The sequence below is a fragment of the Pristis pectinata genome, chromosome 6 (genome assembly GCF_009764475.1).
Source record: "Pristis pectinata isolate sPriPec2 chromosome 6, sPriPec2.1.pri, whole genome shotgun sequence".
Lineage (NCBI taxonomy): Eukaryota > Metazoa > Chordata > Chondrichthyes > Rhinopristiformes > Pristidae > Pristis > Pristis pectinata.
The window spans coordinates 48,128,888-48,334,535 of NC_067410.1; the positions used below are offsets into that span (position 1 = coordinate 48,128,888).

The 205,648-nt window shown below is 41.8% G+C and overlaps 1 protein-coding gene and 1 long non-coding RNA gene across 2 annotated transcripts; both read left to right on the forward strand.

Annotated features, from left to right (window-relative positions):
• Positions 1 to 31,332: 31,332 nt before the first annotated feature.
• On the forward strand, positions 31,333 to 37,118 carry LOC127571119 (uncharacterized). The gene is made up of 3 exons (XR_007956446.1): positions 31,333 to 31,380; positions 31,646 to 31,752; positions 37,066 to 37,118. It is a non-coding gene; the product is annotated as an uncharacterized LOC127571119 (long non-coding RNA).
• Positions 37,119 to 85,776: 48,658 nt separating this feature from the next.
• rad54l2 (RAD54 like 2) lies at positions 85,777 to 200,278 on the forward strand. The gene is given in 27 exon segments (XM_052017854.1): positions 85,777 to 85,982; positions 125,514 to 125,686; positions 152,471 to 152,642; positions 159,600 to 159,733; positions 161,135 to 161,179; positions 162,054 to 162,185; positions 162,807 to 163,033; positions 164,790 to 164,972; positions 165,449 to 165,582; positions 166,524 to 166,720; positions 168,552 to 168,894; positions 170,688 to 170,865; positions 177,627 to 177,875; positions 178,440 to 178,558; positions 180,245 to 180,360; positions 181,807 to 181,906; positions 185,011 to 185,048; positions 185,051 to 185,215; positions 186,623 to 186,651; positions 186,653 to 186,799; positions 187,808 to 187,855; positions 187,857 to 188,009; positions 188,530 to 188,700; positions 188,702 to 188,720; positions 191,007 to 191,094; positions 192,633 to 192,727; positions 194,423 to 200,278. Coding segments are annotated over 26 exon segments (4,386 nt in total). The 5' UTR covers positions 85,777 to 85,982; positions 125,514 to 125,568; the 3' UTR covers positions 195,409 to 200,278.
• The last annotated feature ends 5,370 nt before the right edge of the window (positions 200,279 to 205,648 follow it).

A 205,648-nucleotide genomic window follows, 5' to 3' on the forward strand; every position in this document is an offset into this window, starting at 1 on the left:
AGGAATTACCCAGTTGTCTTTACTCAGGTAGAGGACAGTGGCATAACAATATGCAGTCTTGTGAAACCATCTGAATGCCAAGGTAAACTAAATTCAGCAATCTCTTAATGGAAGTTAGGCCACTGTGGAACTCATCGTTCTGTGTGTCCACATGGAAAGCTTTCCATCTACTTTGCACCTGCCCCTTCTCAAATTACTTGCAGGTCAAACATTTCATTAAGACTGAGAATATTGATTGGCATGGATTGTGCTTATTTAGATACAAGTAATTAGTATCTACTATTTGCTTGTGATTGCCTCTGGAACCCTTGGCAACCCCATCCCATCCTGAATTTTTTGGTTATTTTTGGCTCTGGAATACTTTAAGTTATCAGATAAAATTACCTAACAATTTTATTGTTTCTCAGGCTTTTTCTTGTTTTACTACCTTCCTAACCTTTTAGAATTTCCCATTGTTATCCTGTCCTTTGTTTTTTCTTTAGTTTCAACTTTGCTTTTATTCATCCATAGTGCATCTTTGCTTCTACTTTTTTTTAACCTGATGTTCTGTTTATTGCTGTTTTAGAAATTCCTTACACCACCTCTATTTTTTGTTTCAGTAATTATTTTTACATTTATTTTCCCCAGTTCTGTTTTCATCCCTTAACATCCCTCTCCTCCTTGTCCTCCACCTATAACCCCCAACTAACTTATTACTTTGATCCGAGGTCCACTTCAATCTTTATCACTTTGTGTGTGATCTCTATTGCCCAGATGTTCCACTACACTTCAGGTTTACTTCACTTTAGTAAATCTAGCAGTAGCCACTCATTGGTCTGCTGTGTAGTGGGTTAGAAAGGATCCTGTATACAGTACAATAATTCTGTTGCACTTTTGTTTCCTCTTGCTAGTTTATCTGGAGATAAATGATTTGGTGGGGTTGTGGATAGTGAGGAGTTGGAAATTTGGACAGAGAGAAGGCAGATGGAGTTTAATCTGGGCAAGTGCAAGGTTATGTATTTTGGGAGGTTGAATGCAAGAGGAAAATATAAAGTCATTGGTAGGACCCTTGAGTGCATTGATGTACAAAGGGATCTTGGGTTGCAAGTCCATAGCTCACTGAAAGTGGCAACGCAAGTAGATAGGGTGGTAAAGAAGGCGTATTGGTTTATTATTGTCACTTGTACCAAGGTACAGTGGAAAAACTTGTCTTACATACCGATCGTACAGATCAATTCATTACACAGTGTAGTTACATTGGGTTAGTACAGAGTGCAGTGATGTAATACAGGTAAAAGCAATAACAGTACAGAGTAGTGTCACAGCTACAGAGAAAGTGCAGTGCAATAAGGTGCAAGGTCACAACGAGGTAGATCGTGAGGTCATAGTCTATCTCGTCGTCACATCATATGGCATACTCGCCTTCAGTTGGGACATTGAGCCAGAAAGTCATGTTGTAGCTTTATAAAACTTCAGTTGTGCCACATTTGGAGTATTGTGCGCTGTTCTGGTTGCCACACTGTAGGAAAGATATGGAGGATTTGGAGAGGGTGCAAAAGAGGCTTACCAGGATGTGGCCTGGATTTTTTTTCCACTTATTCCAGGGATGTGGGCTTCACAGACTGAGCACCCCTAATTGCCCTTGAGAGGGTGATGGTGAGCTCCCTTCTCGAACTGCTGCAGTTTGTGGCTTTCTAGGTGAATGGCTTGTTGGACCATTTCAGAGGGCAGTTAAAAGTCAACCACTCTGCTGTGGGTCTGGAGTTGTGTGTTGACCAGACCAGGTAAGGTCAGTAGTGAACCAGATGGGTCTTTACAACAGTCAACTCTTGTTTTCATGGTCATCATTAGACTTTTTAATTCCAGAATTCAAATTCAAATTTATCACCATCTGCCATGGTGGGATTTGAACCCAGGCATTAGGGCTTTCCCAGGATATCTAGATTATTAATCCAGTGATAATACAACTGCGCCATTATTTCCCTGGAGTCTCTGATTGGAGAGTATTAGCGATAAGGAGTGGTTGCTGGATTGTTTTCTCTTGAGTGTCAATGCAGAGGGGAGACCTGATAGCATTATATAAAATTATCAGAGGCATAGTTAGGGTAGGTAGTCAATCTTTTTCCCAAGGTGAAAATGTAAAATACTAAAGGGAATAAGTTTAAATTGAGAGGGGGAAAATTTAAAGGACGTTTGCAAGGCAAGACGGTGATAGGTACCTGGCAGGTGCTACCAGGGCAGGGGGTAGAAGCAGATACAATAACAAGATTTAAGGGGCATTTAGATGGATGCATGAACAGGCACAGAATGGAGGGATAAGGACCACAAGCGGGCAGATGGGATTAGTTAGATTGGCATCATGGTCAGCACAGACATGGTGGGCCGAATGGCCTGTTCTTGTGCTGTACTTTTATGTTCTAAAATATCCGTAATGCGTAGTGCCAGAATTGAAAGCAATATTCAAATGGGGTCCAACCAGAGAATTGTAACATCTCTTTTGTATCCTACCACTTGAAATAAAGGCCTACAATTCATGAGAGATGTCATTTTTTGCACCTGTTGACTGGTTTTGGTGCTTTATGGTTCTTGTGTAATTAAAATCTCTCTGTTTACTCCACAGATTTTTTTCTTCACCATTTTAGAAAATAGTCTGATCTAACTTAAGTTAAAGTGGATGATCTCACACTTCCCAAAATTAAATGATCTGCCATAGTTTTTTCCCACTTGATCTATCAATGCCCCTTTGCAACTTTTACTCCTGCACTATTTACTGCGATGCTTGGCTTAATGTTGTCAGCAAAAATGTGCTGTACTGGATCTTCCCCAGCTCTTCACTTGTGGTGCAGAGAGGCCCCACGTTCCTTAACCAACTCTGCTCTTTAAATAGCAGCAGATTTACCTCCCAAACTCCAAATCATCTTGCCAAACCTGTGGATTATACCAAGTAAAAACAAGCTGAGTTTTAAAATGGAGATTGGATAACTTCTGTATGACCTGATGCAAATGTCCCTCGCCCTCTAACTCTGCATCACTGGAAGACTGCAGTTGGTCACGCCTCCGTGTGCGATGAAATAAAAGCTGGATTAGTCTATAAATAAAAACTGGCATGTGCATTTAATCCAAAAGCAATAAACACACCCACATAGTAGTTCTGGATGTTTTAAGATATGCTTTATCTTTAGATTGGTTCTGGGGCTCTGAGTGCTTGATTGTGGTATGCTGTGCTGTTTGGGCAAGGTTAATATGTGAACCATAACGTAATCTCTCATGGAATTGCTGCTTAAAGTGGATGATGTCAGCCTGTTTGCTGCTGTCAAAATAAAATATTACCAGGCTGGATAAATGGGAAAAAGCAAGCCTGGTTATTAAAAAAGCACCAAGTCTCCTTGGTTATAACTAACCTGTGAATTTGGCCCTTTGTACACAAGCATAGACACTTTGCTAGCACTGATGTGAGACTTGAATAGTTAGTTGCCTCCACAGAATCACAGAGCTGAAGAAGAACATTCTGTCAGAGGGGATGAGCAAAGCCAGTAGTCATACTCCATGTGGAAAACGACCTGGAAAGCAGGAGGGTTGGGACCTATAGCCAGAATCTGAGTTAACAGAATCATTGTTGAGAAGAGAGATGATTCCAAAAATAAACAAACGCCAGCCTATTCAGTAGGATCCCAAATGGAAAAATGAATTGAGCTGAACTGGGAGCAAGGCCTGAGGGAATGGGGGTGACTGGGACCTGGCAAGAGTTGGAGAGAATGGTGGGGAGATGAGAAAGAATGGAATGAGATCCCAGTTATTGGTCCCTGCTCCTTTCACCCATCTCTTATTGCTCTCACCATTTCTGAAGCTCCTTCCCAATCTCATTTAGTCATCTTACTCCAAGTTGCCATTTACCTGTACCATCCCCCAAATCTACTGATCTCTCAGTGCCCTCTCAAACCCCCATTAGCTGGTGTCCACCACTAATTCCTACATTTATTTGGATTGTCCTGTTTCCTGTTGCCTGCTCCCATATTCCCCCAATTCCTAGTACTTACCATGCATTCCCTGTCCATTGATGCCCATCCCCAGTCCTGCTTCCTGGTATCTTCAACTGATCCCCCTTTGTGGCTTCCTCCTTTCCCCATTTATGGGTGCCCTCCACTAATGTCCCCATTTATATTTGGCTTCCCATAATTTTCCCAGTTATTTCTGCCCTCCACTATCCCCTCTTGCTGATGGTCTATCCTAATTCACCTATTTATTAACTAATTATTTCCTTTGTCCATTTACTAGCACTGACCTGTTTACACATTGCTTGATGCCTCCTCAATACTCTTTGCTCCCAAGCATGTACCCCATTAACTAATGCCCCTGATTCCCAATTTCACTGGTGTTCGAAGTTAATTCTTCCATAGCCTCTTGCATTCCCCCAAATTTGCCCATTTACTGGCCCCTGTCGATAAATTCACCATATCCTGGTACCCCTGCCCCATAGTCCCTGGTTATTTACTATTACCTCCCCTGTTGCCTACCTTCTGATGCACTGCCCTAATTTCCAAACTTGTTGCCCTATCCTGATTCACCCATTCTCCTGCTCTAACCCAACTTGCCCTTCATACTTCCTCCGCCAATTGTCATCTCTCTCACCCATGAATTGTCCACCCTGTAATTTTTTTTGTTGCCCTCCCCAACTCCCCTGTTTACTGCTGCCTTCATTCATTTGCCCATTTCTTTTCTGACCTCTCCCATTGCTTCTCCCCCAATTTATTCATTCCCGCTCATGGTCCCCCAATTTCTATTGCCTTTCTCTAGATTAACAATTTCTTGATGCCCCCTCCCATTTTCTCCAATCATTGTTGCCTACCATTAATTTGCTTCTCGTTTACTACCTGTTCCTATCAGCTTGCATCCATTCCCTAATGTGCAGGTTTCTGTTCTTCCTTTCATATTTCCCTCAGAGTTTATGGACCTGATAATTCCTCCATTTAATTCTCTCTCCTCCTTCCCCGCCCCCCCCCCCCCCCCCCCCCCCCCCACTGGCCACTTCTGACACAGCCAGGGTTAAGATCTGAAACAAGTTATCAGTAAGAATGTTGGAATCAGATTCCAAAAGAAATTTTGGAGATCTGTGTTCTTGAAGAGACTAATTTACTGAGTTTTGGGGAAAAGTCTGGGCCATGGGTCTTAATTAGACAGATCTTTCTAAGAGCCGTCACAGTGAGCTGAGGTTCACAGTTTAACTCTTCACAGTTAACGAGATCTATGCCATCACTTCACACAAGATACTGGAGGAACTCCGTGGGTCAGGCAGCATCTATGGAAGGAAATGGGCAGTCGATGTTTCAGGTTGAGACCCTTCATCTGGACTGGAAGGAAAGGGGGAGATAGCAAGTAGAAGGTGGTGAGGGAGAGGGTGGAGAAAGAGCTGGAGTGATAGGTGAATCCAGGTGAGGGGGATGATAGCTGAGGGAGGGGGAGTGTGGGAATAATGCAAGAAGCTGGGAAGTGATAAGTGGAAGTGACAAAGGGCTGAAGAAGGTGGAATCTGATAGGAGAGGACAGTGGACTCTCTCAATCTGCCCATCAACCTCCAATTCTCCACCTCACCACCTTCCCTTTATTCCATGGCCCACTGTCAGATTCCATCTTCTTCAGACCTTCGTCACTTCCACCCATCACCTCCTGGCTTCTTGCTTCATTCCCACTCTCCACCTCCCCTGCTGCCTATCTCCCAACCCCACCCTCACCAGCATTCACCTATCACCTGCCAGCTCTTGCTCCACCTCTCCCCATTTTTATACTGGCCATCTCGCCTCTCTTTCCTGTCCTGATGAAGGGTCTCAACCTGAAATGCCAACTATCCATTTCCCTCCATAGATGCTGCCTGGCCTGCTGAGTTCTTCCAGTATTTTGTGTGTTGCTCCAGATTTCCAGCATCTGTAGTCTTTACTATGCCATCTGTGTATCGTCTATGCCATCACTTGCCTGTTTCCACCTTTGGACACTTCAACCTGCCTTTGCTTCATCTCGTACATTGCAGACACTTTCATCCATGCATATTGCATCTACTGGACTTGACTGCTCCTCCAACCCAGTCCTGGCTTCCTTCTGTCTATCCATCAGAGATTATCCAATTTTTTGCTGGTTGTGTGCTAACTTCACCCAGTCTCTCCACCTCTCAGCCTTGAACTCAAATGATCTGGCCCCTAGTTAAGCAAAGCATTCATTCATTCCCATCTCCCTGCATGCCCCCTTTTTATTTATTCAGTTCCTGAGATCTGGGCATCACAAGTAAGGACAGCATTTATTGCCCATCCTTAGCTGTCCTTGACAAGATCACCACAAGCTTCTGCAATCCTTTTTGCAAAAGTAGTCTTTCGTGATACTGGGGAGGGAATTCCAGGATTTGGACCCAACTGTGAGATATAAGTCAGGTTGGTATACAACCTGGAGGGGAACCTGTGGGCGGTGGTGTTCTGTAGTGCCCTTGTCCTTGTTGGGAGAGACTGTGTGTTGGACTTAGCCTGGTTGAGTAAAAGCAGCACATTTTATAGACCCTGCAACACTAGTAGAGGGAATGCATTTCCAGGGTGGTGAATAGTGCCAATCTAGCAGGGTGCTTTCTCCTGGGTAATGATGAGCTTCTTGAGTGTGGTAGGAGCTGCACTCAGCCAGGCAAATCCTGCTTCTGTATCTTATAGTTGATGGGAAGGCTTTGAGGCATCAGGAGGTGAGTTACTCATCCCAGGATACCCAGCCTCTGACGTGCTCGTAGCCATGGGATTTACATGGCTGGTCCAATTGAGTTTCTTGTCAGTGCTGACCCCTAGTATGTTGGGTGTGAAGGACTGGAAATGTTAATGCCTTTGAATGTCAGGAGTAGGAGTTTGGTGTTTGTCTTGTTGGATCAAACTAAGACAGAATATGAGGTCTAGGATTTACCTGGCATGTATGTAACAATACAAATTACATTAAACAGATTGGTAAGCTGCAGTTATGATGTGGTGGGACTATGATATCATGGCAATAACAGTTACCCAGCCAAATAAAAGGGGACAGGAATGGGTTCTAATTATTCCTGTATACAAGGTACTACTTAAGAAAGATAAGGAAGAGGGGTGGCAAAATTAATTAAGGAGAATCCTACAGTGCTGGAGAGAGAAAATGTTTGAGAACAATCAGAAATAGAATCTGTATCCACTGCATTGACAGTATGATTATAGCACTGGGAATATTCTATATGCTGCCAATTACTGGCAAGGAAATTGAAGAGATATGCAAAAGCCATAAAAGTAGTGATAATGGGGGACTTCAACTCTGCAAATATTGACGAGTGGCATTTCTGAAGCATGTCAGGGGAATTTTCTTGATCAGTAAATTTCTGGCCCAATGAGGAAAGTGGCATTGCTGGACTTTGGGAAATGGGTGAACATCTAGAAAACAGCAGTCATAATATTGTAGAGTTTAGCATTACAATGGAAAAGTAGATAGATTACTCCAAGACAAAAATAATTGGTTAGAGAAAGGCTGATTACAATGGGATGAGGACAGTCCGGTCTGGATAAACTGGAATTGCAATTTGGCAAGCAAAGGTATAATGGAGCACTGGGAAGTCTTCAAGGTGGTGATGTTTCAGTTACAGTCAAGGTGCATTGACATGATGGAGAAGGGTAGAGAACGATGAATTCAGAGCCCTTTGGATGACTAAAAGGATAGAAAGTAAACCATAGAAAGAAGAGCATCTGGATACCAGTTTAACACACAGTAACTAGAAAAAATACAAGAAGTTCAGAGGAGAAATTGAAGAGGTAAGAAAAGCAAAGAGTGTGAGAAAAGATGGCAAATTAAGAAAGGGCATCCAAAATATTTTATCAGCATGTGTGAACAGGAAGAGGAGACGTGTGGCGGATCAGAGACCAATAAAGTAGCATCCTTATGGAGATGATTTAAATGAGTATTACACCAAGAAAGGAGTTGTATTAACAGAGGAAGGTATAATAATTGAAAATTTGGATGTACAAAATCAACAAAGAGAGGTATTAGGAAGGCTAGTTTCACTTGAAGTGGATCAATCACTTGGTCTAGATGGAATGCTTCCAAGACTCCCAAGGGAAGTAATGGAGGAAACTGCAGAGATCCCTACCATAGACCTCCAAACATATAGATATGAGGATGGTGCTCAAGGACTGAAAAACTGCAAATTTTACTCCCTTGTTTCAAATTCAACCTATAGGCCAGTCAGTGGAGAAAGTTCCAGAAACAACAATCAGGGACAGAATTAGCAGTCACTTGGACAAGTGAGGATTGATTAGAGAAAGTAGCACAGACTTGTTAAAGGTAAGTTATAACTAACTAACTTGATAGAATATTTTTGATAACTAACAGAGAGGGCAATGAGGTTACTGTGGTGGATGCAGTTTATATGGACTTCCAGAAGCCATGGAGAAGCTTGTCATCAAGTTTGAAAGCCATGGAATACTGCTACAGCAGTATGGATAGAAAATTGGCTAAATAATGAAGCAGAGAGTAAGAAAGGTGCTTCAGTCTGGAGGGAAGTGTACAGTGGAGTTCCCCAGGTGTTGGTATTAGGACCACTGTACAGAGACAGGCTTGTGGAATGAGGCAAGAGATGAAATTTAATGCTGAGAAATCTGAAGTGTTATGTTTTGTCAGGAAGAATGAGACAATATTAACTAGAGAGTACAAGTCCAATAGGAGTATAAAGAGCTAAGAGACCTGGGGCATACGTACATGCTCCATTGAAAGTCACAGGGCAGGTTAGTAAATAACAAATTCAAAAATACAAGAGCAACAAAGTCATTACAAACCTTTATAAAACACTGAAGTATTACTTCCAGTTTTGGGTGCCAGACTTTCAGAAAGATTTGAAAATTTTGCACAAGATACAGATTTACTAAATTAATTCCAGGATGAGGGACTTCAGATATGGAGAAGCTGTGGTTGTTCTCCTTGAAACAGATGATTGTGTGGAGATCAAATAGAGGCTTTTAAAATCATGATGTGTACAGACAGAGGAGATGGAGAGACATTGTTCCCATTACTGGAAGGATTAAAAATTAGCAGACACAGAATGAAGGTGATTGGCAAAGGAACCAAAAGCAAATTGAGGAAAATGGTTCTCAGACAGGGAGTCCTTTGGGGAGTAGAGGAGGCAGATTAACTGTGGTATCCTAAAGGAAGTTGGAGAAGTATCTAAAAGGAAAGGGAGAGGGCAGGGGAGTGGGAAATGGATTGCTCTTGCATAGAGTTTGTACAAATTCGGCAGACAAATGGGCTCCTTCCATGCTGTAAGCATTCTGTGCTTCTGTGGAGATGGTTCCAGTACTTTTGTGGCACATATGTTATTTACCACTTCATCCCATTCCTGAATGTTGTCTAGTTCTTGCTGCACACAATCACCAACTGTTTCATTTGCTGAGCAGTTGCAAATGGAGCTGAACATTGTGTAAACATCAGTGGACAGTCCAGCTTCATATTTTACTATGGGAGGAAGGCCATTGATGAATGAAGATGGTTGGGTCCAGAATGCTGCCCTGAGGAACTCCTGCAGCGTGATTGACCTCCAACAAGCACAATCATCTTCCTCTGTATGGGCTCTAACTCCAACACTGGGGTGTTTTACCTTTTGATGCTTTAGGATTTTGGTTTTACCAGGGTGCCTTGGTGCCACATTCAGTCTACTGCTGCCTTACTGTCAAGGACAGTCACTTTCACCTCTGCAGTTCAGCTTTTTGGTCCATGTATTTGGGTCAGGGTCAAGACCAAAGCACTGCTGAAGTTTGGGAAAACCCAAACTTGGGCATTGTTGACCATGACATTGGTGAGTAAATGCTGCTAGGTAACACCATAAATGAGATGTTGCAACACTTTGCTGCTGCTTGGGTGGATTTGTTGTGCTTATGAACAATTCATACCTGAGGAGTTTTCCATTTTGTGGGGTAGATGGTAGTGTTATAACTGTACTCGAACAACTCAGCTGGAGGCATCACTAGTTCTGGAACACAGGTCTTCAGTACTATAGCCGGGACATTGTCTTATTCCAAGCCTTTGTTGTGGCCAGTTCACTCAGATGTTTCTTGATGTCAGGTGCAGTAAATCAAATGGGCTGGAGAGTGATGGTGGGAGTCTCAGGAGGGAGCCAAGATGGATCATTCACTCAGCAGTTCCTGCTTAACATGGTTACAAATGTTTCAGCCGTCACATACTTGGCCACACTGTTGTCGGAGGATGGGGATGTTCCTGGAGTCTCCTCCAGTTAATGGTTTAATTGTCCACCACAATCCATGACTAGATGTGACAGGACTGCAGGTCTGATCACACCTCTGTCCATTGTGTGCACTTTCAGCTGTTTAAATGTGACGGGAGCTGACCAAAGAGAAGTTTGCCAGCTTAATTTCCCCTGGACTGAGAGTAGTTAAGAGTCAATCATTCCATTGTGTTTGGGATTACACATAGGCTGGACCAGTTAAGAATAACGACTTTCCTAATGGAATGACAAATTAGGAGCAGGAGTAGGATGCTTGGTCACCCAAGCCTACTCTGTTATTCAATAAGGTCATGGTTAATTTAGAGTCATACAGCATGGAAACAGGCCCTTCGGCCCAACTTGTCCATGCTGACCAAGCTAATCCCATCTGCCTGCATTTGATCCACAGCCCTCTAAACCTCTCCTATCCATGTACTTATCTAGATGGCTTTTAAATGTCGCTAATATGTCCGCCTCAACCACTACTTCTGGCAGCTTATTTCAAATATGCACCACCCATTGCACGAAGAAGCTGCCCCTGATGTTCCTTTTAAATCTCTCGTCTCTGATCTTAAACCTATGCCCTCTTGTTTTTAGCGACCCCTCCCTGGGGAAAAAGACTATGTGCTTTCACCCTGTCTATGCCCCTCATGATTTTATGTACCTCTATCAGGTCATCCCTCAATCTCCTACATTCCAGGGAATAAAGTCCTAGTTTACACAACCTCTCCTTGTAACCTAGGCCTCCAAGCACAGGCAACATTTTGGTAAATCTTTTCTGCACTCTTTCTAGTTTAATAACATCTTCCTGTAACAGGGTGACCAAAGCTGTACACAATACTCCCAAGTGTGGCCTCACCAACGTCTTGTATATTTGATTGTAACTTGAACTCTGCATTCCTGTTTACCCACAGTATCCTTTCCCCTCCTTGCTTATCAAGTAACTATCTACATTTATCAATGACTGTAAATCTAAAGGACTCTTCCACAAAGATGTTGAGGAAACTCAAAGTCAAGTTCATTTGGTATTATCTGGGATTCAGGCTGAAGTCAAGGCCACCAGCTCACCACTGTCCCCGATGAAACATGCCTACCTATTTCTGCCGATGACCCCATTTAATCCTCCAACTATGAAATTACGTTGGGGGCCATTTAGAGCGTAAGAGCATAACAGAAGCAGGATCAGGCCATCCAATAAGTTCATGGCAGATCTTTTACCTCAGTGCCGCTTTCCTGCACTAAGCCTATTTCCATTGACAAGGGGGTAAGAGCATTCGGTCTGTAATATCTGTTGCTCACTTAGAGTGCTGTTGTATTTACTGTCCAAGACACAGTCGAGTCAATTGGTTTATTATTGTCGTAAGCACTAAGATACAGGAAAAACTTTGTTTTGCATGCCATCCATACAGATCATTTCATCACATCAGTACATTGAGGTAGTACAAGGGAAAAACAATAAAAGAATGCAGAATAAAGTGTTATGGTTACAGAGAAAGTGCAGTGCAGGCAGACAATAAGGTGCAAGACTTTAACAAGGTAGTTTGTGAGGTCAAGAGTCCTTATCATAATAAGGGACCATTCAATAGACTTATAACAGCGGGATAGAAGTTGTCCTTGAGCCTGGTGGTATGTACTTTTAGGCTTTTGTATTGTCTGCCCAATGGGAGGGGGCATAAGAGAGAACATCCAGGGTGGGCAGGGTCTTTGATTATGTTGGCTGCTTTACTGAGGCAGTGAGAAGTGTAGACAGAGCCCATGGAGGGGAGGCTGGTTTCTGTGATGTGCTGAGCTGTGTCCACAACTCTCTACGGTTTCTTGCAGTCTTGGGCAGAGCAGTTGCCATCCCAAGCCGTGATGCATCTGGTTAGGATGCTTTCTATGGTGCATCAATAAAAATTGGTGAGTGTCAAAGGGGACATGCCAAATTTCTTTAGCCTCCTGAGGCAGTAGAGGTGCTGGTGAGCTTTCTTGGTCGTCATGTCTACGTGGTTGGACCAGGACAGGCTATTGCTGATGTTCACTCCTAGGAACTTGAAGAGAGGTACTGAGCAGAGTGTTCACCTTTATGATTTGTGCAGTCACCTTCAACTCTCTTTAGGGAATCTCTCCAAATGGAGATAGAAATCTGCAGGGATAGGGAAACAGGAGATGTGAAGCAATTTGTTTTGAGGATAAATGTTTTACAGGTTGCCTCATTTTGCCTGTTTGTTTCTCATAGGTCTTTGGCCCAGGCATTTCTGGTTACTCTCTCGCTAATTATCTGCAATAGGAGATATGGATGGGATCTTCAAGGGCTTCAGTATCTCAGCCCAGTGACAGGGCTGACTTTTTCCTGAGATCGATTTACATGCCCTTGTCTTGCTGATGATTTACAATGAGCTTGTACTTTGTAATGTCAATTGTTCCAATTCCATTTTTTCTCGTATGTTCCTCTTGAAATTTCAGTCCCTCTGAAAGGTAACAATGCGTTTCACTTTATCTTAGTGGTTTTGTAATCAGTTCCTCTGTGGGATGTACATCAGTGCCTTGATAATTTGGATAGTCCTATCTTTCTTCGTGTAAATCCACATGCATTTCTGCATGTTAGTTGCCTCTCTCATAACAAATCACATTTTACTGACACTCTAATACCCCTACATGATACCAGATCTTTCATCCAATCAAAACAGGCTTGGGCCTTTCATATCATCAAAAGATCTGGAGGGCATTCTAAGTTTTCTGAAAGGTCTTTGACCTGAAACTTTCTCTCTCGGCAGATGCCACCTGACCTCCTGAGTTTTATTTTCAGACTTCCAGCATCTGTATGTTTCTGTTCTTTGATCTGGTGAGTCTTGTTTCTAAATGTAGTTTAAGTGCAAAGATGCATACACCTACACAGAAGATGTAACAAATTAATTACACTGACTTTTACTTCAAGTCAGACAAAGAATATTGCAGTTAATTTCATTCAGTTAAAAAAATGTTTTTTTTGTCTTACATCATCAACAACACAGTAATTTTTATTTCTTCATAATTAGAAGCCCTGGAGAACATTAACTTTTCAATAGAATCTTAAAGGATAAAAAGTTTGAACTTTCCTACTTGGCTCAGGCCTTTAATTCTTTCAGGCTTTTAATTCTTTCAGGCTTTTAATTCTTTCCTTAGTTATTTTAGAAGACCTATCAGGTCCAACAAGTAAGCCAATATATTGTGCCTGAGTTCTTGGTGAGTCTACCGATTCTGTCCAAAACAATGTTCAACTTTACTTGTTCAATTAACATATTCTTGTTAGGCAGCAGACAACAGCACGCGTTCCCTTCTTAGAGATAATTTGATACACCTCAATTTACACAAATTCTTCCTATATATTGTCTCATAACAATAAAGGAGCCTAAACAAGGCTCTTAAAGGCAAAGTCTCAAGTTCCAATCATTGCCACGTGTGTCATTTCAGATCTTAACTTTGATTTCTTCTGTTCTTAAAGCTGCAAAATCTCTTCCTGTAGCAATCACGTTCACACAGTTCAGACGGCTAATTGTTTAAAATGGAAAAACAACTTGGCATCCACTGTAGCTCTGCTTAAGAGTCCATGAGTTAATATCTTTTGTCTCTGTCGTGGGAAAATTATCCTCCTAGAATTAAATCAGGTAAGTTGAATTATTTTGGCATTATTGCATTTTTTTTATTCATTATAAGAAATGCTGTCAAAAATTAGGAAAAAGTAGAGCTGACAACACAAAGGGTTACATTTTTGTGGGTTTATAAAATATCACATGCAATTTGAGTAATTTTATCTGAAGTTTAAAACTTTTCACAATGGTAAAGGTTGGTCTCCATAAGACAATCTGTCATTTGTTGAAGCTGCTTAATTCCCACTGTGCCCAGTGAAAGAGGGTTCATTGTTAATATCGAAACGTGTCCTCGGATATGTGTAAGCCATCCTATCGTGGCCTAATACAGTTAAATGCCTGTAGTGCTGGTGCATATTGTCCTAGGGATATTAATCCACTTTGTAGGGTGATTTACAGAAATCCTTTAAAATGCTTTCAAGGTTGGAATACCACTCCTGATAACTATGTGTGATGTGAAATATGTAAATTTATATGTGATCCCATTAACTTCTGTAATTCAGTACAAATTTTCCCATTAAGTGGCATTCCTAGTCACTATCAACATGCATATCCAACTTGCAAATCATCTCACTCAATAATATACAATCCTCTGCCAAGGCAATTTTGAAATGGAATGGTTATACATTCTTCTATGCATTTGATCCTCAAGCCTTTGTACCATTTAAAACTTGCACAGATTTTATACATGGGAACTGATAATCGTTAGCATGTATTTAGGAAATATTTGCAACATAAATGGACACATTCTCATTAAAAAAAACTGTTTAGCAACTGTTTCTTTATACAGGTAAGGCAATCCTCCAAAGCTAAGATATTTTGTTACAAGCAAGCTGATTAAACACAGAGTACAACCCAAATGTTCAAAAATTCCAATTCAAATTAGACATTAATGACACTTAAATGTTTCAAAACTTGATTTTATTTAGATTATGATCTTTCATCTAGAACTCAAGACTCTCAGCTTTGCACAACCAAAACTTCAGGTGGCCACAATGAAATTCAAGTGGCCACAATCTAATTCTAATCCTATCCAATATTTTAACAGCGGAAATACAACAGGCTAGAATAAAACAAAAGGAGAAAAGCCATATGCTTCAAACAGCAAATTGCATAATACTATTCTATCTTCAGATATCTTTTTAAATAAACGATACCAAAGGAGGAATTATTAGCAAAAATGAAGCTTTATACCAAAGGGTGAAAGAAAGAGGATAAAGTTTTTGCACAGATTGAATAATGTTAAAGTGATACTGCACATCTGAGGGGCTTCACACAACCCAAGTGACAACCGCCACAGCACATACTCCATCCAATGCTCAAAGCAGACCGTAGCAACCTCCTAATCTAAACACAACAGTCCTTGCACCAAAAACCACTTCAACCTACGTATTAACCCTATACACGGACCACTTCACCATAAAAACATGTATTACGTTACCTCACCGATCACCTCCCTACACAGAGCTGCTGCTGCTTCTGAGGCAATCCTTTGGGATCAGGGGTGGTTTGCTTCCACTCTTAGGTGACTGATGATGATAATGTGGGAACTACAGATACCCCAGACGGGGTAGGAGGTGTTTGACGGGGTGGGTGGTTGGGTCATTTGTGAGGTGGTCTGCTGCTTCTGCAGGACTTCTGTGTGGTCTGGGTCCATGGGCTTGAGGTTCTTATCGCCATCCCAAATACTCCTCCTCCACTTTGAACATTCATGGGCCAGAGGTTGCCAGAGTCAGTGGGGATGTTGCCTTTTTTCCAGAGAGGTTTTGAACACATCCTTCCCTCTATCTGCTTGGCAATTTCCTACCAGGACAGAGCAGAGGACCTTAGTCTTTCAGATGTTGAGTGCAAGTCCAATCTCTCGTACACGTCAGTGAATGAGTCAATGACATCTTGAAGATTGGCTTCTAAGATATGCGAACAAGAGCATTGTCTGCATGCTGAGCTCAACAAGGAGATTTGGTGACCTTGGCTCTGGAGTGTAGTTGCCCTGGGTTGAACAGTTTCCTTTTCATTCTGAAGGTTAGTTCCCCTCCCATGGGGAGTTACTTGGAGATCAGTTGCTGCATAGTGACACAAAAGATTGAGAAAAGTGTTGGGCCAAGGATGCAGCCTTGATTGATGCTGGTTTGCTTATGTTGTGCATCTGCTGGACAGGATCATGGCTGGTATGCTATTATGAAGCAAACATAAGATGGAAACACAAGAGACTGCAGATGCTGGAATCTGGAGCAACACACAAAATGCTGGAGGAACTCAGTGGGTCAGGCAGCATCTATGGAGGGAAATGGACAGTCAACGTTTTGGGTCGAGACTATTCATCTGGACTGAAAGAAAGAGGGGAGACAGCCCTCTTTCATAAGATGCTGATGAATTTCTGTGGGTAGCTGAATTAGAAATGAGTGCCCCACAGTCCCTCCTGGTTGATGGAAGTCAAAATGAAGTTGAAAGAGGCCATGCATCGTGGTAGGTGCTGCTCCCAGCATAACTCAAGTACTTGCAAGGTGATTGTGCCCATTGTGACTCCAGATGGACAAGCATCTCAGTGGACAGACCATCTCACCACATCAACCAGAGCAGGAAGTACAGAAAAGTGCACACACCATAGCACTGCATGAACCACGTCACACCACAGCACAAATCCACACCACAGTACAATGCAGCACACACACAACAATGCAGCTCATACCACAATGCAACAAAAGTAAATCACATTACAACATGCAACAGCACAAAACACACAACAGCACATCCACACAGGAAATGATGACATTACAATCTAGCACACAGGGCAACCACAGAAATCTCACAGCATTGCACTCCAGAACATATAATGACCTGTTGCAGCAGAGAGCATATGTCAACCATGGCTGAGTGCACCATCCCCCTGGACACGGGGTTGGGGAGAGAAAATTAGGGAATCAGATTTTTTCACGTGGCTGAGTTCTGTGGCTTTCGAGGAATGATTGTACCCTCAATGTAAAACCAGATGGGGTAGTGACTCACAGTCTGCCTGTTAACACTGGACTGGGAACCCTGCACACTTACCTACTTTTGCTCAGTGCTTTACTGTTGGGGGAAATGTGTACTGGGGAGCCAAGATATATGTACCTTAGCTGTAGCAACAAACAAACTGCCGGTGGAACTCAGCAGGTCAGGTAGTTCCTTTGGAGGCAGAGGGATGGTCGACATTTGGGGTCAAGACTCAGCAGTTTTTGTGCTCCAGCTTACAGCATCTGCAGTCTCCTACACCTTAACTGACCTGAACTTGAATGACACTGTGAACATAAAGTAAGCAAACTAATCCTCAATCAGGCATCAGGCCCTGACCTCCTGTACCTGGCAGGGTATTGAAAACCTGAGCTGACCAAGTGGCTGGAGTGTTCAAGGACATCTTCAACCTTTCATTGCTGAGGTCTGAGGTTCTCACCTGCTTCAAAAGGGCACCAATCAATGCCCAAGAAGAGCAGGCTGAGCTGCCTTAACGACTATCGCCCAGTAGCACTCACATCTACTGTGTTGAAGTACTTTGAGAGGTTGGTTATGGCTAGAATTAACTCCTGCCTGAGCAAGGACCTGGACCCACTGCAATTGACCTGCTACCACCTCAACAGTCTACAGCAGACACAATCTTACTGGCTCTCCACTCTGCTTTGGAGCACATGGACAACAGCAAAATGCATGTCAAGCTGCTGTTTATTGATTACAGCTCTGTGTTCAACACAATCATCCCCTCAGTATTAATCAACAAGCTTCAAAACCTGGGCCTCTGTACCTCCCTCTGCAACTGGATCCTCAACTTCCTTATCTGGAGACCACAGTTAGTGTGGATCAGTAATAACATCTCCTCACTGACAGTCAACACAGGTGCACCTCAACGATGTGTGCTTAGCCCACTGCTCTACTCTCTCTACACTCATGACTGTGGCTAAGCACAGCTCAAATGCATCTATAAATTCACAGATGACATCACTGTTGTTGGCAGAATCTCAGATAATGACGAGGAAGTGTACAGGAGTGAGATAATTCTGCTGTTTGAGTGGTGTCGCAACAACCTTGCACTCAACGTCAGCAAGACCAAGGAACTGATTGTGGACTCCAGGAAGGGAAAGTTGAGAAAACACACACCAGTCTTCATTGAGGGGTCAGTGGTGGAAAGGGTGAGCAGCCTCAAGTTCCTGGGTGTCAAATCTTGGAGGATCTATCCTGGGCCCAACACATTGATCCAATCACAAAGAAGGCACGCCAGCAGCTCTACTTTGTTAGGAGTTTGAGGATGTTTGATATGTCATCAAAGACTCTTGCAAATTTCTATAGATGTATGGTGGAGAGCGTTCTGACTGGCTGCATTACCACCTGGTATGGAGGCTCCACTGCACAGAATCACAAGAGGCTGCAAAGGGTTGTAGACTCAGTCAGCTTCATCACTGGCACAACCCCCCCCCCCCCCCCCCCCCCCCCCCACCATCAATGTGGTGCCTCAAGAAGGAGGCATCCATCACCAAGGTCCCTCACCATCCAGGACATGCCCTCTTTTCATTACTACCATTGGGGAGGAGGTGCAGGAGCCTGAAGACCCACACTCAATGTTTCAGGAACAGCTTCCTCCCCTCCGCCATCAGATTTCTGAATGGTCCATGAACACTACTTTGTTATTCCTTTTTTTTTTGCACTATTTATTTATTTTGTAATTTATAGTCATTTTTATGTCTTTGCACTGCTGCTGCAAAACAACAAATTTCACATCATATAAGTCAGTGATGATAAATCTGATTCTGATCAGCTTCAGCCTCCGCACACAACCCTCACAGGCAGAGAGAATGTAAATGCCAAGAACACAAATCTCTCAGTTTACACCAACTCATTGTTCCTAATTTAGTTTTCTGAGATGAATACCTCACTAGCAAGGCCAGCATGTATTGCCCATCCCTACTCACCCTTGAGAAGGTGGTGTGAGCTGCCTCTTGATCTGGGGCAGTGCATGCAGTGAAGGTACATCCATAACAATGCTGAATGGCAATTTGGACCCAGCTAAGATGAAGGACAGTTAATTCTTTCCAAGACAGGATAGTGTGTGACTTGGAGGGGTCCCTGCAGGTGGTGGCAGTCCCATGCACATACTGCAATTGCTCTTGGTGAGAGAGGTTATGGGTTTGGGAGGTCCCAATGGAGTGGTAACTATGATGCATCTTCTAGATGGGGACACCACATGCTCGTGGTGGGTGAGGTGTCAAACAAGCAGACTGTTTTTCCTGGATGGTGTTGAACGTTGTTTAAGCTGTACTCATCCAGGCAAGTGGAGAGTGTCTCCAGATCAGTTTATAGACTTGATCAGATCAGCTACAATCTTCTGAATAGGGGAGCAGGCTGGAGAGACTGGGTAAGATATTCTACTCCTATGTCTCCTGTTCTCTATAGGAAATCTGGAACCTCTAAACATTAGCAAAGCCAGGTCAAATAAATTCATAGATTTTTGTAAAGTAAGGATATAGAGGGAATAGAGCAAAGGCGAGTAAGTGGTGATGCGTACATTCCATCATTTGAGGTAAAGTTCTGCCTGTGAACCTTGAGACTCAAACCATTGGGATGTATTATATGTTCCAAAAGAACAGACCAGAAGGAAAGGAGGTGGGACAACATTGTTAATCAGGAAGATATCAGATCAGTGCTGAGTTGTGATTTAGAGGGAGTGGTTTACTGATGTGGAATCAGTTTGGGTTTGAAATCATGAATAGCAGGGGAAAGAAGACATGGGTTGGGATTCGTCTATAGGCTTCCCAATGTGACGTCCTCGATAGGGCGGATCATAAATGGGGAAATAGCTAGAGCATATTGAAGGGAACTGCAATTGCCATGAAAGATTTAAATCTACATATTGATTGGACAAACCAAACTGGCAAGTGTATCGTAGAAGAGTGCATCTTAGAGTACTTAGTAACTTATCTGAGAACAGACTAATGTAGATGTGATTGTGTGTAATGAGGCAGGATCTTGTGGTTAAAGATCCTCAAGGACTAGCAAGAACCATGTGATAGAATTCCAGATGCAGCTTTAGGGTGAACACCACAGGACCAAACCGCTGTCTTCAACTTAAGTAAAGGCAACTGTGAAAGTATGAAATATGTCTAAGCTGGAAAGGGAAATTAACCTAAGAGACAGGTCTGTAGATGAATAGGTGAAATTAATGTTTTGCCTCAGTTTTCACTGCAGAGACTACTGCAAATGTCCCTGAGATGACGGATGGGTTAATTTCAAATAACATGGATGAAAAATCCAATCACAAAGGATAGATTATTAGAGAAACACAAGGGGCTAAATGGCAGACAACTTGCCAGGAATTGCTGGCCTGAACCAAGGGTTTTAACAGAAGTGGCTGCAGAAATGGTGAACCTACTGGTTGAAAATTTTTCAAAACTTGCTAAGTTCCAGGAGGGTACCCAGAAGATTGGAAAACAGCCACTGTGGGCTCCCCTTGTTGAAAAAGGGAGGAAGATAAGGGGGAACTATGGGCCAGTTAATTTAAGATCTATTGCCGCAAGGTGCAAGAGTCAATAATCAACTAAAGGAAAGCTGAGTATAACCAAACCTAGTCAACATGGTTTTATGAAAAGTAAATAATGTTTTAAAAAAAATTTGCTCTCATTCTTTGAGGATGTGTCAGGAAAAATTGATAGAGGGAACCTGTAAATGTAGTGTATTTGATTTCCAAAGGCATTTTGTCATGGTGCCACTTAACAGGCTGGTGCATAAGTTAAGAGCCCAAAGGTACTGGAGGAAGTGTTCGCATGGAGTGGAAACAGGCCGTCACATGGATAACAAGGAGTTGGTATAAATGGGTCCTTTGCAGGTTGGAGGGATGTAACGAATGGAGTACCCCGGGATTGGTTCTTGGCCCTCAGTTGTTTATTATTTACATTAATAACTTGGAGGGAACAAAGTGAAAGGTTTCCAAGTGTGCAATGTTGCGATGAAGATATTGTGATTCTGCAACAGGACGTAGAGAGAGTGAGTGATTGGATGAAAACCTGGTAAATGTGAGGTCATGCACTTTGATAAGAGGAATCAAAAGGCAGATTATTATCTAAATGGAGAGAGACTGCAAATGAGTGAAGTGCAGAGGAATCTAGGTGGTCTTGTTAGCAGGCAGGTCCAATGGCTAATTAAGAAGACAAATGGCACATTGGTCTTTGTTGCGAAAGGGTTGGAGTTTTAAAAATAGGGAGGTTTTGTTACAGTTGTACAGGGTATTGGTGAGGCCACACCCGGAATACTGTGCACAGTTTTGGTTTGCTTATCTAAAAATGGACATAGTGGCATTGGAGGCAGAACAAAGGCAATTGACCAGGCTAATTCATGGGATGAGAGGGTTGTACTATCAAGAGAGGCTAAACACTTTGGGTCTGTAGTCATTGGAGTTGAGAAGAATGAGGGGTGACGTTATTCAAACATAAGACCCTAAGGGGGCTTCTTGGGTTAGGTGTTAGGAGGTTTTCACTAGTGGGAGACTCAGAAACAAGGGAACATAGTTACAAGATAAAGGGCTGGTCCTTTAAAACTGAGGTGTGAAGAAATTTCTTCTCTCAGAGGGTAGTGAATGTCTGGAATTCTGTGCCCCAGAGGATGGTGGAGATCAGGTCATCAGATATATTTACGGTGGAAATAGATAACCACTTAAAAGATCGAGGAATTGAAGGTTATGGGGAACTGGCACGGGAGAGGAGTTGAGACCTGTTTAAATCAGCTGTGATCATATTGAATGGCGGGGCAGGTTTGAGGGGCCAGGTGGCTTACTCCTGCTCCTATTTTCTTGTGTTCTTGACTGTGGTGTCTGTAGAGACTAATGCCACTGTATTAGGCCAGTGAGAATCTTGCGTTGGGATTGAAAGAGGCATATAATAAGGATAAAAGAAGCAGAAGCATGAGTAGGTGTCCCTTGAGCCTTTCAGCAGATCACAGGTGACCTTTTACTTGGCAACCATTTTCCAGACCTATTTCCATATCCATTGATCAATCCAGTATCCAGAGATCTATCACCCTCTGTTCTGAATGGAATCAGCCCTCCGGGGCAGAGAGTTCCAAAGGTTCACCTGTCTCCTCAGCCCTTAAGTGGCCTGCCCCTTATTATGAGAATGAATCTAGGCTCCTTTTATAGGGCAAACATCCTCCCTGTATTTACCCTGTTGAGTCCTCTTTGTAAGTTGTATGTCTCACTGAGGTCAGATCTTATTTTTGTAAATCCTGAAGGTTACAGTACTCATCTCTCCTCATGTGACAGACCATTCTACACTCCTTCTACAGGCCAGTGGCATCCTTCTTTGGTGAAGGAGACCAAAAGTGTACACAATCATCCATGATCTCACCAAGGCTCTGTGCATTCTAGTAAGACATTGCTAGTCTTTATACAAATCCTCTTGTATTAAAGGCCAACATATACGTTGCCTTCCTAATTGCTTGTTGCACCTGTCCATTTAGTTTTCAGTGTGTAAGAACTCTCAGGAACCCTTTGAGATCAACATCTCTCAATCTCTCATCATTGCAAAAACAATCAATATTTCTATGTGTTTCCACTGAAATTATCAATATTATGTTAGTTTTTAACATCAATAATGCTAAGGAAAATTAATTTAAAAGTTTTCAAACTACCAACCTACCTTTCGTATACCGTGAAACTGCAGTTTTGTATTAAGTGGCAAAAATATGTTGGTATTTTTCACGATCTTATGTTCTGCTTAAGGGAAGGAAATGGGAAAGGCATTATGGTGCAGTTATCCATTGGATCCTTTAGAGCCAGACACTCCATGATGAAAATTGTTATTCTGAGATCATCACTGCCCTGAATTTGTAAACCTGTTCAAAGGCAATATAATAAAAGAAGCTGGAAATTTGCTGCAGGACTTCTGTTCATCACCAGTTCATGTTTTGTGTTGATTAATTATTAATAATTTTGTATGAACTAATTTGAGGCCACCTGTGGTAGGTCTATATAAAGGCTTCTGGGACTTGATGTTGTGTTGGACCTGCTGTGTGCTTACTGCAATAGACACTATAATGAATACTGCATTCTTTCAAGCTTTCTAAAACTGACACATATTTCCATCAGTTATATTTTAAGACTTAATAGTATACACTCATCTTCAGGATGGAAATACTGGAACTTGTTTTCAGTCATCAATGTTCCAATTAACACATTACTAAGTACTGCACCTCCATTCGATGTATTTGCCACTTACTTGGAGCATTAAGCTGAGAGTAGGAAAGATTTAGAAGGGACCTGAGGGGCAATTTTTTCACACAGAAGGTGATGCGTAAATGGAACAAGCTGCCAGAGGAAAGCTGTAGAAGCAGGTACAATTACAATGCTTAAAAAACATTCTCACAGTTACATGGACAAGAAGGTTCAGAGGGATTCGGGCCAAACGCACGCAGATGGAACTAGGTCAGGGGAGGCAACTTGGTCAATATGGACGAATTGGGTTGAAGGGCCTGTTTCCCATGCTGTAAAACTCTTTGACTATATGAAATATTAAATATTAAAGTGACTGCAAATAAGGGGTAGGTGTTTTTTGACATCAAAGTATTTTGCTGCTGTCGTCATTTTACCGAGGACTTGACTAGCTGTACTGAAGCAGGTTTAGTCCAAGTTCGACGGTTTAAAAAACAGTGGAATAAACAGGAATGCATGGTCAGAGGTATTGTACAGGAAGGAAGGCTTCGATTCTTGAAGCATTGGTCCTGGGCAGGAAGGATGGAGAAGTTTCACCCAACAGAACTAGGACAATCTCCTCAAGTTGATTCACTTGTAGGGTTGCGGGAAGAGGTGCTGTAAACTAACTGGGCAAGCAGTGCGAGCCACCAGTCTTTAGCAAAAGGAGAGAATAAAGTCTGTGAAGATTAAGAATAGTAGGGAAGAGGCAGACCTTGAGATATTGAGCAAGTCAAAGATAGGTTCAAAGTGCATGTGTATAAATGCATAAAAAGTGATAAATCAGTGACATTTACATAGATGTGTAGAAATATTAACTAAATATTGTGTGATAGGTGAGATACAGATCAAAGAAAGGGGAGTATTAGGCAGTAATATTGGAAAGATAGAGAAGGAGAAAAACTCGATATAAGGGACTGTCCTTGAGGATTAAGGACTAGTTTGATTAGTTTGGAGCTAAGAAAATATACAACACATCTCCACTGACTATTTTCTACAGCCCACCAAGGTAATGGAAATGAGGGCAATAGTACATCTAAGACTGACTAGTCCATTTGGCCCTTGAACCTGCTCTATCATTTAGCAAGGTCATGGCTGATCTGATCTTTGGAGTCATCTCTGCTTCTGTTCCATCCCATAACCCCTGATTAGACTTCAACAATCTATCTAATCTCAGCTTTGAATATATTTAATATCTCAGCAGCCATAGCTCTCTAGAGTAAAGAATTCCAAAGATTCACAGCCCTCAGAGAAGAAATGCCTCCTCATCTCAGTCTTGGGTGAACAACCTCTTATGGCAAAAGTATGCATCCTGGTTCTAAATTCCCTCAGGAGGGAAAACATTCTGATGCTGGAGGAACTCAGCAGGCCAGGCAGCATCCATAGGATAAAGCAGGCGGTCAATATTTAGGGTCAGGACCCTTCTTCAAGACTGATGATAGGAAAAGGTGGAGTTCCTCCAGCATCATCGTGTTTTTCATTTAAGATTCCAGCATCTGCAAGTCCTTATGTGTCTCTGGAAAAAAACATTCTTGCAAACATCCCAACCCACCACCACCCACATAATCTTCTCTCCTAATGAAGTCACCCTCTCATTTCTCATAGTCAAAGCCCCATCCACCCCAGACACTCTCATCATTCTCCCCCCTCCCATCGGGCAGAAGATACAAAACCCTGAAAGCACCACCACCAGGCTCAAGGACAGCTGCTATCCCCGCTGGTACAATGAAGTCCAACTCTTGACCTCACAATCTACCTTGTCATGGCCTTGCACCTTATCGTCTGCCTTCTCTGTAACTGTACCACTATATTCTGCATTTTATTATTGCACTACCTCAATGTACTGTTATAATAAACTGATCTATATGGATGGCATGCAAAACAAAGTTTTCACTGTACCTCAGTACATGTGACAGTAATAAACCAATTTCCATTTGTCCAAACCCCAGGATTGTACGATTTATTCTCTCAACATTCCTCAAAGACCAACTTTCACTCCAAAAATCAATGTAGTGAACTGAGAAAAGGAGACTAAAACCCAACCCTTGTATGAGCTTGAAGTTTCCTTCTCTGGTGCTGCACTCCCCTGCAATAGCCAGTATTACATTTGCTTTAATTCCTTGCTCTACCTGCATGCCTACTTTGTTATTTTTTTACACGGGGCACACAGATTTTTTTGCAAACCAACATTTACATTTACACAATCCTCTACTTTTTTTCAGTCTCTTACCAAGGTGGATAATCTCACATTTACTCCATCTGCCATCTTTTTGTCCATTCACTTAAACTGTTAATATCGCTTTGCAACCTCTTTGCATCCTCCTCACAATTTATTTTCCCACCTACCTTTGTATCATCAGCTACACTCAAATCCTTCAATTATTATTAGATTGTACATAGCTTCAGCCTCCAGCATCAATCACCAGGGCATCCTACGTGACCCCCTGCAGACTTGAAAATGAGCTGTCTATCCTGCCTCCTTATTTTCTCTCTCTACATTGCAAAGACGTGAATGTGGAAAATTGATATTAAATAGAAATAATTATAAAATGATCATTTTGTTATATAAACCTGTAAAGTAGGTCATAACTAAACTGTTAAATTCTAACTTACAGCAAGTTTTATTGAAATGTGCAAATTCTTTTTAAGACCTGATAGTTTAGAGACAGGGTTGATATTTTCCTGGAGACTCAAGAGACTGCAGGTGCTGGACCCTGGAGCAAAAAACAAACTGCCTCCACAGATGCTGCCTGGCCCATTGAGTTCCTTTTGTTCAATGTCCTGACTGATGAAGGTTAGCTTGTTAAACACCTTTTTGTTTTAAGTTTGTTTGTTTGTTTCAATTTGTTTTAAGCTATTTCCCTGGCTGGGCTGTATAAAACCAGGAGACACAGTCTCAGAATAACAGGTCAGACATTCAGGGTGGATGTGAGAAGAAATTTTTTCCTCCAGATGGTGGTGAATATTTGGAATTCTTTACCCAAGAGGGTTCGGTCCTTGAATATACTCAAAGTAGAGCAAGACAGAGGGTTTTTTTGGATATTAAGGGACGTGTGATTATTGCAAGGAAGTGGTGCTGAGGTAAAAGATCCTTCAAAGTCATAATGTCAAAGTCGAGTTTATTGTCATGTGCACAAGTATGGACAGGCGTAATGAAAAACTTGCAGCAGCATCACAGGCACGTAGCATGAAAGACACAACATTCATAAGTAAAACATAAATTAAACATAAATTATACAAGAAAGAACACAATTAGAACAAAAAACCTAAAGTCCATTGCCATGCAAAGTTGTCAGAGTGATGCTATACTGAGGTAGTGAATAGGGTTGTGCAGGTTCGCTCAGTCGTGATCTTATTGAATGGCAGAGCAGGTTTGAGAGGTCAAATATCCTATTCCTGCTTTTATATTTGTATTTGTAAGTATATTGTTAAAATTTGTAACCTACGTAATGTTATTCACTTGACTAAAAAATTTTTTTTAAAACTTTACTTATACAGAACGGTAGCAGACCCTTCCGGTCCAGCGAGTCCGCGGCACCCATTTAAACCCATGTTAACCTACCCATATGTCTTTGGAATGTGGGAGGAAACCAGAGCACCCAGAGGAAACCCACACAGACATGGGCAGAACATACAAACCCCTTAGAGACAGTGACAGGAATTGAACCCTGATTGCTGGCGCTGTAATAGCGTCACACTAAACTGCTATGCTAATGTGCCGCCCATTAACAGTCACTTAAATGTACCCAAAAGAAGTAGATGAGGGTAGGGCAGTGGATGTTGTCTATCTGGACCTTCAACAAGCTCCTGAATGGAAGGCTGATCTGGGCGGTTAGGTCCCACGTAATCCAGGGAGATCTAGTTAGGTGGATTCAAAATTGACTCAAAGGTAGGAAGCAGAGGATGGCTGTTGAAGGTTGTTTCTTGGAATGGAGTCCAGTGACTAGTAGTGTGCCACAGGGATCGGTGTTGGGACCCTTGTTATTCACTAGTTATACAAGTGATTTGGATACGAATGCATAAGGCTTGACCAGTAAGTTTGTGGGTGACACGAAATTAGGAGGTGTTGTTGATAGTGAAGAAGGTTATCGCAGATTACAGGGGGATCTCGATCAGTTAGGGAAGTAGGCTGAGAATTAGCAAATGGATCTCAACACGCATAAGTGTGAGGTGTTGCATTTTGGAAAGTCAAAACAGTGTAGGGCTTAAACTATGAATGGTAGGGCATGAGGGTGTGAGAATGGAACAGAGGGACCTCAGAGTACAAGTGTATAGTTCATTGAAAGCAGTGTCACAGGTAGACAAGTTGGTGAAAAGGGTATTTAGCAAGCTAACCTTCATCAGTCAGGACATTGAATATAAGAGTTGGGACATTATGTTATACAGCAATGTATAAATTGTTGGTGAGGCTGCACTTGGAGTACTGTGTACAGTTTTAGTCACCCTGTTATAGGAAAGATGTGGTTAAACTGGAAAGAGTGCAGAAAAGATTTACGAGGATGTCGCCAGGTCTAGAGGGACTGAGTTCAGGGAGAGGTTAGCCAGACTAGGTCTTTACTCCTTGAATGTAGGAGAATGAGGGGCGACCTTATAGAAGTGTTTAAAATGATGAGAGGCATAAATAAGGTGGATGGTAACAGTCTTTTCCCCAGGGTAGGGGAGTCCAAAAGTAGGGGGCATAGGATTAGGGTGAGAGGGGGAAGATTTATAAGGAACCTGAGGGGTTACTTATTCACGCAGAGGGTGGTGAGTATATGGAATGAGCTGCCAGAGGAAGTGGTTGAGGCAGGTACAATAGTATAATTTAAGAAGCACCTGGATAGGCACATGGAGGGACAAAGCTTGGAGAGAGATGGGCCGAATGCAGGAAATTATGATTAGCTGGGTGGACATGGTGGTCAGCATGGACTGGTTGGGCCAAAGGGTCTGTATCTGTGCTGTATTGCTCTATGACTCTAAGTCTGTGCCAACCATGACGCCAATTAGTTTGAATCCTGTCTCTCTGCACTTGGTCTATATCCCTCTTGTCATTTGTTTGTCTAAATGCCTCTTAAATGTTGCTATTGTATCTGCTTTTACCACCTCCCCTGGCAGCGCTTTCCAGACACCTACCACTCTGTAGAAAAAAAACTTGCCAAGTAAAGGGGGTTCAGAAGAGAATAAAGGATTACCCACTGAAAACGGAGATTAGGAGGGATTTCTCTCAAAGGACTGTGTGGCTCTTTGAAAGAGCTGTGGAGGCAGAGTCATTGAATAGATTCAAGGTTGGTGCACATTGAACTGTTGGGGGTGGGGGGGGAGGTCAGAAAAGTGGTGGGGAGTAGCCGTCCAAGTCCAAGGGGCTGAGTGCTCACGTTAGGACTGTCCGAAAGGCAGGGAGTGCAGGGTTCAGCAGGGTGTACTGGTATGAGGCTGGGGTGATAATATCCTGAAGAGGTGCACTGAAGAATGTGGCACCACGGGATGGGGGAAACACAGAGTGGGTGGGCAGTGGTGGGAAAAGCAAAGGGTGGAAATGTAGTCATTAGAGGGGATCCCATAATTAGAGGGTGAGACTGGTATTCCCACCACAGTATATTGCCTCTCTGATGCCTGGGCAAAGGATTGAAGGACATGGTATTCTACAGGGAGGGAGAGAGGCAGATGTAGTCCACATCCATACCAACAACATGGGGAGGTGCCACAGCAGACTTACTGGACTTGGTGAGGAAGTTAAAAAGTAGGACTTTGAAGTGATATTCCTGTAAAAAAAAATAAAAGCAAAGAAAGACGCTAGAGAAATGGTGCAGGGGGTTTCCAAGTACATGGTTGGAGGGGAGGGGGGGAGTGAAGTAGGGGAAAACATTTATTAAGCAGAGGGTGATTATGTCTGGAACACACAATCTATAAGGGTAGGAGGGGGTTGGTGGAAAAAGCAGAATCAATTAAGATAAGATATTTACTTATTAGTCACATGTACTTCAAAACACACAGTGAAATGTGTCCTTTTGCGTTACTGAGAATGTGCTGGCGGCAGCTCCCAAGTGTCGCCACGCTTCTGGCGCCAACATAGCATGCCTACAGCTCCTAACCTGTACGTCTTTGGAATGTGGGAGGAAACCGGAGCACCTGGAGGAAACCCACACAGACACGGGGAGAATGTACAAACTTCTTACAGATAGTGGCAGGAACTGAACCTGGGTCACTGGCACTGTAATAGCATTACGCTAACCGCTACACTACCGTGCCGCCCTTTAGAGCATTCAAAAGGGAATTGGATAGAAACTAATCTGCAGGCTATGGGAATGAAGACATTGCTCCACAAGGAGAATGATTGAGCTCAATGGGACCCATTTCCATGCCATGATTCTATGACTGCGTCTATCAATTTCTTATCTAGCCCTGGGTACCTATAACTATTTATCCTGATAGTTACTTCCTCTAATGGATTTGTTGGATGCAATCTTCCTTTCTTAAGCAAGTTGACTGCCTAATCATGTGTGCTCTTTAACAATTCTGTTATGACTTCCTCAACAGTGGAGTCCAGCACTTTCCTGCAGAGAAATTATATTAAATTCTAATTATAAAACATAATGCAACAATTTAAAGTAGTGATAATGGGTGACTTCAACTACTCTAATGCTGACTGGGAGCAAAAGAACATAGAAATTTGAAAAGCAAAAAACAAGACGCTGGAGGAACTCAACGGGTCAGGCAGCATCTGTAGAGGGAAAGGGAGAGTTGACATTTCAGGTAGAGACCCTTCATCTGGACTCTCCGTAGAAATTTGTAAAGCTTGTTTGAATATTTTTTGAGCAGTACATTCCCACCCCAACAAAATACATTGTTGGATGTGGTTCTGGGAAATGAGGTGGGCCAGTGGCATGGTGATTACAATATAATCTTTAGATTAGTGAGGCCCAACAATGGACAAAGGCCAGCTTCAATGGGGTAAGAGTGGATCTGAACCAGGCTAACTGAAGTCAAAGGTTGCCAGGCAAAACAATAAGAGTGGCCTTTAAAGAGGGCATATCTAATGTAGAAGAACATACCCTCAAGGAGGAATGGTGGGGGGGGGGGGGGGGGGGAGCACCCTGAATTATGAAATGTACAGTAAAATAAAAGAGAAAAAATGGGTGTACAACAGATATGGAAGAATGTGAAAATCTGGCTCAATATTGAAAGGGAATGTGAAAAATGAAGGAATGTAATGTGAGAACATACTGTCAGATAATGCACCAGGCAACACTGAAGACCTTTATAGGCATATACATGTCAATTAGTAACAAGGGGTGGGTTGGGACCCAATGCAAAGCAAGACATTGGATTTTCAAATGATATATGAATGTTTGGTTAGCTAAATCGAAGCCATGAGGTAGCAAGGACAAGAAATTGGCCTTGGGACAGAAAACAGTGAGTTGTGGTAATATTTTCATATTGGAGGGAGGAAGACAGTGGTGCTTCCCAGGGTTGGTGTTGGAACCATTGCTATTTTAAGGTATTTAAATTACTTTGACATGGTACACGTGGGAAAATATAGTTGCCGAAGACACAAACCATGTTGGGGGAGGCTGTGCCCGTGATAGACCAGGCTGTATCCACTACTTTCTGCAGTCTCTTGCGTTCCTGTGCGTTGGAATTGCTGTACCGGACAGGATACTTTCTGCAGTGCATCTGTAAACATTGAGGACAATGATCTAAAACTGACACTGAGAGAACATACACTAGCTAATGTAACGGGAAGATGAACTTAATGATAAAAGTATATTTTAGCAGGAAGAATAAGGAAAGGCTATATAGCCTAAAAAGGACAGTCATAAAGGGCAGTCATAAAAGGACAGTCATATGGGAACAAAGGGACCTGGATGTTTAGGGACATAACTCTATGAAGGTGGTAGGACATGTTGGAAAAAGAGGTTAGAAAAGCACATGAAATACTGGGTTACATAGGGCATGGACTACAAAGGTTATAAATCACTGGTTAGACGTCATTCAGAATATTGAATCCAATTCTGGTCAAAAGACTTCAGGAAGGAGCTGATGGCTAGAGAGAGGGTGCAGAACTGAATTGCTGGAAAGGTTCCATGGATGAGGGCTTTGTGTTACGTGCGTAGATGAGAGAATCAATGATTGTTCTCCAAAGAGCGTATGGTTCAAAGGAAATTCACAAGAGGGTGAATGTAATCTTGATATGATAAAGAGAAACTTTCCCATTAGTAAGGAAGGAAGGTCTAGCGACCACATACTTTAAATAAATGACAGAAAAGAACACCAGTGATGTGAAGAAACATTTCTTTACAGAGTGTGGTTATAATCTGGAATGCACTGAAAGGTGACGCAAACTCAATTGTAACTTTCAAAAGGTAATTGGCTAAATATTTGTTAGTTAAATAAGCTACAAGATTTCGGGGAAAGAGCAGAGAAGTGGAGCTAACTGCTTTACAAATAGCTGACACAGACTTAAAGGACAAAATGCTTCCTTAAATGCTGTAACAATTCTAGATTCTAGGTTATAATGATTTATAATCACAGTTATAATTACTTGTTATGAATGACTTACAGTGTTCTGTATATAATGACGTGACACGGTTATGAGTTTGTTATAATGAAATATGAAATTTATTTCAGATTTCCAGCATCTGCATTTTTTCTTGTTTTTGATGATGAATTATGAGTTGGCTGTGATTTATAATGGCGTGCTTATAATGATCTGGATCAATGACTGTAATGACTTGGTAAGAACTCACACTCTTTATTCATTGGACATCCCTAATTAGTGATATGCCAACATTATTCAATTGCCAATGACATCACTGCATATCCATGTCCACAAGTCTCATCAGAGTGAATGGAACTGTACCCAACCAGTCACATTCACTAATGAACAAAGTTGGAAGAGAGTAAGATGTAAGAATTATATAAATTCAGACAATTATATTTTAATTTCTTTATTCTACTTACCTACAATTATAGCAACCATTGCACCTCTAAAATATTCAATGAGATGAAATCGAAAATATTTATGGGTGGTTGATAGTCAATGTGAACTTGCCGGGAGGGCCTGTTTCCATGCCGTCTCTCTCTATGACTCAATGAGAACCTGTAAAGAAAAATAACTTGAGTTCCTATCAGGGTACTCAATGCCTCTTGAATTTCAATACCTGGCTTCCAGTTTAGAAGGCAGGTGTGAACAGGATATCTCTGGTGCAGCCTCACATACTTTCCAAATGTAGTCTTTCTGAAAATTGGGATTAAAGTATTTTGGAGTGAAATGATGAAGTACTTTGAATGTAAAGGGTCGTGAAGACCTCACATGTCCTCAGAAAGTCTTGATGCTGGGTCAGTTGACCAGGTATGCTTTAAGGTAAGCCTATAAAGTAAATTAGAGCTAAGGTGGGTAACTGGAATTGGAGTGCCACTCTTGGTTGAGTGTCCATTCAGTTCATTAATGAAAAGACTTGTCTTCAGGTACCAGCATTACTGGTTCAAAAGCCAGCTCATCTGGACACGAGGAAAAACTGGGAAATAATATATAAACCATCAATATTCAGTAACGCCAGGGGAATGATTTGAAAAAGTAATATGGGGTTGGAGGTTCCCCTTGTACTATGAAATTTGGCTTTGCAAGATGCATTTTTTTCTGATTTGTTTTTTGTTTTTAGTCAAGAGCTGATAATTTCACTGGACAAAAAGGAGCCAGAGATTACAAAATAAGTTAATATTCAGGTCAAAACCCAGTTTACTTTAGATAATGGAAATGTGAACTGAAAGCAGAAGAATGCCTGAGATAGTAGGTCAGGTAGCACCTGATGCAAGGTCATTAATTCTGTTTCTCGTTTCCACGTGCTATCTGACCTTCTAAGAATCTCCTGTATTTTCTCAGTGTAAATACTCAGGTCAGGCGGCATTTCTGAAGTATTTAAAGCTTCAAGTCAGTCCTCATTGCCTTGAGACATTGTCTATCTGTCCAGCGATACTGCCTAATATGCTGAGCATACCCAATACTTTGTTCTTACTGGAATATTCTTAGGTTTTCTTAATGGGGAAACATGGGAGTAAGGCATGAAGGAAAGGAAGAATTTAAATCAGAAGCAAATTCACACAACTTCTTAACTCAACAAGGTAAAATATGCAATCCAGTTGCTTTAGCATTCGATAGCCCAGTTCATTTCTGACCAAGTACATGTGTGAATGTTAATTTATCCACCCCACTGTGCTCCTTTGATCCCGGTTACCACTGCTCTTTGCCCACAACCTCTCCCATTTCAACTCTGGAAGTTCCTACTGACTCTGTAGGTGGGTAATTTGAGGTAAATTCATTACTGGGGTCACAGCAGCCCAAATCTAGTAGGCACACCCAAACGGTGACAGCAGCCACCAGCTGGACCTGTAAGAGACACACCACTTCTGTCTCTTGCTCCCAGACATCAGACCCCAACCCAATATCAATCCCAGCAGCGACCTCAGACCATGCCCCCTTTCTTGAGTTCTGATTGGATAGCTGAATGTAGAGACTGGTTGGGTAGAAAGTGGGAGAAGGGGAACCCTATCATTGCTCTGAGTGGACGGAGCATTGGTGAGCGTAAAATTGTAGGAAGTGGAACAGAGGTGGTTGAAAGCCTATTGTGGGGAGGGAGCCCTGGTTAGGGAAAAAGCAAGACATCATTAGAACAGATAGAACAGAGCTGGAGAAACTGGTGGAATAGATTTCTTGCAGGAAGCAGTGTGGCAGGAAATGTCTTCAAGACTTCAAGAGTCTATGGGTTTGTAATAGACATTGGTGGCTACCCTATTCCCTGGGATGGAGATAGAGGAGTAAGGAAAAGGGAAGTGAGAGTCAGAACCTGTCTAAGAATGGTAGAAATTGGTAGGCAAGGTGATGAAACATTTATTGAAACATCTCTTGCCTTCTATATCCCAGCACATGTCACAAAATTATCCCCAATCCTTATTTTTTGCCAATAATTTTATTTGTAATATCCTACCAAATGTTCATACAGACAATCTGCATAAATGATCTCCTAAATTCTTTTACTAGTATTTTGAGGCATGATCGAACTTTCACAAAGTCATGCTGAGCAATGGTTTGGGAGATCAACGGATGATGAGATGTAGTTTACAATCGCAGACTGAACCACCATTTCTGATGAAAGGTCAACGACCTGAAGCATTGGGCAGAAAGTTGGCAGATACAGTCCAATCCGCTCGCTATTAAACACTTGACAGAGTGAGACCTGGAACTTGAGCATAGGCTGAAGTGTAACCTCCCACTCCTGTTAATTGCTAGCCTCTGCTGAGCTGATGAACTCCATATGGAGTCAAGAAGCTTTCTGATCTAAAGCACTAACAGGTTCTCTCTCCACAAATGCTGTCTGACCTGCTGAGTATTTCCAGCATTTTCTGTTTTTATTTTCGTCTGCATTTTGTTTTTGATTTTCATCTACATGGAGTCTGACAGATTAAAGCGGACTTCCTTAGACTTCCCAGCTCTTCACTGGTGTGGGCAGAGTGATGGCAGATGGAATTTAATTCAGACAAGTGTGAGGTAGTGCATTTTGGGTCGTCTAATACTGGTGGGACATATACAGTAAACGGCAGAGACTTTAGAAGTGTTGATGTACCAAGGGACCCTGGGGTGCAAGTCCATAGCTCCCTGAAAATGGTGGATAGGGTAGTGAAGAAAGCGTTTAGCTTGCTTGCCTTCACAGGCAGGGGTATTGAGTTGGGACATCATGGAGGAACAAGAGATTTAAAAGGGACATCAGGGATAGTTTCTTCACACAAAGGGTGGTGCGTATTTGGAATGACCTGCCAGAAATAGTGGTTAAGGTGGGCACATTAGCAACATTTAAAAGTCATCCAGATATGTACATGGATAGAAAAGGTTTAGCGGGCTTTGGGCCAAATGTGGGCAGATGGGACTAGCTCACTGGGCAACACTGGGCCAAAGGGCCTGTTTCCATGCTGTATGACTCTATGACTAGGACACTGGCTAAACCACACTTGGAATATTGTGTCACCACACTATATAAAGGATGTGGTAGTGTTAGAGTGTAGAAGAGATTCACCAGGATATTGCCTGGAATGGAGGGTTTTAGTTACAAGGAGAGATTGGATAGGCTGGGATTGTTCTCACTGAAGTGCAGGGGACTGAGGGGTGACCTTGTTTATAAGACGATGAGGGGCATTTTCAGTCACAGTCTTTTTCCAAGAGTGGTACGTGGGAAACATGGGGAGCTCTAAAGATGTGTGTTGAGTTCAGTCAAGGTTGTTGTGTGACTGTGCACAATACACACATCAACTTTGTCCCACGCTCATGTTGCACTTATTTATACATACTGCATTAATAAAGATAGGAACAGAGACAGCCAGCCAGCCCCTCAAGGAAGTGCAATAATTCATCTTAGATTACAACTGATGTGCTTCTTATCTCCATTCAGCAGACTTGCTTCCACAAATTTCCATACCCTTAATAACATAAATCAATCAATCAAGTTCTTGAAATTTTCAGTGCCATTTGAACCCTGCCTGTGCTGCTGAGTGAATGGAAGCCAGAATTAAAGGGGCAGTGCACACCTGAAAGGTGCAGAGGTCCCTGAGCAACAAACAATCTGCTGGAGGAACTCAGCGAGTTAGGCAGCATCTGTGGAGGAAAGGAATTGTTGCTGTATCGGGTTGAAACCCAGCATAAGGACTGAGAGAGGAGAGGCGAGATGGTCAGTATAAAGAGTAGAAGGGGGAGTGGTGAGAAAGGAGTCTGAGGCGATTGGTGGACTGAGGAGGGGTGTAAGGTGACAGGCAGATGATGCCAGGTAGGGGAGAGGAGCGGGGGTGGAGTTGGGAGACAGTGGCAGGTGAATGGTAGATGGAGGCAGATAAAGAGAGAGATGAAAGAGGAAAAAGGGGAAAAAACAGATGGAGCAAGGCGTGGGGAGGGCAGCGTGAAGGTTGGAGACAGCTGCTGGAGGGAGATAAGCAGGAACACAAAGGTCTACCAGTGTTGGACTCCTGAGTCTTGTCAAAACATTGCATTAAATTGTTACTGGAAAACAAGTAACAGAGTGAGAAAGGGGCCAAGCAGGAACTGGCTAGATAAACGACAAGGAACGCCCCTACCCAAACACATTTTGATTATATTTAAAGGAAATAATTTGGTCTTTGTTATCTGAGTCAAAACTTACTTCACCCAAGAAAGGACTTGCACACACATCTCTGATTTAAGAGGCTAGTGCCTTATCTATTAGACCACTAGGTAGATGCAAATGTATGACTGCGCTTTGCACCTTTCCCCTGGGTCTCTGTACAACACCTTTTCATTTCATTCTCAGCCTCTGAAACTCTTCTACCTCAGCAGTGGTTATGTTGACTGTTGGTCAGAATGTTAATAATGTAGAAATAGTCTTTTGTAAGATGTCCTTGTGTGTTCAGACTTCAAGTTTCAGTGGGTTACAAGATAGCAAATGCTCTGAAATCTTCTGATGTTTGCCCACATTCCAATGATGGGAGAGAGGTGGTTACAAGGATTGCTTAATTCGTGACTCAACCTCTGATGGACCAAACCAGAAACCTCCCACTTCCTCAAATGAGAAGCCAGTGCATTATTCTTTGGGGCACTGTAACTGTGCAGAGGTAATAGCATATTTGATGTATTTGGACCTTGCTGGACCTTTCCATTTACTTCTACCTGGATTTATTTTCCTCACTACAGCTATCAATATCATATATTCTACAACAATTGGTACAGTTGAATTAGTTTGAGGCCATCTGCTCAATGAAATGTCTTACCTTATTGGAAGTGTTACTGCTTCACATGAGGAGGAAGGTTTACAAAGGTATCCAGAAGCATTTTGCTTTGACAATGAAGTATTAGGCTACAGGTATCTGTCACTGTGGTAAAACCATAGTCATGGTTTTCATGGAGGTTGTCGACTAGGTGGAGGTTCTGTTAGACTCTTCCATGCCTTCTGCCAAAGTGGAGGATCTATGTGGCATCTGTCCATATGTCATGAAGTTGCTGATGCACTCTAACTTCTCTTCCTAAATTATAGTTCCGGGGATTCAACATTGGTAACCAGAAGAGCAGAGATTCGAGAGAATTGCATTCTCTGACACAGACTCTCTATACAGTCCTCAGCAACAGTGTCTACTTGTGTTTACTTGTGAACCAGTTAATTGTCAATGTGGATCCCCAAACTGGGTGAATTTCATTGGTGTCCTGCAATACTGAGTTAGCTGTGGAGAGTAAGTACTTCGACAAGCCATACGCATTATGCATTTTCAATTCAGCCATGAATGACCAGCTGGACATAGGTATCTCAGAGATATTATACACCCCCTCTGATACAATGACATCCCATAAGCAAAACCACACTCCAGCTGTCCATAGAGTCATACAGCATGGAACAGGCCCTTCAGCCCAACTGGTCCATGCCAACCAAGATGTCCATCCAAGCTAGTCCATTTGCCGATGTTTGATCCATAACCTTCTAAACCTTTCATATCCATGTACCTGTCCAACTGTCTTTTAAAAGTTTTTATTGTTTCTGCTTCCTCTGGCTGCTCATTCCATATACATACCATCCACTGTGTAAAGTTTTTTTTAAGATCTCACTCCTCTCACCTTAAACCTATGCCCTCTAGTTCTTGATTCCCTAACCCTGTGAAAAAGACTGTGTGCATTCACCCTCTCTATGCCTCTCATGATTTTATACACCTCTATGAAATCACCTCTTAGTGTCCTATGCTCCAAGGGAAAAAATGGCCTATCATTTTATACAGTTGCACCATAGCCTCCCTGCTTTTATATTCTATGCTCTATTAAAGAAAGCTAGTATACCCTGTGCCTTCTTAACTACCTTATGTACTTGTGCTGCTGCCTGTGAGGATCATTAGACATTTATACCAATGTCCTTCCACTCCTCAGTATTTCTATGGGATTAAATTCCACCTGCCATACCCCTACCTGTCCTACCAGATAGATCACCGCTTCTCCTGCTTCCCATGTACCTAGGATCCTCAGTAAGTAAGGCTGGCAAGGAGCACACCAGCCCTCCTCCACTAGTCATAGCTCACAGGGATCTTGCGGCCTACCAGAGAAAAGTTTAAGAGATTTTGGGGAAGGAGAGAACAAGGTCAAACCTGGAGTTTCCCTGAAAGTTCCCAGAGGTCCAGTAATTTTCATCAGTTACCAGAAACTGCAACTCCAGTCCAGAAAGTTACAAAGTAATTACTGCAGAGTGGACAGCAGGACTGAGGAAAGCCTGTCAATCCAGATATGAAGTCTCTAAACTTATAGACATGAGGAAGTTAGAATTCGCAGTTCCAGTCTGTGATATGGGAACTGTTGTTTGAATATTCCCACAGTATCTGCTCAGTGCAGATTGGTTACTTGGCAGAGGTAGGTGCCAGGAAAGGATAATTCTTGCTGCAGGAGCTTGGCTTATGTGGTCATAGTTTTGGTTGATCATGGTTCAATGTCCCGTACTCTCTGGATTCTCCAGCTGTGCTCTCAAATCTTAATAGTGCAACAGCACAATGATTGCGTTTGATAACATTGGACAGATTACAGGTGATCACACTATGATTGGATTTAACCTCATACGGAGTGGGGAATTCAGAATTAATCTTTAGTAGTACTATCTTGAGGCTGCTTTTTGGTGTTAAGCAGATGACAAAGCCCAGAGTTTCAACTATTTATGGTATTTAATGCACAATTCTCCTTCTCAACGCAAAAATCATTGGTAGTGTTCATCTCACTGACAGAGGTTTCTTTTGTCGCTCTTGACTTTGGGTGTTTCTCTACATTGTCCATGCAGAGTAATTTTTACCAACAGCTCCCAGTGCTTAATTTCATAGTTGTCTGATGGTACTTTCATTAGTGCAGGAATCATAATCACTAGAAGCACTTCATGGGAAGTATATAACCATGGAGGTGGGTGTTGGCAGTCATATCAATGCCTTTACCGTGTAAACATGGGATATAATCCTTGCTCCATATATTTCACTATAGCTGTATTTCCAGTAAAAACCCTGTTTTATGAACTAACGATTGCCTCATAACATACATTATGGATTTTTTTTCTTCTCAGGCAATCCCTACGGATTGAAGATAATGTTCCACGGATTCTGGCATGACTGATAGGGGACCTGCACGTGGGACAGGAGGTTCTTGATGGGATGGGTTGGGTAGTGAACTCTTCCTGTTGCTTATGCTGGGCTTCTGTGTGCTCCCAATGCATAGATGAAGTCCCTGGCGCCATTGACAAAATTTTACTGAATCTTACAGTGTACCTGTTCCGGTAACAAATTTGCCTGTACAGAATTCACAAATCGTTCCCAAAAAAATTTGAGATACAGAATAAAAATTCACTCTTATAGAATTTATGTGAAGAAAAAATAACTAAATAAACACAAAACACAAAAGAATTTTGTCAACTTTTGTCAAGTGTTTGCATGATAGAAAATCACAGTATGGACAGTTTTCTAGGAAGGCAATCCCTCTGTAATGCAGGCTTCTACTGCACCTCTTCTCCATTTTGAGTAGTCATGGGCCAGAGGTTCACACATGGGTGAGGATGTTTCATTTCGTCTTCCAGGAACCTTTGACAACATCCTTGAATCTCTTCCACCTGGTTATCTTTTCCCATGACAGAGCTTGGAAAAGAAGTGTCTGTTTCAGACACTATGAATCCAACCCAAAACAGGCACACTATAAATCTTAACTTAGTTGGATCATTTCCTAATGCCTGGATTTTTTTTCCTGGAGTTCTGTACTCTGCACAGCTGTGGAACGCAAGCCTGAATCAGTGATCTCACCCAGCCCACCCTTCACTGCTCAGAAGAATGAGGCTAGCTCAATAGGAAGGAATTTGGTTGAAAATATGTAGGAGGAAGCCTTGTTGTTCTCTTTCACTGCAGTTGTCGGGTCAGGGTAACTGTCAATAACACGGAGCAAGCTCATGTTTATGCTGAGCTTATCATATCTCTCAGCAAAATGCTTCACATACATTGAATTACTTGGAAATGCCGTCACTGTTACGTTGGTGATTTTACATGCATGGCAAGGGTAATAAAGTGCAATCACTGTTTTTAACCTCAAATCTTTAAAATCCTTCCCTTTATGTTTCCCAGCTGTGATGCAATGAAAGGGAGACTCATTTCTGCAATCAACATTATAATTTGCTTTTGACCCACTGCAAATTGCATATTAACATTCCTTAAGGAGTCAAGTCAAGTTTATTTTTATTTTTATGTGCACAAGTACGGTGAGGTTCAGTACAATGAAAAACTTGCTTGCAGCTGCATCACAGGTATGTAGGTACAGACAACACACAAATATAAATTATGCATAAATTATCCATAAAATTATATCATACAGTATGAAAACAGACAGTGCAAAAGCAAGACCTCAGTCCAAAAAAAACAAAGACACAATCAGAGACAAGTCTATGGTAGTGCAAGGGGTGGTCCATAGTGTTCCACTGCCGAGGTAGGATTCGGGTTGTGTAGGTTGGTTCAAGAACCTGATGGTTGTAGGCAAGTGGCTGTTCCTGAATCTGGTGGTGTGGGACTTAAGGCTTCTGTACCTCCTGCCTGACGGTAGCAGTGAGAAGAAGGCATGACCTAGATGGTGTGAATCTTTGATGACAGATGCCGCCTTTTTGAGGCAGCACCTCCTGAGGATGCTGTCAATGGTGGGGAGGTCTGTGCTCATGATGAACCAGGCTGTGTCCACTATCTGCAGCCCCTTGTTTTCCTGTGTATTTCCTGTACATTTCCTGTACCAGGCCATGATGCAGTACTAATACAGTAGAAGTTAGTTAGAGTATTTGGTGACATGCCAAATCTCCTTAAGCTTCTAAGAAAGAGAAACGGCAACATACATGCAAACACATGAGCAAAGATACCTGCATGCAAACTTTGATATACCCACACCAACATGCACACAAACAGATTGGCCTCCTCTACATTAGTGAGACCAAATGCAGACTAGGTGATCGTTTCGTAGAGCAGTTGTGCTCTGTCCATAACAGCGATTTGCATCTCCCCATTGCCAGTCACTTCAACTCCCCCTCTCACACTGTCACTGATATCTCAGTCTTTGGCCTCCTCCACTGCCGGGAGAATTCCAAGTGCAAACTGGAGGAACAGCACCTTATTTTCCGTCTTGGAACCTTGCAGCCTAATGGCATGAACATTGAATTCTCCCACTTTAAGTAATCCCCACCTCGCCTTCCCCACAACCCAACCCCCACCCCCACCATGCTTCTTCTCTTCTTCCCTTTCCTAGCCTATCTTTTTTCTACTTTTTTTTCCTTTCTCTCCTTACCTTTGACCCACCCCCTGGTGGATCTGCTCTCCCCTCCTCCCCACACCTGCCTATCACTATCTCTTACCTGCATCTACCTATCACCACCTTGTGCCCACCCCACCTCCCCTCTTTTGTCCACCTATAACTGCTCTGCTTTTCCCTCCTATATATTGGGCTTCCCCTTTTCCTGTCTTCAGTCCTGAAGAAGTGCTGACTCGAAATGCTGACTGCCTGCTTTTCTCCACAGATGCTGCCTGGCCTGCTGAGTTCCTCCAGTATCATTGTGTTTTTCATCTAGATTCCAGCGTCTGCAGTCCTTTGTTTCTCTAGATTTATTGTGAAGACTGACATACCCAAATGAACACAGACACAAACTTAAATATATGTGAACACATACACAAAGGCACTACGAGAAATGAGATATACATGGACATGCATAAGCACATGGAAATATATACACACATACAAACAAATACATATAGGCACAAATATACATGCACACAAATACAGAGGTGTATGTGGACATAGAGAGGTACAGACAAACAGATTTAAACCCAAATGTGCACACAGGCTGACATGTACACACACAGATACAAACACACAGAAAAGAAAACACAACATGCAGACAGACAGACATTGGAACCTGTGGAAAGTGAATTCAGACACACCACAGCCTTTCCACCATCAACATGCCATGAATCAGGAGAGTGTCTGCAATTTCCACAACACTCTAGAAGGTCAACCACTGTCCAGGACAAGCAGCCTCTTGACTGCCACCTCATCCACTACCTTAAAGATTCATTCCTGACGTCGCCATTGCTCAGTGGTTGTACTGTGTACCATCTACAAAATGCACTGCAGTTACCCGCCCTACACCTCCCAAACCCCCAACCTTTACCACCAAGGACAGCATGTGCTTGGGAACCACTACCTGGAAGTCACAGAACATTCTGACACAGAAGTATCCTGACTGGTTGCATCACGGCCTGATACAGCAATTCTGATGCAGAAGAAAGCAAGAGACTGCAGAGAGTTGTTGACACAGCTCTCCCCACCATCGAAAGCATCTATATGAGGCACTGTCTCAAGAAGGGACCATCATCAAGGATCCCCACCATCCAGGCCACGCCCTCTTTTCAGTTCTACCATCAGGCAGAAGAACAGCTACTTTCCTGCAAACCTTCAGGCTCTTGAACCAACCTGCACAACCTAATCCTCTCGATCACCTCTTGCACTGCCACGGTCTAGTTTCTAATTCTGTTTTTGCACTAATATCTTGTTTTGCAGAGTCTTTTTCTTCACTGTCTTGTATAACTTATGTCTGATTTATGTTCTGTGTGCTGTCTGTACCTATGTGCCCGTGATGCTGCTGCAAGCAAGTTTTTCATTGTACCTGTACCTCACCGACAATAAACTTGACTTGTCTTGACTTGGAAATATTTCATTGTCCTTATTTTGCATTGGGTCTAATTCCTCAAATTCCCTACCCAATAACACTGGAAAAGTCCTTCCATAAGATCAGAATTGGCTCAAAAAGCTGACTCACTTCCACTTTGTCAAGGTCAATCAGGGATGAGGAATAAATGCTTACCACTGATGCTCACATTGAATACAGTAAAGAAGCGAGTGTAATGTAGCTGGTGATGAGGCCGGTTTGGACGGTCTGCAGATGAGCCCTGCTTGATGGGCCATCCCTTCCACTTATTTCCAATCTTCTCCCGCATTGAGCCAATTGCTGAAATGGCTCTTTGATTGTAGTTTCATGCTGGAGAGTCTGCCTCCCTCCCATTCCACCATCAGGAACTTTCAAGTATTTCATTGTATGTGAGGTGCTTTGGGATTTCTTAATGTACTATATGAATGGAAGGTGAGTTGTTTTGTCGTGCCTGGAACAGGATGAAAAATAGGTTAAATATATATTAGCATTTTCCCCCGCCCATTACTGGGAGCAGTGATGGTTGACTGAACTTCCTTATTTGCATTTTAATACAACAAATTCTCTAGAGGCGTATTCAGCTTAATTATTTTTCTGTTGTCAGTGTGAATTTCCTAAAGTAATGGTGACCATGCATTACTAATGATGGAATTAGAGTTTCAAACAGGCTGTAATTTATCTCAGAGTTTCACTGGCTTCTTGCTGCAGTCCACAGTTTAGCACTGCTCTAAATGCCACCCATTCCACTCTCAACGATGCTGACCCCACTCTCCAGTTATTGTCCACCAACTCATCCAGATGGTCAACAGATGTTCAACAGAAGGGGTCCTAAACCAGCCCAAATTTGTACCACCCATACTCAGGTGGGATGTCTCTGAGTGATGATGCTGAGTCCTCATGCAGGGTTTCAACCCAAATCGTCAACCGTTCCTTTCCTCCCACAAATGCTGCTCGACCCGCTGAGTTCCTCCAGCAGATTGTTTTGTTTCTTTTTTATTTCAATAATAAACTTTATTCATAATAAAATATCTATACAAAAAGAATAAACAGTGCAAATCTCTTTACGTTCTCAATGTTATTTGGTCAATACATTCAGTAGTGTCAGCACATCCTTTATTTTGTACAGAGCACCATTGCCACTCATGTGACTCCCTGGGGTGATACACCTTTCGTTGTTTGAGGGGGTCCCCCACCAGACTCAGCCCCTCAACGTCCAGTAACAGAAGGACCCTAGACTGTGATCCTGCCCCATAAAGCATTTGCATTGGCTGCACCGAGCTTCAGTGCATCCCTCAGCACAACCCGCAGCCTTGAATGTGCCAGTCGGCAGCATTCCCTTGTGGACATCACACTGGGCTGGAAGACCAATAAGTTTCAGGCAGTTCAAAGAGTGTCCTTCACCAAGTTGATGATCTTTCAGTAGCACTTGACATCCGTCTGTGTGTGTGTCCCTGGGAACAGCCTGTAGGTCAGAGAATTCTCTGTTACGCAGCTGCTCAGGATGAACTGAGGCAAAGATCTTTGCATCCTTCTATACACCCTCTTAGCAAATCCACAGTCTGCAAAGAGCTGGGTGACCGTCTCCTCCTCAACAGAATTGTCCAGTGTGCATTGGGGGTGATGGTCCCACCATACGGGAAGGATCTGACTGGGAGATCACCCCTCACTGCCAGATTGTTTGTTGCACCAGATTCCAGCATCTACAGTCTCTCCTGTCTTCAGCCTTTGCAAGAGTTTGCTGAGGCTAGATCTAAACCCAAACAAGTAATACTGAGCTGAGATAAAAACAGAAAATGTTGGAATTATTCAGCAGAGAGAGAAACAGTTAATGTTTCAGGTCAGTGACTTATAGTCAGAACTGCAAACAGGCCTGTTTTATGTTGTAGAGAAAGGGGAGAGACGAAACGAACAAAAGAAATATCTGTAATAGGGTGGAGATCGAGAGAAAATAGATGGCCCATTCTCAGCCAACACTAATCTGTTATCCAGATATCAATGTTTACACCTGTTTTTCTCTCCATAGATGCTGCCTAACCTGCTAAATATTTCCAGCAAAGTTCATTTTTGTCTCAGATTTGCACCAGCTGCAGGAGTTTGTTTTTTGCCCAGTGACCTGGGGTCAGCACAGATCAGGACCCTGGGCAGACTGGTTTTGGAGGGATGACCAAATAACATTTGGCCTATAGCTACAGCAGTAACTTTTGTTTCTGGTCAGAGGACGAACCAAGAGTGTGGATCACTGAGTCAGACAGCCTGTGAATGAGTATCTGACTCAGCGATCCACACACTCAGTCAACCTTTGGACTAGAGACAAAGGTTACTTTGGCAAGGCTGGTAACCTGCTGTGCAACAGGGAGCTAGAGTCTCCCTGCCTTCCAGTTACGTTGAACTTCTCTGGCCCAACTGGGTTACTGAATAGTGGAAGACCCAGTCCTGAATGCAAATTTTCAACCCGAATTGTTGACAATTCCTTTCCCCCCACAAATGCTGCTCGACCCGCTGAGTTCCACCAGCAGACTGTTTGTTGCTCCAGTGGAAGACCTGTAACTCAGTGAGACCCTGCCCATCCTGCAGATCTCGGGCTCATTCCTGACTGGGATGGCGGGGAAGTGAACTGGGTGGACATTGCCCATAAACTTGTTCGCCTGAAATCCCAGCCAATAAGGCAGAGGCATTTGAATGAAGACAGATCCTAATATTTTCTGTCAATATTTTAAAATATTTTCTAATTCCACTTCTTCCCGGAAGCCCCAGTGATGCACCACCAGCTGTATCCTTCTTTGGGGTGGTGGGGGCAGATATAGATGTTTCATACATGACAGAGGGGAATGTAAAAGAGGTGGGGGAGTTGTATTACTGATTAGGGAGAGTGTCATGGCAACAGAAGGAGAGGACATCTTGCAGGCTCATTCAGTGAGGCCATGTGGGTGGAACTCAGGAATAAGAAAGGTGCAGTCACTGTGATGGGGTTATACTATAGGCTTCCCAATAGCCAGTGGGAGCTTGAGGAATAATATGCAGGAAGATCATGAAAAGACGTAAAAACAACAGGGCGAAAGACAAGGATGGCAACCTTCAGGAACCTTGGATGACAAGAGATATTGTAAGTTTAGTCAAAAAAGAAAAGGTAGCATATGTAAGGTTTAGGAAGCTGAAATCAGACAAGACCCTTGAGGAATATAAAGGAAGCAGAAAAGAACTTAAGCAAGAAATTAGGAAGGGCTAAAAGGAGCCTTGAAATGTCCTTGGCAACTAGGATTAAGCAGAACCCCAAGGTATTTTCTACATATATTAGGAGCAGGATGGTAGCTAGGGAAAGGATAGGTCCACACAAGAACAAAAGAGAGAATTTATGCTGTGGAGGAAGTGGGTGTGGTCCTTAATGAGTACTTCACATCAGTATTCACCAAGGAGAAGGATGATGGTGAGATTAGGAAAGGTATGTTGATATTCTAGGGTGTATCAATATTAAGAAGGAGGAGGTGCTGGGCATCTTGAAGAACATTAAGTTGGATAAGTCTCCAGGGCCTGATGGGATCTATCCCAGGATATTGAGGGTAGCAAGGAAGGAGATTGATAGGGCTTTGACAGAGATCTTTGTATCCTCTTTAACCACGATGCCACAAGACTGGAGAATAACCAATGTTGTTCCTTTGCTTAAGAAGGGCAACAGGGACAAACCAGGAAACTATTGGCTGGTGAGCATTACATCAGTGGTTGGGAAATTATTGGATAAGATTCTTAGGGACAGGATTTACTCTTCATACAAAACTTTTTACCTCTTGATGTTCTTCCATTCTATAGGTTAGCAGACATTTAATTATTTTTTTTACCAACAATATTAAGTTGATTAGTCAATGATTCTGCCAGACAGGTGATATCCCCCATCTGAAATATAATTATTAGGTTAGCTAGCTGTCAATTCTCTGGCACTGCACCTTTTTTCTAATGAATTATTAAATATGTGCAATAATGCTTTTGTAACCTCTTCCATAGATTATTTTAATATGTGTGGATGGGATCCATTTGGAGTTTTACACCCTTTGAATTTGATTAGTTTATTTAATATGTCCCTTTTTCTGTTTTAAATGCATTTATCTTGTTATTCATCACATCATCCAGTGTTTTGTCCATCTTCTCACTAATCAATACTGAAATTAATATTTCTGTCATATCTCTCTCTGTGGCACTGTCCTGCTTATCTAACAATAGCCAATCTCAACCTTCCATTTCTTATTCTTGTGCCTGCAAGATATTTCACTATTTTGTTTTATGTTTCTTGATAACAAAATCTGAGCACATGGCCAGGGACACCATCCAGGCCAGATGCTTTCCTCGGGTTCACTCTCCGGAAGACTTAACTTACATCCTTGACAGTGACCACGGGTTCAGTTGCATTGGAGGCTGTCAGTATGGGTAGTGACAATCCACTCCCCTTCTGTTCAAAACGCGTATAGAATGTGTTAAGCGCATCAGAAAGTTGTTAACTATGCCGCCCGAATTTGTTTTATAGCCTGATATAGTGTGTAAGTCCTGCCACAACTGATGGCTGGTCTGGGAGTCTATTTTGAACCGGTATTGTCTCTTGGCATTCCTGATAGCTTTATGGAGGTTGTATCTTGATTTCTTGTAAAGGTCAAGGTCAGCTGATTGGAATGCAGCAGTCCTCGACTTCAGTAAGGAGTGGATTTCCCGGTTCATCCATGGTTTCCTGTTTGGGAACACCCGGATTGTCCTCTTTGCTACACACTCCTCAACACACTTGCTGATAAAGTCTGTGATGGTGGTGATATACTCATCTAGACTGGCAGCTGAGTCTTTGAACATGGACCAGTCCACTGACTCAAAGCAGTCATGTTGGAGCTCATCTGCTTCCTCAGACCAGCACTGCACGACTCTCTGTACTGGATCCTCCTGTTTCAGTTTCTGTTTGTATGCAGGGAGAAGGAGCACAACCTGGTGGTCAGATTTACTAAAGTGAGGGCAAGGGGTGGCTCGGAAGGCATCTTTGATGGTTGTATAGCAATAGCCAAGAGTGTTAGGGCTCCTGGTGGAGCAGGAGTTGTGCTGGTAGTACATTGGTAACACATTCTTGAGGTTGGCCTGGTTGAAGTCACCTGCAATAATGAAGAGGGCCTCAGGGTATCCTGTCTCAAGGTTGTTGACCACATAGTTCATTGAGTGTTTTTGACCACGGAGTATAGTTCATTGGGTGCATTGAGTGTTGAGTTTGTTCCTTTTTGCAGAGTATATTTTTCCTGCACTCTGTTGAATATGGTTTTAAATATTTTCCACCATTGTTTTCCACATTGTTGTTTGCCCATTTTGTCTTCCCAAGTTCCGATCTGGGTCTTCCAAAATCGGTTTTTCTCTAATCTATTGATCTATTTTTCATTGTACCTTTGCCGTTATTAACTTGAAGTGTATTATGGTCACATCCTCACATGATAATATATCATGGGCACATCCCTCCTCCCCATCAGTAGTATCCCTCAAGAAGGCAAAATCCATCATCAAAGTTCCCCACCACCCGGGCCATGCCATCTTCTCTCAGCTACCATAGGGCAGGAGATACAGAAACCTGAAGTCCCACATCGCCAGGTTCAAGAACAGCCACTTCCCTTCAACCATTCAGTTTCTGAACTAACTGGCACAACACTAATTGCAGCAGTTTAGCAGCACTATGACCATTTTGATCAGTTTGCAGTAAAATGGACTTTGTTTTTTTGTGTTCTAATTTCATTCTTGTAAAAACTGTGTCTAAGTTATGTTTTTCTTGTGAATGCTGTTTATATGATGCTATGTGCCTGTGATGCTGCTACAAGTAAGGTTTTCATTGCACCAGTGCATACATTTGAAAATAAACTTGGTTTTGACTTTGACTTATGGTCACTACTGTTTAAATGTTCCCCTACTTTTACTTCTCGTAGGATCATAGAAATGTACAGCACAGAAACGGGCCCTGTCAGCCCACCCTGTCCGTGCCAACCATAATGCCTATTTACAACAATCCCATTTATCTGCATTACATTCGTATCTCTTTACGCCTTTCCTCTCCAAGTACCTGTCCAAACGTCGTTTAAACATTGTAATTATATCTGCCTCCACCACCTCCTCTGGCAGCTTGTTCCATATAACCATCACCTTCTGTGTGATAAACAGTTCTCAGATCTCCTGTAAATTTCTCACCTCTCACCCTAAACCTGTGCCCTCTAGTTTTACAACTCCCTTTCCCTGGGAAAAAGATTCTCACTATCTAACCTATCTATTCCCCTCATAATTTCATAAATCTCCATAAGGTCACTCCTCAGCCTCCTAATTTCCTGTGAGAATAAACCCAGCCTATCCAATATCTCCTTATAACTACAGTCCTTCAGTCTAGACAACATCCTGGTGAATCCCTTCTGCACTCTCTCTATTGCTACCACATCCTTCCTGTAGTGTGGTGACCAGAACTGTAAGTGTGGTCCAATCAATGTTTCTCATCGATCCTGGTTCATTTTCCAATACAGATCTAATAGTAAATCTTCCATTGTTGGACTTCTTATGTGTTGAGTCAGAAGGAATCCTGTACACATTGGAGAAAGTTCATTCCCTCATTGACTTTGGTCAATTAATATTGGAGCAGTTGAAATGCCCCCATGATTGTCTTTTATTAATCATTTACCTACTTTGTCTGCATCTGTTTTCCTCCACCTCGATTCCACTATTAGGTGTTCTGTGGCCTTTATTATCTTTGACTTTGTTTCATATACAATCTATTCTTACCTTCCTTTTAGCTGCATCCATTATGTTAATCCGAATAAATACAAATAGTCCACCTCCCTGTTTGACCTTTCCATCTTCCCTCAATATGTTAAGCCCCAAAATGTTTAATTTTTAGTCCTGATTTTTCTAAAACCACTTCTCGGTAATCCCTGTTTTAACTGGTTTTTCCTAATACTGGATTGTCCTGAACTCCATGGTTTTACTATGGATAATGTGTTACTGTACAGATATGTTAACTTGATTTTAATAGGATTTCCTCTCACTTAATGTTTAACCATCTTTTCAAGCTCCTAAAGATAGGATATTTTCTCTGGTTAATGAGTCTAGGACCAGGGGGCACCATTTCACAATAAGAGGTAGGCCAACTGGATTAGGATGAGAAATTTCTTCACTCAGAGGGTGGTGAGTCTTTGGAATTTTCTACCCAATGGTGGCTTAGTCGTTGAGTTCATTCAAAACAGGGATTGATCGATTTCTGTATATTAAGGGAATACGGGATATGGGGATAGGGCAGGACAACGATGCAGATGGAGAAGATTAGCCATGATCTTAATGAATGGTGGAGCAGATTGAAGGGCCAGGTGCTCAACTCGTGATCCTTCTTCTGTGCTTGTGCACAAGCACACACAGAACCAATCAGTTTTCTATGTTTGTTGCCACAATTATCCACATTATATTCCACCTGTCACGCCCTTGCCCATTCACATAACCTGTCTCTATCCACCTGAAACATTCTGCATCAGGCAAACTATATCCTCTGCAGGTTACACTCAGCTTACAAATGCCCAACATGTAGACCCCATACATACACACAACCATTTGGGAGACTGGTGGGATGGATTTGCCGGCTGCTGTGGCGGAACTCGGTTCTCAGCTGCATTTCTGACTTGAGAACTGTCCGGGTTATGAACAGTTCACAGGAACCGAACCCTGCCTAACCTGCAGAGGACCTGTACTGGAAAAGAAGGTGACAAAGTCTTATAATTAGAATTGTGATTGGTAGATCTTTGTTAGGTTGGGATATCAAATATGAAGCAAGGCCAAGCAGATGGTGATGTAACTAAATGTTGGGAGAGTTGCTATACTCTACACTGGCCAGGAGACTTCATCACTTACTGCACCCTCAGGATAGAGAAACCCAAAGCCAAATATGAAATGCAAGCACAATAAAGGTCACTCCACCACCTGACTATCCAGCAGTGTTGTTAGAACCACTGGTGGGGTGAGAGGGGTTTCTGCTCTTTGGCCATGTCAAGTTCTTCTAAGGCAAGTCTACCTGGTGCATCTTTCACCACCTCACCATCCAAACAGGAGCAGGCATAGGGCTCATGTGGCTTCTGATGCCAATGTTAATTTTGAAAATTAAAGTAATTAAAGGCAAATTTAAAAAGGAATGTAAGACAGAACTAGATAACCATGAGCCATGATTTCAATAATAGGTAAGATGCTTGAAGGAATATTTCAGAAAGCACCAAATGATCACTCAGATCAAAATGGGCTACATAGAGACACAAGGCATGACTTCCAAAGAAAAAGATCAGGTCTTACAAATTGATGAAGAAGTTGCCTGGTTAGGACTTGAGAGTAACCCAGTCAACATTGTCTACTTGGACACTCAGATCCTTCACAAGAGACTATTCTTATCAAACTGGAAGCAACCTACATTAACATCTGACTAGATGTCAATAGGCATAAAATTCAATGGATGTAAATGGACCAATGTGTACAGTATCACAGCTTTCCTAGTTATCCACTGTGATAAGCGGTCAAGAGCCTTGTAATTTACTATTTTTGTTAATGATTTTGATGTAGTTTTTGGGAGAATCATTCACAAGTTTGTGTACAGCAGTATGATATATGTGAATGTCAGGACTGCTGGAAGATTACAGTCTCTTGGGTGAAAGTGCCTGTATTTGGTTTATGTTTTGGAAAAGCTGTTGCTTTGTCCACATGGGCAGATCTAACATTGAACATATATTGCCAACAGGGAACAGGACTAAAGTCAATGGCAAAGAGAAGGGTCTAGATTTCATCTCTGTCAAGGTACCAGGCTTATGAGACTATAGATTGTAGTTTGCACTTACAAGATAATTCACTATAAAACATAGGATACTGCATTGTTAGTTAAAATACCTTGTCCAATTTTGGTGTGCAATATTGTGATTTCAGAGCAAGATTAACAACTGGCTTAAAGTGATGTTGTCTTTTTCTTTAATTGATCGGAGTTTTATATTGGTTTTCCAGTTGGAGAGTGACTGTGGAGAGGCAGATTGTAAATCGTAGAAATATCCAGACAAAGTTCCTAGGACATCATCACTATACAACTGGAACATGAGGTCTTTTCCTGACCAAAGTTTTTTAAGCTTATACACTGTAGCTGTTGGTAGAGGATGAAGGGAGAAATGCTGCCAGGACGTGTCTTGCATGCATCACTTGCTTGAACAGTTTTATCCTATTGTGTGCAATAGAGGAACAACACGTCCCACATTTACACTCACAGTACTTTAACTACTGTGCATATCTATTAACCCACTCCCTTTGTGCTCTTTTACAAAAGAGATTAATTGGCCATTCTCAATTGCCTCTAGTGCGTAGATCAGTGGTAGAATGTGCAGGGAGAATATAAATGGGTTAGGGTAGAATTAGTGTAAAAAGATGTGCAGGGTCTCAGTGGGATGAAGGGCCTGTTTCTGTGTTGTATTTCTCACTATGACTCTAAGCCTAGTACATGGAGATTGACCTTACTTCCTCTGCTTGGGACTGGATGAGACTTGCTTTCTGTTACATGATGTAGTGTGAATTTTAAGTGTGGGAGAAACAAGGTGCGGGGTAAATGGAGAAACAGTGAGTTAGTGAGGGCAAGCAGTCTCGGAGGAAGTGCAGTCTCAATGCTGCAGGCAGGCAGGCAGATAAAGGTTTAAAGTTACTAAATGGGTCTTCTGTAGTAACTGAAGTTCCATTAGGAGGGCATGGAAAACTCGGTTCGTTACAGCTTTTCCGGTGACTGATTAGACTGTCACAGAACCGAAATAAAATGATAGCACAAGCAGTGTGTTCCCCAACTACATTTTTTGCATTTTTCACATGGATCATTGAAACCAACTCAAGATCCTTTACTGTATATTTGCTTGAGTGGTACCGCGACAACAAACTCTCGCTTAACATCAACAAAACCAAGGAACTAAATGTTGACTTCAGAAAGGGGAAGTCGGGAGACCACAAGCCAGTTTTCATTGGTGGATCGGATGTGGAGAGTGTCAGCAGCTTCAAATTCCTGGGCATTAACATCTCGGATGACCTCTCCTGGACCCAACACATACTGTAGATGCAATCACCAAGAAGGTGCACCAGTGCCTCTACTTTCTTAGCAGCTTAATGAGATTTGGCATGTCACCAAATACTCTAACTAACTTCGGCAGAGACACTGTAGAAAGTATCCCGACTGGATGCATCATAATCTGATATGGCAATTTGCATGTGCAGGGATGCAAGAGGCTGCAGAGTTGTGGACTCAGTTTGGTTCATCACAGGCACAGCCCTCCCCACCATCAAAAGTATCTACAGGAGGCGCTGCCTCAAGAAGGCAGAATCTATCATCAAGGATCCCCACCATCCAGGTCATGCCCTCTTCTCACTACTACCATCAGGCAGGAGGTACAGAAACCTGGTCCCACACCACCGGGTTCAGGAACAGCTACTTTCCTACAACCATCATGTTCTTGAACTGACCTGCACAACCCTAACCCTACCTCAGCAATGGAACACTATGAACAAACTCTTGCACTACCCTGGACTTGTTTCAAATTGTGTTTTAGCACTAATCATGTTTTGCACAGTCTTTTTCTTCACTCTCTTGTATAATTTATGTTCTGTGTGTTGTCTGTACCTATGTGCCCGTGATGCTGCTACAAGCAAGTTTTTCATTGTGCATATGACAATAAATACAACCTGACTTGACTTGGTACAGCAACACTGTCCAACATGACGCAGAGACAGGTATATTCCCAAAAAGAATGAATGCAGTGCACATGATCACCGTCCCAATTACTGCTCATTCACCTCTCCACAAACAGCACTGTCCCATCACCCAGTTAAGAGCAGGTTACTGAGGATCAAATCCAAGCTCTTAGCCAACCTGCCTGACTCAATGTACCCCATTGCTCATTGAGAAGTGATACCTGGGCTTCAAACTGCACAGCTGTAAAGCATTGGGTTTATATCATCAGAGCAAACAGGTGGTAACTTTGACCCCACACCAGACTATCCAAGCAAACATCCTCTCAGCAAATAGTTCTATATTGGGCCAGACTTCAGTGGAGAACTGTCCTGGTGTCTCCAGGAATTCAAGGTTGTTCTTTAGAACTTTGTTTCAATGAAATCCAGGAGAAATGTTATCATAAAATTGTCCCCTTCCACCCTCTTTGTTTATTGGTTTATTATTATTATCGTCATATGTACCAAGATACGGTGAAAGTTTTTGTTTGCGTGCCATCCATATATAATTACATTGAGGTAGAATAAAGAAAACAGAATGCAGAATATAGTGTTACGGCTACAGGAAATATGCAGTGCAGGTAGACAAATAAAGTGCAAGGGCCACAGTGAGGTATATTGGGAGTTCAAGGGTTCATTCTAGCGTATGAGAGGTCTATTCAAGAGTCTGATAACAGTGGGATAGAAGCTGTCCTTGAGTCTGGTGGTTCATGCTCTCAAGCTTTGGTACCTTCTGCCCAATGGGAGAGGGGAGAAGAGAGAATGACCGGGGTGAGAGGGGTCCTTGATTATGTTAGCTGTTGTCCCAAGTCCGTGGGGAGTGTAGATGGAGTCAATTTAGGTTCTCTAGGTTCTAAAAGAAACAGTTGAGATGGAATTTAAAAAAAACAGTTTGATGGACAGTCAAGTAATTAGTCTGAAGGTGGGGCACTGAGGATGGACATGTCAGGTGACCAGTAGTAGAAGCCAGGGGCAGGGCAATTCAAGACGGCATCTGGGTGAAACTGACAGGAATACTGTATGTTCAACTGGAATTTGTGACCCTACCCCGTCCCCTCATGCCCTTATTAACATACAATGGAAGTTCTTGCTTCCAAAATTTAATTCTCACACTTTTGAATTGTGCAGGATTTAATTTTACGAGTGAACTTTATACTAAATGAATTCATTTGCAATCTGATTTAGGTCCATTACCGAAGGGGCGGAGATCAGCTCTGCGATTTGTAGAAGAAATGTCATTAGCATACAGATTAATTCTGCAAAAAAAAAGGTTTCAAAGACTTCCCTACATAATGCCAAATTAATGAGTGCTGCTGTCAGCCTTGGACTGAATCACAAAGGAAAATTCCTCATCTCATCCAATAACTGGAGGCCCAGACAGTCAATACCAGGGTGCAGAGTGACATTTTGCCACAAATCAGGAGCTAAGGCTACTTTGCCCTCCCCATATCAAACCTCCTCCTGTAACGCTAACCTCCTGCATTGAACAAACCGATGTGGCTGTCTCATTTGATAAGTTGAAGCCTCAATTATTGTCTGAACTCTGCCCCATTCTGAGGCAACAACTAAGAGTATCTGTATAGATATTTATAATGAAAGAAATTTATTTTAATGCTACTGCAGGAATGGGCTCAACAAACTTGTTACCTTCAGGAACAGGTTTGCATGACCCTGACAAAACACAAATTTTTACTTGGATTATTGTTTTCCCCCTAATTTATGTGCTTATTAAGAAATGCTAGGTTCCAAGGACACACTGGCCTGAGACAGTTCCGTGACCTAAAACTTTAACTCCGTTTCTCTCTCCACATATGTTGCTTGACTCGCTAAGTATTTGGTCATTGGTAATTGGTTTATTATTGTCGTTATGTACCAAGATGCAATGAAAACCTTTGTTTTGCATGTCATGTTTACAGATCAAAACATAAGTACATCAAGGTAGTACAAAAGGAGAAGAAATAACAGAATGCAGAATAGACTGTTACAGTTACAATTATAGAGGAAATGCAGAGTCAGTAGACTATAAGGTGCGAGGGCCCTCATGAGGTACATTGAGCGGTCAAGAGTTCATCATTATCATACAAGAGGTCTGTTTAAGAGTCTTATAACAGTGGTTTAGAAGCTGTCCTTGAGCCTGGTGATACCTGTTTTCAAGCTTTTGTATCTTCTGCCCGATGGAAGGTGGGAGAAAAGAGAATGCCTGGGGTGGGAGGGGTCTTTGCTTACGTTGGCTGCTTTGCTGAGGTAGCACAGGAAGTGTGGACAGAGTCCATGTGGGGGAGACTGGTGTCCACAACTGCAATTTCTCTGCAGTTTCTTGCAGTTTCATGCAGATCAGTCGCCTTACCAAGCTGTGATGCATCTGAATAGCATGCTTTCTATGGTGTATCTGTAAAAATCGGTGAGGGTCAATGGGGGCATGCCGAATTTCCTTAGCCTTCTGAGGAAGGTGCTGGTGTGCTTTCCAGCATTTTCTGTTTTATTTCAGGTTTTCTAAACATTTAACGTAGAAGAGGTTCTGTCTGCTTCTGCAGTGATCTGCTCCCTTTATCCCCCTGGGATGTCAGTTTGGTAGAAGCCTTGCCTCTGGATCAGATGGTTGTGATACAAACTCCACTGCAGGTACCTGAGCATATAAACTGGTCTGATGCTCTCCAGTGTAATGCTGAGGAAAGGCTGCACCGTTCCATGTGCTGTCATTTGATGTGATGTTAAACCGACTTCTCTCTGCTTCCCTGGTGGACAAGTTGGCTGACACGTTTCCAGTTTACGACATCACTGAAATATTGTTTTTAAATCGGTCACTAATCTCCAGGAGGCAGCAATTTGCTCTGACTCGTTCATGTGAAACTTCCTAGTCCAGGTGAACAGAAATCTCTAGTTCTGTATAAACCTCCCACCCCACCCCCCAGCTCATTCTGGGCTCTGAGCAAGGGATAGGGAATGTTTTGCAATGAATTAATAGTTTCCGTTACACTTACCCACAAGGTAACTTGTGGCACATCAGCCAGAAAATAGTTACACAGGAAGGTTGATGAGGGAAAGAACAACTGAATCAAATTTGAATAATTAATATACTATCATTTAACACCTCAGAACAGAGTTTTAATCCAAATATTATCTAATTTTAAAAAAAAATGTGATGGAGAAATGTAGTTCAGAATTAAGGAAGATAGTGAGCGCTCTAACAATCTAACCCATGTTGTACCTAACTTTGGAGTGCATGTTGGATCTTTAATCTGAATCTAAGCCATGTGGAAGTGGCTGGTAGGACAACACAGAGACATCTTTACTCTGTGTCAGCTCCATCCAATATCTGACTTGAATATACAGGTTGAAACTCTTTAATCTGACATTCTGTGGTACTGCAACTCCTGTGGTCCAGCATGAATCTGTACTACAGATCTATACTAATTAACTAACTCTAACTAAGATCTAACTAAGATCTAAAATTATCTAAGATCCATACCAACCTGTAGCTAATTAACCTACTGGTGCAACTTTTGTGATCTTCACCGACTTAGGAAAACTTTGGGTTATGGATTGTTCTCAGAATCCCTATGTAACCTAGGGAGTGTCTACACTTACACAGAACAGTTCTGCTCAGGGGAAGATGATCGGGGGCAATTTCTGTGGTCTGTATTTTCTGTTGTCCGCCACCAGTCAGGTCCCAAGGGTGTCGGACTAAAGAGATTCAACTGGAGAGAAATAAAGTTTCAGGTCACAGACTGTAGCAGCCCAGTGTGTCCTCAGAACTAAGTATTTCTTAATAAGCACGTAATTTTCAGGCAGTGTGTTTGGAAGGACCTTAGATATGTTTAGATGGCTATTTAATTTTCTGATGATACCGGTTCCTAACTTTATGCCCTATAGGTTGAAGTTAAGTGAAATGGTAAACTAAAGTCACTTTAAATTCAGTGAGGAGCCATTAACTTTAATCAGCCTGGATAAGGGCTGCTCCCAAGTGTTTCAAAAAAGCTGTAAAAACTTTCCCTTATTTCTTCAAAGACCTTTATAATGGAACAGACCTAACTTTTCTACTTGAACCTCATTATCTTGGCCCCAGTGAGCACAGCACTTGTTGGAATGTAAACCCAGAAAAGTAGATCCAGTAGAGCCTGTTTCGCATGTGAAAATAGTACATTAAAGAGTTTATAGGAGTTTTTCATGAAGTAAATTCAGCAAGAGATTATATCCTGGTGAAATTACACCCAGCGGGTAATTGCTTAGGTATTTCTGTATGTAATTCATCTGAGCAGGACTGATGACATCAATTGCAGACTAATGACATAACGAATCATGTACCATATGCTTCCTCCCCTATAAATGAAACTTCTGTGTGCAATCTATGACTTTTGTTGAATACTCGTAGTATAACCAGGAATACATTATATTATTGTTGCAGCTATAACTTAGGAATGCCCTGCAGACCTTGGGAGACGAGGCTGGAGAGCAGCAGAACTCATAGCAGGTTGTTCAAACACCAAAAATCCACAGATTGTCCTCAAACTAACAATCAATGCTTTTTGCAGCATTTAGCTGTTGGCATTGTCATTCCCTGGGTGCCTCAGTTGTAAATGCAAAATCATTCCCAGCTTCCGTGTTCCACTTAAGGCAATGAAATATCAGTCAATTGGCCTTTCAGTTAGAAGGTGGTGGGTTCAATCCCCATTCCAGGGCTTGAGCTCCTAATCTCACTGGGTTGTCTGAAATGCGTGCTGAAATTTTTGTCCTGTTCAATAAACAAGTCACTTTCATCCAGCCTGCTCATCCTCAACCCCACAAACGTCCACTGATTCATAGCACAGGAGGCAGTAGAAACCTGATTAGTAATTTCGACCGATCAGCAATTGGTCCCTTTGCACCTATCAGGAATCAGCCTTTGCACGTCCATTCAAAGAGACCGAGATGTGTCAAGTCGAGTTTATTGTCATGTGCACTGGTACACCGAGGTACAGGTACAATGAAAAACTTGCTGGCAGCAGCTTCACAGGCACATAGGTTCAGACAACAACATTCAGAACATGTTATACATATATTATACAAGGCAGTGAAGAAAAAGACTGTGCAAAAGAATAGTGAGTGCAAAAATAAACACAATCAGAGACAAGTCCATGGCAGTGCAAGAGGCAGTCGTAGTGTTCCATTACTGAGGTAAGGTTAGGGTTGTGCAGGTCGGTTCAAGAACATGATGGTTGTGGGAAAGCAGCTGTTCCTGAACCTGTTGGTGTGGGACTTCAGGCTTCTGTACCTCCTGCCCAACAGTAGCAGCAAGAAGAGGGCATGACCCAGATGGTGGGGATCCTTGATGAGAGATGCCACTTTCTTGAGGCAGCACCTCCTGTAGATACTTTTGATGGTGGGGAGGGCTGTGCCAGTGATGGACTGGGCTGAGTCCTCTACTCTCTGCAGCCTCTGTGTTGCCCTATTGTAGGCAATCAGCTGAATGTTGACCCCACTAAAGAAGAGCAGAAAATTTTGTGTCTTCTGGTCAATCCTCCTTTCTCAAACACTGCTGCCATAAACTGATTAACCAAGTGCATGGAATTTTATAATGTAATGAGCAGGGAAAGGACCAAGTCATTGGATGTTTATGGAGATGTCAGCATCAATTAACGGGTCTTGTTTATTGGACAAAGCCATAATTTCAGACAACTTCAGTGAGATTACAAGAGAGGGGATTGAACCTGCCAACCTTTAACTAACCAGCAGGGAAAGGCCAGCTGGTATATCAAGCCTATCCCACAACAGAATGGCCAGAACATTGTGACTGAATACTTCCTCACCCTTCCCTCCCACCACATCGTCACCTCCGGTTCCTCAGACTCAACCACCACAGTATCAGCCCCGTAATCTCAGGAGCAGAAGAGAAAACAGGGAAAGAGTATTCTGAGAAATTCCTCTCTGACCACCACAGGCGAATGAGATCAGTCCAGGAGATTACATGGATCACGTGTTCCCTGAACCTCGCTGCCTCAGAAGAATTGCCCCCTTTGTCAACGTATAACACTTAACAAAAATCATTTGTCATTTCAGTGCTTTGAGCAGTTTGTGGGATGTTCTGTGTAAATTAGGGTTTTCCATATAACATATAAGATTTGGGTATCTTTAGAGGATAGTGTACAGGGTTTAGGAAGTAAGGGTATATGAATGAAATGACGCTTGACACAGGTCTTGGTGTATCATGACTATTTATACTGAACCCCTTCATGCATAGTGGGTGGAGTGGATTTGCAAATAGAGTAGCTTAGATGTGATAGGAGAAAAGTGGGCTGAATGGCCTTTCCTCATTGCAGATTTATATGTTCATGTCTTCCAACATCATATATCCTGACTTGCAATGAATAAACATTATGTGCAACTGCTTAATGAGCATCTTACAGAACACGTGCAGACACTTAAACAAGGATTCACCAAAGGGAGCTTCCTGCATTCTCCAGAATCATGGAAATAGCTCTATATTCCATAGAAAGGTGCTGAGACCACTTTCTAAAAATAAGGTATGAAAGAAGTGGCTGCGTTGTGTCAGCTACTTACCAAAGAACATAGGCAACACTGATATAATGGGATGAGGTGATGAAATGAGGGGAATGAAGGGTGAGGAACCAGTTAGTTGCAATATTCTGGCCATTCTGTTGTGGGTTAGACTTGATATTCAGTGAGCTGGTTGAAGAAGAGATCAAGGAACAAAGACTGGGTAGATGATCATTGACATGAAACATTAACTCTTTTTCTCTTCCCACAGATACTGCCTAACATCCTGAGTATGTCTACATTTTCTGTCTTGTTATGTAAGAGAACCATTAGGTTTGACAGCAGGAGGGATGAAGCAAAGTGGAAATAAGGAGACGGCATGTCATAGTACACTGCTTTAGCATTCCTAGTGCATATTTGGAAACAATAGTGGCAAAATCACTATCCTTTCACCCATGACTCCTTGAACATTTATTTTAATAAGAGTAAAATTCTGGGCATGGAGCGAGGAAATTCCTACAGGCATCAGAGGAACTGAGGTGGAAAATCCTGGACATTTTGTTTCTGTGCGCAACCTGTTCTGCAACCACATGAAAGCCATGAGGAGACCTGAAAACACAAGGCTAATACTGTCAGCAGGAAGTGTGCCGTGGATGTGGGCCAACTGTGATAACTTAAGTTGCCAATTCACAGAAGGAATTGCAATAATTCACTTCAACTTCAATCTTTTTCTGCTTCATGAATCACAATTATCTGAGTGACTGATCAGTCAGGATTGTCCCTTCCTACATGTCTAGCCAGTCTAGAATTAAACTGTCAGGTGATTGTCTAAAGTGTGTCAATTCTCAAAGCACGCAACAAATTCTCTGTAGATTTATTTTCTTTTCCAGAAATATGAAAGAAAGATTAATCAAAAATCTCTAGTTATGTTTGAATCAACAAGAAATGGAACATAAATAAGATCTGCTGACTGTTCAAACACAACACCAAATGCATCAATTTGGCTCTTGGTAAATGCACAGCCCAACTGAACACAGTCTGTTTCCTTCATTTCTCTGCTTTCATGCACGTAATCATGCTTTTTGCTCCAAAATCCTTTGTAGCCCAAGCTAAGTAGTACATTGTTGTGGGTTCCAGCATGGGATTCCACCGACAGTCGCTGGTTACCATGGAGACTTGACATCTTTAGACATACTGGCAGTAACCTCTCCCTCAAGGATCATAAGGTCATGTCCTTTATCTTACTGGTCTCAGGGCCTGTAAACTCTTGATCGGTTGGGAGATAGTGGCTGCCTGACAATGAATTTGACCCCGGTGTTTTCAGAAAGCAAATGCAAATGACTCAGCATCAGGCAGAATCTGGTGTTGAAAAGAATGAGAACTGAACCGTTCAAGGTGATTAAGCTGGTTGCTCCTACAGTTCCAGCAACCTTAATCCTCTCAATCAATCCCTCGAAACAAACTTTAACTATTCCTCGTATCCACCTAGTAACAAAAACAATCGTTTACCCTGTGGCTTTTAACGAAATAAAAACATCAAGTCACTTTGCAGTTGTGTAATGTAACAAAATTTTACTGCACTTCTTCGTAATGAGATACAAGGATAGTGAACACAATGCTTGGCCAGAGGGATAGGCTTTAAGGGGTGTTTCAGAGAAGGAGAAAGGAAACTAGGGGGCAGGGCATCTTAGAGAGGATATTCATGCCGACAGGGCTGAATCAGCTAATATGATCCAAAGTTGGAGGCATGACTGCCTTCAGAGGTGGGAAGGAATAATGCCTCCATAACTAACAGAACATCTCACTGCAGGACCTGTGGAGACAAAAGGTCTGATTTAGATTACAATTTAGTCCCTTAGGGTGAGGTAGCGGTTTAGGGAGGGCCTATTTGTTTATTTCCATCTGATGTTTTGTATTCTAAGGAATATCTCTCCTTTGTGTAATATACATACGATAGGCTGGATTTGGACACTGTGCACAGCTCTGTGCTGTAATTTACAACATTAGGGATTGACATTCTGTATAAATGCATCTACATGATGCATTGCATCAAGGTTGCCCGCCACCCTGGCCATTCCCTTTTCTCTCTTCTGCCTTCTGGGAGATAACCCAGGAGCTTGAAAGCCCAGACAACCAGACACAAGAACAGCTTCTTCCCCACTGTTATCAGACTTCTGAACCAACCGTCTCTTTCACACCCCCTTCCCGGTGGTGCTGCCACATCTCAAACCCTTAACTCTACCTCACTTTTATCGTCACTTTAGCATTCCTTTTTGTACTATCTCAGTTTGCACTGCTATACCATTCTGTTGTTTCTGTGCTCGTCGCTGTACAAATTGTTGTATTTATTATTATCGTGTATAGTCTTTACTCTGTGAACTTCACGTGAGTAAGTAATTTCATTGCACCCTCCTGTATATGACAATAAACTCATCTGAAGTAGTTTACAGTATCCACAGTTGAAGTGAACAATTAGATTGATGTTGGGGGATTCTCTTGGTGGCACTATATGGAGTAGGTCACACCTTGGTACTGCTCCATTCCCTTTTCAATTTTTTTCCACCACCCTTTTATTACCTATGTTAAAGTATTAATAATACTTTCATAATACTTTTATATACTTGGACTCTGATTTTTAACCATTGGAAATGACTACCAGAGGGCAAAAAGCATTAGCTGCTGAAAGCAAGGGGTCTGACGATGCGAATGGAAGGAGGGAAGAAAATCCTAAACCGTTTAAACAATCTCAACTCACTTTGGAAGCTATATCAAAACTCCTGGATGATAAATTCAATCAAAGATTTTTCACTTTGGAAGTGTTGTTAAAGGAGATTGAAGGTAGATTAACAGTACTTAAGCAGGAAAATGTAAAGCAACGGAACCTAATTTCTGAACTGGATGAAGCTGGCAGGCAGAGGGATCATAGATTGGACTCGTTGAAAAAGAAATTAACTTTGACCACACAAGCACTTGAACAGTACAGACAGAAGATTATTGACTTAGAAAGTCGAAGTCGGAGAAAAAACCTGCGGATATTTGGACTCCGTGAAAACGTCAAAAATGGTATTCCTACTGAATTCTTCTCCAAATTTTTGATGGATGTGTTTGGCTCTGAAGTTTTCTCTGCCCGCCCTATACTCAACTGTGCTCATTGAGCTTTAAGACCCAAACCTCCTGAAGAGCTAAAACTGCAACCAGTAATATTGCGATTCCACTATGTAAATACTAAAGAGCATTTAGTTTGGATTGCTCATCATAAAGGAATTATTCAACACGAAGATCTTAAGTTTTGCCTGGTTGAAGATTACAGTCCAGAAATTATGAAAGAGAGATTGCTCTTTAAACTGATCATGTTGCAGCTCTATCAAAGGAAATTTCAACCTGCGCTGCTATTTCCAGCCCGCTTAAGGGTTGTTCTCCCTGACAAATCACGTAAATGGCTTAGATCCGTGGATGAAGCTAAAAAGTTTCTTGACGATCAACTTTCGACTTCAGATGGCTAATAAATGTACTATTTTTTCATTTTTATATCTATTCGGTTTGCAAGTCAATAACTAGTTCATGGATCTGAACTTTTTAAGTACGGAGATTTTTGCCCTTTGTTAATACAATCATGCCTTGTTCTGAAATATGGATATTTATCATGCTTCTATATTATAATTCTTTTTATTCCCTTCATTATTTTATTTTATTATTTTTAATTGTTCATTTCTGAAAATAATTAAGAATCTGACTTGGTGATTGATTGTTTTTTTTTCTTTGAAATATTAGTAAGATTGTATTTTTCAAAATGTCACCGTTCAGAATTTCCAACTGCATAGAATTTTTCAGTAAGTTGTTTTTTTCTCTATATGTCTATATGTTTGGAATGTTCATGGCACTTTTATCTCAATGTTTTGACTAATGGTGGTATCTCACATTCCTTTTAATTTGGAGATTTGCCGTCAAGAGAGATGGGGTTAAGGGAACTCGTAGTTAGCTTTCTGGCTGTCTATTGGCCAGTTTTCAGGCTTTTGTGGGCGGGGATGGGGCTATTCTTAGCTTAGTTTTTTTCTCTGGGCTGATCTAAAACTACAGATATGTCTGAATTGTCGTAACATCTGGTTCCCCTTTGAACTTTTTTTTCCTCTTCCTGATTAATGGGTCTCCTGTGCAGCAAGGTTAAACCTTTACACACCATATGCTTTATTCAAGTAAAATGGATAATATTATTAACTTTGTCTCATGGAATATGAATGGTTTAAATCATCCAATTAAATGGAAGAAGATTTTTCAAGTTTTTCATAGATTGAATGCCCAGATTATTTTTGCTCAGGAGACTCATATTAGGAAGGAGGACAATCAGCGTTTTTTTTTAGGTTTTGGAAAGGCCAACAATTTCACTTTAATTCACAAGCCAAGGTGAATGGAGTTTCTATTTTTATAGACTCCTCGATTTCAGTTGTTCACTACGAAACAATTTCAGACCTGAACGGTAGATTTTTGCTAATTACTGGTTTACTTCATAACAAAAAAGTTGTTATGGTTAATGTTTATGCACCAAACGCCGACTATCCCAAGTTCTTTAAACATCTATTTGCATCTCTTCCTAATTTAAATGAATATACGTCGATTATGGGTGGAGACTTCAACAGTTGTTTGAACCCTTCAATGGATAGGTCTGCACCTAATCAGGTACTTCCAAACAAATCCGCTATTTTTATCAATTCCTTTTTAGTTGCTTCTGGAATTTTAGAAGTTTGGAGGTTTCTACACCCTGATGATAAAGAGTTCTCATTCTTTTCTCATGTTTATCACAATTACTCTAGGATTGATTATTTTTTTATCGACTCTTGATTAGCTCCATTAGTTACTGATTGTAAGTATGGTGCAATCGCCATTTCCAATCATGCACCCTTGAAACTCTCAATTAAATTATGTAATTTCTGGTGCCAGGCAATGGCGGCTCAATTCTTCTCTGCTTCAGGATTTAAACTTTGTTAATTTTATTAAAGAACAGATTGCCTTTTTCTTTTCAACTAACTCTATGTAAGAAATTTCCAGTGGGATACTATGGGATACCTTTAAAGTCTATATCCATGGTCAAATTATTTCATATTCTGCTGGATTGAAAAAATGAATTAATAATGAAATATGTGTATTGGTTGATAAGATTAAAGAAATTGATAAAAAATACTCTGTTGCTCCTAATCTGGAGCTTTATAAAAAGAGAATTGAACTTCAATTGCAACACAGTTTGTTATTAACATCCCCAATTGAAAATCAATTACTCAAAACTAAGAGTCGGTTTTACATATATGGTGATAAATCTGGTAAATTACTGGCCAACCAACTGAAAGCTGCTTCGGCTAAATGTCAGATTATTAAAGTTCGTAAACAAGATGGTAACTTGAAGGTTGATCATGACCAAATTAATAAATCTTTTCAAGAATTTTATACCTCTTTATACCAATCAAAATTTCCTGATGATTCCACCTTAATGCACGAATTTTTAAGGAAATTGAATATTCCGAAATTACCACTTAATGAACATTTAACATTAGATGTACCCATTTTGGAGGAAGAAATAAAGAAAGTAATTTCTTCAATGAATTCCGGTAAAGAACCTGGTCTCGACGGGTATACAGTAGAATTTTTAAAATCTTTTTCTAATCTTCTTTCTCCTTGGTTATGTAAAATTTTTAAAGATGCCTTATTTGTAGGTAAATTACCACAATCCTTTTATGAAGCATCTATTTCTTTAATTCCTAAAAAGATAAAGACCCTACTGAATGTGTATCATACAGACCTATCTCCTTATTGAATGTGGACTCCAAGATTTTTTCCAAAATATTGGCTACTAGATTGGAAAATGTACTACCACAAATTATTTCTGATGACCAGACAGGATTTATTAAAAATCATGATTCGCATTTTAATATTAGGAGGTTAATGAATATTGTATATACTCCTTCATCTAAAACTTCAGAATGTGTTATTTCGCTTGACACCAAGAAGACATTTGATAGAGTTGAATGTGAATATTTATTTAACACGCTTGAGAAATTTAATTTTAGCTAAAATTTTACATCTGCGATTAAATTGATATATCATACACCTTTGGCTTCTGTACTCACCAATAATAAGAGATCCCCCCTTTTCAGGCTTTTTCGAGGTACTAGACAGGGCTGCCCTTTAAGTCCTTTACTATTTGATATTACCTTGGAATCCTTGGCAATTGCTCTTCATGATTCTTGCAATATATTTGGCATTATTCGTGGAGATGGGAAGCATAAGGTATCATTATATGCAGATAACCTGTTACTTTATATCTCTAACCCTGAGAAATCCAACCCTGCAGTATTATCACTGCTTGCTCAGTTTAGTGGTTTTTGTGGCTATAAATTAAATCTTTATAAGAGTGAGCTTTTTTCATTAAATATGCAAGTTCCAATTTATAGGCAATCACCATTCAGATTGGTGATAGATCATTTTACTTATTTGGGTGTTAAAATTACTAAGAAGTATAAGGATTTATTTAAAGTTAACTTCTTACCCTTAATTGATCATGTTAAACAATTGCTTACTAAATGGTCCCCATTGTCCCTATCATTGATTGGTCGAATCAACGCTGTTAAGATGACTATCTTACCTAAATTTCTGTATCTATTTCAGGCAGTTCCAACCTTCATCTCTAAATCCTTTTTTGCTATTATTGATTCTAAAATTCTTTCATATATATGGCAGAATAAAAACCTAGGGTTAAGTAAGAAATATTTACAGAAATTAAAAAAGGATGGCAGTATGGCTTTGCCTAACTTTAGATTTTACTATTGGGCAACTAATATTTGATATTTAATTTTTTGGACACAAGATTTGGATGTAATTCAATGTCCACAATGGGTGGATCTTGAGTGTGAGTCAGTGCAGGGGTTTTCATTGGCTTCTATTTTAGGGGCCTCGCTCCCCTTTGCATTCACTGAATTGAATAAACAAATGATTAATCCAACAACTAAACACACAATACGAATATGGTTTCAATTTTGTAAATTTTTTGGATTGAATAAATTTATCTTATCAAGTCCTATTCTATCCAATTTTTTCTTTCAACCATCTAGAACTGATCTAGCTTTTCTTTTATGGAAAATGAAGGGAATAACATGTTTTCGGGATCTATTCGTCGATAATTGTCTCCTGTCTTTTGAACAGTTGTCTAATAAATACAACTTAGCTAGATCACTTTTTTTTAGATATTTACAGATTAGAAACTTTTTAAATGTTACTCTGCCTACTTTTCTGATATCACATAAAATTGAAATTACAGAAAAAATTTTAGGTTTTAACCCTTACCAGAAGGGCTTGATAGCAATAATTTATGATCTGATTATGAATAGGGATACCTGATAAAATCAAGAATGAATGGGAAAGAGAACTTCAGGTACCTTTACCTATAGAGACATGGAAGAAAATTCTCCAATTAGTTAATACCTCTTCAATGTGTGCTAGACACTCTTTGATACAGTTTAAGGTGGTTCATAGGACCCATATGTCTAAGGATAAGTTAGCTCGTTTTTACAACCATATAAATCCTATCTGTGACAGATGTAATTCTGAGGTGGCTTCCCTGACACGTATGTCCTGGTCCTGCCCTCATTTGGAAGAATATTGGAAAGACATTTTTGATATTATCTCAGTAGTATTGAGTATTGATTTACAAACACATCCTATTACTGCAATTTTTGGGTTACCAGTGATGGATTCTAGCCATTTATCTGCCTCAGTTTGTCATATGATTGCATTTGCTACGTTAATAGCCAGAAGATCCATTCTATTTAAATGGAAAGATCCTAAACCCCCTACTACGTTCCAATGGTTTTCCCAAACTATAACATGTTTAATCTTAGAAAAAATTAGGAGTGGTACTATCGACCCTTCGGTTAATTTTGAAGAAACTTGGAGCCCATTTATCCAGCATTTTCATATGATGTAAGTTGACCTTTTCTGAATCCTTCTCAATAACTTTCTATTCGAGTATAGAGGAGTGGAGTTAATGACATAATAATGCTTTTAACCGATGAAATACGACAGCCCAGCTTTTGTTTAGTTGTTTAGTTTTTGGTTAGTTATTGTTTTTTTTATTTTGTTATTGTTCATTTTTTTAGTTTGGGTTATTTTCATATAATTAAATTTCTTTTTAAATCTTTTTCATGTTCAATTATCAAGAGATTGGGAGGCTCAGATTACATACTTTACTCAGAATTTGTGTCTGTATACATTAACTGTTATTATTGCAATCCTGATCTCTTTGTATCATTTGTATCATTACTATTGTTATGTTTATTAATTTGAAATTTAATAAAAATATTGAAAAAGAAAGAAAGAAAGTTTGATGTCAGACACTCTCTTAGGTAGAAGGTATTCCAACAGCTTACATTCTATTGTTGGGTTAATAATTAGATAGGGGATGTACTGTGCCTTTGCATTGAGAACTGGCCGATTCTGGGCGGCACAGTGCTGCAGCAGTTAGTGCTGCTGCTTCACAGCTCCAGCAACCTGGGTTCAATCCTGACCTCGGGCACTGCCCATCTGGATTTTGTACACTCTCCCTGTGATTGTGTGAGTTAGTAGGTTAATTAGCCGCTGTAAATTACCACTGGTGTAGTGATGTCTAGAGGATGAAGGTGGGGGGGGAGGGGGGGGATGTGTTTGATGCGACTGTGAGGGGAAAATAGGATAGGATCACTCTCCATAGATGCTGCCTGACTTGATGAGTTCCTCCAGTGCTTTGTGTGTTGTTTAGGATTAGTGTTGATTATTTTATTCTCCCCACACTTCAACTCCCCCCAGATTCTACCACTCACCTACACATTTGCGACAATTTAGGGCAGCCAATTAATCTATCAACCTGTACATTCTTTGGGATGTGGGAGGACACCCACGCAGTCACAGGGAGAACGTGCAAACTCCACACAGACAGAAGCCGAGGTCAGGATTGAACCTGGGTCACTGGAGCTGTGAGATTCTAGCTTCGACAATGTTCCGCACTCTGAAACGTTGTTACTTAATGGAAAAACATACTTGTCTCATCTGTTTAAAATAGTGCCATAGGATTTTTTATGGGCCACCTGAGAGGGCAGACAGAATATTGGTTTAATTCCTCCATTCAAAGACAGGACGGCATAAGAATCCATGATGTTCTTCCAAGAACATCAGGGCAGTTGTCCTCACTACACTTTCCCATCAAGTTACTTCAGGGTGGTCCCAGCACTGGGTTATATACAGAGTCAGGCTCCTCTGCTCCATCCCATCAAACATTTCCACGCCAGGTCCAACACAGATCAGATGAAGTGCCAAGCTGCTTCAGCACTGTACGCCAAACACTCTTGGCAGATATTGTACAGAATAGAAACAGAATAAAACTCCTTCTACACGGCCACGTCTAACATAGGATTAGTGGAGATGGGTGTTTGATGGTCAGTGTGGATGTGGTGGGTCCAAGCAGCCAGTTTTCTCTGCTGTTTCCATACACTGTGCACTTCCATTATCTGAACCAAAGCATCAACTAACTTCAATATGACAAATAGTCTAACCACCTCTGCTTCGTATACAGTGACATCACCAAAACCCTCCTCTGTCAACATCCTGGGGCTTTTATCATTCAAAAATACACTGGACTTGCCACAGGTATGGCTACCAGAACAGGTCAGAGATTGGATATTCTGACTGAACTCCCCCAAGCCTTTGGACCATCTACCAGGCACAAGTTATGAAGGTGATGGAACTTCCCCATGTCCAGCCAAGAACATAGCTTACTGCAAGAGATCAAAGGGCCAACTCATTGATTGAAGGTGGGTCCATTCCACTCGACGTGGGACCTGTGCTGCCTCAGTCATCTACTCAATGCAGCCTACTTTTCTGTGCAAAGTAGCCAGAAATAAGAATGGGCCCTACACTTTCACTACGCTGTATAATTTCACAAGTCCGCGGCATCCTTGAAAGTCAGTCATCTCCCCATTTGATGCAGAGAAGGAGCTCCATCACACCCACTTCCATAGGGAGGGCACCTACATTGTGCTGTGGGCACATTGCACCATCTCCAGGACCCAGGCATCCTCTAATTAAACTACACAATTGTCCATGCAAGTTCTTTGAAGACCCAATCCCCAACTTTGCTCATAACCCTGCAACTTTTCCCTTTCAACTATTAATCCAATTCCCTTTGTAAAGTAGCCATTGCATCTGTTTCCACCAATGTTTCAGGGAGTGCATTCAGATCAGAGCAACTCAATGTGTGGAAATATTTCCCTTCTGTTTTGCTGCTTCATTTGCCAATTGTCTGAAATCTGTGTCGGCTAGTTATTGGCTTCTTTGACACTATTATTTATTTATCAAAACCCGACCCATCTCAAGAATGTGATACATTAAAAAAAATTCTACTTCTACTGAGGGTGGAGGGTGTGTCTCCATGTACTCCTGCACCATTTCTTGTTCTGTGGTGGGGTGTAGTTTACGTGGATCTCGTCAGGATTATGCAGTTTGTTCAAACAAACCAACAGAGTCACAGCTTCAGCATGGCAATTGCTCTAGAATCCAGGTGGACAGTGAGGTCCATTATATCTCCATTTCCTCTCCATTCCAGGCTGACCTGGTTGTTCTCAGTCCCCTGGCAGCAGTCTGCCTGCTCTTGCTGTTTATTCAAGTATGGTGGACTACTGCAGGATGTATAAGACCATGAGATAGAAGGGCAGAATTAGGCTTTTCGGCCCTTCGAGTCTGCTCTGCCATTCAATCATGGCTGACTTTTTTTTAAAACTCATTCTCCTGTCTTCTCCCTGTGACCCTTAACCCCCTCACCGATCAAGAACCTATCAATCTCTGCCTTAAATACACCCAACGACTTGGCTTCCACGGCCCTCTGTGGCAACGAATTCCACAGATTCACCACCCTCTGGCTTAAGAAATTCCTCCTCATCTCAGTTTTAAAGGGACATCCCATTATTCTGAGACTGTGCCCTCGGATCCTAGACTCTCCTACTAATGGAAATATCCTCTCCATGTCCACTCTACCCAGGCCTTTCAGTATCCAGTAGGTTTCAATAAGATCCCCCCTCGTCCTTCTGAACTCCATCGAGTACAGGCCCAGAGTCATAAAACACTCCTCATATGTTAAGCCTTTCATTCCTGGGATCATTCTTGTGAACCTCCTCTGGACCCTCTCCAGGGCCATCTTAGCCTATATCTTAGCTTCTTGTATCTTAGCTCCTGAATAAACCCCTACCCAACACTGACTTATTGATTTGTAAGTAAGCAAAAGCTAAGGCCATACCAACCTGCTCAGGTAAAGGTCCTGTCTCATTTTTTTTGGAGAAAAAAGCAGGTCTGATCAATATTTATCCCTCAGCCAACATCCAGAGAGACTGCTTGATCATCTTCACACAGTTACACTTGAAGCCTTGCCGTGTGCAATTTAGCTGTGCGCTTCCCACATTAAATTAGTGATTCCTCTTCAAAATACTTCACTGGCTGCAAAGTAGTCTGGGACACTCTGAGCTCAGGAAAACTTCTGCAGAAATGTAAATTGTAAAAATTGTAAATTGTAAATTGGTTTATTATTGTCACATATACTGAGGTACAGTGAAAAACTTTGTTTTGCATGCCATCCATACAGATCATTTCATCATGTCAGTGCATTGAGGTAGTACGAGGGAAAGTAATAACAGAACGCAGAATATAGTGTTACAGTTCAGTGCAGGCAGACAATAAAGTGCAAAGCAATAACAAACTAAGGTCAAGTGGTACAATACATCTTATTGTACAAGGGGACCGTTCAATAGTCTTACAACAGGGGGATAGAAGGTGTCCTTGAGCCTGGTGATAAGTCCTTTCCGGCTTTTGTATCTTCTGCCCGATGGGAAGGGGGAGGAGAGAATGACTGGGGTAGGAGGGGTCCTTGATTATGTTGGCTGCTTTTCTCAAGCAGCAAGAAGTGTTTGCAGAGTCTATGGAGGGGAGGCTGGTAACTTTCCCTTTTTCCTTTCTAGAAAGTGATCGCCAGATGGAGGTTAATTGAGCCGGATGCAGATAGCTAGAATAGTGAGGAATAGAGTAGGAGAAATGGATTGACATAGGAAGGCAGCAAATGGATGATAGTATTTTAATGAAATGTGATAGATATATAGATATAGACAAACAGACTAATGGAAAGGTAGTGAGATAGAGCTTTAGAATAATGTATACGGATGGAGATGGAGAAATGCTGATTTTATCAGCAGTGTTATTGATTGATTTATTGAAGAAGATTGAGTGTGGTTGAATGAGACACTGACTGATAGATAATGAAAAGCTTTTTCTCTAGCCTTACTATGGGACTATATTGCTAATAATATCTGTTTTGTTTCATGAAAACTATTGGATTTAAATAGATTTGATTGTCTGAATGGATGCTGCAAAGAGTAAATAACATGTTGGGAGATCAATGTCATCAGATTATGGAAGAGAGCAGATAGCACAGGGAGCAGGCAGCCAAGAAGAAATAATCTACTTTTTATGGACTTGGAAACACAGTGGATAACATAATCCATAAAGAATTATTACGGTTACAGAAAGTTACCACTTAACATCATGTGATGACAGCTCGGATCTATATTTTGTGTGAATGGAAATGGACTTGACATGCTGGTCTACCTACTGTCAAACCCAATCGGTGACCATCAGTACCTTGTGTATGGGGACCTGATGCTGACAACTGTCTCAGAATGAAATGGAATAGATTGGGCTTGCTTCTGAACCCGGAGAGGATTGATTGGTTTGAAAGCCCTCTTGTCAACAGCTCTTTCAAGATACTGCCAGATACCCACTCTTATCATCTTGAATATTGTTAGTTGAACAGCATGTTAAGGTTGAATCAAAGTCAAAATCAAAGTCAAAGTCGAGTTTATTGTCATATGCACAAGTACATGTATGCACAGGTGCAGTGAAAAACTTGCAGCAGCAGCACAGGCACATAGCAACAGATAAGCAGCATTCACAAGAAAAACATAAATTAAGCATAAATTAAACACTTTTTACAAGAAAGAACACAAATAGAACAAAAAAAAGTCCATTTTAGTGCAAAGTGATCAAAGCGGTCATAATGTTGCTAAATTGCGGTGCTGGTTGGTTCAAGAACCAAATGGTTGAAGGGAAGTAGCTGTTCTTGAACCTGGAGGTGTGGGACTTCAGGCTTCTGTATCTCCTGCCTGATAACAGCTGCGAGAAGATGCCATGGCCTGGATAGTGGGGATCTTTGATAATGGATGTTGCCTTCTTGAGGTAGTTCCTCCTGTAGATACTACCGATGGTGGGGAAAGCTGTGCCCATGATTAATTGGACTGAGTCCACTACTCTCTGCAGCTTCTTATGTTCCCACATGATGGCATTGTTGCTTCAGCTGAGGCCATGTGGACAAATGCTGAAGGATTGTAAGGGACAAGGGTTCATGATGTAAACCAGTTCCTGGTTCACATGGCAACAATGTTAGAGGGAATTTTTTTCTCATGTCCCCCTGTGTGGCCAGTGACCACATCCGGCTCATAATCAAATGGTTCAAGACAAACCCCACAGTCAGAATGTCAGTAAAAAATTGAATTCTGTACCTAACCCCTGCTGGGACTTGCCATCACATTGTAGGGGCAGCCTTATTCTGTCCCTAACACTGCTCTGGGAATGTTTGAAGGGTTTATTTTATACCTAACCTTTGCAGTACCTAGAGTGGGAATGTTTTTTGTAAAGTCACAGAAGAGACCCTTACTCTAAAATGGATGTGTTTGAATTTTTCAGTGTGAAATTGACATTGTGTTCCACTTAACCCAAGCTTTACCTGCCCAGAAAATGTTGAAGAGATACTGTGAATGAGGCTTTACTCTACATCGAACTTTTGCAATTCCTGCCCTTTGACGGGATGGTACAAAAGGAGCTTTTTCTATGCGTGATCCATGATTTACCTGATCTGAGTGCACCTGAAAGAACAACGGTGAAGGAACAACTTTATTATCTTTAACACATGGCATGCCTGCCCTGAGTGTGTTTGATGGGATGCAGTAAAGAAAGCTTTGCTCTGTTTCTATTGTGTACTGCCCCAGCTCTGGGTATATTTGATGGGACAACATAAAGGGATCCTTAATCAGTATGTACCTTGTGTCATAGGACTGGACCTTATTAGCATTCTGCATTGCAAAAAATGGAGCAAATATTGCTTCAGTGAAATACGGAATTAAACACTTGCTTTACATTTTGGATTCCGGACAATCCTTGTTGCAGCAACTTTCCAGTCATATACAAAGATTAGATGCAGTGTAAGATTACTCAGCACTGCTTTTGGTCATTCTTCTCCAGATTTTCTTTTAGTCATTTAGCCTCCTACTGTTTGAAAGTAGCATGATGGGAGATTAAAAGTAATGTTTATCTGTATACCAACCACTTCTTAGCTGGTAAAACCTCAAATGTTAATTGTGCTGGATCTGACCTGGAAGTGTTGGCCATAAGATATAGGAGCAGAATTAGGCCATTTGGCCCATCAAGTCTACTCCGCCATTCAATCATGGCTGATTTTTTTCAACACCATTCTCCTGCCTTCTCCCCGTAACCCTTAACCCTTTACCAATCAAGAACCCACCGATCTCTGCCTTAAATACACCCAATCCCTTGGCCTCCACTGTCCTCTGTGACAACAAATTCCACAGATTAACCACCGTCTGGTTTAAGAAATTCCTCCTAATCTCAGTGTTAAAGGGATCTTCCTTTATTCTGAGGCTGTGCCCTCAGATCCTAGACTCACCTACTAATGGAAACATCCTCTCCACGTTTACTCTATTCAGGCCTTTCAGTATTTGATAGGTTTCAATGAGATCTCCGTCATCCTTCTGAACTCCATCGAGTACAGGCCCAGAGCCATCAACACCGGACCAATGCCTTATAAAACCCCAGCAGTACATCCTTACTTTTATATTCTAGTCCTCTTGATAACACAATCTAGTGAGAGCTTTGCTCTGTGCTCTACATAAGGAGTGTTTGATAGAGCAGGGACAGATTGGAGACAGTTTCAATCTGTACCTAATAGGTGCTGTACCTGACCTAAGGATAACTGGTCCTGAAATAATGGATATAATAATTGAAAACATTAATTCCCAACACTACCAATGTTCTTTGTCTTCATAGTACATGGTGCACCAAACAGAACTGGGGGAAAGGGTGTAAAAAGATTCATAGTTGTGGTTATGTAGTTACCTGATGTAATCTGATATTTAAAGTCTCTGGCAGATTATTCTAAAAAAAGATCCTTTTGCTGCAGTTCTAAATTGCTTAGAAACTTGCTCCTGTGTGCTGTCAGGGGCTGTGTGTCTCCACAGTGCAGCAACAGTGCCACCTACTGTTGGAGGGTCAGTGATAGCCCCCCCCCCCCCCCCCCCCACTGTTTGGCTGATCAAAGCTTGCAACATTTTGATTGCTCTTCATGGATGGATGGGATGAGGGAGGGGTTGAAACAGCCCCCTCAGTGAAACAACTTCAGTAATCATTAACTGCCTGTAATTTGAGGGCGCTGTTTAATACCAAATTGCAGAACATTTGTAAGGATGTGGTTGGCAGTATTTGCGCTGTGGAAGCTGCATGAAATTTCAGTTCATAAGTAGTGCAGGTCTAGTCGAAAGATGGGAATCAATTTGTGTACAGTAAGGTCCCACAAACGGCAAGGTGATGATGAACAGATCATTTGTGTTTCAGTATCAGAGAGAAAGGCTCTTTGGTGCACCAAGTCCATCAGCCCATTTACACCAATCCCACATTAATCCCATTTTATTCTCCGCACATTCCCATCAAATCCCCCCAGAGTCTACGACTCACCCACAGATGAGAGACAATTTACAATGACCACTTAATCTATCAACTTGCTCATCTTTGGGATGTGGGAGGAATGCCGAGCACCCAGAGGAAACCCACACGGTCACAGGGAGAACATGCAAACTCTACACAGACGGTGCCCGAGGTCAGGATTGAACCCCGGTCTCTGGAACTGTGAGGCAGCAGCTCTACCAGCCATGCCACAGTGCTGCACTCTGAAGCATTGTGACTTCAAGGAGAACACTTGAATCTTGTCTGTTTAAAATAGTGCCATAGGATTTTTTATGCCCAGAAGGGCAGACAGAGCATTGGTTTAATGCCTCCATTGAAAGACAGGACAGCACAAAAGCCCATGACATTCTCCCAAGAACATCAAGCCAGTTGTCTCTACTACAATTTCCCATGAAGTGCAAATCCACTTCAACACTGCACATCAAACACTCTTGGCAGATACTGTACAGAATAGAAAGCTCCTTCTACATGGCCACATGAAATACAGGGGCAGATTCAGTTCTGGTCAATGCACAGTCAAGCTCAATTTACATTAAAGCTTTCTAAACTTTAATTATTATGTAACTCTTTCAAGGTTTGTTCTTACATCCTGGATATATTATGAAACCTTGTCAAATCTGCTACTAAGTAAGGAAATACTGGCAAAAAGATGATAGCAAAAGGTTCACATCAGAATTCAGATTATTTATGCAAGGTATTAGGAAGCAGTTTGCTCAGAGTTACGGGTAGAAAATTGTGTAGTCAGTTGTTTTCTACACAAAAGTGGACAATTCTTCATCCAGTGAATGATAAAAATCCTGCTTCAAACAGTTAAGATGTGGTAGACAAGAACCTAACCTTGACAACCTGTTACGGATTAGGTTACCATTTGGTGAATGTCCCCTTAAGACATAGTACAGTAGTGAGTGTGTATGTGTGTGTGTGTGTGTGGCATTATTGTGACAACAACAGAAGATAATGACGTGCTGACGTTTTGGTTGGGTCAGAAAGAGAGAGAGGAGAAAGAGACACTGTCTGCTGATCTCCGTATTGATGGATGAAAAACAGTAATTGTGCCTTTCACTACAATCCACGTATGGATTTTTGGAATAATCCAGTGGAGTCCACTTTGTTGTTAACCTGTAGAAGGAAACAAGTATTTGTGTGGACGGCCACATCTCGAATGCCTTTTGGGGTGGCAGATACTTTGGAACAAAGCAGTGGAGATCATCAGTGACTGAGATGTCGTATGGGTTCCATCGTGGAACATTTGGATTTTGTAATTTCTGTCTATTTTCCCTCTACATTTTCTCTTCAGTCAACGGTGGTTTTGCAAAAGCCTTTGTTCACGTTTCACCTTACGGCTTGCTGAACTGAACTTTGAGAACTATTCCTGCACTTGGAGTTTGGGAATTTGCCACACACATACTTCGAGTTTAGTTTTGGGGTTAATGTTTAATATCTAACATTTTTACTTTTATTTTTATTATTATCATAAGTAGTTATTAATAAAATAGTTTCTAACACTTATACATGACTCGGTGTGTTTCTTTTGTTGCTGGTACGTAACACAACCCCGTTGAGAATTCAGGGAAATGGCTCACATTTGTACTTAGAGCTCAGCTGTCTTATACTGCTGGAGTTCAGACATGAATCTGCCATCAACCAAACGTCCAGGACATTCTCTTCACTTATTAACAAGGTATGAGGACTGCAGAACTCTGAATGAGAGCAGGGGACTGAACTGCTTGCATTCTCCATTGAAGGCCTATTGGACAAGACGTTCCCTGACCTCACTTCAAACACTGTCCTTGTCAGGATTTCATACATGACTGAGACAATTTCAACAATATTTTCCTTCTTTAAGCAGACAGAGGATTTTTGTTTCTCATGGACTCATTTTTATCCTGGACATCGAAGGTAGTTCCACTCAGCCCTTGAATTTCTTTCAGGTGAGAGAACATATCTGACAGGCAGCTCAGCAGAAGAGCACGGTTGAGTCAAGCTTACAGTGAGAGCAGAGGCATGGATGGTCAGAAAAGAGTGAAGTTCATAGAAATAGTTCATGACTTTGCCACTTGACAGCTACATAGTCTCAGTGTGGAGGCAGAAAGTAACCTGGAACAAGGATAGAAGTTTTATAAAGTTTACCATCTCGGTATTCTTCCTTCAAGTTGTTAGGTATGCTGCAATACATCCATTCCACATTAGGAGCAACTGCTCTGATACAGGTCTTACAGTCAGCATTTATAAAGAACAAAGAATCGCAGAGCAAATTAAACAAATACTTTTGTTTCGTATTCATGGAAGGGGACAAAAATAACTTTCCGGAAATGCTAGGGAACCAGAACTATACTGAAAAGGAGGAATCAGAAAAATTAGTACTCGTAAAAAAATGTGCTGGAGAGATTAATGAGATAGTAGCTGTGGAAGTAGTGAATTCATTGGCTGTCACCTACCAACATTCTGCAAATTATGAAACAATTGCAGCAGATTGGAGAATGGCAAATGTAACTCAGAGAGAGAAAGAACAGAGAGAGAAAGTGTGCTGAACCTTCACTCCTGCAAGTGTATCTTTCCTTAAATACAGAACAGTACTCCAGGTCTGACCTTACTATGGCCCTGTGCAATTATAATAAGACACCCTTGCTTCTGTACTCAAGACCAACATACTGTTTACTTTTTTAATGCCTGCTACACCTGTATGTTTGCTTTCAGTGACTGGTGTACAAGGAGACCCAGCTCCCTTCATTCATCAACATTTCCTGTCCTTCTGCTTATCTGACCAAGTAGATAACTTCACATTTATTCATCGGTGGTTTGTCCCCGTCCCTTTGTTGGTGATGTTTGCCTTCCAAATTTCTGTGTGGAAGAGGTGTGGAACAATAACCTCGCACTCAACATCAGCAAGACTTCATTAGGAGTTTGAGGTGATTCAGTATGTCACCAAAGACACTTGCAAATGTCTATAGATGTACGGGGGAGAGCATCCTGACTGGTTGCATCACTGCCTGGTATGGAGGCTCCAACGCACAGGATGGGAAGAGGCTGCAGAGGGTTGTAGACTCAGCCAGCTCTATAACGGGCACAACCTTCCCCACCATCGAGGACATCCTCAAGAGGATTTGCCTCAAGAAGGCTACGTCCATCACTAAGGACCCTCACCATCCAGGACATGCCCTCTTTTCATCACTACCATCGGGGAGGAGGTACAGGAGCCTGAAGACCCATACTCAACAATTTAGGAACAACTTCTTCTCCTCTGCCATCAGATTTCTGAATGGTCCATGAATCCATGTACACTACCTTGTTATTCCTTTTGTTTTGAACTAATTATTTATTTTGTAATTTATAGTAACTTTATGTCTGCACTGTACTGCTGCTGCAAAACAACTAATTTCACGTCACATAACTCAGTGATAATAAACCTGATTCTGATTCTTAAGCTGTCATTTACCAGGACTTCAAACAACATACACTCCTGCTGAGGATAACCATGGGCTCCATACATCCTCAATCCCATATTGATGCTTTTTCTGTCATGGGTTATGTCTCTTGGGCAGATCTTGTTTTCTGTCTGGTGTTTTGTTTCACAGGTTGAGGTTTGCAGGTTAAGTCAAAAGTCTCTGGCACTAGAAGGGCAAACCTCAACACAGACACCTTGCATAATCTTTATCTTCAGTCACCTGTCCACTTTTCACTCTGGTAATTGGTAATTGGTTTATTGCTGACCCATGTACCAAGATGCACTGAAAGCCTTTTGTTTGCATGCTATCCAGACAGATCAAGTACATCGAGGTACTACAAAAGGAAAACAATAACAGAATTTAGAATATAGTGTTACAGTTACAGAGGAAGTGCAATGTAGGTAGACATCCTGATGTGACTCCAACCCACCTCACCAATAGGCACCTTCCCTTCTCAACCCAGGATTTAGCTCTAAGCTCCGTTCTGGGTAACAGAAATCATGGTTGGTCTTTGGATAGCACCATCTCAATATTTCCATGTTGCCATCGATACATCTTGAAGTAGGGCTTTTCTCTTTGGAGTGGCAGAGGATGAGAGGAGACTTGATAGAGGTATATAAGATTATGAGAGGCATAGACAGAGTGGACGGCCAGCACCTTTTCCCCAGGGTGGCAATGGCTAATATTAGGGGTCACCCGTTTAAGGTGGGTGGAGGAAAGTTCAGGGGAGATGTCAGGGGTAGGTATTTTACACACAGAGAGGTGGGTGCCTGGAATGCACTGCCAGGGGGGCGATGGGGGGTGTGGTAGGGGCCGATATGATAGGGTCATTTAAGAGACTCTTAGATTAGCACACGGATGAAATAAAAATAGAGGGTTATGGGAGGTGTAGTAGAGAGGGGGATAGATTGAATGGGGATAAGGTTTATATAGGTCTGCACAACATCGTGGGCCAAAGGGCCCGTACTGTGCTGTACTGTTGTATGTTCTATGTTCTTAAATTAATTGCTTCCTGAAAAGAATTCACAGAGAGCATGACAAGGCTATTAAATTTACAAAATCCGGTAGGATAACTAATACTGAAGAAGGCACACCAGCGCCTCCACTCTCTTAGAAGCTTCAGGAGATTCAGCATGACACCAAATACCCAAACAAACTTCTACAGATGCACTGTTGGAAGTATCCTGACTGGTTGCATCATGGCCTAGTATGGCAATTCCAATGCACAGGCATGTGAGGCTGCAGAGAGCAGTGGATAAAGCCCAGTCTATCATGGGCACAGCCCTCCTCATCACTGAAACCATCTACATGAGGTGCTGCTTCAAGAAAATGGCATCTATCATCAAGGATCATGCTCTCTTCCCACTGCTACCATCAGGCAGGAGGTACAGAAGCCTGAAGTCCCACACCACCAGGTTCAGGAACAGCTACTTTCTTACAACCATCAGGTTCTTGAACCGACCTGCACAACCCTAACCCTACCTCAGCAATGGAACACTCCGGACCACCTCTTGCACTACCTTGGACTTGTCTTCGATTGTGTCTTTGTTTTTTTTGCACTAAGGTCTTGCTTTTGCACAGTCTGTTTTTATACTGTATAGTATAATTTTATGTATAATTTATATTCTGTGTGTTGTCTGTACCTATGTGCCTGTGATGCTGCTGCAAGTTCATTGTACCTGTACCTCACTGTACTTGTGCTCATGACAATAAGCTCAACTTAACTTGACAAACAATATCATATAAACGGGTGATTAGCAAAACTGAAGTCACAAGGTAGTATGGACAAGAAATTGGCTTTGGGATAGAAAGCAGAGAGTTGTGGTATACTGTTGATTTTCATATTGAAGGGAGGGAGATCAAGTTTTGTGTGCTAATGCCTTGTTCTTAACTATCTTGTATAATTTATGTTTTGTGTGTTGACTGAACCCACGTGCCTGTGGGATGCTGCTCCAAGCAAGTTTTTCATTGTACCTGTACCTCACCGTACTTGTGCACATGACAATAAACTTGACTGGAAATAAAGTCCACCATTAGACAGAGGAGACGCAAGAGACTGCAGATGCTGGAATCTGGAGCAACAAACAATGTGCTGGAAGAACTCAGCAGGTCATGCAGCATCTGTGGGAGGAAAGAAACTGTCGATGTGTCAGGTCGAAACCCTGCATCAGGACCCTGAGTGGAGAGCTAGATGGCCAGCAAACCTGCTGTGCAGGTCACCTCGCCTCTCCACTCTCACTCCTGATGCAGGGTTTCGACCCGAAACGTCGACAATTTCTTTCCTCCCATAGGAGCTGTTTGACCCGCTGAGTTCCTCCAGCACATTGCTAGTTGCTCCAACATTAGACAGCTTCCCAAATGCACCTATTCCCTGGTGTTTTTTACATTGGTTTAAATTTAAATTGGTTTATTATTGTGACATGGAGCAAGGTACAATGAAAAACTTTGTTTTGCAAGCCATCCATACAGATCATTTCATTACAACAGTACATTGAGGTTGTACAAGGTAAAACAGTAACAGAATGCAGAGTAAAGTGTTACAACTACAGAGAAAGTGCAGTGCAGGTAGACAATAAGGATCACTTATATGATAAAGATGAACTCTTGATCTCTCAATCTACCCCATCATGGTCCTTGCACTTTATTTGTCACCTTGCACTGCACTTTGTAGCTGTAACACTGTATTCTGCATTCTGTTTTTGTTTTCTTTTGAACTACCTCGATGTACTTACGTACAGAATGATCTGACTGGATGGCATGAAAACAAAAGCTTTTCACTGTATCTTGGTACCTGTGACAATTATAAACCAATTGCCAATTAACTCATTTTCTGGACATGGGCTGAACACCATATTGATTAAGTAGATTACATTGTTTCTGGGGTGAATATTATCTTAATATCAGAAGGTATCAGTGTCCAGGAAGATGTTTACATTGTGTTTCCAGTTGGACTCAGTGTTCAGGGAGAGTTGTGCAATATTTCCATCAGTGACCGTGTCTAGGGGGAATTTTGTTTCATTTCCAGTAGGAATCAGTCCCTAGGGCATTGTTTCCAGTTGGAGTCAGTGACCAGGGAGAGCTGTGCATTATTTCCAGTAAGGCTCAGTGACCAGGGAGAGCTTAATATTGTGTTCATCTGGTGTTGGTGTTCAGGGAGAGTTCTGCTTTGAAGTGCATCAGAAACTGCAGATTCTAGAAGTCTGGAATAAAGCAGAAAATGCTGGAGATATTCAACGGGTCAGCCTGTATCTGTGGAAGTAGAGTTAATGTTTTGGTTTGATATTCTTGTTTCCAGAAGCTATCAGTATTCTGGATGAGTTTTGTTTTGTTTCCAGTGGGAGTCAATGTCCAGGGAGGGTTGTGTATTGTTTCCAGGAGATGCTAGGGTCCAGGGTAAGTATCCTTGTGAAGTTAATAAGTGTTAGTGTCAATGTGAGTATTGCATTCACAAGATCACAAGACAAAGGAGCAGAAGTAGGCCATTCGGCCCATCAAGTCTGCTCTGCTACCTCACCATGAGCTAAACTATTCCTGTCTAGCCCCAATTCCCAGCCTTTCCCCTATATCCCTTGATACCTTGACTAATTAGATACCTATCAAACTCTTCTTTAAACACTCCCAACGATTGGGCCTCCACAGCTGTATGTGGCAACAAATTTCATAAATCCATGACTCTCTGGCTAAAGAAATTTCTTCTCATTTCTGTTCTAAATGGGTACCCTCTAATTCTAAGACTGTGTCCTCTAGTCCTGGACTCACAAACCAAGGGAAACAACTTAGCCACATCTACTCTGTCCAGTCCTTTCGACATTCTAAATGTTTCTATGTGGTCCCCACTCATTCTTCTGTACTCCAATGAGTGCAGTCCAAGAGCCAACAATCACTCATCGTATGTAAGCCCTATCATTCCGGGAATCATCTTCGTAAATCTTTTCTGAACCCTCTCCAACATCAGTACATCCTTCCTAAGATAAGGGGCCAAAAACTGTACACAGTATTCCAAATGAGGTCTCACAACTGCCCCATAGAGTGTCATCAACACTTCCTTACTGTTATACGTTATACCTCTTGAAATGAATGCCAACATAGCATTCGCTTTTCTTACTGCCGATCCGACCTGGTGGTTAACCTTTAGGGTATCCTGCATGAGGACCCCCAAGTCCCTTTGCACTTCTGTACTTTGAATTTTCTCCCCATCTAGATAATAATCTGCCTGTTTATTTCTTTTTCCAAAGTGTACAACTGCACATTTCTCAACATTGAATCCCATCTGCCATTTCTTTGTCTATGCTCCTAAACTGTCTAAGTCTCTCTGCAACCTTCCTGTTACTTCAATACTCCCTGCTCCTCCACCTACCTTGGCGTCATCTGCAAACTTAGTCACAAAACCATTTACTCCATAATCTAAATCATCAATATACAGTGTAAAAAGGAGCGGCCCCAATACCGACCCCTGCGGAACACCACTGTTAACCGGCAGCCAACCAGAACAGAGTCCTTTTATTCCCACCCTTTGCTTTCTGCCAACCAGCCAATGCTCCACCCATTCCAATATCCTACCTGTAACTCCATGGGCTCTCGTCTTATTAATCAGCCTCTTGTGCGGCACCTTGACGAAGGACTTTTGGAAATCCAAATACACAACATCCACAGCCTCTCCCTTATCCACCCTACTTGAGATTTCCTCAAAAAACTCCAATAGGTTGGTCAGGCAGGATCTTCCCTTCATGAAACCATGCTGGCGTGGACCTATTTTGTCATGCACCTCTAGGTATTCCATAACCTCATCCTTGAGGATCGACTCCAATAACTTTCCAACCACCGATGTTAGATGAATAGGTCTGTAATTTCCCTTATGCTGCCTCCCACTTTTCTTATACAGTGGAACTACACTTGCAACCTTCCAGTCCTCCGGAACCATGCCAGAGTCTATTAATGCCTGGAAAATTATCACCTTCCTGGTTATTACCTACCTTCCTGGCTTTCCCAATTCATCTTCATTTTAAAATCCCCCATAATTATGTTGACATCGTCCCTCTGACACACTTTTTCTATTTCCAACTGTAACTTGTAGTCCACATCCCGGCTGCTGTTAGGGGGCCTATATACAACTGCTATTAGGGTCCTTTTACCCTTGCCATTTGTTAACTCAACCCATAAGGATTCTACTTCTTCTGACCTATGTCCCTTCTTTCTATTGATTTTATATCATTGCTAACCATCAGGGCCACACTATCCCCTCTGCCAACTCGCCTATCTTTCCTATACACTGTGTACCCTTGGACATTCATCTCCCAATCACATCTGTCATTAAGCCATGACTCGGTGACTGCCACAATGTCATATCTTTTAATCTGTAGCTGTGCCACTAGGTCATCCACTTTATTTCTAATGCTACGTGCATTTAAATACAGTACATTTAGACCAGTATCTGCTACCGATTTCGCTGTATTTCTATTGCTCAGCAAATTATCCTGTCTTTTCACCTGCCTGTCCCTCTTACCATCTTTGCTGCACACTATCTTGGACTTGTTTCTATATACCTATTCCTCTATCCTAACATCCTGGTTTCCTTCCCCCTGCCAAATTAGTTTAAACCCTCCCTAACAGCATTGATTGTAGTAGGTTGAGGAAAAGCAAAAAAAAATTACATATATTGGAAAATGAATCAAACACAAAAAGTGCTGTAAAACATTCAGTAGATCCATCAGTCGACATCTCAAATCAACCAGCCCTTGTTAGAAATTGAGGCTACCTATTGTTTTATATCCAGTGGATGTCGGTGTCGAGGGAGAATATGGTTGGTATCAGAAGGTGTCAGTTTTAAGGAGAAGGTTGGTGTCCATAGCCCACTTTCCTGTAGGGAAAGTGACCAGAGGAGTATCCCACTGCTTCCCGCAGGTGGCACTGACTCAGGTGTGGGGAGTGCAAGTAGGTTCCAGTGTTGGTGGACACTGCCTGCTGGTTCCAGCAGGTGGCAGAGTTGGGGGCACTGCCCACTGGTTCCAACAGGTGGCGGTGTCAGTGGGCACTGCTCACTGGTTCCAGCAGGTGGCAGGGTCGGGGGCACTGCCCGCTGGTTCCAGCAGGTGGCGGTGGGGGTGTCGGTGGGCACTGCTCACTGGTTCCAGCAGATGGCAGGGTCGGGGGCACTGCCCGCTGGTTCCAGCAGGTGGCGGTGGCGGTGTCGGTGGGCACTGCCCACTGGTTCCAGCAGGAGGTGGTGTCGGGGGCACTGCCCGCTGGTTCCAGCAGGTGGCGGTGTCGGTGGGCACTGCTCGCTGGTTCCAGCAGGTGGCAGGGTCGGGGGCACTGCCCGCTGGTTCCAGCAGGAGGCGGTGTCGGGGGCACTGCTCGCTGGTTCCAGCAGGTGTCGGTGTCGGTGGGCACTGCCCGCTGGTTCCAGCAGGTGGCGGTGTCGGGGGCACTGCCCGCTGGTTCCAGCAGGTGGCGGTGTCGGCCGGAAGTGTCCTGACTGCCTGGTTGAGGCGGGCCGGCTGCCGCAGTCGCGGCCCCCGGACCGTTTGTCCGAGCTCCGTGTTTCCCGGGGAGGCAGAGGATCGCGCAGGAGCCGCATCTTGTGATTCCAATCGATTAGTGCGTCTCTCCCGTCGATAGAAATCGGTTCTGGGGCCGAGGTCGGTTTGCGGGGACCGAGCTGCCGCTGCTGAGGTAGGAGGTGCCGGGAAGGGGCCGCAGAGCCGGCGGGGAGGCGAGGCGGCGAGGCGGCGGGGCGCCGGGCCCGGCCCGGAGACAAAGGCAGAGCGGGGAACAATGGAGGCGGCGCCGGGCCCGGGGAGGGGGGGGGGGGAAGGGGGGCCTGGTCTGGGGGGGGGGGGGCTACAGGAGGAGGGTGGCCCGGGGGGGGTTACAGGAGGAGGATGGCCCGGGGGGGGCTACAGGAGGAGGGTACTCAACAATTTAACTTGTTGGGCGAAAACCAGACTGGGAATCACCAGGAGGGCGGCGCTTAACCCCCCCCCCCACTTCTCTCTACCCCCCCACTTCTCTCTACCCCCCCACTTCTCTCTACCCCCCCACTTCTCTCTACCCCCCCACTTCTCTCTACCCCCCCACTTCTCTCTCTACCCCCCACTCTCTACCCCCCCTTCACTTCTCTACCCCCCCGCACTTCTCTCTACCCCCCCACTTCTCTCTACCCCCACCACTTCTCTCCTACCCCCCCACTTCTCTCTACCCCCCCACTTCTCTCTACCCCCCACTTCTCTCTACCCACCCCACTTCTCTCTACCCCCCCACTTCTCTCTACCCCCCCACTTCTCTCTACCCCACGCACTTCTCTCTACCCCCCCCACTTCTCTCTAACCCCCCCCACTTCTCTCTACCCCCCCCACTTCTCTCTACCCCCCCACTTCTCTCTACCCCCCCCACTTCTCTCTACCCCCCCACTTCTCTCTACCCCCCCCACTTCTCTCTACCCCCCCCACTTCTCTCTACCCCCCCACTTCTCTCTACCCCCCCACTTCTCTCTACCCCCCCACTTCTCTCTACCCCCCCCACTTCTCTCTACCCCCCCCACTTCTCTCTACCCCCCCCACTTCTCTCTACCCCCCCCACTTCTCTCTACCCCCCCCACTTCTCTCTACCCCCCCACTTCTCTCTACCCCCCCACTTCTCTCTACCCCCCCACTTCTCTCTACCCCCCCACTTCTCTCTACCCCCCCCACTTCTCTCTACCCCCCCCCACTTCTCTCTACCCCCCCCACTTCTCTCGACCCCCCCCACTTCTCTCTACCCCCCCCACTTCTCTCTACCCCCCCCACTTCTCTCTACCCCCCCCACTTCTCTCTACCCCCCCACTTCTCTCTACCCCCCCCCACTTCTCTCTACCCCCCCCACTTCTCTCTACCCCCCCCACTTCTCTCTACCCCCCCACTTCTCTCTACCCCCCCCACTTCTCTCTACCCCCCCCACTTCTCTCTACCCCCCCCACTTCTCTCTACCCCCCCACTTCTCTCTACCCCCCCACTTCTCTCTACCCCCCCCACTTCTCTCTACCCCCCCCACTTCTCTCTACCCCCCCCACTTCTCTCTACCCCCCCCACTTCTCTCTACCCCCCCACTTCTCTCTACCCCCCCCACTTCTCTCTACCCCCCCCACTTCTCTCTACCCCCCCCACTTCCCTCTACCCCCCCCACTTCTCTCTACCCCCCCCCCTTCTCTCTACCCCCCCCACTTCTCTCTACCCCCCCCACTTCTCTCTACCCCCCCCCACTTCTCTCTACCCCCCCACTTCTCTCTACCCCCCCACTTCTCTCTACCCCCCCCACTTCTCTCTACCCCCCCCACTTCTCTCTACCCCCCCCACTTCTCTCTACCCCCCCCACTTCTCTCTACCCCCCCCACTTCTCTCTACCCCCCCCACTTCTCTCTACCCCCCCCACTTCTCTCTACCCCCCCCACTTCTCTCTACCCCCCCCACTTCTCTCTACCCCCCCACTTCTCTCTACCCCCCCCACTTCTCTCTACCCCCCCCACTTCTCTCTACCCCCCCCACTTCTCTCTACCCCCCCACTTCTCTCTACCCCCCCCACTTCTCTCTACCCCCCCCACTTCTCTCTACCCCCCCCACTTCTCTCTACCCCCCCACTTCTCTCTACCCCCCCCACTTCTCTCTACCCCCCCCACTTCTCTCTACCCCCCCCACTTCTCTCTACCCCCCCCACTTCTCTCTACCCCCCCCACTTCTCTCTACCCCCCCCACTTCTCTCTACCCCCCCCACTTCTCTCTACCCCCCCCACTTCTCTCTACCCCCCCCACTTCTCTCTACCCCCCCCACTTCTCTCTACCCCCCCCACTTCTCTCTACCCCCCCCACTTCTCTCTACCCCCCCCACTTCTCTCTACCCCCCCCACTTCTCTCTACCCCGCCCCACTTCTCTCTACCCCCCCCCACTTCTCTCTACCCCCCACACTTCTCTCTACCCCCCCACTTCTCTCTACCCCCCCACTTCTCTCTACCCCCCCCACTTCTCTCTACCCCCCCAACTTCTCTCTACGCACCCCCCCACTTCTCTCTACCCCCCCCACTTCTCTCTACCCCCCCCACTTCTCTCTAACCACCCCCCCACTTCCTCTCTACCCCCCCCACTTCTCTCTATACCCCCCCACTTCGCTCTACCCCCCCACTTCTCTCTACCCCCCACTCCTCTACCCCAACTTCTCTCTTCGAGCCCCCCCCACTTCTCTCTACCACCCCCCCACTTCTCTCCTACCCCCACCACTTCTCTCTACCCCCCCCACTTCTCTCTACCCCCCCCACTTCTCTCTACTACCCCCCCACTTCTCTTCTACCCCCACCCCACTTCTCTCTATCTCTCTACCCCCCCCACTTCTTCTCATACCCCCCCCCCCTTCTCTCTACCCCCCCCCACTTCTCTCTACCCCCCCCACTTCTCTCTACCCCCCCCACTTTCTCTCTACCCCCCCCCACTTCTCTCTACCCCCCCACTTCTCTCTAAACCCCCCCACTTCTCTCTACCCCCCCCACTTCTCTCTACCCCCCCACTTCTCTCTACCCCCCCCACTTCTCTCTACCCCCCCCACTTCTCTCTACCCCCCCCACTTCTCTCTACCCCCCCCCACTTCTCTCTACCCCCCCCCACTTCTCTCTACCCCCCCCCACTTCTCTCTACCCCCCCCCACTTCTCTCTACCCCCCCCCCTCTCTCTACCCCCCCCCTCTCTCTACCCCCCCCCCTTCTCTCTACCACCCCCCCCCTTCTCTCTACACCCCCCCCTTCTCTCTACCCCCCCCCCTTCTCTCTACCCCCCCCCTTCTCTCTACCCCCCCCCTTCTCTCTACCCCCCCCCCTTCTCTCTCTCCCCCCCCCCCCCACTTCTCTCCCCCCCCCCACTTCTCTCTACCCCCCCCACTTCTCTCTACCCCCCCCACTTCTCTCTACCCCCCCCCCCCACTTCTCTCTACCCCCACCCACCCACCCAATTCTCTCTACACCCCCCCCCCCCTTCTCTCTACCCACCCCCCCCACTTCTCTCTACCCCCCCCCCACTTCTCTCTCCCCCCCCCCCACTTCTCTCTACCCCCCCCCCACTTCTCTCTACCCCCCCCCCACTTCTCTCTACCCCCCCTCCCCTTCCCATTTCCTTCAGCGTCTGCCCCCGCCACTTGTTCCCCCTCCTCCAAACCCCTCTCAAACTTCCTCCCTACTTGTCTCTATTTTATTCCCTCAGGCTCACTGGGCTTTCAGTCCTCCTACTCATTCCCTATCCCTCTTTTTTTTGCTGTTGAAAATATTTTTATTATACGGGAAAGCCTAAGAAATGACTATAAGTACCAATATGTTTGTACATTATGTAACAGGAGTTTGTCCAGTGCTGTGTTGCATGTATATTTAATGTAAACTATGGATTTATCATCATTCTGTTGTTTTTCGTTTCATGGTGTAGTGTATGGTGTATCAGAAAGTTTATCACATGTATTGAACAGAATATTTCAGGTATCATTCTCATACGAAGAATTGTCATTGATGCTATCTGTGCCTTGTGCTCAAGGCCCTTCATATTAGTATGTGCAGTTCTTTTTTGAATTGTGGTCATTGTTGTATTGTAGAAATTGCATCAGTCTGTGCACAGGAACATCATACAAACAGCAATGAGATAACCAGATATGTTATTTTCGTTTTTTTTTTGGAGTTTAATAATTTTTCTTGCTTTTTGAATACTGCAGTGGGGTCTTTGACATTTATCTGGTACTTCGAAGTCTCATCTCTACAATGGTTCCTCAGTGGGAGCGGTCTTCATCAGGCTTAGGACGATACTTGAATCACAACTGAATGTTATTATTTAAATCTCAGGCTATTTTGTTGCCTTCGTTTGACTTCAATATTCTGGTTGAGGATCACAGGAAGAAAGTAATGATTTACAAGTAGCTTACAATCTGGAGAAATGCTCCTGGGTAACATCTCTTAACCTGTACTTTGCTTCTCTTTTGATTATTCAGATCTCTTTTGCAATACCTCAACAGAAATAAAGGCTGACAATTGACACCTTGGTTTTAAGAATGTGTGGGGAAAAATTTAGTACATGTATGCACAGGTGCAAATGGAAAATCTACTTGCAGCAGCGTCACAGGCACATAGCATCATAGAAGAGATAGTCACAAGAAAAACATAAATTATACACACTTTCTGCAAGAAAGAACACATTTGGAACAAAAAAATGAAGTTAATTTTACTGCAGAGTGATCAAAGTGGTCATAGTGTTGCCAAACTGTAGTGATTAGGGTTTTCACAGACACGAGATTCTGCAGATGCTGGAATCTGGAGCAACACACACACAGTGCTGGAGGAACTCAGCAGGTCAGGTGGCATCTATGGAGAGAAATAAACAGTTCGGGTCGAAATTCTTCGTCAGGACTGGAAAGGAAGAGGGCAGAAGCCGTAATACGAAGGTCTGGTGAGGGGGAGGAGTACATGCAGGCAGGAGATACATGAGTTCAGGTGATAAGTGAGTCCAGGTGAGAGGGGGAAGGTAGGTGGGTGGGGGAGGGGGAGAAGTAAGAAGCTGGGAGGTGATGGGTAGAAGAGGAAAGGGTCTGAAGAAGAAGGAATCCAGTAGGAGAGGGAAGTGGACCTTGGAATAAAGGGAAGGAGGTGGGGAACAGATGGGCAGGTCATGGGAGAGGGGGAAGAGGGTCTGAGGAATGAGGGAAGACAAAGGATAAAAATAAGTACAAGAGGGAAAAAGGGAGGGGGGAGAAGAGGGGAGAGTTACTGGAAGTTAGAGAAATTGATGTTGAGGCCATCAGGTTGGAGACTACCAAGGTGAAATATGAGGCGTTGTTGCCAATTGGTTCAAGAACTGAAGGGTTGAAGGGAAGTTGCTGTCAGATTATAATACTGTTCCTGGAAATTGGACAATGCTTGCTCAATGGTTGTGAAAGCTAAGCTCTGTCACAGCATTAGAGAGTGAACTGAGAATCCAATATTGCACAACAAAGGTAGACACTGACCATGCTTGGATGACTTGTCTGGGGAAGGTTGGTTTCATTTGGTTCTACTGTTGGAATTGGGCACTCGTATTAATGTCCGTTGAAATTGTGACCTGTTGGTTGATGATGTAGAGTAGTGGACCTGGCACACACACGTGCAAAGATCTTTCATTCTTTCTTTTCCATTAACAATATTTTTATTAGTTCTGTAAAGAAAATACAGGGTACATGAATCAAAAAGGTAAAAATACTACTAAATACATTGTTAAATCATACTTGAAATCATAATACTCTATATTAATAATCACACATAATAAGTAATTAATAACAAATAAATGGGAATAATTTTATTATAAAAAAATCAAAACCCACTACCAAGACCGAAGCTGTTTAATAAAGAAAAGGGACAAGGAAAAACCCTTGACACATGGCGATATCAGCCAATATCTGTATTTTAGTCACCAAATCAAAAGCTTTGAAAATAATTCAAAAAAAGGTCCCCACAGCGTTTGAAAGTCTAAGTTAGATTCAGAAATTGAACAGCTGATCTTCTCTAAATTTAGGTATGACATAACATCGCGTAACCATTGAAGATCTTTCATTCTGATGTGATCATAAGAAAATAGCAAAGGAAATTGCAATGAAGCATTGATCACAGAAACTAAACTGAACTTCAGTATTTCCACCAAATTCCACTGGGAAAGAGTCTTGCAAGACTCGTGTATCGTTGGTTTTAAGAAAAAAAAGAATTAAAAAAAATTATGCATTTGAACTTGCCTGTTCAAACCCAGAATAATTATTCTCCTGTTTACATTGTGGATTTTTATCCAAATTGCTGACTTCTGTCTGACACGTGCAACATATAGAGCCCTGTGACAAGGCAGAAGATCAGTGCAAATGATCAGCTCTGACTTTTTCTCAGCTGTATTCAATATTAATTATTTCTGTCAACTTCCATAGACTTGATAGTTCACCCTCATTTAAGTCTGCTACCTAGCCAGAGTTGATTTGCTGGCTTTTGAATTGACTCTTAAGGTATGGTATTGGTTTATTATTGTAACTTGTACCAAGGTACAGTGAAAAACTTGTCTTGCATACCGATCGTACAAGTCAATTCATTACACAGTGCAGTTACGTTGAGTTAGTACAGAGTGCATTGATGTAGTACAGGTAAAAACAGTAACAGTACAGAGTAAAGTGTCACAGCTACAGAGAAAGTGCAGTGCAATAAGGTGCAAGGTCACAACAAGGTACACCGTGAGGTCATAGTCCATTTTATTGTATAAGGGAACCATTCAATAGTCTTATCACAGTGGGGTAGAAGCTGTCCTTAAGTCCGGTGATATGTGCCCTCAGGCTCCTGTATCTTCTACCTGATGGAAGAGGAGAGAAGAGCGAATGTGCCGGGTGGGTGGGGTCTTTGATTATGCTGGCTGCTACACCAAGACAATGAGAGGTAAAGACAGTCCAAGGAGGGGAGGCTGGTGTCCCTGATGTGCTAGGCTGTGTCCACAACTCTCTGCAGCTTCTTGCGGTACTGGGCAGAGCAGTTGCCTTACCAAGCCGTGATACATCCAGATAGGATGCTTTCTATGGTGCATTGGTAAAAGTTGGTGAGAGTCAAAGGGGACAAACCAAATTTCTTTAGCCTCCTGAGGAAGTAGAGGCGCTTGGTGAGCTTTCTTGGCCATGGTATCTATGTGATTTGACCAGGACAGGCTGTTGGTGATGTTCACTCCCAGGAACTTGAAGCTCTCGATCTCAGCACCATTGATGTAGACAGGTGCATGTACACTGCCCCCTTTCCTGAAGTCAATGATCAGCTCTTTTGTTCAGTTGACATTGAGGGAAAGGTTGTTGTCATGACACCATTCCACTAAGCTCTCTATCTCCCTCCTGTACTCCGACTCATCGCTGTTTGAGGTACGGCCTGCAACAGTGGTATCATCTGCAAACTTGTAGATGGAGTTAGAGCAGAATCTGGCCACACAGTCATGAGTGTATAGGGAGCAGAGTAGAGGGCTGAGGACACAGCCTTGTGGGGCACCAGCGTTGAGAATAATCATGCTGGAGGTATTGCTGCCTATCCTCACTGATTGCGGTCTGTTTGTTAGAAAGTCAAGGATCCAGTTACAGAGGGAGGTGTTGGTCACCTAGGTCTCGGAGTTTGGTGACAAACTTGCTTGGAATTATTGTATTGAAGGCAGAGCTGTAGTCAATAAACAATAGTCTAACGTATGTGTCTTTACTGTCCAGATGCTCCAGAGCTGAGTGTAGGGCCAGGGAGATGGCATCCGCTGTAGACCTGTTTCGCCGATAGGCGAATTGCAATGGGTCCAGGTGTCAGGTAGGCTGGAGTTGATGTGTGCCATGACCACCCTCTCAAAGCATTTCATGATGGTGGATGTCAGAGCCACTGGTCTGTAGTCTTTGAGGCATGTTACCTACCGGGATGATAGTGGTCTTAAAACAGGAGGGAACCTGAGATTGAAGCAGGGAGAGGTTGAATATGTCCGCAAATACTTCTGCCAGCTGATCAGCACAAGATCTGAGCACGCGGCCCGGGACACCATCTGGGCCAGGTGCTTTCCTTGTGTTCACTCTCCGGAAGAGTGATCTTGCGTCCTCCACTGTGATCATAGGTTCAGCTGCGTTGGTGGCTGTCAGGGTGGATGGTGACAATCCACTACCCTTGTTCAAAACGCACATAGAATGCGTTAAGTTCATCAGGAAGGGATGCGCTGTTAAAGTCTATTCTAGGTATTACACGTTAGTTTCATTATAAAGTGGCAAAAATCCATAAATATTTTAGAGAAACTGAAATTCAGATCTTGTGTACAACTGGAGACTCCATCTAAAATCAAATGAGCTAGTCAGGTAAATGAACTACTCTAGTAGGTGTTTCAGTGGGACCAATCCTGATTTTCCAGTCTGATCCATTGCTGGCTTTGGGGATGAAGAGGAATCAAAAGGATGCAAGAGAACTTTGCTTTCTGTAGAGTGAGAACTTGCTTACCTGAGTCTAGTGATGGTTAGGGGCTTTCAGTAGGCCTGGGTCTCCATCGGAAATCCACAGCAGAATTTTGCAGGGGAAGCCTGGAGATCAACCCAGGAACACATCATTAATGTGGGTGGGTAGTTCCAAGATTCACCTATCATGCCTTTCTCGAATTTAAAGGGCTGCACCAAATGTGGCAGAAAACTGAATTTGTCCCAACATCCTTAACCCTTGGCCAACTCTGTGGAATGTGGTGTTTCTGTCTTATTCATGTGATTACAAGTAAATTTAGGCTAGTAATGTTAAATGGTTAGAAGGAAAATATCCATTGCTGAACTTTCTGTAAAGTAGTCAAACAGTTTACTTCACTGCATTGTTGTTCACTTGACACTTAAGATTGCATACATTCATGTTGGCCGAGTGAAGCTAGAACTGTGCCATCAAACCTGCTGCAGACTGATAGAGTAGGGCAGACTGGGTGTGGAGAGTGTGACTCTTGGTGATAATGATCCACATAGCATTCTGTGCACGTAAATCACTGGGCGGTTTCTTTATTGGTCCATAGTGCTGTTGGTTGCCTGTAATAAGAATATAGTAACCTGATTCCAGAACTAACCACCATTCAGACTGTGTAGTTTAAATCCAGTATTAAACTAGGCAACTTGTATCACACACTTATCCGATACATTCAGAACAACTTCATAAAAGAGCATTGTCGTTATTTATCTGTTACAATCAAGCTGCAGCAAAGCATACTGCCCCCTACAGTAGGAGGTTATCCTCAATAGCAAGTTATAAGGAGTTGTCAGGACCAGGCACACACTGCTCCCAGGATCTAAAATCGATGCAGACTCTGCTCTGTTTTTATGACCCTGCCTTAGACCCCTGTGATGAAGAGCAACTTGACAAAACACAGATCTGGCAGTAGTAGGTCTATGCTGATGTGACAAAGGGAAAAAAATTCCTCAAAAATTCTACTTCTAGTGCACTCTGTAGATGGAAGAGGAAAAAAGGATATTAGGTGCAATTCTGATGTCAGCAGAAACACCGTACCCTGGAGTACTCTGATGCCAGCATAGAATCCATGCCTCCGAGTGTGGTGATGCAGTGGAAACTCCAATCCCCTATGTATCCTGAAACAGGAGGAGATCCATGGCCCAAGCACCCTGATTTCCTTGGAATTTGGGGCTGGGTGGGAGGGTGGATGGCCTGTTCTGGCTCTGTTCTAAAAGTTTTACATTTGCATTACTTGTTACATTCTTAGGCTATTGCTTAGCTGCTCTGACCTTTGTCTTGGTGAGTTTTTCTGTTTTCACCCATACTGGATACATGCATACTGGATACTTAATGCTCCACAGTGTATCCAGATACTCTTCTTGGACAGTCTCTTGAGGTTAAGGATGATTTGCTTCCACACCAGTTCTGAGGAGTGGAAGATGCCTGTGGGTGAATTCTTTTAATACGGGATGGCTGTTGCACACCGGCTACCACAATGACTTGACAAATAACGTCTTGGTGCAATGGCAAGAAGGCCCTTTTGCCCTCACTTGACGTAAGCCATTTACACTGAACACATACATGCACTCTGATTTCATACAGACACACATGATCTTGGACACACCCTCTTTCTCCACCCTCACCACCCTTCTCTGCATTCTTTCCTGCATCAGTCCACCTATCCCTTGGTCCCTGTCCGTCTTGCCCCCTTTTCCCTCTCGATTTCCTCCACTGTTTGCTGCATGCCCTTCATGGCTCATCCCTAATTACCTGCTACTGGCTACTCGCGTTCTCCCAGAGTGAGGCTCCTCTCCTCACTTTCACTGTTTGCCCTTCTGACAGAGCCTCCATTTCTCCAAGTTCCTGATATCAGCAGGGATTCCAGGTCCCTGATGCATAGGTACTCCACTTTCCTGTGTACTCTTAAGTCAGCAACGAATCCACTGATGTGACATGGACTACACATCCTGGATTACTCTCAATGACTTCTTTGCGTACCCTTGTACAAGCAGAAACCTCATGACCATATACCCTGATACTAGCAGGGAGCCATGAGTTGTGGAGTATACTGTGCCATGTACCCTGATACCAGCGGGCACTATCTCCTGTGTACCCTCATGCTACTTTGAATTCAGCGCAGGCTGGAGCATCTGGACAGCCTACTCCTAACATTCTGAAAAGGATTTGCACTTGTACAGCTTTCTATATTCTTAGAACATTATAAAGCTGCTTTGGTTTCTGTTTTGATGAGCTTTTCTGCATCATCATCCATATGGCATAGAGTCAGGATATTTATTACCTCATGCCTTTTGTTTTGGTGAATGCTGCAGCAGAATTTCAGTTACCTCATGAAGTCATGTTGCTGTAGCATTATCAGCTACGTATTTATAGAAAGTGTTATGGACCTTCAGATTTGAGGATTGATCACACTGACAACTCTTAACAGTTCAATCAAATTTTATACCTGGTTCTGCATCACAGCTGTTGAAAACTAAGTCTGTATTAAGCAATTAAATCAGGCACAGTTAAAAGGATAAAATAGGAGTCAAGCTGCCAGAAATCACTTTTCCAACACTTTTGGAATGGATGTGTTCAGTACCAGTAGAAGAAGAAACAGCAGGAGTTGGGTGATTACATTTTTGAACATGACAAGAGTACTTATTGAAAGAACTCCAGCGGACAATGTTTCCTTTCAGTGTTCAAGGGACAAAGCTGCAAATGTGAAAATTTATCAGTTGGAAATTACTGCTATTTTGTGGAAGGAATTGTTTTTTGGGAATGACGGTGGAAAATGAACACTGCTAATTAATAAGGCAGTAACGCAGTGAAGGCGGTATTCATATTTCTGTGTGGGAAGCTTTGGCTCCTCTACTGTTTAATATGACTAATTCAGTGATACGTTCAGATTGTCCTCCCAGCTTTACCTGAGCCCCATGTTAGTGGGACAGTTGAATTCTTTATCAGAAGCTTCGAATTTATCTTTACAATCTGGTCCCCCAAACAGGCACTTCCTGCTGTTATGGCTATGCCAAGATTGGAATTGGTATTGGTTTATTATTGTCACATGTACTGAGGTACAATGGAAAAAACCTGTCTTGCATACCTTTCATACAGATCAATTCATTACACAGTGTATTGAGGTAGTACAAGGTGAAACAATAACAGAATGTAGAATAAAGTGTAACAGCTACAGAGAAAGTGCAGGTAGACAATAAGGTGCAAGGTCACAACGAGGTAGAAGCTGTCCTTGAGCCTGGTGGTATGTGCTTTCAGGCTTTTGTATCTTCTACCTGATGGGGAGGGGGGGAGTGGAAGAAGAGAGAATGTCTGGGGTGGGTGAGGTCTTTGATTATGTTGGCTGCTTTACCGAGTCAGCAAGAAGTGTAGACAGAGTCCATGGAGGGGAAGCTGATTTCCGTGATGTGCTGAGCTGTGTCCAAGACTGCAGTTTCTTGTGGTCACGGGCAGAGCAGTTGCCGCACCAAGCTGTGATGCAACCAGATAGGATGCTTTCCATGTGCATCGATTTTAAAAACTGATAGGGGCATACCTAATTTCTTTAGCTTCCTGAGGAAGTAGAGGGGCTGGTGAGCTTTCTTGGCTGAGGCGTATATGTGGTTGGACCAGGACAGGCTATTGATGATGTTCACTCCTAGGAACCTGATGCTCTCAACCCTCTTGACCTCAGCACTGTTGATGTAGACAGGAGCATGTGCACAGCCCCCACCCCCACCCCCCAAAGTCAACAACCAGCTCTTTTGTTCTCTTTAGTGTGGCTGTGGCCCTACTTGTAACTATGTTGTTCAACTGAACACAATTATAGATTCTTGCTGAACTGTAGATGATTTTATCTTCTTGTTTTATCCTGTAACATCTGCCATTAGTTTTTTGTCATTCTGTTCACCTTTCTATCAATGTCAGACCGGTCAGGTTTGCAATCAAATTCTTTCCACTTTGATTCCTATAACCCTACGCCTTCCTTCCTCCCCTTCTTCTACATGATGTGCACCTCTCTTTTTTCCTTCATCCCTGCTGCCCTCACTTACCACTCTTCATCTTCCTTCAACGTTTTAACTGCAGACAACTTTGCACTGTTCCAATGCTAGTTTCTTGCTTGTCCAAATTTTAATTTACCATTGGTAACCATGCATTCAGCTGCCTGAATTTCCTTCCTAAATCTATGTCTACCTCTTTACCTCAGGCTTTAAGGAGCACTTTAAAGTTATCTTTTTGCCCAACATTTTACAGGTCAATTTTCATAATATCGTGAGTGGGGCAAGCAGGAGGTGGGGGTGTGGTGAGTGAAAGAAGAAAGAGCCAGGAGTGTCTGAATCCATTGGGATCATTTATTGCATCCAGTGCTCGCGGTGTGGCCTCCTCTACATCAGTGAGACCTGACGCAGATTAGGGGACCGCTTCGTTGAGCACCTTTGCTCCATCTACCGCAACAGTCAGGATCTCCTGGTGGCCAGCCATTTTAATTCCACTTCTCATTCCCACACTGACATGTCTGTCTGCGGCCACCTCTACTGCCATGTTGGGGCTAAATGCAGGTTGAAGGAACCACACCTTGTACTCCAGCTTGGTACTCTCCAACCTGATGACATCAACATTGATTTTTCTAACTTCCGGTAATCTATCCCCTCTGTTTTCCTTTTCTTCCCCCCCCCCTTTGTTTTCTCTCATTCCTGTAAACCCCCTTCACCCCTTCTCTTTCCCCTCCCCTACCCTCATGACCTGCCCACCTCCTTCCCTTTATTCCATGGCCGACTGACCTCTCCTATCAGATCTCTTTTTCAGCCCTTTGCCTCTTCCACCTATCACCTGCCAGCTTCTCACATTCATTCCCTTTCATTCCCCCCCACCCCCCACCCCCCACCCACCCACCCACCCACCTACCTACCTACCTTCCCCCTCTCACCTGGGCTCGCCTATCACCTGTCAGTTTGTGCTCCTCCCCCCTCCCCCTACTCTTCTAATCTGGCTTCTGCCCTCTTCCTTTCCAGTCTTGATGAAGGGTCTTGGCCTAAACATCGACTGTTCATTTCCCTCCGTAGATGTTGCCTGACCCGCTGAGTTCCTCCAGCATTTTATGTTCGTTGAGTGTCTGAAGAAGGATGGGAACATGAAGGAGACTGAGGGTGTCAGCAAAATCAGTTGTGCCCATGTCTAAATAAACCAAAGAAAGCTTTTGTAACAAATTGCTTGAAAGTTATCACGGATTTGTGGTGTACTGAGTATGGGTGTTGTTTCATAAACTTGGTGCAACAGCATTTAACAATAGAAATGAGTCCCGAATTAAGAATAAATATAGATTGGCAGCGGGTAAATCAGGTTACGTAACGTGTTATAAAGCTCTTGGTAGGGAAATTTGGCTAGGCCATTCTGCGTGTCCTGTTGCTATTGCACAACTGCCACTGTTTGCCATGCACGCCGCAAGGTCTGAATGTGCTTTGTATAAACTTCCGGCAATGATCAAGAGTTGTACCAGCAGAGTGAATCACAGCTGTGAGCTAAACTTGATTTATTTTGGAATGGCTGTTTCCCTTGACTGGGAGTTGCTCAGCATTTGGCTTTGATAAGGCTGTTGGCACTGTGATGGTTGTGGCATTAATGGCTCATAGTTTTATTGATTTGAATTAATTTTGTGGCTGGCCAGGTTGACTTTGTGGAACACTTGTAACAGTCACATTTCCGAATGTTCATCAGAATAGTTATGATGTGAGCAAATTAAAAGTGCAGAAAAGGGCTATTTGGTTTACTCTACCTGCTGTTTGAAATTGCTTCATTTAGTTCTGCTCCCTCTTTCTCAGAAGCCCCTCAGTTGTTTTCCTTTAAGATCTTTAGCCTTGGGGCTTGAATTTTCTTTTTTAAACGGAAGCCTGACTTGGAAATATTATTTTTAATTTTTTACATACATTCTGTGTTGACTATTAATGCCAACCATACAGGGTTTACATTTTCCTTTCAGAATGCTGCATATGGCCAATCCCCATATATTTCGACAACTGTCCAGTTGATGCACTGGTCAGTGATGATCAGAAAATGGAGGAGTAAAAGTGTAACGAGAAATGGGACAGGAAAGTCAAAATTGTATGAAAGGAGTTAAGGTTTTGCTAAAGTTATTCAATATGAGGGAATTTGTTTCACGGCTAGTGTCACCCATCAGAAATTTTGTGAACTGCCTCCAGTATGCAACCAAACAATCAACAGCTTCAGTGATGGAGATCTGAGGAGATGTCATGACTAATGGGATCTCTTTTGATGCTTAACCCACTTCCTGACTTTTTGCAAAGTAGGTTTACATCAACTCTATGTTTGAATAAAACAGCATAAATGATGAAATCCACTACTTCCTTAAGGAACAGAATTTAAGGCCAAGCCTTCATCAACATGTCTAATAAATGACATATATTTCTGTAACTTCAGCATTATTAGATTTCAAATCACAGAACAGCTTCACCATGGAATTTGTAGATTCCGTGCCTAGGCATAATCATATCAGCCTGTGGTAGTTATCATTTCAGTTGAATTGTATTTACAGAGACCAAATGTTGATGCATATCATTGATGACTCTAATAAACCAAAATTAACCCATTTTGCCAGACTTATTAAAGACTGAAAAAATGCCAAACTAATACAAATATAAAAACTAAAAAATTGAATCCTATCTTCAATTTAATTTTGTAAGTTACAATTGAATCTGATTCCAGTACTATTACAGGCAATGTAAACCAAATCAGAACCCTTGCTATTTAAGAATATTTTTCCCTCTCATCTCCCCGGTTTTTATCAGTTATCTTAAATGTGTCCTTTAAATAAAGACAAGTTTCACCTCTTTCAGTACCATAAAGGAGTGACGGGTTTTATCCCTGTCAATGGTGATAGGTTGCGCCCCAACAGTATCTTTAAGTAGTGACAGGTTTCACCACTTGCATTGTTTTGATAAAGCAAGTTCCATCCTGTATGTTAGATTTAAATAATAAGAATCAGGAGCAGATGTAAGCTGCTTTGCTCTCCAAGCCACCATTACAATTCATCAAGGTCGTGGCCAATCTTCTACCTCTGTGCCATTTTTCAGTGTACTTTGATTCACTTAAGATCCAGAAATCTATCAATCACCATGTCAAATGAACTCATTAATGGCATCTCCACCACCCTTTGGGCTAAAGATTTCCAAAAATTCACAGTAAAGAAATTTCTAATCCAAATATTCTATTTCTTATTCTGAGACAGTAACCCCTGGTTCTAGACTCCTCAGCCAGAGGAATCGGCCTCCCTGCATCCAGTCTGTCATACCCTGTAAGAACTTTGTAAGCTTCGAGATTTCCCATTCCTCCAGACTCTAGAGAATGCAGGCCTGGTCTACCCAATCTCTCCTTGATGACAAACTGCCATCCTGCAACCAGCCTACTGAATCTTTATTGCACTCCCTTTATGGCAAGTGCATCCTATTTTTAGGCAAGGAGACCAAAGTAGTACACAATGCTCCAGGGCAGTCTCACCAAGGCCCCATGTAATTACAGGAAGACATCTTTACTCCTATACTCGGATCCTCTTGTAATAAAGGCCAGTTGACAGGTTTTAATAATGATGGGTTCCATTCTGTTCATTATATTTAATTAATGACAGGTTCTGCTCCGACAGTACCTTTAAATAGCGACAAATTCCATTTCTTACAATACCATAAAGAGTGACAAATTCCACCCCTTGCGGTATATTTATAACGACGGGTTCCACTCCTTTCAACACTTTTATGTTGTGATAGGTTGCACCACTTACAGTATACTTAAATTGTGACGGGCCCCACCTTGCAGTACCTTTAAACAGTGACAGTTTTTACTCCCTTTCAATAACATTAAATTCTGACAGGTTCCACCCCTTTCAAAATTTACAAACATTCAGATGTTTCTCCCTCCCTTTTCCACATGATGCCTTCGGTTTCAGTTCCGAGATTGGAGAGTAATAGTATAAAACAATTAAAGTAAGCTCTTCTAGTCCTTGCCTTTGTTCCAAAGCTGTGGAGTAAATTCTATTGTGCGATCTGCTGGGGGTTATCCCTAATTCAAAGAGGTGAGATTAGTAAACCGTATTCTTCATAATTATTTTTCTCAAATTTTGCTATCTCAGACCAGATTGTAATTGGCCTTTGGAAGGCCTGCTTCCTTGACATTCATTACAATAGTCACTGCTTGATGTTTGTGTCATACAAATCAAATCTTGAATGTTGTTTGAGAGAATCAACTGTTGCCGATGGGTCAGTATTGGTCTTGAACAGATGTTAGAACTGGGTGAGGCAGCATCTATTGAACTTGTGTTCATTATGTCTTTTGTTCCCTTGGTTTGTGGTTCTCGCCTTCAGCCTTTTGGCATCCTGTTATCCAGCTCTGAACTACCTGAAGGCAGTTTTAAATTGTGCCCCATTTGGGGCCACAGAAATCAAAAATGTAACTGGAAAAAGACCAAGGCATCGATCGATGTCTTTTGAAGAATGGTGGCTTTAGAATTGCAGGATCTTGTAGCAGCTCATCCTCTGTACTACACTACCAAATTGATCCTTTCTCCCCACCACTGTGCAATTTTCACTCCTTCAGGAATATATTTGCATTTTTAAAGCCACTTTTTCAGTTAGACCATGATCTGCTATATTGAAATTGTTCTCCTCAGCTTGCCAATTACCTTAAGTCTGTGTCCTCTTGTTACTGACCTTAAGAACTGCTGCTCCAGAGTGCCAGCTGATTCTGTTTTAAATTGCACTATCATAATCCTTTAAAATGTTAGCTCACATACCATAAGTACACTTGAAATATTAATCCATTAAATTAAATGCTTAAGGTGGTCCCCAGGATGTAAAAGGCAGTATTAAAAATCTAAATATTTTTTGAGCTTTGCAACTTCAGGGAATTGACTTGAACATAACTGTCACTTACCCATGGCAATTATGGTATAATGAGTTCCATTCAGGTCACGAGTCAACATTTGTAGTGCAGATGATGAATTCATTTGATAGGACCAGTTTAATCCAATTTCCTTGTGGTTCTGCAGCATTTTTTTTATGTCAGTGCAGAATTACTCTGTAAAATGGGTGTGAAAATGTTAGCAAATGTTCTGTTATAAATAAATGCCTCTGAACTAGGAAGTCAGGAATTCAAACCCTACTACAGCTAGTTAAACCTATAACCTAGGCTTGCATTTCAGTGGAATGGTGAGGAAGTGTTGAATTAGTATTAGGTGGGGAGGTGGTTGTTTTGTTTGCTCCTGTCCTCTGGGAACTACCACTGAAGCACAGTGATTACTGGCTGCTATGGACTGCTGGGAAAATAAAATGATTGGAATGTTTCCTTGCTAATCAGATGCTTGCAGGATAGGATCATCCAAGTTTCCTACCAGCAGAGTCTAAGACTGATCTTATCACAAAGAGGTCATGGACTCCAATTCACACACTAGCAGGCCCTGGGTGTCTGCCAGTTTATTGCTAGCTGGTGCTTAATCTGGAGTTTCAATCCTGTGTGTACTGGATGAGTAGATCACAAGCCTGTAAGTGGTCCCAAGTATACAAGAGGTTGGGTAGGACACCTATTTTAAATTCATGATCTGTTCTCTTGTACATTCAATTAAATCTGTTTAATGAAAGGTGCTTTGAAATAAACTGATCTGGAATATCTATTCACAAGGGTGCACGCACTTGGATACATTGAATGGAATAATCAGTGCAGTGCCCCAGTATTCCTCGAATTATTAAGCATGAAGAGGATTAGCATGGTGTAATAATTGAGAACAGGTAAAAATATCAAACAGTTTTTCATAGCATCATGAGGATCCTTTGATATTCACTCATTGATTTGGAAACTCCTCTAGCTTAACATACTTTTTAAGATTTACAGGACAATTCAGTCAAGTCTATCCATCAATAACATTTGCCTCCAAGTTACAGCCTAGTACACACAATCCTTGATTCTTTTATTGAAAATCTATCTTGATTTGAGTATAAACATCTACAACTTTGAGGTGGAAAATTCCAGAGACTTACAGCCCTCTGATAGATACATTTCATGCCATCTCAATCCTAAAAGGCTAATTTTTTTTTAGTGCTTCCAGTTTGTAAGCTTCCCATCCAGAGGAAACAAATCTGTCAATCCTTTTCAGACTCTTTAATGTTTTGATGAAATTGGCTCTCACTTTCTAAACTCCATTGTGTATTAACTCACCACAACCAATCCATCCTCTGAAGAGAATCTCTTTGTTTCCGGAAGCAATCTTGTAAATCTGTGCCGCACCATCTGTAGGGTTAATGTATCTATAGCATATCCTTCCCCGGCTGCAGAGACCAAATCTGCACTCAGTGGTCTGGGTATGACCTTTCCAAAGTTCTTCATAGTTAAAAAAAGGTTTCTTTACTCTCGTACTCAAAATCCTTCAAAATAAAGCCTGACATAATGTTTGACTTCCTAATTTCTTGCTGTATCTTTGTGTTGAATACCAATGCTCTTGCTTCCACTACACATTAACATTTAGCAATTACTTGCAATTAAAAAAAACTTTTCTATTCTAACCAAAATGAATAACCTTTTTCCTTCATTAATACTATCTTTCACTTCTTTCCCAGTCACAACCTGCCTCTATCTCTGCAGATTCTTTGCATTCTTCTCGTATTTCATTTTCCAAACTGTCCTGTATTATCAAAAAACTTGGATACATTGCACTTTCTTTTTAGCTGCATTGTTATGTAGATTGTAAAGTGCTAAGGTCCCAGCAGCGAACTTGATGACTTCCCAGTAGTTCCAACCTGAAAAGATCTGTTTATTCCCTTATACTATGCCCAGTGCTTTATCCCCAACCATGATATATTGTTTTGCACTAATACATTTTGTGTATCAAATGTTCTTTTGAAAATCCAGATCTGCTACATTCTTTAGCTCTCCTTTGTTCTCCTTGCCTGTCAAAAATTAAACGTTAGATTTGTCAAACATGATTTTCTTTTCATATAATCATGATGACTGTGCCAGATGAAGCCATATCCTTGATTCCAGTGTTTGCCTGACAACTGATGTCAGGTTAAGTGAGTAGCAGTTCCTGTTTTTCTATCTTGTTCCTTTTTTTCAAAGGCAGTCCTGCATTTGTTATCTCCCAATCTACTGAGACCACCCCAGGGATATTGGAAGTGTCTGCAGTTCTCTATTGGATGTGGACCAAATGGACAAGCTTTTATTCATTTCTATTATAATTTTTTTCCTTTATTCCTTGCTATTGAACTTTGTTCCCCACAGATTCTAGTATATTCTTTGGATCTTCAGTGAAAAGCTGCTAGTTGTTTAATTTCTCTTGTAAAACTTTTGAATCTAAAGCTGCCCTTAAGTATCTCATTAACTACAGATGAATCAATCTTCCCATGAATTATTTTATCTATGGAATGTATAGTCACCGAGAATCATGAAATATTTCTTTGTGTGATATTGCTTAACCAGTAGCAGATTTTTTTAATTTCCAAGTGCATCTTGGCTCCCTATAACTAAATAATTAATTTTATTTAAGTTCAAGACTCTGGTTTTCAAAATAAATATGGCCGCCTTGCACTTACCAACTTGACGTAAAATTCTGTCAAATTGCGATCACTTTTCTCTAAAGAATGATTCCTGAAATATACTGAGAATTATGATGTAGCAGTTCAACATAAGAACAGGGAGAGAATGTGGACTAAGTGGCACACCCCTAAAGGTGTGCAGGTATAGAGTGACTTGGGTGTATCTGTGCATAATCTTTGTAAGTAACAGGACATGTTGAGAGAATGGTTGGTAAAGCATCTGAAACCCTGGGATTGCTAAATGGAGGCATAGAATACAAAAACGGGAACGTTGTGTTGAATTTCTGGGAAACACTGACTGGGTTTGGAGCTTTAACATCCAATTCTGGTCACCATACTTTGCAAGAGTTAAATGTCTTAGTTTGTAGATCATCTTTCATTACAACTGCAAAAGTTAGAAATTGAACACGTTTTAAGTTGCAGAGAACAAAGACCCTGTTGAAATTAAGAAGCTTTCACCTCCTCTCAGCTGGTAAGGTTAACTTTTGTGTTATTCAGTTTCTTGGTCTCCACCCTAACACAGACAGACATTCCCTTTATTCTCTTCAACTTAATGTGTTTGATTTCTGACTTTGTCTTGTCCTGATGTTCGGTCATTCACCTGAAGTGTTAACTCTTACTCTCTTCCACAGTGCTGTCTGACTTGCATTTACAGCAATTTTTATTATTTTGGATTTTAAGCTTTTGCAGTTCTTGTTTTTTCAAAAGGGTTATTCTGTATTTCTTTCTGATTTCTTTATTAATAAGTAGTATTAAGATTGTTAAATGTCCAAAGCTTTCAAATTATGTCCTCTAAAACAAAGTAACATGGAGGTCTTCTACTTAAAACACAGTAATATCATTTGATGACAGCTGCTTATGGTCCATTCTGCCACATGTCTTGTGACAGGCATCTAAAAGTTGCTTTCCGCTTTGATTAGTATCTACCATACAGTCGGCATTTGCCACATGATGAGCTGCAATTGTAGTGAGGGTGCAGCCAAGTGAATCTTTCCCTCCTTGCACCAAGTTTATTGTTGTCTCGTTTGCTGATGTAAAGATTGGGGGAGTGGGGAGCTGGGAGGAATGCAGGTTGTGAGGAGGATGCAAAGAGCTTGCAAAGTGATAAAAGTAGCTTAAATGAGTGGGGAAACATTTGACAGACAGAATATAATGTGGGGCCGTGTAAAGTTATTTACTTTGGTTTTAAAAAAAAGAAAAGCAGAATACTGATTATATACATGGTACAGAATTCTACCATACAGAAGAATCTGGGTGTCCTGACACAAACACAAAGTTAACATCCTGTTCTGGCAAGTAATTTTGAAGGATATCAAGTAAAAAAAAAAGTAGGGAAATCTTTATACAAATGCAGAGGGTGGATGGTTAGATTATACTATCTGGAGAACTGTGCACAGTTTCCCTCTCTTTGTTTAAGGAGGGACATACTGGCATTTGAGGTAAATAAGAACATACTAGGATTCCTGGGATGAAGGGCTTCTCTTATGAAGAATGATTGAACAAGTTGAGACAAATCACGCATCCATCGTCTCTTGTAGACACTTGCTTTAGAACCATCAGATGCATGCCCAGCTCCAGGGCTTTGTTTGTTTTCCCTTAATTTCATTAGTATTTAATTTGTGATATTAATTACCTTGCTCTCTAACATTGAACATTGGATTCCTTTCCTATTTCTAAGGCATTTGTTAGGTCTAAAGAATGATAAATGTATTGCCTCCACTATCTTTTTATTCCCCTTAATAATTTGACCTGCTCCATCCCCAAGGTATCGACAGTTTATTTGTCTTTCCTTTATCCCTTTTGTTTACTTTTTTCCCCACTCAGGATGTAGGAGGAGGTCATTCAGTCCATTAAGTCTATGCCAATTCCCAGAACAATCCCATCCCCCCCACTTATTTCCGTGTAACCTCTTCTCTCTCCCATGCCCATCAATTCCACTGATTCTCTTGTACTTCACCTACACTGGTGATATTTACAGTAACCATTTAACCTACCAAGCAGTGCATCTTTGGAAATGCATGTGGTCACAGGGAGAATGTCTGTTGTTGCACAACGAGGCCAGGGCTCAACCTGAGTCACTGGAGCTGTCGGGCAGTAACACTGCCTTCTGTGCTACCCTTTGGTTGCGGAAGCTCTTATAATTCTTTTGTTTTTTTTCTAATTTGCTCTCATAATTCACCTTTTCCTGCCATCACTGTTATGTGTTAAGCATTATCGTGTTCTACAATTCTCCCAGCCCTCAAATTGGCATTGTTGTAAGCCTCTTTTAATCTAATTTTACTTAATGATGGGTGGATCAATCCTTTAGAATTTTAAAATAGTTCTTAAATGCATGTTTTTTTCACCTACTGACAAATCTTTCTTTTTTTTTCCAGCTTACTTTAATTCATTTACCCTTCTGTCCTACATAATTAGCTTTATTAAAATTCAGTTCCGTTTTCTCACTAAACTGCATCCCCCTCAATTGGCATACTGTGATCACTCTTCCCCAGAAGATCCCTTACTCTATCACTAACTACTTCTGAGTAATTACACAAGATGAGGATGAAAATTGCCTCTTCCCTGGTTGGCTCAACAATGTACTGCTCTGAAAATGAAAAGCAAAACAAAAATTGCAGATGCTGGAAATCTAAAACAAAGACAGAAAATGCAGGAAATACTCAGCAGGCTAGGCTGCATCTGTGGAAAGAGAAACCGAGTTACGTTTCAGGTTTTGACAAAGATTCTTCAACCTAAAATGTTACCTCTGTTTCTCTTACCACAGATGGTGCCTGACCTGCGTAGTGTTTCCAGCCTTTCTATGTTTTTATTGCTCTGAAAAACCACTTTAGATACTTTCTACAAATTCATTCATATTCTTCATGTTACTGCCAATTCAATTTCCCTAGTCAAAATTAAACTAAAGTTTCCCATACTCTATCTTTGCTACAGACTCCTCTTAAGTCAATTAAATTTATAATTTAAAACAGATTAATCAGACCAGCTGTTCAGTCTTCTGTATAAACAAATTATCATTTTCCCGCTTTTGACTTCAAACCCCTTTGGCTGGTATGAGGTCTGTTGTGGGGGGGAGAAAATGAAGGCGCTTGTATGACCCTGTGGATGTGAATTTTTTTATGAAGAGGTTTCTTTTGCTTCATGCTCCAAAACTTTAATTTAATCTTGTATTTTTGACCTCTCATTTTTAACCTTTCCATCACTGCAAACAATCTGCTTCAATCTTCAAGTTGTGTTGAGTATAAATAGCTTTAACCCTAATATAAGGCATAAAATCCAAATTGGCCTGAAACTGTGCCATCTACTGTTCTAGCTAGGAATGTATCTATTCTGCTTGAATCCCTATTCTAATCTGTTATGCAACAATAACTGGCTTTCATATTAGCTGTAAATCATAAGCATGTAATAGTATTTGCTGTACATATCAAGTAATCATTATCTCTAGGTCCTTCATGCTGCTTTCCCTTAGCAATATGAGTTTATTTTTGCAATCTTTACTGTTAAGGCTTTCTTCAAGGTTTCTTTGGGTGACTTTGTATTGATTTTTGATTCTGTCTTAAGCATTACATAAATCACAATGACTGCTTATGATTTGGTTTTTAATCAACATTATTCTGGTTCAAGTCCAATTTAGTTTCAAATTTCAACATTTCTCACATAAAAAGCCATCAGTGATATTATGATTTTAATGCGAGAACAGATATTGCATTGTATAAAGGGCTATTTAGGTCCCCATGATGATATCTTCACCAGAGGTAGTTTTGTCTCCCGATTCTTTCTTGAACTCTGATCTCAGTTTTGTTTTCTGTGTCAGCTGTCAGAGATGGTTAAAAAAGGAAATTTGTTTTCACCACCACCACCTCGTGAAGCTGTTTCACAGAACAGTACAGCACAATACAGGCCCTTCGGCCCACAATGTTGTGCCAACCTCTAAACATCTCCTAATACAATCTAACCCCTTCCTCCCACGTGTCCCTCTATTTTAAATTCCTCCATGTGCTTATCTAGTAATCTCTTGAATTTGACCAATGTACCTGCCTCCACTACTACCCCAAGCAGCGCACTCCATACCCCAACCACTCTCTGGGTTTAAAGAAAACCTTCCTGATATCTCCCTTGAACTTCCCACCCATTACTTTAAAGCCATGCCCTCTTGTATTGAGCATAGGTGCCCTGGGAAAGAGGCGCTGGCTGTCCACTCTATCTATTCCTCTTAATATTTTGTACACCTCTATCATGTCTCCTCTCATCCTCCTCTCCAATGAGTAAAGCCCAAGCTCCCTTAGTCTCTCCTCTTAATGCATACTCTGTAAACCAGGCAGCATCCTGGTAAATCTCCTCTGCACCCTTTCCAGTGCTTCCACATCCTTCCTATAATGAGGTGACCAGAACTGGACACAGTACTTCACTCGATGAACATCTGGTCTTTTTTTTTCTTAGCTTTTACACCAATTTTGCTCCCTGAAAGATGAGCATTTCCCTGGTGAGCCTGCCTTTGCTTTTCCATTTTCATGATATTTCATTGTTCCTTATCTTTCTCTTATATTCTTTAGTCCTTGGGTAGAGAGAAACTTCACTCTGTTGATGAAACATGACCTGACCTAGATGAAATATCTATAAAGTGTTTCAATAAATCCTCCTGGATGCACCTAACAAGTTTTGCCCTATCTATGCCCCTAGCACTGAGTCCCAGTCAATAGTGAGGAAGTTAAAAATCACCCAGTACAATAACCTCCTTGTTTTTACATCTTTCCATGATCTGCCCATGTCTTCCTCTAGCTCCTGCTGGCTCTTGGGAGGCCCATAGTGTAACCCCATTATAGTGATTGCACCTTTCTTATTCCTGAGTTCCATCCAGATATTAATCCCACCCATTAGTAGAATTATTTTCTAGTGAAGAATTTTAAACAATAGCAGTGGTTTCCTGCAGTGGTGTATTTTTCAGCTTTTTTGATCTATCTTAAATTTGCACTACCATACTTGGTTCCATTTTCTAGAATTTCCTTCCCCTTGACGATAACCTAAGTAAACCAATGTTGACTTGGGGATCATCTTTTGAGGTAATTCCTTCATTGTTAACATCATTTGATTTCTCATTTATTTGTTTTCCACAATCAACAGCCTTGTGGTACTTTTCCCATGAGTGATTACATGCTCCATTAGATTTTCCCACATATTTGTGTTTTTAGAGCTTGATCTTTAAACTGATGCTTTTTATCAATATTCCTACAACAAATCCCTGATTATAAGAATGTCTATGTTAGATGATTCATAATGTTTACATAACACAATATAACTGATTACCAGGATCCCCATGCCTTTGCTTTGAGATAAGCAAATTTTAACAGATTTCTTGTGTTAATTCAGCATCTAAGATGGTTTTAAATTTTTTCTGCTCATTGAACTTCAAGTCAAGTTATCTGTGATATCTGAATTTGCATCAAAATTGGTAATTATCAGTATTTCCTATGCTACCACATGTTTCACAATGACACCTTGTTCATTCCACTTAGGAAACAGTATTACAGTTGGTATCATCCAGCATGGCAGCAATGGGAGTCATCTGGATTTTTCTGGCATGTTACGTGCTTGTGCTTAAGACTGCCTGCAGAGTCGGTTGGGATGCAAGATATCATTGCACTTGCCTTGTTGATATTGGATAGTGTCAGTTGCTGTGCATTTCCTCTGGTGCAAGGTTAAAATGTTTTGACAGTCTCAGGTTGACTCTCAGTTTGGTCATTCTGGGAGAACTACATTACTGACAAAAACAACACTTGGAGCTGAGCTTTGAACTACTGGTAGTAATAACTAGATTTTTTCTATCATCTGATCTACTGGATGCATAACTTATAAATCATATCTGATTATTTTCAGATTGAGTAAGATTGGAATGTACTGGTGTTGGGAAGAATGAATGGTCTAATTGAAATATACAAGACATTCTCAGGAATTCCTATTAAAGACTAATGGAAGGAATTCCTAATTTCCCAAGCTGTTATTCTTCAGGTGTTGCAATTTAGAATTCAGTCTTTAAATATTGACCACACAGGTTAGTGTCCCCTGATAGTTTTCTGGTTGAGTCTCTAACCTCTTGTCAACTTTTAGACCTTTGACTTGGAATCTAATTTCATTTCTACTGCTAGTGTACATTTATGCGTAGCTGTATTTGATTTTAGCGTGTGACCATTTGTACATAATTCAGCTTTCCCTGTGTTCATTCATGTGCACAGTTGGCTGCTGCTCTGTTCTTGACCCCTTTGGTACCCTCTTTTCTATTTTTGTTTCTCCTCTTGCCTGTCGTTGTGCCTTCCTCTTCTGTCTTGGGTTCATATAGAACAGTAGAAAATTCACAAAACAGGAGGCAGTGGTGTTCATGCCATTCGAAGAGGAGCCTAAACTTATCTTCCTGACCTGAAGGTCATGGCTCTTTAAGTATGCATCCAAGTACTGTTAAAACATGTTTAGGGTTTCTGCCTTTACCACCTTCCAGGTGAAAGGTTTTTCTTCATCTCCCCTCAATCCTACCAGTTAAATTAAACTTGTGCTGCGAGATTTTTGACCCTGTTGCTCAGAGAATTAGGCCCTTCCTATTTTTTTTAGGCCCCTGTTAATTTTATACATATCAATTAAGTTTCCCCTTGGCCTTTTTGTTCCAAAGAGGAAAAACCCTAGCTAATGCCATCTTTCCTCAGCTACAATGTCTCTGTCCCAGCAATATCTCCATAAATTTCCTCTGCACCCTCTCCAGTGCAATCACAGTTTCCCACATTGTGGTGACCAGAATTGTATGCAGTACCTAATTTGTGCTGCGTGTAGTTGTAGCATAAATTCTGCCCTTGTATTCCTCAATTATTAAAGAACAGCATCCAGTATGCATTTTAACCACTTTATTAACCTGTCTTGCTTCGTTTAAGGATACACTCTTAGATCCCTCCTCGCACTTACTGTACATGGTATCTCTCCCAAATGTGTTACTTCACACTTCTCTGGATGAATTTCCATTTGCCAGCCTGACTGACTAGACTAGCTATATTATCCTCCTCATCATGAATCACAAAGCTAATTATTGTATCAGCAAAATTCTCTATCAACTGCCCTCAACTTTTACATCTCAATCATTAATGGGCAGGCACGGTTGTGTAGCGGTTAGCGTAATGCTATTACAGTGCCAGTGACCCGGGTTCAATTCCAGCTGCTGTCTGTCAGGTGTTTGTACGTTCTCCCTGCGACTGTGTGGCTTTCCTCCCACGTTCCAAAGACATATGGGTTAGGAAGTTGTGGGCACGCTGTGTTGGTGCTAGAAGTGTGGCGACACTTGCAGGCTGCCCCCAGAACACTCTACACAAAGATGAGTTTCACTGTGTTTTGATGTACATGTGACTAATAAAGATCTTACCTAATGTCTATTACAAAAAGCAACAGGCTGAATACTGAGCCTGGTGGAACCCTACTGGTGACAGGCTTCTAGTCAGAAAGACATCCACCAACCATAACCTTGTACTTCCTGCTGCTAAGTCAATTTGGATCCAAAATCTGCTATTCTTTTGGATCCCATAGGCCTTCACTTTTTTTTAACAAGTTTGCCTTGTGAGATATTGTTAAAAGCCTTTTAGATTACATCAAATGCAGCACCCTCAAAAACCCTCATTAACTCAAAGAATTGTCAAGTTTGTCAGATCTAACCTAGCCTTAACAAATACGTTGACTGTTTCCAATTAATTTGTGCCTTTCTGAATGAAGTTTTATGCCGTCCCTTAGAATGGATTCCAATAACTTGCCCTTTACTGAAGTTAAAGTAATTGGCTTGTAATTAGTTGTTTTCAACACATTTACCTTTTTAATGACAATACAGTGTGAGCAGGTCTCCAATTTCTGGCACCACTCCTGTAACCAGAGAGGATTGAAAAATCAGTCAGTCATCACAATTTCTTCCCTTGTTTCTTTTAACAGACTCGTATGTATTTCAACCAGGATGAGTGATTTATTTCCAGAGATGATAAAATTGTGCTTATCCCATGCAACATTTCAAACTTGTTTACCTTAACTACAACGGCAGCATTGATCCTCTAAGTACTGATTAAAATCCACACCTGTGTCCTTTGCAACCCTGCACATTACCTTTCTGATTCTTCATAGTCCCTGCTCGTTCTTTCATTATCCACTTGTTCTTTGTGTACTTGCAAAACATCTTTGGACTTCCTTTGACTTTTTGCAAGTACCTTTTTGTATTTTATTGCCTTCCTAATTTTCTTATAAATTTCACTCCTATTTTTATACTTTCCAGACTACCATATCCACAAATCTAAATCATTGGCACATGTTTATCTTTACTACTTGTATCTCACACTCGTACAAAAAACAGGCCCTTCAGCCCCATCAAGTTCATACTGACCATCAGGCACCCATTAGAATAATCCAGTTATTTATTTTCACAGCATTCCCATCAACTCCCCCAGGTTCCACAACTCACCTCCACACTAGGGCAATTTGAAATGGCCAATTAACCTATTAATACACGAGGGGGAAAGCTGGATTACCTGGAGGAAGCCCAAATAGTCACAGAAAGAACTCCACACAGTATTGGAGCTCACAATGGAACCCAGGTCACTGGAGCTCATGAGGCAGCAGCTCTAGACTACTGCTCTGTGTTCTAACCCTCACATCTTTCATTTAAATTCCTTATTCTTTATCAAACACTTAGTTTTCATAACAAATTTCTCATAGATTCCTTCATTTTCTTTTCTCACCTCTAGTTTCATCTCGGTTGTTTCGGCTCTCTGCTCTAAGTTCTCTGGTTTTCTTTCCCGCCTGACCTCTTTCTACAGTTATATACTCATACCCATGTTCATGGACATCCCTTGACCATATAATGTTGCATGGCTTTCTACTCCATTTGTAGGTATCACTGAATTTGCAGGCACCAGGGATCTCTGCTAAAACTGAACTCATTGGGTATAAAAGGGAAAATGTCCCAATATTTGGAGTCATAACAATGGATTGCTGGAGGTCCATCAGCTCAATCTTAGTGTATCACTGCAGGAGTTCCTCAGGGCAGTGTCCTCTGCCCAACCAGGCTGCCCCCAGAACACTCTATGCAAAAGATGCATTTCACTGTGTTTCAATGTACATGTGACTAATAAGGATATCATATCTTTAGCTGCTTCATCAATGAGCCACTTTCCTTCCATCGCAAGGTCAAAAGTGAGGATATTTACTTCATGCAAAACTCAGACATGGCAGTTACCATTCACCAGAAACTGAACTGGAGCAGCCACATAAAAGTTGTGGCTATCAGAACAGGTCAGAGACTGGGTGTTCAGTGGAGAATGACTCACCTCCTAACACTCAAAGCCTTTTCATCATTTGCAAGGCAGGTCAGGAACATGGTGGAATACTCTGCACTTGGCCTAGATTAGTGCAGCTCCAAACATTCTCGGATGCAGAACTTAGCAGCCGCCTTGTCACCCTATCAACCATCCTAAACATTCATTCCCTCCATCACCAGGGGACAGCAGCATCTGCATGTATCTTTTTACAAAATGCACTGCAGTTACTTGTCTGGATTACTCCGACATCTTCCAAACCTGCAGCCTCCATCACCAAGAAGAACAAAGGCATCAGGAGCATGGAACCACTGCCCACAGCTGATTTTAAAATAGGTTGCTGGTTCTTCATCACTAGGTCTAAATCCTGGAAGTCCCTGCTTGAATACACTGGGAGAACCTTCACTAAAGGACTACAGCTTTTCTCCAAAAGTTATTATGGATGAACAATAAATACAGGCTTGTCAGTAATGCTCAGATTTTGAAAAAAATAAAAAAATATTTAAAAATGTTCTTGTTTTATTTTCCATTCATTTTCCCTTCCCTCTTCAAGTCTCCTTTGCTGGAAAAACTTAAAAGATTCTTAGCCTTCTAGCCTCTGGCACAGCAGCAATCTGATCCAGGACCACTTCTCACTAAGTCATTAGGTGATGCAACAGCTTCATTTTAAGTGATACATGTAAGTCGCTTGGCATTCAGGATGAAGTAGCCAATTGGATTCAACATTGGCTTAGTGGGTGAAACCAGAGAGTGTAGTAGATTTTTGTGTCTCTGACTGGAGGCCTGTGACTAGTGGTGTGTTGCAGGGATTGGTGCTGGGTCCTTTGTTTATGATCTATATTAATGATTTAAATGATGTGGTAAATTGGGTCAGCAAATTGGCAGATGACACCAAGATTGGGGGTGTAGTGGATGGTAAGAAAGGCTACTAAAGCTTGCAGTGTGATCTTGACCATCTAGGAAAATGGCTGATGGAATTTAATGCAGACAAGTGTGAAGTGTTGCACTTTGGGAGGACAAACCAGGGTAGGGCTTGTATGGTGAATGGTAGGGCTCTGAGGTATGCGATAGAACACAGGGACCTGGGAATACAGGTCCATAGGTCCTTGAAAGTGGATCACAGGTAGATAGGGTCGTAAACATTTGGCCTTCATAAATCAGGGCATTGAGTACAGGAGTTGGGATGTTAGGTTGAAGTTGTACAAGATATTGGTGAGGCTGAATTTAGAGTATTGTGCAGTTCTGGTCACCTACCTACAGGAAAGATACCAATAAGCTTGAAAGAGTGCAGAGAAAACTTACAAGGGTGTTGCCAGGACTTGAAGACCTGAATTATAGGGAAAGGTTGAATAGATTAGGACTTCATTTCCTGGAGTGCAGGAGTATGAGGGAGATCTTATAGGGGTATACAAATTATGAGGGGTATAGATAGGGTGAATGCATGTAGGCTTTTCCCCTCGGGTTGGGTGAGACTTGAATTAGAGGACATGGGTTTAGGGTGAAAGGTGAAATGTATAAGGGGAATCTGAGGAGACATGATAGAGGTATACAAGATATTAAGAGGAATAGATAGAGTGGACAGCCAGCGCCTCTTTCCCACGGCACTAATGCTCAAAACAAGAGGACATGCCTTAAGGTAATGGGTGGGAAGTTCAAGGGAGATGTCAGAGGGAGGTTTTTCACCCAGAGAGTGGTTGGTGCATGGAATGTGGTGGTGGAGGCTGATATGTTGGACAAGTTCAAGAGATTGTTAGATAAGCATGTGGAGGAATTTAAGATAGAGGGATATGTGAGAGGAAGGGGTTAGGTAGTCTTGGGTGTGGTTTGGAGGGCGGCACAACATGGTGGGCCAAAGGGCCTGTATTGTGCTGTATTGTTCTATGGTTCTAAACTTCTTTGAGGGTGGTGCGATTGTGGAACGAGCTGCCAGCAGAAGTGGTAGATGCAGGTTCAATTGTAACATTCAAGAGAAGTTTGGATAGGTACATGGATGGGAGGGGTTTGGAGGGATATGGTGCAGGTAGATGGGACTAGGCAGAAGATCAGGCTGGCAAGGACTAGATGGGCTGAAGGGCCTGTTTCTGTGCTGTAGTACTCCATGAAACTCTATTTAATCCAGTTTAGTTCCCTTTGGTCAAATATTCCAATAACTCGCTGTTCTTTAAGTTCTGGAACAACCAAGGGAGCTGTTCCTTTGGTGTTTTCCAATAACAGTACCTATCAAGTAAATTTGAAATATAACTGGCAAACATTTGGAAAACAAGCAAGAAGTGGCAGTGAAACTGGGTCTCTGGTGAAACTCTGGAGATCCACAGCATGGATTGAAGGCTGGAAAGATTCAATGGTCTTTTTTTTCCAGCTATTCGTATTCTGAACTCAACAGATAATGAGTGAATTGAATAGAATATGTTTTGTGTCCATGTAAACTGCTTTTCGTGAGTTGAAATTCAGCAACTGTAATAGATTAGCATTTGGATTTGGTGAGGATTTTAGAATTATTGGACTGTATTACTGGGTCAGTATAAACCCAAGAATTATCAGCTGGACCGGCTGCAATTTGATTCAGACAGAACAGAGACCCTAATCTACTCATTTAGCTATGCTCTATGCTCAGTACTGATTCACTTGAAGTGGTGATGTACTCAGGAGCGAGTTGCCCAGAAAATCTTTAGCATCAATTCTGCACCCATCAATTCTCATATCATTGGGTCAGAAATATTGCAAGAATACCATTTGAAAGAAGAGTTCCATTACCCACGGTGAATTGATAGGACACCAGAGACTCAGCTGACAGAAATCTAAAGATCACTTGTGCCAGATGAGGTTTGCATTAGATGATAATAGAACCAATGGGAGGGGAAAACCTACTTGATTTTATCCTTGCTGATCTACCAATTGCCAGTGTCAATGATTTGTTGGTAGAAGTGTCTACTTAACATTTCTTCACTCTGAGGATGCTCTGTGGCATTACTGACATGCAACATGGATTAGGTTTAGTATAGATCTAGCTGGTCAAAACTGAGCATTCATGAAACATTGTGGGCCATCATCAGCACTGTACTCTATCTCAGTCTTTTAATCTCTTGGCCCAGCATAACCCTCACTCTATCATTAGCATCTAACTAAGACACTAAATTGTGTTCACTGAGGAACATTGGTATTCCACAAGCAGAACGAGGTGTATCTAAAATGAGGTCTCACTCTGTTGAAGTGGATCAGATAAAACCGGTTAATGACCTACAAATGCTGCACCTTAACTGCCTCCTGAGATCCCAACAAATGCAGAGGCACATTGATTAGAATTAGTGTACCTGATGTCAAAAATGACAATGCATAGCAAAGGCTATGGTCTTCAGCAACCTCCTGCCACAATACTGAAGCTGGATCTTTAACCAGCCTATGCCCATATAAGTATAACACTTCAGCTTGATTGGCCCCCATGCTCCTCTTAAGCATTTACTCCAGCACCTCATTGGAAAAAATACATTGCTGGAACTCACTGGCATATCTTCAGAGCCATCCAAGCCTGTGATCCCTACATAGCCTAGAAGGACAAGAGCCGTAGCTGTGTGGGATCAGTGTCACCCACAAGCTTTATTTCAGGTCACTTCGAAATGATTATAGTTCCTTCGTCAGTAGGTTAGAATCCTGAAATGCATTAACGAACACAATTATGGTGTACCTTCACTGCGGTTCAGGAAGGATACTCATGAGACAGCAAAGTGAAAATGCTGGCCCTTGCAATGTTGACCACTATGCACACATGTTCTTTTTGTATATGAAAGAGATACAATTTGTGACTTTGATTAAGATATTTTAGTACTTTCGAAGGCTGAAAAACCTGATTAGAAGGATTCAAGTTTGAGTTTCCAGGAAAGGAAAATGCATTTGAGGAAAGAGGGTGTTCAGTGTCTTTATGGAGAGAAACATGGAATTGGAGATGCTGTAATTTGGAAGTATGGGGGTGGGGTGGACAAGGGTGCTTTTTTGAGAAGGATGGTGATGACTGCCAATTACTTCAGAGAGAATAATAGCAGTTATTGAAAGTTGGTGATCTGTCTTTTGGGTAGTAATGGAGTTGAAGGAATAGGAAGTGTTGAAAACCTTAACACCATCTGTAATCTCTAGATATAACTGCTGCAGTGATCTCCTGGCTAGCTGTCTGTCTTCCACTCTCTGCAGTTAGTAACCCATTTCTGTTTGCTGCTATATTTAAAATAATTGGGAAGACAACCAGATGGGAGATTAGAATAATTTATGCAATGACTTCTTATGACCTGCCAGTCATGTGATAGTATCTCTCCCCATAAATGAGGAGAGATAATACCACATAATTCAAGAACTTAGGTTCTATGTACTTTAAGGCACAGCTGCATTTTATGGAACAATTTAAATCAGGGATGCACAAGTGGATAAAGCTGGGAGAGCACAATCATATCCAGTGGTTTGAGAAGATGGCAGAGGCAAGGAAGGGCAAAGATGTAAGGGAATTTGAAAACAAGGCTAAAATTTTTTAAGAGTGAAGCAGTATCAGTCAGAATCCAATGTAGATCTGTGAATAGAGGCATGATGAACGTACAGGATGAGGTACGAGCTGCAGAGGGTGGAAGATGGATGGCTAGCCAGAAGATCACTGCAGTTTCGCTGCAATAGTTTGGTGGGAAGAAAATGTCAACAGAAGAAAAAAAGGTTGTATCTAGTGAAGCAAACATATTCAGAAAGATTATAAAACCTGTCTATATTTAATTCTGTTATACATTGTTGAAGATTAGGGTGTGAAGAAGCTTTTGTAAAACATTAACACAATTATAGTCAGGCCAATCACTGTAATGTAAGTTGTATATAATTGTTACAGTAGTGTTTCTACTATTTTGGAACAAGCCACAGTGTTGTCAAGTGAATACTACCAGCTATATTTTAAAATGCATTTCTCAGATTCAACTGATTTGTATGAGTTGCTTAACAGACAATACAAATGCTTTTAAAATAATAAAGGATGTATTTTGCTCCTGGGTATATAAGGCCTCATCATTAATTATAAACTGTTTGTTTGCATACACACAAGAAAGCATACAGCTCAATTATATTGCTCCTGAAATGCTGTACAGAGTCCTTGGCATCACTTGTATGTACAAGGTTTCGTCAATTTACAAAAGGGTTGTGTTCTTGGAAAACATTCCATAAAGCAAAAATTTAGGTATTGAAAGGCATTACCCATCAGCTTAAATGTAAAAATTCTGGTTCCATTTCAGAGGCCAAGAATTTCAGTCAAAACAACTGAAACATAATTATGTATCAGTAAAAGTATATGAAATAATATAACATTTTATTAGCAATTACATTTTAAATTAAGATAACAAAAAACAAATGATGCATCCTTTTTTGGTACTTGCCAAGTGAAAAGTACCTTATTCTGAGGGTTCTTGACATGGTGGATGTGGAGAGGATGTGGCCTTGCTGAAGAATCTGGAGATATGGGTCGCTGTTTAAAAGTAAGAGGTTGCCCTTTTAAAACAGATGAGGTAAACTTTGAGAGGTTGCGAGTCCTTGGAATTCTTTTTCTCAAAAGATTTGGGGAATTTTTTTTGATTATTAAGGCAAAGTAGAATTGGGTTGGAGTCAGATGTTCATTATCTCATTGAATGGTGGAACAGACTTGAGAAGTTGATGCTGTTCCTAATCATATATATATAAAGTGGTAGTGCTGACTTTGTATGTCGAAGTGAGGTGGGTGAGGTATGGGGCAGAGTTATCATAGATTTTGGTGAACCTGTCCTTGATGGAGTTTGCAGTAATGTTAAGGGTTCCTCCTGTGGCTGATGAATGAAGCTTAAAGGAGGCATCAGTAAAAAATCTAGACAGCTCTTTCATCTGATTGAGTTTATTGCAAAGCATAGGATTTTCTATTGGGGACTACATTTAATGCTATGCTCCTTTTGAGCTTTTCGTCTTTGAAGATGGCTATTACTTGTTCAATGCAGAAGAAAGCCTCTGAATTAACCGTTCATTAAATTTTACAGTGTCATTAATTTGATCAATCCTTATCAGTGAAAATGGCTGATATTCACCATTCATCTTTTTCACTTCTATTAATTATGTCCAGCTTAGTGTTAATGGTTATAACTTGTGATTTAACCTTTTAGAGGAGGTATAATCTTTGGAACTACTAAATGTGTTTTTAAGCCAAGTTGAATGATACACAAAATAAATTGTGATAAATCACAATAGTAAGCAGAGCACTGCAATCTCCACAGAGTTAAAATGGTGTGAAAGAAGTGTGAAAAGTGCTGAGAATGGCATGCTTTTTATTGCAGTGAAAAATAGCTTTGTAAATCGAGGTCACTTATCCCAAGGAGTCAATGGTATTATAAGGAAGATATAATAAATTGAAAATTTATGCACATATACATCCATGCAAATAGGCAGATCAATTATATGGTTGCATCTGCATAGAGCCTTTGGCATTACTTTACTCCCATAACAATACTGTGAGTCTGAAGCCAGTTCAACATTAGTGGCAACACAATGACTTTTCCCAAAGCCACCTTTCAGTGGTTGATTGTGCTACCCAATAATCTCTGCCAATTGGGGACTAATCCTAGTAATCCTAGATTGACAGACTCTAACAGAGAGCAGTTGAGTGGCCAGTAGTAGCTTCTATACCATAAAAAGTGTTGCAACATTGTGCTAATTGGCGAACTCAATGGACCACTTTTGCTTGTGAAGTCTGGAACTCTTATCTCTATTGAATCATTATCGCCAGAGCATGTATTCAGTCCTGAGAATAAGTTCTGATTGCAGTGGCATGTGTTCTCCTGGCTAGAAGTATTGAAAGCAAATTTCATGCACCATTTTGTGAGTGCTCTGGCTGTACTTTGTAATTACACACTGATTACTTAGAATTTCTTCAGAAAAGTTGCATAGGAAGCATAAACTGATTTTGCAGTTCTGTGTGAAAGCTGCTGAGGATGAAGTCCTTTTTTTTATCCTGATTTGGTGACTATATATCTTCTGGAATCAAGAATCACATAGTTGTCTTCTTCCAGGTCTCTGACTATGTTGGTCCTCAGCTACTTCATAGTGCTACGCAGTGCAGCAGTGATAACTTCTGCTTGTTTTAAGTGTTCCTTCCTAAGAGATGGGGGATATCTCAATGGATCAGATAGCATTCTAGACTTCACAAGCAGAAGTGGTCCATTGAATTCATGCAGTTTGTAATCAACAGAATGAAGATTTTTAGCCTACATATCTCTCAGGGAGTGAAATGTAAGTGGCATGACACCCTTGCCATCAGACATATTTAGTAGAGACCTTGAATGGTATAGGTATCTAGATCCTGCAGGTCATTGTTGAATTGCTTGTTTGGGATTTGTAGCATAGCAGAATCTAAATTGATTTTCTTTCGCTTTCCAGTTTTCCTCTCCAGCTGTTCACAATCTATATTAATGATTTGGATGAGGCAACCAAAAGGAATGTATCCATGTTTGCTGATGATGCAAAACTGGTTGACAGTTGTTGGGGGAGAATGCAGAGAGGCTTCAGAGGAATATAGACCAGCCAAGTGAATAGATGAGGTCATGGCAGATGGAATAGGAAAATGGAAAAATGTGAAGTCAGTAAAAAAAAATAGAAAAGTGAGTTTGAAGCAGTGAAAGATTGTAGGTATTTGAAGGGACATGATTGTTCATAACATACAGGAGCAGAATTAGGCTATTCGGCCCATTGAGTCTGCTCCACCATTCAGTCATGGCTGATTTTTATTTTCAACCCATTCTCCAACTTCATTGTCCTTAACACAAATACTGAAAATTAATTTGCAGGATAGAGGAAGCAATTAACAGGATAAATTTATTCCTTTGGAACATATGAGAATGTAGGGTGACCTTATGGAAGTGTTTAAAATTGAGAGATATAAGGTGGATGGTAAGTCTTTTACCCAGGGTAGGGGAATCCAAACCCAGGCAGCATGGGTTTAGGGTGAGAGGGGAAAGGGATCCTAGGGGCAACTTCATGCAGAGGAGAGTGAGTTTGTGGAATGAGCTGCTAGAGGAAGTGGTTGAGGCAGGTACATTAGTATCACTTAAGCACTTGGATAGGTACTTGGAGCGTGGGGACTAGCTGGGTGGGCACCGTGGTCCGCATGGACTGGTTGTGCCGGAAGGTTTGTATTTGTGCTGTATTGCTCTGACTCTAATTGATAGATTGACCTTTATCAGAAGAGAACTTAAGTACAAGAGCAAAGCCTCTTACTGCAATTACATTGGGCCCTATTGAGACTGCACCTGAAGTATGGTGTAAGGTCTGGTCTACTTGCCTAAGGAGGAGCATGCAACAGAGGAACTGAAACAAAGGTGATCTGATCCCCAGATTTTTGGTGGGGAGGGTGGTGGGGTGTTAGACTTGTCTTTGTGAGGAAAGGAGGCAAAATTAAGCAGTCTGGGCCAATTAGAGTTCAGAACAATGTTAGGTTGTCTCATTGAAATGTGCGACATTCTTATTGGGATTATCATAATAGATGCAGGAGTGATGATTTCCCTTGCTAGGGTGCCTCAGACTAGGAGTTGACCATTCAGGACGTATATGGGAAGAAATTTTTTTGCCCAGACAATGGTGAATCTTTGGAATTTACTCAATGGAGCTGTGGAAGCTCAGTCACTGAGTATATCCAGGACAGAGATTTAGATTTTTAGATATTAAGGAATGGAGGGTTTGTGACAAGAAAATGGCAGTGAGGTAGAAGATCAACCATGAACGTTGAATGATGGGGTGAATCAGAGAGGGGCAATTGCCTACGACTATTCTTGGTTCTGATGCCATTTATCTTAAATATATACTACCTAAATTATGTTGGTAGAGTGTGTGGTTATTTCTACCATTTGTAGGTGCTTTTGGCCTTGAGCAGCCCAGGTTACTTCTGGGGAAGTTCTTGTTGTATGGAGAAGTATCAATGCCTTCTCATTTTGTTGATGCTTTTAATCAGAAATCTGGTGCAGAGGACTGTAATCAATGTATGGGGAAAATGAGAGTGCTGGAGGAAGCAGATAAGACATTTCCCTATGTAAGATTAAATATTTGAACTCTAGCTAGCAATTTCTGCCCCTATCCTGCCCAATCACCATTTACCTTGTAACATTGTTTTTATTTATGGGATGTGAGCATTGCAGGCAAAGCCAATATTTATTGCCATCTCTATTGGCCCTTGATAAGGCGGTGGTGAGCTGTGGTTTTGAACTGCTGCATCCAGGTTATGAAGGTTGTCCAACTGTTGGGCAAGGTGTGGATTTGGACCCACCAAAGATGAAAGAAATGCAATATATTTTCAAGACCGGTTAGTGTGTGACTTGGGAAATTTGCAAATGGTGGTCTTCTGATATATCTGCTAAATTATGCAGTAGATGACATGGGTTTGTGAGGTGCTATTGAAATTGCCTTGGTGAGTAACTGCAGTACATTTTGTATATTATATGTGCTTCAGCCAGAGTATGTTGGAGGATGTGATGCCAGTCCTTTGAGTTGCTTTGTCCTTCTCATTCTAACCAATGCATTTACTACCTCTGCAGCAACTTAAGATCCTGAGATGCAGGCTATCAGGTCAAGAGGATGTCAGCCTTAGGTCCTATCAGCTTGTCTAGTAGCTCTTCTCTACCAGTTGTTTGAATTAGTGCCTTTTCTTTTACTCCTGTTATTTTTTTACTATTATTTGAGTGTTTTGGTGTCTTCTGCAGGTGTGAAATATTTGCTCAGTCTCCACCATTTCCTTACTTCCTATTATTAAATCCCCTGTCACATGCTTTAAGAGATCAATGTTTACCTTAACAATTCGTTTCCTTTTCAAGTGCTTATGGAAACTTTTGTTTCTTGCGAACTCGGAATCCAATTCTCCCTCTTTATTTTTGTCATCCTTTGCTGGTTTCTGAATTGTTCCCAGACTTCTGGACCACTACAAATCATTGCAACATGACTTTTATTTCAATTTAACTTCCTTAGCCATGGATGAATATATTCTTCTCAATATCTTTGAGAATTATGAAGTATTGCCTTAAACATCCAGCATTGTCTATTTTACCAATTCACTTTAGCCAACTGTCTTCATATCTTTAATTGCCTTTAAGTTAATAGTAACCAGCAGAAATTGAGAGTATATTTTTCTCTAATCACAGTAAGCATTTTCAGGAAAATAGCATAGATTTTGAATGTTAGTGTTTCCATCCAATAGATTAAGTTTTTGTTCTGAAACATTTCATAATTAAATGATGTTGACATTTGTTGTAATTGCTAAATGTGATCTCATGAATGCAATTAATCTTTTGCTTTGTGCTGCTGTTCACACAGGTCCACAGAGGGGGGATAATGAATTTGTAATGCACAGTGTCTGCTGTTCTGGGCCATGGAGGACGAGTCTATCTCAGGGAGTGATCCAGATGTGGAGTCGGAGGATGTGGAAGAGGAAGAGGAGGAGATGGAGGACAATGATGGTGATGACGAGGATGACCTGGAAGAAAACGGTGAGCAGCCAGTGACCCCTTGTAATTCTAGATGAGCATAAAGTAGTTAAGATTGTCGTGAGATTTTGGTTAATATTTTAGTAATGTTGTAAGGTACTTTAGTGTTCCTTTAATTTTGAGTGTCAATTTAGCTATTGGCAGAAATAACTGAGGAGATTGTGGGTTTGCGCAGCATGTTAAGAGTTTGACACTAAGCTGATGGCAAAGGATGCTAGATTATTAATCGTTTTTTTTGAGGTGAGCTGTTAAGCTGAAGCCCTATTGTGCACCAAATGTATCCACAACAACCAGTTAGAATCTTACAATACATATGAAACAATACACAAATAGAGGTCATCTTGTTTCCTTTGGTAATTGCCTGTGTATTTTACACACACTTTCAGATTTTCTTATGACGTAGGCCATGTAACCCAACAATCTCATTCTCCCACTTATTTTCCTATAATCCGTTTTTATCGCATTAACTTATCTTCCTTGTATTTCTTCTCTCTACAGCTTGAGTTGGAGTTTCATAATGGAGACAATGTACCTATTACTATCTAGTGAGAGTAAACTAATGTATAAATTGCTAATTGTTTTTATTCCTAGTAGCACAATGAATTGTTTTTGCTGTCAGCATGATTAAGCTACCTTGTTTAAAAATATGTTCGAGATTGGAGGTCCCTAATGCTATGGAAGCCCCACTTATTCTTTTCTGTGTTGATCCCTTCAGTGAGATCAGTGTTGGGACCAAGGAAAAATTATGATGTGTGATACCTAGAGGTTTGCTTGGTTGATATGTACTTTAAACACAAAGCTAATCAATTTGCATTCTTTGGGGTTGGAACAAAGACAGCAGAACATTGAGCAGTTAGGAACTATTGCACAGACTATGTGATCCTTTGGCCAGGCTGTTCTTGGGTAGAATAAAATAACCTCTGAAGATGTCTATAATGACCTTTCCAAATTTGTCTTTGGACCTTCAAGAGGCTTATTTACCACAGTACCAATTAGAATGCTAATGACTTACTTGCAGGATACAAAGTTGCAACGGTGACCATCATCACGAAACAATTAACTACTTGATCTTAACCACTACCAGAGAGAAGTGCTATAAACAGGTCAATTATAAGTGTTTAATGAATATGGTTTCAAAAGAATTTGAGCATAATTTGTTTAAAGCATGGAGTTATTTTGCCTTTTATTTTCTGTTGTCACAACCTGTCCAACTCTTCACTTGTCCTAGATTGATTCACACGTCCAACAGCACTCAGGCTTATTTATCCATCCCCAGAATCTAATATCAAATTCCCTGCACACTGAAAGAAAGACTTGTTTCTCTTTAGCACCTTTCAGGATGTTGGAGTATTCCAAAGACCCTTACAACCATCACACTTATTTTTAAATGTGCTCACTTAATCATTTACATAATATAGCCAATGTCCAGACAGCAAGCACCCACTTAAAACAATTTGGTAATGAATTAACCTATTTTTGTGATGTTGGTTAAGCAATCCATAATGGCTAGAGTTCTTTGAATTATAAGCTGTGTTCAGATATCTCATCCAAGTGGAGTTTGCTTATTAAGAGACATCCAACTCCAGCCCTCAGATCTTGTTATCTATGCTGGTTGAACTAATGGATAAACCTTCTCTAGTACAAAAGAGAAAGCTGCACTGCATTTCTTGAAATAGACCTGTGGTATCTTTTAATGTCCAACTCAGCCAAAAGATGGCACCACCTCACTTCTGCAAAAATGTGTTAATTCAGGTATTTTTATTTCAGTCCTTGGAAGCATCAACCAACTGAGCTACAGTTAACATGAAAACAAGTGTAAGGTTAATTGTTTAAATCAATGCAAGTTTTGCACAAAAGGTGGCAAACAGTAATTAGTTAGGAGGACAATCGGCACTGTGATTCTGCTTCAATCAACTGAACAACAATTATATTTCCCAAATCTTACAATGTTTTTTCATAGCATGTATCCATTAGATGAACGTTATGTGGGACTCATTTGCTTCACTGTATCAAAGGACACTTGCAACTGTTATGAACTCCAACTGATGAGCTCAGATAAATGTGAATTTCTTGTTAAACATCACTGACTTCAATTACTGCATCATGGGAGTAGAAAAGAGTCTTCCCAAAAGTGATTTTTTTTCTATTGGACTGTGTGGGTTTTTGATTTTTCAAGATCTTTATCTTTGTGGGTCTGATAAGTAGATCTAGGTGCTGGAATCAGCAGAATAGGGCTTGGGTTGTAAGGAGTTTGTATGTTCTCCTGTGTCTGTGTGGGTTTCCTCCGGGTACTCCAGTTTCCTCCCACATTCCAAAGACGTATGGGTAGGTTAATTTGGGTTTAAAATGTGTGGCGCGGACTCGTTGGGCTGGAAGGGCTAGTTACCACGCTGTAAATTAAATTTAAAAATTCAATTTAAATTTAATTTAAAAATTAGGTTTTGCTGTTGGTTGGTTTGAAGTCTCTTGCATTATTTAGCAGATTAAGGGTTTACAGTGTTGGTGTAATTTTCCAGCAGGAATGCAGTTGAGATCCTCCTTATTGACACTATCCTTTGGTGTCTTTGGTATTGATCAGATGGTGTTTATAAGGATACTTCAACCCTTTTATGTGTACTTTGTTGGTTCAGGGTCTGCAACAAAGCTGGTTTGTAATGTTGGTGATGACACTGGATATGCACTGTTATATGGAGAGTGGAGCAGTCATCAAGCCTGAACAATTGGAATAACCATGGCAAGCCAGCTAATGAAATCAAGCTCAATCAATAACATACTGCCCTAGTTGAGCATGATGGGCAGGTTCAAGTATGTTCTGGAGGGAAGGTTGGAGCTGGCTCTGAAATGTGAGCTGGACGGATTCTATCCTGCTGTTATAAGACTCGTGAATGGTCTCCTTGTATGATAAGATGGACTCTTGACCTGCCAATCTACCTCGTCATGGCCTTGCAACTTATTGTTTGCCTGCACTGCACTTTCTCTGTAACTGTAACACATTATTCTGCATTCTATGGTTGCTTTTCCCTTGTACTACCTCAATGTACTGATGTGGTGAAATGATCTGTACGGATGGCATGCAAAAAAAAAAGTTTTCATTGTACTTTGGTATATGTAACAATAATAAATCAATTTAGTGGTGGCATTATGTGAGAAGTGTTTTGAAATAATGAAGTGGGGTGGAAGGTGAATGCAGGGGGAATCTTTTCCTTGTTCTGGCTGGGAGTGAGTAAAGTATGTAAAAACTGACCATCACTGTTGGGAGTTGTCAACTTTGGTGGAGAAAAGGAGGGCATATTGGAAGTACTGGTGTGAAAGCTGTTAGACTGGCTGTGAGACTCAGAGAAACTGGGGAATGGAATGGCTTCAGGAAGCAGGGTCGAAGGAGGTTATTCTAGATAACGGTAGGAGTCTGTAGCCTTGTAGTGGATGCTGATTTCTCACCTGTTCCCTGAAATGCAGATTGAAAAACACAGGAGTGGTTGGAGAAAGACCATGTGAAAGTGAACTAAGAGTAGAAACGGGTAGTTAAGATGAAACTTTCTCGTTCTGTGAAAGAATAGGAAGTGGCTCCAGTTGTCATCAATGTACAAGAGGTGAGGGAGATAATCTTGAGTTGGACCAAGGGAGGGAGGGTAAGGTTGGAGTAGGACTGGTTGAGCTTCTGTTCATGAAAGAAGTGAAGGGTCTTATAATGCCATATACAGTAAGCTAGTTTAGCACAAAACTGAATCAAACTTGGAACCTTCCTAAGATTTTGGGATCACTCTGATTTTTAACCTATGTAAAATGCATAATTAAATTATTTTCACTTTAGTGTATAAATTTTATTTCACATCCCTTTCATAAGTGCTGGCCAAAATAGAAATAAAAAAAAATGATTTGGAGAACTTGGAGATGTTATCAAAACAGATGTTAAAAAAATCAACAAAGATTGTGCATTAAAAGGCAAACCTCATGTATGTGTTGTGTGCTTTATTTGTTGTTTGTTATTAATCATGTTAGAGTCCATGGAGAAACAAAGTTGCTACTTTCAAATCAGCTTGCATTGATTGGGCTTGATCATTGCCCTGAATTGTGTTACCAAGTTTGTCAATGTGTGAAGTCTTGTTCTTGTAGACTTAATTTGTTTGATATTTTGAGGACTGCTCTAACATGTACAGCAATATGCAGATTGTGCTACTTGAGGCAACAGGAAAGGTTGATCCAGCGCCGTACAAGGAACTCATTGCCTAAGTTTCTGGCATTTTCCAGACCCTGCACTTATTTCGGGTGAAGTTTAGATTGTTGCATAACTGAGTTATGTAAGAAAAGGCAAAGAATTGTGCTATCATTATTGCATGGATTACATTGTAGAAAAATACCTCCTCTTTCCCTAGGGTATGGAGGGGCTGGCAGTGGTTGGCCCTGTCAATTTATCTTGGCTGATGAAACAATGGAAACTTCTGAGAATTTTCTGTCATTGCCAGTGTGTGTGTGTATAATATGCATGCATATATGTATGTATACATATATATGTATGTGTGTACAGTATGTGTGTATATATTTTTTTAATGCTGAATATAATAACATAAAACAAGTGCTCTAAATTTTCTACAGGAAAAAGGTTACCTTTTCTAATCATCTTAAGCTATTGCAAATTTTACAGCCAAGAGTCTCAAGTATATTTCAGCAATCAGGGTGTCTGGTCAACTGGTACCAAGCTTCATGTAGTGGGACCCAGGTACTGTCTGCCTGTGCTGCAGTTCCCATTTTGAAATGACAAAAGTCTCTACTAGGAAGGGCAAATGTGTGTGGGGGTACTGGGAATTTATATTGCAAATCAGGACCAAGTTATGTCAGTGAGTGAGGGCACTTGGATATTGAAACTGAGGAGACTCATTTAAGGTCTGGCAGGCTTAGAGTTATTTTATAGGAAGTAATATTTTAATATTTGGAAAAATAGTTTCTATCAGATTTTGAATCTATGAAAATAACAAGGTCAGAATCCAGTTATGCCCTTTCTTGTGGGTTGGGGTGGAAGGGCAAGTCTGTCCAGACATTTGGTATAGAGTTGGATTGTTGGGTTGTGTAGCAGTCAGTGGCATACAGACTTTCTTCAAATGGTCTGTGCAGTATGTGACAAAATGTGTTTGGAACACTGAGCTTAAACATTGAGGATTATGAGGGTTCTTCTTCATAGGTAGAAAAAGATGGTCAATTGAATCTTCCCAGCTAATGACTAACAATAATTGAGAGACTGAGCCCAGGTTGAATACTTGTACCAGTAAGCCACAAGAAATGCTTACGTTCAGTGTATCTTTCTAGCACTGTTTGTTCGATACCTTCAGTGCATTTATAAAGCACGTTTTGCTGCCTAAGGATGATCCAAATAGTTTGCATAGAAATACCTTTGAAATGAATTTAAGTTGTAATGCAGGAAATCTGGGAGCCAAATTGAGCACAGCAGGTCTCCATAAACACCAATGTGATGTCAACAGGATAACAGGGTTGTTTGAGGGATAAATATTTAAAAGAATGCAAGGGAAAAGTCTTCTAAATTATATGTTAGGATGGTGTTGATTGAATCATTTTTGTCCACCTAAGAAGTCAGTCAGAAACTTGGTTCTGCTTAGACTTGAAGCAGGATATTAATGTATGTGGCTCTGTTTTGAATTTGCAAGAGAAAAGAAAAATAATTCTGCTGCAAGATCATCCACTGTGCATGTCGTATGTATGAATTCCCTTTGGTAGAGCCCTGCTTGAGTGTGAATTGTTATGTAAGGCTTTTTGTTCAGATCTTACTGTTGCAGTTTGCTTGAATTAATTGCAGCTGTTGTGTTCGAGTGGCTGAGGTTGCTCTGCATTGATATGTTACTAGATTTCAGCTAGCACTTTAATGGTAATTTAGCCACTGGTTCTGGCTAATAATCAGCTCAATTACTTGCACTGGGGGAAAATTAAAATTGCTGGCACCTGCAAGAGGCATGGACTTGATGGCTTACACTTCAGAGAGCATTTTAATGCTTGATGACATTCAGCATTTAATAGGTAAGCCACATTTACTTGGTAGTGTCCTAGTGCTAGAGACCAGGAATTCTTGCATCTTCTGCCTTTTGTACTGCTCATTACATGTTACAGAAGTATTTAAGAAGAGCTTGATTTAGGAGCAATTTACAATGTGAACTTCTGCTTTGTCCTTGTGCGTTATTTTCTTCAATCTCGCTGAGTAGTTATGTAATTACTGGGACCATTTCACAAAACAAAAATGAAACATTTAGGATATTTGTGAAACATGTCTTGAGTACTCCAGAAAGTTTTCTAAGTTTGGAGTTTTCTCATGTTGTGTAATGGTATTGAATATTTGTGATTTCTGGCTACTGGTCCAATACCCCTCAAATACAGTCTGCTTTGCATAGTTTTCAATTTGTGCTCTCCATTTTTTTCTTGTTGAATATGTTAGTTGAAGGAACATAGTAGCCATCTGAAAGTAATTTCTCAGATATATTAGCAATTCAATAACTTTGGATATTTTTATTAAGTTAAAGAATTTTATTTAATTAAAATGATTATATTTGTAAAATGCTGTCTATAACTTCTGAATGTCCCAAAGCAATTAACAGCCATAAAGAACTTTCAGAAATATAATCACTGTTCAGCGTGGGGGAACATGCTGGCTATTTGTGCACAGCAAGTTTCCACACAATGAAATAAATGATAGATCTGTTTGTGATATGTGGCAGATAAATATTGGGCAAGATGCTAGGAAGAAAAGTCATAATTCTTTAAGGTAGTGACGTGGGATTTTTTTTAGTTCTTGAGGGGCAGACTGGTTTATTACCTTATCCAACAGGTAATATATCCTACATTGCAGCACTCTTTCCGCACTACACTGAAATGAGAGCCTAAATTATGTACTTGGATTTCATGAAACCCATGTCCTTCTGACTTGGTATTACATAATAGTCTACTTGTTTATCAGCAAGTGAAAATATTGCCTTTTGTAGAAGTAGCACCATCAGAACACAACACACTGCCTGTTCATAATCTTTCTATGATGGGCCTTTGCTGCATCTCACAACATCTCCACAAACTCTGCTTTTGTGAAGTGCCCTTCTCTGTGACATGCCTTTTGCACTGTTTTGTTTTTGAAACCACGTATGATTTGCCATATCTCCAGTATGGTTCAACTATAACAGAAATAGAAGGGCTAATGATAAGTGGGAATTATTACAAGTCTCTTTATAATGTATTAAAACTCTGGTCTGTGCGGTGATGTTGAAAAATGACAGGCTTGCATATTTTGGGCACATTGTTGTTTTTGTGTTGATCCACTGGGCCTTCGATTTCCTGGGAGAGATAAATATAAGAGGCACAGGAGCAGCAGTAGGCCATAGACCCTCCCAAACCTGTTCTGCCATGCAGGTATATCAAGACTAATATGGTTAACCCATTATTACTTCCTTCTGTGTTCCCATCATTTCCCCCAAAATATTATCTTGCACCTTCCAGAGGAACCTCTCAGAAATGCATCATTTCATCTCCAGAAAGCCCTTCTACAGGTTGGTAGTACTGGCTACCTTTTGAGCATGTAGATATTTTTTTTAACCTCCTGAGAAGTCTGACTCTTAAGTTTTAAATTATTCCTCTTGGTACAGCATCCCCCAGTTAGTGAATATAGTTTATTTCTTTCTACCCATTCAGTTTTATTTGAGAATATCACCACAGCTTTTTAAATTCTGGGGAATATAACCTAAGCTTCAATCAAAGCTAAAACAGGGTCCACTGGGTAGAGGTTTATCCTTTGTCACATGTATTAAATTCATGTTATATTCTGCTCTGAAAGTTCTGTTCTGTTGCCTTGAAATGAACTGAAATTTTGAAGTGGAATACAAGGGAAAACCACTACTCCAACATGCATTTAATTCATGTGACTGAATTTCTACTCAGTAACTCTAATGTCAGTTAAGGTAAATAAATTCTGGTGTTTGACTGGAGGGCCAAGGTGATGACAGTTTATAGCAACTTTGTTTTAGAGTTGGGCACGGAAATGTGCACTTTGGCCCACCATAACCTGGCAGGCCATCAAGTACCTTTTTATACTGATCTTATTTTCTAGCTCTAGCTTTCTAAGCTGTGATGTTTCAAGTGCTCATCTAATTATTATTTAAATGCTGTGAGATCACCTGCCTCCACCCTCCCTTCAGAAAATACATTCCTCATTTCAACCACTCCCTGGGTAATAACATTCTTCCTTCAATGCCTCCTAAAACTCCCTTGTCTTCTGGTTACAGACACCTCTGGAAAGTGGAAATAGTTTCTCACTATCTACCCTATCTGTACCTCTCATAATTTTGTAAACCTCAATCAGGTTCCCCTCAGCCTTCCTCATTGGAAAGAAAATCAACTCAGCTTATTCAATCTCTCCACATACTAGCTGAAACATTCCACCCCAGGCAACATTCTGGTGAATCTCCACCACTCTCTCCAGTGCAATCACATCATTTCTTTTGTGTGGTGACCAGAACTGCGTACATTACTCTAGCTCTGGCCTAACCAATGCTTTGTGACTTATATTCTATGCTCTAGCCAATGAAAGCAAGTATTCAGTATGCTTTGTCCATCTTATACTCTGAACTACCTGCCTATTCTCCTTCCTTATCCTGACAGTCACCCAGCTACCTGCCTCCTGCAGTTTAGGAGTGACTGCCTCCCTGTAGCTCTTATCTATGAACTCCTTGTTCTCCTGTAGGAGCCGAAGGTCATCCAGCTGCAGCTCCAGTTCCCTAACAGAGTCTGTAAGGAGCTGCAGCTGGATGCACCTCATGCAGATGTATCTATCAGGGAGACTGGATGTCTCCCAGAACTCCCACATCTCACAAGATGAACACACCACTAAGCCTGGAGCCATTCTAACGACTCTAGCCTGACACTAAAGGAATAATCACAGAAAGAAAGAAGGACACTTAACCAGAGACTTGCCTTGGCATCTGCATCCTCTCGCCGAAGCCTCAAGCGCTCCACTCTAACCCTGGTCTACTCACACAATGGCAACTCCCACAGTGGCTGCTCTGCTCATACCCACCTTCCTTTTATTCACTGCTTTTAATTAGCCAATCAACTATTAGCAGTCCAGTACTGTCTCTTTTAGTAGGACTATCTACATGGTGTCTCTGTGGATGTACTTCTTAAAAATTCCGCTCCCTGCTAAGCTTTTTCAGACAAAGGCAATCCCAGTTAATATTGGGAAGCTGAAATCTCCGGATACTCATACCCTATTATTTTTATACCTTCTCTGATTTACTTGCATATCTGCTCCTCTATCTCCCCCTGATTGTTTGGAGGCCTGTAATGCACTCCCAGCAGAGTGATTGACCTTTTTTTTGTTTCTAAGCTTCAAGCATCTAGCCGATCTATCAGGATATCCTTGCCCCTTACTGTAGTAATGAACTCCTTGATTAATATTGGAGTAGCTGAAGATTCTACACCCTAGAATGTTGAGTTCCCAGTCCTGCACATCTTTCAACCAAGTCTCTGTGATAATCAACAATACCATGTTCCCATGTGCTAATCAATGCCCTTACTTCATCTGCCTTGTTTGTCAGACTCCTTGTGCTGAAATAGATGGTCCAAGCTTCCATTCCTTCCATATGTCTTATCATGTTTAGGGATGCTTTGCCTATTGGTTGAGTTTTCCTTCTATATTTGGTTGTTGCTCATCCACAGCTCTGTCCCATTCCCCTGCCAAATTAATTTCATTGCTCCCCAACAGCATTAGCATACCCACCTGCAAAGATGTTGAACCTGTTCTGTTCGAGTACAACCCATTTAGGTTGCACATGTCTTGCCTTTCCCAGAAATGGTCCTGGTGATCCAGAAATCCAATGCACTATCTCTTCGGCTGTGCATTCATCTGAGCTCCTTCCTATGCCTATACTGGAAATAAACCAGAGAATATAACTTTAAGTCCTGCTTTTAATCTGTTATCTGGCTTCCTAAATTCACGTTGCAGAATCTCTACCCTTTTTTTTAACAATATGAACTACAAGCTCTGACTTTTACCCTCCATTTTAGAATGCCTTGCAACTATTTTGTGACTTCCTTGATTTTGGCACCCTGGAGACAACATACCATCCTGGATTCATGCCATATCTAGAAAGGGGCAAGACTGATGTCAGAGAATCTGCAAGGGAAGATTTAGGGTAGTATTTTTTTAACCTCAAAATTACTTGCTTAGAAATTTTGACATTCTACCTCATCTCCCACATATGAGAAGAAGATGATATGACAGAATGCTTCGGATGCTGTATATGACTGTCTTCAAGAAGGAAGATAAATACAGTTGGTAGAGATTAGAGTGTTTTCCCTTTTGCCAGCCATGGAAAGTCCATTGCAAGTGTCCTTCTGAACTGCCTCCTCCCAGTGGCTGAAGACCTGTTTTCTGGATCATCAGGAGCCACAGTACGTGATCTGCACCATGTGACAATCCAAAGGAAGATGCAGTCAGCAATATCATTTTACGTGGCCTATTTTCCTCTGGACCATTTAATATTAAAAGCAAAGCCTTTTCATGTGGACTCTTCACAGTGCAGCTATTCTGTTCAAAAGTGCAATTAAAATTGTGATTAACTTGCAGTTAATTTTAATTGCATGGTTAATTCTGACTAATTTTTGAATTGCTTGATGGTCCAAATTAAAACAAGATTAAAGTAAAATGGCAGCATGAATGCAAAAATTGATGAGGAGCAGAACACTAAGGAAGCATACACTGGTGCCCCTTGATCATTAGTATTGATTTTGTTATATTTTAATGGTTGGAACTGGCATGAGGGTAGTAAAAGACTTGCAGATAAACTGGTAAAATGGGCAGATGGAATGAAACAAGTATTGTGATTCAATGTTAGCTTGAAAAAATGAGTCAGTGTAAGTTAAAGATGTGATTTTAAAGTGTTCGCAGGATAGAGAGACTGGGAGTACGTCTACGTTGGCTGTGGACTTAGAAAACTGTTCAGATCCTTGGTTTTATCAATAGATGACAAAGCAAGGAAGTCATCCAGAAACTTTAAGGAACACTGACAAAGCTTTGGTTGGACTGTTGAATTCTGGTTTAGGTGTTACACTGCCTGAAGAATGTCAAGCCTTCGGTAAGCATGCAGAAGAGAATTACTAGAATGGTATCAGTGTCAAATGTGTGGAGAAACTGAAGAAGCTGGGGTTGTTCTTTGAGCAGAGAGGGTTAAGAGTGTATATAATAAAAGTTTGCAAAATCATGATGGGTCATAGTAAAGAATATAAAGAAAAACTGGGTTGTGAACTATCTTTTGATCATTAGCACTAAACCATGCTGGAGTACCAGCCTCTGCCTGGACTCTTGTCCTGGTGTTATGTTGAAGTTATTAGAGTTGAATATTGAGAGGTGATTGTAACAGGTCAAATACTCGAGCACTAATGACCAAAGATGAATTTCTACCACTCTTTTCAGTGGCAGAAAGACTGGTAACCGGTAGACAAGGGTTTAAGCTTATTGGCAAAAGAACCACAAGCCAAATGAGGAAACTTGTTACAGAGCAAGTAGTTGTGAACTGGAATATTATCAAAACTTAATATTGAGAATCTGTTTGGCTAAATTTACAGGGCTGTGGAACCTAGCAATGAAGTGCAGCAAATCTAGTAGAATTAGCTCATATGTGAAGGGCTGAATGGCTGTCTTCTCTGGTGTATCATTCTTTGAGACAGAATAGGCTCAAAGGGGCTCTGAGGTAGCAGGATTATCAGTGATGATCCTTGCATATCTTGGTTTAATATGGGATTAATTGACCTAAAAACGAAGCACAGTGTGCACCCACTAAAAGTTGAGTCAGATGGATGTTGTGTGCATTCAGTTTGTTTTCAATCTTTGGTTCTCATTTGACAGGTGTTATTCAGTGGGGCCACAGAAAATCATGGGTCCAAACCCCATTCCAGAGGCGTGAGCACAATCGTGATTGAGATTCTAACACAGTAGTTTGAGGCTCACTGTTATGGATGCTGCAAATTGAGTTGTATGTTAGATGGAAAAGAACCCAAGGCACTGTTTTGAAGATAAACAGAGGAGCTCCTAGTGGTTTAATGTGCTGGCATAGTAGGAGGAATGGGATTGCTCTGTGAGACACGATAGACTTGATGGGCCAAAATGGGGTCAAATGTTGTAAGGAATTATGGTAATATGATCAATATATATCCGTCAACCAACATCGCGCAGACATTATGTAATCATTGTCACGTTGCTGTTTGTGAGACAGTGATGAATGAAAATTGATTGGCGTGGTTCCAGTTACATCAGTGACTGCACTTCAGAGTGTTGCATTGATTGTAAAATATTTTGGGGCATCCTGAGGTCATGAAAAATCTATAGAAATGCAAGTATTCTGTTTTTGCCAGGGCCATTTCACTACACCCAGGCAAAGCACGATTACTGATGAGACCTAAATCTTAAGTATGCAAGAATGTGAAACAGGGTTCCAAGCACTTCAATTTCGGTCAGTGGACTTGCATATAGGTCATTGATACAGAAAATTATTGTATAACTAATGATAGGCACCTGGCTATGTGGAAGAAGGTGAAGGAGCCTCATTGACACTCCTGAGCATTGATGACAGAACATATCTGGGTCAAACAAGTAATGCAGTGACAATTCATTTATGTATCTCCTTTTGATAAGAATAACAGTAAGCTAGAGAACACAAGATGCAAGTATTCCCTTCATTACTGGCAAAAATATAATGCTGGAAATTAGCCTGTTTGTTTTTGTGAGTCAGAGGTGAAACCTTGACCTTTCCTCTTTTGAACCTGTGCTTAAATCCAGGCCCCAGAATGATCCCGTTGGTGAAGGTCTCCTGTATTGGCAGACTACAAGGACTTCACAAAATGAGTTTTGGTAGTCTTAATCTAATGGGCTGAACTGAAACCGCAAAGCTGTTTTTAGCAGTTTTTGTAGGCAGTTAGCAGGATAAGTCATTTGGTAAGTAAAAGTTCTGGTGAAGGATATTCAACCTGAAACATTAATTCAATTTCTCATTCCATAGATGCTGCCTAACCTGCTGAGCATTTCTAGCATTTTTTGTTTTCCCAGCATCTGCAATTTTTAATTTACTGTGAAATAAACGTATAATTGATCCTGCAAGGGGTACTCATTTGCGGTAGGGCTTTGAGCACTTTTACTCCTATTTGGGGTGAAGTTTTTGTTATTTTCTGAAATTGGTGTTCCTGCGGCAGAAGGGAGGGAGCTTTAGTTCAGTTTTAGTTTTTTTACTGGGCCTGACCAGGATAGATTTAGGCATTGTGGAAGTGAATGGTTTCTGTTGATGGTTTATTTTCTCCTAGCCAGAATTTGTAATGCTCTTCTATTCCAAGCTGTTCCTTTAATTCTGTGAGTGTTTAAAAATGTACATATGTATATAATGGCCCGAGTTTTTTTATGTTTTGCCGGGAACTGCAGTATTTATATGCATTCCTTAATTTACGAAAGGCTTGTGCTCCTTAAATGCTTCAAGTGAAAATTCGTAAATCGAAAATGCACTTGCTGTTAGTTTCATTTCAACTGGTTGCATTCCAGTGCTGAAGAATTTCAGGAACTGCAGTATTTATATGCATTCCTTAATTTACGAAAGGCTTGTGCTCCTTAAATGCTTCAAGTGAAAATTCGTAAATCGAAAATGCACTTGCTGTTAGTTTCATTTCAACTGGTTGCATTCCAGTGCTCAAGAATTTCAGTAATTACATCTTAAAAATGTATCAATGCAAATATCTAAAATAAATTATAGTTTAATTAACAATTAAATGTCAAGTAGATTAATATAGAGCAGATCTATTGTGGGAATGGGATTGTTGTGTGTGCTGGCATAGTGGAGGAATGGGATTGCTCTTGTCAATCAACATAGAATCAATGGGCTGAAATGGGCTCAAATGTTGTAAGGTAATATGGTCAATATGTATCCTTCAACCAACATCAGTCAGACGTTATGTAAAATTTATCACGTTGCTTTTTGAGACAAGGATGAATGAAAATTGGTTGGCATATTTCCTGTTACACCGGTACTTCAGTGTGTTGCCTTGATTGTGAAATATTTTGGGCATCCTGTGGTTATGAAAGAAGCTATAGAAATACAAGCATTGCATTTTTTTTTCCCTGGGTTGTTTCACTATACTGGGGCAAAGTGTGATTACTGATGAGACCCAGTGAAGTGTATCTTTTCGGGGTACTTGCCAAATTAAAACATAGATCCTGAGCAGTTTTGACAGAGTGGATATGGAGAATGCTTCCTCTTGTGGGAGATACTGAAACAAGGGAATACTTTATTGAAAATAAGAGCACACCCCTTTAAGGCAAATGAGGTGATTTTTTTTTCTCTCTGAGATTAGCAAGTGTTTGGAACTCTTCCTTGAAGGCCTTTAGATGTAGAATCCTCTTTGAAGTGGGTTCTTGATAAGCAAGAAGCCAATGGAAAGGTGGTGTATGGGGTGGGTGAAAAGTTATGAGTACCTAGGAAAGTAGAGATGAGGTTCAATCAATTAGATAAGCTATGATCATATTGGATGGTGAAGAGGATTAAGGGGCCATCTATGTACTCCTAATTTATATGTTTCAGTGCAAGTGGTAGCAGTGGCTTTGCATATCGAGATGATTGCAGGGAAGGCGAGAGGCAGAGATATTACTGGTGTTTTGTGTAGTGATGGTTGTGGGGAATCTTAGCTTGATGGGGTTTGCAACATTTTTAAAATGGTGATCATGTTCCTGATGTGAAAGAATGCCGTAGAGGGTTTTTACAGAGCGAGCTGAGGTGGTTGTGCCTTCTTGTTCCTCTTGTGACCTCTTTTTGACCCCCATTTATAAGTTCATTGTTTTGAGATTCCAGTAACTCTTCCATGTCATCCTGGTCTACATCATCACACCCTCATTTGCCTTCCTGTTGGTCTCTTTTGGAGGTTTTTCAGGTTTGTAAATCCACAGGGGTGGTGCACACACTCTGACTGTGATTTCCTCCACATGTAATTTATCTTTGTATGGGTTACAACATCCCAGGAGGCATTGATGGTATCCATGCCTTTCTTGATATTGTACCCTACAGATTTCTTGAATATTAGTTTGACAGCAACACACGAGATGCTGGAGGAACCCAGTGGGTCAGGCAGCATCCACGAAGGGAAACAGACAATCAATGCCTCTGGTTGAGGTCCTTCATCTGGACAGTAGTGTGACAATGCCACTCAAATCTGAAATGACACGTCTCATTGCACACTTCAATTAGTACAAAATGTAGTGAAAGCATTTATAATTGTAACAATGAAGTGGAGTTAGGGGGCAAAAAAGCTACCTAAATGTTGTCAGCCATGCCCTGAATGTTAACCAGATGTCCAGGGTGATTATCAATGATGAATGTTTGCATTGCTCAGATTATTCCTTGCACAAATTTGGTCTATGCAGGCAGAGAGGAGCAATATAATGTAATCTTGAAAGAGCAGCAACATCAAACAGTTTTTTTGTGAGATCACTGCACCACTGGAAGATTGATCTTTGAGTATTCATTGAGAGACTTCTGGTTCTCTGAAAGGTAGATTAAGAGAGACTTAAGTAGAACCACCTCAGCATTGTGTCCAAGAAGAAAAATAAGGCAGTCTGTGCCTGCTGAAGCCTCGAATAGTTTGCTCATCTGTTGAGGTGAATATATGTGAGGACTTCCTCTTTCAAAAGAGCCTCACCTGACTTGCATTAAATACTTAAGAGTCGTCACCTTACTGGATAATTTGTTTCAGCTCTCGGAAAATTTTCTGCCAAATTATCTGCATTTGTTGCCTCCCACGACAGACGAGTATTATGTAGGTTTGCATGTTTCTTGAAATGTTCAAACCAGCCATTCCTAGCCTTGAAAGTATCAGTAGTTGCAGAAGATATGTCACTCGCCTTGCATTCTCTCTAGGCTTGCCATGACAAACTCACTTTTTCTTGGATAATCATCAAACACTGGTACACGTTGTTGATTCTGATCTTCTAGCTGCATGCCTAATTTTTTCGATTCTTTATAACATCTCTGCCCTTCCTAATATGCAAACCACTTTGAGGGGTAACATTTTGGGCATTTATTTTGCCCACGTTAAGGACTGATTACACTGTTGATTTTGAAAGAATTAACAAGAGGCTGTTGCTCATCAAACATTTTTCACTTCTATTTATTACATATAGCTTAGCATTAATGGTTGTAGCTTGTTGTGATTCCTTAGTGGAGGGCCAGTCTTCAGAGCTGCTGGGATGTTGTGAAACCATCTTGAAGGATGCACAGAATAAATTGTTATAACAAGCAGAGTACTTAGATCTTGATGGAGACAAAATTGAGTGGGAGGAAGAAGGAAATGCATTATGGGCTGAGATTGGCATGCTATTTGTCATAATGAATAAGCTTTGCATATTAAGGAAATATATCCTAAAGGTTCAATGGAATTGCAACTAAAATTGAAAGTTAATTGAACATTTGTAAATCAAAGGATATCTGCAGCCATGTAAATGCCAACATTCAAGATTTCATGTGTTTTCAAGTGCAGAAATCTGAACTAGCTAACAGAGATACCATCAGGGATCAGTCATTATGCTCTGTCTTTGGACCCTGCATGGAATCCAGAGACAGAGCATAAACGTGCTGGAATTGACTGGCAGTTAGTCTTGGGAATCTGCACACAGACCCTGCCCTGAGTTAGACCTGGTGCACAAAATACAAGCCCATTCACTTTTTAAAAATAACTTTAGGGCATTTTTGTTTTTGTTTTATTTCCAACGCTCATCTTTCAAAAACAACAGATGGCAAAGCTGGGGCCATGACTATATTGTAAAAGTTCTGTCCGCAATTTAATTCTGGTTAACCCATGACCTGATTAGAGTCTGTGAAGGTGCTGCTGCTATGCAGGGTTTCATCTATCAAGTTCAAGAGGATTATGTCTTGTATTCTTTATGGGTATGCATACATACAGAACAAAAAAATATATATAGAAACTTGTAGATGCTGCAAATCTCATTAAAATCAGGAAATGCCAGATATGTTCAGAGGTTTGGTAGCATCTCTGGAGAGAAGCGGAATTATCTGGGGTTGAAGACCTTTCATCAGATTGGGAAAAGTGGAGAAAACAAATGGTGTTGTCAGTTGTAGAGGTGGGATGGGTGGAGAGAACGTAGGGAATGTCTGTGAAGGATGAAGACCAGGAGAATGCAGGTGAGTCCATACAGATCAGCTACAGTTAACAAGCATTCATCACCCTCTTTTCAAGAGCACGAGCAGCATTTGTGTCATCTGAATTCTCATGGGTCATTGTCTTGAAACCTTAACTCAGTTTCTCCCTCTACAGATGCTGCCTGACCTGCTGAGTATCTCTAGTCATTTCTGTTATGAAGTGCAGGACAGCTGTGTTTTCACCAATGAAAGTGAGTGATAAGCCACATCTAGCAAGCTCAGGGCCATTATTTTGTTTGGACCTCTCAACTGTTCAGTGTAAGCATTCCATGTGGGATGGAATGATGGACAAGAGAGTGCAATGTTTGTGTTTGATATTTAAAAAAAGTCTTGTTTCTTCCTCCCTTACCATACTTCATTGAAATCTACCTTTAACTGCCTCAGCACCACTTCCTTTTCATCTGAAACCTTTTATATAAAGAAACAAACTTTGGTATCACCTAGCTAACATTCTTGATTTTAATTTTCTGCCTTATGGTTTCCATTTATCCTCCCCTCAATCTATAACAAGATATAAATTCGTTATGTAAGAGTGACATTGTATGAGCTTGATGTGTTCATTCACGTGAGGGTGCAGAGAAGTGATACAATAAAGTGAAATAGTCACCACAAAATAAGCTTTTAATTGATGGTCACCAAATTGTAGAGTCAGAACAGTGTGAGAGGCTGCTCTTACAATTCATCCATGGTGAGTGTCTTTGATTTCAAATATTACAGCAATATTTCTGAAGGAAGTGAAGGGTAATTAAGATGACAGCTTGTTTCTAGCAATTATATGCTTCCCTTCTGAGCACTAAATTCCATTTGGTTTCATCTTAATCCCTTGCTGTTACTGAATTACCTGGTTACTTACTGAAGCTGGTGCATGCAGGTGTCACTGCCTCCTGATGCATTGACTTCAGGCAGAGTAACATTGGCTCTAGGCTGTTGGCCTCTCTCCTCAGCTGTTGAAACATCCCAGGCAGTCAAAACAGTAAAAACAAATGGTAAAGTTTACCCAGAATATTTCCCATAGAGATTTTAAACATGCCATGGTTGACATCTGGAAGGTTGGAAAATTTAAGGTTTGAATTCCAGATAGGTCAATATCTTGATACTTAATGTTTCTGGGGTAAGAAGCTTTACAGAAACTCAGAAGTGAACTCTTTTCACCCAGCAAACCTGGCCTGAGGAAAAGCTGCTGCCAGCTGTTCTGGGCGGTTTCTTTGTTCTCCTAGCAACTAGATAACAATTTTGGGCATTGACAAATGTATAAAAGTTAAAGGTTGAAAATGGACATTTTTTAAAGAGCACAAAATGATGGACTGAATACATTCCATCAGTGTAACCTGGGCTGAACTGTTTATAGCAAATTAGCTAATAAAGCTTCCCTCTTGCAACTGGGTAACATGCATTGTTTACCAAGATATGAAGACTTAAGACACATTTTGAAAATTTGTTTCTTTGAAATGACGGTCCCTGCCCCTGGGTTCTAATATGTAGGGAAGAAGCACTGGATACTTGGGTATACAGCACAAAAATGGGCCGTTCAGCTCAGTTAGTTCCTGTCCTCCTGTCTTCATATAAATGTAACCCGTTATTTCCTTCTCTCTCATACGTTTGTTGTCTTCCCCCCCGCCTTCCAAATACACCATTTTCTTCCAAAAAAAAGTATCTTCTGAGTTCTCTACATCTTTATTACAATCCTATAATGATGGCCTTCAGTTATGCTCTCCCTCACAAAAAAATTCTTAACCCTTCAAAATTTTAAAACATTCTAGAAGACAGGAGATTTGGTTCCTTTAATCTTTCATGATGTGTGTATTTCACATTTCTAGTACCATTCTTGTAATTCCCTTCTGCACCCTCTCCATTACCTATATATCTTTTTCATAATACAGCGACCTAAACTCTGCAAAATATACTAAGTATGCTTTAACCAAGCTTTAATACATTTAGCATAATTTTGCTACATTTTAAATCTCTTTTAGCATTAAACTGCAGTACTTTGTTCTGCACCATTGATCCCATGAAGAGTCCACCCTCACTTTGTTGAATGGAATGTCTCTGCTTGGGAATAGCATAGATCACAGTGGATCTTGGATGGAAGTCTGACCCAATAACTTTTCAAAGGGAATTGGATAAATATTGTGAAGGGCTATAATGGAAGAGCAGGAATATGACTTTAAATGGATCATTCTTTCAAAGAGAGCATAGTTGTAGTTGGTCAAATGACCACTCCTCCACCAAATCATAGGATGATATGGGGCAGGAATTGCTCAGCCCATAATTCTCCACCAGCCTAAAAGAAATAATAAATGAAAATCACTGCCCCATTGAGGCCATGACATTTTCCTAAAGCTTGGTGCCCAGAGTTGCCTGCATTACTTTGACTGGTCCTACAAGTTCCTGAATTTTGCACGTCAGAGGCTCAGTTTTCTGAATCCCAAAGCTCTCTCTCATTCCATGATTTTGACGGAAGCAGTCCTGGCTGATCATGTGCCTTTCTTCATTGTGTAAGGTGCGGACAACTTTGACTCCATGACTGTGCCCTGAGCAACCAAGTTCATACTGAGTGCAGCGTCAAGTGTGTTGCCCTGCCAGGCTTGCATTCAGTATGTAATATCGTAACAAGAAAACTGCTTTGGGACCATTTGCCATTTACTATAGAGCAAACGTTCTTCAAGAAGCTAAGGATGCTATCAGCAGCATTCTGAAGAGGACAGAGTAACTCATTAATTCCATTCTCCACTGTGTTTCGATGTACATGTGACTAATAAATCTTATTTACTGTAAACTATGCATTAAATATTTAATATACAAGTGTGGAAATAAGATTGGCCTGCAGAATACAGAGTTGGGAATTAATGGACTATTTTTCAGATTCTCAAGTTAGAACACTTGAGATGCCATAGGGAACAGTGCTGGGGCTCGACTAATAATCTATCTTAATCACTCCTGACATGATTCAATTGTTTGAGAAGAGTCAATCTTAGCAGTTTTTTTTGGAGTTGGATGTGTCACCTATGGTTGGTGTAAAGCTGCAGACGCAGGTACAGAGTCCATCCAGCCCCTGAACTGGGTTTGGTGCCTCACAGAAGTATAACTTGACTCATTGCTGAGTCAGGGGTTGAGGAAAAGGTCAGATGCACTTCAGTGTGTTTGTTGTTCTTTGAGGAACTGTCAGCTAAATGTTAGTGAGATTCATAGCATTGTGACATAAACATAGAAATTCTAGTATATCTGAAATATTTACGTTGTAACTTAAGATCCACTGATTTTTTTTAAAGGATGCCATGGCTGCAATTTATATCGGACTGAATAGTCATACAGTACAGAAATAGCCCCTTTTGGCCCAACTGGTCCGTGCCAACCAAGATGCCCCTCCAAGCTAGTCCCATTTGCCAGCATTTGGCCCATATTCTTTTAACCCTTTCCTCTCTATGTACCTGTCCAACTATCTTTTAAAAGTAGTTGTTATACCAGCCTCAACCACTTCCTCTGACAGCTCATTCCACGTGCGTACTTTGTGTTTTAAAAAAAAGTTGCCCCTCGAGTTCCTATTAAATTTTTCCCCTCTTACCTTAAACCTATGCCCTCCAGTTCTTGATTCCCCAACCCTGGGAGAAGACTGAGTGCATGAACCCTTAAGCCCCTCATGAATTTTAAGGGTTTATGCAGTCCTGTGTGCCTTTTCACAGTAAATGCTGCCTTGTTGCACAAAGTAGTTAGTCAACTGAGGCATAAAATTTCAAAGAGAATTGAGGAAACTTGGTAAGTTGTCTTTAACTACCTTGGGTAATAAAATAATTATTGAACTCCAGGCTTTTGACAGTTTGGGGATTCTTGGGAACTAAACTACTGTGATATTTTTGATCGATTTATCTACCAGGTGTGGATGTCACTGACAAAGCCAGCATTTTCTGCCCATACCTACTGAGAAGGCAGTGGTTGGTGACTTTCATGAACAGCTTGTGCATTGTATGTGGACAAAGCAAGCCATTCAATTTCATCGAATCACGGAGCAATATCAGAAAGCAATTAAAAGTAAAGAGCTTTGCTGTGAGATTAGAATCACATATTGGCTGAACTGTGGAAGGATTTCAAACCTTTCCTAGAAGGGCATCACCAAACCAGGTTGTTGTTTTTATGATCATTATTGATTCTAGTATCTTTTAATCCCAATTCCAGATTATTTAATTAATAGAATTTAAATTCCTCAGCTGCCTTGGTGAAATTTGAACACACAGAATCGTTAGCCCAACCTTTGGATTCCTCACCCAATATTTTATCTGAATTGCAACATACTTGCTCTGCTAAACAAGTTTCATTTGGTATGTTCTTGAGATACCAAAGCTGTCTGAACAAAGTGTAATTACTGCAAAAATTTTGCTGTATTTGCTCAGCTGAATCAGAGCTGCATTATAAAAGCAAGAGAGTACTCTTAGATTGGCTTTTATCCAAGACCTGGTTGAAGGATTTTTTTTAATGATCAAGGTCTTCCTTGTATTAAATGTTACTGGTTATGGTTTAAATTCCCTCCAGAGGTTTGATTATTTTTAGTGGAGTACCTGTACTGTGTAATTGAGGATGTTACTAAGAGTGAAAGTGACTTGAGTTTCTTATTAATAATGTGACATTCATAACATTACCAATTTAACCTTTTGTACTAATCAAACTGCCCATTTTCTTACTAGTATGTTGTACCACCTTACTTTGACTGGGTGTAACTGTTGTATCCGGTGATCTGAGCAGGCAGCTCCAGGCTTTTTTCCATGTGTGTTTCAGTCTCTTGTGGCAGACTAAGAAAATATTGGTGAAATGAAGCTGATTGTGAACCATTAAATTGCTTTAATTTAGCTGAACCTGAGTTGTGATCAGACATATTCAGTTCAATCGTTTAACTCTCGGTATGTAAATTAATGAGAATACCAATGCTCCACAGACAAGCACCTAAGTAACTATCTGCAATTTCCTTCTAAGCCTCTCAAAACACACCCTTATCATTTCTAGTAATTTATTGAAAGAGAAATTTTATTGTCTTTATGCTCCTTGCTGGACCAGACTGCATATTTTCCTGTTTTTTTTTAACATTCATCATTAGATTAGACCAAAAACTTTCAAAAGAATGGTTGTTGAGGTAACCAATAAAAGCTAATGACTTAATTTTTTTAAACTGTTCTTTCTCAGATCACCTCTAATTACATTTTATTAAGTACCTCTCATCTAGGTGATTTTTGTTTAGAACATCGAATAATATAGCACAGGATCAGGCTCTTTGGCCCACAATGTTATGCCAAACCAATTATATTAGTAATAAAATGCCCAACTAAACTAATCCCTTTTGCCTACACAATGTCTATATCCTACCATTTCCCTCACATTCGTGTGCCTATCTGAGAGCATCTTGAATGCCCCTATCGTATGTGCCTCCACCACCACCCCAGGCACCCACCACTCTGTGTGGGGGAAGCTTGCCTTGCACATCTCCTTTGAATTTACCCCTATCACCTTAAATGCATGCCCTCTGGTATTAGGTGTTTCAACACTGGGGAAAAGATACTGGCTGTCTACTCTATCTATGCCTCATAATCTTTTAAACCTCTATCAGATTTCCCCTGAGCCTCTGCCGCTCCAGGGAGAACAACTCAAGTTTGTCCAACCTATCCCCATAGCACATGCCCTCTAATGCAGGCAGCATCTGGTAAACAACTTCTGCACCCACTCCAAAGCCTGGGCCCCTTTCCTATAATGGGGCAACCAGAACTGAATGCAATACTCCAGATGCGACCTAACTAAAGTTTTATAAAGCTGCAGCATAACTTCCTGACTCTTGAACTCATTGCCTTGACTAATGAAGGCAAGCATGCGATATGCCGCCTTTACCACCCTGTCAACCTGTGTAGCCACTTTCAGGGAGCTATGAACTTGGACCCCAAGATCCCTCTGCTCATCAACACTGTTAAGGGTCTTGCCATTAACAGTGTACTGTCTCTTTACATTTGATCTCCCAAGGTGCAACACTTCACATTTGGCCAGGTTAAACTCCATCTGCCATTTCTCCATGCATATCTGCAACTGATCTATATCCTGCTGTATCCTTTGCCCGTCTTCTACGCTATCCACAACACCACCAATCTTCGTATCATCTGCAAACTTACTAACCCACCCATGTATATTTTCATCCAGGTCATTTAAATACATCACAAACAGTGGAGATCCCAGTATGTATCCCTGATGAGCACCACTAGTCACAGACCTCCAGCTAGAATAAGTTCCATTGACCACTACACTCTGTCTTCTACGGGCAAGCCAGTTCTGAATCTAAACCGCCAGTTCACTGTGGATCCCATGCATCTTAATCTTCTGGGTGAGCCTCCATGAGGGACCTTGTCAAATGCCTTACTAAAAGCCATGTAGACAACATCCACACCTCTACCTTCATCATTCATCCTCGTCACCTTGTCAAAAAACTCAATCAAATTAGTAAGGCATGACTTGCCCTGCATAAAGCCATGCTGACTGTCCTTAATTAGGCTATGATTTTCCAAATGCTCATAAATCCTATCCCTAAGAATCCTCTCCAATAACTTCTCTACCACTGACGTGAGACTCACCGGTCTATAGTTACCAGGATTATCCCTGTTTCCTTTCTTGAATAATGGAACAACATTAGCTACTTGCCACTCCTCCGGTACCATGCCTGTGGCTAGAGGGGCGTGAAGATATTGGTCAAGGTCCCAGCAATCTCTTGCCTTTCTCAATAACTTGGGATATATCCCATCTTAAGGGACTTGCCCACCTTAATGCTCTTTGAGACCCAGCACTACCTTCTCCTTTCTCTCAAAATGCTCTAGCATATTAGCATGCTCCACACGGATCTCCCTATGCTCCACGTCCTTCTCCTTGGTAAATACTGATGCAAAGTACTCATTAAGGTCCTCACCCACATCCTTTGCTTCCAAACACATGTTCCCTTCTTTATCCTTGAGTGGTCCTACCCTCTCCCTAGTTATCCTCTTGCTCTTGATGTATGTATAGAATGCTGTGGGATTCTCTTTAATCCTATTTGCCTTTTCATGGCCCCTCCTGGCTTTCCTAATTCCCTTCTTGAGTTGCTTTTTGGCTTCTTCATAATCCTCAAGTGCTCTGTTTGATCCTAGCTTCCTAAGCTTTACATACTTTTCCTTCTTGACTAAATTCACCACCACTCTCAACATCCAAGGTTCTCTTACCTTTCCATCCTTGTCCTTCCTTCATACTGGAACATACCTGTCCTGTACTCTGCAGTTGGTCTTTAAACACCCTCCACACGTCAGATGTGAACTTGCCCAAAAACAGCTGTTCACAATTAATTCTACCTAGTTCCTGCCTAATGCTCTCATAATTTGCCCTGCTCCAATTTAATACTCTCCCGCAAGGTCCATACTTATCCTTATCTATAGCTATCTTAAAACTTGAGTTTGGCCACTGTTCCTTAACTGTTCTCCCACTGAAAGGTTGGTCACCTGGCCAGGCTCATTACCCAACACCAGGTCCAGTACAGCCCCTCTTGTTAGGCTATCTACTTATTGATTTAAGAAACCCCCCTGGATGCACCTAACAAATTCTGCCCCATCTAAACCTCTAAGGAGGTCCCAGCTTATATTAGGGAAGTTGAAGTCCCCCACAGCAGCAACCCTATTAGTTTTACACATTTCCCTAATTTGCCTGCCTATCTGTTAGGTGTCTGTAGTATAATCCCATCAGAGTGATTGCAGCTTTTCTTATTTTTGAGTTCTACCCATATAGACTCAGTGAATGAGCCCTCCATTATGTGCCCTCTGAGTGCAGCTGTGATGTTGCCCCTGATTAGTAAAGCAGCTCCCCCCCATCTTTTTTTAAAACATTGAAACCCTGGAACATTTAAGTGCACATTCCTGTCCTTCTCTCAACCAAGTCTCTGTTATGGCCACAACATCATAGTTCCATGCTCTAAGTTCATCACCCTTACCCATAATACTCCTGGCATTCAAATACACGCACTTCAAACTGTCCATCCCATCGTGTCTATTACTTTGCTGCTGCCTGTTTTTACTGGCCCTAACATCTACATTCCTCTCAATCTCTCCACTTTCTGACCCAGTGCTCTGTTTCCCATACCCCTGCCAAACTAGTTTAAACCCTCCTGAGTAGCACTAGTGAACCTCCTGGCCAGGATATTGGTTCCCCTCCAGTTGAAGTGCAGCCCTTCCTCGTACAGGTCACTCCTGCCCCAGAAAAGGTTCCCATGATCCAAGAACCTGAAACCCTGCCCTCTGCACCAGTTCCTCAGCCACTCATTCATCTGCTCTATCATCCTATTCCTGTCCTGATTAGCATGTGGCACAGTGAGTAATCCAGATATTACTACCTTAGAGGTTTTGCTCTTCAGCCTTTTTCCTAACTCCCTATACTCATTGCACAGGATGACTACCCCCTTTCCACCTATGTCATTGGTGCCAACTTGCACCATGACTTCTAGCTGCTCATCCTCCCCCTTGAGAATATCCTGCAGCCGCTCTGAGACATCCTCGACCCTAGCACCTGGGAGGCAACACATCATCGTGGTGTCTCTTTCGCAGCCACGGAATCTCCTATCTGTCCCCCTAACTATCGAGTCTTCTATCATTATTGTTCTGCCTGACTTTACTCTTCCCTGCTGAGCCATAGAGCTGGCCACAGTGCCACTGACCTGGTTGCAGCTGCTGTGCCCTAATAGGTCATCCCCCCAGCAGTATTCAAAGGGGTATACTTGTTGCTGAGGGGTGTGGCTACAAGGGAACCCTGAACTGACTGCTTAGTCCCCTTACTTCTAGTGGTCACCCATCTATCTGAAGCCTATACTCTGGGTGTGACCACCTCGGTAAAAGTCTCATCTTTGAGGTTTTCGGCTTCCTGGATGGTCCTGAGTACATTCAACTCCAGCTCCATTTCCTTGACCTGGTCAAGTCAGGAGCTGCAGCTGGGTGCACTTCCTGCAGATGCAGTCATTTTTGTTCTTTCACTTGTAGGGAACCAGTTGGCCTTAAATTCAACATCTAAAGATAATTTTTTTCCTAAATCCTTTATACTAAAGATTAAAATGTGATAGGTACTTAAAAATTCCAAGACATTTTGTTGTAGTCTCAGAAAATTTTGTTTTGAAAATTGTACAAAAGTGTAAAAAAAACCCTTAATGTGATAGGCTACTATAAGTTACAATGTGGTTAGGTATTTTTGTTTCTGAAAACAGTTTTGCTGCCAATGGTTCTGAAGAAAGGTCCTGGACCTAAAGCATTAACTGTTTCTCTTTCTACAGATGCTGCCTGACTTGCTGAGGGTTTCCAACATTTTCTTTGTTTATTGCTATAAGTGGTGCTTTTCCACTAAGCAGAGTAAACAAAAGAATATAATAGATGCTTATTATACATGTATAGTATAAAACTCAAATGTGTTTTCTGGTGTTTTGGTTCGCAGAAGACCTGGGCCGTCGCGTGAAAATCTGTTTGTTTGAGAACATGGAATGATAAGAGGGACTAAGCTAATGGATTTCAGCTCCTCTTCCCATTCTTTCTTTCAGATGATTCTGAGCTCACTCCGGTCAGTTCTGAGCATTCCCCACAGCCCGATGCCAGGGGATGGAATTGTTCCACTTCAACTACCTCATCACAGAATGAAAAGAAACGGGCTCGCTCAGTAAATGGCAAGAGGAAAAGGTCAACAAAGCCTGTCCACATGAGAAGAAACATCCGGTACAGCAAGTTCTGCTTCCTTGATCTCTAAGTTCTGGTAAAGCACAAGCAGTCATTTTCCATTACGCACACAGATTCTGGTGTAAAGTTCTGTTCAGTGTGAGTTCTGCGGAGCCAGCTGCACGAACTTGTTCTTTACTCCAGATACTTGTATAAAAAGAGGAGTGTTTGGCTTGCCGGAAGGCCAGTTCAGAAGGCATTAAGCATCTTGATTAGGAAAACAAATTCAGTGTTCAGACCTCATTCAGCTGTAAATGTTGAAGGCCTTTTATATAACGCACTAAATATAGAACACTGTTCAAGAAAATTTTCAGCAGTCTAAGGAATATGTTTACTTGTTTAAAGTATTGGAGGAGCTAAACTGGATTTAGTTTAGGTGTACTTGATAAAATATAAAGTTTTCTGTTTATAGTGTGCATAAGAATGGAACAAATGGTTTTGGAATTATTGCAGTCAGCTTGTTAATAGTCTGACCTGTTTTGTGCTTTCATATTTTTTGTATTTAGCTTTGTGATCTGGACATTTATTGTCCATCTATAAATGAGATGGACAATAAGTGAGAAGGTTGGAGATGCAGCATAGAATCAAGCTTTTCAGCCCATCAACTCTGCTCCTACATAGACAAAACCAAATGTCGGGATTGAACCTGGGACACTGAACCTGTGAGGCAGCAGCTCTGCTAGCTGAGTCACTGTGCTGCCTTGTTGATAAGCGACCTTCAACTGCTTCAGCCCTTCTGGTGAAGGGCCGACCACAATACCCTTCTGATGAGGAGGTCTTCAGATTAAAACATTAACTCTGTTTCTCTTCCCAGAGATGCAACCTCACCTCCTGAGTATTTCCAGCATTCTCTCTATTTTATTATTACCACAGTGCTATTGGGCAGGGTTTCAAGATTTAGATCCAACAACAACAAATGGCCTGTGATGTATTTCCAAGCCAGGATAATGTGCACCTGGGAGGGGAATGTGCAAATGATGGAGGTCCATGTGCTTCCTGCCCTTGACCTCTCTGGTAGTGGAGATCATGAGTTTGGGAGTTGTTGGAGTAGCCTTGGTAAGTAGCTGCAGTATGTAGATGGTACACACTGCACCCACTGAGAGCTGCTGTGGAAGGAATGAATGTTTAGGGTGCCAGTCAAATGGGTTGCTTTGTCCTGGATGGCATTGAGCTTCATGACAATTGTTGGTGCTGCGTTCATCATAGTCCTGACTGATGCCGCAGTAGTTAGTGGAAAGATGTTGGTTGGCAATAACTCCAACACTTAAGTTATAATTCTCCTCCAATTTCCCTGATTCCACCAAGTCATGGTTTAAAATTCTGATGTTACTGATCAGTGCAGCTTGTTTTTAACTGAGACACTTAGGAGGCCATATACGTGAAACCACTTAAATACTAGGAATGTGAAGCAAGTTGCACTCTGCTTGAATCAGTATAAGAGTCTTGTATAATGTATTACATTGTAAACATCTGTTAATCAGCCATGAATACTTCTGTGGGACATGTACCATCCAGCAGTAGTAACGTGCAGTATTAATGGTTTTGTTAAAGAATCTGATTGTAAAATAAAATTCACATCTCCAAAACTACTTTCAATAGTTAATGCAAGAACCACATGCGATTCCATGGACGAGTATGTAAGCCTTGTTGATGCATATGGTCATAATGTATGACCACAGGCTGAATCATTTGTCTATCCATTGTTCACACCTGTGTGATCTTTAATTACAAGGAGACACAAGAGCCTGCAGATGCTGGAATCTGGAGCAACACAAGTGATCTTTGATCACTGTGTAGTCAAAAGGGGCAAGAATTCTGGCTAAATTTGTTTCTGCTCAAGCCCAAGGGAAAAATCAGAGAAAAATGCAAATGTCTGAATGTGTAACATGTTTAGATAAATTAGTGTCACAAATAGAAATAGATAGGTTTGATCTAATAGCCATTGCATTGATTACACACTGTAGAAGGGAACTGAATATTCTAGGGTACTAGTTTTGGAAAGATGTGCAGTGTGGAAAAGGATAATATCAGCACAGTATGGAGTAAAGATTTTGGCTCAGAAGATCAAGTAGTAGAATCTGTTTGGAGATGAGGGGTTGAAAAGCCTTATGGGAGTAGGCTTTATGGTCTCTACCAGTAGCTATACTGTTGGGCAGAATGCCAATCGAGAAATATTAGGAGCTTTAACGAAGGTAATGCAATAATGCTGAAGAGAACTAATTCCCATATAGACTAGGCAAAGCAAATATAGTTCATTGAGGTAATTCAAGACAAGTTTCCTAGAACAAAATGTTGTCAACACAACTGGGAACAGGCAAATTTAGAGCTGGTCTTGTGTAATGAGACAGGACTAACTTGTAAAGGATTTCCTGGGGGGACAGAGTTCATAATAGAATAGAATTTCACATTAAATTTGCAAGTGACAAACTAAAGTCTGAAGCTAGAACCTTAATAGGGCAGTCCCATAGGAGACAAATTTTGGAAGCTAGCTTAAAAATTGGAAAAGGAGAAAATATATTGAGTGTTAGCTTGTAACAAGTATACATCAAGAGGAAGAGAGTAAACAGTGGGCCCTCAAGCTGAAATGGGAACAAATGAATAAGGAAATGGCAGATTTTAGGCAAATATTTTGCATCAGTCTTCACAGTTGAATACACTAAAAGCATGCCTAACATTGTTGGTAATGGGGGTTAAAGAGAATGAGGGAGTTAAAATAACTAACACAAGTAGTAAATTTCTAGGCAAGCTAATGGGACCAAGGGCTAAAACATCACCTGGACCTGATAGCTTGCATTCTAGGGTTCCTAAAAGCAGTGGGTGGATGTATTGGTTCTCATATTCCAATATTCCTGACATTCTGGAAAAGTTCCAGCGGTTTAGAAAACAGCAAATGTAATACCACTATTCACGAAAAGAGGAAAACGGAACTACGAATTAGTTGGCCTGACATTTAATTGTACAAAAATGCTGGAATCCATTATGCAATAACATAACACAGAGAAAAGCATAACATGATTTGACACAGTTGACATGGTTTTATGAAAGGAAAAATGTGTTTAACTATTTATTGGCATTCTCTGAGGATATTTCTAGCAGGATAGGCAGAGGGAGCCAACTATTCTGATTTTAAAAGGCATTTGAAAAGATGCCACACAAGCTTACTGCTTAGGGGATGAGGGTAAGACATTACTATGGATAAGAGGAATGATTAACCCTATCTTTGTTTTCTGTCTATAAGCGAGTCATTTACAAATTGTCTAGCCGTAACTCATAAGTGCCTCGGTGGCTTTCACACCCTAACTTAAGGGCCCCAAGTGTAATAAATACATGTTTGCTGATGATATGAAGAAGGCACAGAGTCAGCAAACAGATATGGACAGGTTCAGTGAGTGGGTAAAAAGATGGCAGATAAAGTATAATGAGGGGAGGTGAGAAATTATCTATTTTGCAAGGAAGAATAAGATATCCAGTATATTTTAAATGTTCCAAAACTGTTAGATATTGTGTTCTGGTACTAGAAGTACAGGATTAGTGTGTAGGTACAGTAAATATTTAAACTGGCACAAGAAAGGTTGACTACTTTGATAAGAGTATTATAAGAGTATAATTATAAGATGTGCTGTAGTAGAAATTCACTCAATTGATTTCTGGGTTGAAGAGATTGCCTTAAGAGGAAAGATTGGACATTATGGGCTAGTATCTTTGGAGTTTAGAACAATGAAACATAAGATTCTGAGGGGGTGTTGAACTGGATATTTAAGTGTGTGTCTTGAATTAAAGGACGTGGTGTCAGGATACATAGTTGCAGATCTTTGGAATTCTCTATCCCAGAGAGATGTTGGTGCTGACTATGTATATTCAAGGTTGTGATAGATTTATTGACTACAACGGTATCAATAATTGTATCAACAGGCAGGAAAGTGAAGCAGAGGTCAGAGGTAAGAATCGTCATGATCTTATTGAATGGCAGAGCAAGCTTGAGCTATTGAATTGCCTACTCTTTTTTTCCTCCTATTCCTTGTATTCTTCCCGTGAGGTGTGCAGGGCATGTTGTATGTTATTGTGAAATATTAAGTTCTGAATGACTCCTTGAATCTGAAATCCAGCAGAACATGTTAGAAAGGGGAAAACTTAACCCTCCACTTTGAGTCATATGCTAATTCATAGGATAAGTAACTTGCACAAACTTGCTACTCCTAGCACTCAATGCTTCGTGTCCCAAATTCTGTTGGATTGTAACAAACTGTTCTGTTTTTTTAAACAAAAGTTGGAAAATCATAAATAGTTGTGACCCCATTTCCCTGATAATGTGAAATAATCGGAAGTATTTCCAAAAGAGATGTTGAAGTTTATGCAGTAATAATCTGGGCTATGTGTGTAGCACTGTGGTAAGATACCCATGCTAAATGCTGAGTCGGATCTGGACATCCGTGTGTCACTATAGCATCAGGAACAGCAGAAATTTACTCCTCCGTAATCTGTACCCTTGTGGCCCAGCCTATCCCTCAAAACTGCACTAAGATCAAGCTAGGAGATCAACCATGATTCAATGAGGAATGTAAATGAACATGCTGGGAGCAGCACCAAGCATACCTGAAAGCGAGTGAAGCTGCATCACAGGATCATGTGCACGCAAAACAACAAAAGCAAGAAGCAATAGACGGGTAAGCAATCCCACAACCAATGGATCAGGTCAAAAGTCTCCATCACCATTAATGAGGGTCACCATTGATCAGAAATTCACCTGAATAAGTCACATAAATAGTGTGGCTGTGAGTAGGTCAGAGGCTGGGTATCCTGCAGCATCTCCACCGCTTAAGTAGCACCAGTTAAGCTACACCAGCACAAGTTAAGTACATGGTGGAATTCTATCCACTTTCCTGGTTGAGTACATGAGAAGTTCAACATTCAGGTCAAAGCAGCCCCCTGACTGGCACCCCAGTCACCACTCTAACACTTATTCCCCCTACCACCAGTTTACTGTGGCCGCAGTGTGTATCATCCATAAATGAGCTGGAGTTACTTGCTCAGGTTACTCTCAAAGTTCCAAACCTGTAACTTTTGCAGCAAAGGACAAGGCAGCTTGCACTTTGTGAACACTAACACCTGCCGGTTCCCCTCTAAGTTCAATGTTCTGATTTGGAAATGAATTGTAGTCCCTAAATTGTTTTCTGGGTCTAATTTCTGGGACTCCTCATTCAACAACAGTGGGAGTACATTCTGCAGAAGGACTGCAATGGTTGAGGAAATAGCTCTCCACCATTATCTCCAGGGCAATTAAGGGTAGACAATAAATGTTGGCCTTGCTAATAACACCAGTATCCTGAAAAAAATAAATTGCAAAATAAGGATACCTTTTAAGGAAATGACTGGTAAAGTGCATGGTGAAATGCAACAATATAAATTTTTGAACTAATAAAAAGGTTTGGAAAAAATTTCAAGAGGTGATCTAGAACAAAATGTGGAGCTGGATAAGAATTGTGTTCTGTAAGAAATGGAAAGTAATACCCAAATGTATGCCGTGTTCATTTTTTTTATTATATCCATGTCAAAGTTGTAGATTTCCAAGTACAAGGTCATCTTATTACTAAAATAGAGAAAATAGTAGGTGTTAGACAACTCAAGGAAAAGAACTGTTGAAGAACTTCAGGCTTTTCATAATGGTGGCAATAAATGAAATTTAGCACTAACAAGGTATTGATTTTGAAGCCATAACAATAAAAGGAACTGAACTGAATTAGAAGACGAAATGGAATACACTTGTTAACTTCGGGCACTCGTCTAAAGTAGAAAAGCACTTTCTTAAAAAAAAATTACTCTTACGATCTGGGTGTTACCAAAAGACCATGTTGCCTTTGTTGTTGGGCTTAATGAGGCAGTGGTGACCTGCTTTCTTGAACAGCTAAAGTCTGTGTAATGGAGGAACATCCGTACTGCTGTTGTTCAGTATTGATGAAAGACTGATGATTTTCTGCCCAAGTAGGTGACTTGGAAAGAAACATTGAGGTGATAGATAAAATTAAAAATGTGCTATATGAACTGTGAAGTATGACATTTAGTCTTTAATGCACTCTGCATTCTGTATTGCAAACAATTTGTAGCTTGGTTCTGGGCTAAAGTCTGGAATGGAACTAACACCTAAAAAAAAATTAGTTGATAAAGTGGTAGTAAAAAGGCTAGTCGCAAATTGTGACCATTAGAGTACTGCATTTGAAATTGGGTGCCCCATGGAGAAGGGAATCATTTATATGAACAAATCTTGTGAAAAATGACAAACGAATTAAACTAGATTGAACTACTAAGACTCCAAACAGTGGAAAGCTTGCAATGAGGTGTTTGGTTTAATACAAAACTAGTACATACCATAAAGACGAAGATTCTTCTTGTGACGTTGTAAACAAACAAGGCAAGAGATTGGTTCAAGACAAAAGGATGTGAACAGAACCTTGCCAGGGATGTGAAAGGTAACAATTTTTTTTTACAAATGCATTGAGAGAGATGACAGAGAATATAAGGATATTTAAGGCAAACACAGTTAAAACTAATGGAAAATAAGGAAATACAGGCTTATCAAAGCTTATATTCTTTCTCATTTAAGGTAGGAGACAAAATACTAAGGGCACGTGACAATCTAAATATAGATCAAAGGATTAATGATTATTTAATGGGACTCAACCAATAAGTTTGTACCAAAGCAGGTAATAAGTCTAGTGTTGTCCTTGCCACTTTGTAATTGAATGTCCTATAACGATTTTAACTATATTCTTATTTTCTCACACATTGTTTTTTCCCAGTTGGAACATTGGGAAATCATAATTTGATTAATTGGGGTTTTGGTTTTCATTTAAGCACATGCACTTTTACAGTGGTGTATTGTTGACTGTTTGCTAGATTATAGCCTAAGTGTGGCTACTTTGACTGAACTGTTGTCTGATTTTGTTGCTGTTGGTTTCCCAGAAAGCTACTACGGGAGGACCAACTTGAGGCTGGAACCAAAGCAGCACAGCAGGAGGAATTGGAGCGCCTAAAAAGGCTTGAACAACAAAGAAAGGAATTTGTGTTACCCACCTTGCCGTTTGAACTATTACAAGGTAAGATTAGGATGCTGACTGTCAAGCTAGTCTGTTTAGTCGTATGCACGTTGCTGAGGAAAATTGCACATGACAAGATTTTGTTTTATGCTCTGTCAACCTGATTAAGATGGTAACCTTATAGTAAATAAAAATCAAAGGAGACTGCAGATGCTAGAAATGCTCAACAGGTCATGTAGCACCTGTGTTAATAGAGTTAACATTCACATTCTGAAATCCCTTATCAGAACTGGGAAAGTGATGAAGCAAGTTAGATTCATAGAAGGTTGGGGAGGGAATATTTCTGATAGGATGAGACCAAATGAGTAAATTTGGCTGTTAGAGGCAGATAATGCTTCTTTGTCTGCATTGTGCTGATGATAGCAGGGGTGTTGCTATATGAAGTGAAAGAGAAAAACTAGCCAAAATCCCAGGAGGATGGCAGGCAGAAAGAGAGAGAGCAAATTACCTAAATTTGGAAAATTCAACATCAAATCCTGAAGACTGCAATGTACCCAAAGGTGCGGTTTTGTTCCTTGAGATTGCATTGGACCACATTGTGGCAATTGGGGGCTATTAAGTTTAAAAAGTTCCAGGATTTTATTCAGTAATGATGCAGGACCTGTGATTAGATGAAGGACTGATGAAGGCCACTTTGGAAGCTCCAGACAGGTCAGAATAGGATGGAGAATTCAAGTAGCAGGCAACCAGGAACTCTGGATCACTCCTGCGGACCACCAACGCTCCACAAAGCAAAGAACCTACATTTGGTCTCTCCAGTGTATCACATTTTGAACACAGAATGCAGATCACTAGATTGGAGGAAGTGCTGCTTCACCAGGAAAGACTCTTTGGGTCTTTTGGTGATGGGAACGGAAAAGGTACAAGGACAGGTGCTGTATCTCCTATAGTCGCATGGGGAAGTGTCATGAGGTGGGGAGTGATTTCTTCCATCCCTACCACCCACTGTGTTGAGCATGGAAATGTTCTGTAAGTTTTCATGGCTTGATAATTATTTAAAACTTTACTTCAAACAGATGCCTATTCGGCAGTAATTCAAATTTATAAAGGTCTCATAGTAAAATTCTTCTAGATACTTCATGAGAGCATTATTGAAACAAAAATTTGTTATTGCAGAGGAGATGATGGGACATAACCAAATGTTAATAGGGGAGAGATCAAGAAGGTTCTCAGAAGGTAATCCCAGGTCTTGTCTTGCGAGTCAAAGATTTGGATATCGATGGGGCCAGAGATAGAAGAAAGCAGAATTCTCAGGGTCAGTCTGGGTCAGAGACGATGGGCTGCAGGCCCAGAAGAGTTTTAGTAGTGAATGTAATCATGTGATAAAATAACAATCTTAAGCCAGCTCGTCTTAAGCGTGAACTTGTTTCCAAAATCTACTTTTTTTTTAACCATCCTCAGAGTCGAACGCCCAAACTTTAAAAAATGAACCTGTTTGGAATGAAGGTAAGCAAAATGCGCTTTCTTAAAAACTTTACAAGTACGACTTCTTTAAGCGGTTTGATATTTTGCCTCATCCCATTGCATTTAAACCAATTAAACAGCAATTAAAAATATCAGATTTGTAGGAAGGGAATTGTAGGAAAACTAAGCAATAAATTTCTTGGGCCTCAAAGCATTTCAGTTACTGTAGTTATGCAAACAAAGTAGATGGCCGGTTATGCTGTGTCCCTCACTAGAATATTTATTAACTGGCTGTTAAGGGTTGACTTTCCCACAAGACGAGGTGGTGGGTCATGTGGTGATGGTCTTTCTTCTATGTATGCACATATGCTCAGTAGAAATGCCAATGCAATAGTAAAATTCAACATCAGAAGCACTCCCTGTTTAAATCAGATTTGCAATGGGTTTAAGTATGTTCCCACTTGACGAGCATTGCGGTCAGGTTGGTTTTCAAAAAGCACTGAAATGTTTAGTCCCTGTGAAACTTTTAATCCTTAAAGTATGTTTGTCATGTTCATTACTAGTAAAGGTGAACAAAATTGTTAGCTTCACTAGAACTATGTATTCCAATATTTTGTACTTATCTCTAGATGTAGCCTTGAAATGCATCAGTGAAGTACCACTTTTAATACATGTTGTTACATGTATTTCCCTGACTTACAGAGAAGTCTTTTACGAATGCATTTCCTCTCCCAGTATTGATCATGTATGGACATCATGGAAAATTGAGTGCTTGGGTCAGGATTTGGGTCAAACTCTGCATTTGGGTTTTACTGGGGGAAAATATTTATTTGGTTTCAGCAAAGGAAATGTTGAATTCAAAGGCATGGGAATGAACAAATGCAGTTGTATTGACTCCACAACTTTGTCCTTCCAGAGGAAACTGTGCAGAAAGCAGATGAAGTTCTGTCAGCCCCACCAAGATACTCTAAATCTGAGGTCATCTGTGTGGACATAAGCAGTGGGAGTGAAGATGATGCAGGGGGAGTAAACAGAGTTGTAAAGGATGGTGAGAGCCATAAATATAAGTGGATCTTTTCCTTTTCTGTATTAATGATTTCTCCTCCTCCTTGGCAGTAAGCATGTATTTCCCACAAAGTAAGTAGTATTGAATAAATGCAGCAAGAAAACCTTATTGTTGTTCTTTAACTTAGAGCTGCTCTGGAATTGACCACTTCTCACCTGCCACCCTTTCTCATATAAACAGTAATGAAATTAAACATCACAAATGAGGTCCTCATTCTGATCAAATCCCAAATTTAATGAACTGAAGAATAGCAGCATATTTTTATTCCCCATACTTTTGAAACCAAAATTCTAGTTTCAATCCTATATGCTTGGTGTGTCATTTGCAATCCTATTGCAGGAAAGTAACTCTTTACTGTTGACGTTTGCTGATCTATTTGCATCATTTCACAATGAATAAGTAATTGACATTCAGTAAATGGGAGACTTTTGCTTTGCCGTGCTCATTTAAATTGTTGTGCTAATTTAGAATCTTAATCAGTTAAAAGAACAAAGTTATCTGGTCTGTTGAGTTAGCATCTGGCAACATTAAGGCAAACAGTTCCCATCCTGTAGTAACACCTTATTTGACAAATCACTTTATTTTTTATGTCTCTCTTGGAAGATGTGATTGAACTGAGTTCAGGGGAAGATGATTCGCTCCAAATTCTTGATAGTGGATCCAGCAATGAAGAGGAGGAGGTGAATGAGGAGAGCAATGGTGCTCATGTGAACGATGCCTTGAACCAGCCAGATGACTTGGGCCGTGTACTGGTCAACATAAATCATCCCCCAAATGAGCAAGACATTTTCCTGGCACCCCAACTGGCACGAGCTGTCAAATCACACCAGGTAATCTGACCAGATTTTATCACACTGCTGTGTATTGCTTTGTGACTGGCATATCTTAGGTGATCTTACCAATATGTGATGTAGTTGGGGGGAATGTATGGTGATGACTGTTATTGTTTCTGATAGTAGGAGTTCTGAATCTTCTGAAGACTTCCAATGAAATTGACCCAAATGCTGTGAACTTTAATAGCCCCTTGGATTACTTTCATTACCTGTGGTCTAGAACATTGATCTTGTAACCTATAGCTTCAACCCCGCTGTTATAAGGCAATTGAAAGATCCCCCTAGTACGATAAGATGGACTTTTGATCTCCACAATCTACCTCATTATGGCTTTGCACCTTATTGTCTGCCTGCACTGCACTCTAATAATTTATTCTGCATTCTGTTATTGTTTTTCCCTCGTACTACCTCAATGTACTGATGTGATGAAATGATCCGTATGGATGGCATGCAAAACAAAGTTTTTCACTGTACCTCGGTACATGTGACAATAATAAACCAATCAATTAACGTGGTTTGGAATTAGGTTATTCTAGTAGATTAGACCTGTACTCTATTGAGTTTAGAAGAACGAGAGGGGATCTCAATATTCTTACAGGCCTCAATAGGATGGATATAGGACAGGTGTTTCTGCTGGCTGAGGAGTCTCGAACCGGCAATCACAGTCTTAGAATAAGGGAGAGGCCATTTAGGATTGAGATGAGAAGAAAATTCTTCATGCAGAAGTTGGAAAATATTTGAAATTCTGTGCCCTAGAAGCAAGTGGAGTGGGTTTGATGGGTTTCCAGATACTAAAGGAATCAAGGAATATGGGGATTATGGAGGGAAATGGCATTGGGATTAGCCATGACCTTGATGAATCACGGAGCGGACTAGGGGCGAAATTACCTGCTCCTATGTTCTACTTAAAATTTTTTAAAATTTTGTTAAAATTCTGCTTGCTAATTCTTTTGCTCCATAATATTTGCTATAATTTAGTTTATTGCACAGTGTAAACTGATCGATTCAATGAAGAAAGCTGTTGAACAACACACAAGTGCAGACAATGACTTTTCATCTCTGGGGACTGTGTTTAGAGCATAACTTTCTCGGACAGGCTTGGATGAAACCCTTGTGTATGGATCTGGTAAACATCTCGCTTGATTACAGTGAATGCACGTGTTTAGTTAAGTTGTCCCCTAGCTTAGAAGTAATTCAACTCTGTCTCTATTGGAGAAATGGAAATATGATACTGGCTTTCTGAGTTATTACCTGGGCATGGATCAGGAACATTTCTTTCTACACCCCTTTCGTCATCCTTCTCTCAGTTGTATAAGGAGCACCTTACCCAAATCTCTCCGTAATGACTGGAGAACACATAAGATCTACACAACAGCCTTTGTTCTTTGTGGTAGTGTCAAATCTGCTACAGTAGTGCTGGGTGAGGCTTGGGGATGCTCTATGAAGCAAGTGTAGCAAAGGGCGTGGATTTATCTTACAAGTTTGTGTGGTAAACCCCACCCCTCCATATTGCACCCTCACCCTCACTCTCACTCACCCTCTTCATGACTCATCTTTATTACTTCGTTATGCATTTCTGGTACTCAACACAATGCACAAATGCATGTTTCTAACCATAACATGGGTGGTTTTGTGCAGAATCCACTGTCCATTTCTGTTGCAAGACTATGAAAATGTAACCTAATATTGGTATTTTGTGATCCCTCATCAATTGATAGATAACAGCATTTACATTCTGTTACCTCCCACACAGATTGGAGGAATTCGTTTCTTATATGATAATCTGGTGGAGTCACTGGAAAGGTTTAAAAGCAGCAGTGGTTTTGGTTGTATCCTGGCACACAGCATGGGTCTTGGGAAGACCCTGCAAATGGTCTCCTTTGTGGACGTTCTCTTTCGATACACAGAAGCACGCACTGTCCTCGCTATTGTACCGGTCAGTATCTATAAGCTAATCTCTTTATTCGTGACAGAGCAAAGCATATTTTGAAAGGGGAGAGAAATATGGAATTAGTTGTCAGCATATATGGAAGAGGTGTATGTCTATATGACCTGAAGGTTCGGATTTTGTGTATACATTGTAAGCACATGATATAATGGTCTGAAATTCAACTCTTAAGGTTTCACTGCATTCTGCAGAATTGTCACACAATGTTGTTAACAGTGTTTTCGGACTGTGTGCTGGGTTTGATGCAATTTCTGCAAAGTGGGGTTTGTACTAAAGTACGTGACAGGGGTATCTAGTGAAAGATTATCAGAGCCAGTGTTTAAAGAAATAAAAAGTACACTGAACTTCAGTGCTCCTATGAGGGAGTAGAGAGAGGTTCTAATTTATATAGACTAGGAGCCAAGGGTGGAGGGCTGTTGTTGTGCAGAGACAACGTTGGCTAGTTATATTCTTGTTGTTTTCAGGTGAACACTTTGCAGAACTGGTTGGCCGAGTTTAACATGTGGCTTCCAGCCCAAGAAGCACTTCCTGCAGACTACAACCCTGAAGAGATCCAGCCCAGGAGTTTCAAAGTTCATATCCTAAATGATGAGCACAAGTATGTACTATTGAATTTTTTAAAAAAGGAGGGTGTCCTGTGCCTGATCTGGCCCAAGGAAGGAAGATGATCAAATCTGAGAACTGTTGTATGACTGGGGAGTTCAGGGGCAGCAGATGAAAATGTTTGTCTAAACCCATGTGCAAATTGAACTATAATTAATGTGATGTAATTTTCCCATTAATAAGTCGACTACCTGGGGTGCTACTAAGTGCTACAATCTCAGAATGTCCTTGAGGTTCATTTTTTTGTGCAATTCAATGTTAATGATCTTGTGCATCTGTTTTAAACAGAACTGGGGATCTTCCCAGTCTTCTGGCTATCATTCCTCCCTTAGTCAAGGCTGGTTATGACAGATTAATGTATAATGTGCATACTTCAATGCTGCTTGTGATCTCACTGTGCATAGTATGGTGGATGATTTTGCTTAGATTTGCTTTATATTTCAAGACTATATGAAGTGTTTTTGCAATATTTCTAAAACATGCTGATTTTGTTGTATTCCTGCAGCTTCTTTCCCACCTGACCATTAACATGGAAAATGTCCATGCCATTTGTGAATTATTTGTATTTACCTGTTAAGTCCCCACTGTAGTTGAATGTACCACCAACACACAAGGGTCTCATTCAAATATACATTCAAAGCAGGATATTAGCAGTGGGGATATTAGAAGTAGATTTGTAACCAAATATGAGATGATGAAGAGACGGGGAAATAGAAGGAAGTGAGAATAAAGCCATATGAATAGCTATCATCAGAATTGTGCAAATAATAAATCATAGTCGCTAAATCAGTAATGACAGTGGCAGAGGAAGTCCCAATATATTTGGATACTTTGTTGGAACTGCAGCCAAGAATCTTTTACGTTGGATACAATGCTATATTCATACAAGTGTCCCATGTACGGATTTTCTGATAATTGTTCTTCGTTTCCTTGTAGAACAACTGTGGCCCGTGCCAAGGTTATCAATGAATGGTCAACTGATGGTGGCATGCTGTTAATGGGGTATGAGATGTATCGTCTGCTTTCATTGAAAAAATCTTTTGTTAGTGGGAGGAGGAAGAAAACAAAGAAATCTACAGGACCTGTGATCATAGATTTGGATGAGGAAGATCGACAGCAAGAACTGTTGAAAGGTACTGACAGAAATGCATTTTATGTCATCACGTAGAACCTCAAAGCTCTTGTCCCAGAACTCCTCACAGTTTAACTGCTAGGCAGTCAACGTACGTGCAGTAGGATCCCATGTGCAGTCATGAGATGAATAACCCTTTTGATGGTGCTGGCTGAGAAAATGACATATTTTGAGAATGTTGTGCTGTTCTTTGAAAGAGGCTATTTATGCCCATCTGAATACGTAAATAGTACTTTGCTTTAACATTTCATCCAAAACATGATACCTCTAACAATAAAATGCTCTGTTATTCTGCTCAGCTACATAAGGCATTCAAGTTTGGATGTGGTGCTGAAATCCACAACTTTCTGGCTCAAAGGCAAAATTCCCACTAACTGGGCCTAGTTGCCACTTAATGTAGTGTAGAGGGGAGGAGAGAAGCCTTCTGTCAATTATATAAAGTGGCAACTAAAAAATAGTGCTTTAAAATGGAGAGCAGCTTCACTGGTGATAGTTTAATCAAAGAAATTTGGAGCATAGTTGGAGAACATGTGTGACATCCTTGTATGAGCTGTCCACCATGACAATGCAAAACTATTCCTGAATACCTATTGTCTCCCTAAAGCTCTTTACTGACCCTTTACTTTAAATACCTATCCTGCTTTCTTTTAAGTGTTTTTTTGCCCCTTCACTTATGTGGCCTAACATTCCAACTGTCCTCTGCACTTCATACTACTCAACTAACCAGATGACTCCATTAAACTGTAGGAACTTACAGCATTGGCAGTGTGATCAGTCAGCCAATGTACCTAGCTGGAGAAATACAAAACTAATCGTGGTATGTTAACCATATGTTGTTTACCTTGCCTTAATTGGAATTGGTTTGTTATTGTCACATGTACTGAGGTACAGTGAAAAGCTTGTCTTGCATACTGTTCATATAGATCAATTCATTACAGAGTGCATTGAGGTCGTACAAGGTAAAACAATAACAGAATGCAGAATAAAGTGTAACAGCTGCAGAGAAAGTGCAGTGTTGGTGGACAATAAGGTGCAAGGTCATAATGAGGTAGATTTTGAGGTTAGAGTCCATCTGTTCTAGGAAACCATTCAATAGCCTTATAACAGCAGGGTAGAAGCTGTCCTTGAGCCTGGTGGTATGTGTTCTCAGGCTTTTGTATTTTCTGCCCAATGGGAGGGAGGAGAAGAGAGAATGTCCGGTGACGGTGGGGTCTTTGATTATGCTGGCTGCTTTACTGAGGCAGCACAAGGTATAGACAGAGTCCATGGAGGGCACGCTGGTTTCTGATTTGTTTTTCTCTTTAGAGAATTCAGTAATTTCCATCTCATTTTGATGGGTGAAGCCGAGCTGTTGGAGACCTTGGTTCCCACAACTCCCAAACAAAATTCCTTGATTCCATTCTTGGTTTCTCAGGCAATTTCAAATCCCTTACCCAACTAAAGAAAACTAGAATTTCATTATTAACTCCATAAAAATTAGATAATTTTAAAATCTACCTTAAAATTCTACTTCAACCACTCTGCTTCAGCAAAAAGCATAAACACACGCTGACCAAGTTTACAAAAATTAGTACCTATTAGCTTGGGTTTAGCTGGACTTTTACTGAGAAGCATGATAAATTTGCTTTTTGGGTTATTTTCTTGGAATGAGGAGTGGGATCATGGTTTTAGAAGATAAATAGTGATCTGAATTAAATTTCTGCAGTTGGAGTAACTTGCCTTATCAGAGTTAGTTATGAGTTCAGCTGATACATATGCATGTGTTACAGTACTGCATTAAATTCATACTCCATTCTACTTTTATTTGATCAGAGATTTAATTTGCACCTTAGGCATTGAGAAAGCCCTTTCCAGACCAGGGCCAGATGTAGTTATTTGCGATGAAGGCCACCGCATAAAGAATTGCCACGCCAGTACATCTCAGGCCTTAAAGAGCATCCGTTCACGGCGGCGGGTGGTCCTGACTGGATATCCACTTCAGAATAACCTCATGGAGTACTGGTGTATGGTGGACTTTGTCCGGCCTGACTTCCTTGGGACCAGGCAGGAGTTCAGCAACATGTTCGAGCGGCCTATCCTGAACGGGCAGTGTATTGACTCGACTCCGCAGGATGTCCGCCTGATGCGGTATCGCAGCCATGTTTTACACAGCCTCCTGGAAGGGTTTGTACAAAGGTGAGAACTTGGATGGGAGGCCTCCAAATGTAAAACTCTGGATAGACTGAGTATGAAAATAATGCATTCAATTCTGGGTACTCTCCTCGGGATGAGGTGCAATACAGATTCACCAGAATCTTACCAGGTAAAATTATAAGTGAAGTTTGCATGTCATGGACAATGTTTCCTTAAAGGAAATAGAAACATGACTTCCCTTGATCAAAGAAGGCTAAGATTGCATAACTAATTCTTCATGCTTTGCATCCTGTAAGTTTTACACAAAATGGTGTACTTGTTAAGAGTTTTGTAAAGGCAGGTGCAGTAATGTAGCTAATTCTGGGGAGATAACTCTGCCTATGGTTGGAGTGCTGATGGTATGAGAGCAGGTGAGTGGGAAAGAATTGATTGTTCCTATGGTTGGTTGTGTGGTTGGGAGGCAGGGGTTAAAAGAATCGCATTGTGGTGAGGGGGTGGGGAGTTTGTAGGAGTTAGTAACTCCAGTCATGGATTGAGAGGTGCTGAGAGACGGCCACGTCTGTGGTTGTAGGTGGAGGGATGATGGCTGGCAGGAAATAACTGGGGTTTTGATTTGGGGTAAGGAGAGCAGGACCTTGCCTGTGGTAGATGCCTTCAGGGTCTCTTGTGCTTGTGGAGCTTTGCAGGGCAGGAGCTGCAGTGCATACAGGACCCTGCAGGGAATGATTATGGTTAGGTGTTAAGTTGTAACATGATACAATGACCCAACTGTCAAAACAGCAATGGGTTTGAGAGAGCAAGACTTTTTAATTGAAATAATCTTTCTGGCAGCATTAGTTTGCTTCAGCCCATGTTATATTTGTCCTTTGCTTTTTCTAAATTTAAGTCCCTGTGGACTAGAATTTCCTGGTGGTCTATCTGCATTTTACTTTTTTTTTTGAGTGTGATCAAAACTGCTGAACACTTGAATTGGCTATAGTGTTACGGTTATGCCAGTATAATCTGCTTTTCCCTTAATTCTGCCCAGATGTTCTCTAGGCACTGAGTGATCACTCCTAAATACTATTTTCCTTTGGCTTTTCCTAGGAAGGTATCAAGATAAGATGGTCATTTTAAATGCAATCCTCATCTTTGTCTATCATTAATAACATCCTATCTTACTGCTAGTTGTCCATTTACACTGAAGAGAAGCTGGATTGTTCCCTTTGGAATATAAAGGGTTAATAATAGATTTGCAAGTCACAAAGGGTTAATAGAGGAAACATGTTTCCTGTGGCAAAAGAATTAATAACCAGCAAACACAAGACAGAAACAGATGAGATGAGAATTTTTTTACACAGTGAGCTTTAGAATGTATTGCCTGAAGATTTAATAATAACTTTCAAAGGGGAATTGTGTAAATAGCTGAAGAAAAATACGTAGGGAAAGTGAGAGGGACAAAGCTGCAGGATTGATTGTTCAGTTTCTTCAAAGAGTTGGCACAGATTTACTGGCCTCCTGTGATTCTAGAATGTATTTCACTGCTCAATACCAATGTATTTACTGATATGATAGACACCCAGTCTGATGTCATTCACAGATATTGTGAGCAGCAAGGTTCCCTGAATCAATCCCTGTGGAATTCTACATCCCCATCCCCATCCATATCATTTTCCAGTCATTGCTGGCTTCTCCCTTGGGCATTGTTTGAATATATTTTATGAAGAATAATTTCTTTAAGAAGTTACTAGCAGTTCCTCAAATCTCATTTCATCTTGTAAGAAGGATCTGATGCTTTCAAAAGTATTTACTGTGAATGCTGTTTCGATGAATTAATTACATTTCGTCTTTTGCAGGCGGGGCCATGATGTTTTAAGAGGTCACCTTCCTGACAAAGAAGAACACGTGTTGCTGGTGCGTCTCTCCAAAATCCAGCGATCACTGTATACAGAGTTTATGGATCGTTTCAGAGATGCAGGAAACAGTGGCTGGCTGGGTCTCAACCCTCTGAAAGCATTTTGTGTCTGCTGCAAGGTAAGCCTCTGTGTTTTCAGAACCAGGCAGTATAATGGAAACATCCTAGTGGATTTGTCAGGATCTCTTGCGTCTTTGTACAACAGACTAAGAAATTGCTGTCTGATTTCTTGATGTGCTTGACAAAGGAATAAATGATATTTTATCAAATAGTGTTAGGGCTTGTTTACCATTCTTAACTCAAAAGTATATTGGATGAGGCAATGCAGAGGGAGCTTACTTCCACTTGACCTGAGTGTATCTGAGCTGGAGTTACTTCAGTGAAAGTAGATGCAAGAAGTGAAAAGTTCACTGAGCTGATAGTTTATATTTCTGTTATCTTTTAACCCTAATAAATCGTTATTTACCTTGCTGTGGTGGACATGTCACACACAATAGGCACAAAGGGAGAGGATAAAATTTATAGTATTGTAATAAGGCTTGAAAAGAATGCAAAGAAAAGTGAGAAAGGAAAAGAACAGACAGAGATATTGTTCCTTTTTAAAATATTATCCCATATTTTATTGTGGTCTATCAAATAGTTGCATACCATCTTGGCATTCAGGTTTATAAAACTGCAAAAAGCAACAGTCAGTCTTGGGGATTGGGAAAGATTTAGAAACCAGCAGAGGATGATTTAAAAAAAAATTGATGGAAAGAGAAACTAGAATATGAGCATAAACTAACAAATATAGGACAGATGGTAGGAGCTTCTGCAAGTACATGGGGAAAAAACAGAATAGACATTGGTCCCTTAGAAGCCGAGGTTTCAGTAGATTGGAAAATATCAGACATGATACGTGTATTCAAAGGAAGAGGAAAGTAGGGAACAGTAGACCACCCTACGTAGCCTACCACCAACATTCAACAAAATGCTTGTCTGTATTAAAGAATAATTGAACACAGCGTAACATAATTAGCCAAGGTTAAAGTGTATATATGAAAGGGAAATCATGTTCAGCAGATTTATATCAGATCTTTGAGAGTATAATTAGCAGGTTAGATGGCCAATCTAGTGTTTTTGAATTTTCTAAATGTTGAAATTCGATAAGGTGCCACATAAATGATGACAGCTTGGGGATTGAGGGCAACACAGTACTTTGGATAAAGGATTGGTCAACAATAAACTAGTAGGAAAAATGGATAATTTCAGGCTGGTAAGTTGTAATTAGTGGGGTGCTTAAGGATTGGCATTGGCTGTTTACAATCTATATTAATGACATGGAGGAAGGGAATCAGTATATTTAAAAAAAACAAGTTTGTTGATGATACTAAAATTGTGAGGAGACTACAGAGTCCATAGTTTTGGTCGTCTTATTTAGAGAAGGATATACTTTTACAGGTTTGTCCACTGCGATGAGATTGAGCAGGAAGGGCCTGTGTTCTCAGATGTTTAGAAGAGTGAGAAGTAAAGTCAAAGTCGAGTTTGTCGAATGCACAGGTGCAATGAAAAACTTACTTGCAGCAGCATCACAGGCACATAGCGTCAGATAAGCAGCATTCACAAGAAAAACATAAATTAAGCATAAATTATACACAATTTTTACAAGAAAGAATGCTAATAGAATATAAAAAAAACAAAGTCCATTGTAGTGCAAAATGGTCATAGTGTTGCTGTACTGAGGTAGTGATAAGGGTTCAGGAACTGAATGGCCGAAGAGAAGTAGCTGTCCTTGAACCTGGTGGTGTGGGACTTAAGGCTTCTGTACCTCTTGCCTGATGGTAGCTGCGAGAAAATGGCATGGCTGTGCCCTGAATGTATTAGACTGGGTTCACTACTCTCTGCAGCTTCTTGCGTTCTTGCACATTCTAATTGCCATACCAGACCATAATGCAACCAGTCAGGATACTTTCAACAATACACCTATAGAAGTTTATTAGAGTGTTTGGTGACATGCTGAACCCCCTGAACCTTCTAAGAAAGTAAAGACGCTGGCGTGCCTTCCTTGTGATTGCATCTATGTGCTAGGCCTGGGTCAAGTCATCCGATATGTTAACACCCAGGAAGTTAAACTTCTGAGAGGTTTTGCAGGGTTGCTGATGTGGGAGACAAGTACAGAGCATTGTTTCTAGCTCAGTAGTCAACCATTTAAGACAGATGAGGAGAAATCCCCCGAGGATTGTGAATATGGAATTCTTCAACCCAGAGGGCTATGGAAACTGAGTCATTAGTTCTTTTGCCTGCTAGGAGGGGAGAGAAGAATGAATGTCTGGGGTGGGAGGGGTCTTTGATTATGTTGGCTGCTTTTCTGAGGCAGCAAGAAGTGTAGACAGAGTCCACGGAGGGGAGGCTGCTTTTCATGATGTGCTGAGCTGTGTCCACAACTCTCTGCAGTTTCTTGCAGCCTTGGGCAGAGCAGTTGCCATACGAAGCTATGATGCATCTGGATAGGATGCTTTCTGTGGCGCATCTATAAAAACTAACAGCCTAACGGGATGAACGTCAAATTCTCCCACTTTAAGTAAACCACACCCCCCCCCCGACCCATCTTGCCTCTTTTCTTCCCTTTCCTAACCTACCTCTCTTTTTCCTCCTCATTTTTTTTCTCTCTCTTTTTCCTCTCCTCCTTTCCCCCCATGCCACCTGCCTCCACACCTTTGACCCATCCCCTGGTGGATCTGCTCTTCCCTCCTCCCCCACATCTACCTGCTACTATCTCTTACCTGCATCCACCTATCACCAGAATGTGCCCACCCCACCTCCCCTCTTTCGTCCACCTATCACTGCTCTTTTTTTCTCCCCCCTATATATTGGGCGTCCCCTTTTCCTATCTTCAGCCCTGAAGAAGGGGCCTGATCAGAAGTGTTGACTGTCTGCTCTTTTCCATGGATGCTGTCTGGCCTGATGAGTTCCTCCAGCATCTTGTAGTTTTTTTCATATAAAAATTTGTGAGTGTCAAAGGGGACATGCCAAATTTCTTTAGCCTCCTGAGGAAGTAGAGGCTTGGTGAGCTTTCTTGGCCGTGATGTCTACATGGTTGGACCAGGACAGGCTATTGGTGATGTTCACTCCTAGGAACTTGAAGCTCTCAACCATCTCGACCTCAGCACAGTTGATGTAAACAGGAGCATGTGCACCGCCTCCCTTCCTGAAGTCAATGACCAGCTCTTTTGTTTTGCTGACATTGAGGGAAAGATTGTTGACGTGGCACCATGCAACTCGGCTCTCTATCCTTCTTCTACTCCAGTTCATCATTATTTGAGATTCAGCCCACAATTGTGGTGTCATCTGCAAATTGGAGTTAGAGCAGAGTCTTTATATTATATCTTTTAATTATATCTTTTAACTTCAGCTTCTTCCGCCATAGGAAACATCCTTTCCACATCCATCCTGCTAACACCCCTCAGGATCTTAGATATTTCCACTATCCTCTCGTGCTTCTAAATTCTGGTATGTAAAAGCTTGGCCTATCCAACCTTTCTTCACAAGAGAACCCATTCTGAACAAACCTCTGTGGTGCTTCCAACTCATTTAACGCCCTTCCTTAAATAACATAACACTATGCAGTATCCCAGATGTAGTCTCACTGATACATAAACCTGAAGTATAGGCTTCCAGATTTTAATCTTATTAGAAGTGAGCATGTGCATAAGTCTCGACCTGAAGCATTGACCATCCCTCTCCCTCCACAGATGCTGCCTGACCCACTGAGTTCCTCCAGAAGTTTTGTTTTGCATAAGCTCCCTAATTTTTGGTTTCCCTCACAAATAATAACATTCAATCAGTTTTCCTAATTGCTGCACCTGTATACTTGCCTTTTGCAAATTGTGTGCTAGGGCACTCAAATCCCTTTGCATCTCAAAGCTCTGCAATTCCTCGATGAAATAAAATGCTGTTTTTTTTCTTATTTTTCATACCACAATGGATAATTTCACATTTTTCCACATTGTACTCCTTTTGCCCACTTGCTTAACGTATCTGTATCTCCTTGTCATTTCCTTATGCCCTCTTCACAACCTGCTTTCCTACCAGTCTTGTCATACGCAGATTTAAAACTATATGTTTAGTATCTTCATTTATGTAAAATATGACAGGTTGAGATCCCTGTGGAACATGCATCCTTCCAATCAGAAAAAGACCCATGTACGTTTAATGTATTTTTTCTTAGCCAGTAAATCTTGGCCTCCAATAGGAAGGCAAGATCGGCCAATTATTTATTTTTTAAAAAACACTTGGGTCTTGTGTATTTTTCTGGAAGCCTTGGACAACACAATACATTTGAGTGCCCTTGAATATGGTTGGATTATAAACCTGACCCTCATTGCAATAAGTTGTGCAGCATAGAGAGGCTGTACTGGACCTGGTACTAGGCAATGAGCCTGATCAAGTTTCATATCTCTCGGTGGGAGAGCATTTTGGAGATAGTGACCATAACTCCTTGACCTTTCCCATAGCCTTAGAGAGGGATAGGAGCAGACGATATAGGAAAGTACTTAACTGGGGGAGGGGGAATTATGCTATTAGGCAGGAACTTGGGAGCGTAAATTGGGAACAGATGTTCTTGGGGAAGTGCACAGTGGAAATGTGGAGGTTGTTTAAGGAATACTTGCATGGGGCTCTCGATAGGTTTGTCCCATTGAGGCAGGGTAAGGATGGCAGAGCAAAGGAACCGTGGTTGATGAGAGACGTAGAATATCTTGTCAAGAGGAAGAAAGAAGCTTACCTAAAGTTTGGAAAGCTTGGATCAGACAGGGCTCTGGAGAGTTACAAGGTAGCCAGGAGGGAGCTTAAGAATGGACTTAGGAGAGCTAGAAGGGAGCATAAGAAGGCCATAGCAAGTAGGATTAAGGAAAACCCCAAGACGTTTTACACATATGTGAAGAATATGAGGATGACTGGAATGAGGGTTGGACCGATCAGGGATAAAAGAGGAAACGTGTCTGGAGTCGAAAGAGATAGAGGAGGTCCTTGATGAATACTTTGCTTCAGTATTCACCAGAGAGAGAGACCTTGATGTTTGTGAGAGTGGCGCACAACAGGCTGATACGCTGCGGCATGTCGACGTGAGGAAAGAGGATGTGCTGAAACTTTTGAAAAACATTAGGATAGATAAGTCACCGAGGCCAGAGGGGATATATCCAAGGTTATTACAGGAAGTGAGGGAAGAGATTGCTGCGCCTTTGGCGACGATCTTTGCGTTTTCAGTGGCCACAGGAGTTGTGCCAGATGATTGGAGGGTGGCAAATGTTGTTCCTTTGTTTAAGAAAGGGAGTAGGGATAACCCTGGGAATTATAGACCAGTGAGTCTTACTTCAGTGGTGGGCAAATTACTGGAGAAGATTCTTAGAGACAGGATTTATGGCCATTTGGAGAGGCATTGGCTGATTAGGGACAGTCAGCATGGTTTTGTGAGGGGTAGGTTGTACCTCATGAACCTGATTCAATTATTTGAGGATGTGACAAAGCACATTGATGAAGATACAGCAGTGGATGTGGTGTATGTGGATTTTAGATTTCTTTGATAAGATTCCTCATGGAAGGCTTATTCAGAAAGTCAGGAAGCATGGGATCCAGGGAAACTTGGCTGTGTGGCCATAGAACTGGCTCGCCCATAGGAGACAGAGGGTGGTGGTAGGTGGAGTGTATTTTGCCTGGAGGTCGGTGAGCAGTGGTGTTCCGCAAGGATCTGTTCTGGGACCCCTGCTCTTTGTGATTTTTATAAATGACTTGGATGAGGATGTGGAAGGGTGGGTTAGTAAGTTCACCGATGATGCATAGGTTGGTGGTGTTGTGGATAGTGTAGAAGGTTGCTGTAGATTACAACAGGATATTGATAGAATGCAGAGCTGGGCTGAGAAGTGGCAGATGGAGTTCAACCTGGATAAGTGTGAAGTGATACACTTTGGGAGATCGAATTTGAAGGCAGAATACAAGGTTAATGGCAGGACTCTTAGCAGTGTGTAGGAACAGAGGAATCTTGGGGTCCACGTCCATAGATCCCTCAAGGTTTTTGCACAGGTCGATAGGGTTGTTAATAAATTGTATGGTGTGTTGGCCTTCATTAGTCGGGGTATTGAGTTCAAGAGCCGCGAGGTGATGTTGCAGCTCTACAGAACTCTGGTTAGACCACACTTGTAGTATTGTGTTCAGTTCTGGTTGCCTCAGTGTAGGAAGGATGTGGAAGCTTTAGAGAGGGTGCAGAGGAGACTTACCAGGATGTTGCCTGGATTGGAGAGCATGACTTGTGAGGATAGGTTGAGTGAGTTAAGGCTTTTCTCTTTGGAGAGGAGGAGGATGAGAGGTGACTTGATAGAGGTGTACAGGATGATAAGAGGCATAGATTGAGTGAACAGTCAGAGACTTTTTCCCAGGGCGACAATGGCTAATACGAGGGGACATAATTTGAATGTGATTGGAGGAAGATATAAGGGAGATATCAGGAGTAAGTTTTTTTTTACAGAGAGTGGCTGCGTGGAATGCACTGCCAGCAGAGGTTGTGGGGGCAGATACATTAGGGACATTTAAAAGACTCGTAGACACATGAATGGTAGAGAAATAGGGAGCTATGTGGGAGGGAAGGGTTAGATAAATCTTAGAGCAGGATAAAATGTCGGCACAACGTTGTGGGCCAAAGGGCCTGTACTGTGCTGTTATGTTCTATTGCATTATGGCAAAGTCAAAGCCACTTGGCCACGGAGGCCCTTCCCTCATGTGGAGTGGACTGCCACTCCCCTGCTCGCTGCTTTGTATGATTTTTTTTCTTCACACTAAATTGTCAAACCATTTTGAGGGTAATACTCTGTATTGCTGGATTATATTTGGTTTGCTCCATCTCTGACAGATCTGGAACCACCCAGATGTTCTTTATGAGGCACTGCAGAAGGAGAACCTGGCCAATGATCCAGATTTGGATCTTGAGGTAAATGATCTTAATGCAGGTACACCAAATGCACGGGCTCTGCCAATTGGAAGTAAAAGGAAAACTGAGAGCACGGCTGCCACCTTAGATTCCACGAACAGCAAGTTTACCCAGAGTGTTGGATTCAACCATTTTCAGGAAAAGGCCAACCAAGTCATCACATACGATTGGGTAAGTGCCATATCTTCTCACTTCTGAATTTAGGGTTTTCCTTGTAAGTTTATTCATGCTGAAATATGGCAGAACCAGGGTCAGATGTGCCTTTTGTCATCAATCAGAGGGAAATGGTGGTTTCTATCACCTTCATCTCCTCCAGTCCACAGTCCCACTGGTAATTTTAGCTTCTCCCTCTTGTTACAGTGACCTGTCCTTACTCTTTCCCTGCTGCCTTTCTGTACCTGGCCTCTGGGAGCTCCTTTGGAGCAGTCTTGTATTCCTCCACAATCTCTCCACTCCTTTCTTTGAGCTGTGAAGTGTCTGGAATCTCCCGTAGGGAAGATTTGGATGTACAGTAAATTGGCATACTGGCACTGCGTCGTCACCTTTTACAAAGCATCTTTCTGTTCTTTTAGTGACTTTAGCACCAAGACTTCCACTGTAGCTTCTATTTCATTCATGTCGTCAGTTAACTGCCTATTTATTTTGTTTGCTGTTTGCTTCCCTTGTCTACTGTATGATCTGTCAGCGTAATAGAGCTGAATTATTGGATTGTTTGCTCTGTATTTGTGTCCTCAGGCTAAGGATATATTGGCAAATTACCAGCCTGGCTTGCTAGAGAACTCTGCAAAAATGGTGCTGTTGTTTGAGCTAATTGAAGAGAGCCTGAAACTCGGAGACAAGATCCTGGTGTTTAGGTAAGAGAGCTTTAAGCACTGAATGGGAAAAGTTGGGTGAAAGCTTCCGTTAAGAGAAGTGAATTTTATTTGCTTAAAGTGGGATTTTCTTGGGATGTGATTCAATAGGTAGCTCTTCATGTCTGACCCTAGATGGTTGTAAGCAGTAGATTGTTTGCATAGTATTAGGATTACTGGGGGAATCACAGCCTTGTCTGATTATAGTGTTCGCCTAACAGCCATGCATACATGACATCTGCCACTATATGATCATCAGGAACATTAGTTGATGTAATTATGTTGTTCCTCTTCCCTGTTATCCCATTTGCTAGGGTTGTCTGGCCTAATTGTCTGTAACCTGCTGTTCCCAGTATTGAGATCTAATTTATTTAATGTGGGTGGAATGGAGCATGAGATGTTGCTGGCCTCTGATGTTAGCTATGTTACTGAATCTTCAGTGATGCTGGTTTCCACCATATCCAGACTAATTAGAAGGGGACATTCTTAGACCTACTCCCAAACTGGTCTAATGATCTACAGTGGGGCAGGGGGAGGGAAGGAAGAGGAGAAATGAACTTTCTGCATTGGTTGACAATTGCACTCCAGCATGTGTACGACAGGAAATGATTGATGTAAATGGGAGTGTGGTGTGGGTGTTTATTGATACCCATAATCATGTAATGTTATGCGTCTGATGTTGAGACCAACCTAATACTTTTCCTGGTTTGGTGTTATGTCACGCTCACCAGGAAAGTTTGAGAATGCTGCCCCAAACTGTCTGGGTTGACAACAGGAAGACCACTGTTGGCGTGGATATCTGTGGGTGAGGAAGGGGAAATCAAATTACTTCTGTCCATTAGTTTAAATGAGCATGTAATTGCTTTTGAGGCCACAATTACAATTTTTGCTTCTAGACTGGAGCATTGCTAGACAGGCTGAGGTTGCTGAATATTTGGTGACAGTATTGATGCCAGCCTTTGTAGAACTGTTTGCAATACTAGTAAGGGCAGGTACGCTACAGTACAAAGTTATCACACATTACTAGTGTTTCATTTGTGACTGTTTAATGGTGATGCATTACTGACGACATAGGTATGTTACAGAAAAACATTAAGGCATGTAACTCTGGGCAGACGCCTAAGGTAGTGTAACATAGCATGTCACTGATGATACGGGTGACTAAGTTGGGGAGTAGTTCCTGGAATACTATTTGTCACTATAAAACGAGGTATGGGGCAGAAACGAGACTAAAGGGTGCTGCTCTTTGGTGGTGAGAACAATTTGAAATGATTGAATTGAAATGAAATGAGTCATTGCATCACAATTTACTGGCTGAAGTATTGACGCGAACCTTTTAAATTAACGCATTTATTTCCCTGCTAAAGCAGAAAAACTCAGCAGGTCAGGCAGCACCCACAGAGAGAGAAACAGTTAATGTTTCAGGTTGGTCACCTTTCACTAAAGGTCACTGAACTGTTTCTCTCACCACGAATGTTGAATGACCTGCTGAGTAATTCTAGGATTTGTTTTATTTCAGCTCTCCAACATTGCATTATTTTGTTGGATAATTTTGATTTCCTCCTCCTCCTCTTGCAGTTTACTTCCTTGACTGCTTAGTGCAGGCCCTGGTCATTATGGAATTTGAGGTTTTCAGTCTCCACAGGTGTTCACTGTTTTTTAATTTTTTTGTGTGTCATCCTGCTATAGCCAGAGCCTTTCCACACTGTCTGTCATTGAAGAATTTCTTGGAAAGAGACAGATACCAGCAAAAGTAGGCTCCGAAGAACCCCCACAACCCTGGATCCGGAATGTTAACTACTACCGTAAGCATCACAGAGCCCCTACAGTGTGTGTTGATCTGTTTTATTAAATTCAGAAACGAGTGAAGATTTAAGTTGATGTATAATGAAATACTGAGATTCATTACATTCTAATGGGAAAGTATTTTTTTTAAAATAAGCAACAGTGCCATCTGGTGGATAAATTTGCACTTCTACATACAAGATGTGGCCACATGAGAGACTGCAGATGCTGGAAATCTGGAGCACCACACACAATGCTGGAGGAACTCAGCGGGTCAGACAGCACTTATGGAGGGAAATGAACAGTCAATGTGGCCAGTTACTTAGGCAACCATCTTCCTCTCATAGCTGTTTCATATTTTTCTATAGCGACTTGTCTGATCTTACGCCATTTTCTTTTGTGAACACTGTAGCTCCAAAAAAAACAAACTGTTTTGCATTCAAATTCAATATTCAGCTCCACAATTGCTCGCACCCTGTTGCACATTGATCGCTTAACAGATAGTTTGTGTCTGAACAACCAACTCCTCTTGAGCATTCCATAAGGAATCTTAAAGATAAATTAGAGGCAGGTGGGATAATTCTATATTTTTTCTTCACTTGTATACCACTTAAATTCATGTGTTTTTGGTTATGTTCTCATACCTCTTCCGACATGACATGTCCATGTGAAAGGAAATAGGTGGCAAGCTTCCACAATGTCCACCAGTCCATAGTGATGCAAGCTCCAAGATCACTGAAAATAAAAACTGATCAGATTAGGAAAAGCTGAGAGGTTTGTTTCTGAATCCCCTTGGTGAATGTTAGGATATTTTGTTTCCCAAAGTACATGGCAGTCTAATTTAACCCACTTGCCTTCTCTTCTTGGGAGCTTGCCCGGACTGTTGCTGTTGGTGATGCTGAAAAAAAATGGTTCCCAAGCTCCAAGCCAACTAGTGACCACAGATTTAATAGGCATGACAGATTGGAGGCAATTAACAAAAGGACTGGCAGGGAGATGAGAATATATTTAATGGAATGAGTTACAAACCAGAATACACAGCGTGAAATGGTGACAGGATCAGATTTACTAATAATTTTTAACATAAAGTTGGATAAATAACTTGGAGGACTAAGGTAGAGAACTAAGGGGGAAAAGGGTGGGATGATTGGATAGATTTTTTTGAAATAGAACCAGAAGAGGGATGATTGGTTGATGATCCTGATCTGTGCTGTAAGATTCTATAACTTTGAGTTCTATCGTTCCTGTTGTCACTTTTGTAGCCATATCCTGTGTAAGCCTGCGCTTCTCGTAGGGTAAGTAACCCCAGCAGTGGGGGCCTATCCTTTGTGCGATGGCAAGAGTTTGTGCAATTACTTTAGATTTGTCAAGAATTAACCCAGTCAATCAGCACTGGTTTTTAAATATTTTGTTTTATTATATACATTTAAATGCATGTTTCATGAAATATTTCTCTACTATTGCAGGGCTGGATGGAAGCACCTCTGTAATGGAGCGAGAACGACTGATCAACCAGTTCAATGATCCTCGCAACATCAAAGCCTGTCTTTTCCTGCTGTCTACTCGGTGAGCATGTCTTGTTGTGTTCTGTCAAAGACTGGGTAAATTTTGTATCATTCCTTTTTGTCTGCTGGCTAAGCCTAGGTGATAGTATCAATTGTGGGATGCAGCAGGAACCTGACGATATATATAGTTGTAAATGGGAATTTTACATTGGGTTTGCTTTGTGATGGGTGTGTGGGTCAATGCAAGTGGCTGTCCAGCAATTTGTTCAGGATTAGCAGGATGACATCATCCTGTTCTTTACCTCCTCTCTAGCTACATAACTTGGGAACTGGGCTTTTATTGGTCTCTTTCTGAGCTTGAAATCGCACAGATTTCCTACCTATTCTAGTTTCCCAGAATCATCCACCTCCTTCTGCCTGCTGCTGAAAATTTATTTGTGCTTGATCATCTCCAGATCTTGGTGAGACCTTGCACCTTGCAGATCTCCTACTCTTCATAACATCAAAATTCTATACTTCCTCCTGCTGTCTGATTTTATTTCTCTTCCCCTCCCCATCCCAATCCACCTGCCCCCCCCCACTCCCCCTGCTCTAAAAAGCGTATTTTGTTTCCCAGATAACATATGAAAATAGTCTCTGCATGAGCCAACCCCACCATATCTTGTAATCAGTATCCTTCTTCTTGAATGCTCATCCTTCTTTCTTGGGAGCTCTTGGCCAATTCCTGCTCTCCCTGGCCCACTGGCATTGGGATACAGTGTTTGAACCACACATGCTGTAGTGGTAGAGATAAGAAAGTACAGCCATTTGCTCCCTCCTTTGCAACTTCTTGGTATGTGTGCATGAACAAATGCATGAGCAGCACCCAGCTCCACAGTGATATCCCTGTTGAATTACCACATGCTTGTCAGTGTTTCCCATGTGGGTTCTTACATGGTTTGTGAATTTCACTGGAATTTGTGGCTCTGGATGTAGTAAAAGTAAACTTGTGCCACCACCATTGGAGAACACTGACAATTTGACTCCTTTTGCAGCAAGTCTGTATCAGACTCTGTGCCTCAATAGAAATGCAATGCCTCCAAAAGTACTAAGTCCAGTCAGTAGCTTTTAATTTTTGCATAATGTGCTGTCTGGATGTCGCTGCAGCCTATCTGTACAAATCCCAATACCAATTGCCCAATTTGTTTCTGCTGCAGTTATGAAATCGGCTAAAGATTTGAAGATATTGTCTGACTTTGTGGCTCTCTTTACTAAATGATGGTTCTTTTAATTCCTTATTCCACACATGTGGGTGTGAATAAATAGGTCACTTCAGGCTACACAGGAAAATCATTATCCTGCAGTAAATCATTGCGCTGCAACTGTTCAAGTTGTAATTTGGCTTTGGTTTCCAGTTTCTTCTGCTCTCCATTTTCATTAATTTTTCAATGGTATTATCAAGTTATTGTGAAATTTATGATCACTTCAATATTGAGCTGTCTTTATCTTTTGCTCATAAAATTACCATTATCAATCTTTAATTATGAAGCATGAAATATATAAATGCCTCTGTGATTTTGGATTGGGGGGCGGGATTTGCCGGAGATGGTTGTTTAGTATTATTCACAAATTAAACACTGGTGTATCTGTTCTCCCAGTGCAAAGAAAATTAAATTCAATTAGTTATGTTGCATGTTAATGGCAGAGCTCTGTTGCATTCATCTTTTGCCTCGCTGTTGCAAGTTTTGTAGCAGCACTGGGTTTGGTTGCTTTGAAACCGACAGTCAAATTAAAAGTGTATCTGTGTCTGAATTTTGCATGTTATCTTGTCACCATGAGATGGAAAAATATGAATACACAGCAACACTAGTCTTTATTACTGTGTTTAATGCAGTTGATGGTGATAGTACCAAGGTTAAAGTTTAAAAAGCCACAAGTTACTCCCTTTGATTAGAGCAGCAACGAGTCCACAGTTTGCCTCGTGTTTATAGATTATAAGCAGACAACTTATCAGTTCTATTAGTAGCTATCATGGATTGCTATTGAGACAAGCATGCAAACAGTTGTGAATTCTCAGATACTTTGATTAAAGGAGTGATTGAACCACAACTTCAGCACACAGATTGATTTTTAGAAGCACTACTACAAATTGCTGTTGAGATTATCAATTAAAATAGCAAACCTCAACTACAGAAGCTCAGCCAAATGTGTAAAGCCTTGAGCAGGAATGCATCACATCCCAGGTTCCATGTGCTTCTGGCTCCTGGCAAGAGGCTTCTGTCTCTAAGGAACAATGTTCATACCCTAATTGCCACACTTCTGGTTTCTTCTCCTGTCAGCTTAGGCATCCACACGTTGTGCAACTGACAGAATGTATAGGTGCTTTTCCTGAATAGACTTCAGGCCACTGTTGGCCACTGAGTCCAACTTGATGTCTTCAAAGTGGCCAATGTATGCATTGTACATCTTGTTTTAAAGAATGAAAAGCTTTTAGCTGAGCCAAATCCTTTGTGATGCCCTGCAGGCACATGCCCTTTAATCCAGTACTACAGACTCCTTGAGGCTGTTATAGAGTCTTGGGAGTCATTGTGTCATAGGTAGTAAGGTGGTACTACAGGTAGTGCACCTGTGTCACAGCTACAATGACCTAGGTTTGATCTGGACCTCCGCTGTATGTGTGGAGTTCTGCATGTATTCCTGTGATGTGGTTTCCTCCTGTAAGATCTGGTTTCCTCCTGGCATCCCAAGGTCTGTTACAGTAACTGCTCCTGTTAACTACCTTGAGTGCAGATGGACGAGAGGGAAATTATTAGACTCAGAGGAATAGGTTACAGGGCGATAGTGGGGAGGATGGGATTGCTCTGAGAGCTGGCACAGGCTCAGTGAGCCGAATGGCCTCCTATATCATAGGAAGATGTGAAATATAACATGGGGAAACCTTGGAGAAACCTGTTGTTTTAGCTGTGCACTATGAACTTAACAGTGTCACACATGGTGATCTGTAAGTATAAGCACTGCGGAATTCCTCCAGTCTGAGTTTTTAACTCAAACTTGAGTCGCCGAACTGCAATTGAATTTATCTGTCCAGTTCTTCCCAACTTTCAGTTCCTGCCTTAATTGACACAATTCAGTAATTGTCCTGAGTTTGGCCGTGGTCTTTGACCAATTCTGTTAATTTCTTCACAGAGCTGGGTGCCTGGGAATCAACCTGGTGGGAGCCAATCGGTGGTAGTGTTTGACGCATCCTGGAACCCCTGTCATGATGCTCAGGCCGTGTGTCGCGTGTACCGCTACGGTCAAAAGAAGCCTTGTTACATTTACCGGCTGGTGTCTGACTACACACTTGAGAAGAAGATCTATGACCGGCAGATCTCCAAGCAGGGCATGTCTGGTAAGGGTGCTAGGTTGCAGTGCTGGCTTTGAAAAATCAATGTTATTTTGATAGAGGGCATGAAGTGTTATTTTTGCCATTCTGTTATGAGTGCTGCCAAATCTGATGTTTGTTTTTATTGCAGGCTTCCAGCATCCTCATTGCTATTGAGTCAACTGAAATTAATGTCCATTAGAATTTAAAATGGGTGTGCTCTCATGAGCACCAGCTGATTATGCTCCAAGGCGTGGTACCATGGGGCAGGAGGACATGTGTCATGACACAGTACTGTGGTTCACAGATTCAGAACTCTGATCAAATCCAGTGTTTTTTTTATTCTGCCACTGGGCTTTAATGGAACTTTTCATTCCTCAAGTTGAGGAATTTAGTGCTGGGGAACAGAACACTTCTGTTTAACGTGTCCAACGGCAGCATCAAGCTCATGCCCTACCTGCCCTGTGGCAGTGTGACTGGTCCCTCAACCTTTCTGATTGAGATTCCAAGCTAGCCATATCGATTTACAATAAAGCAGGGAACAGATGGGAGGAAATGAATTGTATTGTGGTGTCACAGATGATCTGTGATCACTCTGTTGCTTTTAATAGTCATTTACCTCCCAGAATTGTCAAAGTTGCTTAGTTTGAAACATTAAACCAAGGCTCCATCCATCCCCTAAGCTGGATATAAAATATCTCTCAGCATTATTCGAAGACTGGGATGTTCTTTTGGTGTCTTAACCAAAGTTTAGTTTTCAATTGCTATCAACATAGAGTGGCACAACTGGAAGAGCTGCTGCCTCACAGTGCCCGAGACTTTGGGTTCAATTCTGACCTCAGGGTGCTGTCTGTATGAAGTTCGCAATGTTTCTCCCTGTGACCACATGGGTTTCCTCTGGGTGCTCCAGTTTTCTTTCTACATCCCATAGACATGCGGTTCAGTAGGTTAATTGACTGCTGGAAATTGCCCTTAGTGTGTAGATGTGTGGTGGAATCTGGGGGAAGATGATGGGAATGTGGAGAGGATAAATTGGCACTTATGTAGGGTTAGAGTAAATGGATGCTTGATTGTCAGTGTGGACTTGAAGGGCCGAAGGGCATGTTTGCCTGCTGTACAATTCCAACATGCAAGGGCAGTTGATCTAGTTACTTATTTGTGGAAACTTGCTGCAAATTGCCTTAATTTGCTTTATCAACAACATCACTTTTTCAAAGGTAGTTGTAAATTGTTAGCTACACCCTGATGTGAAAGAGTGTTAATGGAAGTTTTTCTTTCTATTACCTCTGTTGTGTAGATTTTAGGATTAGTCGTGAATGTAATTGTTCGCAGAGCAGTCTGTACACAGGCTGTTGCCTCAGTTACTCCACTAATATATAACCAGCAAAAAAATAAGGTTAACTAAACGATGATTGTTTGTTCTTTACCTCCTAGACCGTGTTATTGATGATCTAAACCCAATGCTTAAATTTCACCCGGAAGGAAGTGGAATCCCTCCTGCATTTTGTGGAGGAGGAGCCTGTTTCAGCAGAAACAAACTTCGAGACAGATATATTATGTGATGAAGTGATACACAGAGCATGCGCCAAACATAAACATCTTGTCACCAAGGTATGAGTTTTAAGTTTCAGAATATAAACCTCAACCAGTTTAGGAGTCCCAAGTTCACCTTCATGTTTCCTGTGTAATTCTAGCTAATGGCTTTTTAGGTGAATGCGCATTGTAACTGAGTCATGTAGTAGAGGTTCACTAATTGTGCAAGAGAAGTTGGTCGCTTTGCTGAGCCAAGGAGGTGTAGAGTAGGTTGATTAGAATTGGTTTATTGTTATTGTCACATGCACTAAGGTACAGTGAAAAGCTTTTTGTGTACCATCAAGACAAATCATTCCATATGAAAGTACATAGAGGTAGTAAAAAGGAAAAATGAATGCAGAATATAGTGTTACAGTTACAAAGAGAGTGCAGGTAAGGGTCATCGTGAGGTAGATTGGGAGATCAAGAGTTCATTTTTTAGCGTGTGAGAGGTCCATTCAAGAGTCTGATAACAGGATAGAAGCTGTCCTTGAACCTGGTGGTACGTGCTCTCAAGCTTTTGTATCTTCTGCCCGATGGGAGAGGGAAGTAGAGAGATGACTGGAGTGGGAGGGGTCCTTGATTACGCTGGCTGCTTTCCCAAGGAAGCGGGGAGTGTAGGAAGTGTCAATGATGGGAGGCTGGTTTGTGTCCACAACTCCTAACAATTTCTTGTGGTCTTGGGCAGAGCAGTTGCCATACCAAGCTGTGATGCATCCAGATAGGATGCTTTCTATGGTGCAACTGTAAAAATTGGTGAGAGTCATAGGGAACATAGTGAATTTCCTTAGCCTTCTGAGGAAGTAGAGGCTTTGGTGTGCTTTCTTATCTGGTCAACTCAAGGGGCTGAATGAGCCACTTGTTTTCCTATGAATGAGTAGATGTAGACCTAATTTTGGCATGCTTTTATGATGGTTTTCACTCTGTTTAAACCTGGGGTCACACTACTCTGAGGCTCAGCACCACAACTGATGGTGCATTGACCCCTAAGCTGATTGGCATTTATTCTCTGATCCTTGCAAAATTTACTGGTGCCTCTTCCCTTAGCCTCCTTTCCAGCACGAGTCCCTGCTAATGGACCGCAAAGAGTACAAGCTTGACCAAGGCGGAGAAGAAGGCTGCGAAGAAGAGTTACGAGGATGAGAAGCGAGCATCAGTCCCATACACCAGACCGTCCTATGCCCAGTATTACCCAGCCAGTGACCAGAGCCTTACCAACATCCCCATCTTTAGCCAGCGGCATTGGTATGTGCAGAAGAAATGCTAAATACTGTAGCTACTGTACTGAGGTCATGCTACAGCCCATTTGCTTGGGTGAATGTGCATTGATGTGTTATCTCGAACAATGCTAAGCAAAGTTGAGCGTTTCAGTCGTGAGGTACTTACAAAATATAGTTGGTGCAATCTCTTTGCAATGTCATTTTATGGGCGTTAATCTTGGCAGAATATACGTGTACTTTGATTATGATTTAGACTCTTCCTGCTCCCAATTGTCTGTTGAAAGCAGCTCTCCTTCACCCTCCCTTCCATTGCACCAGCTCTGAATGGAGTTGGCACATGAGGATGTTATAAATATGGAATTTTCATTTTACTGACACCCCCGCGTATTATTAACCCCTATTTGGCATGTCACCTGAATGGTGAATATTCCTTGCAGTTTGAAAAATCAATTTAAAATGAACCCCCAAAGCTACTTGAGCAGAAGCCTGTTTGAACCTGTAGAGATTTTGCTTTGCATTTTTTGATGTTACGGTTCTTTCTTGCAGGAGAGGCCCAATTAAGGGCTGGATGAGAAGCCAGTGGCTAGCGTTCGACCTGTACAGTCAACACCAATTCCCATGATGCCTCGGCAGGTTCCAAGTGGAATGGGAATTCCTAGTTCGGGATTTGGTCCTGTGTTTTCTGTCAGTCACCTCCAACGGGCTGGTGTTGTGGTGCAGGAAAATTGTCACTACCACAGGTGGGCATTCTGAACTGTAGGAATGTGATAACCATTCTTCTAAAGCAATATTCTGAGAATAGGTGGGATGTGGGGGAGAAGTCCTTCCCAGCACTACTGGCCAACCAATAGGTGTCAGCCATGGATCGGTTGGTTGGACTTGAAAGAACAAGTTTCAAGTCCCAGAAACTTGTGCACAGGCTAGGCGGATGCTCCCATGCAGTAAGAGAGTTCTGCAATATTAGGGGCTCTAATCTTTTAAATGAGATTTCTAAGTTGGGGCCTTGTCTATTCATTCATGTGATGTAAAAGATCCCATAGCTATTTTGAGGAAGGTTAGGGAAGTTATTGTCTTTGTCCTAGCGAATATTTATTCTTCGTTCAAAGCCATTTGCTTGATCTCTTTGGGGGACCTTGTTGTGCATAAATTGACGACTGCATTTCCCACATTAAAACTGCAAGTGCACTTCAATAGTATTTAATTGGCTGTAAAATGCTTTGGGATGTGTTGGGTGAGTTCTTCCCATTAACATTTTAACAGTTGGTGTAGAGAGGAGGGGGAGACTTTTCTTTACATTATTACCACCAGACTGTCTACTAGGAGTTTGTTCCTGTCAATATTCCCAACATGGTGGAGTGTTATCCTGGCTATTTCTTCTACTGTAGATGTTTACTGTGGGGGATTGTGACTATCACTCTTCCTGATGGAGAATAGAGGCTCTCTGACAAACCCTCAATTACTGATCTGGCCCACTCCCCAAAATTAGCAGGAGGACCAAGGCAATGCCTCATTGGTGTGAGAACATATGCCCCCCCCCCCCCATTAAGATTAGCAAAGCAAAGAGGGAGTTTTACGAAATATTGGCAGAGTTGAAAATTAAGCAATGTTCTTACAATAAACAGGATATCAAATGGGCCTGTTAGGGACCAGAAAGGTGACTGTGTATGGAGGTGGAGGATGTGAAAGAAGGCTTTCAGTGACTATTTTGCAACTTTCACAAAGTAGAGGATGATGTCAATGTTATGCTTAAGGTAAATGTGAAATACTGGTTGGGAGAAACATGTAATGAGGAACTATTATGGGGTTTATCATTTTTGAAAATGGATAAATTACCAGTCCAGATGAATTATATCTCTGGTTAATTTTAAAAAAATTCAAGGAAAATATCATAGACTTTGACTACAATTTTTCAATCCTCTCTGGCTGCAAGAGTTGTGCAAGGTGATTCAAAGACTGCTAACTGTTGTTTGAAGAAGGAGGAAGAGATTAACCAACAATTACAAATCAGTTAACTTAACTTTGGTGACAAGGAAATTATACTGAAAACTGAACACAGCAGGCAGATCGGCCACAGCTTGAGTATGGCACACAGTTCTATTCATGTGATTGTACTGGGGAGGATTCAGAGGAGACCTACGAAGATGTTGCCAGAATTAGAAAATTGTAGCTGTGAGGATAGCTTGGATAGGCTGGGGTTGTCTTCAGTTGAAAAAGAAAAGGCTAATTGAGTTGTACATAATTGAAGTACAACTAAATAGAGTAAATAGGATGGACCTGTTCCTTTAGCAGGGTCAGAAACAAGGGGAATAGATCTAAATTACAGTATACACACAGCAATCTGGTGGCCATGGGGAACGGGGTGTGCTGATTGCATGAGAATTGCTCATAAAACATCTTGCACTGGTATTCTATCCATAAACCTTTAAATAAATTGCCAAACTATATGTCATCTCCTTGCCAATTTAAATAACAATGTTTTACACTGCAATTCTATATTTTAAGGTTAAGCAGTATTAAATATAAAATACAGCAAATACTAATGTCTGCACTCACCATCACATGAAGTGCTAGATATTCAGAGGACGGTGCTGCTAATCAACTATAACTGCACTGTTCTTGTATATAAATGTAAAAATGTATTTTCACACCTGCATTTTGAAAAAAAATTGAAATTGTTTAACATTCTTGGAAATTTCTGCTGGATGCATGAGAATTACAGATGCATAATACTGGATAAATGAAAGTTTACTATAATTGGTAGTGGAGGGGAGAAGGTTTATTTTTCCACCCAGAGGGTGGTAGGGACTGACAGATGGATAGCAGTAACCATCAGCAGATTTAAACAGTGCTTGAATACATACATGAAAAGTTGTGACCCATAGGGGATGGACCTAATGCTGGAAGGTGGGATTAGGTAGCCCTATTCCAAACCGATGCAGATGCAGTGGTACAAATGGACACACCTGTATCATGAACTTTCTATGAATTCTATTTTGGTGATTTTTTCTTCTTCCTTCCCTTTACAGATATCATTATTCCTGGAACAATACATCAACTGATGTCCCAAGCAAGAATCAATGCTGGGGAAAGCATCCATGTTATCAGGGAACCAAAGGTAGTTCTTCTCACTGTGGAAGTAATTTGTTGCTGAAATTTCTAGCCCTAACTTTTCTCCTCGTGTTCCCTTACAGTCAAGCTTCTCAGGCACGAAGTTGCAGGTTAGAGTATTATCCAAAGACGACAATGTGCCACTGTAGGAGTGTATCACTGTGCCAGGTCACATGAGACATTAAACAGAGGCAGCATCCTTAAATGAGGTGACATAAAAGATCCCATAATGCAATTTCAAAGAGCAGTGACATTATCTCCAGTGCCCTATTATTATGTGTCCCCTAGTTAGCCACTAAAGTAGATTATTTGGTCTTTGTCATATTGTCTGTGGAGTTTGCTGTGTGCAAGTCTGCTTGTTTCTTACATTATAGCACTGTTGACATAAAGTAAATTGGAACATCCTGAGATGCAATATAGTTGCAAGATTTTGTCCATTCTTTGAAACTCAAAGGCCGCAATTATTGAATGTATATATTTTTTTCTATTGGTCCTGCATGCATTTTGTTCTATTGGGTGTCCTTTTACATTAATACACCAGTGTTGACCTGAAGCATCATGGTGTGTCTCTCTCTGCCACCTGCCTGTCCCTCAGTCCACTGCTGCAAGTTAGTAGGCTTGCCCTGCCCAACCACTTGCATTTGAGGCAAAACACTGAGTCCTTGTACACAATCTGCTCAAAGGCTTCCCAATGAATTAGTGATACCATCTTTGTTTTATTAGTTTCATCAGTTTCTCAGAAGTGTCCGTACTGTGAACCTTTAAATGCATGTCATTTTTTTTTGGTTGACACTGTAATCTAAACCATCAGCTTGCTAGGACATCATCTGGAAGCATTACTGCACTGCAGATTGCTGTACATTGAATTCATGGTTTTAAGTAAAAAGTAAAGGAACACTGGGACCAGATAGGATCCCTTCACCTAAAGTATGGAGGCTGGGGTGATGTTTCTTTCCAGTTACCACTCCTTGCATTTCTTTAGAGCTCAAGGTAACAGTACAGAATTGGTCATTGTGAGATATTACTGTTGAAATGAGGGACATCTGACTGTTTCTACACACAGAAAGATCCCACAGTAATGTGATGGGAACCAGATAATTTTCAGGTGTGAGAATTCTACTATTTTTTAAAAATAATGAATGGGCTTTTAATATGTCCTGAAGGATGGGCAGTCCTTAACTTCACATCCCAAAGACAGCATCTCCAGTAGACAGTGCTTCCTGTTAACTGTACGAGAGTGTCAGCCTGGATTTGTGGACTTGAAGTTTTACAACCTTCTGAATCTGGTGAGTGTTACTTGTGATCCACAATTATACACAATGAAGGGAATCCAGATGCAAGTGGAGAAGGAGTATAGTTGAGACCAGGAAAGACTGGAGGTGCAACTTTAGAGCCATGTAATGAGTCGTATCAATGTAGTCCTTGATTTTGCTTCTCTTCACAGAAGCAAAACAAAAGTTTCCACGAACTTGAAGATGTGCTGAAGTAATTTTGATACATTTTTTGTTTGCTTGTTAAAATACCTCAGTGCCTTTCTTTCTCTTAGGGATGTACATTCGCACATGTGATGGAAGGATTTTTGCTGTACGCATGGGCAATAAACCTAAAGTGGCTGAGGGAAATCATGCAGTGGCATCAGGTGAGAATCTCTGGATCCAACTTAGTAAACCACCCAATAGCTCATCAAGCAGAGAAGTGAAAGGATGCATGCACAGCTCACCTAGCCAGAAAATGGTGACATACCTGGGGCCACAATAAGGTTAAGACCTCTGCACTGTGGGGACAAATGTGTGGATTTTCTTTTAGTGAGGCTTGATCTATGCGATGGGGATAGAAGAGACTGCGGGTGCTGGAATTTGAAACAAGATGCTGGAGGAACTCAGCAGGTCTGGCAGCATCTGTGGAGGGAAATGGACAGTCCAGATGAGGGTCGCGACCCAAGAGGTCGACTGTCCATTTCCCTCCATGGATGCTGCCTGATCTGCTGAGTTCCTCCAGCATCTTTGTTGCTTTTTATCTGTACAACATTGTTTCTAATTCAACCATTTTGCAGAGCAATGTGGCTCAAGTTTTGAGTTTGCTCATTGCCATCAAAATTAGGAAGAATAGCTGAATTGCATCGTAAAGGATAGGTTGATAAGCTCTGGTTCTGAATCCAAGTAGGATTTAAGAAGACAGGAACCTTGAGGTCAGTTCCATTTTTCAGGGCTGGGAAGGGAGGAGAGCAGGAGATTTAAATTCAGTGTCAAGAAATAATGTTGGGGGTGGTGTTACAATCAGTTCAGAGGGGCACAGACCATCGTTGCATTGTCTGGCAGACAATTAAAATGAAACATTATCTTAATTGAAGGCACTTTATGTGGTTGCAAAGGTAGATTTTAGACTTTTGAATGTAGGGGAACATGGAGGTTTTGTTCCATTTTGTACAAAAAAAAAGCTGCACTCAACATTCCGAGCTACATTTCAGTCAGTTAAGTATTATTAAAGTGCAATTGCTGTTGTAATGAACTATCTTCTACACAGCAAGTTCCCACAAAACATTGTGGTAGCTGATGGTTTGTTGGTAACAGAGCACAAATGAGACGATTGGTAATATGGAACAAGACTATGGAGGAATTTGTAAGTGAGACTTAATTCAATGCATTGGAATTGTTAAGAGATGGGAGGCTGAGGTGAGTGATGAGGTGGAGGGTGGATAAAGATGGGTAGAGACGGAACAAATAGATTACTGAGGAATGAGGGTGCAGAAGAGGGTTACCAGGATGTGCCCAGATTAGAGGGCATGTGCTTTAAGGAGAAGTTGAACAAACTGGAATTGTTTTCTCTGGAGCAACAGAGGCTGAGGGGGAGACCTGATGGAAATTTATAAAATTGAGAGGCATAGATAGAGTAGACAGCTGATGTCTTTTTCCTAGGGTTGAAATGTCTTATACATTTAAGGTGAGAGGGGGAAAGTTCAAAGGAGATGTGTGAGGCAATTTTTTTTTACATAGAGAGTGGTGGGTGCCTGGAATGTGCTCCCAGGGGTGCTGGGATACGATAGAGGTGTTTAAGGGGCTCTTAGATAGGCACATGAATATGCAGAAAATGGAGAGATGAAAATGAACATGGACCATGTTCAAAGGATTAGTTTACTTGCGTGTCATTAGCTTAATTAGTTTGGCACAACATTGTAGCTCAGAACAGTACAGCACAGGAACAGCCCACAAAGAATATTCAGACCTGGTGCAGTCTAAAGGGGAAGGTGTCTTGGCAGCTAAAGCCAGTGAGAGGCAGTCTTTGAATCTCAGTCATTTCAACCAGTTCTATTTATTTTTTGATTGATCCTTTCCAGGCTCGCAGGGAGTAGCCCTTAATGTAACCGGCCACAAAGGTCACAGCTCCACCTCCCCAGATCAGTCACAGAAGGCCCTTTCCCCGGAAGAAATTGCACGGCCTCTTTCCCCGGACAGCCCAGAGATAATAAGCGAGCTCCAGCGCTACGCCGAGGCAGCTGCCGCCAGGGAATCCGGTGACCGGCCCGCAACCGTCACCAACACGCAGGGTGATCACTCCAAGCTGAGACCGGCTCAGCCCTCGGACCAGCTCCTGAGCGTCAACAGCCCTGCTTCAGGCCGCCCTGCGGCCTTGAACATGCCATCGGCTAGCCGCTACGCTGACTGGACCTCCGGCGCCTTTGGGATGGATATCAAGGGTGGCAAGCGGAAGTCTTCCTCTCCTTCCTTGGAGGACCGTGCGCGGAAGCAGAGGCACTCGATGTCGGTGCAGGGCTACTCTCTGCCCGCTGGCTTTAACCTCTCATCTGTTGGCCTGAGCCCTGAGATACCTGGCTTGCCCGGTAATTGCCCGACTCTCTTGAACCCCCTGTACGGCGCAGGGAATCCCTACTACACTCTGCCCGGCTTCCTGGGGGACACGCGGCTGATGTTCCCCATGACTACTGACCCGCGTCTTGCTGCTAGCACCTCTGGCCCTGCCGTCCCTACCTCAGCGACCGGTGCCGCAGTGCCCTTCATGCTCAGCCCAACCTCGGCAGTGCCCGGGGGTCTGCTTCCCGGCCTCCCTCACCCCTTCGCCCAGTCTCCGCTGAACGAGCCCCGCATGTTTGCTCCATATCCAGTCCCCCTACTCACCAACAGTTTGCCAGCCAGCACGGACCAACCTGGCAGAGTCTTTGTGCCATCGTCGTCGTCTTCCGGCTACTCTGCTCAGGAGCTCCTTGGCACCACAGCTCCACAGATGGACCCGCCTCCGGGATTGGACGCCACTGGCAACTCGGATGACGATGTCATCGAGGTCACAAGCAGTAACTTGGGGTGACCGACCCATAAGGGACAAGGCTGTTATCCAAATCTTTTTAAAAATAATTAAGTAAATAAACGTGTCACTCTCCCGAATTTTATGGCCGTTGACCACCATATTGTAAATGTTGCCTTTTTAGAGTTTTTTTAAATTATTGGCCAAGTTTTTTCATCTTTTTAAATAAAACTTTCCACTGGATTTTTTTTTTGTTTCTTGCCTGGAAGAAGTTTTTGCCTGCATTTGAGAAAATCTGGTTTGGATGGAGACATGCAGTTGTTTCCTGTGGGAGAATTTATTTAAAGAGGCAAAACAATGCTAAGTTGTTTAAAGGGGATGTGTATTTTTTTAAAAAAGGGACTTTCACATCTATATGTCTGAATGGGCAGTGTCACGTAAATTTGACTGATAACACATTTGTAGACCCTTTTGTGGTTCGAAAAAGCTTTGATAACAGCTTGTGTGCAGAGCAAGCAGTGCTTGATATTTTCAGCAAGCTTGGGAGAGACTCATCAGTATTAAGTTGGAATGGTACTGCAGGATTGGAAGAATTATTTCCTCAGCTCATGAATGAGAGTTCTATTGACTAGGGAAATGGTGAGGCAGCAAGCTCTGACAGGACAGAATTTGTTTGAAAAACTGACTAGCCCTTGAAGGGCTTAGCGGAGGAATGCATCAGGAAGTGGGATACTGAGCCAAGCAGACCAGAATCTAACAGGCTCTGTGCCTAATCTACAGGGCCAAATGATCTCTTGCAGTTGTTCCAACTCCTTGGAGAAAAAAAAAATTAGCTTTCCTGCTGCCCGTTCCCAGTGCTGAGCCAGTCAAGGATGAAACTCGTGTGAAACAGGACGGGGAGAAGATTTGAAGGGTGGGGAATTAAACTGAGAGGACCATGTCTCTGAGTGTCTGCTACCACCTTAATCGAGTGCCTGTAGAGGAATCTTTTGCTGTTCCCTAAATGTGGGCAATGACACTGAGTTTGATTACAAACATCTCATTTCAGTTCTGTGGGTTACCATGAACCAGATTCTTGTCCCCACAGAAATGTTAAATTTGAAAATCACAAGTACCTTTTAGGTAATGCTCTTTTCTCAGATTGGGTTTGTGTGGTGCTGTTAAGTGTTTGGCAAAGTTCTTCCTTGGCTACAAAAGGGGAAGAACCTTGTGTTAAAGTGCTGCAGTTGATGTTTTATGCAGAATATTTTGTTTTACCATCACATTATAGTGGTCAACTCGTACAGCAGGAAGAACACATGAACTGTGACTCAGCAGGATATCTGTAGAGAATTGCTTCATTCAGGTCAAGTTCAGACTGTTCCTGACATACAGAAGTATTAAACCAGACAATTTTTAGAAGTTCCAGTTTGAAGTTTGGTTTAAAATGTAAAGCCAGCATTATTATTGCTTTTTTTTCCTTGGAAGTAAATTACATCTTTAACTTATTTATGAACTTGGGTATTTATTATCACAAGCATAACTGAAGTGCATATGTTTTGGAGGGAAAAGGAAACAGGATGATAATTCTGACCAAAGTTCAGCTGACATTTGGACCAACGTAGTCAGACCAAAATTATTCTGGCTCCAGGGGTTAAAACAAGATGCAGCAGATGAGAGTTGGCCACATTGGAATCATCTGCCATCAGTCTTGGCCCAATTCAAGACCTAGAGGGGGAACTGATTAACCAATAATTTATCTTAAATTTAAGATATTATCTGTAGATTTCTGTGGTGAAGCATCTTTCATTCTTTGGATGAATGGCTCTAGGTGACCTAATGCAGTTGATCACAGATCACTGTTTATTACACTTTCACCTGAAGTTGTACCTTGCCAGTTTCAGCCATATCTTAGTACTGGTTCTTGGGGTACAGATGCCACTGTTGGCCATTTCTCAGAAGTTAGTGAGAGATGCTATGGGGGAATTCGCAGATGTAGTTGGCATTGTGTAGCCCATTCGAGAGTGAATAAATGGCTATACACAATACCCCTTTGTAGTGAGTGACCCCAGAATTGGAAGGCTCACTTCAGTGAACCCCTATTTTAACCACTTTTGTTTTTGATTAAAGCATCTTGTTAGTCACAAATCTTTCATTCAAAAGAATTCTCCCCACCTTCCTTTCTCTCTTTCCCCCCCCCCCCAAGACATTAATTCACAATGTACAGCACAGACCATGTGCACCAATGGCACTCAATTCCTTAGTTGCTATTTATTGCTAAGATGACCATCAGGGGAATATTTGGACAATGAGGTGAAGCCCTAGAATTTGTATTGACCAGTTGGTAATCACTTCCAGGGCATGTAGGACCTTTGAGCAAGATAACCTGAATTAACATAAAAAAATAATAATCTGAACAGATTGGTCCTAAATAATGAGCTGAAACCTCACGCTGGCCAAGTTACATGCTTGCTGTGTGAGTGTGCAGTTCTGTGAAGCCTATTGTGCACAGCCTGGAAGCTGACTTAAATTTAAAAATAACATTGTTTATGCTGCCTTATGATGCTGACCTTGACCTTCCTCGTCTAAAGTTTAGCATTTGCACACTGCCATTAAAGCTGAAGTGAATTGCACCGATATGGAAATTATTCCATGCACCAATTCTGCCCCAATTGGTTTGTTTCCACAATAATCTTCCCTCTTCAATCGCCCTATTCATGATCCCTCCGCTTTTCTGAACCAGATTACAGAACCAGAGTCCTTAACAGGATCTACGAAACCCTAAGTCCACTTTCTGAATGTGAGCACTCAGGACAAATATATCTGTTGCAGTTCTTCAAAACAACTCTGAACAATATACCGGAAAGGTCAAAGGAGCCAGAATATGGTTTGATCTATTGGTGCGTCATTCTGATCTGCACTGAAGCTAACTTCAAATAGTTATTTATCTTTGTCTTTATTAATTTTCCTTAAATCCCAAGACACCTATCTAGCACGAGTTGCCATATGAGATAAATATTAATTGATAGAAGCCTTAGAAACATTAGCTATGCAAGTTTTTTGATTTTTTAAAAATATTTTTTTTGTTCAGGCATATCACAAATATGAGTAAGGGGCCTTTAAGCTGTCAAATCATCAGAGAAGGCACCACCATCTGTCGGCCAGAAATAGTGAAGTTATCAACTTTCCAAAGACTTGAAAGGCTTTATATTCTTTCTGGCACCCCTGTAACTAGTGTGTCCTGTGTTGTTGTAAGGCGTGAAATGGAAACATTGGCAGTGGAGAGTGGGCGGAAGTGAATCACTTTGTGATCCTGTCAGTCACGTGACCTGGTCAATTTTGTGTTTAAACTGGTAGCTGAATTATTACTTAGATTTGTTGGTAGGCTCTGGTGACCGAGGAAAACCCTGGAAATTTTGTTCTGGTTGATCTTCCATTGTAGCAGCCAATGCGTTGAGTCTTGAAACTTCTGAGGAGCCAGTGTATTCATTTGTTTAGATGTCAGAAGATTCTCAATCTATCCACTGTATTCTGAGACAGAGTGGGAGTAACTTTTTGTATGTACCGGACACCAAATCATGCTGTCTATTAATGATGAACACTTCTGTTTCTGACCATACTCTGCCCGCATCATTAATACAATTGTTATCTCATTGCTCTGTTCAAGTCAATCTGCTTTTACAGAATGAGTTCAAATAACCTGCATAGTGTATCAAAGGAGCATGGTCAGGAGCGATGTGTAGATGTGGACTGTTAATTTAGAAGTGTGTGTGTGTGTGTGTGTGTGACTTCTCCTGTCATTCACAGGAAGCTTGCCTGTCCTGTGAGAGTATGAGCCTGCAGTCCTGTGCTCCTTTGGAAAATCAGCCAGTTGTCCTTTGTAATAGCCACATTCTACAGTCATCTTTTTACTGTGTCAAATCCAGTTACCAAGTTATTTGACTAGTGGAAGTCGTCTTTTAACATTGTGGATTTGTTATGTCCCTACAGGGGAAATTACTCCTGCAGCTTCCGGTTGGCATAAAGTTCCCTTTCCGGACTTTGTAACTCACCTACAGGTTGTGTGTTAGGAAGTTGTTCAGAGCGGCATTTACTGAGCTCACTGTAAGGCAACTACTGCATGCCACAAGGTGAGCCTTAGATGGCATTGTGTAAATATCATGATCTCCTCACACTTGTAGACAAGGCAGCAGGGAAATGGTAACATCCCAGGGTGTCTGTATTCTTTGCTCCTGGTCCGTGCTGTTCAGTGCTTCCATTGCTTTCATTGTTAAATGGTTGAGTGTATTGCACCTACTTTACAAATAGGTGTAAATTGTCTTCTGCCTCTGGTGTGGACAAGATCCTGCCTATTTGTTTCCATTCTTTATTGAATGTGGATATGGGCTTGACTGCATTGTATTCGAATCCCAGAGACTGTTACCACCAGGAATTAAGGGAGTCTATGCTGCTAACCACCTTTCTGAAAACTGCTGTCTGTGCATGCGCAATGGGTACAAAGTAGAAAAGATCTTCTACTGATGACTGCAATGGAAATAGTACTGTTGCTGCACCAGGCAGGCCCGTGTAGGGTGGCCTTGTGATTTTGCCCCACACCAGGAAATAAAACTGCAAGTTTATTCACTTTTCCCCCATCTCTTCCACTGACCACACCCCCAGAAAATGAATTGAAAACTATTTTGTTGTTTTAAAATGGAGACCATTTTTTGTAATTAAATGTTACCGATCTGTAAACTGCCTAATGGACCTCTTCTGTTTTTTTTTATTTGGAAAGAATGAAAAATAAAGTCTAGAGCCTCTTGTGTTTTGGTAGAGATATCCTTTACCTAAGTGTCTGTGTGAGAATGTTCCTGAAGTAAATTGTGTACTTTGCTGCATAATTCATGATAAACACGCCACTTATTTTGTCAGGAAATTTCTGCTTGTAGCTTCGTCTTTATAGTGTGCGTATAAAATAAACATCCAGTTTTCAATATCTGTATCTTGGGCCATTGATAATTTTGTGCAGCAGCAAAATCCAAAGTTAAAACATACTAAATCCCTTCAGCCATGTGTTCAGTTTCAGTAAAAACTGGCCCCTCTGTCCTCATCTAAAAGTGACCTGTTGATCCTAGACGTCCCTCAACTAGTACCTCCATTGTCCATGGTCTACATCTGCTCCAGTCAGATAATGCCCTAATTTAAAAACTCTCATCTTTGTGTTCCAGTTCCTCAATGGCTTTGCTACCCTAGCTGCTCGGTAGTCCTCAGCCCCCTTGAGATCTCTGTGCCGTTTCATTTGTGATCTCACTCATCCTCGATTTCCTTCGCCCCACACTGGCAGCTGCTACCTTCAGTTGTCTGGGTCCCAAGTTCTGGAGTTCTCACTGAACGTCTTGTTTTAGACGCTTCTTAAAACTTGGCCAATATTTATTAATGTACTGCATCCAGCCTCAACCCTGCCTTGGTTCTGCATGGCATTTGCGTCCCCTAGGTACAGTACACCTTTGATCAGAGAGTCCAAATGCAGTCATAGATCCCACCGATGCAATTTTCTCCCTCCTGGCCCAGCGTTTTATGTTGCTTATTCACATTGTCAGGAAGCTTTTAATTATAAGCTTTCCAGTGTAATTTTCACTGCATTTTGTCTTCTGTTCACTTTAGAAGTTAGTCATGTTGCTGAACAGTGATACGGGAGGTTAAAGCCCCATAACTTCATGTTGGCTAAATAATGATCCCCTTTAATTGCAATGTGCACGTATGTGACCGTCTGATTTGTGAGCTGCTTTCTATCTCCTTTTAACCATAGGCAGCAGATATCCCCTGATGACCCAACCAAGTGGCCATGTTTTAACTGAATTGCGAACAGTGGGCGTGACAAGCTATAGATGTGTCCTTTCATCCAGTTCCAGCAGAGATAGTTGAGAGCACGAATTTTTCCTCCCTTCATGTGCACCCCATCATCACACCAGTTGAGTTTTGCCTAAGGATCAAAGCTTGTTATATGGCTCCCAGACTTTAGATACCATGAATGCATCCTAGATTTAAAATATAGGAATCTCCTGTGTATCATTTACAAAAACAAAATTACTTGCATCAATTGATGCACAAAGCTGTGGATGACTTGGATTGTATCTGGATAAGTGTACCTTGCCAAATTTCTCAACCAGGGCTTCAATACTCATCTCTAAAAACCCTCGCACCCCTCTCTTTCCACGCAACGAATACCATTTGTGCCGCTGACAACATGGATTTTTCCGGTGGAAACTGACCGACCGTGTTTTGCCTCGGTATTGAAGCAGTTCACTATGCATCACGAGTATTCCGGCTAAAACTGGTGAACTGTGCAAGAATTCTGCAACGGGAGGCAAGGGAATGGTCCACACACCCTCATCAAATCTACTTTTGCTCAGTTAATTAACCTCAAATTCTGCTGCTGTTCATGATCAGTTGTAAACTATCCAAAATGTTGCAGGTGTTTCATTTTATTATCGTCTCAAATTCTAGTACTTGCAAGAACGTCCCCCCTTTGTGATACTTTAATTGTTGAAACCATGTATGGATTTCGTTCTTCCAGGAGAATAAATTGTTCTGCCTTGATCTTCCATCTGTTCTTAAATAGCCAGAGAGACCGGGTTATTATTCGTCATGGGCAGTTCCAATATCTGGTGTACAAGAGTGGGTGACGGCATTTCTCGGTGTGCGGATTAAGTTCTCCCAGATCCTTGGACACGTCGGTATCATCTGATGCAGTACATTAAGAAATATTGGCTACGTCGGTAACATCTGGGTCAGAACATCCATCTGTTCAGACCCGATGTTAATTTAAACTGCACATTTGCGGGCACCTGGTTTATATCCCTCCATTCCCTGCCTGTTCATGCGCTTGTCTAAATGCCTCATAAAACGATGGCAGAAGGCGTGGTAAATAATCTGTGAATGTACAACAGAGCATTGATCAATGGCAGATTTCAGTCCCTTTATTGCTGCCTTTTAATCTGTGGACAGCCCTGGATACCTGTCACCCGGCGTTTCCACTCCGCACCAGAGCCGAGTGTGGAGAGAACGTGGGGTGGGGGTTGAGGTACAGGTGCTAGAGAAACTTCACTTCCATCAGGGTTAGTTATGGAAAGTGAACTCGTTAAGGGTGGTGGTTTATGGAGAGAGACAGCATAGGGTACCGGCTCAAGTACAAGTGCTGCGAATTCTCTTTGGAGAATCTCGGCAGTTGTACAATCCTCTTTAAGGCCACAACACGGAGGCTGTAAACAGCGCCTAACCTAATTGCGTACCAGGCAGAAGGCGTGCGGAGGGTAGAGCTCTGCGGACCCAACCACCGCAAGAGCTGCTGTGGGCAAGTTTCACCGCACAAGCTATCCGCAGCCGGGCTTCCTATACGCTGAACCAAACCCAAGCTGCGACCATCTCACGCTCCGCTTCCTTCCCTCTCCGTAACCCCAGCGCCTCTGTGGTTATTGATCGCGCGACTGCAAATGAAACATTTTGTATGGAAACTATCAACGCAAATTAAGGTGCGCAATGTTTCCCCTCGCGCTGAAACCAGAATCCAGAGGCAGCAGATATAAGGCTACTGATACGTCGGTAATAACTTGTCCGGAGAGTGGTTAGAATGTGGGACCTGTTCATAAGGGGAGGAGGGAATTGTGCTGGATAAATCCTGGTCAGCAGGGGCGCTGGGCTGAAGGGGTGTCTCTCATTGACAGCCTAAGTTTTCTATCTGCCCTGGTCATTTCCACTCTCCCATCGAGCTGCCCAGTGATCTGTGTTAAAGCAGTGCACGAAAGAAGGCCTCTGTCACATCCGTTTTCAGTTCCCGGGAGCTCCCACCAGACCGGCCGATGAATTATCTGTCGGAGGGCATCAGGTGTGGGAGTGGATGGGGGTATTCAGCGGACGCCAACCGCGCTTCTGCAGCCTGATGTCTCCTGCGTTCGTCATGCAGTCACCTGATTCTGGATGGGCTGCCAATACCATCAGAAATAATCGGAAGAATCTCCCACTTTACTCTCGTCTATCTCTTCAGATGCTGCCTGACCTTATGAGAGTTTTTTTATTAGCATTTTGGGGCTTTGTTTTGCGCGGTCTGATAGGATCTGAGATTAAAGAGCGCGTTAAAATTCCAGCGAGATTCCCGAGCAAGTCGCCGGGAGCTGCAAGTGTAAGAGTTTCCACGGAGCTTCCGGTAACGGACGTCAGCCCGTTAGACAGGTGGTGAGTGGTATTGGGTATTGTCCGTGGTAGCCTTGTGAGATGTTCACCGTGCTGAGGGCGCGGACACTCGCCGGGAACAACCAGGAATCCGGAGTTGATCCTCGGCAGCGTGGCAGGCTGATCTTTTACGGAACTCATCCCATTCCCAGCCATGTGGAATGTTCCCGGTCACCGTGGAAGAGTGGGGACCCGGCACACTGCGGCCGCGAACCGTCCACCGGAGGTGTATTTTGCAGCCAGAAACTGCTCTGTGTCTCAACCAGACTGAATTCACCTGCACTCCGGTGCTGGCTGAGTGCCAGAGGTTTGGTGGTGTACTTTTGCACGTGGACCTAAAACGTTCAGGTCAGCGCTTTGCAAACACACACACACACCATTTCAGGCGCTGGGAAACAAATTAATGCTCCGCAGGTCAGGGCGGTGTCCGTGCACAAGGAGAAAGGTTCTCCGACTTTACATCGGGACTGAAACACAGAAGGAAATATTAGGACCGATGTTACAAAAGAGGTGGATTTAGTAAGGAAAGGGAAAAGAGCGGATTAAAATTCCAGCGAGATTCCCGAGCAAGTCGCCGGGAGCTGCAAGTGTAAATCATATGGGGAGGAATGCACAGTCTAGGATCTGGGCTGCTGATCGTCAAGAGGCCCGAACGAGAGAGGTTCGGTTCTGGTGGGGAGCGGGTGACTGAATCCGTGAGGACGGTGGAGGGGTTGAGGATTTAAAGATTAGTGCGGTGTCTGAGCGAGGAAGGGTAGGTGAGGTGAGGTGGTGTAACTGAGGACTCGCTAGAGGGTTTGATGGCCTGCGATTTATGGAAAGTCCAACAAGGCGGGAGCGAGTGTGCTGAAATAGTTGATGCAGAGATTTTTAGCAGCGGGTTGGAGTTGGGCTCGGTCACAGGAGCGGGTGGGCAGACACTGGGTCTAAAACCGAGAGTCTCTTCCCCATACTGAGCTTGAGGAAGTTGCTGTTCACCCAGTATTGGGTATTGGAGAGGCGACGGTGCTTGTGGTCAGCGGAGAGCTGGGGACTGACCCCCGTCTTCAGAGCTGAGAGCGCTGATCCTCGGGTACCGGGGAGGGGGGTGTAGGCAGAGAGAGGATGGGGATCAGCGGCGACCCGACTGATATGCACGAGGTCAGGTGAAGGTGATTGACTGGACCGTCTTTCCTATGGTACAAAATCCAATCAGATCACTCAATGAGTGTGTTTGCAAGTTTTGCAACATTCAGCTCAGAAAATAGAGGCATGCAACTGGGAGAGTTGTAATGAATGTAAAGTTAGTATAAGGTGCTTGTAACGGTGTTGAGAAGACGTTACAGAAGGATTTTGGTTCTTTCTTTGCCCTTAACCAATATTCGTGTCCCCCTCCCTTGCCCCCAGACACCACAAGGGAAAGGGGGCGAGGGCGGCTGTTTCACCGAGGATGTGGTGTTCGGTGGAAGATAGAGGACAACTAGCCCAAATCTGATCCCAATGAACCCGACTCAACGGGGTGAAGGGATTCAGTTTACTTCAGGGGTCCCTACGGCCAAAGTCCTCATAGCTGGGATTAGTTTACCCGGGTAGCCAGAGGTAACGCTTCGCGCCGTTTCAGCTGCACCCGGTGTGTGGACGTGACTGGAAACTGACACGGACCTTGAGCGGATGCTAGTCAGGGAGTCTGCCCACAGTCAGACGCCGCTCAACTAACTCGGTTGCAAGAGAATTTACTTTGAAATTACAAATCGTTGGACCATTCAGCCTAGTCCGTGTTCATACTTATCCTTCGCTTAAACTGTGCCCCCACCCTTGTTCCTATAACTCAACATCCCGCTTCAACCACCGACTTATCCTGTTAAACGCGCTACAACCTCTTGTCTTTTTGCAATCCAGAACGTTATCTGTTGGGGTTTGGCGATGACAGACCCACGTAAATAGGACTGTGCGTGTAACGAGGCCAACGTACAACATTTTCACCTATCTCTTTACCCTGGTTATTTTAATCTGAAGCCCCCTCGCGTTTTGTCCGTGGTTTGACAGAGAAGGGGTTATTTATGGGGAAATTCAGACGGCCAACCCGCTCTCACACAGCGCACCCACACACTGCCACCCGGGCCATTTCAACTCATCA